The sequence below is a fragment of the Ammodytes marinus genome, assembly GCF_949987685.1.
Source record: "Ammodytes marinus genome assembly, chromosome: 4".
In the NCBI taxonomy this organism is placed as follows: Eukaryota; Metazoa; Chordata; class Actinopteri; order Uranoscopiformes; family Ammodytidae; genus Ammodytes; species Ammodytes marinus.
In genome coordinates, this window is record NC_137233.1 from 14,115,129 (window position 1) to 14,377,028 (window position 261,900).

At 39.5% G+C, this 261,900-nt stretch overlaps 11 protein-coding genes and 1 long non-coding RNA gene across 21 annotated transcripts; 3 read left to right on the forward strand and 9 right to left on the reverse strand.

The window, feature by feature from the left end:
• Window positions 1-13,551: 13,551 nt before the first annotated feature.
• Window positions 13,552-19,162, reverse strand: gpr37l1a (G protein-coupled receptor 37 like 1a). The gene is made up of 2 exons (XM_080027067.1): window positions 18,813-19,162; window positions 13,552-15,656 (listed from the first exon to the last, which is right to left on the reverse strand). Exons 1-2 carry the CDS (start codon window positions 19,041-19,043, stop codon window positions 14,634-14,636), a joined length of 1,254 nt encoding a protein of 417 aa, XP_079883193.1. The 5' UTR covers window positions 19,044-19,162; the 3' UTR covers window positions 13,552-14,633.
• A 4,127-nt stretch (window positions 19,163-23,289) lies between these two features.
• Window positions 23,290-36,104, reverse strand: nol8 (nucleolar protein 8). 5 transcript variants are annotated; one of them, XR_013844820.1, is made up of 19 exons: window positions 36,073-36,104; window positions 34,803-34,944; window positions 34,206-34,268; window positions 33,850-33,928; window positions 32,602-32,776; window positions 31,430-31,728; window positions 30,687-30,937; window positions 28,990-30,353; window positions 28,368-28,553; window positions 28,073-28,198; window positions 27,742-27,835; window positions 27,084-27,222; window positions 26,840-26,920; window positions 25,953-26,254; window positions 25,715-25,859; window positions 25,388-25,449; window positions 25,080-25,162; window positions 23,518-24,283; window positions 23,292-23,472 (listed from the first exon to the last, which is right to left on the reverse strand). XR_013844820.1 is itself a non-coding variant. In XM_080025536.1 (18 exons), exons 2-18 carry the CDS (start codon window positions 34,921-34,923, stop codon window positions 24,224-24,226), a joined length of 3,627 nt encoding a protein of 1,208 aa, XP_079881662.1. In that variant the 5' UTR covers window positions 34,924-34,944; window positions 36,073-36,104; the 3' UTR covers window positions 23,290-24,223. The 5 variants fall into 5 exon arrangements, 4 of the variants coding, with proteins under 4 accessions (XP_079881662.1, XP_079881664.1, XP_079881661.1 ...); XM_080025536.1 differs by having other exon boundaries at window positions 23,290-24,283; window positions 25,715-25,856; XM_080025538.1 differs by having other exon boundaries at window positions 23,292-24,283; window positions 25,715-25,856; window positions 32,620-32,776.
• A 479-nt stretch (window positions 36,105-36,583) lies between these two features.
• cenpp (centromere protein P) lies at window positions 36,584-138,000 on the forward strand (the record flags this gene model as incomplete). Its single annotated transcript, XM_080026304.1, has 9 exons — window positions 36,584-36,721; window positions 37,681-37,857; window positions 38,598-38,752; window positions 39,071-39,159; window positions 40,921-41,009; window positions 46,513-46,609; window positions 136,106-136,185; window positions 136,566-136,657; window positions 137,876-138,000. The coding sequence occupies exons 2-9, from the start codon at window positions 37,697-37,699 to the stop codon at window positions 137,998-138,000; spliced, it is 888 nt and encodes a 295-aa protein (XP_079882430.1). The 5' UTR covers window positions 36,584-36,721; window positions 37,681-37,696.
• ogna (osteoglycin, paralog a) lies at window positions 50,175-59,492 on the reverse strand. The gene is made up of 6 exons (XM_080026305.1): window positions 59,227-59,492; window positions 56,854-56,917; window positions 55,493-55,657; window positions 52,881-53,083; window positions 52,362-52,454; window positions 50,175-52,191 (listed from the first exon to the last, which is right to left on the reverse strand). The coding sequence occupies exons 1-6, from the start codon at window positions 59,380-59,382 to the stop codon at window positions 52,021-52,023; spliced, it is 852 nt and encodes a 283-aa protein (XP_079882431.1). The 5' UTR covers window positions 59,383-59,492; the 3' UTR covers window positions 50,175-52,020.
• On the reverse strand, window positions 90,359-99,619 carry aspn (asporin (LRR class 1)). Of its 2 annotated transcripts, none has more exons than XM_080026303.1 (8): window positions 99,474-99,619; window positions 95,284-95,547; window positions 94,947-95,059; window positions 94,134-94,347; window positions 93,437-93,547; window positions 93,105-93,198; window positions 92,561-92,699; window positions 90,359-91,633 (listed from the first exon to the last, which is right to left on the reverse strand). In XM_080026303.1, exons 2-8 carry the CDS (start codon window positions 95,501-95,503, stop codon window positions 91,436-91,438), a joined length of 1,089 nt encoding a protein of 362 aa, XP_079882429.1. In that variant the 5' UTR covers window positions 95,504-95,547; window positions 99,474-99,619; the 3' UTR covers window positions 90,359-91,435. The 2 variants fall into 2 exon arrangements, with proteins under 2 accessions (XP_079882429.1, XP_079882428.1); XM_080026302.1 differs by lacking the exon at window positions 99,474-99,619 and adding an exon at window positions 99,244-99,401.
• Window positions 109,148-134,574, reverse strand: ecm2 (extracellular matrix protein 2, female organ and adipocyte specific). Of its 4 annotated transcripts, none has more exons than XM_080026297.1 (12): window positions 134,355-134,574; window positions 130,353-130,487; window positions 128,214-128,375; window positions 122,980-123,168; window positions 120,083-120,778; window positions 117,653-117,768; window positions 117,360-117,495; window positions 116,446-116,603; window positions 115,054-115,193; window positions 114,684-114,796; window positions 114,206-114,419; window positions 109,148-111,159 (listed from the first exon to the last, which is right to left on the reverse strand). In XM_080026297.1, exons 2-12 carry the CDS (start codon window positions 130,483-130,485, stop codon window positions 110,991-110,993), a joined length of 2,226 nt encoding a protein of 741 aa, XP_079882423.1. In that variant the 5' UTR covers window positions 130,486-130,487; window positions 134,355-134,574; the 3' UTR covers window positions 109,148-110,990. The 4 variants fall into 4 exon arrangements, with proteins under 4 accessions (XP_079882423.1, XP_079882422.1, XP_079882425.1 ...); XM_080026296.1 differs by having other exon boundaries at window positions 120,083-120,817; XM_080026299.1 differs by lacking the exon at window positions 122,980-123,168.
• Window positions 138,001-138,088: 88 nt separating the features above from the next.
• Window positions 138,089-171,329, reverse strand: ippk (inositol 1,3,4,5,6-pentakisphosphate 2-kinase). Its single transcript, XM_080026301.1, has 14 exons — window positions 171,136-171,329; window positions 163,048-163,107; window positions 159,304-159,399; window positions 158,823-158,889; window positions 158,370-158,488; window positions 157,929-158,018; window positions 157,046-157,104; window positions 154,384-154,456; window positions 148,069-148,221; window positions 146,500-146,620; window positions 145,115-145,250; window positions 144,902-145,004; window positions 144,488-144,576; window positions 138,089-142,833 (listed from the first exon to the last, which is right to left on the reverse strand). Exons 1-14 carry the CDS (start codon window positions 171,214-171,216, stop codon window positions 142,590-142,592), a joined length of 1,491 nt encoding a protein of 496 aa, XP_079882427.1. The 5' UTR covers window positions 171,217-171,329; the 3' UTR covers window positions 138,089-142,589.
• A 2,809-nt stretch (window positions 171,330-174,138) lies between these two features.
• On the reverse strand, window positions 174,139-176,875 carry LOC307248991. The gene is made up of 3 exons (XR_013844821.1): window positions 176,488-176,875; window positions 176,066-176,127; window positions 174,139-175,552 (listed from the first exon to the last, which is right to left on the reverse strand). It is a non-coding gene; the product is annotated as an uncharacterized lncRNA (long non-coding RNA).
• An 11,220-nt stretch (window positions 176,876-188,095) lies between these two features.
• On the reverse strand, window positions 188,096-198,303 carry rbbp5 (retinoblastoma binding protein 5). Of its 2 annotated transcripts, none has more exons than XM_080025718.1 (14): window positions 198,165-198,303; window positions 197,079-197,104; window positions 196,694-196,866; window positions 195,963-196,103; window positions 195,629-195,791; window positions 195,399-195,508; window positions 195,032-195,151; window positions 194,397-194,550; window positions 194,188-194,259; window positions 193,231-193,348; window positions 192,793-192,862; window positions 191,900-192,135; window positions 191,456-191,533; window positions 188,096-188,472 (listed from the first exon to the last, which is right to left on the reverse strand). In XM_080025718.1, exons 1-14 carry the CDS (start codon window positions 198,181-198,183, stop codon window positions 188,417-188,419), a joined length of 1,536 nt encoding a protein of 511 aa, XP_079881844.1. In that variant the 5' UTR covers window positions 198,184-198,303; the 3' UTR covers window positions 188,096-188,416. The 2 variants fall into 2 exon arrangements, with proteins under 2 accessions (XP_079881844.1, XP_079881843.1); XM_080025717.1 differs by having other exon boundaries at window positions 191,315-191,533.
• A 1,460-nt stretch (window positions 198,304-199,763) lies between these two features.
• Window positions 199,764-207,149, forward strand: LOC307248894 (transmembrane protein 263). The gene is made up of 3 exons (XM_080025434.1): window positions 199,764-200,037; window positions 201,930-202,017; window positions 205,682-207,149. The coding sequence occupies exons 1-3, from the start codon at window positions 200,029-200,031 to the stop codon at window positions 205,966-205,968; spliced, it is 384 nt and encodes a 127-aa protein (XP_079881560.1). The 5' UTR covers window positions 199,764-200,028; the 3' UTR covers window positions 205,969-207,149.
• An 11,872-nt stretch (window positions 207,150-219,021) lies between these two features.
• On the forward strand, window positions 219,022-225,430 carry hgh1 (HGH1 homolog). The gene is made up of 10 exons (XM_080025736.1): window positions 219,022-219,162; window positions 220,523-220,645; window positions 221,382-221,520; window positions 222,264-222,401; window positions 222,526-222,677; window positions 222,903-223,003; window positions 223,130-223,228; window positions 223,345-223,436; window positions 223,616-223,738; window positions 224,254-225,430. Exons 2-10 carry the CDS (start codon window positions 220,536-220,538, stop codon window positions 224,434-224,436), a joined length of 1,137 nt encoding a protein of 378 aa, XP_079881862.1. The 5' UTR covers window positions 219,022-219,162; window positions 220,523-220,535; the 3' UTR covers window positions 224,437-225,430.
• A 2,737-nt stretch (window positions 225,431-228,167) lies between these two features.
• On the reverse strand, window positions 228,168-249,059 carry mmel1 (membrane metallo-endopeptidase-like 1). The gene is made up of 24 exons (XM_080025420.1): window positions 248,950-249,059; window positions 245,119-245,295; window positions 244,589-244,633; window positions 244,108-244,167; window positions 243,823-243,984; window positions 243,636-243,716; window positions 240,898-240,993; window positions 240,287-240,405; window positions 238,911-238,976; window positions 237,113-237,247; window positions 236,793-236,882; window positions 235,393-235,529; window positions 235,179-235,272; window positions 234,949-235,077; window positions 234,665-234,763; window positions 234,499-234,582; window positions 234,306-234,409; window positions 232,953-233,011; window positions 232,696-232,815; window positions 232,469-232,602; window positions 232,248-232,313; window positions 232,047-232,142; window positions 231,184-231,260; window positions 228,168-230,766 (listed from the first exon to the last, which is right to left on the reverse strand). Exons 2-24 carry the CDS (start codon window positions 245,273-245,275, stop codon window positions 230,667-230,669), a joined length of 2,310 nt encoding a protein of 769 aa, XP_079881546.1. The 5' UTR covers window positions 245,276-245,295; window positions 248,950-249,059; the 3' UTR covers window positions 228,168-230,666.
• Window positions 249,060-261,900: the final 12,841 nt, after the last annotated feature.

Genomic DNA, 261,900 nt, shown 5'->3' on the forward strand with positions numbered 1-261,900 from the left:
GTCTTCAAGGCGAAGTACAATGTACAATAGAAAAATAACCAAATTGAAATGTTCCAAATGGTCAAAATGCAATGAACAATATTTGTATTCATTTCTAAAATATACCTTGTTGTGATTAATGAATCTCCATACATGGCTGATGTATCAAATACAATACAAATCATACATGTCTTTAGAAATTGTGTTTTTGTCAAAATGTCCAAAGAACACTTAAAATATATATAGCTACTATATGTAATTTTGAAACCTGCATTGTATTCATGTTAAACCCTCCAGCCCATAGCCTTTTGCGTGTGCAATGCGTTGCCTCATGGTCTCCACCTTCAGCTCAGTTAGATAATGTGAAACGATTGGCAGGAATGTGTATTGCTGGGGGCGCCCTTAGCTCAGTTGGTAGGGCGTCCCCCCCAGGGCCGGGCCCAGCAGCAGACCCGGGTTCGATTCCCACCCGCAGTCGCTCTCTGCATGTCACTCCCCTCTCTTCCCCATTTCACCTCTGTCTCTCTGCACTATCAATAAAGCATAAAAAATGCCCCAAAAATATCTTTAAAAAAAAAGGAATGTGTATTGCTGAAGAAGCGAACTTATGCAGGAGAAGGCCATACAGCAAGTAAAACAAGACACCAAGTCAACAGGATTTGCCTAGCCAAGGCATCCATGACAATATAGTTAGGGGAACCAATTTCTGCAGTCTTATGTCAAGAGTAACAGGGAAACTCTTCCTGGAGATAGAAATTGCCATTTTAATTTAAAAATGTTTATCTTTTCACTCAGATTCAATACAAATAGACAGTATATAATGGCTGTAACTGGCTTTCATCCTGGCTGCAGCAGCAGAGGGATCTCCTATAGAGATGCTGCCTGCAATTATTCGATTATTGGAGAGTGGAGGAGCTGGTGGCCAACCTGAGCCATTGAGACTCATGATCACAATCTCAATACCCTCCTCCCTCTGCAGCCATCCATCCTGCAGCCCCCCTCCTCTCCTCAGGCTGCTGAGTGGGGGAGGCAGAGCTGCTGGGAATCCCACAGTCATACATTATATAACCAGCTCGGTGCTGCAGCCATGGTGCTCAAGCTGTGACACTGATTAACTGGTGGCTGTTTCTCTAAATCTAGCATATCAACCTCCACAAGGAAAAAATTATAATTTCCCCCCCATCTACTTAAAGGTACGCTCTCTGATTTGTTTTGCACTCAGTTTTGCTAAAATGTCCTTTTCGGCTATAGGTTTGAACAAATCTGTCATATTTTGTAACTGAAAATTATCTCAATGAAGACTGATAACAAAGTAAAAAAGATGTGGCGGGTAGTAGAGGAACAATGTTGTGACATCATTCAATAGACACAGAAATAGGAGGTGAAACAACGCAACTGCAACATCGTGTTCCATTATGTGAAATTAAAACTTGGTAGTCAAGAAGCTACGGAAACACAATCTAGCAACAAAACTGAAAACCATGCATTTACGTCAAGTTACTGTTCGTTCAATAATATCAATACATGTGCAATAAACACCCAATACTGGTTTGTATGTCAATTCATTGGGAAGATGAAACATACCACAACTAAAAAATAATCTTATTGTTTCTCTTATCCGAAGCAACTAAAGCCTAAGACCAATACTTTGCTCAATATGTAGGTTTACATGACAGTGGAAACAGCACAAATCAAATGGAATCTGATCTATTTAATCCCGATGCCGTCTTAAATCCAATGCAGGCTTACATTTTTGCAATGCGACATCAGTCTGGACAGTAGTCATAATGGAAATCATGAGAGATTTGCTAACGCGCGTGGGTTAGACAGATGTAGTTAAATATAGCCTAGGTTAGACAGATTCACAAATAGTTCAAAGTTTCCCTTTGACAACCTGAAATTTGGGATGAAATCTGTGAAGCTGTTCACGTCACCATCACACCACTCCTGGCTCTGACTCTGATCACACACCTCCGTACAGTAGTATTGCTCCACAAAAATATATATTTAAAATTTTTACTCTCCTTCTTCTCGTCTTTGTTATAATCTGATCATGATTGCTCTGGCTTCCACTGCCATTATACTCATTTCTTATCTATTTTTCTTACTCCAGTGGCCTCCATGTTTACTTCCATGTGACGTCTTTGTCGATGTTCTTTCGTGCATGGAGGTGATTTCAGGACTTTGAGCAGTTCACAATGGAATCTGATAAGGGCCACATTTGAAAAATTAATGAACATCCAAACAGAAAAAAAAATCGAAGAGCCTGCTTTCAGTCTTAATGATAGGCTAGGCTCAATATGTTGTGACTTCAGCTTTGTATATTTATACATAGACTAAGAATTAATATCGATCTTCTAAATATCACTCTCAGAAAGAAAGTGAATAGGCCTAATTTTTTCCCCCCAAATAGTTAAACCAAAACTTTATGGTTCAAATTCTTTACTAACAGAAAGTACTAATAATACGACAGTGTGGAAAAACTCCAATAGACTACAGGTAAAAGTATTATCCAGAAAAATCAGGTGCGCAGTGTTTACTATGAATGCTGCATAATTGTGATGTCACTGGTTTAATTCCATCTAGTGATCTTGTCGCATGTCTGCACCCCTTCTCCTCTCTGTCTCTGAAAACTATCCAATGAAGCTAAGAAAAATCCTCCAAAAAACCTTTAAAAAAGGAAAAAGGTTCCAAAGCTATGTTTTTCATTATGCAGAATTGTTTTTCCCTGTCACGGTTGAACTTTTACTACAAATATAAGAGCAATACTTGCCTCCGACATGTAGCCTAGTGGAGTAGAAGTATATGGAAACTATAAAATGCTCAGGTAAAGTAAAATAACCTTGTACCTACGTTTAGTACTTGAGTTAATTAACTTTGTTACATTCCACCACTGAGTGGCAGTAGTAGAATACGTTTTTAGATGTTTGGGTATATAACTTGGTTAAAAATATTCCATTACAAGTTACACTGTTAAATTCAAGTTCTTACCTATACGTTTTAACTTTTAGTAAGTATTTTCAACAAAATGTAATCAATATATCAAAAGTAAAATACCTCTTTTTAACATCCTCCAGCCCCAAACAATGATTTAAATGAAATTATTTGAGCAGTTTAAAGTGGAAATGTTAGCATGTCAAGTATAAAGTAGCATATAGACATACTCAAGTAAAATACCTTGAACTTGAACTTATAAGTACAATACTTGAGTAATTATATTAGTTAGATTCCAGCACTGTCAGAAAGCATCTGGCAGTAAAAAACACTCCTCAATCATTTCTCACCACATTCAGTCAGGAGGAGGTGTTTAATTTATACATTTATTTAATATATTTTGCAAAGACTGAATCACTGGCTGAGTGCCGGGGCTCAGTGAGAAGCAAACAGCAGTGAGGACAGAAAAGAGAAGCAGAGGGCTAATGTATAGGAGGCGGCATGGTGTGGGAGTGAGGTCACAGTTATAATCAATGTGAAACAGTTCCTGAAAGTTAGAAAGTAGAGGCAGACATGGAGGGGGCAGGTAGTGAGGGGGTGGGAGACAGTAAAGCTCAACTGATTTGAATTCTATTCCTAATTCTCTGCTAGTTAGCTGAAGGCGGCGGATGATGATGAGAGATGGAATGAAAGAGGGGGACAAGGTGTGGGAGGTAGAGAGAGAGAAACAAAGGCAAGGACAGGATGGGATGGAGTGTCGAGCCTCTGAGGGGGAGAGAAACTGGGAATAAAATACAGCTCGGATTCAAACAGAGAGGAACGGACAGAATGAATGAATTAAAGACAGACAGACATACAGACAGACAGACAGAAAAAAGGAGTTGGTGCCTCTGCTGTGTGAAGGTCTGGACAATGATATAGCCTAGGCTACAACAGCTGGTTAAAAAAAAGATCCATTATCCTCCACATACACACACATCGTTAGCAGTGATGCAATAACAAGTAGCCTAGGCTACACTAGACATAACGCACATATAGAAAAAGAAGTCAGAGTAGCCTACTAACATGTGTGTCACCTCAGCAAGAGTGAATACTACAAACTGCTGGATGTCCTCCATTGTAGCTCTTTGTTTACTGTGTCGCGTTCTTCCCCTTTATTGAATTTATTTGTGGGCTACACCGTACCAAACCGGACTGTACTTGTACAAAAGGCTCTGCTGATCACGTGCAGCACAGCCTGTCTGCATGCAGCGTCCCCCCGTTGCTAAGCAACCGTTTGGACTAGCCCTCCGTTTATGTGACGTTCCGAGCCGTTTGTCAGTTGATGTGTCTAGACAAAGTTTGGCTGTGTTATATGTGTGGCGGCCCGTGTGCGTCGCTGAGAGAAAGTAAGTAGTCTAGATGACACTGATGTTAGTTTATTCAGGTCATGTTTATTGTTTATTGTTAAAGCTGTGTGTCTGCATGTTAACAGCTGACAGTTATTCATTGTCTGTGTAATAGTGTGCCGTACGTCAGTTAAGTTTCACAAGACCCTATGATACTTTTAATTGAACCTCCTCACTTCATGAAGGGAGTAATCCACTGTTTTCCAGCAGAGAACCACAGCCTCAGACTTGAAGGTGCTGTCTCTCATCCCGATCAAATCATACACAACTGCAAACTACCCCCGGTAAATAAGGATGATCACAGAACCACATCATCTGCAAAGAGTAGAGTGGTGGTTTGAGATCACATCCATGAAGATCATAAACAACCTGTGATAAGGGATAACCGTGGTGGAGGCCAACACTGAAAACATGTTTAACTTCCTGCTGAGAAAATTGACCTGCAGCCAACTCTTGATGCAATTATTAAAGAGTTCATGTAATGATTTTCCTTATTTTCTGACTATCAATGTGATGTTACAATGAGGTACGCAGATTTATTGTTATTTTTTTAAACTCTGGTCTCAGAGTGACATTAAAGTGAGCAGGACCTCTCTATATGGTAATGCTGCTGCACACACAGCGCTGTGAATTTGTTAATGGCACTTCACACTGGACTGTTTTCTCAACACGGGCCAATAATACAAAGCTGGATTAGCGGTTAAATTGCTACTAAAGGACGGAGTGGTTCCAACGATACTTGGTCGTGTTGATGAATCAGATGCGCAAGCTGTAAGTAACATCAGTGTCACTGGCAAAAAGAGGCAGTGGTGCTCTGCAGCCCTTCAGCAGTCTTCTGGAAGGCTTCCTCACAAAGATGGATAAAAAAAAGTCTAACCAAATTGTAAAATAAATCATAAAATAAAACCTTGTGAAGACTGTGTCAGCATGTGCATGCACACACACACACACACACACACACACACACACACACACACACACACACTCACACACACACACACACACACACACCATATGCGGTTATAAAATGCTGGGTTGTGTCCTGCTGTGTCTCACTGTCATAAACAATGGAGCTGTTGGACCGTCTTGGTGTCTAAATATGGACGTTGTGAGCTGGTCTCTGTTAGCTGCAGTCCTCCTGTACAAACATCCAGCCTTGGGATCCAACACACACACACACACACACACACACACACACACACACACTGCTTAGATGGAAAATCCTCTGCAGTAAGAACAACTAACTTCCTAACAACTATCAGGCAGACAATAACCTGCAGATGTTTTACATTCTGTTGCTATGACAGAGTAGAATAAGTCATAATAAAAGTTGGAAATAACAGCAAGATAATCATTTACAGGGGTTGAAATCAACCTGTTTCAGAAATGATCTGCAGCATCTTAAAACAAGACAAAATAATAAAGATGGCAGCTCGATTGCAAGAAAAATTGCAAACAGTTTAAGAAATATTTTTTGGGGAAATATATATGCATACATTTTTTTTTATTCAGTTGCAACATTGTGTACTCATTCAATACAGTGGCACACATCAACCATCACTTATCCCAATGGGGCTGTCTGGTGTCTGTGGGTCAGAGAAATATTTCTTCTGACATGAAGCAACACTGCCTCTATGTGGCCAATGAAAGACATACAACACGTTCTAGTATACTCCAATGTGTAGATGGGAAGTTATATATTACATGTCATTTAGTGGATGCTTTTATCCAAAGCGACATACAACTGGAGGGAGGCAGTTAGTATTAAAAGGACAGTTCAGTATAATTGAAGTTCGGTTGTATTAGGTACTGGTCCATAGTTAGTGTTTTACTTTACAGAGATGGTGGTCAGCGCAGTCACATGAGGAGTTTGGGGGAGACTTCGCTGTAGAACCAGTCAGCCTTGTAATGTTGCAGAGAGGGCCAGCAGGAAAACACTTTTTTTGCCACATATATAATTGCTTACCTTAAAATAAATATCCTTGGTAGTATGGCCTAGAGGAAGAGGGGCCGACCAGTAACAATGAGGTCGCTGGTTTGATCCCTGGCACCGGATAGAAGAGTGTTACTTGTAGTACGACTGGTGGCTGGTATTACATCTACGGTGCCTCTCTACCATTGTGTCCTTGAGCAAGGCACCCCAAAACTGCTCCAGGGGCGCTGTACTACGGCTGGCCCTGCGCTCTGACCCCCTCTGAAGTGTGGTAACTTGATATGCAGAGACAAACTTAAATGTGCCTCATGAAAAAAATATATATTTAATGTCAGTTAAACTAGGCCTATTTGTTGTTCTTGAAAGACGACTTTCAGATTTCCGCCTTTTCCTGCCAAGTTAATGAAAGCCCTGTTTGCTCAGGATTGAAGGGGACCCCCATAGTTTATTTGTAGGCTTAACTGACATTTCCCATGTCCTCTTAAAGAGCTGAATGAGGAAGTAGTCTCCACCAGCCAGCTGGTGGGACTTTAGTCGTCTACCACTGCCTGCCGTCTCACACTGACGTGACTGCAGGGCAATCTGGATCGCTGCTGGTTTCTGGTGACGGGGAATATGGGGGCATCCGGTTCTCTCTCTAAAAGTCTCAGCGGCATCAAGGATGGACCAAACCTTGTGTGGGCCCTATTGTACAGTTGTTTATGTAGAAGTACTTACAAAGAGTCAATACCCTTCCAAATTGCACGTAATGTTAGCATTTATTATTTATTTTTTAACACATGAAATGCGAGTGAAATGGACATGCTGTTTACAGTTTAGAAATACACCCACCTCCACTCCAAAAGCTCATCATAGGTAATCAGATATTCAAAAAGATATTCATATTTAACTAACTTTTACAAACAGATTCAATATGTTACAAGCTACCGGAAGCTGACCGTAGTTCCTCAAAATGTCTTGAGATGGAAGGACATTTTGTGATATTGGTTAATACTTTGTATATTGACAAAATATGAACAACAAGGTTACCAGTGTCTAAGCAACCTTACAGTTCGTCGTTGCCTCGAGCTTGCTCTGCATCAAGTCAACACAGAGCTCCACACCATTAGCATTGCTGTAAAGCAGTGAACTGTCGTCTTGGTAATGGTTGCTGCTACCAGATATTGTTCTGTGTTTCCTGATCCTGCTGAGCCTGGAGGCAGAACAAGGGGAGCATAAAAAAACAACTGTCAGAGCAAACAGAGGAGAGTTTGGAAATCAACACAACGAGGCAGTAAAAGTAAATGCACGAAGGCCAGCACTTTGAAATGTTTCAAGGAATGTACATTTTTGAAAACAAGACTCTAAGCTGGGTCATCTCTCAAACATTTTTAATCAGTAACCTGTTAATACAGAATAACAGTGCTGCACTTAACAGGCCTAAAATTACTGGAACTTCCCTGTAGAGGCTGCTGTGCCAACAAACTGTAATTGGAGCTGCAGGTTTCATAATGCTGAAAAATTAACCACGTTTAACCTCGTTAGAATCACAAAAAAAAGCAGCTTCTAATACCAGTCATTAGATGATCATTTATGCTAGAATATGGATAGGGGAGAACGGGGTAATTTGTCACACGGGTTGGTTGTCACAATCGTTATATCTCGGAACCAGAAGGCGCTGTCTGTGGAATTTTGCTATGTAAATATCCAGAATTGGGATCAGAGGTCACCTACATAGTCTTCCTTGGAGTTAAACTGCTGAATTTGAGGTGAGAGGACTGTTTGTGTTTTTCATGTCAAATTGAAAATATTTAGCTCCTCAATATTTTTCTTTTAGGCTTTTACAGAATGGGTTTATAACAAAACACTTGTTACCCATAAAAAATGTGAAGGGTAAACTATAGTTTAGATTGTGGTTAGCAAGCTAATTAGTTGTCAGATGGTTGTTGGCCTTGATGCTAGCAAAAAATTCAAGTTGGGGTTGGTCGTCACATTTTTGGGGGGGTTGGTTGTCACAAGTTATCCAAAGGCTACAGCCAGAAAAGGAACCCAATAACGAAATAAATTGTCAAGCTGTATCCCCACTGACACCCCACAGAAGGAAAAAATAGAGCAGGAAAAGGCAGCTAGCATGCAAAGGAAAAAAGGGCAACAAAATCAAAACAACCCAGCGCATCCCAAACTAGACAAGCTGCCAAGGCTACATTAAGTTATATTGGCCTATTTGTCAACTTGACAATGCAATTGCATTTTCAAATTTAGTTCTACTTTCCTTCTTTTCAAGATTATTCCCATTAAGATAACATTGTGACAAACAACCCCATAGTGTATGACAACCGACCCCTTGATGGGGTTGATTGTCACAATGTGTAAGGGTGTCTTTGATGATTAATTTCTTCTTTATTACAATAAGATAGAAAAAGTGAGGGGTACACATTTCAAGCCAACACTTTAAGCTTCAATGTAATGTAGGAATGACTATCGAAAGATGTTTAGGTGATGAGCAATTCTCACTAGAGTAAAAAGTGTGCCTACTTACCCCGTTCTCCCCTAGTAACCCCCGGGAATCATTAATTTTTCAAAATAACTAATGGACAAATGGTGAATATCATGAGGCATGAGGAATTTTACACTTAAGAAATCAGACACTCAAATAAAATATCAGACATAAAAACTGATACCCAGCCTTACTTATGATAAAAGTAATCACATAGCCTATGTCTAAAGAGATAGAGCACCTGAGGGACCCACATGAACACAGAACAGTCCAAACAGAGGTCTGGTGGTTTAAACCCAGATCCTTGTTGATTTTAGGCTGCTGATATTGCTAACACGAGGCCACCATGCTGACTGCTGTCTTAACTGGTTGTTAAGGCGACTAAGAAGAGAGGAGTTTGGGTTTGGGCTTATCTGGGTGGAACGCAGCAGTATTTCCTCCCCTGCATCTCTGCCCTCCTTTCTTCTGTCTCTCTTCAGTGACTGGGGCAGCTGGTGGGAGGTGGTGGGTGTTGTGTAGCTTAGCAACTCCCTTGCTGGATGTCGATTGATATGCAGCTTTGTTCGAGTGTCTCTCTCTCTCTGAGCCAGAGAGGGGGACGCCCGGAACAAAGCAGGGCCTTATTGAAGCTTCCCCTCCTCCTTCTCTTTGCCGAGGCACAACGAAATGGGAGGACAAATATTTCAACTCAAAAGAAACCGAGACTCAAATTGACAACTGCGGGTCCTGAAAGTGTAACTCAAGGGTCGCCGACATCTGTGAAGGGCCTCCAGGTGCAGCAAAATGAATGCATTAGGGCGGAAGAACTTCTTAATTCACTCACATTAACAAACCCACTGAAATCAACAGGTAAACGGTTCCTATACTGCTCCCTAGGACTTTATCTGGTTAAACGTAGGTCTTTGGGTCTAATATGAGGGTGAAGGGTCAGTGATATTAAAATTGGATGTAGCCCCTATAGCCCAATCCATGTTCCTGCATATTGTGTTGGTATACCAGAGGGGTATACTACGAAGCGAGATTAAGGGCTGAGCGAGGTCTGTTGAGTCTAAAGCGGTCTAAAGCCAGAGTTTTCAGTATCACGAAAGGTGGCTCTCTTTTTACCTGGCTAGATCACCGTGGTAACAGAGGCTGCACGGCTAACCTGCTCAGACCAGTTTTTGTTTCAGAGTTTGAGCTTAAATTCGGCTCTTAGAGCGCTGCCCTTCAAGGAAACTACACATTTAGAAATCCCGCGGACCTGACTATATTGTCTGAGCGCTACATTCTCACTGAGGAAACTGTTACATCTAAACTTATTGATCAGTAAGTTAATGAACGAAACGAAGCCGTGACATTAGGCTTACAGAGTGAACTGTAACATCGCGCCGGGGATTTTTGCCACATGCATACAGTTATTGAAAATGTAAAATAGCCCACACCTATAGGCTACTGTATGCAGCGCCACTCTATGCTCTCCTCTCAAATGATTTTACCTGGCGATATACACACACTGGCTCTTAATAAAGCGTTCTATAAAATCACAGGTTGCAACATTATTTCACTGTAGGCTTCTTTCTTTTCATCAGTAGCGATTACAGTTGGGACGTGACAGGTGACAGCTGTCACAGTTCGGACATCGTTGCAGACTCGCAGGTTAAGCTTCTCACAGTAGATTCATATTTGTCCGAAAAATCCAGACTACAGGTTTTTTAATGTAGGCCTATTGGTATTTGTAAGATACAAATAAAAGGCTAATAGTCTAAATCAAAATTGTATTCATTATGATGTGGCCCAAAACTAAATGATTTTCCATAGGCTATTCATTTGGGGACAGTGTCAGACTTAAATTACATTCTTAAGTGTGGGACTATAGGCGTAGTGCTATAAATATAGCAAAGTAGCCTATATATATATTAGGCTAAATGGTATAGTGTTTAAATCCGAGTTCAACGTTTCATTGTTTTATAATGTCACGTTACGCACTGCGAGAACGATCGGCAAGATAAATAAATAATTTCAATGCTGGCAGCATTCCACTCTCCTTATTTGCAGTAAGAGTTTTTTTCGGCTCTCTGATTTCTGCTGTAATAATTCAGACTGACAAACTCTTCCTCTTGAATGAAGTTGGCGACACACTTTTGTTTTACTCAGCTGCTCACAATCAGTCCGTTTGTGTAAAGTTAGCGGCAAAAGATCAGTCCAGTCTGTGCGGAAGCAGAGTCAAATGACGGTCAAACGCCCCCTCTCATGGGGACGCGCACAGAGCCTGAAGCTGAAACCCTCGTTCAACATAAGAGATTGATAACTGCCTTCGTGATACTGGTTAGCTCTGAGCGAGGGTATGTGTTATGTTGAACCAGATCAAAAAAAGAGAGCCGGGCTCTGTTGAGTTTGCTTTGTAGTATACCCCTCTGGTGTCAGTGTTTCCTGTTTACTGAAGTTTTGTAAACCAGCAACAAAGACTAAACTTCAACTGTTTATTGTTTCAAACTCAGAAAATTCAACGTATCAATATTAAGCTGAAATATTTTTCTTCACCTTGTCAGAGGAGGAGATGGGTATAATTTTCCTCTCTGTGCATCCAGTACAGCAATATTGTTTTTGCCTTCATACAGCTACTGTATATTGCACTGATATATTGCAGTCGTGGAGCAACAATTGCACATACAATGGTAAACACACACACACACACCCACACACACACCCACACACACACACACACACACACACACACACACACACACACACACACACACACACACACACACACACACACACACACACACACACACACACACACACACACACACACACACACACACACACACACAGTATCGGGACATTCGCCTGCTTCCAACCGTAGCTGGTATTATTGTCTCCTTTAGCACCTGCATTTGTGAAAAAGTCAACTGCTGATAACTGACAAAAAGAGGAAAACATGATTTGTCGAAAATGTTTGCAGAGATTCAAAAACCCTCATCTGTTCCTTCTGATTGTGTCAAAAGTGGTTAAAATCCATCAAAAAAGCAATCTAATCTGTCAATATAAGATGGTGGTATGATGGTAATAAGATAATAATAATGATAATAATATTGATCAAGATATGTATCTTGTTCTTAGAAGATATACTGTTATAGAAAAGGTAATATTTTGAGACTTCTGTGGATGACAAACTGTTTTTAATGTATCTTCTAAATGACTCTGGCTCTAAATTAGAAGGAAAGACAATTCGTGAGACATTTTTGGTAAGATAAAATGTATGTTTTTTTTTCACATCAAAATATTAAAAAGAAAAAAAAAATAGGAAATGGTGTGAAATCCTTGGGTAAGCAGAGGATACTTGTCTGCTCTCCACAGCAACTGGCCACACAGCGAGTGTGTGTATTATGTCTGCAGAAACTCAAAGGCCGAACTGTCATTGTGAAGCTGTGACCTTCAATAATTGAATAATGACAAAAAGGAGCGTCACAGTTCATGCATGAACAGCTTTCTCCTCCAGTGGGTGTTGCGCTGCATTCCTTCCAATAGAGATCAGAGTTAAACATGAGCCCTCTATGGTTTTTCAAATAATTTCAATCAAGATTCTCCCAAAAAAAATCTGATTTTTTTTTAACAAATACAACTCTCCATTCCTAATTTTTTTCCTATTCCCTCTCTGTCTCCTGGCCTGTTTTTCAACAGTTCTCAAACCCGCCATTTATTTACTCTATTGTTTCTCCTCTTTTTCTGTTTTATTTTCTGTCTGACTTTCTCTTTGTGCTAATGTTCAACAGCTTAACATTTGAACTTTGAACTGGACCTAGAGGTCTGCAGATTTAGGTCTTATGCTTCATAACACTATTTTACAAGAAAACAAATACATTTTTGACAGTGAACAGGAGTTCTTTACACATATTTTTCTTAACCTAAAGCTTAATGCACTTTCTTAACAGTTGGGATATTTAATACAATTATTGCTTACTGTGGAGATAATAGACAATGTAATTCGTTAAGAGGAGTTTTTTTTTCTTGTCAACAAATCTCAACCAACAATTAGCCTGTATCTGAATCTTTCTGACTTTGTTAGTTACAAGCTCATGCTCCACTGGCTCCTACTGATGACATTCATCTTTAAAAATGCCTCACAAATACATTTTAATTTTTTTAAGAAGGCTCTGTTTTTATTTCCGCTGGTAATAGTAGTTTTTCACAAACCTTCCTTAGACACAAGGACATATTGCCTTTGTTTTCAGCGGCAAATTAAAACACACTTTTCAGCAGCAAGATTGAGACAAGATCAACAACAGATCGTGTTCTTGGTAATAAAGGAACAAGTGCAACAGTGTCACTCATTGATGTGTTTTTAATAGTTTTTGGACAACAATTGAGCTTCATGGCTCAGAATAAAAAGAAGGAATATCAGGATTTGAATACACAGAAAATATTTAATAGTGCTGATTTGGGTATTTCCATGTGATGTGTTGATAAGAAAAATATAGAATATCACCAGACTTGTCTTAAGATGTGATTGTAGGTTCGATAGAAAATAAAAGTGAACCAACCAACTTGTAAAAATGTATAAACTTGTATAAAAATTCATATTTAAAATATGTAAAAAGAGCACCTTATTTCAAAGCTAAAGGTGTTACTCTCGCCTACATCTATTCTGATAATTAATGGAATAAAAGTCTCTGTAAACACAGAGAGAGCCTTCATCAAAATCCTAAAATACAATAAAAGAGAAGTACACGTGATGTAAAATTAACTAAAGCAAAAGTAATAAACTAAGTAAAAAAAAAATCTAATTTCCCACTGAATTGTTTTAAGCTGTCAGGCATTTAGGAGCAACAGCAAAGTCATGTAAAAAAAAGAAGTTTACCAGAGTCCGTCAGTCTGCTGACTATTATGTCTACATTTTACAGTTTAACTGGCTTAAAATCCCAAATACTCAAAATATACATTGTTTCTCTCTAATACAGTCCTTAGAGCAAATCTTACTTATATCCTGAATGCATTAGAAAATGATTAACATACTCCATAATCTATATATCTATCGATCTTACTCTAGTCAGACATGTTTCTGGCTGCTCATATAGTGGCTCCCTACAGACTAAGATTAAAGGATTATTCGAAAGTATTACAACTTGGGTCATATTTTGGTAGTTTTGTCCATAATTTCATTCTATAAGTAATATTGGAATTGCACTTGGAAAGTTAATAGTTCAAATCTGAGAAAGATATCAGACATGTCAAAAACACAAGCAGTCAGAGATGATCAGACAGGTTGGAAACAGATCTGTAAGTAACTTCATTTGGAAGATCAAACTGTTCCCAGTCTCACTTCCTTCTACAACTTTGTTCTTATGTTCTTACCTTACTTGCAGATTTACCTTCAGTAAAATTAATTTCATTGCCAAATAAAGTGATTCAGATCAGACCACCATATACTGTATGTGATAGTTGAACACATGATTTCAAAACCATAAAAAGCCTCCACAACCCTTATGGTTTTAGGAACATTTTGAAACATGGCTGCTTGGGTTTGTTTCCCAATCATTCAGCATTAATGCAGCCTAGACACTGATGTCAGGTGAAAAGGTCTGGCGTTACAGTCCTCCAGAAGGTGTTGAATGGGCTACCTCAAAGGAGGTAGCACACTATCGTCCAAAATAACATGCCAAGAATTCCCTTCACAGAAACAAAAAGACCTTGACCAAACTAGAAAAAAACAGACTGAGGAATAATAGTACTATCCACATACTTTTGGCCATATAGCGGGATATGGAAAAACTGGTTTGTTTGTTTGTGGCCCAAATTCTCCACTATTTACTTACTTACTTGGTAAGTAAAATATCATTATAAGTGATCGAAATGATGCAACAAAAAAAAACTATGAAAATAACACCCAAGCTGTAATAAACGTTACGATTCCGTTACATGTGGTCAAATGCAGTTCCGAACATCAGCAGGGCGTCCCTATGGCTGTTGAAGAGTTCTTGACTATGTCGTAGCAGACTGCTGGTTCTGTCACCTTTGTGTCCTCTTTGCTGAAAGGGGGCAGGGAGGACGGAGACAGCGACGTGGGCGAGGAAAGGTTGGAGGTGGCCGTGGTTGAGGCAGACGAGGATGAAGAGGAGGTGCCGTCGGGGAGGCACTCTTCACAGCAGCAGCAGCAGCAGTCCATGAAGGCCTGGCCCAGCGAGCGACACAGAAACAGCAGTAACACGGGCGACGCCGAGCATCGCACAAACAGCAGGAACTGTCCAAACAGACCCAGCGCCGGCAGAACCAGAGCTGGGAGAGCGGAGGACATGTGGACGGAAAGATACGCCAGGGTGATGTTACAAATGCTCTCCGGCAGGTTGCATGTGATGTACAAGATGGTGAGCGCCATCACCGTGGTGCGCAGCCTCTGCTCTCTCCCATGCTGCTTCTTCTTCTTCTTTGTCGAGGAGGAAGACGAAGAGGAGGAAGAAGAGCATCTGATGGTGACCTTCTCGGCGATGGGTTGCTGCGGTAGACGCTGGGCTAACACTTGCCTCGTCACCAGGTCGCAGGCCAGAGTGAAGAGCAGGGGCAAACAGATGTAGCACCCAAAGAACCACCACATGCGGGCCTCGTGGTAGGTCAGCACCAGAGCATAGATATTCTCTGGGAGCTCTACAGACGGCTCACGGACACAGATATCCACCTTAAATGTGTCTTTTCGGGCTCTTAAGTTGGCAATGAGGGAGCCCCCCGGCTGGCTTTGGAGCAGGTCAGAGGAGACCATTGGCAGGCTGACAGTTTCCTGGAGGAGCTGCCACAGAAGCAGCTCGGGGGCGGCCAGCACCAGGGAGCCCACCCAGATGACAGACAGTTTGGATAGAATGGACTGGCAGGACTCCACCTTGGGCGTCTGAAGGGGCCCGGGGTCAGTGGCCGCATGGAAGCGATCGATGCTCAGAGCACAGAGGCTGAATGTGGCCACGCCAAGAGAGGTCACCTGTCACAGAAACAACAGAGGGGCAAGAAAAAGAAGGTTAACGGAAAAAGTTTCATTAGGGAAGAAAATTGTTTAATAGGTCAGGTATTAGCCACTCATTACAACATTTTTGGGTTGCCAGGTTGGAATCCCCCTCTCAGACCTTCTCAATTTACAATGTTATGTCCACTGGATTTTACCATTGACTTTTTATTTAAAAAAAATTATAAATCAAAACTAGGGATATTTTGTTTTAATGTGTTAATGTGGTTTGCAACTGTATAGTTAGATGCTCCAATGGTTAATTTTGTCTAAATCTTGTTCTTATTTGAGGGTGGTACTATATATGAAAAACAAAAAGTACATTATTTATCACCTTTGATATAGCCTTTGATATATAGTTATATACTGTATATGACTTTATAAACCTGTCATATGCTACCTTAATACAAAGTGGAACTGAAAAGGGAAGCTTTCTGGTATCAGCATTGGGTATAAAACAAAATTTTAATACCCAGCTCTGCTTTTAAAATGCCACAAAATAATAAAAAAACATCCAATACAATTTTTTAATAATACAATATAACTTATTTTCACTTCCAGGTTTGACCTGCAGGTTGTATTAATTTAAACGTGTCATGTTAAAAGGACTGAGAACAAATCAAGACTTCATGCTTTGGGTCTAATCTCAGCACATGAAGGTGTTTTATTGCTTCCCTATGCCTCGTTATGCAATATGCAAATTAACCAAAACTACAGTAATGAGGTTGTTAAAACAGCTTTTGAATAAAGAAACAGGGGAAATAGAAGGAGCCACGGAGGGAATAGTGAGCCATTATGTTGTACTAGCTCTTAGCCAACCCACTGGGGACAGTTATTGGAGCCTCGTGCACATTAAAGTTGATGGTTTTGGCCAGAAAACACATACTATCATTACAGCGACTTGTCCTCCCTCTGTGGGTGCTTAATGACCTCAAACAGTTTAAGACACAACTCAAGATAATTAACAAGGAGCTGAAATTAGCATGAAAATAGTTTAACTAACAGAGCACAGGGGCAGCTGGCAGCCTGACCTGCTTTCAGAGATGCTCAATACAACGCTCAACGAAGTGAGTGCAGACTGCTCAAAAGCATTTTAAAAAAAAGTTAATTAATTAGCAAGAAATGAATTGAGGCATTAGCATGAAAATAAGTGAGAAACAAAGAATAGAGGAGGCCAGCAGCCTAACCTTGTTAATGACAAGCTGGTATTACAAAGTACTAAAACTCCACTTGAGTGATTTAAAGCTTTGTAGGCTTATGGAGCTGCTTCACATGAGAACAAGGACTCAACGGGCCGGAAGAGTCTGTGTCCTTGAGGAACCAAGAGAATCCGAAAGTCCAACAGTGACTCACCGACAGGCTGCAAGAGCTCCATGTTATTATTCTGTGAAGCTAACTCCCCCTCTGAACTAACCATGGCCAAGCTTTTAACTTCCTCTGGACTCTAGGGACTGGTGATAAATCAATATAACTGTGTACTTAGAGCAACAAAAATCAATATTTCCATTCGATATTATTCTGTTTTATATTCTATATATTTTACTTAATCTTATATAGTATGCTATTCCTTCATTTTATTTGCATTCATGTTATCTTTTGTATTATTGAGTTCATGTATGCATTGTTAAAAGTATTTGATTGCTTTTATAACTGTTGAGCACTTGGTGATAAAGAACTTTGAAGTTTAGTCAATCGTCAGCTACAAAACTTACAGCTGTTTGTATAATCAATAAAGCATTTAAGTCCTTTTTCAAAACAAAAAATGTCAATTTCAATTGTTCAAATATCAAGATTTCCTGCATTTCTTTGTTTTATATTATTGTAAACTGAAAATGTAGGTTTCTTATAGCTGGTCAGAAAATAATCATTTAAAGACATTACCTTTGAACTCAGACAAACTTAGATGGATACGTTTCTCTATTTTCATTTTATTTAGATTTCTTTGAGTTGGAGGGTGCAGCAATAATGTTGTTTTCTCTCTCATAATTGAGACTTAGTTTTGGATCTCTACATTCTGAACTAGTGAGTAAACATCCCAGGGCTGATAATGACGTCTCTGTGTTTCATTGTTCGCTTCTGTGAGCTGGAGAAGAAGAGTTGTTTCATGCGGGGCCCAGTCTGCCTCCCCCTGATAGTTCATAACAGACAGATGAAGGGGCCAAACAGACCATAACAGCATGCACGTTTGTTAAGACTGATATGAGTCTCGGACTGAGGAGCAACATGACACAAACAGGCCATTCAGCACAAACCTAGATCTCTCTTTTGTGAAAACAATTACAAAGAGTTTCACATGGGGGAATAAAGACAGCACTGATAGTAGGCCTATAAAAGCAGACAGGACTGATTAGGCATAATCTTCATCAAATTATAACTTGTTTGTTTGAACTATAACTGGTTTGACATCTCTTTGATTCACTAGGCTGGATATCTCAGTTTTGGTAGTTTTAAGATAGGCTACTTAAAGTTAAAGGCCTACTTCACCGGTTGGAATATGAAGGTGTATTGAACTCGGAGATCCTATTTAGTATAAATGTGCAAAAAAAATTGAAATCGGATCATCTTAGCCTGAGAAAAGGCAGAAAGAGTGTTTTATGGTCTCACTGTCTAACCCTGTGACATCACAGTAAGGGTTAGGATTAACAGGACAGCTGGGCCAAGGGAAGACTAAGGAAAGACTGAGGGAAGAAAAACCTAATTCATTAAATTATAATAGTTATTTTATAATGATAGAACGCTTGTTCCGTATAGGTGAAGTATTCCTTTAAAGTCTTTACACTATTAAAAAAATATATAGGCTACATTTGAGAATATCTATAGGCCTACACCTTATTTTCTATTGTTGCTATTAATAACTCACTTATCAGATGGACTTTTTACTTAGAACTTAGTTTTAATTAATCTCTTGTTAGTCCTGGTTTTATCAATTTCATTCTGTTTTTGCTTAGATTTTTTGTATACATTTTGATCATCTCTAATGCACTTTGTAACTTTGTTTTGAAAGGTGCTATAGGCCTACACATAAAGATCATTATTATTTTTGTTCTAATTTAAATTTGATTTCACTCGATTTTAAGGTGTAGGCTTATTAAATCATAAAACAAACTTGAATAATGTTACAATATTTTTCCTCACCTCCAGATAGGGCACTAGCCGACAGGACAGGTCTCCTAGCAACCTCTTCAAGGTGAGCTCGTGGAACACAACCACGGGCAGGCAGAAGAACAGCACGATGAAATCCCAAAAGGCGAGCCCAGCCAGGATACAGTTCCACGCGCTCTTCAGGTAGAAGTTGTGCCACACAATGCACATGAGCGCGAGGTTCCCCACGATGCCCGCCGCGAACAGCACCAGCGCGAGCAGCATGACAGCGTACGCCCAGTAGGAGCCATCTGTGACCGGGAACAGCGGGTTGAGGAGCCCCGAACCGTGGCCGGAGGAAGAGTTACCTGGTCGGGCGGAGGCAGTCCTGTCGGTCCGCGGGGTGGTGAAGTATCCGCTCGGGTCGTCGTACCGCCGCGGATGCTCGTGGCTGCTCGGTGAGTGCGGGTCTCTTTTCCCTAAACTCCCATCTTTAGCTCCCCGGGCGACTCGCCTTTGTTGGGGAACTCCTGAACTTTTAACCGTGCTCAGAGAAGTCCTTTCCTGTAGGAGAGGCTCCTCTATCCCTGCGGCCGGTGTTCCAGCCTCCTTTGCCAGCTGAAACTCCCGGGCTACGCCGACATGACGGAGCTCCGCGGTCCGCAGAAAGAGAAGCATAAGAAACAAAACCGGTCTCATGTTTACCGCTGAACTAACTGGCCCTTGTTATCTCCCTCGTTCAAAGACATGTGCTGCAACAAATATTTGACTCATGAAATAAAAATGTCCATAACAAGAGCTTCTCTAACAGTCCACCCTCCCTCTGGTCCTGATGGAGAAGTTTGGAATCAGCTGCTCTGCTCAGCAAAGTCAGTGCACTCCACTTATTATAATTCACCACGATTCAGGACACAAGAGGGTGCTATTTCCGGTTAAACATTTCAAAATAAGGAAAATTAAACAAAATATAGCCTAGCCTAAAGTCTGGCCTGATTATCTAAGAATGGAAGCTTAACAAACAAATTGCATAATACTGTATTTCAGTTTGTATATCCTAGTAGCAAGTCATATTTCAGGTGATAAGAAGGCTAATGATATTTTAACTAATTTACTTGGGTTTGAATGCCTGATATGGACAAACCACCAGTTTGTTTTGCATCAGTTCATAAAAGGTATTACCAGACCCCTCACGGGTCTTAAAGGTTCACAGAATGGAATTATTGGTAATTTGAGGACAATAAGGCTACCACCTCTGTAATTCGTACTATAGATTTTTCAATTGTAGTGACATGAATGACACTTTTAATTCAATATAGGCTATTCATGTTGTAAATAGTTGTCTTTGAAGGAATAGTTCAATACATATATTTTTTGCTTTTTGTCTCACTCTCCGGCTAAAGAAAAGGTGACAGAAACAGTTCCTCTAACTGTGTATACATTTTTGATATAGAAATGGGCAAAGGTCGTTCATCCAGGTTAGCTTAGCTCACACTGGTAGACATGGGAAGCAGGTCAAAAGATACACTTTACAACATCACTAAGCCGTCCTATTTGCTTGTTGGGAATTGTTTATTCATCACGCTATGTTGCGCTCTATATTTTTACAAGTCATGTAATTTTAGAATCAAATACATACATGACCGTCACAGGCACTTCCTGGTTTCCTCACGGTATGCATTTAGTTTTTAAATGACATAACGTATAACCAGGGGTGGACTGGGACAAAAATTCAGCCCTGGCATTTTTGGCCAAGGCAGCCCACCATGATTATTTATACGATATGTGGAGGCAGGGGCGTTGCTCCAAATTCTGGGCCCCTATACAGGAAGTCCTGATGGGCCCTCTGAGAGGCGGTCTTACAATACAAACATGTAAAAGCTATGTTTGTCTATAGTCCAAAACGTATGAGTGACTGGTCACTCTCTGAGCCAGATAACAACACAATGTTTCTATTGATGAATGACCAAATCATTACGCGTACTTGAACACAACCCCTGGTCTAATGACTCTTAATAACCATGCACACACACAGTGTTTCTCACAGGAATTTGAGAGACTGTGTCGTGGACCCTGGACCTTCTAGAGCAGGGGTTCTCAACCTTCTGCAAGCTGGGCCCCCCCAAAGCTGGGTCATTGCAGTTGGGCCCCCCCACCGACCCTAACAACTCCCCCCGTCCCCCCCCCACACACACACACACACACCACCCTACACAGATAGATAGATAGATAGATAGATAGATAGATAGATAGATAGATAGATAGATAGATAGATAGATAGATAGATAGATAGATAGATAGATAGATAGATAGATAGATAGATAGATAGATACTCTATTATTGTTATTATCACAAGGGCTAGGCCAGTGGCGCACCTTTGAGTTGAACATTGGGTTTAGGGTTGGGGTCCGGAAATTTCTTATAATTTAACGTTAAATTCTGGTGCACTTTTATGTGACACTGAGGAAATGTTTTTTTTTTAAATCTCCTTAGAAGAGAAGAAAATAGTAGCCTAAATAGAACATACACAGAATACATTCTACAATAGGTATACCTGTTATGAAAAAGCTTCACAAAACAAAGTCTATGATCAATGGGAAACACTGCTGTCTGACAACCCAGTTCAGAGAATGTTTCAACTATTGAGTCTTGGATTTGGAAAGTGGCCAGATTTAGCTCAAAATGCTACCTGCGATTAATGTGCTGTGCAGCCTGAACGCGGAGTTGTGTGTGTCTCAGTGGCGATTCCAGGAAATTTTGACTGGGGGTGGCCAAGGTGGGCCACAGAGCTAGAGTGGGGTGGCCATCGCACCCCTGAATTAATAGCATGTGATATGCTGTAACCAATTCAAAGATGATTTATAATCCCAAATGCCCAAATCATGTTAGTATCCATTGTAATGTTTGTCAGAAAACTAAACCCCTGAAGGGGGGTCTGGGGGCATCCCCCCCCAGAAGATTTTTTTGTGTTTTTAACATGTAATCTAAGCATTCTGGTGCATTCTGGCGAAGATAATAAAGGAAAAAGTCAATATTCATTTCAGTTCAGATGAATAGTAAAATTAGCAAAACAACATAACTTGCTAGCAGCCAGATGCCTAACAACTGGACAGAGGGACGGATGACAACTAGATTTTGACCAAATATCTTGCTAAAAAAATAAACCTTTATTTATGAAATTCTGCCCTAAGAACATGTTACACTTGCTAACTACAAACTTAAATTTTTTTATTCAGATTTCAAAAATCTGCTGGGACACGTGCCCATACACATGCATGGGTGGCACGCATGTCACAAGCACACTTATGCTGTTTTCAAGACCTTTGCTGACCAGAGACCAGTTCTAGTGGCCACAGTCCTACCATTAATTCAGTACTTGAAAATTGCAAACTGATCTCATATCAGCGGATTGGAGTGTTTGTGTGATGAACTTGGCAACTACCTATCAAAAAAAGTTAAGTTTTTTTTTTCTCATCCCCCTCGCGCCCCCCCGGTAGAGTGTCCGCGCCCCACCGGTTGAGAACCACTGTTCTAGAGGGGTCCGGGGGAATGCTCCCCCGGAAGATTTTTTTTCAAATGTTAAAGTAAAATTCATCAATCTGGTGCACTTTGAAGAGAAAACTAAGGATAAATCAACTGTTTCCTATGTAAGCTATTTAGTAGGCTATTATTTGCTGGAATAATGTATAGACACAGATGACCAAAAAGCAGAAAGAAGAAATGTACATGTTTAAAAAATCCAGTCAGCTTCGGGAATTTTTTTCCTTTGTTTGTATTTTTTAATGGCCCAATATAGGCCCCTGATCTTCGTAGCCCCGAACAATGTTATTTAAAAAATAACATAAATGTACTGACGAATGAAAGGCCCATGAAATCTTTTTTTTCCCTAAATAACGTTTTTCTGGGCCTTCAAAGATCAGGGGCCTATATTGAGCCAGTAAAAAAAAGAATAAAAAAAAAATATATATATATTTTTTTTTGGGTGCAGCCCCCCTCTGCCTTGGGCCCCACAAGCCTGTCCGCAGTCCGACGGCCCTGAACGTAACTGACCATCGTCAGATGCTCATAATTACCGAGTAGAAGTTGAATGCATGATAATACAATTTAATGCAGCCTCTGAATGGGCGGCCCTCTGCTGTGTGTGTGATTGGGCCAGGCCCAGCCTAGAACCAATCATAATGAGTAATGGCCTGGGACTAAGTTTTATTTAACTTTCAGGTGAAGTTGACAGCCTGCACGCACAATTATATGTCCATGGCACTCCCGAGAGGGAAGGGCCCTCGGCCCTCGGCTGTGTGACTTGGCCGGGCCGGGCCGAGTCACACAGCCGAGGGTCCATAAAAAAAAAAAAAAAAAAAAAAAAGATTTTTAATTTTTTTTTTTTTTTTTTTTTTTTTATAAATGGACCCGGCCCGGCCCAAAATGCCTGCCGGCCCACCGGGACGATGCCCGGTATGCCAGATGGCCAGTCCACCCCTGCGTATAACTATATTCGTCAGTATATTGGTAGTGTTTTGTGAACTTCGTTTATCTAGCTGGACCAAATACAAATACAAATTACTAAACTCCACAAACGATGAGTCATCAGCAAGCCCGGTCTGAGCTGGGAAAGACAGCTTTTAGCTTCAGTGCACCTGACTCCTGGAACAACTTACAGCTAAAAATTAAACTAAATACATTCATATCCTCTGGCCAATTTAAACAGACTATCTTGGATCTGCCAAACTCTACTTGTAACTGTTTTAATTAGACTATATTGTACTGTATGCCTTTTAATTGCTGCCACTCTTCCCCACTCTGTAAATGTTTCAATCGTTTTGTTTTTTCTTCTCTTCACTTGTTGTGTATTTGATGTTTTTGCATTGAATATTTTGTTTGTATTGTTGTTTTGAATTTGTTTTGACTCGACGTCATTGAAAATGAGGGTCACCCCTCAATTGGTCTCTCGAGGATAAATAAAAGTTAAATGAAAATGAAATGAAAATTACAGTCTGATGAAACTCTGATCATATCCAGCCCCATCAATCGAATCATAACCATTTGTCTCATAAGCTGATTGATATAGATACAGGTGATGTGATGTATTTATTAACACAACTAACTAATAAAAGAAAAATGAGTGGACTGGCCAAGTTTGTTTATTTATTACTTTTTAGAAACAGGCTTGGTCCTCTGAAACTGTGATTGGCTAGAGGTTCATTTGCATCAGTTCCTCCATGGCAGCTTACAAGAAGTCCAAATCAGAGTCTCTTTCAACAAGAAGCTCTGACAACAAAATGTCTCTCAGTATTTACTGAAATCAATGTTAATTTGATACTTGATGTCCTTGATGTCTGTGTCTTCACCATCCATTTGGCTTCCCTTCCTGATAACTTACAAAATCAGTCTTAGACACAAAATGGCACAGAGAGGGAAAAACAATCAGTCAACTCCTCATTTTGAAATCCAGACTTCCCCTCCCATAATCCTCAGCTTTTCTGCGAGGACTTGAACTTCCTGCGGGCATCCTTGTGTTTCTTGCGGTATTCCTGTGGAAACGGACAGTACAGTTAAAATATCTTTAATAAATCTTCCCTGTTATTGTCCACATCTGTACTCAGTGTTGTTTTATTTTATCCATTAATGCAAATGTGTAAGAAGAGTTTAAAACGGATTCTTACATGTGAATTTAGATTTGTTTCTATGAGCATAAGATTTGGACATGGGAAAAAGCTGCCAAAATGTAAAGGTGTCCTTTTTATAGACTGTGCCCTATTATTAACAAATACAAGTATTTGGCTTTAAGAGCCATAAACTTTTATAAAAAACTGAATTCTTGGTGTACATACAGTATATGAAAATATGTGTTTAAAGCTAAAGACGCCTACTTTGTATAGATACTTATCAGCAGTTAAATAAAATGTGGGAATTAATAAGCTTTGACTTCCTCCTGCTCCTTTTTCAGACATGTATGATTCATTTATTTATAAATATTGTTTATGACACTTTATATATATTTTTTTGTATAGTGTTTCACACTTGTTTCAAATTAGTATTATAATTTTTAAATAATTCTGTTAGAAATAAAGAAGAACTAAATCAATCAATCATCAATCAATGAAAAAGGGTCTAAGGACAGAGGGTACCAAATGCTGTACAGAGTGTAAAGCCCCCCCTGAAGCTAATTGTTATGACGAGTGATACTGGTCTATATAAAGCTGACTTGACGAGACGTGTGAAGATCCTTCCATAGCTCCTTTTAATGCAGCAAATGAAAAATTCTGTCGGTCCAGGTGTCATTATTAATTGCAAAGGAAACATGTTCATGTAAAGTTTAACGTGTACCTGTCTGAGCGCAGTCCTGGTTTCCTCCCACTGCTCCCTCTGCTCCTCCAGCTGAGAAGAACAACAGAACAACCGGGGACCCTCTGATGGAGGAGAGAGAGGGGTTAGAAGATCATACCAACAAAAATCCCAATAACTTTAATTAAACGGCACACCATGAAACATATCTTTTAGTTTTCTGTCATTCTTGTTTCACAACCAAATTAGCAAGAGTTTGACCTTTCCCTTTAGTTTGGATAAGGAATGGCTGAAGTCACCAATAGGACTAAAAAGATACATTATAAACTTTTCTTTTTTCTCCATCTTACCTGTCAGTCTGCTGTCCTCAGGATAGAAGAAGAACAGATCGGTCTTAGAAGGAGTCTCCTCTCTAGGAACAGAAAGGTAAGTGTAAGTGTCTTTATTATGTATGACACAACATTTAATATAATTGGAGTTCGGACAGACTTTTCGATAAAGAAAAGTAATTTGAAAATGTTGCTACTATAACAGCAATTCTTACTATTATCAGCACGTTTTTAAACAAAACAAAAATGGGAAAATACCGAGACAACAAGTCTACCTGGTTCGAAGCAAACTGCGGTTAAAAAAAAAAAAGCACTGAGCATTTAACAGAATTGATCTTTGTTTCTCACTCTGTGGTTTTAGCGACGATACTGATTTGCTCATCATCTTTCTCCTGACCCTCTTCCTCTTCCTCCTCTGAGCTGCTGTCATTGAAACGTGGGTCTTGATGCCATGACACCTTTGGTGCCTTTAAGCTTTCAACCTTGTACTCTGCTGGAAGAAACAAAGAGAGACGGACAGAGATTTAAAAACTTTGGAAAACAAATGTTTCCGTTTGATTCTCAAATATTCCAAGCTATAACCTACCTGTCTCCTCAACACCTTCTGGTTCTGTGGCGTCTTCAAAGAAGGAGAATTTAAATCCAGAAGAGTCCTCCTTCTCTGCGCAGTGATCATCTGAGAGGAGAGAGGAGGTCGGCTGTTCGTCCTTCCCTCCTCTATCCTCTTCTTCCTTTTGGTCCCACTCGGTCATCTCTCCTCCTTCAGTGGCTTCATCCTTCGTGGAACCGAACACAGCCTTCAGGTCGCCAGACACGTCATAGTAAATCTCCTTAGAAACCTCTGGAAGCTTCATGGCCTCTTCCCTCTTCTTCTTCCTGGCCGCCTTGCTGTGAAAATAACAGGTCACGTGACAGTTTTACTATGGTACAGGATGCACGTTTTGATTGGATGAGCACCTCAGTTTTTTGCGTGTCCTTTGCTGCATTTGAAGCTATTGAGTACACTTTTTAAATTGTTTGTTACACAGGACTCTCCTTAAAACTGTATTGATGCTCAGTGCAACATCCTCATGACATGAAGCAGATTGTAAGAAGATGGGTTTGGATATCTGGATTCAGATATGAGCGGGTTTAAATCTAATCTGTCCAACTGAAAATTCTGTCACTATTAATGATGAAGATTTATTTATTTTTTATTTATTTTTATCAGCCCGGTTAATACAGCATGCCACAAGGCTTTACCCTCAGTCCAAACCTATGGTCTACACATACATTAAGGAATGTATTTTTCTTTGACATTAACTTCCACAACATTGTAGATAAAAAACAACTGAGCGCCCTACCAACTGAGCTAAGGGCGCTCCCTCCTGGGCATTATTAACAATAACAAAATCATACTGCCTTAACCTTTAATGTTGATCTGGTCAGTATCTGTGCGATACTGATTAATCAGATCAGATCTGTATTTCGTACCTCTCCTTGGCTTCATCCGCTTTGGTCTCAAACACAGCGTGTTCCTCTTTGCTGGGGTCGTAATGCAGCGCTGAGACATCTCTGCAAACACACATTGAATTTTTTTTATTAAAATGTATTTCCCATTTAATATCAGTTGCGTCTCAGACAGTGCCCTCTCTGTGTGTGTGTGTGTGTGTGTGTGTGTGTGTGTGTGTGTGTGTGTGTGTGTGTGTGTGTGTGTGCGCGAGTGTGTGTGTCGGACCTGAAGGTCTTGGCCTTGCCGGCTGTATTGCTGCTGCAGGTTTGTTGGCTGCTGCTGAGGACACTCTGAAGGATGAACAGATTCTTCTTCCTCTCCTCCTCCATAACCTCTTCTTCCACAGTCACACTCTTCTTACTCTCTGAATCCATCAAACAGTTGCTTTAGACAGCAGGACAGGACAAACTTCCAGCAGAAAAAAAACACATCGTACACAACATCTCACACCAACAGGTATCAGTCTGTGCAACAAAGTATTAAGACACAATTGAACCATAGGCTACTTTCTCTGCTATTATCTATTATAAATGTGTGTGTTTTTAGACTAGCTGGAAACATTTTATTTGCATAGACAGAGACATTTCAACATCTGAATGGATAGTTCCCATTTAACCGCCCTTTAGATTTTATCAACCTACTTAACTTTCCTTTTGAGGGGGGCCCCTCAGGGTAAAAACTTCATAATGTTAGCTCCACTAAACAAGATAAAAATGAAATGTACTTTTGGAAATTAAAACCATAGCAAAACATATTATAGATTGTGGGCAGGACTGATGAAGAAGAGAAGACTAGCTTAATTGTTCATTTGTAACTGTCTTGAACAGGTATTCCACAGACTGTGGACCAGAGGGTACTACCAGGCTCACAGCCAGATCCTTACCCATCTCCTCGTCTTTGTCCTCCTTGTCATCGAGGAAGCGAGAGTCCATCCGAAAACGCTCGTCTGTCCCGAAGCGAGACTGCAGCTCCATTAGCTGGAAAACACAAACCAACAACATCAGAGGCAGGCATCCAATCACAAACACTCCTCAATCAAGATATGGTAACACAGGGATATGAATATGAATTAAAACCTGGTTCTGACATGTGTATTGCCCAGAGGATGAACCATGATGAGTTTGCTGATCATCTTGACTTTTCATTTACAGTTTGAGCAACTTATGCTTTATTCTGAAAGGTCAAGTAATTTCAGGTACGCATCCTTTACTCACCTTCTGTCCTGCTGCACCTTCAAACTGAGGCCTGACGTCAAATCTGCTGCCGTCCTCCTCTTCAACAACATCCTCCTCATCCTCACTGCCGCTGAACAGCTGAGGAACCGACTGCTTCGGACGCACCTGTCCCCACAGTCACAGTTATACCACAGCTGATTTAGGGTTACATTTCCAGCACTTCAATAAGATTATATATTTCTTCAGGCGATTCATAGTAGGCATTTCTCCAAATTCATAGGAACATAATATAACATTATCGGACCCATTTCTCCTTAGTTCAGTCTTTCCTTACCTTTTCTTTCATTGCGTCTTTCTCACTGACTGATGCCTTATCATCACCCGTGGTCTTGTCCTCTGATTGGCTGTCCGGCAACAGCATCTTCTTTGACGCCGTGACCTCTGAAGTTTTCTGCTGCTTATCTTCATCATCATCAGAGCCAAAGACAATGTGTTTCCCTGCACCTGGTTTAGGAGTATCCTAATGAAGAATGACAGACTGTTATATAACACTCAAAATGAAAGCTAATGTTGCTCTGTTATCAGCTGTAGGTGTAAATACAGGACAAGTTTGCCATATCGTATGTATGTAAAAGGTTAAAAAAATGTGTGAACATTTGTTCAAGTCAAAAATATATATATATTTTTATTAGACAGGTTTGATTACTATAACTCTTAACACCCAAGAGTTAAAATGGAAAATAAGAAGAGTTATATGATGATATATATTTCAGTCTTTTCGATTTTCCAAGGTCAACACTTACCTCAGTTTAATTAATTGGTTTGTAATATATTGTCACACCCCACCACCCATTACCTAAAGCTTATTTTAAGCTTCACCCCAAGACAGACACAATTTCCTGACTTTCTTAACACTCAGACATCCAATCTGATCCTCCCACACTTTCTGCACCCACCGTTTTGGCTAGAGCTCCCTGGATGAGCTTCTTGTGTTCTTCAGCCTCTTTCTGTCTCTGCTGGACGGCAGCCAGCCTTCTCATGTTAGCCTTCCTTTGCTGCTCCTCTTCCTCCTTTGCTCCCAACGGCACCCAGATAGGAGCCTGCTTTTCCTTTTCCTTCACCTCTTCTTCATCTTCCTCCTCGCTGGATGAGGACTCGCTTTCGGGAGCAGTGGGAGGTACTGCTTTCACAGAATCTTTTAGAATGATGTCTTGCTTGTCCTCGTCTTCCTCAGCAGAAGAGCTGGAGGATGAAGGTGAAGCTTTAGCAGTAAGAACAGTCTGATTAGCCTTCACCCTTTCCTCCTCCTCCTCATCATCACTGCTAGAGGAGGAAACAGACTCAACTTTCTCAGCTTTTGCTGCAGCTTTAGTTGGAGCCACTTTTAAAACATTTGATGTAGCCTTGTTCTTAACCATCTCCCTCTTTTTCTCTACCTCCTCCTCCTCTTCTTCTTCATCTTCATTCTCTTCCTCACTACTACCTGAAGTCTTCTTGTCTGTTTCTGCGTGTTTCTGTTCGCTCAGAGTCCTGCTGTTTTTTCTGTCGGCTGCTCTGTGAGTCAGCTGAAGTTCTTCAATGATTAGCTTCTGTTTTTTAACCTCACGTCCTCCTCTCTCCTCCTCTTCCAGTCTCTTCTCTGTTTCTGATCCCTCGTTCAGTGCTCTCGTCCCCTGGAAGGCAGGCAGCGGCGTCGACCTGACCATTTTTTTCTTCTTTTTTTTCTTCTTCCGTTCATCGTCGCTGCTGTCCATCTCCATGAGGGCGGCGAGGATTTCTTCTGGCGTGGTGCCTTTCTTGGGAGCCGGTCGTTCTGCAGGTGCAAGGTTAGCTTCTTGTTTGGAGGAGGCGCCGGGCATGCTGGGAGCTGTAGTCTCAGAGGTTTGCTGGGATTCTTCAGCTAGCTTCTGTAGATCAGCCAGTGAGATCTCCAGATGGGTGACGTTAGAAAACATGGCTTCATAATCAGAATCAGAATCTAACTCCTCTGCGTCTTCATTTTCATCTTCATCCTCACTTTCATTCTCTGACTCTTCAGGAGGTTTTACAATGGGGAGCACTGTCTTCCGCTTCTTCTTACTTTGTTTCTGAGAGGAATCCTCATTCTGATGTTCGGTATCCGTTGAATCATCCTCTTCCTCTACAGCTTTCTTTTTCTTCTTTGTTGTCTTTCTCTTCCTGCCTGTATCGTTTCCTGAGATGGGTTCTGCAGTGGGCAAAGTCGGCCTTTCCTGTGGCAGAGGAGCTGGTTTCCTGGAAGCGAAGAGTTCATCCGTGTCTGCGGAGTCGTAGTCATTCTCTTCTTCGTCACCTGGATCGCCTGGAATCCCAAATAAAAACTTGTGTTGATACAGTTGATCACATTTGTACAGCATATGTAAAATAGTATTCACCTTCCTAAAGCAGATAGCTCTTATTGACAATATTCATAAATTACATACAACTACTCTTTAAAATGCTGAAGAGATAAGTTCTCAGTAGCCAAAAAAAACAACAACGCTCACTTCAAGGTTAAAAAAAAAAAAAAACAACAACAACGCTCACTTTAGGTGGTTTTTGATTGCGAAAAAGAGTTAATGCGCAAAATGGGATACGGAAACATATTTGTCAAATAAGTTCTGTCATTCTCAAAAGTGGAATCCTTGTCTCTTACCTTTCTGCTGCTGATGAGAGCGTCCAGACTTCACAGAGTAGTCCAGTCCGACGACTTCCAGGTTATCCTCCTCCATAAGTGCAGCATGGGAGTCGGTCCGAGCCACCACCATTTTGCAGATTTCCTCGTCTGAATCAAGATCACTGGGAGTAAAAAGTTCCCCCGTCCTCTGAGCTGGTCGGTGGTTGGTTGATGGTGCATGTCCGTTGGTGGGCTGATGAGCCTCAGTCTGATCAGCAGTCTGCTTTAATCTGTGACATTAGACACAAAGCATGTTTAAAGCTGACTAATCAAAAACCAAAGAAGGGCATCAGTTTCTGTCTAATACGTTATATTTTTTTTAAAATCAGAATTTTTTTTTAAACTCAAAATCGAAGACCTTTCTTATGTACACAGAAAATCAGGGAACCTCAGAAACCAGCAAGAAATATGAACAAGAATATGTAAACACAGAAATCATCAGGGACTTCTGAGAAACCAGCACAAACCTTTTGCACTTATAATAAAAGAAAAACTAGGGATGCACAGATCCACTATTTTTCAGTACGATCACATAGCTATGGCCAAAATTATTTTAATTTATTTTATAGTTAAAATAATTTAGATTTATAAAAAAATATATATATATTTTTTTTAGAGTTGTCAGTCCAATAAGTAGATTGCAAGCATATCAGAACCGATACCGATATTGGATAGGATAGGTCACATCCCTAGGAAAAACCTTACATTAAACATTTTTTCACCTGGTTCTGCCCACAGCGATTTTGGAGTTGACCGTGTCGGTCCGACTCTTCTTGGGTCTGGATGGCTCAAACGGAGGGAACTCTCCCCGTCTCTTCTTACTGATGTCATCATCGCCTCCCTGCACCTCCCAGGTGAGCTGGGTGACGGGTGTGTGCTGGTCTTCGGTGGACCGGTCCAGCTTTCGGATGTTGTGGCTGTATTTGGAAGGGTCGTACTTCACGGTACGAGCTCTGCTGCCTTTTTGACCAATGAGCTGCATGACGGGGAGGACACGTCCAAATTTACTGACCACCCAGTCCTGAAACCACAGCACACAGAAGACAGCTCCATCGTCACACATTATGCCAGCTATCACATAAAGACGATTATTATATAACAAAGTTGCACATTGTTTTTTATATTAGGACATGCTTTTATTCCTTTTTTCACATGCTTCCAAACTAATGCAAACGCATCACTTTTCCATGTTTATCGGTCGTCTTGATACATTCTTGCTTATCGTTTTGTAGGCTTTTATTGTGGTAAAAACAACAACAGAAAGAGTCAGAAAAGTGGAGAGTGGAAAAACTGGCAGCTTTCTATTTCTTTCTTTCCATTTCTAGTGGTCAACCAACATGGGTTTTTCAATGGCAGATGCTGATATTTAGAGAGCAGGTCGTCAGATGGCAGTAACAGTATATAATGTTGATATCATGTTTTTTTGCATTTGATAAAATACAACAATATCAAATCAGAAACAAAATGGAACTTAAAAAATAAAATTTATTTAATAAATCGACACAGAAAAACTTATTTAAATACAAAAATGTGCATTGTCTATTGCACTTGGCCTTCCCTGGTGTTGACTGTAAAGTATTGCAATAAGGGACTTCTGGATTTCTTTCCAGCCGTCTGTAATCATCATTAATATAGAAAACATTTCCAGGATAATATTTGTGTTACATTTTTTTTTTAAACATTATTTCTTTATGGTCTTAATCAGCCTTGTGAGCGCAGGTATTGGCCAAAGCAGATCATCTCCAAACAACATTCAATGGTCCAATTAATTGACAAACCAATTTATCGGTCTACCTTTTATTCTTCTAAATACAGTATTGCTTGTGCTCTACTTGATTTATGGGATCTGAAGTCCATCAAACCGAGATACTACAAATTCCTCACTCAAACACACATTGGAAAATGACTCGACCTTGTGTCCTGGTACTTCGGTCCCTGGCACTGCAGCCTTCATGGTGAAGTTCTCCACGCCGGCTTTGCTCAGTGAATCCAGCATCTTCTGTTTCTTGTCCACGACCACAGGCGGCTGGAGGCGCTGTTCTGCCTCAGTCTGCCGCTCCTCGGCCAGTCTAAGACACAAATACCACAAACTTATCACCAACTCAGATCAGAAAGAATCCATCATAATAGTGTGTGGTTGAGGGAGGTGGAATATGTTGTTAATGTTAACAGTCTTGGACCATCTGAATGCATTAATCTTAACCTCCAGAACTACAAATCTATTTAGGATAATGTGACAGCTCCTGGCACCTCCTGATTGGCAGGCTGCCAGGAGCTGATTGCTGATAATCAAAACCCAGGCTGGCTGCTCTCCTGAGCTATAAAAGCTGCAGGAGTCAGCCACTTGGGCTCCCTCCCTTGATGAATGGTTTGTTTTGGTTTGGTTTAGTTAGGGTTGCATTACACACACCATACACTCTTCACTCACACAGACACCGCACCCATTACTGACTACTGACATTCACGCACCATTCATTAGAGTATTTAAACTTGGTTTAATAAATTATAATTTGGTTAAACTAATTCTCTTGTGTGGTTTCCTCCTTGAGCCGGGATGTGACTTTGACCACTGGCAGAAGCTCTTTTTAATAGCCCAGATGCTTTCATCTTACTTCCTTGTCTGCTATCATTTTGTAGGTTAAGAAACAAGTTTTAGCTTTACCAATAAAGTTATACACTAAACCTCTTTATTGTGATCAGCTCCTCCATGTCTTCTACCAGCATGCACAATCACAGACGAAATTAATCAGGAGCTATCTTGATAACTGATCAATCATTTGAGTAATTTGCCAAATAAAATATTAACTGTTCTCCAATGAGAGTGTTTAGTGTTTTTTTCTATCTAGTATGATTTTACTAGAATATTCTTCCTCAGCAGGTCAAATGAAAAAACACACTTGAAGACATCATCTTGGACTCTGGGAAAATGTGACAGGTATTTTCTTGCATTTCAAAGACAAAACAATTCATGGATTGAGAAGATGATAAGAAATTATTAGCTGATAATAAAAATTGTTAGTTGCAGCCTTCTTTCAAATTAAATAAATTGTTCAAAATGTCATATTTCTCTCACCCCATAATAATTTCTGTGTTAATATTAGACTGTCCGAAGACTTTCCAGGTAATGTAAACATGACTATACCTGTGCAAAAAACTCTCCTTAGCCATTTCAATCTGCAGAGTTCCTCCTTTCCATTTGGATTTGTTCAGCACCGTCAGACCTGCAGAGGAAACACACTGAAATCATACTGATGTATGTCATAGTAGACACAAAGGTAAGGGACACAAACAAAAAAATACAACCTTATTTAAAAAAAATATTTTTCCAGAACCAGCATTGTGCAGATTAACATAAGATGAAACATGAGAGAACAGTTATTTCTCCACATCAACAGTATTTTCTCATGTAAAGGTAAAATAAGGAGGATAGATGATGCTAAATTACATGTCAAAGATGGTTCTCTTGTAGTACAAAACAATGCAGCTCAGTTCACTTACATTTCTTGAAGTCTGCATCTGAAATGTTTATGTTTATGTAGCTGAATGTTTTGTAGGGAACACCTGAGAAACAAGAAAGATAAGAAGTTTGGAGTGTGAAACTGGAATTATTACAGAATTTCCCAATGTTTAGTTGAAATTAAACAATAAGCTGATACATTAAAATGCTTTTATTTAAAATATGATGACCGGTATATTTGCACTAAAATTAGGCATTAATAAATCAAATGCCATTATTTGAAGGAATTAAATTGTTTAATTTATAGTTGAATTTTAAATTGGAATTGCAAAGTAAAATAATTATTTTTATTAAAAAGGTTGACTATGAAACATTTTCATTAAATATTAAATTCACACAAAAACAATCCCTCTCAGTTATCACTTCTGCCTCACTAGAATGTGTGGTGGTGTGTTTATCAGCACAGAGCACAGTGTTTTTTTTCATTAAAATATTGCATAGTGTGCATATACATAGGCTTTAATATAAAATACGTGTTAACAGACCAAGGCCAATCAGAGCTCGTAAAGCATAAAAATAACAGTATAAAAATTAAACAATCATTATCATGGCTGTCAGAGTGTGTTTTGGACTCTCACCCTCATCGTCTCTCCTGGTCCGGACCTCCACATCTTCTACCTCTCCAAACTTTCCAAATCGATCCTTTAGGTCCTTCTGGGTGACAGCGTGGCTCAACCCACCGATGTAGAGACGCCGCATTGCTCTGTATCCACGTCAACACTGCACAGAAAACAAATACCAGAGATCTAACTGTCAATTCCTAAAAATTACTGCAGGACAGGTCTGATAATAAATTATATCTTTCATCTGTAGAAGTCACTACCGTATTCAGCTATTAAAATGCGGTTTTCATGTGCGTGCATAGCTTTTGGTGGAATAAGCACCATAGTTAATTTATTTGTATTATATATGTATTTAACATTATAATGCCTCGTTATATCGAATTTGAGTTCACATAATATATAATTTGATTGACTGGTTTATTAAAAACATATTCAATCAGTTGATATGGGTTGTCAAAATTCATGCATTATACGGATACTTTTCAAATATAACTCGGTCATTTCACTTTATTTCAGGTTGTCCACTCATCTCACACAGAGATGAGTAATAATTTCTTCATATTTTGAAAGCAGGATCCCCACTAAGACTTTTCAGCTACAGTTATCTAACAAGATAGCCTGGTCCTACCAGACCATCCTACTTCATTTCATTTGTACAGAAGGTCTGGAATCGCTCAATTGACAAACCTTAACTCATTTGGAGTCTGTTGAAGTTTAAAACTATTGGATCTGCCCAGTGCCACTCTGGATCTGCCAACCAACCATGTCATGCACCGGCTTCTGAGCCACTCCTTCTGTTCGCTGATTGGACCGGCATAAATCTGTCCGGAAAAACCCGCAAATATACCGCAGACCCAGACTGACTACTGAAGGGAAATGAAAATTGAGCGAATGTAGGTAGGCGGGCGGTGCCAGGCTACTAACAAGAGGCAATACAACTAAAATGTACATACAATAAAGGTAGGTCAACATATCCCTTGAAAATTCTCAACAAAAACTAAACGTTATAAACCTGATTACAGTCGTATTATTAGACGGCAGCAACTGTGTAAAGGTGGATTTGGTCAAGTAAGAGTAAGTGAAACAAAACGAGTAAAGTCAACATGAAAAGATTCACTTGATCACATGCATAAAATATACTCTCTATATGGACAGAGTGAGTACAAGTATGAAAAACAAAATGTCTACACGTTTAGTCTAACTAAGTTTATAGAATGATGACAGTCAAACTACAGATGTAATCTATATAGCTACAAGTAAAAAAACCAACAAATGTTTAGCCTACCTCACATGTATTCAGCTGGTGTTACCGTAAAAACTATCCGGGCTACACTCCTGCGGACAGTCCCTTCCGCACTTGTTTCCGCAGAACCGAAACGTTCCGCTGTGGTTTAGAAGAAAAAAACACAGATAAAGGCCAAAAAAGGGATGTCGCTATGTTTCTTTTAAAATGGTTATGTATTTAAAATCTTTAATTAACAAATTAATAAGAAATAATATTATTTATCTTTATTCGCTGTAATCTTTACGAATATATCATCATATATTACAGCTTCTTAGTAGAGGGGAGTCTCGCAGTTCCCACCTCAGACAGGCTTTTATTTGTGCCTATAAATATCATAAAACAGGATAATAGTGTTCATTTTCAAACTTACATTTTGAGCATTAACAGCATTCCACTATGAAAAGAAGCAAATTTAATGACGCTTTCTTCAGACGAACAATCTATTACCCCCTCCGAGACGCGAAAAGTGGTAGAGTCCAGAGGGCGCGAGGCTGCGAACTGTTTTGGTTTTCAGGCTGAAGATACAGGAATCAGAATCAGCTGAGTGAAACGTGTTTAATTTATCAATTGAATTATTAAAACTCGTTTATACCGGTGGAAAAGTAGCTTGTAATTAAACCTATTCAACCTTACTACGGAGACGAACAAGGTAAGTTAACTTAAAACATGACAGCTTGTCTCAATTTCCCCAACATTATCAGTGAAGTGTTATGCTAAGAGCTAATTTTGACTACTATTTTACTACAATGTGAATTAAAAGACCTACGCCAAATTAACCACTCTCTAGGCCTGTTGCTTTTCTGACAGCAAAGCTCATCACAGTGAAAAATCAAACATCCTTTCACCTCCTGCATAAAGTAGAATATTCCTTCGTTTGTGACAGTTGTTATTGGCTTTCTTTTATATGAAAGTTCAATACAAATATCTAATCAGAGAAGTTCTTAGTACAGATAATACAGAGATCGTACCAATAACCCAAATAAAGGGTTTGTATAGAGATCATTTTAAGAAGTCTTAAAGGGCAAATCAATTCATTAATCTAAACATAAGGCATTGGGATTGGGATTAACATCTCTTTACGTAATCGTATAGAAGACCAAGGTATGTAAAGACATGGGGAATAAGATGTATGAATCGTTTAGTTTTATCATGTTGCAAATTTAAAAAAAATGATTAGTAAAATATATATTATTTTTTTAAATTAAGAATTTATAAACACTAATTACATTAACATCAGCATGGCACTTTCAAATATGGTCACACTTTTTTTTTTTTAGCTTTTAACTGACTTGAAATAAAGTGATGACAGGAGTAAAAAAATAAGGCATGTTTTATGCAGAATTGTCCCTAACCCAAAGTTATAGATGTTATAGTTGTCTTTCTCTACAGTTTTAGTTTGTGTTAAATTGGTCTTTAATTTGAAAAATAAAATACCAATATAAATATATTGACAAAATAGAAAAAAATTGTGAAGAATAAAACTGTATCTTATTTAGGGATAATTGGAAATGTAATTGTCTTTGTATAAGCAAGAAAAGGGCCCCATCTTACAAATTTTTTTGGAAGAGCCTTTTAATGTAACCAATGTTTTTTCCCCGTTGAAATCAGGCAGTGTTTGACCATCATGATGGAGGCTGAGATGAGTGAGGAGAACATGGATGAGGTGAAGGTGCTGGAGGCTCAGATCGAGCAGCTCCAGGCTGAAGTGACTGCATTGCAGCGCCAGCAGCAGGACAACGAGAAGGACGTAACGTTCCACCTCAGAGGACAAATACAGGACGCCATGTGAGTTTCCTTTTTATTCTTAATTGTTATATATCTTTCACATCCTACTTTCACTTTTGAACCTGCAGTATTTTCTAACATACAACAGTACATGTTCAAATCTAATTTTCAGATTAAATTTACTTTTACCAAGTACACCTTGGTGGTGCAGAGGTGTGTGGTTCACTGAAAAGTGTAACCATAATATTTTCTGGAACTTTACAAAGATAAGGTTATGTTGGGAAAATTTTAATGCAGTTGATATGAAATCCCAAATACCTGCCCTGTGATGTATTTCAGGAATATTCAAGATGTTGTGATGAGAGAAGATCGCTAATTAAATACATTTTTAATTTTAATTTGCAACAAGTAAGAACGCTTTTCTAAGAAACTAGCCAAATGTAAATGCCCAAAAAGAGGAACAGTGGCTGGAAATTGTCCAAGATATGTTTGTTATGGACAAGCTGACATACCTTTTTGAAAGTCAAAGTGAATACATTTAATAAGAACTGGAAGAAATGGAAAATGTATACACAACACTGACTAAATTAATATCCGATTTCAAATATTTATATGAATATTGAAATAATTCAAGACATTATTTTATTGAATTTATTTTGGTACCACATTCTATTCTTTTATTTTTTGTTGATATTGGTTTGTTGCTTTGTCTATATCTTGTTGAAAACTCAATAAAAACGTAGACTTGGTGAAAATAAAAAGAGTAAACAGGAGTGCTGAAGTCATGTCCGTCTCCACAGGCTGTATATGTGCGGACAGAGACGTGGAGGAGGGCAGGAGAAGGTGTTGTCAAGGCTTAATGAGGGGGTGGAGAAGCTGGAGAAGGATCTGAAGCGACAGACACAGATGAACGGCATCAGTCTGAACAGCTGCACCACAAAGACTCTGCAAAGCAGTAAGAGCCAAGAAACAAAACGTAGCAATGCATCAATAAAAGCAATAGTACTTTATACAAGATTTATAATATAAAATCGGCTTTCAAATGGTCCCATCCTGATAATAGTAGTAATAATTTACTGTGTGTGTGTGTGTGTGTGTGTGTGTGTGTGTGTGTGTGTGTGTGTGTGTGTGTGTGTGTGTGTGTGTGTGTGTGTGTGTGTGTGTGTGTGTGTGTGTGTGTGTGTGTGTGTGTGTGTGTGTGTGTGTGTGTGTGTGTGTGTGTGTGTGTGTGTGTGTGTGTGTGTGTGTGTGTGTGTGTGTGTGTGTGTACTAGGTGACAGTAAATTGGTCCAGCAGCTCTGTGTATCGGGTCACTGCTCTGAACTGATCTTTCAGGTGGAGTTCCACCTCTCTGAGGTCAAGGTGAGTATTTTCATTGTTTTAATTATTTGTTAGACAGAAGATCTCTGGTCCAAACCTGCAGAATTTTTACTACTTCATGTCCCAATGTTAAGCGTTTGTGGATGAAATCCATTCTCTCTTTTAAATGTTTTTTGTTTTATTTATCAACTAAGCAAAGCATCAAACTTTTGTCGGCTCTTTATAATTAGTAAGGTCATCTGTTGTAATAACTGAGAGGTATACTCATGATTACAACCCATTATAAATTATAATCTCATATCAATCTCAAAAATCCAGTATTGGTAGGGCTCTACTCATGATGTCCCTTAGCCAGATGTATTTGATGAATATGTTCATATCCAGTTTGGCCATTAAACAGAACTCCAGCCAAAACCTTAATCTCTGTAAATAAAAACTGTAAATCAACAGCTGAAGAGCTCTGCATAAGATTTAAAAGAACATTGTTGAATTTAGAATTGTATAAATTATTTTGAATTTTAGACTTGTGACTCAGTGGTAGGCAGTCTACAAACATCTCTGGATCTTTCACTCAAAATACATTTTAAGAGAGGGACAGAGGCCATTTTTGGAAATGATTTTGGTAATCTTTTATGCACTAAAAGGAACACACTTTTGTTATTTTCGGCTGTGTCCTCACAGAATGGGTGCTGGTGTTGTGTCCAGCCAGCAGAGGGCGATAGAGTGTCATGTTCAGTTGGTCACTGATGAGTAATCAAGGGGACAGATAGGACTTTAGCAGCTCCTCAGCAGCAGCAGCTGTCAGGCAGGCAAACCACTTGAGAACAAATACAAACATTATGTCAGGTCTTAAGTGTCATCCGGTCAGGTATGAGTACTACCTCAGAGGAAGAATCAATGGCAGGTGGTGGTTTTACTACCTGAAGTCATGCTGCTGGAAACAATAACATTTAAAGGTTTACATTTCATCTCTTCAAAACAAAAGCTCTTTAGTGTTTTTTCTTTGATTTCACGCCAACTAATTCAAAGTTCAGATTGGAGAACTGTCTAAATTAGATGCTTGTTTAAATCTCACCATATGTTGTTCAGGCACAATACATATGCCAACACTTTCCTCCAGGTAGAGCTTGGTATCCTTTTGGTATTTCAGTAACCAATTATATTGTTAACAATAATTTTATCCTTACCTTGCTTTGAGAATTTGTGTTATACTGTATGTCTAAACATAGGCAAGAAGCAATAAGAACCCTCTAAACAAAATATGTTTTTCAAGATTATGACCAGACATTTGATGCCAACTTCCAGTACTTTGTAGTTTTTCACTATGTTTCTCTTGTCCTTTGTGATACAGTTTAATTCACACCTAATTTTAACACAATGTGAGCTACTACAACTTCCAGTAAGCTTAAAAAAAAGAGTTTTCCAAATGTTGTAAACCTATCCGAAATCAATCCCAGACAGCTAATAAAACCTTCATGAAGGTTACAATTTTATGTATTTGTTAAGACTGTCTTAGAATGATGTTAAATTAACTTTTGTAGTGCAGTTAGGATTTTTCTTTAAACTGAATTTACCCACATGCAGCTAAGCAGCTCTGGCTATCTTTAGTTCCCCTTATGTACTTAACTGTCTGCTTTGCTCATTCTCAGATTATGTACGTTGTCTGAAACTCTAAAAACAGACCAGTTTCCAGAAAAAAATTCATGCTTCATTTGAGAACACTTGATCATTTAACACTGGAGTGGCAGAAATTAATGTTTTTTTTAACCAATAAATTGATGGTATACTTTGCTTATCCTGTAGGCCGTGGAGAAATCTGAGAGGACGATCAGTAATCTGAACGTGGTATTGGACGCCAGTGACCTGCAGAATTTCAGCAGCTTCCTGTCTGGGTAAGAAGTCACACTGCAAATTGATTTTACAGACTTTTCCTTCCGTCTTATCTCTAGAACTAAAGACGCAACACAACAACACTTTCTAGTTGCTTAACATGGTAACATTCAGGTCAAAGAGTGACCACAGGGGATCACATCAAAACAGAGATATCATTCTTGAAATAGTCAAACTAATGAGCTTCAAGTGTGAACATCAAGTAAAGGAGAGACTGAACAAACTATTCTAAAAAATGGAGCAAATAGGGCCACACATTAAAGTAGAGCCATTGTATCTGATAAAACCATACACTGTTTATGAAGATAAAACGTAGGGTCTACAGTACACTATATGGCCAAAAGTATGTGCACAGAACTCTTTACCAGGCCTTATTGCCCAAAATAAATAGCATAATCAGTAAATTTGAGCACATTTCTGCAGCCAGGTTCCTTCCAACATCTGCCAAACAGCCCAAAGCAAGTAAATGCCCATGGTTATGTAATCACATGTAAAACAAACGGGGATGCCTGTAATGTTCAGAGGAGGTCCATATACTTTTGGCCTTGAAGTGGATTTGGCACATGGGTCAGCAGTTCAGTTTGAACTTAAATGCGTTTGCCAGTCAGTTTGTTATTTATTTATACTGTCTGCTTAGTCCAACTCTACATATTTAATATTGGATATTATTCCTGTCAGGATGAAGTCTGTTTAGTTCAACCAAAGTGTTTAAAGTAGAAGAAGATGTCAAACTGCAAACGGCTGTCCTCCAGCTGAATGTCCACACTCACGCATCTTCTCGTCTGCTCTTTATTCACAAACAACAAACCTTTCCCATGGCAGACTTCTGGCTTGTCAAACACAGGTGCATCTCATTACATTCATAATGGCTGCATTCCATTTAGGTTTGCTGGCTTACTTGCATACATACCTGTAAATTAATAACATATTGGTTACACCTGTGTTCTTTACCTGCTGTGACTGTTATATCTGGGTTGAATTTGGTCGTTAAGGTTTTCTAGGTAATGTTTGGAGCTTTTGTCAAAGTTATAGGGCTACAATTGATATGTCAATGCAGACTCTACAGGCATGGAGTTATGTTTCACATTTATTTGACCCTCAACTGCACAGATTTCTTTCTCGGTGGTCTGGTGAGTCCACAGATTGTATTTATTTGTTTATTTGGCATGGACTTTTCGAATTTATGAAACTAATTGTATATGTTGAAGAGTTGGCCTGAAGTTTATTTTTAATTTGTAGTCAGCTTGTGAGAGATAGTGGTTCGAGTAGGGTTGGAAGATGGTTCACTCTGGAAATATCTTATTGAGTAAAAATTCTGTGTGTGCTTTGTGTGCACAACGGGCCATGTCTGAAATAGAAAATTAAGTAATTTTAATATACTGCATGGCCTCTTGTCTTTTCAGTATTCTATAGTTATTTTGTTAATGCAAAGTGGAAAAAAAATAGAAACAGGTGATCACGATACTGAAACATCTGAGAAGTACCATTTGGATATAGAATCCTATATACAAGCCATGTGTATTTCCTATTTAGTGTTGGGGAGAAATATAAGTAAAGATTTTGGAATAAAGTTTTAAAACTTGAAAGCCCTGAACAAGATTTAACCATTTGCCTAATGCAATTTTGTAGTCATTTTCGCAGCCCCATGTTACAAAACATAAACGTACCTCATTCTTAGATCCTCGAAAGAGCAACGGAGGAGGGAGGGTCTCCAGGATGGACAGACAGGAAATAGATATAATGTGTACAGAATAGACCAACAGAGTGAACTGACAGTTTGGACAATCGGTATGGCAAAATTATGAATAAATTGTAAACATATGTGAAGAATGGATCTTTGGGGAACATTTCTGTTGTCACCAGATAAATTGGACCTGAGCCACAAAACCTCCTCGCCACCATGGAACTTTTTTAATGGTAATACGTCTTAACATTGTTGCTGATCTTTTGAATGTATAAGGCAACCTATAAAAATATAAAGAAATTTCAGCATGACAAATATTTCAAGACATAATCACTATGTATCAGAGAATCAATACATTTTCCATTCCAACACTCTGCGGCTGCGGCATGCCTAAATGCATGGAGTTGCTGCCATAGTATGATTGGCTGATTAGCTAAATGTGTTAACAAAAAATGTAACCGGTGTACCTAATAAAGTGGCCGGTGATTGTATATATACCGTATATATACATATATACGGTATATACTGTATGTACAGTATGTATGTGTTTTGATATGCAACAAAGAAGTTTTCCTTGAATCTTTGGTGAACTCCAGTCTCACTCTTTCTGATGGTATCCACCTGAGCATCACAAGCACTTGCATTGTTCTTGGCTCCTGTCAGATCTGAGCTCGAGTTTGTTTATATAAACTAAATGTGTTGGCAGTGTTGTTTTTAGGACCTCAGGTACCTTTTCTGTCCTTGTTAACACAGGCGGTCGAAAAGTCTGTTCTGTCCGTGGATCAGTGAAGCAGAGGTCTGCTTTTCTCTATATCTGAGGCCACACCACATCTGGATTGCATGGTCTAGTCTGAAGAATTTGGCAAACAACAGATGGAAAAATACTAGAGATAATGATTCTGACACACTGCTGCTGCTGCTGCTGCTGCTGTGTGTGTGTGTGTGTGTGTGTGTGTGTGTGTGTGTGTGTGTGTGTGTGTGTGTGTGTGTGTGTGTGTGTGTGTGTGTGTGTGTGTGTGTGTGTGTGTGTGTGTGTGTGTGTGTGTGTGTGTGTGTGTGTGTGTGTGTGTGTGTGTGTGTGTGTGTGTGTGTGTGTGTGTGTGTATTATAGTTTTACAGGATAAATCAGATGATCTTTGTCTTATCAGGCTAGTTATGTACTACTGACACTGATTTTTATTGGTGAATTGTATTTAGCAAACACATGTAGTTTCCACATCTGTCCTCCTTTCCCATGAAAATATTTCTCAACTTTGTAAGTGCACAAAGTCACACTGTAGATACACAGACTGTCACACTTCCTGATGAACCTCTGCTTAACACAGTGCTGCTGTTGTCATGGAGCAAGTCAACTTAAAGTTTGTGTTTATTTGTCCAAGCCAAGCTAATGGTGTGAAGCCAAACTACTAAAGTCAGGACAACAGCAGGAACTGTCAATGCGCACTGCAGCTAAAAGAGAGGTTTACTCTCAAGGTTTCCTTTAAACACATGCACACAATGCTTACAGTAAACATGCATGCATTTTAGACAGTGTAACATGAATGTGATCAGTGCATTGTATGTGTATCTACCAATGAGATTCTGGTATTTAATATGAATGTTATATTACGGTGACCAACTTGACTTGAAACTGTGGTAGATTCAAGTGGTAGTGGTAGGTCTTCGATTTTGTGGTAGGGGTGTGCTGATTCAAGGCCGTTTCCACTGTTGTAAAAAACGCCCAAGCCAATCTGAGTGAGCTTTGTCAGGCAACATATTTCTTCAATAGATGTGATGAATGGTAAGTCAGTTGCTCCTGTCACCCATTACAACAGCTTGTTTGTCAAAGAAACAAGACATTGAGGGATTAGTTGACTAGTTAGGGTGGATTTTGAGGCTACAATCTAGGGATGAACAGAACATTGTGAATAATCTTAATATGAACATCCAAAGCAAATATTAAAGTAATATTGGTTGAAGCTGCTCCTGTTGGTCTACAAGAGATGTTAATCAGGACTGCACGGTTTTATCTGAAAATCAGGCTGAGTCGTTGTTGCAATGGCCCAGGTTGGACCCTGGCCTTGGACCTTTGTCCCTCTATCTTCCCAATTTCCACTCTGCACTGCACTATCAAGTAAAGGGTGAACAAATAAAAGAAAAAAAAAAGTTTAATCTGTAACAATTTGTCCAAACTCCGAATCCAAAGTGTATAAGCCAGTGTTGTAGTATTCAATAGAGTCTCGAGATCACTTTTTAAGGTCTTGGACCACATTTTTACCCATTCTTGTCTCGGTCTCAGACAAAGAGGATTTAGATTTTATTTAAAGACCGTCCAAGACCACAACTTAATACACACCCGTTTACAGTATATGGCTAAACAAAGTGAGGTGAATGAAGGAATCCTAATACATTTTTTTGTGAATGATTGTAAGGGGATATTTCAAATAATTTTGAGGAGTGCCTATGGTGTACATGTTCCACATTTTATCCCAAATGTGTCATGCAGTGTGGGACTCGCACTGGTCTGGCCCTCGTCTCAACCCCTCAATGGATTGGCTTGTCGAGTCTCGTATCGATACACTTAGGACGTTGGTCATGTTTTGTATATGTTTAGGTGGTCTTGACTACAACACTACCATGAACACAGGAGGTGGTGCTTTGTACTGCAGCAGGGGCCTTCTTAAATGCACAGATCTTTCTGACAGCCCTACTGTCTACATAGTTTTTACACTGTTAAATAGTATTGAGGTCAATGCACAGTGCTATAGACCGGTCAATTATTCTAGTGTTTTGATCTTTTTTTCCACTGTTTGCCAAACTCATATTTGGTATGGTTTATTCGGTTCTGTACTGATCATTCAAACCCGGTAATGAGTTCAATACAACAATATCCAACCAGGGATAAGTCTCTCCTTGTCTTTTTGGTAGTTATCCATAGGCGGGTGCTGCCATGTTTCCATCAGCTCTGTGTGGAATAACAGTCGTCTGGAAACTTAACCCAGCTGCCGTCTAGCCCCAGGCCCCCTTGGAAAACTCTGGAAAGACTTTCCCAGAATGTCCTAAGCTTTCTCAGACAGAGAAAGCGGGTTGAAAATGTCCTTTTATGACCGAACACCTGCAAAACTAAGGACATTCCTGACTTTATTTGTATTGCAAATTAACTAATGTTAGCAGCATGTTAAGACACTAAACTAAATTGGTGAACATGATAAACCTTCACAGAGAAGCTAATGAAGACTCTTATGAAATATCTACACAGTAGGTGTCTCAGCCAAGATTGTCAGTCTTCCATCTCTGACGCATTTGACAGAACAGATACTTCTATTTTCACTTCTAATCAATCCAGCTGTCTACACATTATGCCTAATGGCTTGAGTTTCACTCATGCTCCACATAGGTAAATGTTTATTTTACATGAGTAACTACAGTGATTATGGGTTGGGCTTCAAGTGCTGCCAAATGTGGGTGACTCGGACACCATACTGTCCCTGAATGCATGCTGTGTATTCACAATGTTAGTTTTTCTAAAAGCCTATACACTATACACAGTGCTACAGTTGAGACGTCATACAGTTTACAGTATTAAAGGATTACATGTATTAGAATCCTCTGGTATTAGAAAAAGTATAAGGAAAATATTAACTTTTGATAATTAGAACTGATCACATTAACTTTATGTTCATATCCATTCTGAATTCAATGATGCATATTGTCACATTTTTACCGATATTTCTTTACACCTTTTAATGTTCAGCGAGTCATATATTAAACTTTGAGGGAGCAGAACTAATAAATGTCATTAATAAATGTTTAAATGTTGATTTTTTTCTATGTCATATCAGGGTGGAGGAGAGCAGGGATCTTTTGCTGTTCTTCAGGACTCTCAGGACTTTCTTAGACAGATGTAAAGACAGGAGCAGAACCTTTCAGCACTTTCAAGTAAGCAAAAACCCGCCTGCACCCAAATTGACTTAAAACTTGCATCCCTCACCCGCACACGTGTTATTGACAGATTACAAATTATTTGTTGCTCACAATGAATATCGAGGATTTACTCTGGATTAGGCCAAGTTGGTCCTTTCCTCTTATGTCTGGTTTAAACACCACTGATCACAATTTTGCGAAACATAACAGCATGTTGGACCAATGAGGTTTCCCCAGCTTTTCATAAATTGTTGAAATAACAATCTGGAAACATTAGGGGACATTTTGGACTTTTATCCCTCTCTGCATCATATGTGGTGGGCAAGATTCATCAGCCCATCATGAAGTCTTTCAATTTGGAGACCAGGTCTTCCATCAACATGAGGGGACACAGAACTAAAATGGGAACTTAAGTTGGGTTTAAACATAACTTCTGCCTTACCCCTGCTGGGATTCACCCTCATACATCAGCCTTATTGTCTTTTCAAACTTCGAGAGGACAGAACGTTAATGAAGAAGCAAAGGGACTAGTTTTGGCTTAATTCATAACAACCATACAGTTCTTACACTGACATTTCTTAACCACCCCTTAACCACCCACTGTTCCACACATTGGACTATGTACAACATAAGACTGTCAGCATGTATTAAACATGCAAAATATGTATCGCTAGATAAGAACCTCACTTATTCAGGATTGTAGTCACTCAACCCACTCATCTTCAACCATTTATCTGGGGTCGGGTCACCTGGCAGCACCTCAAACTTCCCTTTCCCGGGCCACATTAACCAGCTCCAACTGTAGGATCAGGAGGCGTTCCCAGGCCAGTGTGGAGATATAATCTCTCAACGTAGTCCTGGGTCTTCCCTTAGGCATCCCCCCGGCTAGTCGGGCCTGTAACATCTCCCTAGGGAGGCGCCCAGGTGGGATACCTACCAGATCTCGAACCACCTCTGCTCTACTCCGGGTGTCCCGGATGAGTGAGCTCCTCACGTTTTCTTTAAGGGAGACGGCGCCCACCCTCCTGAGAAAACCCATTTCCGACTCTTGTTCCTACGATCTACTTCTTTTGGTTATGACCCAGCCTTCATGACCATAAGTGAGGGTAGAAACGAAGATTGACCAGTAGATCTAGAGATTTGCCTTCCAGCTCAGCCCCCATTTTCATGACAACGGTGTGGTAAAGCAAGTGCAAAACATCCTGGACAGGATATCCAAGCTACTGTTGAGAACCCAAACAAAGCTCTAGCTTTAAGCGTACAGAGATTGGATGGCATGACATGGTGAAGTGATTTTAAAGGGTTCATTTCATGAAGCTAAATGTTGGGTCCCAAACCAAGTTAAAAAAAATCCTTATCAGTGCTGTTTGTTCTGGACTTCTAATTTTCAGGCCTAAATTGGTACGTAATCCAGTACAAAATTGCTAGATGGCTAAATGGTTGGACAGATAGGTAAGATACATACTGTAGATATTAGATATCCTAGATATATGGATGTCTCTCAGTATTGTCTGAAAAAATGACTGATCTAATTTGATTTAAAGTATAGGGCCAGCCTTAGCCCTTGTATGTGGGTTTTCTTCTGTTGACCGCCTTACAATGAATATAATTAGAATAGGAGGAGGTTGTCAGCTATATTTCGACAATGAAGATGCAATGACAACTGGACAAAAACACACTCTGTATAGGGAGCTTTTGTTTCTAAACTGTTTAGATTCAAGCTGATGAAAGAATATAAAAATGAAGGTTAATGTTGTGGGTGTGATTTGGTATGAGCGTGATAAATGTCAGGGCGGGACATTAAGAAGTAGCAGTAAAATGTGAAATACTAAATAAAGCTGCAGAAGCAATATGGAACCTATTCTCCTGTTTACTTAGAGAATGTACAGTTCTGCCAAGTTGGCTGGGATAAAGAAGGATTAACCCACATTTTCCATACTGGACAGTGTGCTCCAAACTCTTATTTTGCTTCAGTTGCATTTTCTTCTGTGTTCTTATGGAAAAATTTAATTCCCATTGTAACTATTCAGCTGTAATATGGAGAGTGCCTTGTATGCGGATATCCATGCTTTGACACACAGACATGAACATTAGAGGAATAAACAAATACACATATTAAACACAAAGGATTCACATAAAATCCCTGGCATTAATTTAGCTATAGACCACAACATTAATCAGCCGGGCACTGTAGTATACCAGAACTGCAGATGATGGTTGTCTACGTAGCACTTACAAACCGTAGACATTTACAAGCACAAGGCCAATCACTGATTGGGATTTCTCAGTTGTATCGCTCTGCACGCAGACACCCCAACATGCCCAGACTCTTCAGTCATTCATGGTGACGGTGTAATGCAGTAAGTGTTATTCTTGTGCTGGCTGTGTGGCCTAAATATGGCGATATCAATTACTAATTCCAACACTGTCACCATGAACGTTTGCGTTTATCGGTATCTTGGAATGTACTTTCAAGTAAAAAAACATACATTTTAACCTGTAAGGGCAGCTAGCCCTGCTTTGGATATATAACGTGTGAATGTTTCAGTTGTTTATGGGCTTGAATAAAAAAAAAAACCTGTGCTGATGACAATTGAGTTGAAAGTATAGTTCTGTATTCCATTGTACATTGGTAGGTTCTATTTCTACCTATTAGCTCATATGCATCTTCTCACAAATATAACTACATATTGGTGGTGAAGGCAAACCTTTCATTAGTCATTCTTTGATACATCTCAACGTGAATATAAGTGTGTAAAATAAAAATACTTACGGTCGGGAATATAATGCATGACGCAGCATGATAATATTGGAAAACATTTATTTACTGTTGTGATTGTACCATCAACCAATTAAATCACAATCTAAACTATAAAACAAAACCTTTGTCATCGAAACAGCATTGCCATAACCACAGCCAAAACTTCCTTTGTGAAGTGTAATTCCAGTTGTTGTTTTCTGCCAGTACCTATACTTTAGGCTTAAAGATCTCCTATTATACTACTTTTCTGGTCTTAATTTCTCATTAATGACTCCTATAGAGCAACCTGACATGAATCACAGCACAAAAAACCATGTAGATTTTCGGGAAGCTCTTCCTCTCATCTCAGCGATTTCAGCATTCTCTGTCCACACTCGGCTTTGTGCTTCTCCGCCCCCTCGCCCCCCTCCTGCAAACCCCACTCCGTTGTGATTGGTTACCTTCCGAAACACTTTCAGCGGCGCACAGACAGATTTGAGCAGGCAGGTGGGGGCATGGCCGGAGCGTGCCTGAGCACGTTGCAGCATTACCATACATGGAAAAATCCGGATTTCCAACGTAATAAATCCCGGAAATTTGAAGTGAATCGCAACGAGCTGCCCTAGTGTTTAGCGCTCTGCACAGCCACCCCAGACGGTCAGCAGGGAATACGTCTAAATGCATGCAAGTCATTACTTGACACTTTAGTATGGTTAAACATGACTATAAATCATTTTAACAACGTTTATAGGTCATAAAAGTTGAAAAAGCATAATAGGTCCTCTTTAATATTAAAAACACTAATCCTTACACATGACTCCAACAATGACACCAACAAAATGTTATTAAAAAAAAAGTTTAACTTTATTAAAATATCTTAAAAACATAGCCATGTTACATACATTTCTTGTACACCACTGTTTCATTCACATCAGTAATCATTTCTAAAGTAATTTATATTACTGAAAGAGAAATGTTAGGACACACGAAAGACATTTTAAAAGCAGACAAAATATAACGTGTTACCACACATTACCATAGTTCGTAGATGAAATGTTTCCCATTTCTCTTCAACTTGAGTCTATAAATTAAAAAAGCGAAGCTGCGTCACAAAATGCTTAAGAAAGCCTGCAGTTGCATAAGTCTACATGGCCTTTGTCCTTGATAGAAAGAGATAGAGCTGTTTTTAATGAAACAATTAAAAGGGAAATTAATTCACACGATGGCAGAGCAAAACTGAGAAGTTGTAGTTAATTTCTAGTCACTCAATGAGAATAGCATTTTCAGACTATCCCTGCTGCCTGTTTATTAGCGGTCTCAGTTAGCTGGGATCAATAGTCTGACATGCAAGAAATTTAAAAGCAACATACAATTTATGTAAGGTGAAAATGTAACAATGCTCACAGGCGTTTCAGAAAGATTTTCCACTATCATGTAACAGGGTCCAGTTGGAGGAAATAAGGCTTTAAATCAACATGCAAGTATCAAGTATACATTTTTCTTTGACTGAAATTTCTTAAATCTTGTTTGTAACTTGCTGTTGCATCTACTATCCCACTTTCATCAGGCACTTAACTCTATGTCCTTTCCCTAAACTAACATTTCCATTCAGGGGTCACAGTATGTCAGAAATAACTTCTATTTTAGTTACTCGTAGTAATAAACTGATTCTTTATTTAGAAAGCATTTCATAAAGAATGCAAAAGCATTGGTTTGTTGTGTTTTTAAACTAAAAGGTACAGGTAGTTATAAAGCAAGCCTGTTGGCTCGTTGCTGCATGTTTGTGTTGGTTCTATGCAGTTTGTGTAGTTGCATTCCTTTAGGTGTTACAGTGTCAGGTCTGAATAAAACAATAAATTGGACTGTCAATGTAGAAGTGTTGATTTTCTCAACTCATCAATTGGGTTACATCAGTTCTACTGGCATTATGGAACGTTTTGAAAGGACCCCACTTGTAGTATCTTTTGAGCAGTTGGCCTTAATCTTTCAGGCTGTATGTCACTTACAGTCCCATCGTCTAGGCTTCAGTACGCTTTAAACAAAGTGTTTGTCAAATGTATTGACACATGAAACCACCTTTCCTATGGCTGATTCAAAGGCTGTGATGGAGGATTTTTGTTGTCCAAAACAAACAAGCTGACAAACACATTTCTTTCCAGCAGGGATGGGCCAGGTGTGTTGAGGTGTGAAAGAGTTTGAACTTCTTTAATCTCATAAATGTCTTTGAAGAAACTGTCTAAAAGTGTCTGCTGGTAGGCTTTTCTCACTTTTAGTGAAATATTGTAACTTCATTATAGAGTTGTAGAACTAATGATTTTAAACATAGTTGTAAGCATATTCAGGCCTACACACCCCTTTTCAGGTGATTCTGTGCCAATTCATGTGATTATGATCCTTAACAATGCACAACAACATCTTGTAGATGTAAAAACCTGACACTCCACACAAGTCAGTAGAACTGAGGAAGGCCAGAGTAGAGAAACTTATTACATTCTACACCTTTAGTCCAGTGAATGGTTTAATTTTGACCTGACAATGTCATAAGCTGTTGGTTTTCTGAAGTAAAAACAATAACACCTTGGGACCAGCACCCCAAAATCCATTATGTCATGGTATCCCCCCAGCACTCTGTTGTGGGACAACGGCTCCATCAGCAACAAAGAGCTACAGTAAAGTTTCGGCCTCCTCAGCGGTACCGTCCAGAAGGCAGTACCTTCATACAGGTGAAGCTGTCTGGGTTTTTAGAAAGCACCACGGGGTTGGCATCCAAACGGACCTCACTGAGATTAAGTCGAAGGTAGTAGGTGTCATTGGACCTGCAGAAGGTGTTTATGCTGACCTCAGTGATATTGTTGTTCTGGAGGAAATGGAAACAATGTCAAGAATGTTACAGATTGAATAAATGCTGGTCCAGTTCTCAGGATCGTGATTTCTCAGTATTTTCTTGAAAACATTTTAGGAATTAAACCCCTTTTTAAATGAATTTGGGACCTTTTTGTAGAGCAGTTATCAGTAAAAGATACAAACCTGTAGATGTAAGATCCGAACACTGTCAGGGATGGATGGAACAGCCTCCAGTTGGTTGTCGGCCAGAAACAGGTTAGCAAGCTTGGTCATTTTCTGTTTGGGAAAAAATTCACATCATGGAGACCCATTAAATTAATTTGAGTTGTTATTGGTTGTGCTGTGACTGTGTCGGAAGTGAATGTGTTGTAACAGCCTACCTTGCTATTACCAGATATACTTTGGGAATAGCAAATTTGTCTGATTTCAATCTTACGTCTGTACATTAGGTAATAAGAGGAGTTAGGATGTGGTTAGCTTTACAATAATACTTTCTTATTTAAAGGTATCTTTTTCTTTATAGCATGAACGATCATTTTAAAAATGTTGGATTAAGAGAAAGAGCAACTAAGAAAATATGGGCTTCTTTTTTTGTATGACTGAAGGCAACTTGCTAATGTTTTTTTTTAAATGCCTTGATTTGAACCAACCTAGAGTTCGGTTTGGAATATTCCAAAAGTTGAGAAAAGTGATGATGTGTACCTTGAAAGCATTAGCCTTGACACCCTTTGTTTTGAGCTGGTTGTGGTTGGCATTGAAGGATGTGAGTTTGGCAGGCAGCATTGGAAGTTTGACCAGTTGGTTCTCAGATAGAGACAATTCTTCCAGTAGGGTTAGCTTAGAGAAAGCCCCATCCTCGATCTCTGAGATCATGTTTCCCGTCAGGTCAATCCTTTTCAGAGTCACTGTTGATTGTTGAAAAAATTACAGTCAATACAGCTCTCCCACTCAAAGTGGTGACAGATCATCTGAGTTACCTTGGGGTATGTTTTACCAGAAATTTTAAAAACCTATTTAAATCGAACTTCCTCAAATTATTGGATCAGGCGAAGCAAATATTATCGAAGTGATCTCCTCTGGCTTTCTCTCTTATAGGTAGAATAAATTCAATTAAAATGACATTACTCCCAAAGTTCCTATATCTATTCCAATGTCTCCCCATCTTTCTCCCCAAATCCTTTTTTCAGGCCCTTGACTCTTTAATGATAAATTATATTTGGAATGGTAAACACCCTCGGTTACGGAAAGCTTTTCTTCAAAGACCCAAACAAACAGGTGAAATGGCCCTCCCTAATTTCCAATACTATTACTGGGCTGCTAATATCCGTTCTTTAGTGTATTGGGTGCATTTTCACCTTGACGACTCAGCCCCAGTCTGGGTAACAATGGAGTCCAGCACTATTAGCCCATTGTCCCTATCTGCCCTCTTATGCGCCGCACTTCCACTCTCTTCGGCTATTCCCAACAGTAGTCCCGTGATTAAGCACTCCCTTCGAATCTGGACCCAATTTAGGAAGAATTTTGTAATGCAGAGTTTTTCACTTTTCAGCCCAATTGCAGCTAATCATTTGTTTACTCCCTCGACGGTGGATGGTGCATTCAAGATCTGGCATAAAAAAGGCTTAAAATGCATCGGTGATTTATTTATTAATGATCTATTTGCTAGTTTTTCTCAATTGACAAAACACTTCGGTATCGAAAAGACACATTTTTTCCGATTTCTGCAAATCAGGCATTTTACGCAGAAGTTAATTCCCCAATTCCCTTATAAACCGCCAGCCAATCATGTCGATTTGTTTCTTTCTGTAAACCCCACATTAAAAGGCTCAATTTCTGTGTTTTTCAACCTTATTTCGAAGTTGCATAGCCCCTCATTAGCAGCTATAAGAACCCTGTGGGAGCAGGACCTAGGTTCTGCCTTCACAGATCACATGTGGGATTCAGTCCTGGATCGGATACACTCTACCTCCAGGTGCGCCCGACATGCTCTTGTGCAATTTAAAGTAGTACATCGTATCCATATATCTAAAACTAAATTAGCTCGTATGTTCACCGATGTAGACCCGACCTGTGATAGCTGTAAGAGCGCACCGGCATCACTCTTTCACATGTACTGGTTGTGTCCCACCTTGACTGAGTTCTGGACATCAGTTTTTCGAACAATTTCTGAAGTACTTCAGCATCAAATTGAGCCGAACCCTTTCACTGCAATTTTTGGCATTGCTTCAAATCCGGGCTTGCCTAAAGTGAAGCTGAAGGTACTGGCCTTCACCTCATTACTTGCTCGTAGGGCTATCTTACTCAAGTGGAAAGATCCTGCTCCTCCTTCCCACTCACATTGGATTAGAGACATTATGTCATGTATGAATTTAGAGAAAATACGTTATACTACCCAGGGATCCGAGAATACATTCGACAGAATTTGGCGCCCCTTCTTAAATTATTTAAAAAAACCAACAACAACTATAGAAGAGTAGCTACCTCCCCCCTCTTTTATTTGATTGATATTTTTTTTTTTCTTTTCATATTGATTGTTTATTTCTGTTTCTTGTAGTGTATATTTCGTGTTGTTTGGTGGGATGTGGGTGGGGTATGTTCGGGAAAAAAAGGGGAAAAAAATTTGTATTCATTGTGCTACAATTTTGTTACTAACATATAATAAAAAAAACTTTGAAAGAAAGAAAAAATTACAGTCTTCTGTTGTTGGACCACCATATTAATGTTACACAAAATAGTAGCTTATATACGGTATATGTTTTTGATTAGCATTTAATTTAATGTTTTTAGGATACTATGACTGACAGTTTCAAGTTTTACATTCGGATATTTCCGTTTCCAAATTGTCTTACTGTTTTCAATCATTTCCAGGAAATTAGGGCATCATTGATGTTAATGTCACCTGCTGAGCTCAAAAATCACATTGCATCTGTTTTCATGATGAGTGTAGTACTGGAAGGCAGTTGAAACACTTACCTATCAATTAGGCCTACATTGCCTCAATTGCTTACCAAGCTGAAAGAACCCTAATCACTAAAAGTGTTTCATCACAAACCGCGACTAGTAAATTAATATTTTAAACTGTAAGTGGTAAGGTGTCTCTTTTACACAACGGCTACAATGGCTTTCTCTAAATAATACCATACAAATTGTACAATTTTAAATTAAATCATTAAGTGTCTAATTAATTAATTAATAAAACAAACAATTTGACTAAGCATTCACAGCTGACTTTTAGTTTTTGACTACATGTCTTGACAAACTTGGCTGTGCAATCAACATCAACAGGTTGTGATGGAGATCATTTCCACACTTACCAGTGTCAGCAAAGTCTTTGGCGGCGATCTTTTTGATCTTGTTGAAGCGGGCATACAGGTAGGCCGTCTCTTTAGGCAGGGTGGGAACACTGGTCATGTCTGGACTGACCTCCTCACAGTACACTGATCCAGTCAGACACACACACAGCAGGCAGGTGGGTAGGTCTGCAACACAGAGGCATTACAAAAACGTTAAACAATCTTCAGGAATAATTTCCTATGGGGACCCTCTGCATGCCAGGAGAAAAGCCTTAACTGACTTTGCTGTTCTCTCAACAGTGCACTTTTAACAAGCAGCCATTGATCCTGCTGAATGCGATTAAGGCTCACTTTTGATTGTGACAAACATTTATTTTCTCGATTCATTATTTAGACTATAAAATAACAGGAAATACAATTTTGTAAAGGTCAACATTATGTGTTGCAGCTTGACCAATCTACTTTCAGAACCTTCAGATCATCTGATCTATTACTCCTCTCTGTTCCATGTTCTCAGTCAAATTCAACGGGACCAAGCTTTTCACATTGCTTCTCCCAGCCTGTAGAACAATTGACCCCTTACTTTCATGTCTTACATCAACTTTTTTAAATCTCTGCTTAAGACAAGAATTTTCCTTTCAGTTCCATTCATTATTATTTAACTATTATATTGTAACGAATATTTACGGATTCATATTGAATTTGATTATATTCTAAAGATCTTTGTAACGCACTTCACTCTGTTAATACATTTGACTAACTCAATTTTATGAGATTAAAACTAAAATGATTTCTTCAGACTTTGAAGTTTTTTTTACAAGCGATAATTTGAACCTATTTTAGAATGTCTAGTAGTTTCTTATTTAAGGGTGCATTCACACTGGGCAAGTCCGCTAGTTCACTTGCTTTGGTCCAGACCAAATAGAATTTAGATCATTTTTGTTTGATGTGGTCCACTTTCACATTGCCCTTTTTTTGCAAGTGAACCAGCATTACAAGCAAATGCACACATGTGCTTGCTAAGTTCATTCATTCATTGAACAGACATTCTAGGGCGAGGAAAAGTAGGACGCACAAAGTGAAAACTGCCAAAATGTAAACAATCATGAATATATTCGATAAGTGATTTTGTGCCATCAGCAAATAACAGCTGTGGGTTAGGGTTAGTATCTGTAGTCACATCTGTAGTCACATCTGTAGTAACAAATCTGATTCATTTATTGACTTATTTACTCATAGGAAATGTCCAATGTCTGTCCCAGACCTTCCAACTATGATCATATTGGGTCAAAGCTACTTGACAAATTGTCCCTATAATTTAAATGTGATGCTCTTGTGTTTTTTTAAAAGGTGGACACTAGGTAAACAGGTATTTTTCTTACCTGAGGCGTCCCCTCCCCCTTGGATTGGGCTGTCATCAGGTTCATCAGCAAGAGGTAGCGCCCTCTGTAGGAGAAAACATGGCCTGTTCATATGCTGGCCATCTCATTGGATAGAGCAAAACATTGACACTGCCAGGGTTAGGAGGTCAGTCTTGGAAATATCCCCACAGTGCACTGTCAAATTTCGAGTAGAAACCAAAAAAATCACATAAATATGTGTGTATGTCAACTCTCCTATTAAGGTAATAATCCCAGGTGATCAGTTCAATTACAGCGTTCAAGTTACAAAGTCATCTTCCACAAATGTATAATCGGATGTAATTGACTGGTCCAATGCCTTGTGTGCTTTCATGATGTTCGTCAAAAGTTTTGGCAAGTTCCAATTTTTGTTTCTTTGACCAGAGCCTCTGTATCTTTTTATTCGCTTTCCCGACACATTGGTGTGACTGAAATAAACTAGGAGGATGGTCTGAACACGAACTCCAGTCAATACCCTCTTTATCAACAGTCTAACTACCACGTTATATTCGGTTGAAGAGCTTACTGTAGTAGTCCACATTATCCTCCACAGCTGGTTACTGGATGACTGGCCCCCGCCTTAACCGCTGCTGTGTGCATGATTATAATTGTTGTTCAACTGCAGTATTAATAATTTTGTGGTGATACATTTTTGATATGTTTTGTTTCTGTTCTTCTTTTTGGAGCTTTGTGAAGTGAAGCCTGTTTTCGTGTAGTAGCCAATCATAATTAATTTAGATTTAAGTTTCTTTGCATTATTATACCATAACCCTTTAGACCTTTGGATGTTGTGGCACATTTTATCTTTTGGCTTGAAGACTTTTTGGCCTATGATGGCCAACTGCTAATTTAATCTCATGTTGCTTGGTAATTAAGGCAACCAATAAAACATTCACAACTGAAGCTCATAAATCAGAGGTACTGTTACTAAAAAGTGTGTTAGTAAACATTCAACCAGTAGGGAAGTTATTTGCTACCAGTTCCTGTTAATAAAAGTTTCAACCACCACTGGTCTTAATGGTTGCTAAGTTTATGCTCTATCAATCGAGGACTCAGTTCAGTCACCTTCAGAGTTATTATAATCAATCAAAGTTCCCCTATACAAAACTCCAACCCAAAAATCTCTGGGGTTTCTGTTCCAACTGATTGGCCCTCAAACAAATGAAAGAGAGAAACATGTTGTGGATTAATAAGTTAGCCTAAATAAAGCTTGTGTTTAATTGTATCAGTGAATGTTATAAGGCCTGTCTCCTAAGGGGTCTGGCACTGACTGAGTTTTGTATGAGAAACAGCTGGTCACAAATCAGGACTCATTCAAGCTGAAGTAAGCCTCGACAAGCCCTGGCTTTCTCTGATCCCTTTTTTTCGAATGGGTCTAGTGTCTATCATGTAAAAATTGTCTTGATTTTATTTGTAATATTAACTATTATTTTTATTTTATTTTTTGTTACATCTCATAGAAGTTAGTTACATCTCATAGAATACGCTAATTTCTTTCCCTCTCAATCTCCGGATTGTTAGTGGGTTCTTCACTTCCTGCAAATGGTTCCCAAAGGACGAAACCAAACCAGACTTTGGTTTTTGGATCTTCCAAATATTTCCAATAGGGGTTAGTGTGGTTAGTTGAGGGGTTATTGTGGTCGATCCAGGGTTCGGGTTGTCTGGAGGAAGAACAAGTTAGACACAGCCGTGTGTGTGTGTGTGTGTGTATGTGTGCATGTGTGGAAGCTGTGAGCTGAATATATAATCTCTTAGAGTAGGAGGGTAAAGTCAAGTGCAGAGTTTTCTATGTCGAAGAAAACAAATTAGCAGACTAAACCATGAAGGTGATTATAAACTTTTTGACTGGATAATTGATTCAAATTAGGCTTTTTGTTTTTAGGTTTGAGTTGTTGGTAGACAAGCATTAAGCATTAGATATGGAAAGTCTTATCTTTATATTTTATCCCATATATTTTTAATTGCTTGTAATAGCTTTTATAAGAAATTTTTCTGGTCTTATCCTATTCATTTCTCTATAATTTAATAATGTACATTTAATGGTATTTTTATATGTGTTGTACAGTAAATGTATTCTTATCACATCAATTAGTCACCTTGAATTGATAACCACAAGGGAAATGATTGTCTTCAGAAGTCATACTGCAAGTAAACAGCAAAAACAAACTACTGAAAAAATTGCAATGTGACATTGGATTACTTGTGTAAAATCTGTTTGTGTTTAACTTGAAAAATTATGTTAATTTAAATGTTGAAGCTTATTTCACATACATTAATTTGTCAGAGTAATTTAAGAGATTTTTGGCAGTCAAGCATGATGTAGCTTGACTGCCAAAATTTTAATTAAGTTCTTACCCTAGCCCTCCTTAATTTCAAATGGTCACCGAAGTATCCGTTCAGCTCCATGCCAGGTAGAGATCCAGGTATCAGCTGTGAGTGCTGGTCAAACCTCCTTGCAGAGGCTGCCACCAACCACGGCACCAACATACAGGTGAATAAGAGGGCCTTCATCCTGTCCAACGTAGTGTGACACCAACACACAAACTTGCCTTAAAGCCTAAGTTTGGGTCAGCAGCTACTCTCTGCTACAAGCCCCTTTTGGGATGTGTCAAATGACTGTATTTAAAGGCTGAACCAGTAGCTTCCAGCAGACTCTCAAAGCAGAGTTTATAGAGCAGAGCATTTAACCCTTCCCTGAACACCCACCAGTGTGTGTGTGTGTGTGTGTGTGTGTGTGTGTGTGTGTGTGTGTGTGTGTGTGTGTGTGTGTGTGTGTGTGTGTGTGTGTGTGTGTGTGTGTGTGTGTGTGTGTGTGTGTGTGTGTGTGTGTGTGTGTGTGTGTGTGTGTGTGTGTGTGTGTGTGTGTGTGTGTGTGTGTGTGTGTGTGTGTGTGTGTGTGTGTGTGTGTGTGTGTGTGTGTGTGTGTGTGCGTGAGAGAGAGAGAATGTACAGAGGCAGACACACCAAAAAAGAGGCACATATGGAAAAAGTCAGTCAATGAGCATAAAGCATCCAATTTTGTTGAATGTCCCTTCAATGCGTAAAGAAAATATGCAAAGCATAAACAGCAGAGAAAGCAGAAAAATTGAAAGTTGACAACCACAGAGTGAGTGTGTTTTGTCAGGAGGAATTTCTGTGGTCTCCGCCCAGCTACTCAGTAATGACTCTTTATAACCAATCTATCGTTCATTAGGATGGATGATTTATTTTCTCCACTGGCTCTTTTTCTTTCATCCAACTAATTTGTCTGGTCAGACAACACATTTAGTGTGGGAGATCTTGATTATAAGCTTAGATGTGTGTATATATATTTATATGGGTTTACTTTGGACAGACAGTATTTTGATCTTGTTGACTTTTAATTTTTTCATCCTATCATTATTTCTACAGGCAAGTCATAAGAACAAGTTGTTATTTACGATAGCGGCCTGAGAGGCAACACATGCCACTTAATGTGGCTACGAGGAACTTTTAAGTATTTTTAAAACAGTCTAATTTTTCCTCTGATGATCATACATTAGCTTTAACAGCAAACAATACCATCAGTGCAAAGAAAGCTGTTTTATATAGCTTTTATTAATGCTTTTGATCTGGTCGGACACCCAGTCCGATTTACGGCTTGCGCATACAGGCTCTATGGTCACATATTCGGTTTAGTTCTAAAGAAATAAAATAAAAGTCGGTCGGAAACAGAAAATGTATCTTTCTTGCTTATGAAATATTTGAGTGCCGTCTTCCAAATTGTTAAGTGTCGAGGCCAAAGCCATTTCTAACAACATATCAGCAGCCATTTTTGTTGTTTACTATCACGACTCGACGGCGCTTGCACAGCACTTTCGTCATCCGGTTATGCCCGCTCATATAAAATACTACGATTTGATTGGTAGCTTCGAATTTTCCAACATAGTTGATGAGCTTCAATGCTTCGTGCCCAGAATAGTATGTGGAGCAAATTTAAATTTATCAAAAGAGCTTCTTTTGAAGATTCTAGGACAAGGAGCACTGTAGCTGATTTGGAGGCTTATAATGGAAAATTACCTTCCTAACACTTTACGATAGGTCTAAATTTTACTAGTCACCCAGTAGAAATTTCAGGAGTAATATCCTGGAAGCTCCTTACTGTGGTTGTTAGTACATAATACAAACAGGTACTTATTTACGTTGACATGGCTGGGTTTAGTCCTATTTTTAAATACAAATGTTGTGTCAGAAGGTAAGCTTAACAGAGGATTATTTTTGTGCGATTGGAGCCAGTATCGGCCCTCAAGTAGCATTTGGTGTCTTTTTTTGCTTCCTTACTGGTGTCTAGTAGCCTGGCTCCGCCCACCTACCTACTTCCGCTCAATTTTCATTTCACTTCAGTAGTCAGTCCGGGGCTGAAGTGTATTCATGGGTTCCTTCTCCAGCCAGACTTTTGGCGGTCCAATCAGCGAACAGAGCGAGTGGCTGAGAACGATGACGTCGAAGTCGCACGCCAGTTTCAGTTGAATGCTGCGTTCCTTTATACTCGGATCTCGGAAATTTCCGACTTGGTAGTTCAGAATTCCGACCTGTCTGTGTTCTGGTACATCTGCTCGGGAAAGTATGGACGCCTACAACCTTTCTCATCAAAATAACTAAACGTTAGGCTCTAGCTAGTTACCGTTGCCAGGTACTGGTAGATCCATAGACTACAATATGTAGTGAAGTCGGAAATTTCCGAGTTCCCAGTACAACTGGAACGCACCGTCAGAAGCCGGCTCATGACGTACGTCACGACCAAACGTTATGCGATTGGTTGGCTGAGCCAGTGTGGCACTGGGCAGATCCAATCGTTTTAAACTTCAACAGACACTCGCCTCCAAGTGAGTGAACGTTTCCCAATAGAGCAGTTCCAGACCTTCTGTACAAATGAAATGAAGTACAATGGTCTGGTTGGACCAGGCTAGGTGTCTAGGTGTTTTGAATAAGAATATTGTTCAGATGCTTCTAATCTTTGAATGTTTCTGTCTTTCTAGTTTGTAAAATGTATTTGTTTGTCTTTTTGTAACTTCATTATGGGTTCAGTTTAGCTATGTCTATAATATTTTTTAGACCTGGCTGTATTTTCGTTTGTGGGTTTCAAATGAACTTTATTAGAAATCAGTATTATGTTTATTTACTTCTGTGTGCATCTATTTTTGAAGATTATATCAACGCTTTTTTTTGTTGCCTTGATTGGAAGTGGCAGCCTCCCCTATTTATGAAGGCTGGAGTTTCATTGTGGCTTCTAGTGTTGAATTTTGAATCTATAAACACTTTTGATTTCAGAAAGGGTCAGACAACACGTCGTACAAACTATTTCTCAAGCTTAATCCAATTTTGAAGTAGCTCAGATGTCCCTCTACCAGGCCACATCCTACAGCTATGGTGGGGGATTCCAAGTTGTTCTTCTGGGTCTAGCCCCCAACCACTTCTTCAAACTCATTTCATTGAATAGAAATGGTGGTTCTTCTTTGAGATTATTCTTGACTTCCAGGCTTCTCCCGTTGTCTCTGAGGGTGAGCACGGACACCCTGCTGAGGAAAATGTATTTACATTGCCTGTATTTATGACATCAGTTTTCCTTTTCACTACCGTAATATAAAACTAATGTAAAGTACATTGTAATATTGTTAAGAAAAGTTCTATATAAATAAAGATGATTTATTATAATATAAATTAACTGCTTTTAAACAACACTTAATCTAAATGAGTACTGCTTTCAATTGTTTCTAAAGCAGAAAAAGGTTAACAGGTTCTCAGTGGTGAGCTCTAACCGAAACAATGATCGCTGGAATATATTGTGAGAACATTCTGGAGAAGTCATACCTCCACTGTTCCAACTCTTTAATCTATTAATCTAAATGGTTTAATATGTATCAGCCATATATAGCCTTGCAAATTAGTTATAAAGTGCTGGACAGGCAATAACACATCTATAAATAACTGCTATTATGAACACAAAAACGGCATAAACTTATCCAAAACAGAATGACTGGAAATGGCAAAATATTAAAGTTTCTCAAGCAGACAGGCCAACAGATTCCTTTCAAAAATGAAGAGAATTTCCACTCAGTCTATTCTACAGCTGTTGAGGTCCAGCTGTTCTTGGATTGATTTCAACCTTGGTTGTCAAATCAGAGAGATGTTGGTCTTCCCCAGAGCAGTTCATAAGAATTTGCTGGGCTTTTTTTGTGTTGTCCCTTGACATGGTATAATGAAAGAAAAAAAAAATTGACAAGAGACAGAACGTCTCTATAAACAAACAGAGTGAAAGTGCAAAGACTGAAGTTTAACAGCAAAACAGTTAAATAGAAAACATGTGACTATTTTAGCGTTCAAGAGGAGGGGGAAAAGAAGGGGGCCCAGACATAAACATTCAAGGAACATGAGCCCAGACTGTTACAGGTGTGTTAGCAATTATGCACACCTTTAAACTTTTATGACTCCAGGAAGAGGGCCAACAACTTGAGAATGTTTTTACTGTTGCTAATTTTCTATACCAGAGTTTGGGCTGTCAGGGTGGTTTCCTGTAAGGCCACTGCACAAAAAAGCAAGTAAATGGGTAAAGTCACCCCACAACAACACACCAAATGCACGTAACGTCTGTCATGTTGACTTGCTAGTTATGTTTGAACATGAGTATGTTTTTATTAATATATCTTGAAACTTGTGGTTTTGTAAAATACACAGGAACTTACAGTATATTGACTTAAAGCAGCTACGAGTAACATTTTAATATCTTTTAAACAGCCCCATGTTTCCTCTGATAGTCATAAATTACCTTTAACAGCAAAATCAGTGCAAAGAAAGACGTTTTTATATAGTTTTTATTACTGCGTTTGGTCTGGTCGCACACCCAGTCTGATTTTCGGTTTGCGCATGCGGTCACATATCCGTATTGGTCGCGGATTTCAGTGTAGCGCTGCAACGCGATTTGAGGAGCCTATCCCACCAGGTGAGGGAAGGGGAGCGGGAGCCTTGTTTGAGACAGTTATTTGTCGTCATAATGACTGATAACGGGGCTGAACCATCAAAGAAAAAAAAGAAAATGCATTGAAGAAAAGCTAAAAGGGAGAGTGATAGACGGACGGGAGGAGGCGAGGGCGTTGCCAAGCAACGTGTATACAATTACACGGGAGTGAACTAGACTGCAGTGTCGTCTCTCGCTTTCTGTGAGGACACGTAATCTTTCAGCTCTGTGAGAGTAGTTAGGTGACACTGCATCAACTCATTGCAATCAGGTGTGTGTGGAACTGACCGGCATTAGTTGATGCAGAGTCACTAACCACTCTCACGGAGCCGAAAAGAGTCCGTGCCCTCACAGCTTTCAACACACGGACATGCACTATATTGCATCCTAATCAATTGAGATGGCACGACCGGCACGCGCTAGAAAACAGCTTTACGACAGCTGGCGTCGTAAAAATACTGCCGCTTTTGTCCAAAGGGGCCGCCAACGGACACAGTTACTCGTAGTGGCTTAATAGTTTATGTGTATAACATCAGTGTCTCTGGTATCATATTGATTCTATTTTACTTTCTTTCATCTACTTTCTAGTCAACTTTGTTTTATTTGTATGCCTTGAAATCACAAGATTATGTCAGTGGTCTTTACATATACAACCCCAATTCCAAAAAAGTTGGTCATTTGTTAATCCTTTTTGACATACATTCAAGTTGAAAACAATACAAAAGCTATATATTTAATGTTTAACCTTTCAATGTTTTTCGTAAATATATGCTTATTTTGAATTTGATGCCAGCAACACATTTCAAAAAAGTTGGGATAGGGGTAACAATTGCTGTAGAATGACCAAAAAACAAGTTTGGAACATTACTCCGGTTAGTAAATCATAACCGTTTAGGAAAAATCAATAAACAAAAACCTTTTTTTTTTTAACGGTTAAACGTGTACACGAAAAAAATTGCAGCTGTGTAACCGTTTAGACATTTTTGTAAATGTTCACACCCCAAGTTGGGATAGAGATTCAAATCCAAATACCTTAACCGCTCCACTTGTTCTCTTTAGTCCCTCCCTTATGGTCCCTCCCTGACACGCTCTACACCAACAAAGTCGTGCCAAAGTGAATGGATAGTCCCAACAGCCAATAAGAACAGAGAATCGGAGCCTAGCACTGATTGGTCAAAGTGTACAGCTCATGTTAACTTTGACCAATCAGAAATCACATACCCCAGCTTTAACTGGTAACAGGATATAATATCCTGATTGGATAGAAAAGGGCCATCCCATAAAGGTTAAGTCACCACAAGCAATAATGGGGTGAGGCTCACCACTTTGTGAACAACTGCATAGGAAAAAAGTCCAACAGTTTAAAAACATTGTTTCTGCAAATAATTTAAGGATATCACTTTATACAATCCATAATATTATTAAAAGATTTAGAGAATCCAGAAGGTCGAACATTTAAATGTAATGCCCATCACCTCAGGCGGCACTGCATTAAAAACCGTCCTATATGCAGTGGTTGACACTAACGGTTGCCCGCTTGCCCGGGGCAACTGAAAATAATGTTTGGGCAAGTTGAGATTGCTTCTTGGTTGCCCGGACGGGCAAGTGGATTTTAGAGGGTTTGTCTGTAGTCTAGGCTATGTATTCATGTGTTTTACAGTCTGCAAAACATTTTTTTTCCCGCTAACTCACACAAAATAGATCGGCTATATTCGCAATTGAGCAGCTGCGTGCGGCAGCCAGCAGCATCACGGTCGCTCTTTCGCACTCGATCTCTCTATCTCTCTCTCTCTCTCACACACACACACACACACTACACACACAGCCTGTGTGCGCGCAGTTTCGCTGTCTACGTTCCGAAGGCCGGCTCTATCCTACGGACCTGGTTCCGCTATATTCAAAACCCAGAAATCAATAACGTTTGAGTTTGTCGATACCGCTATGGAGTCCAGTAGGCTAGGTCACATTATATCATTTTAAATATCGAGTCGGGTCATCTTCATCTAATTAGGCCTACTTCAGCGTATTATTCCATCACTGGACCGCATCACGGACTGTAAAAGTGTTTTACCTTCGACTGTCTTGAAGAAACTCCTTCAACCCGCTCCGTCTCCAAAAAAAAAAAAAAACTTGTCTGCTGAGCCGCTGCCGCTGCAGACGGGCTCCGCACCGTCTCATCATTCATTCAATGCAGCGGTGATCAACAAACGAGAGACTGTAGCGAGTGACAAGTCCCGCAGTTAAAAAATCGGATAGTTTTTAAATCCATATTAAAATCTGCAGGATAAGACCTAGTTAGCTAAAAAAAATCGCAAACGGTTCAAATGTGATGTGTTCAGGTCGGCTCAGTAAAATGATTATTAGGCACAGGTCAATAAAATGACATCATGATGTGTTCAAATGTAACATCAAGAAAATAAGAAATTTTAGTTTTTCGCGGGAAGCTTGAATAATAGCCTACAGTTTGGGTAAAAAAATTGTTTTCCCAGTAATATAAACTAAATTGTAGGCCTAAATATGGAATTATGACCTGCTTAAAGTCCTATCCTGAGCTCTGCTCATCATATAAGCAATTAAAGCAATAATACCAGTTCTCTTTAAACAAAATAATAGAAAGGTATCGATAAAGATTTGGATTGTGGAGTCTTTATAATGGTATCAATATGAATAGAAATGAATGATCCCCCTCTTACTTACAGTATAACTGGGCAATAGCTTTAACATGGTGGACTTTAATCATTTTATGGCACACGATCACTTTTTGGCAATGTGACCGTTTTAAATAAGTAAAATTGTTCTGTGGAAGCTAACATTCAGCTTGACTCTGAGCTAGACTGAGTTTTCTGAGCCCCTGGGCAAGGTGCATGGCAAAAAGAGGCCCTTTCACGATGCTGCAGCAGGACCAAGCGCTTGGTGTAGTGTGTGATGTCATGATATATAGGCTTATATGAATTGTTGTTCGTTTTATGTGGTCAGGATGAGACTAGTAAGCAGTGTTTGCATTTAAGAGATAAGAGATCGCTAAAATGTATAATTCAATTAGCCTATACTGTATATATCATTGTTTAACAGTTTTTTTTGGGCAAGTGAACACAACATTCGGGCAAGTAAAACATTACCTGTACTTGCCCTATGGGCAAGTGCATTTGAAAGCTTAGTGTCAACCCCTGTGTATAAAGGATATCACTACATGGGCCATGGAACACTTTGGAAAACCATTGTCAGTAAACACAGTTCCTCGATACATCCACAAATGCAAGTTAAGACCCTCTACCATGCAAAGGGAAAGCCATATATCAACAACATCCACAAATGCTGCAGACTTCTCTGGGCCTGGGCTCATCTGAGATGGACTGACACAAAGTGGAAAAGTGTGCTTATGAATATACATTTAAAATTAGTTTTTATAAAGCATGGACGTTGTGTACTCTGGGCTCCAGAGGAAAAGGACCATCCAGATTGATACGAGCGCAAAGTTGAAAAGATATCGTCTGTGATGGTATGGGGGTGCATTAGTGTCCATGGCATAACCTACACATCTGTGAAGGTACCAGGGCCGGCCCTGACCAATTTGGCGCCCTAGGCAAGATTTTAGCTGGCGCCCCCCATTGCATTGCAGTCAGGTCCACCACTGTTCATACACTCACACAGAACTGGATAGGTTTGTCTTTGACATTTCATTTTATTTTAGATAGAAAATAACCCACAGAATAAAAAAACATATTACAAAACAAGTGACATAACATTAAAAAATTAATACAATATTACGATTTGCACAAAAAAATGCAGACGTTAACATTTAAAATTATAATCTATTAAAAGTATAGTTTAAATAAATCATAACTTTGCATTGAATATTATTCCACACAAAAGCTATATTACAAAATTAAATGACAGAGACCTCTGGTCTGTACTGCTATTTAACTTGATTCCAACAGAGAGCTGTCTACATTTAGATGTTAAGACCTCATCTTCATATCTCAACAAGCTCACCTCACCTTGCTACAGCCTGACTACTCTTGCCTTTGGGTCTATTGGTGAAGCCTTTATTTCTCATGCTGCATCACTGGGCTGTGCTGAGGTGGGGTAGATGTCTGCAGGACAGGTGGCTCAAAGTATTTCAAATGAAAACCTGAAGAGAAAAGAGAAGTATACATGTTGTTACATTATTTATATGAAGACATGGTGAAAAGCTTTAAAATGGAAATTATATAAGATTAAACTCTTGTCATTAAAATGAAATGCAGTTTAGCATCCAACCAGAGTGAAGAGAAGCAGTAACTAATGGAAAGCTATAGGCCTAGGTAAGGTACAATCAAATGGAAAAGTTTGCTCCTGCTTTTTTATTAAATCAGAATCAAGCCTTCTGATGATATCTCATGGCTTTATGTATAGCACTTTGATTTACCTTGTGTTGAAAAGTGCCTCACAAATAAACTTGACTTGCCTCAGGTATGCAATAACAGTTATTATACTGTGCACTTTTAACACTGATGTAAACTAACACAATAAACCCAAGGTTGACAACCATTAATTATAGTGGAAAAGGAATAGCGTTCTAATAACCATTACAAGCAGTGCAAACTTTGGCAAATTATGACGTGTAGGCTACCTGAAAAATCTTTCTAAATGTATCTGATGAATCTAAGCTGGGAGTAACGTTATCCATCTTCCAAAAGTAAGCTAGCAAGTTAACACACTGCTCCTACAACGGCTAAAACAATGCAGCACACTATTCATTCATCACATTAACGTCACTGTAGACCTACCTCTGTCTTTGTCACGTTTTTCCTCCTCTTCTTTTCCTTTTCAGTCTTCCCTTGGCACGAGAGAGCTTTTGTCATTTTGACATAGCGTGCGCTCTTTTCTTCCGGTTCCGACCGGTGAAGTTACCGTTCAGATACCTGGCTGATCGCCAGAAATCTGGAAGAGTCTATCGGAGGAGAGGGGGGGGAGGCGCTTCAATTTTTTTATATAGTTTGTCTATCCTCAGTGGTTGTCATATTTTAAGCTTAACTCATATTTTGAAATTATAGTATTAACAGTATTAGTAAAAAAAAAAAGTTTTGGTAGCCCATTTTTTTTATTTATTTTTTTGTAGCGGCGCCCCCTGCGGATGGATGCGCCCCTAGCATTTGCCTATACTGCCTATGCCCAGGGCCGGGCCTGGAAGGTACCATCAATGCTGAAAAGTGCATACAGGCTTTGGAGCAACATGATGCCATCCAGACAATAGGCTCGTTCGACCCCAGTTGCGGCTCATCTGGAAAGTAGCCGGGTGCAGTCGGGGGAGTGACGAAAAAGCCTGACTGAAGCCGGACAGATCCGAGTTGGCTCGACTTGCACGTAGCGTCGGGAGTAGCGTCTTTGTTGCGGATGCAGTTAGTTTTCTAGTATTATTTTGAAGGCATATTAGAAACATATTTGTAGAAGAGCTACTACACATACTACAACCGATTAGAAGCAGAATACAAAACAAAGAGGAGTGAACTCTTCAAAAGCGAGGGGCATTTTCAAAACAAGAAAAGAGATAAATCACCATTCCTCACACATCTTTATCTTTCTTGTTATTTTACTAGAAAACCTATTTGTAAGTGATAAAAAATAATTTACAAATCCAAATAAAGGTGGTTTAGTATTTCTCCCTTCACATAACAAATATGATCGGCCTAAAGAAAGTTAAAGAAGGTCTAATAAAAGATCCCTTATTATTATTGTAGAGATGTACGTATATGATGAACTTTATTATGATGTTTTACATGTAACACACAATTTTCAGACCATTTTTATCACTGGAAATAAGGCTATGATTTAATCTTAATGGTTTAAAGATATCACTTCACCACAAATGAATGTGACTCAAGTTTGTGTTGACTTTTAAATAAATCTATTTAGGAGAGTTAAACCTGCATTCTTATTGCTTTCCAAATTATTTCTCTGTCAAGGGTTCAGACCAGTGGAAGTTTAACTCTGATTAAATATATTTCTGCTTAAATGCATACACTGTGGAGTAGGCCTTATGATTAAACATAAATTAAAATCAAAAAGAATGGATCGTAATTTAATTTTGAGCGGTGATGTCAGACTTATGCAGGGAAATGCATCAAAGACACAGGGTTTCAACTCCCAATTAGTGCTCAGCTCAGCCTGTGAGCAAGACGTTTCCCATCAAACATTTCGCTCCTGCAGCCCCTGGAACTCAACTGCAGCGACTTGCTCCTAGGTCTGTGTCCGTCTTGATCCCGCGGGACTTCAAAGTCTCATGCAGCCGCAGGTGCAAGTCGGTCAAAAAGTCTAACCATAATGCTGTGCACTCAACAAGACACGCGTCATAATTGCGCAGTTCTATTGGATGTCCCTGCTTATTTCAGCAAGCCAATACCGAACCACATTCTACACGTCTTAATACAGCTTGGCTTTGTAGGAACAGAGTGCGGGTACTACTCTGGCCTGTCTGCAGTTCATACCAGTCCATATGGTGCATTATGAAGCACAACATTTCACAATGGAGACCCCAGAATGTTGAGCAACTGAAGTTGTATTTCAAGCAAAATGGGAAATAATTCAACAACTGAGCACATTAAAAGTAAACAATTAATATCCTCAGTTCCCAAATGCTTACCCAATATTGTTAAAATAAAGGGTAATGTAACACAGCGGTAAACATGCCCCTGTCCCAACTTTTTTGAAACGTGTTGCAGGCACTACATTTTTTTTTTGTATAGGGGAGAACGGGGTAAGTAGGCACACTTTTTACTCTAGTGAGAATTGCTCATCACCAAAACATCTGTCAATAGCCATTCCTACATTAAATTGAAGCTTAAGGTGTTGGCTAGAAATGTGTGTCTCTCTTTTTTTCCAACTTATTGTAATGAAGAAGTAATTTACCATCAAAGACACTCTGACACATTGTGACAACCAACCCCATCAAGGGGTCGGTTGTCACACACTATGGGGTTGTTTGTCACAATGTTATCTTAATGGGAAAAATCTTAAAAAGAAGGCAAGGAGGCAGAACCAAATTTGAATGTTTAATTGCATTGTCAAGTTGACAAATAGGCCTACATAACGTTCTGTATCCTTGGCAGCTGGTCTAGTTTGGGATGCACTGGGTTGTTTTGATTTTGTTGCCCTTTTTTCTTTTGCTTGCTAGCTGCCTTTTCCTGCTCTATTCTTTCCTTCTCTGGGGTGTCAGTGAGGATACAGCTTGACAATTTCTTTCGTTATTGGGTTCCTTTTCTGGCTGCAGCCTTGAGATAACATGTGACAACCAACCCCCCAAAAAATTTGACGACCAACCCCAACTTGAATTTCTTGCTAGCATCAAGGCCAACAACCATCTGACAACTAATTAGCTTGCTAACCACAATCTAAACTATAGTTTACCCTTCACACTTTCTGAGGGTAACAAGTGTTTTGTTATAAACCCATTGTGTAAAAGCCTAGAAGAAAAATACTGAGAAGCAAAATATTTTGAATTTGACATGAAAAACACAAAACATCCTCTCACCTGAAATGCAGCTGTCTTCCTCCAAGGAAGTCTATGTATGTGACCTCTGATCCCAATTCTGGACCTTTTTTATATCAACATTTCAGAGCTAGCGCACTCTGGTGGCGAGATATAACGAATGTGACATCCAACCCATGTGACAAATTACCCCGTTCTCCCCTATTTACAAAAATAAATCTAGTGTATCAGTTTAAATGTACATTTGATGTATTTGTACTGTTTTAAATTGAATAAATGTTGAAAAGGATTAGCAAATTATCACATTATTATGTAATGTCATCAACATTGGGGTTGTAATACCCTATATTCCTAGGCCCTAAGTCAGGTTAACCAAAAGCCAAAAAATACTTTCACTTCTTGGAATAGTTTACACAGTTGTAAAATTATATTTTCACACAATCAGCATAACGGTATATTTTTTTCTGGTTTATTCCTTCTGCCATCATCGTGGTGTGAGCATAGGGTACCAGGTGTAAGAGAGCGATGCATAATGGCAGACTAAAGCCAGCCTAGACAGAACAACATACAGTATGTCAGTGAATTTACTCCAGACACAGACGCCCATTTGGCTGCAGAATAACTTTTGACAGTGTAGACCACCATGCTAAGCATTAAACAGCCTTGGTTTGCAGGGGTCTGGCTGACAACTGACATGATGTATTACCCCACCACTGAGAGCAGTGTACTTTGGTGTTTTGACATAGCCACCGGCTACCTCTAAGACGGTGGCCTAGAGGTAGCTGCCATCAGTTGCAAACCTGACTGTGAGGTGTTTTATTTTAATTCAGAGGATCATTATGTAATAACCTGGGTCACATGTTTTCCAAATTAAGTGGTTAACACAAAAATACTACCTTGGATTCCCTTTTAAGCCCTAATGGTAAACAAAACCGAGACTAATTAAACTCACCTACAGAAAATGATCACCCAGCTCTGCACCTCTACAAACTTTTTTAGCATCTCATAGCTTTTAGTTATATCTTTGCAGTCTGGTAAACCAATTGTATGATACCTGCCCAGATCCAAAGGACTGACCGATAAAGACTTGCTGGAAGAGCGAAATTTTTTCTTTTGGGTTGTGCTGACCAAACAGGAAATAAAGGGAGTGTGTAACCCATCTTGTGACCTGTATGGGTTCACTTTGGTGGGCTTAAACTGACCTGGTTTGATCTCTGTTTTATCTAGTGCCGCCTAATTTCTTCCCGTAGGATACATTGGTCCATTTCATCACTCAATTTGGCCCACCTGATTGTGTTTACCTGCTCGATTTAAGCAATGCAGCTCAGGGTTCACAAACTTTTGCACATACTAAAGTTGATAAATCATTTGTTTTATCTGTTTTAACAATTGATTTCCGGAAAAGAAAAATGCTGAATTGATACACAAACATCTGTTATTTCATATAAAAAATACTGGAATTGATAAAAATGAATGATTAATGGTTAAACTGAATACAATTCCAAAATGCTCAAGGGGTTCACATACTTTCAAGCAGCACAGTACACTCACCGGCCACTTTTATTAGGTTCACCTGTTCAATGGCTTATAAAAACAAATAGTTAATCAGCCAATCACATGGCAGAAAAATCAATGCATTTAGACATGTAGACGTGATCAACAGAACTAGCTGAAGTCAAACCGAGCATCAGAATGGGGAAGAAAGGGGGTTTTAGTGACTTTGAACATGGCATGGTTGATGGTGCACTGCAGGATGAAACCATACTTTCATGTTGTTTACGCCAAATTCTGAACCTGCCATCTGAATGTCGCAACTGAAATCGAGACTCATCAGACCAGGCATGATTTTTCCAATCTTCTATTGTCCAATTTTGGTGATCCTGTGTGAATTATATCCTCAGTTTCCTGTTCTTAGCTGACCGGTGGGGTCTTCGGTTGCTGTAGCCTATCTGCTTCAAAGTTGGATGTGTTGTGCCTTCAGAGATGGTATTCTGCATACCTTAATTGTAATGAGTGTTTTTTTGAGTTTCTGTTGCCTTTCTATCATCTCAAACCAGTCTGCCCATCCTCCACTGACCTCTGACTTTAACAAGGCATTTTGGTCCAGACAACTGCCGCTCACTGGATACTTTTTCTTTTTCTAACCATTGTCTGTAAACCCTAGATATGGTTGTGCGTGAAAATCCCAGTAGATCAGCAGTTTCGGAAATACTCACACCAGCCCTTCAAGCATCCTCAACATTGCCATGTTCAAAGTCACTTAAAACCCCTTTCTTCCCCATTCTGTTGCTCGGTTTTAACTTAAATAAGTTGTCCTGTCCAGGTCTACATGGCTTAATACATTGAGTTTCTGCCATGTGATTGGCTGATTTGTTATGTGTTAAGAATAAATTGAACTGCTGTACCTAATAAAGTGGCCAGTGAGTGTATGCTTGAAGCAAAGGTACTTCCTGTCTAACTAATTTAAATAGCTTAGTATCTAGGGGGCACTTTACACGGTGAAAACGTGAGTTTTTGATTTAAAAAAAACATTCAGACGCAATTTATTTGAAATATTCACTCATACACATGTTTTCAGAGGAAACGGGCCGAAATCGCTGTAGTAGGCATGCCAAGCCAATAGTCAGCGGTGACACTAGCCTAGTAGATAGCTCTTCCGGTACATTTGATGCATAAAACCTTACTGTAACATAAAATTAATGCCATTAACGTTCATAATGCGGTTGGTGTAAGCTTGGGGTTACAAGTATTGTAAATTACAAGCTTTCTGTCCTCTTATTTCACCGCATTGAACTCGTGAAAACAGAAGACATGCTGATAGTGAAGGGGCTTTGTGAGCGGCTACTTTCCTGTTAGGCGTACTTCAAATTAAAAGTCGACTCACGTTTGTCCAGTGAAATGCTATTAATGTTTAGCCAGTGAAATGCTTTTACTGTGAAGCCGTAGCCTTAATGCTCCTTTTGTTGAACAGTAACTTAACCGCTGCGCGCTGAACTATGGATAGTGTTTTTTAATGTAGAGAGAGCCGTGTCCCTGGCATATAGAAGCTACACACGTTTATTTTGCTAGAAAAACCGGCAGAGCACAAATCTTTCCCCAGACAAAGTGGCGGGTGGTCTCAATAACTTACTATTCGCTTAGACTAAATTGGCGAGTGTTATATTTGAGCCCTGCACGACACTCTCCGCTGATCACAGTGATGGTGCCGCGGAGACACCTTTCATGTTATGTTGTCTTCTAACTTTATAACTCACGTGTGGGTATTGACAGCAAATGTTATAGACTACACATACGTGAGGTGGAGCCGTGACGTCAGCGTTACCAGGGAAAATGGTTTCGGTGTTTACAAGAAACCAAAACCGTTGTGTTTTCCAAAAAATCCTCCCTGGGAGTTGATCTCAAAAACTTGCAGTTTCATGCCTGCGTTTGCTGTTTTCATGTAAATTATATAGTGCAACCGTGAAAATATTTTCGCGTATGCACCATTAGGTGTAACGTAAAGGTTCTGAGATGTTTATTCTCAGCACTCAATTTCCAAAATACCAACCACTCCCATTCAGCAAGCTCATTTCAATGAACTTCCTACCTGTTTATGCTTCTCCTCCCACATGAGCACCGTTTGCTCTTGGCACCAAAATACCACACAGAATGAGAAACATTAATGGAAATACCAAACTGTGGGAGGACTGCTTGCCCTGGTCATTGCAGAGAAACACAAATATGGCAGACGTTCTACAAATTGTTTAGACACTTTATTAGCCTCTTTAACAATGTTAAATGAAATTCGGTATATTCTTTCTACTATTCTAAGTGAACCACTGTGCAAGAAGTGTAGAAGTGAGTGTTTTTCCTCATGCTGAGCTTTGGTTCAAATACTGGCTTTCAGCCTTGGAATTCAGTCCCAGAGGATCTAAGGATGACCAGATGGTTAAAACAGAACAACTGCAGCTACCACAAGGAGACCACCACTTTAGTTTGACAAGAAACAGGTTTAGATTTTAATTTCTACAAAATTTCCTTTTTTGCCAGAGCCCAGTAGTTAAATAGGACCGTTTATTGTTTTACAAAACATTTGAAAGGTGATATTTTGTTAGAGGAAAAGGAATACTTTTTATTTTTCAATTCCCTGTATCTCATGAACACTGGTTTAGTTGGCATAACTTAAGCCTATAAGCAACCATACAACAATAATGGGGCGACTGTGGCTCAGTTGGTAGAGCGGGTCGGCCGATGATCAAAGGGTTGGAGGTTTCGATCCACGCCCTGCCACCTGTGTCATAGTTGTTGTCCTTGGGCAAGACACTTTACCCACCTTGCCTCGTGTGAATGTCGATAGTTAGCCTGCTATCGGTGTATGAATGTGTGTGTGAATGGTAACGTGTAAATGGGAACAGGTCTCCCTTGCAAAAGAGTCTTCGGACTCAATGGGATATACCTGTATAAACAAAGGTTAAAAAAATTATAATAAATAAATAATCATTGTAAAAGTGTCTGGATTCTGGTTATAATTTCAGCTTTTGTTTTCAGATCAAATTAAATCTGTGAGACAAAAAAAGGAAAAGGATTTTTGTAGCTCATTGCTTAAAGGTTTTTTTGCTTGATGTGTATAATGAAGTTGTCACAGGGAGTTGCAGTTTGCGCAATTTCAAAGCAAATTATGTTTCAAAAATTATTGAAAATTACAGACTAATAACCTGAGCACAATGTCAATGTCACTTTCATTACAATGTTGTAACAAATAATACAGGCCAGCAGACAGACTTGTTTTGGAATACTTTTGCAGAAGTGTTTAGACTACCAGTTTAGTAATGGAACAGGCCAAATACAAGGCCACTTCACACTTTATACATTTGGCATTGTCACAGAAAAACTGAACTGTGCTGAACTGATTTTAAAAGCTGAAGCAATTAGATTAAAATTGACTGTGTATTGGACTGCAGATTCTTAAAAAAAAAGTATGTGTATGTATATATATATATATATATGTATGTATATGTGTGTGTATATATGTATGTATATGTGTATGTATGTATATATATATATATATATATATACGTATATAGCTATATATATATATAAAAAATAATGTTTTTTGTTTGTTTTATTTTTATTTTGTAACAGTAATCTGTGTATCTGAATCCGAATTTGATGAAAATGGGGGCGGGACCTGATAAGCCTTTGGCTTCTTCCGTCTCCCTTCGGACAACACAAAGTATGATGTATGAATATTTGCAAGAGAAAATTGTGTATTGTGTGGAATTGTCCGAAAGAATACTAAATAAATAAATAAATAAATATCACTGTGGAACTGCTTTGAAGAGTATTGTAGCTGCTGCTGCACTATGTGCACTATGGCTCCTGTTGTCAAGTCATTGTTCATCTATATAGCTATAGCATATTTTAAAATTCTTCAGTTTACCACAGTGCTTTACAGCATCAAGGTACGGCCACACCAAACGCGTTAGGCGCGGTAGAGGCGTAGAAAATCGGCATTTTTCCATAGGGAACCATTGGTATAGGCGCGTTGATGCGTTACTCGCGGTAAAGCTGTGCGTTGGGCGCGGTAGCCGCGTTACCAGCGCGCCTACCGCACCAACGCATCAACGCACGAGTTTAAGAAATGTAACTTTTTACGCTCCAACGCGTGACACTTAGCCGCGATAGCCAATCAGCTCGTAGAATGACCGGCGTCACAGACATCGGCACGGTGGGAGGACAGTGTACACAGAGGCTGAGAAACACCGAGGAGGAAATGTATTTGGGGGCGGCTGGTGCTGTATGAAGCCGCGTGAATCTGAAATGCTGTTTTAAGGCTATTTGTTCCGTTCAGTTGCTGTTTATTTGTCTTTTGGCACAGTTGTTGGCCGTGTTGTTGTTGTTTTTTTGCGGACATGATCACTGTTGAGTGGGGTCTGATCGCAGCCATGGTTGATTAGGGGAATAAATATATCGGGAGGGAGACTAACTGCGTAGGTGCGTTGGGCGCGTTGAACCATTTTTGACACAAAATGATCAAGCGCCAGATTAGGTGCGTTGGGCGCGGTGGCCACCGCACCCAACGCGTTTGGTGTGGCCGCACCTTTAAAACACAATAGAAAATCATTTATATGTATTACACGAGAAATAAAAACAAAATTAATAGGAAAATAATAAAATGTCAAGTTCAACTTGTATAAAAAGCCAGAGCAAGGGGTGAGTTTTACGTGACCACGTAAAGGTTTCAATGGACTGAGCAGGCCGCATTGCTCTGACTAGAGCATGTAGGTACATCAACTTGGACAAGTATTGAGGTGCCAGCACATGCAAGTATTTAAAAAACAAATAATTAAAGCTTAAACTGGATCCTAAAACAGACAGGAAGCCAGTAAAGAGAAGCAATCAACACCAAAAAACAAGGAGTTACAACAATCCAAACGAGAAGTTATAAAGATGTGAATGATTCTCTCAAAGTCGTTTGCAGAGAGATAGGCCTTTACCTTCTCCCGGAGTCGCAACAGAAGGAAGCTAGTCATGACAACCGAATTTATCTGTTGATCAAATTTAAAACAGCTGTCAAAAATAAACCCCTAATAGGGAGCGCCCTTAGCTCAGTTGGTAGGGCGTCCCCCCCATGGGCCTCGGCCAGCAGCGGACCCGGGTTCGATTCCAGCCCGCGGTCATTCTCTGCATGTCACTCCCCTCTCTGCCCCATTTCAACTCTGTCTCTAAACTATCAATAAAGCATAAAAAGGCAAAAAAATAAAAGAATCCCCTAATTTGACAGAAGAGCGGCTGTTGTCAGAGCTAGATGAAGAGCAGATGTTGGGGTGTATTTAGGGAGGAGGCCAGGGTTTAAGGTTTGCTGTTGCACATGACTCTGTAATACGACAAAAGTTCTTTTAACTTTTATCTTTCAGATAAATGTCTCTAAGGTTGAAACTATTGTAAGCGCAGGAATTTATGTCAAACCTATTCCGAAGCATGATTTCCAATTACCTCCCAATAAGTTTGATATGACTGTCAGTGCGTTTACATGGAACAGCTAGATAGGATTAAGCCAAATACAGATTTTGCCACTCGAACGGACCGCGTCACTTTTCTGAGAATACATGGCCTTTCAGAGAATCTAATAAATGGCCGGAGCATGGGTGACTCCGCTACGCTAGGTGGCGAGGTAGCCCTTTCAACAAGTGGTTATAGAGCCACTTCCGGTTCCTTTCCGGCGACAACTCTACTATTTATTACAGTCTCCTTCCACTTCCTTGTGAAATCCCCGGCGAGAATTCACGAGCATGCGCGGAACGCGATCTCCGATATGAGATATGCGTTCCTGTATACATACAGGTAGAATGCCGATAAACGAGTTATCCAGGTGTTCTTATCCCACTTCGCTTGTCCATTAATGGGCCGATTCTTGTGCGAAGTAGATTCCGATGAAGGTGTTTACATGCATTTTACAAGTCCTGTTGAAGTCTTATTTGTTTATTTACCCGATTATGATTCTCCATGTAAACATGCTGAGTGGTGCAATGCCAGACTGTCATTGGATGAGTTTTGAAGAAAACCCACATGTGACGTAAATCTTTCCTTTTTTGTTTTTTACTACTTGCTTGCTTCAAGACATCCTTTTGCCTCCAGCACTTTTGGCCAACCCCCCTCTTTTTTTCCAAGCCAACGGGAGGCCCTAGCCTGGCACCGCCCACCTACCTACTTATGCTCAATTTTCATTTCACTTCGGTCTGGGGCTGCGGTGTATTCATGTATTCCTACTCAGGCAGATGTCTGCCGGTCCAATCAGCGAACAGAGTGAGTGGCTGAGAATGATGACGTCGAAGTCGCGCGCCAGTGTCAGTTGAAGACAGAAGCCGGCTCATGACATACGTCACGACCAAACGTTATGCGATTGGTTGGCAGATCCAGAGTGGCACTGGGCAGATCCAATAGTTTTGAAACTTCACCAGACACCCACCCCCAAGTGAGTGAACGTTTGTCAAATGAGAGATGCCAGACCTTCTGTACAAATGAAATTAAGTACGATGGTCTGGTAGAACCAGGCTAGGGAGGCCCTGCAGTTTTTGGGTAAAGATCCAGTTTGGTTCTCTTCTGGTTAATTCTTGGTTTATTTCACTCAGACTTCATGAAGAACCATTGAAGTCAGCTCAGGAGAATTATACAGGAGGTTTGGTTCATATCATGTTGTGGACATCTCAGGGTCTGCTGCCTGTTTGTAGCAGCTGACTGTTTATTTGAGAGAGACCTTTATGGTTCTTAAAGTCTGGAAGCTCTTATCCCAGCATGAAGTTTACGGTTAACTCTCTACTCCAACAAATCACCTAAGCCAGGGACCCAGGGAGGAGGGTCTTCCAGTAGGTTCCCCTGGGTCTGTGTTGGATAAGGCAAGAAAATAACAAAGCACTTACTGAAATACAAATTCCAGCTAGCAATTGAAAGACTCATTTCTGATGCCAATATTGCGTCTATTTCATGTATTCATTTGAGAAATGTTAGTCTCCATGTTGCTCCACACAAATCAGATGTTTTCATCTGCTGTTTTTTTGTCTCTCCCATAGATGTATGTATAAGTAATTTGCTTTATAAATGTCATTAATTTCTCACTGAATACTTTTCCATTGCATTTTGTCACATTTTTCCTTAAAAGATAATCCTTATTTTTCATCTAATCCAAGTATACAAATATTTTCATAAAATTTAGAAAAAAAAGTTGTCTTTTCCACTCAGGAACATCAATAATTATGGTAATTGTTTTTACCCAATATTTCATCAATTAATCTAGTAATTGGATAAGACGCCCGCTGGAATCTTGATATCGAAATTATCCCTACTTGCAAACAATTTGATTGAAACCTCACTTGAGCAAATAGGAGCTTCAATATCCTGTCCCCTGTTTTGCCTACAATAAACAATAAAAGTAATACTCATCTGTGAAAAACACAGTGTGCTGCCTTTGTTCAAACTAAGCTTGATGCAAAGAATTCGCAGTGATGATTTTAAGTTATCGAGTTACTCAAGCAATTGTTTCAGAAACAACTGATTTACATCATCTAAGTAGATATTTTGGCAAATAAAACAAGTGCTTTTGTTCCTTCTGATCATATCTTTAATTTTTTCTCTTTCTTGGCGCTGTGTTGTGTTGACAGTATTAGTGTATTGATGATAGCCTCTCTGTCTGTTGGTCCTGGACAAGAGACTGACTATGATTAGACTGTCAACTGAGACATGACGGTATGGACTAAAGCAGTATGAGACATATGGAGAGTATTACTGGCTGACTGGTTTCCAGTGTGCATTGGTATTGGATAGTTGTTCTCTTTTCTCTGATGACTACTGGATTTGTTTTCCTCGCATTCCTGGCATTTTCCATCTCCCAGACAGACACTGAGAGATAGTTGGCCCAAAAGTAATTCATGCTTCACTTGAATCGGTTAAAATACTAAACATCAGTTGTTGTAGTTGTTAAAACATTTCAAACAATGATTCATTTATCTTCGGGTTGTCCCTGCTAAGAATTTGCCATCTTTATCATTGAGAATAAAAAGTTTAACCTAGAGCTAAAAAGGCACTTTGTATGACTTGGGTCCTGCTTGGATATAAAAACAGAGGAAACTCAGTCAACGTGTTTACACCTGAGTCTGCTGAAAATGTAATTCTGCCAACTCTGTATGTTGTTAAGATCTCAGTAAAGATTAACTGTATTATATTTTAGTTTTTTCTGACCTGAACTTAACATTGTGCTCTGACAACAAGGTTCTTTCAGTGACTTATTATCATAATCAAGGAATTATCAGTGACATTAAAAATTCAATAGAATATACAACATACACCCCAATTATGTGAAGCCCTATATCATTTGTCTTGATACTTTGCCACAGTTTTAAGTTTATATCTCTTGAGTTCTCCACTATCTGAAATACTGAAGAATGAAGTCAGTTCAGTTATTCAAAATGAGCGGCTTGTTAAAATGGTCAGAACTCATTAAAACTAATGAGTCGAACCATTGGCTGGCTAACAGTCTTCAGTGACATGTGAGACATGATGGGACAAATCGAAGGCCTTGAAGTGTGTGGACCAAAGCATAATCGGACATATGGAGAGTGTTATCTGTTGAGTAGGTTCCAGTGTTGGGTTTTCTACTACTGAAATAACTATCGAGACATTCCTGCTGTTTGAGTTTGAGGATGGTGGGATAAGACTTTTGTATTTGAAAAAAAAAAATGTTAGCATTGCAACTATCGGCTACTGTCAACACACCGCAAAAAGGTTGATTCAAGTACTGCTGCACAGTTCTGGTCATAATCTTGATTAAAATGTTACAATAAATATGATAGTTGGCTACAAATAAAGAAAAAGCCCACTATATTCAAAAATCAAGTCTGTTGACTTTAAAAAAAAATTATAATAATTCCACTCATTGAGTTGGTTATTTGTGTTACTGGGAGTTTATTTTTGCCATTGTCATGCTCTGTGCATTCCCCCAGAGTTCAACAGAGTTGCACCTTTCGTTACACATGTCTTCAAACAGACTGATGTGTGATGTAGTTTGTGCCTGTAAAAATGGTATATAGTTTTAGTTGTTTTTTAAGTTGGTGAATCATACCGTTCCAGTGGTACAGTAGCGTACTCTGTGTTCTCCCCACCACAGTTACAGATCATCTATATTATTGTTTGTGGTTGAAGTCAATGCATGTGTTTGTGGGGGCAGAGAATTTCTGGGAAATTCCCATGTTAATGCAATTATATCTGTTTAATAGGACATTGTGATCTTAAATGTTTCCCTCTGTGCCAATGGTGATGAAGAGAAACACTGCGTCTCCTCAGCAGCAGACTCCATCTGGATGTAATCTCTTTTTATTGGACTGCTCTTCAAAAGCTCTTACTTTAAGATCGCTACTGGCTAAAATAACAGTGTTTGTGATTTTGTCTGTGACTGTCTGTCCGTCTCTGTATTTCTCTGTGTCTTTTTCATTTCTGCTATTCTGTCTTTGCGCGTGTATAAGGCTACAGCATAAACACATACACAACACAATTTTATGCAGTTTTGTTCAGAAATGTAATACCAAAAATTATTATATTTATTTATCATTTAGTTGGCTTTATGGAGGGGCAAAAGAGTGTTTAAATGTTAGATTACAATTCTTGCACAATTTGATGTAGTCTGCATTTATGGCCATACTCTGTTGTGTCTTTCTCTCCACCTTTACCCGAATGATGCAGCAAGAGAAATGTTGGGACAATGTTTTATGATAATGTATTAGTCAACTTACTGAAGTGAACAAAGTGGTGCATTTTGGTGTTAAACCAACTAGTTTTAACATTTAAGTTAGTACTGCTTTATACTCAAACATGGCTACTGTACTGCTTCACACTTAGCACTAGCGCTATAACGATATGCGCATCGAAACCGAATTCGCGATACACAGAGCCACGATCATGTATGTGAGAAGGCAGAATCAGGATTTTTTTTTAAATGTTACATTAAGTTAAATGTTATTATAAATATTATTTAAATAAAATACTTTCCTAATTTAAAAAAATCGTTGTATGTATCGTTGGTCAAAAATCGTTATTCGAATCGTGAGTTGGTGTATCGTTACAGCCCTATGCACTTAGCACATTAACGGTAATGACTTTATTGTTTGAAAGTGTTGGAAAGACTAAAATAATTAAGCTGGCTTCAGTATAGAAACTTTATTTGCATTAGTAAACAGGTATGTTTTTTACTTTACCTTTATTTGACTATTTTGATGCTCCTAGTATCGTTGACACCCTATTTCTCTCTCACACTCTCACGTACTCTCTCACACATTCATCATAGGTGAGGTTTTTTTCCACTCCAGAGCCAGACAGTGTTGGCTCGTCGTCCTTGTTGCTCATTTTTCATGTCAGTCTTTTCCCCGCAGAAAGCATCACTGCCGGGATCCTCACATCAACAAAACAGGCCTTTCAGTCTCGCCTCTAAACATTTTAATTTCATTGGCCACATTTAGCCTTGGCTCCACTCTGGATGAGCTGCTTGGGTATGTTTTAGCTTTGCATGTGTGTTTTTGGACAGTGACTGTGCGTTGAGTGAGTGCTGACAGACTAAATGTCCAAAATGTTGGCATCCTGAAGTGTATGATTCGTCTCTGAAAGCGCCCACTGTGGCTTTGTAGACTTTGTGCCTCATTAGTTGTTTGAATTTGTTGGCACTAGCCGTGCAGGATTTGTTGTGCACTAAACACTTGACGATGTATAAACTCAGAATGGTTTTGGTAGGACAAGCTTCTGTAGTAAGCAAATTATGATTTCTTATAATTGTAATTTCTCTAGAGAAAAATGTTAGCTTTGCATGTGTGTTTGCATGTGCTTTGCAAACACAGTATGATCACTACAGGCACGTCTAACAGGTAAAGAGACAAAGGCAGTCTGACCATCAGACAACTTTACATGTTGTCCATTGCTTACATTTGTTACACTTGACAGACCCACTTCATGCTTCAGTTTTAACCTAAATCACTTACCAGAGTGTGCTCCGAGTGTTTCTGTGCTATGATAAATTGTTACTGACATATCAATGGCACATTTCTTTGGTTTGCTTTTCTGCAGAGGGAGCACTTTTGAAACAGCTGGAAGAAGCCGTTATGAGACAGTGCAACTTGGTGCAAGAGGTCTCTTAAAAGATGAAACATAAGATTTAAGAAAGGACAAGCTTTATTGAAGAAAGTTAGATGGTAGAGTGTTATTACAGTAAAATTTAAATGATCGGTTTCAAGATTCATGGTATTTTCGGGGTTTTCAATCAGAGGAGCAGCTGAAAGCAGTGGCCCTTTCCTGTTTAATGGCTATACCATTGCCCACTGTATCCACAGTTTGTGCTCTGGAAACCTGAGCTACCTCTGTGCCTCCTTCCCCTTTTGTTGGCCTCTAACCAGCTTCTAGGCTCACGCCATAATCAAGGTCATTTACTACATCCTCTGAAGACAAACCATAAAAACTCAATGTTCCTCCAAACTTTTCTGGGATGGAAAATATTTCTAACACACTGTGCATCAAATACCTAATTATCATCAAACTGTAGTTCAGCAAGATTGAGTCTGATTGTTGCTCCAACCATCTGCAAAATGCAGCCAAGTCCCGTAATTACAACCGCTCAACTGTCAGTGTAAAGTCGATTCATTATGTCAGATCAGATTGGATTACAGGCTATACAATCAGAACATCTGACACCAATCTAGATTTAAAGACCCCTCAAGTATGATAGTATATATATTTTTTTTTTATTAAAAATGTTACGGTAATGGTTGTTTGGGAATACTTTAGATCTTTGATACAGTGGAACTAAAAACACTATCAAATGATCCTCATTTGTGCAGCCCACCCGTGAAGCTGATACCCCATTTACAGTTAATCATCTGAGGCAGTGTCACATTTATGGTCTTACTATATAGTATTATTACTTTAGTGTGCACTGCTGTGTGCCTTTTTAAATGAAGGGGGCCTAGATTGGAAAAGGTTTGTCATCTGTTTGATAGATAAGGGAGGCTTAAGAGGAGGAAAGCTTGAAAAAGTAATCTGAATTTGTTGTTTTTGGATATAGTATTTTAGGTATTTTTACTACAAAGAGGGACTGATTTATCTCCATACAGTCAGTTAAACAGCCATGAGAAGGCAAATTACATCCAGAACACATCAGGGATTTACATTTTTTATTTTCGTCAAAAAATAGGAAATAATCATTTTAATGTGAGTAAGAAAGAAAAGTTTCCAGCAGCCGTTTGTTTGAAATAACTTAGTGAGACTTGGTGAGGAGGAGCTGGACAAGAAAGAGGAGGTAAAATGATGAAAGTGATTGATATTGCAGTATATAAAGTAGAGGCTCAGGAGACCCAGGTTAAAATCCAACCCTTGGTCAGTTCTCTGCATGTCCTTCCCTCTTTGCCCCATTTCAACTCTGTCTCTCCAAATCTGTCTAATAAAGTGAAGAAATGACAAAAGATTATCTATAAAAGTATATAAAGTAATATACAGTAGACGACTGAGAAATGTAGGATGTATTAAGTATTCCAATAATGATTAATATAAATGTTTCCTTTGCTTAGTTAGAGCATGATGTTTTTGTTATTCACAGAATAATTGACCATCTCCAATTGACGTCATTCATCAAGAATCGATTAACATTACAACCTTTCACAATAAAAATCCATTTGGTCATTGCGATCTTTACACAAACTAATCGCAGATTAAAAACGTGTGTTCAGGTGTCAATAATCAACACCTGATGGACCTGTTAATCTCAATTTCTCAAAACTGGTAAAAATAAATAAATAAAAATTACTCCAGCTGCCATTGCAATGTGGCTGCTTTGATTAATTACTGAAATGGAAATCATAAAAGTGATAATGTATAATATGATCTAGCAATCATTCACCCCCTGAGCTGAATTGGAAAGATCCTGATGCGTCTCATCTCGATGTAATTGTCGAAATGTGATAGTCTGAACAAAATCACTTCATTTGTGGTGGTTATCCATGTTTTCTGTGTGATTTAGCACCACACTGATTCTTCTCCCCTATCGTTTATTAAGCCTCATATCACATTTCAAAACATTTATAGTTTAGTCTGACATTAGCCAAGGCATTCTTTGTTTGAGGTGATGCGGAGATCCTCCATTATAAAACACTGTGGGAAACCTTGTATAACTTGGCCATGTGACTCCTTTCTTACTACGAATTGAAATAAACGGATTGCATAGTGACTGGTGCTCTCTGTGGATTGTTTGATACTGATTGCAATGAATGAGCATACACAGAGTTTGTTCGGCAAATGCAGGGAAAAGAAGGTTGCATATTTTAGCTGGCTTTCTCTAACCCTTTATAGTGGGTCAGAACTAGGAAAGCTGTTAATGACTGAATTTGAACATAACTAGCGTAACTTTAATGTTTAGAGCAAGTTTATATCGTTGATCAGCTTATTTTTCTCACAAGCTGAAAAACTTTTCTGTGCAAGGCGGTAAAGAGAAGTTGTCAATGGAGGACAAAGTGGAAGATGCAAGATGTAATGACAAGAGTTAAGTAGAAGATAGAGAAGAGTAAGAGGAGTTAAAGCAGAGGGGTGGGAGAGGTAAAAGCCCTGATGTTAGGACCATTTTCTCTGTGTGAGTGTATGTGTGTGGCTGTGAGACGTGGCAGAACAAGTCCTGGCCAACCAGCAGATCTGTTCCATATGTTTCCTAGAGAGAGAGAGAGAGAGAGACAGCTCCCCTCCATCCCACACACAGCACAACTAGTCTTAGCTTAATAAGACAAAACAGTCGTAAAGCAAAGCCTTCCACAGCACTACCTTGATGTACAGTACTGTTGCTGTGCCTTATTTTTGTGGACTAGATATCAGTTTCAGGTAAAGATTGATGTGGGAAACTCAGCTTGCAGGTGTTGGGTTTCTGGAGTTTGCCAGGAGCTCGCTGCTTTTTGACAGGGGCCTCCTAGAGAGACTGAGAGGGAAAATAAAACACACATCTCGTCATTTGTTTCATCACATTAATTATTCCTCTCTGTTATGCACTCTTTTGTTGGTGGGGCAAGAATGAACAACTTTTTATGTTGAGTCCCAATGATCTGCATCTCATAAAACACATTTTAAATCAACTTCCATAAAGAGCCAATGTGCACCAGATTCTTTATGGAAAGTTGTTAAATCACAATGGCTTTCTCTAATATGATAGCCCATTGTTTAACATGAGATGGATACCTACCGAAGTCTGTCACACACGTAACCTTTTTCAACAGGAACATCACATTAAGGAAGTAGTTATAGCCATGTGTGATGAACCCAAAGATAATCCTCACCAACTCTGTTTTTCCAAAAAGCTTGATCTGCTGACAAGACAGACGTTTTTCTGGTTTTAATTGATTCATCTGAACAAATCTCAAGCATCAGGGTGACATCCTTACGCTGGAGATCTGATCAGATTCTGCTCAGATCTCTAATTGGTCTTTGTGGACTCTTAATCGTGAAATATTGGGGAAAGGAACAGTTAAAAACAACTGAGATATGGGATGAGGAGCTGCAAGTGACTGGTGCTTTCTGCAGTTTCAGCAAATTAAGTTTCATAATTGAAATTGAAAACATATTTTACAATATCTTTACAATCATATGGAAAAGTTTCATGCCATGTAACATCATTCTGATTCTGATCATGGATACTTTTTCGGTCTAATAAACCTTAATCCAGATGCAATGGCCCTCATTTATCAAACTTGTGTGGAAACTGATGCAGATTCTGGCGCAAATACCTCCCTGGGCCAGGTATCGCGTGGTATTTATCAAACAGTCGTATCTCGCCAATCTCGGCGTACGCCAGGCCATTATTGATAAATGTGGCGGCTGAAAACAATCGTTATTTGAATATCACTCCCCTATATTTTCTCAGTTTAGAGGCCTCGCCCAGAGGTTTTACGACATGGATATGCGCATTACGGCAAAGAAGAGGAACTTCTCTGAAGTCGAAATTGACAGAATAACAGCGAAAGTAGAAAAAAAAGAGTTTCATTTAGGAGCATTACAAGCGGCATCAAAGAACGACAGAAGGCAGCAGTTAGCGAGGAAATAACTGCTGCGGTCAACAGCGTTGGTGTTGACAACAAACAATCTCCAGCTGAGGATTTTGCATTTTAGGTTTACATCAGTAGGCTGCTATCGCTCAAATGCTAAAAAACAGCATAGGCCTATATGTCGCCATTTCTTTACATAGATGAAGAAAAAGTGGTCTGACTCAAAAATCGCCACTAACAAAGCGTGTTGCTGCTCTGAAATGCAACCAACATGTGAGGTGTGGGCATAATATAGGCTAAGTGGTAGAGGAGAAAAAGACGCACCAACTGTCCGATAATGGTCCCCATGAAAGAAATACACGTCTGCAGAGATTTGAATTATTAGAATGTATTGGCCCTTTTAGATAGCACTACTCAAAAGGGTTTTAAAAACTAAAAATAACACATTTTGCGTTTTATTGTATGACAGCATGCGCTTGGCACGAGTTGTCAGCCCGGCCGTCAGCTGCACAAGCCGACCCGGCAACGATCAGCTGTGAGAGCGCCCACCGTCCTGCTCCACCAGCAGATCGGAAAAACAAGCCGAAACGTGCTGGTTAATGGTGGAAATAAATCGCTCGCTTAAGCGATCAATGACACATTAAAAGAGGAACTAACATCTCAAAAGTGCGTCAAATAAATAAAATGTAAAGCTGAATGTTGTGCTGTGTATTCTTTATCATAAAGTGCAGCGTACTACTTGCATAGCCTACATATTTAATACTTAGGCTAACATTTTGAATTAATGCAGCCCCGTGCCTCAGTGTCCCCCCAGCTGCTCCAAGTCGGAGATAACTGCCCTACGCAGTCCCATGCAGCGCTCCTAAGTGGCCGGTGTGCGCACTATTGAATCAGCCCGCCTACTCAGTTGCACACCATAAGCTGCACATTTTTAAGTGATTAATATCTTTATTCCGGTCTGAGCAAACACTGCATTTGTATTATCTTCTAATAATTGTCCAACAAAGTCATCGGCTACCCGGCACAGCCTGCACTGCGAGTCCATGCTGTTCCCAAAATTGCGTACACGAGCTGAGAGCTGGCGTGGGATTTGAGCGTACCCTACGCTCACGTCCAAATTGATAAAAGCCGAGGTTTGCGTGGACATGTGCGTACACCCACTTTTCTGGTCTACGCACAGTTGATAAATGAGGGCCTATGGAAAGTAAGTAACTAAAAAATCTGATTAAGATACAATTGAGTCAACTTGAGTAAAGTTCTCTTCCATTAAAGGAAATGCTTCATACTTTAGAAATGTGCATATTTGATTTCTTTCACCTACCAGCAGCTCTTAATCAACATGGACCTTATCAACATAATATATAGCTTTTTAAAATCTGTATAACTGTGTAATGTACCTGTAAGTATGCAGATTTTTAAACTAGCTGTATACTGTGTTTTCCTGTGTTTCTGATAAACTAAGCTAACTCACTGTGGCTTCATGTTTATCTTAGAAAGGAATGGTACTGATCTTCTCATTAAAAAAACTCTCAGCATGAAAGAAAGTAATTCCCCAAATGTCAAACTTTTTCTGTAAAGTCAGTTCAAACCATCTTAAAATTGGAACAAGTTTCTGGTTGTGCTCCTGAATTTGATTTTGTGTTTGTTCCTTTTAGTATTTATTTTTGTTTTTTTTGTTTTGTTCTCTATTGTTTGTCTAGAAGTCTAGAAAATACTTCTGAAAGCAGGAACTCTGTAGTTACCAGAGTAGTCAGAACAGTAGCAAAGTGTAAAAATGTCACCACAAAAAGACAAAATGGTCCCCTGTATAATCCTGTTTGCTGCTATATAGAGGGGCGGTCTCCCAGGTATTCAGTTTCTCAACAATACATACCCAAAACCTGAACCAATCACTCCCTTGGTGTCTCCAGACTTCCACTTGCATTATGATAAATACCTGTAACTAGTTAGTGTACACTGACATCTGCTGGTGGATAAAATAATATCTCAACTGGTCTCAAGCCTCCTACACTGGTCCCATTTTCTAGCAAAAAAGAATATACACTGGTAGAACCTATAATATTTCATAACAAGGTAATCCTCAGGACAAAATCGCAGATGCATGCCTGACAGCAAGTTTCTACAGTGTTAGTTTCTGTTGGTTTTCTATAAAACCAACAGAAACTACTGGGGGTTTGATTATTTTCCCACTTCTAAAGACTAAATGTCTACTAATTGCTTACCATATTTATAACCATTAATCCATCAAAACATTTCTTACAGCACTTATAAGAATGCAATATGTCTTTCTATTTGTTATGAGATTTAGAAGTTTTTGATGAAAATTTTGCTCATATCTTTTGAACCAGAAATCTTTCTTTATTCAAGCTTTGTTTGACATGTCAAATCAAATGTATTGATATAGCTTAAAATCACAAATTTGTCCAAGAGGATATGACAGCAATAGCTCATGAAACAAAATCAAATTTTCACTTTCTAATTTGAACCCGCTTTCATTTTGACAAATAGTTCAAACATAAATGGAGAGGTGTTCCAGGTTTATTTAAAGACATTTTCAATAAATATAGCACCATTTCATAGGAGAGCTCTCTGGAAGAAACAGAAACATTTTTGTGAAGTAGATGCTCCCTGATATTTCCCGTTGGGTATTTTCTCACCTTCTAAGAATTTATATAATAACTGCAGTTAACTTGTTTGCTATATTTCATTAAAACAAAGTGATTTTTTTGGTTTTCCATCAAGGAAAATGTACAATCCAGTCAAACGTGTAGCTTTCAGCTTCTAATTAATGACAACGACATGCATGTAAATAAAACATTTCCACATATACAGACTATACAGACTTCTGCTGTAAGTGGTTCTTATGGTCAAGTTATAGTTCTGGCCTATAGTGACTCTCCTATGATAATTATAATGTCAAAGGGTGTGTACATTTAATGTGTAAGGAAATTAAAAGAGTGTTTGTTGTTGTTTAGAAGTCATACAAAGACAACAAACTAAGATTTTCTTTTTCCATCTGAGTCTCGTGAAAAGAAAATTTCTAAACTTGAGAGAAAATAACTAAAAAGGCATCATCATGTGAACCATTCCAATCAAGTGATTGGGTGGTTTTGTAAAAAAGATTCACCAGTAGGAGGCGCTTTGGGAAAGTTTACACAACTAAAATTAAAGCTCAAAAAGGTAAGGATCACCTTACAGGACCTCACACAGGGCTCTTGTGTCTAATTTAATAATAATGTACAGCTGTTAATGTTATTACACCAACTCCCTGTATTCTGTCTGACCTGCTAAAACATTTTCTTAGTGATGTAGCATATGAATTAAGAGTTTGGGGGTTTGTTCTGTATCCTTTCTTCTCCTGTCCAAGTACTTTTATGTGTAAATTGTACCAGAATTCATCAACATGTTCCACAGTTTCTAATATGCATCAATATTATAACATTTTCTCTCATTGTGCTGGCAGGCTAACACTTTCGTGACGCAGTTTAATTTTGGAGTAACTTTCATAATTATTCCAGCTTGTTATTTAAACTGTAATGAGTGTTGGCAGTTCTCCATTTTGATCTGCCTGGAAAGCGCTGTATTCACTCCATACTTCTACTTTCTGAAGTTTCCGAGCTGAACACCCCTCCGTCCGGTCACACAGCGAAAGGTGGATGGCTGGATGTTCCAGTATTTAACAGGATTTGCAAACAGACTGATGCCTGTGTAAAGGTTCTTCTTGAGACTGTGATCGACGGGACAGAAGTCGTTGACTCCCACACTGCTGATTTTGTTGACGTGGAGGTGAATCACCTAAAAAGACACAACAATCAGTTTGTTAATCAGTTACATTGGCTCGTCAGTCAACCATGCTTAATTTGGACTTCCATTGTAATGTTGCTTTACTGCCACCTTGGAAACTTAAAATCACAAACTAGAGCTCCAGGGTGCTGAGTAAAAGGAAACTGATGTATTTGTGATGTCTGAAAAGTTGGAATAACGTACAACTTTACTGTATCCCTACATTCTTAATGTGACTACAGCATAGTTGTACATCAAGGATTCGCAAGATGCCTATTTTTGGCTGCCCTTTCTTTCTTTTCTTTTTTGGAATTTTCAATGCTTTATTGATAGAGCTGAGATACAGATGAAATGGGGCAGAGACGGGAATGACATGCAGAGAACAACCACGGGACGGGCTCGAGCCCTTGTCGGCTGCCAAGAGGACTGAGCCTTGGAGGGGAGTGGGGGGGGGGGGCTCTAACCACTACACCACTACAACCCCGGCTGCCCTTTCTTCACCATCTTTTTGAGCTACACAATGAGATTTGGGAGAAAAGAGTTGGGTTTCTTATGAATAGAAGGTCATATGGAGCATGGCATCAAAAGTTGGATTAGGGGAATCATCAGCAGTGACTAAAGTCCTATACTTGACTTCCGTGGTAAAAAGGGAGCTGGGCCTTAAGACTCCAAGTTTATTGTAGATTCATGTTCCAACCCTTATCTATTATGATAAACTTTTGGTTTTACCAAACAAATTAAATGACTGCTACAAGACACAGAAAATAGTTTTCTTCTCTCGGAGTCTGGACTCGGTCTTGGCCTTTTGGAAACGTACCTTAATTAGCCCTTTGTCACTGCAATGTATTACCCCACCTAATTCTTGTCACGTTGGTGACAAGCACTTGAGTCAACTGATACCATTCTGAAGTGCCAGATGTGTTAGTGTCTTTATCTCACCTGGAGGTAGCGCAAGGTATTGAGGCCGAGTGGGACCTTTCTCAGGCGGTTGTTGTCCAGGTGAATCTCACGGATGTTTGGGGTGCTGGCAAAGCTACCATTTTCTACAGACTTGATCTGGTTGAAACCTAGTCCTAGCCTGCAAAAATGGCGAGAGACTGTTTATAGATATCTCCACTTATCAATAAAAATCCACAGATTTACATATCAAATTAAAAAACATCTCATATTTAAACTTCTCATTCTAACTTACCCATAAACAGGGCCACTGCATTACAACAGAGATACAAAGCTACTGTAACTTCTCAATTGTAAATTTTTAAGGCTTACTAACAGCTAAAAGAACACAAATAATGTTATATAAAAAAGTCCTTCAATATAAAGTACAGTAGGTAAGAAACACACTCAATGGAGTTTTAAAGAGGAGTCAGATGTTCAAAAAGATCTCTGCACACTAGAAGAGTCAGATATAATTGAACTGCCCACATACAATTTAGGCTTTTTGGAAAATGTCTATTTAGGATAAAAAGTAGCTGTTTTTCACCTCTGCAGGTTTTTATATCTGATGAAGTCTTCTACTTCCACCTTAGAGATCTTGTTGTAGTCAAGACTCAGCTCTGTGATGGATGATGGGAGGTCTGGAAAACGTACACAAAATACACCACAAGTAACCAATGTAAAGGGCAGATTAAGCATACTTTACGTGATCATTTTCTTTGAATAATGATTTGGGGGTAAAACTTAAAAGCATCATATTAACATACTATTAGCAGCGTTTATGTTTCATTTAGTTGTAGGCCTAACAGTCCAGTTTAGTAAGACTGCAGGTAGGAGAATGAAAAGTCAAGTTTAAAATTGGTAATCACATGTTGCTACCTTTTGGTACAGCAGTTAGTTTGTCCTCCGCCATACCGACATACAGTGAAGACAAGCCGTTAAAAGCTCCCAGCTCAATCCCAGTGTTGTCCAGAGGATTGGCGCTCAGCTCTGTTTTGACAGAGCACAATTATTAAATATTTGTTAAACCTCCTAGTAAGAGTAGAAAACATATATCAAGTGAATAACAGTAGATCTATTGTGATGACATTTGTATAAGTTGCTCTTAGAGATCCAAAAGGCTTTGAGACTTAAGACCAAAGTTCGCATCCTATCTCCTGACAACAGGGAATGTTGTTTCTTTTTGCAATTCAACCATCTTTACCTAGCCTTAACAATGAGTTTGGTTGCCTAACCTTAACCAAACCTTATACATAAAGATACAGCTCAGAAAGAACTGTGGATAAATGTGTGTTTGGTTCAATTTGGAATGCAAGAGGCAATGATGAACAACAAATTATTTCTTGTGGGATTGACCTGTTGGCCAATTTTTTACTGTTTACCATTCAAAACAAATACAACAGTGAAGCATTTTATTCATTACGTCTCCATGGTGAAGCATTGTTAAATCAATTCACGGATGCAGTGTTTAGGTTGAATACACATCTGCAGATCTTGGCTAAGGACGTAACAACCCAGGCCTTTGAATGGATCGAGTATTGCTTATCTCATACAAAAGGCTCAGGCCAAGTCTTACCCAGCACATGGAGTTTCCTCAGTCCTTTAAATGCATCCTTCTGGATTTTGTTGATCTTGTTTTCATGGAAGCGGAGCTCAATGACATTGGGAGGCAGGTTTGCAGGGATCTCAGTTAATAGGTTGTAGGAGAGATACAGCAATTTGAGATGGTCCATGTTTCTGAAGGCCTTGGGGTGAATCTTAGAGATCTTATTGTTGATCAGAAACAGACCCTATTGTAGGAAAAAGGAATAAGAGTAAAGCTAAGATTCAAACTTAGTTTTTCTGCATTTTTGTTTAGGCAGGTGTACGAATGGAACAACTGCACCATTTAACACTTAATGACAAACCACTATATCAGCCCAGAGCTGTGGCTACAGACTGTTTTGTCAGTTGTGCTTTTAAACAGTACATGTAATCCAGGGTTTCGGGCCTTGATGTGGTTTATTCCCAGCAACAGGGAAACATAAGCCGAATCAAAGACAAACTTGCTTTTAGCACCCCTGATAGGAGCCATCATCTCTTAAAGGTACATGCTACATTGGGACATATGTTAGTGAGTTCCTACTCCTTATTTGGAGCACTCAAATGCTACAGGATGGTATCTTCAGAATATTAAGATTGTAAGTACATGTGTAGACTGATACAGTACGATCAACAGTACTCAAGCTGACATTTGGAGAGGTGACTAGAACTTAATTCCTCATATAGTTTATTTTTTAAGAGGTATTGATGCCATTGTTTCCTTTTTAAGACATGTCTGAGCTCAAATTTTTAATTATTGGTGGGTTTTAGAACTGTGTGCGGGTAAACATCCGATGGTTTTTCTCACATAAAGCTTGCTGAGGCCTTTGAAGTCATCCTCCTTGATCTCAGTGATATCATTGTTTTGGAGGTCTAGCATCACAGTGTCTTCAGGAATCTTCTCAGGAACAGAGATCTGACCTGTGTGGCAAAGACAGAGAGGAAAAGTTGGGATTCAGAGATTTACAGATGAAAAATTTATTTTGGTCTTTCTGGCTCTGCTATTTCAGATATTCAATAATAGTGTACAGTGATATAATTAGGTGGTAATGCTGCAGTACAGAGTTTAATGAGACTAAAGTCAGTCTTAGAGTTTTGGCCTCGCTTTACTGCAAGTGCTACAGACGTACTGTGTGTTTTCTCACCCTGGTCGGAGCACTGCACCACTCTGGGTGAGCAACGGCAACCAGCTGGACAGTTCTCATCATCATCATCATAATCGTCATCATCATCTGTGTCCTCATCATCGTCATCCGAGTCCGCCATCATGACATCATAGTTTTTCATTAAGTCCATGATGTTGATTGACTGGTGGGGTTTGGTGTTGCCTAGTGCCAGCAGGCAAAGCAGGAGGAAGACCCTCATGGTTTTATTTAAAGACTGATCAGTGAAGCAGCAACCAGGGAGATCTGTAGGGAAAGACGGAGGTTAGGTTAGCCACAAAACTAATCTGGCTCCACAGATGTATAAAGTTGAGATAGGACCAATAGCCAATCATACGGCTGCCGACAGAATTTGTCGGAAAACTCCGCCCCTTCCTCTTCCTCCCCTCAGAATGGGTAACACAAAGTTCACAAGTGTGTGTTTCTTTGTGTGTGTGCAGCTCGAGTGCCAATAGTATCTAATTATACTGTATATAAATAGATAATGCTGCACACAAAAGGATGCGCCCAGTAACAGTGTCAGTCTACAATTCTTTTTTTCTTTTTTAAACGGTTATTTGTGTACCAGTAAATTAAACTATTTTGAAGGAAACACGTTGCTGCGTCCTAGGCTTCGCACCACCCAGGAAGATTGTGATTGAGGCCAGTCCAGTTTTTCCCAAATCTCAGAGATGATATGTGTGCTGCCACACCATACTACGAGCTTGTCTACGAATTTGGTCTGGCTGTAAGAGACTACCATAAAACTAAGGGAGAGGACTATTATCTGGTGTCATGGTCCAATGACATAACCTGTCCAAGCAGTGGAATGTTTTTTATTTTTTCAGTTTTTATTCCAACATTAACCGAACAGAGTGAATGATACACTGTGACTGTATTCACAAGCAAAAATTGTGTAATAGTCCCAAAATTCACTTGCTGTGTAATTTTTTTTTGTTTTGGAAACATTTGGCGAAATCATATGTCACATGTTGATGTGTAATCTTTCAGAAGGTTTACTGTGTGCATTTAAAAACCTCGTACACAATGTTTGTAAAGATGGAATTGTACAGCATTTAAAAAATGTAATCCCTTCTAAGATTACCATATCAATATATGAGCTTTTTATTTTTACAAAACGTTTGCAGCAATATAAACGGACCCAAACTCCCTATAGGGGATAGGAGTGCTATCCAACTGCCCTATTGACTCCAATGTTTACTTAGACCAGAAAATATCAGGACTCTGGAGCAAAACAGAACCTTAGGCACAGTAAACCTAGATCTGGCTTGCATTTTCACTTCCGAAAGAATCCTAACTTGGTAGGCGGGGTTCATGCCGGATAGCGATAGCAGCGGTCGGAGTACAGAGTCTATGGGTCAGAACCGTTGAACGGCGCTGTCCGTGGCAGCTACGTAGTTACATTGAGCTAAGAGTCACACAATAGTTACAATCACCAAGCCAACCACCAAAAGACAAGTGACAGTTCTGTGAAATGCCACATTAGAGCAGCACAACACAGGTGTAAAGTGTGTTATAACAATAACATACAGACACATAGTCATGGACACAAACGACTCAATTCCTTCGGTAGCCCATTAAAGTGTTCCTAGGGCTTACTGAATTCCTCAGTTGTTCTTGTTCCAACTGATGCCTTCCATATACTAGGAGACTCTGAAAATACTTTTTAAAGACTTAAGTCTGACACCAGCTCACGCGTAAAGACAATTTGTTATAAGTCACCAAGTTTAAGTCACAGACTAAGATTTTACAAAGATACGGGATCTTATATTTTCCAAACTATAACTAGATTCCTTTTGAGATATTGATTATTTCACATAATGCTGAGGGTCTAAAAAGGGATTTAATAAAAAAAGAAAAAAAAGGGTATCTCAGCAGGTTAAAGGGACTGGGCGGGCTCTGATCTGTCCCACGTATAAACAAGTATATTAGATGCCTTTATCACATACATGTCATGCCTGATCACGCTATAAACTGCAAACGCTATTGTGATTGTTACAGTTTTAAAGGACATACTGTTATTAGGCTACCCCAGACATACAGGTATGCATATCTGCATATTATGATCCTGATAAAGCAGAAGTAGGCTATACACTGAGCGATACAGCTTTCAGAGGCTGCATCCGTTGACTGAAGACGATCACTTTTGGGAACATGTTTTCATTCACACTATGGAGACTAGGAAGGGGCTTTTCAGGAGGCAGAAATCCCATTCACTTGTTATTAATGATTCATTAAAATGTTATTATTACGTTTATGTTATAAGATGAGGTAGAGTTGATAATAACTGTTTTATTTTATTTTGGGTAGTTAAATCTTTGATAATGCCATTATAATTTATAAAGCAAACACATGTTTTGTATTAAAACAATCTTAATATGAGAAATAACTAGTAGCTTTAGCTGGCAGAAGAAAAGTAGGGGTCTAAAAGTAGGCTACAATATCTTTTTCAAGAGTATATTTGAGAATAAATCTAAAGTAAAATGAAATGGAAGTACTCAAGTTAAAGTACCTCCATTTTTCAACGTAAGTATTGTACTTGAATACATGTACGTATGAAGTTAAACTCCAAAAGCATTTCATCAGTGTTTTTTTTCTTCTCCTGTTGCAGTTTTTTTCCATAGTGTTTAGTAGACTGACATTCTGTAGCAACTACTGCTCTAGAGTGTTTTAGTCATAATGTATAAAAGTATAGTAGTTGTTAGGCTAACAATGCTAATTTCATCTGAAACCCACCAAACCAGTTTCAGTGTTCCAGTTGACTTTCACCTTCACCTTCCTAAATTAGCCTGGTTTAGGATGTATTACTAAAACAGTGCTTGGCAAAAGGGCATGCAGAGTTCCTGGAGTGATCACTTTCAGTGAATGCTGCCCTTTTTTCTATCAGTGTTTCCATAAGCTCTGAAAACCTCTGGAAATAACTTATTTCAGCCAACATAAATGTTTGTCCAGCTCTCACCTATTCAGCATCTGCAGTGATTTACCAAATGATTTATATATCTTCCTCTATTACACATTCACTCAGACCGCAGAGAGAGGCTAAGATCGTCTGGTTTCGTGCTTTTGGTAATCTTGATGGATTCTGAGCCCTTCAGTTGAGCAGTCAGTCCACCCACAAATATGTGGTGGTGGTCGAGTTTCATGCTGCGACAGCAAATACCACTTAACACAGACCCTTCCCAAACACTTTTGTTCCACATGTGTTCTTTTAGCATAAAACAGGCTGTTTTCTTGATATCAGACTGGTCAAGGTAAAGTGTTTTTATTGAAATAATGTTTTCTCTTACATAAAACAACAAAACCAGAGGAATGTTTCCAGCCTTAATCCCCCTTAGATCCCTGCTGTCCACATCAGGGCTCACTACAGTTTGTTATAACCACTTATGGCTGCCTGCAACTAATGATTATTAATGATGATCAAATCATCTGTCAATTAATGTTATGATCATTAGTTTATCAATCTATAAAATGTCAGAAAAAATCATTTCCCATCCTGTTTAAACTGCTCATTCGAAAGAGTTTCACTTTACAATGATATTTAGCAAAGAACCAGAGAATATTTGACATGTCAAAATTGTTGCTGGATAATTTTCTGTTGATTGCCTAATCAATTCATTGTATCAGCAATCCTCATGTGTAAGATCCGTTTGCTTTTTACATGTGTTTGTATTTAGGATTGTTAATGACTACTCCTTGGAAAATGACTTGCGTTGTTGTCAAATTACATAATTTCAAACCAAGTCTCAAGGCAAGTAACACATGAAAGACCACAGCATTCCATATAAAACCAAAGCATTAAACATAATCTTCCCTTCAATCTAGCCATATTATGTGGTTCACATAAAACATGAACCACAGACTTATGAACATTCCTGTAAAATCATCTTTTGATGCTGCAAAATACATGCAAATCTAATTTACTCTTTACCCCACAATACAGACCTTGTCCTGGTGAAATTAAGATGATTTCTCCGTCTAAAATGTTCAGACCAGTCCTGTGGCTCGACTGAAACACCTTCACCACTTTTAAGGCATTCAGCAAAAGTCTCATAAACTGCCATAAATACCTTAGATATTCTGCATTCTCAGAAAATAAAACATGCCATATTGACCACTTCAAAATGTAAAAGGTGTGGTTGTTCTTTTGTCAAAAAATCCAGGGTGTGTCCTACCTCAGCCTTCAGGTGTGATGGTGTCCTGGTTTAAACCCCACACAATGAGCAGAGCAGCAGCAGGGTCCAGCTGGAAGGCTGAGAGTTGGATCCTCTGTCAATACATTTACAGTGAACGAAGAATAGCATCACCCTCTCTCAAGGAAAAAAAACAGCCCTAAGGACACCCCCACCAATGGAAAACCTCTTTCATTGGGGTGAGAGGTTCATTTACATTTGAGAGCTCCTTACTTTTTTCTGATCACACCATTGGCATTGTTAGGGCTTTAGTCATGCACTTTCCATCAGGAACTTTGAAGTGATGCCAGGCTAGTTAGCTTCACTCTCCAGAATGCCTTTATACAGAACATACTGTAAGGTCTTTCACGTCACTTCTTTTCAAAAGCTGACTGCCATACTGCCAACATAAATGGTTTCCACCCTAAGTTGTGTAAGGACAGGTTTAAGCATGGATAGTGGGACTCTATGGCGCTTGCGTAGATTTTTAGGATGGTCATCAGTCATTTGGATTGAGGAATTCCTTCATCTAGCTGCTTCATTGTAATTGACCTCCCCAAAGAGCTATGGCTGCAGTAAATTGAGATAAACATAAGGGAAATAATAAGCAGGATAAGGATGTTTGAGACCACCAAGGCACTGTGCATTTATTCAATTAGTCGAGAGTGTTTTGTAGTTTGTGTAGTCAGTGCGTATGTGGGTGTGGCTCTTTTATATAAAGTTTGAGAGTTTATTTTATTGTTAACCCATTGATGACTATGGCAATCTAGGATGCATGTCCTTAATGCCTGAGGGTTTTCTGAAAAAATAGTACGAATTGTCAAGTCTACCAAAACCTTAATATCTAAGCCTGTGTAGCACATAGAAACATGAAATAAAATACATTTAAAAGTTAAGGTTCACAGGTTTTATTTAAACATGCTCCCTTAGCGCTTACAAACCAACAAATATTTCTAAAAATCGTCAAAATTAGATGAATTAGAAAATTATTAAATATTGTTAATAAATAGATGCAATGTGTTGTGTGATTTTCGTCAGTAGTCTATAGTAGACCTTGATTCTGCGCACCAAACGCCACTAACTGTTCTGTCGCTGACATAGCCGGCGTAATTTTTTATATTATTTTGTTTAATTTTTTAATTTTTAATTTTTTTGATTGACGTGATTTTCGGCAAACCACACAACTTTTGGGTGGTCACGTGGTCTTAAAAAAATCAACAAAACCCACCTCATGTGTAATTGAACCAATGACAGTGCATTCTATGCTGGGAATGCCATGAAAATTAGATAAAGTAATAATGCTGCGCGACGCAGCATCAGGCAGGAGAGCCAATGTGGCATCGCGCAGCAGCCGTCATCAATGGGTTAAGACACAACCAGTAGTGCTGTGAGAAGTTGATGGATTTTCTCACAATTTTTCATGGCGTTTTATACCTTGAATTATCTGAGTAAACAGAATAAAGAAGAAATTAATCATCAAAGACACCCTTACACATTGTGACAATCGAACCCGTTGAGGGGTTGTTTGTCACACACTATGGGGTTGTTTGTCACAATGTTATCTCAATGGGAAAAATCTTAAAAAGAAGGCAAGAAAGCAGAACTGCATTTGAACGTTTAATTTCATTGTCAAGTTGAAAAATAGGCCTACATAACTTTATGCATCTTAACACAAAATGAGCAAGGAATAAACAAACAGGAAACCCATATTTAGACCAACCTACTGTATGTAACAACATAAAGAACAAAACAAATAGGTCTAACAATAATAGCCTACTCAACTAGGCTACACACATCTTCTGTTTCTTCTTCCCCAGCTGATGTGGAGTGCACTGGGGTGCAGTAGCCTTGGCAACTGGTCTAGTTTGGGATGCACTGGGTTGTTTTGATTTTGTTGCCCTTTTTCTCTTTTACATGCTAGCTGCCTTTTCCTGCTCTATCCTCTCATTCTCTGGGGTGTCAGTGAGGATACAGCTTGACATTTTCTTTAGTTATTGGGTTCCTTTTCTGGCTGCAGCCTTTGGATAACATGTGACAACCCCCCAAAAAACGTGACGACCAACCCCAACTGGAATTTCTTGCTAGCATCAAGGCCAAGAACCATCTGATAACTAATTAGCTTGCAAACAACAATCTAAACTATAGCTTACCCTTCACACTTTTTTTAGGGTAACCCATTGTGTAAAAACTAGAAGAAAAATACTGAGGAGCTAAATATTTTCAATTTGACATGAAAAACACAAACAGTCCTCTCACCTCAAATTCAGCAGTCTAACTCCAAGGAAGACTATGTATGTATGTATGTATGTATGTATGTATGTATGTATGTATGTATGTATGTATGTATGTATGTATGTATGTATGTATGTATGTATGTATGTATGTATGTATGTATGTATGTATGTATGTATGTATGTATGTATGTATGTATGTATGTATGTATGTATGTATGTATGTATGTATGTATGTATGTATGTATGTATGTATGTATGTATTTAATTATTTCAGGACAATGCACATTGATAAACATAGTCATTCCAACATGTAAATGTGCCAGATTGTAGCCCAGGGGCTAATTTCCATCTGTTGTAGGTGACCTCTGATCCCCATTCTGGATATGTACTTACCAAAATTGAACAGACAGCGCCTTCTGGTTCCGAGATATAACGATTGTGACAACCAACCCGTGTGACATATAACCCCGTTCTCCCCTACTGTACATCTACAGTACAGATGAAGCCATTTATTCTGTCTTGTTCCAAAAACTGATGCTTATTCCTGGAACTAGGAAAAATACTTGGCATTGTTTGACCACACACACAATTTAATATAACCGTAAGAACAGGTAGATTTGGTTGTACGTTATAATATATTTTCCTCCTTTATTGGAAAGCAGAGTTCGCAGAACTGTGAGACAAACAGAGATGATGTTTTGGAACGTCTAATTACATTATTTTTGTTTTGTTTTGTGTTGTGTTGTGCCTGATTTGTATCTTAACAAGGCACAACAGGAATGCCTTGAGCTTTATGTTAGAAGGCGAAATGAAAAATACCTCCCAAGAATGGAAAACCTTAACGGACCCACAGGGGTCCACGTGTTGTACCATTCATTTTTCCATTCAGTGCTGGTATTTTCTGCTGAGCTGAGCTGGAACGGCACTCTGAGTCACAATTTATGGCAGACCAAGACCATCCAAATATGCCCTGGTTTGGCAGTCAGATGAACCGAAAAAGGATCGGGTTTGTGTTCTGGTTTCAATGCATCATCTCGATGGGGAAATCATATTTTCCAAATCATCAGATATCTGGTTTAATGATCATCTCATCAACAAGGAACTTGCTGGGCTATCGCATGTTCAAAAAAAGTTTTTGTACATACAGTCTGACCTGTATGGGTTCACTTTGGTGAGCCTAAACTGACTTGGTTTTTTCTTTGTTTTACCTTGTGCAACCCAATTTCTTCCCTAAAGATCTCTCATTACATTGGTCTATTTCATCAATCAGTTTGGCCCACCTGATTGTTTTTACCTGCTCGATTTAAGCAATGCAGCTCAGGGTTCACAAACTTTTGAGATACAACAGTTGGCAAATAATTTGTTTTATCTCTTTTAACAATTGATTTCTGGAAAAGAAAAATGTTGAATTGATAAACAAACATCTGTTATTTCATATAAAAAATACTGGTATTGATAAAAATGAATTAATAATGGTTAACACAATACAATTCCAAAATGCTTAAGGGGTTCACAAACTTTCAAACAGCACTGTATTTGAAGGAAATTTGTAAATTTTTAAAAAAATGTTAGTTTTAAGTTTTTCTCACCAATATTTAAAAATTATTTCAGAGAACTACAATAAGTAAAAGTATTTTTTTATAAAATGATTGGTTCAGATAGAACTGTCACTGTTCTTCCCTTTTAACCTTCAACAGGTTTAAGCCATTGGCCATTGGTGTCCTGCTGGCCTACATGTATAAGGTCCCGTGTAATCAAAGGAGATTCTGGTTTGCGTCCTGCCAGAAACATTGTTGCAATTATAGGAAACTGCATAAGGTAGTGTCTCTGGTGTTTTTTTTTAATATATCTCGCAACTCATTTTGCAGCACCAATTCATCATCAGATCATTATCAGTAATGAGCGAGCTACCCGATTATCATGAAATAGTTTCTTGATATGATAGATAGATGTTTACGTGAGGAGTCAAAAACTTACCAACCACACCTAAAGTTTAACAAGTACGCCACTGTTGGTATATTTCGTCAATACTGAGTTGAGCAGTTAAAATATGAGCTTTGACCCATCTTTCTTCTGTTTTAGAAGTATAATGGAACCGAGTCTTCTGTAAACTATTATATAATATCTGAGGGAGTCCTCATTTAATGTACTCCTGTTAAAAAACAACCCATGTTCAGTTTTCTGTTCCTCCTCTCAGCTCTGCTGAAACAATAGCCTGTATGAGCCAGATTTTGAGATTAAAGGGAGCAATTTTCACAAAAACTATAGTTATCTGATTAGAACCTGATGTGATCTGCTTTAGAGTTTTCTTGTTTACGAGAAGAAACCCGCTTTGTTCAGTAGTGTAAGGACCACAAGCTTAACTGTACATCCCATTTTGTTATGTTTGACTGTATATCAGTTGTTGGTACTTTGTCTCTCTATCTGACCAAAAAGTACAAAGCAACCTTTCAAATGTTGCGCTCTGATTTTAAGGAAGGATACCGTCATAGAATCATCTTTTCTTCATGGGGATCATGTGTATGAAAAGCTCATTCTTCTTAGCTGACAGGACTGCCATGGAAAGATTTGATTTAGTAGCTTTAATAGTCCAAAGGGAAATTGGTTTGTGGTTTAAAATAAAGAATCTATGGCGTAATTGTTAGATTTACAGTATTCAAACTGCAAATTAAATGTTAAAGATTATTTCCTCATGGGAGATGGTCTGCGTTCCTGAAAGGAGGCAGTCAGGATGTCTCTCTCAGGCTCTCATACTTTCCAACCCATCAGATGTGTCTGACAGTACTAGAACGTCTGGAGCTCATTGTGTTCTTGTGTTGAGAAAGATTTCCTCCAGCTGAGGCTTTTAAAGCTGTGAGTCACCGGGGCAACTAACAGGGCAACGGTGCCAACGAGTTGCCTCAGTGCTGTTGTTGCTTTTGTGCCACAGGAATATCTTGATGCCAGGAAACATTTTATTAGGCTTTTAAAGGGTCACAACTCTGCATTTTACCTAGCCAGACTGCACAACAGACCAGTGTTCACCATCCTCAGACTTCACCATGACCTCACCTCAGCATGAGTCCACCTGATCCAGGAATGTTTGAAGCGGATACCAATATTATAATAATAAGCTTTGTGAGGATTTGTTAGCTAAACCTGTGATTGTTTGACCCCTTGTAGTTCAACAACCACCCCATTTCCATCAATGGTTTCTTGTAGTCAACTGTCTAGTTTTGCATTTTGTTTATTGGCCGTCTGACATAATTTTCTTCTGGTAATGTACGTTTAAGAAGCACTCAATAACTTTTGAACAGAAGTTGTTGCAAAATGAGTAAAATTATTTAACAAATTCTGTCTTAAGTTTTTTTTTAAGTGTAGAGGAAACTTGACACTACCAGCGCTAGTCATTCATTAGGTAGAAATCGGAATGTATGATGATAGCTCAAGTATAGGATTGTGTTATCCTGGTTTTAAATCTACGTGAAATTCAGATGGATTTGTACACAATATGTTCTGTTCACTTTATTTAATTTGTTTGTAAACAACATTTTTAAATAGTTCAAGTTATCATAGCAGTAAAAAAAAAGTAACAATACATTTTAGGTATCCCAATTTATTTTACCTGCAAATAAGGTGGTTAAGGTGAATGATAGGTTTGGGTCAGTTTACGGTTTACGGGCTTAAACCAGTTTAACTGTATGCCAATCAGCTAAACAGGCATTTGTCATTATGTGAATGAACAGCAGCAGCAAGATACCGACACCAAACGGCCCGACAAGTGCATTAATCTTACTCGTATCGCATTAATTTAACAGTATAGCAACAAGACACTTAACATAATTTTTGATTAGCTTAACAAAAATAAATTAGCAGCCAGACCGTGCGCCTATTCAGTCTAGCGCTCATGCTGCAGGAGCTGTGGGATTTCTACACTGCCACTTTATTTTAACAACGCTAGATTTTCACGTCACTATATCCACTAGATACGGGAGCATGGGTAATAGACCTGCACCAACCGGAGTTCAACAACTTGTGGTGAAAGCCCGGTATATTGGTCCGGTCTGGTATTTTGTCCAATATGATTTTTTTTTGTAATTTGTCAAAAAAAAATGTAGCTTTTGTGACCCCTGTAAAGGTAGAGTCAGAGATTCTGGAGAAGGCTTGTTGTCAAAATCACCTTTAACCATCTTAAAATTAAGCTATGCCTACTTGTGACCCATTGCCATATGACTACAGGTTATGACCATGTCAACTAAAGATGAATTCTTTGTTGGGCTAACCAAAGCTGGAAATATCAAGAAAATAGTTATAATATATCAGGGTTATCCCAAAAGTATTAATCCTGTTAGGAAACTGAAAGTCCAACAATATAGTAATTATTTGTATATGCAGTGTACATAAGGCTGATTTTTAGTTAAATGTCCTCATCCTAAGGATTATTGAGGATGTCATGTGGCTATTACATTGGTCCTTCATGTGTTTGATTTGTGTAACTGATGAACTTCGCAGCTGTTCATGTTGGCGGACGAGAATAATTCTCTATTTTCTACAGGAAAACCTTAGAAATATGAGCTTCAGCTCATTGGGAAAAAGTTATCCAGCTCAAGTACGGTGAGGTGATGACTGCAGTGCTAGCATATACATACTGAGATATTACTGATTGTTGTTTTATTGCTTTTATACTTTTAAAACATGTAATTATCTTATATTTCCCATTTGTCTCTCTAAAATAGGAGCTGAGGTTTTTGTCCTCTTCATATTTTAGCCTTTTTTTTCTTCAAATCATCCTTAAGATATGTCTGCTACTGCAGTAAATGGCCTGAAACCTCAGGCTTTCAGAGGAAAATATTATGATAGAGTTGGCTTTCAACTCTGATAATAACAGCTTTCACTGTATGTAATGTATTATGGAAGAAGAACTAAAATGCAAAGATCAACACATTTTAACATGACTCATTCCTAAATTGTCATTATGGCTATTCTCCGTGAGGCCCGAGGTGTTAATTTGATTTGAAGTAATGAATGAATGTAATCCTCAATAAACTGGATGTGCTGACTGTGCCTTTACTGGAATATAATCTAATTTCTTGTTTGTATATGTAACTCGTACACCTCACAAGTAGAGTATTTGCATCCACTCTCCACCCACGTCTAATCCTAAAGAGCCTGAAGGTATTCTGTAGTGTTACAGATGGGAACGTGATGCTTATGTAGCCTGGTTCCAGACCTATGAATCATCACTTTGTTTTGTGTGTGTTTTTCAGCCATTCAAATGGGTCTGTTGTGCTCATTAATGGCAGGTCCCAGATGACCAGGATAAGGCTAAGATTTACTTTATCTTGCATTTTGAAGGTTAGAATTCACTGAGGCACTAGGATTTATAAAACAGTTCTCAAAACTCAAATAGTCAACGGTCCTTCAACTTTTATAAGTAAGTAGTTGTCTTTACTCAGTGTATATGTAAGTGCTAATTATCCCTGGTCAGTTTTTACTGGACATGACTCAATTAAAGCCATGTGAGTCAAATTGGATAAATTCAGAAATTCCAAAGATATGTTTGAGACCTTTTTAGAAAAAGGGTCTCCATCAAAAAGTGTGTCTACCATGGATAAGTCCATTTTTATCATGTAACATTACACTACAGATCTTGGTCACCAGTTTCTGGCCGATTCAATGGTATCTGATTTTTTGGGTATTCAGCCTCAAAAAGCTAGTAGTGGTTCGGCTTAAAGGTTTAGGTTGGATCAGCAATTCTGGAGAATGCTTGTTGTCAAAATCACGTTTTGCAAAATCAGTAAATATGTCCTCACGATGCGCTACCTGTCCGTATTGTCTGTGCACTGGAAATTTTTTATTTTTTAACAATAATACACAGCCTGCTTTGTTGTAAACGGACATGTTGCTAGCTATGGTGGGTGCCTTTAGTTTATATACCTTTTGTACCAGTTTATAGAGCATAGGCTGTGGATTAACAGCTGATTTTATTTCAGTGTGCACACACAGTACGGACAGTTAGCAGATCGTGAGGAGATATTCACTGATTTTGACAAAGTGATTTTGACAACAAGCATTCTCCAGAATGACTCCGCCTTTATATACATAACACTATAGCACACTAAGAATCAAAATGGACTTAACAACTATAATAATAGCACAATCGCAGGCTAGACAACACAGCCAGGTCCAAAAGAACCTGTAGAATTAACTAAGGGTGTATTCACACTGGGAAAGTCCGCTAGTTCACTTGCTTTGGTCCAGACCAAATAGAGTTTTGATTTTTTTTGTTTGGTGTGGTCCACTTTCATATTGCCCCTTTTGCAAGTGAACCAGCATTACGAAGCAAAACCACACGTGATCTGAGGTTATTCATTCATTGGACAGACATTCTGGGGTGGAGAGAAACAGGAAGCACAAAGTTAAAACTGCGAAATATATATCATTGATATAATATGGGGTTAAAAATAATAAAATGGCCTACATCGAACCTATAAATAAAGAGGAAAAACATCAAATTATTGTTGTTTCATATGGTTATAATATGTAGCCCTATGTCAATGCCACGTTATGTGGCTTGTAGCCTACAATGTGAAACATAATTTGTACTGTATTTTTGGTGCTGGACGCGCGTCACGCGAGAAGAATAGGCTCAAGCTGACACTCAGCTGATTAAACTGTGTATCAGCTGGGTCGGCGCAGTTCAGCTCCAAACTGACACGGGGATAGTATTGACGGTCCCGTACATGGGAAGCAAAATAAAAACACACATTTCTTGCGCAGCGACGCTCCCCTCTCCTTCATCTGATCGCTGAACACATTCAGCATGTTTATGCGTCCTCTCGATCAAATGAAATATATTGTTCTGGGCTCCCGGTCAAACCACAACTTATCGTCCTAACAATGGCGACAACAACACTTTCCCATAATGTGAAGCTGACGGCTATTTATTAAAAAATAAAAGAAAGAAAAGGCACAGTGCCTCCTGCATTTGGGTCGGATCGAGTCCGGACAAATTCACACCACAAACGAACTGCAGCAGAGTGCGTTTGGAAACGCACCGAGACTACCTCTTCAGCTGGGTCTCGGAGCGTTTGTTTGGTCCGCCCCCGAGTGCGATTGCTGTATTCACACCTGCCTGAAAGATGTGCACCGAAGGCAGAAGTGCATCTGAGTTTGTTTCAACCGAACTAAACACGGCATGTGTGAATACACCCTAAGATAAGGATTGTGAACTTTGTGTGACTCAGAACTTAGCAAACTTCACAGCTACAAGGACGTCTTATTGCTTCATATTAAAACTGTGTATGGTATCATACTTTTAACAGATAATGAACATGACCAGTGCTGTTATTGTCTTATTTTTGCTTTTGTCTTAGTAGTGAAGATACGCAAAAACATGACTTAGTTAAAGCGTTGTTATTTATATTAAGTAGTAAATGTAGATGAGACAATATTAAGCAGTAATGGGAACATAATGATGTTTATTTGAAGTTGTAATCATGACATTGTGTAAAACAAAACAATAAAAAATATATTTTGTATATAATATCATGTATGCATGTTGGCCAGCCAAGAGCAAAGTAAAGGGCAGATGTACATTCTAGTGAATGCTATTTAATGCAACAGTACAATCTGTAAGTGCTTGTAGAGCATTTATTCCCCGCTTATACATAAAGAATTTACTCTACCTCGCGGCAGAAGCCTTTTTTTATTTGCTGTCAGTGCTGATGTTCTCTTATTGATACATTACACTAAAATTACACAGTTTGATAGTTAAGGAATACGCATAGACCTATGTTATGGTTGAATAATGCTTCTCTTTGTAGGAGCATTGACGACATTATTAAAAGAAAATGATCTGAAGCCAGTGGTTCCTTTCAAATCTCGACTCTGTTCTGCTTGAGGAGAGGTGTTGAAGACATTTAGGTCAAAGGCATTTAATTCTGTTTTCTCAGACCACATAGCTACTCAACTCCATAAAATAATAGCAAACCCTCTGCTGACCACGACCACTTAGTGAATGAAACCATTTAAACAAGCAAACTGCACGGAAAAGTCTCTTATTCAGCAATGAGACAAGAGCAAATAAAGGTTACCTGGATGTTATATGTGTATGAACGGGGCCCATCATCACTCTATATCACAACGTAAAGTGAAACTGTGGGAAATATATTAAAAGCACAATATGACCTGGTTTCATAAGATTCATGAGTTGACCAGAGAAATTTACTGTCCGATTTCTGTCCACTTAAGTGCTGATAAAGAACTAGAAATATTGAGGAAATGGGCATACATGTCATTACATCTGCTCTTTATCTAACAGAGGGCTTAGCTCTCCAGCAGCATTCAATTTAACTCCATCAACAAATCAGGCAGTGCACAAATCGTCACAGTGTTGTTACACCTCTAGGTGTCGTCCAGTCGGTTGCTGATAGATGCTCCCATGCTGTGATTGGCTGCTGCAGTGTGACGTTGGGCTGCATTTCTCCAAAAAATAAACTGGCTTCTACTTTCTCGTCGCACCCAACTGTTTTTTTCGAAGAGACAAAACAGACAGGGCTCATTCAGATGAATGATAAAACATGCGTTTTCGCCCCACCGCCTGCTTTGGTGTGAATGCAGACTTACCTTGCTCTGAGTCTTTAACTATAAGAGCCCAAAGGATGTTTCATACATGATGTGTAATTTTCCATATCAAAGTTTTTATGAAAGAAGCCACTGGGTGAAGCGGAGTGAGAAGTGGAACCTGAAGGTGACGAGTTTGTTAAAAATAATGTGTTGGGCTTGTGGTCTTGCTGCACAGAATTATTTCCAGTGCTTTATTAGTGTGTGGTTTAGAAATTCTTCCCATTTAAAAGAGTTCATCATTTTACTAAAGCAGACAGATATGTTTGATTATTGAAGTATAAAGGTGTTCTATTACCTTCAGTTCATTGTTGGCCAGGCAACAGTGCAAAACAATTTACCAGACCCAAAGAGTGGATTTGGGCCAGAAAGGAAGATAGTCTTACTGTTATTCAGCTCGTACGGCTTCAGTCCAAGGATATGACCAGACAGTGCGTTCCCATAAGGTAAATTACATCAGCAGAAACTGTGTTTTGACAGTTTTTTTCCATGTTCAACCTGCTTGTGGGACATGTGGGAGATATTTGTAATTATTTTGGGTCATTTCAGTAATGGCATCAGAGGAAGCTAGTGAGGGGGAAAAAATCTTAATTTTTTACTTCTCGTGACACATTAAAAACCAAAATATTTGCCCATTTTTCTGGAAGTGTCTTTTAGTTTTTTTGTTTTGGGTGAACTCAAGTCACTTTGTGTTCTGTGGTTTTAAGACCACGCTGGAGGCGGAACGTACACAGGAGAAGGCTGTCGGAGAGATCTTCTGGGGGTCTAGGTAGTTGTTTTCCAGCCTCAGGGCCACCAAAGTGGAATCCCCATCATGGTTTGGGTCACAAATGCCTTCATCAGGGATACTCCTGGAAGACACAGTATCAGTTTGCAGTTAATAAAACAATTAGCTATTTCTTCAACTAGAACTAGGTAAATGTATACTATTAACTACTCTGCTGATAACTTTTTTTAATAAACTATTAATTTATTATTAATCGTCAGTCTAGAACATTATAATTTTTTAATCACAGACACTTTGATTGTAGACTTCGTCGAGTAATCAATCTGGGCCCTTTTCTATTTTCTATATACAGTGCTGTGTGAAAGTTTGTGAACCCCTTGAGCCTTTCCGAATTTTATTTATTTTAACCATTATTAATTCATTTTTATCAATACCAGTATTTTTTATATGAAATAACAGATGTCAAAATTGTTCTTTTCCAGAAATCAACCGTTAAAACAGATACAAAAAATTATTTGACAAATGTTGTATGTGCAAACGTTTGTGAACCCTGAGCTGCATTGCTTAAATCGAGCAAGATAAACACAATCAGGTGGGCCAAATTGAGTGATGAAATAGACCAATGTAATGAGAGATCTTTAGGGAAGAAATTGGGCGGCACTAGATAAAACAAAGATAAAACCAGGTCAGTTTAGGCCCACCAAACTGAACCCATACAGGTCAGACATGCTCAAAGGGGAAACAATCTCAGAGGATCTCAGGAATAGAGTTTTGTCCCATTTGTCTGGGGACAGCTATAAATTCATATAAAAAAAAGTTTGAGCTCCATCTGTCCACCGTGAGGCAATCATGAAATGGAGAGCTTTATGAGTGACTTAACATCTGCCTAGAAGTGGACTTCCTTAAACAATATCCTCAAGCGCCACAAGAAAAGGGATTTTTCAGGTAAAAGCCAACCCAAACATTACATCTGGAGATTTGCAGACCATTTGCCACCACCATTCTTCACTTGGGAGAAGGTTCTCTTGGTGGTAGGCAGAGTTGCGTTTTTGCCCAAACATGGCGGTTTTGGTTGTGACCAAACAGTTCAATTTTGGACAAATCTGTCCACAGAAAATACTTCAGGTATCTCCAGGTGCTCTCTGGCAAAGTTGTTACAAGCAGTTTTGTTCTTTTTTGAGAGCAGAGGCTTCTTCAGCAACCCTCCCATGAAAGCCATGTTGACTTATTCTTATTCTTATTGTGGAACCTGTCCCAGATGCTGCAAGAGAGGTCTGCAAATCACTAGATGTAATGTTTGGGTTGGCTTTTTTTTTGGTTCACAAACTTTCACACAGCACTGTACATGCTCCAATGATGCACAACTGCGTATCTTTATTTCACATTACAACCCTGTTACTGCCTGTCATTCTTCACAGAAAGCAAAAATACAGTATCTAGCGTTTTAAAATTTTGGATATAAATAAAAATGTTGGTGCATCACCAAAATGCTGATACATGCTTTTATTACTTATTTATTAGCTTATCCATCCAACAACCGATTTGTAAAGCCATTGAACTTGTTTTCTTTTGAAAATTCACAGAACACTTTCGCAACACATATAATAAATATTTCCCCCCTTTTTCCTCAATCCCTCCACCCTGTTTTCCCCCTTCCCCTACTTCCCTTAAGGCTTTTGCACACCGGAATAAATAGCACGAAAAAGCAAATAATTCTGAAAGCGAATTTGATGCGTCTGACTATCGGAAGCGACGTATTAGAAAACTGGCCTCTGTCCGAAAAAATTAAAGCCGCAATGTGGCGCAGCGAAATTTCGTCACCAATTTGGAAGCTTGTGTTGACTCTATCGATAATTATTATTAACGAGCGAATTAATCGCACGAAAAAAACGCATCCGGTGTGCAAAGGCCTTTAATCTGGGTTTAGACTTAGACTAGAAATATGAACAAAGCTGTATTTTCTAAGTATTAAGTAAACTCTCTCTGCACTGTCAATAAAAAGCCTGGAAAATGCAATTAAAATAAGACAATAAAAAGACCAATCAGAGCAATGATCAAGGTGACCTATTAAGCCCTGATAGTTCAGCGAACAGCAGGGCTAACTGGTAAATTAAACTTTTGCTGTGGTCAGTCGGCAAATACATTTTTCTTGCTAAAGTAAGATTTGAGTCTTTCAAATCGTTAAGTGTCGAGGCCAAAGCCGTTTCAAACAACGTATCCGCATCTATCTTTGTTGCTTACTATCACAACCTCGATGGCACATGCACAGCACTGTCGTCATCCGGTTAAGCCTGCCCATATCAGATAGTACGATTTGATTGATAGCTCTGAATTTTCCGACATTTTTAATGAGCTCACTGGTTCATGCCCAGACCAGCATGCAGAGCAAATTTAAATTTGCCAACGGCAAGTCTGGATTTCTAGGCTACTGATGATTGGGATTCTTCTTGGATGCATGAAATATATTCTCCAACACAGTTTTCCTGCTAGCCAGGTCTTTTATCCAGGCGTTGATTAAAGGCAGTTCTATCTTTGTTTGTTGTCCCAGCTGTGAGTATATGATAGACACAAGTCCTCTTGTGGGAAGTGCGGTGACCCAGTGCACAACAGGATGTTTCTGCAGTTTTGTGCCCAATGGAACTCCATAGGCACGCAGTTTTACTTGTTTATTCACCTTCATATATATATATACTGTAATTATTTTTCAGTGTTTATTCCCAACTAGATCATTAATATATTTTTTTTTGCTACTTGAATTGAGATGTTTCTAATGTTTTCCATAAGAAGTGAATGGCGTTAGTATTTTTTTTAAATACATTTAAGATTTTCCTTTTTGAATCTGTCTTTTAATTTAGTATTAATCTACTGACTCAATCTTTTAGGATGTTATCCTTTTCAATGGCCTGTAGGTCATTCTTTTGGTTTGTACTGTTCCACTTATGTTGAACTTAATAGCAGTATTTAGTTTAAGGCTGTTTTAGAATGTTGGCAATATGGTAAGGTGTTAAAATGATAATGTTTCTTTTACAAAACAATGCTTCCATGTTTGCCATGCAATGCTTTACAAGACTCAGTTTAAAAGACTGATATTCCCAGAAATAAAAAATCTTAAAACCAGAGGAAAACCTTCAACCCTAATAGACATATATTTGTGGATGCTGTCTTCATACCTGATGTTGTTATTGTTGAGCCTGAGGAAGTGTAAGTTGGTCATTTCATTGATACCAGATGGCACAGCGATCAGCTGGTTGTGATCCAGGCACAGTTCCACCATGGAATTGTACGAGCCAAAGAACGACTCTGGTTCAATTCCCTCCCCATCCAGTTTGTTGTAGGAGAGGTAGAGGTACTCTATACCAGGGTCCATGTGGGCGAAGACGTAACCTTTGGAGGTGTTGGAAGGAAACTACGTGACACCATGAACTTTTTATTGTGCAGTGTAATTTAACCTTTATTTTCATTACAGATTATTAGGTCTTAGTCAGTTATAGGGAGTAAATCATAGGCAATCATTCTGGATCTTATATTGTTCTGGATTTTATTTTACATTTTCATCCAATTATGATGCAAGCTTGAAGTTGAAAACGTTTTACAGGTGTCAACCCCTTTAATCTGCTACTACGTGTTCCATTTAAATTTTCCACCTACCGGGTATCCTCTCTATATTGTTTCCGACAAGCACCAGGTGGACCAGAGATCTGGGTAGGTAGGATGGAACCAGGTAAAGGTGATTATGTGAAAGGTCGATGGACTCCAGATTTCTGCACAGAAGCAAAAAGGATGAGGGGAGAAATTATTTGTCATGAGATGGAAATGATAAGTGAATGATTGTATTGGTGAAAATTGACATGATGCCATCCACTTCTACCAAAACAAATGTTTCTTTACTCTTTTAAACACTAAGTTATACATCAGTATAGGTGCCAAGGTAAACAGCAATGTTTGGAATGGCAAGTACATTTCTTTAACCCTGAACGATCAATGTTTGATAGTGGCAGGTTTTCTCTTTTTGTCAGACCTATGGTTGATCCAGGCCATCGGGGCGATCCTGGTCTCTTCCAGCCTGTTGTGTCTCAGAGAAACCACATTCAGATTCTGGGTCTCATTAAAAATTCCCTCTGATATTTCCTCAATCAGGTTGTTCTCCAAGTACAGCTCCTGAGCGACAGACAAAGAAAAAAGAAACCAAATTTTGACATCATCAAAGTCGGAAAGGAAAATGTTTATCAGTGGAAACTTGTAGACATTTACTGGAATTTAGTTTCAGAGTTATGGAAGGTTCCTGTAATGGCATACGTTTGTACAATTTATAATGAAAGCAACATGAGGGGCGTTAAAAGTTTGTCATTAAACCGTTGTGTTAGCTGAGTGCTTTTGGCTCAGAGATCTTGGCAGAGAGGTCTGTCTGTGGTTTGTTTGGACTGTTTCAGGTTATAAACACATAATCTACCCCAAACTACATGCTACATTCTTAGGTAAAGCTGGCAACTTAATCAGATGAACTGGCAGGCTGGTAATTAAACAAGACACATACTTAAAAATTCTGTCTTTCTGTTTTGTCACTGTACATCATCCTTAAATCATGATCAAAATATTGGTTATACAAAAGTGACAGTGTCTGAGAAATCCTAGAATTCTAAATCTAACTATTGAAGAACAAATGTGAAATCAAAATCAAATGTGTTTGTGGTTAACCAGAGGCCATAATTACAAGTTGAGTGGACTGGTTTCCCACAGGTAGAACTTAGAAGCAGAGTTTACTCTGTGGAGGAGTCTTAAACATCAGTGCCAAATAAAATACTGATACCTCACCAACCTTAGTTCCTGAATGACTGACTGCTGCCATCTGATCAGAAAGCCTTTTATAGAAATTATTTAAAACTATGTGTAGTTGATGGGTTTATGCATTGAGTGTTTCCTTAAGTGTTGTACCTATTTCTGCCAATCGTCACCCAAAAAGTAAATTTACCCACAGTTACTTACTTACCCACTTAGTGCCTCCATATTCCTTTGGCATTACTTTCATTAGCTGTCCACAATGTCAGTCACATGTGTCTACAGACCTGATATATTTGTATCATCCCACAATGAACATGACAGAATCATAGCAGTAATACACATTTTTGTTTCACAGTCTTCAGTACAAAGCCTGCAGATATTTCTGAGGATTTTTGGGGGTTGGATTGCAGTGAATCCTTTCAACATATTGAATCATTGAGGATTGAGCCAAGCTTACTAGTTATGACAGAGTTTGTTTTGTAGCAGCATCATACCAAAGCAGCAGCTGACCAAGGTTTCTGAACCAAGAGAGCAATGTGTCTTAGACTTTTTAAAGAAAACCAGTGTTGTGAATGAGAGAGATCAGAACTGGAGAGGTACAGTAGTTATGTAAACAGATATTACTTCATACCAGCAATGAAATGGGGAGGCCCTGTGGTATGGTGCGGAAGTGGTTTCTGCCCATTCGGAGATAGGAGAGCTGGATGAGGGGAGCGAAGGCCACAGGAGCTACATTCCCCTCACTCAGCAGATTTCCCTCCAACTCCAGAATCACCAGGGTGCTCAGATCTTAAAGATGAAAAATAGATAAATGTCACTGTCCCTCAACTGGAAATGTGTCTCCTAAATCAGATCAGCACTGAAATCTATGAGACCGTAAAAGAAAAATGGCTTGTCTGATTTCTCATTGCATTATGTATAGCATACATTTATAACATTACTGTGAAAAATTGAAGGTTATCAGAATGCTTTGCTCAAGACAGAATAGAGCTTAATAACAATTAAGACACTACAAATGATCAGTGGTTTGAGGTCTGTAGCTCACAGGGTGGGGGGCATAGCCAATGTGTAGTGTAGGTTTCCATCTCCAACGAGTGTAGTGCAACAGGAAATGTGCTGGGAAGGTTTAAACTGATTGCACTTGTGGTAAAACCGTGGTGTACAATCCAAGCAGAAGCCAAAGTAGCACTGCCACAAGTTTCTCTCTGTAGAAATAAAACAGCTTTATTGCTTTATCTTAAGAACTGGCTGTGTAAAAGGGGCTCATGATTACAATCACCTCTATAGAGGTGAAGATTTTAGTCACTAAAAGTTGACCATGCTGGATGACATGAGAATAGAGACTCCAGACTTTAGTCAACTCTAACTAATTAACATTATCTCAGTGAGCTGGACAAATGAAAAAAAGAAACAACCAAGTTGTGTCTGGTAAATGTGTTTGCATGCTTGTGTCTGAGGCTTTCCGGGAGAAAGACACACAACTCTGTATTATGTTGGTGTTTGCAAAGACAGGTAATTGGTAGCTTGAGACTTTAGTGGCAGTACCTTGGAAGCTGCTTTCTTCTAATCCTCTCAGTCTGTTCTCATTGATCTTCAGCTCCTGAAGGGTGGGGGGAAGGTCAGAGGGCACAGCTTCTAATAGGTTCCCGTCAAAGTACAGACGCCTTAGCATCTTCAGACCCTGACACACACACACGGGTTAGGGTTAGGTCATTGTCATTAAAGTCATTGACATAATGTTATGGAGCCTTTAGAGAAATTGAGTGACAGATTGTTGGAAAATAATTGGGTTTTTTTTCTGGAGGGCTGCAGTGGTTAAGTGTAACAGTATATCTTACTTTGAAGGCCCTAGCATCAATGCCAGCAGAGGTGAGTTTGTTTTTCTTCAGGTTAATCCATTCCAGGTTGGGGATGCCATTAAAGGCTCCTTCTGGGATGCTGCTGATGTTGTTGCCTATTGGTTTGAAGAGTTTCAGTTAGTTATAACCGAGAGCAGGAAAATAGTCTTTATTTAATTGCAGTGTGTTTCTGTATGCCTGGTATGTGTTTTCAAATTGGTCACTTTTTATCTTAGTCTTTGTTTCTTTGTTCCTAAATGCAATGTTTGGGGTTATTGTTCCAATATATCCAGGATCCAGTTGAATATATTCCCGAACTTTGATAAACTGCAGGTCTAACAAATGGGCCCTACATACTGTTGCTGGGTGACGTGTACCTTTCCCATTAGCAGTTGTTTTAGAAATCACTGACCCTTTTTAAAACTGATACTACTATTCAGTCTTCAGTTGGAATGAATGGGAGAAACAGATTGGCTAGATTAAGTAAGCAAGTACCCGAACTGACAATTTCCAAATTGTTGCATTTCATATTTTCATGGGTTTTTGTTGATAACAAGACAAAGATGCCAAGCTTAATCTTTATACAACTAACGCTGGGCTTACACTTCATGACTTTTCACGCGATTTGACAGTCGCAGACAATCTTTCAATGTCGGACTAAAATCACGGGAATCTTGCTGGAGTTGTGGCGCGTGCCCGTAATCTCAGTCGTTTGGTGTATGGTGGTCTTCCGACCCGATTTCAGCCAGTCTTCTCCCCGTCTTGACGTTCCGACATTATCAAACAGGTTTGATATTATCGTTACGCGCCCCACACACATCCTGCGTCTACCTCTGGAGCGCGTCGCGTTACCTTACTGCTGCCTCTCTCTGACTTTTCTCGGACACACATGCAACGTCTCAGCAGCTGCTGCTGCTTGTTGGAAGTTTTATTTTGAAGGGGACACACCAGGAAATGGTGAAACTACAGCGAAAGCTGCCAGTATGAAGTCAATATGACTCTCAGCAGAGTATTTCAAAAATCACTTTACTGATTTATACGGGAGAGAGAGAGGGGGGTGTGGTCGGGGAAGAAGAAGGCCGTAGACACAGATAGAGCAACGGAAAACTGTTGCGCTCATCATGATCTTTTTTATTTCTTCACTATATTGGATCTCTATATGTGTCATTTATCCAAAAATGAAATGCCAGAACTAATTGAAAATTAGGTTTTAAATCCCTCGGATTTTGATTGCACAATTAAATCGTGAAATAAAGGGATTATTTGCGTATACGACTGAGGGATGTTTTATTTTGAAATAAACACACCGGGTAAACGTGTAACTAGAGTGAATGCTGCTGGTATGACTGTCAGCAGAGTATTTCTCTATCAGTTAAAGCACAGAGACGCGAGAGAGACGCGCTGCTCTCAGAAAAAAATAGGCGAGCCTCCTGAGGTGAAGGGGAGCGTCGCTGCAGACGTGCCTCCGACGCGCCTCAGCAGTGCGTCTGAGGTTGGATGTGTGCTCGCTCTACGTTGATTTCACAGTCTGTGACAAAAAGTCAGACGCAGACGCGAGGTAGACGCGCAGTAGAGGTAGGATGTGTGTGGGGCGCGTTAGTCTTAAGGGGTTGGCTCAAGCGAATTGACGTGAACACTGTCACACTCTCCCCAGCACCAAACACGACGCAGGAGGAGCGGCATTAGTCGCGACCTGTGTCCAGCTGTGAGGCACTTTTTCCGGACACTTTCACGTAGAAGCCTCGGCTGGAGAACCAGGCTGTCACGCGCAACCTTAACACTTTACCGTCAAATACAGGGTTAGGAGTTAAAGTTATTGGGGGACGAGATCACTAAATAAAGATGGTCAAATAACTAAAGGAAGTCCCCCGCTCGGAATATTGAATTAACTTTTTTTCAATTTTTTTTGCGGAAATAATATTAATCTCAAAAGGAATCTAGTTGTAGTCTTGCAATATGAGACCGCCTGTCTTTTCAAAATCTCACTCTGTGACTGAAAACTAATGACTAGTTGTCTTCAGGTGTGAGTTGATTGTCTTTAGATGTAAGAGGGTTTCAGTCTTCAGTCTATTCAAAGTCTTTTAAAAGTCCTCTAGTGTAAACCCAGCATACATTTATTTAAATTAGTACCTGAAGTATTTAAGCAAGTAGATAATGAACAATAAGTTGTACAAAATAAAGTAGGCTGCACTGTGTCATCTTATCTTTGAGGTTTAGTTTGTTTTTGTTTATTTTTCTTTTCATTCAGTTACAGATCTCGCTAGTTGAAACAGATTGGTTCAGAAACTCAATTCAGAGTCAGAGAAATGCTAATCTGCACACTTGTATGTGTGTTAAAGAGGTCAACATACTTCCTCATGGTTGTGGTGCCTGGGGCTCTGTTGCATTACTACTGGCACTACTCCTCGCCTTGACTAGGTGTTGACTTACCCTCCAGACTGAGAGATTTGAGCTCAGGTATGGCCAGAGGAGGGAAGTAGATGAGTTTAGCGTTATCACATGTCACAGTGACATCAGAGATTTCGCAGCCTGGTGGGAGGCTTCCTACGTTCACTACCACCACCTCCCTCTCCTCTTCTTCCTCCTCCACCTCTGCCTCCATTTCCTTCAGCTCATCCTCCGTTGCACCAGGAGGTCTTGGGATCGGAGCAGGAAGGAGGTCTGGTTCCTCGGGTTCTTCAGTTTCTTTTGGGGTCATCTGAAACACATCTCCCCTTAACCACACCGCCTCTTCCTCGTCTTCCTTCTCCTGTTGCTTTTCTACCTCCTCCACCAGAGCCAGTAGTTCTTCCCTCAGTATCTCCTCCTGCATCCGCCTTTCCTCCTCTAGCTTCCTTTCTCTCTCCCTTGCTTCTTTCTCCGCTGCCTCCTTTCGTCTCCTCCACTCCTCCTCCTCTTTATCCAACTGCAGCCTCAGGGCCTCCTCCTCCTCCCTCCTTCTCTCCTCCACTAGTTTCCTTTGTATCTCCTCCTGCTCCTTCCTCTGCTTTCTCTTCTTTTTCCTCGCCTCATCCTTCTTCCTCAGGCGTTCTTCCTCCTGCCGGTGCTCCTCTTCCTCCCGCCAGATAATTCGCTGGATCTCCTCCTGGGTCAGTGGAGTCACTGATGTGCCAGGGTCATTAGGAACTGGGGAGTCACCAGAAAGTTCAAGGCTGAGGTCAGGTTCTAGGGTGGTTGTAGGGTGGGTTGGGGCAGCCAATCAGGGTGGCAGAAGGGGGTAGGGAGCAGGATGTAGTTCAGACAAATAACAAAAGTGACAGTACAGAAAGAAATGAGAATGGGGAAGAAAAATTATAGTAGAGAAGAGAAGATTTTTTAAAAAATAAAGAAAAAATTTGAAGATAATGATAGATAGTGGAGAAGGAAGTTGGAAAACAGAAAGAAGATAGAGAGACAGAGACGACTCTGTGTTAGTATTGTGAACAGACAGAGATACACCCACATTTGTGCAGACAGACGGGTACAAGGCTAGCTTGTTGTTGCTACAGAGTAGACTGCTGCTGTAGAACCATTCGGGACCAGTTCACATTGAACTGTACTTGTATGAACACAGTCAGATAAAGTTGGTCTTTCTGTGTTCTCTGATGTTCGAGCCATCTTGTGCTGAATCTCAATTTAATACTTATTTGGTAAAATTAATACCAACTTTATCTCACTTGTCTAACATGTAATGCTGTTTTATAGTCATGTAACCATGAAAAATACATGTCTGGCAGTCTCTTGTAGCCTTAAGATCATAGGTCATAGGACAGTTGTTTACCATTAACATTGGTTTCCTGAACTTCTGTTTTACAAATTTCTTAGGAGCTTGTTGTTTTTCCAAACAGTTAAACAGGCATTGAAGAGTACACCAGACATATTGCATGTGAATAACTAAAAAGTTCTGAGATGTAAGCGGAGAGCCCAATTTAGAGGTCTGGAGTCAGATTAATGTTAATGCTGATGACAAAGAAGATAATGTGAAAAGTGTGAGATTAAACATTTTCATGGAAATGCCTCCCAACACTTTATTTTAATTTTATTTTAAGAAACACTCAATGTGACTTGATGGCCCAATACTTTTCTTAAAGTGAGTATAAAACAGCTTTTAATGTTTTTTTCATGCATACAGCAGATAATGTATACACAGTGTACTTATACAGATAAGTACATGTTCTATTTGTAACAGGTTAAAGCTGTCTTCATCTACATAGCGTGAAATTACTTAGAGAGGTTTTTTTCTGCTTCATTTTCATATATGCACATAATGTGCAGTGTATGACTGTGAGCAATGAGTAAATTACTGTCAATTCAATTATAGCAGTTTCTTTACAAATCTCGAACTATTTATCTGCATTCATCTGCCAAATACATTTTTGTATTTGATGTAGATTCAGATGTGCATCCATTCATCATTTTGAATTGACAGAAAGGTGAAACCAATTCCTTGACATGTTTAAAACAACATGGTTTATCTCCCAAGACAGACACTTGAAAACATTTACAACATGTGTGGTAATGTGACCCAAAATGTGCTTAACACATTTTTTAAAGCGATGATGTTAACAGGAAGCAACATGCTGAGGGTTCAGAGATTGAATCAATTTCATTCCAGTTATTCCAGGATACACGTTTACCATTTAAACATCAGCCAAATGAATTAACTGGTCTGTCAGCTGAATTAAAAAGAAAGTCAAAATATGATTTAATGAGATACAATATTGGTTGGATTACTGACTGACTATCTTCAGGGTTAAGTGTCTACAAATTCAAAGGGTCATTGTTGAATTCTGTTGTGTTGTGTTCTGCTCCTGTTATCAAATTTGTTGTTATCGTTTTCATCAGTTATAAATAAACAAACAAAAATAAACTGGGGAGAGAAATGCAGAGTTGGCTGAGATGTGGAGAAATGCTGAGATGTGGAGTTCAAACCAGTTTAAATTCTTAATTTGTGGATAAAACTCAATGTGAACACACCTTTTAATGATCTTGTTATATAATAATTGTATAATGAATATACATATGAAGTGAATTGCAAAATGGTTTGGGTAATAACTAAGACTAAATGTAATTAGCTGAAACGTAAAGGCTGTCTAACAGCACATTGTGCCTGTCATGTAGGAAAGCTGAAGGTAGCATTGTTTCCATGTCCCACATGAGTCAAGTGTTTTCAGAACTGTTTTTATTTATGTTCTACAAAAAATTAATTTCCCTCTTAAACTTAAGTTTCTATAATGTTAAGTGTTAAATTAAATAATTAAAATATTGGTCATGATAGTTTGAAACATTGTTCATCTCTATTGCCTCTAGATGTTGCACCACAGCATCGCCACATGTTGTGTTTCTACCTGGCTCCATGCAGACAGGGCAGCACTCCCCAGTGGGGGTGAAGGGGAAATGGCAGTCTATTATCGGACAAGTGATCTCGTCACAAACCACTCGCCCTCCGGTACAAAGACAAGTCACACAGGGCTTTGGAGACCAGACGGCCTGGTCGAACATGGTCAAACCCTGGTAAACACACTGGCCCTGCTTACCTGAAACAAAACACATTACAGTTAGTTCAGTAGTTCATAGTAGTTCACATTTTTTTAATATTTTGGCAGTTTTTATAGTATGACTTTTATAACATTGCAAGATAAATTATCTATTTCAGAATCTTTAAGCTCAAAATTAGCCTTAATCTTGTGTCTTCATAATAACAGCTCAACTCTAATAGACTGTTAAAGCGAAGTGCAAGGAAAAAACAATAAAATGCTTCTAAATGTCAATCCTACTGCTTCAATGTTCTCATATAAAAATTGGCAATCAGTGGTTGGAGTTGTGTTTAATCTGCACATTTAGCTGAACATTTACAATAACCTGTTCATGCCCCTATTCTTATTTCCGCCTACAAGGTTTGATTTAATTAGATGGTTTCCCCACTGAGGAAACTGCTGTCATTGAGCACAACAGCAGACCTGATTTGAATCACTAAACACATTGGACATGTGGGCAGTGTTTCAGATGTCTAGAACCAGGCAAAGTTTAACCATCATATTGACACTTGTGATCCTCTTCAGCAGCAGCATCAGCAGGACCTGGTGCAGTAATTGCTGTGGGCGTATAGTCAACTGTAAAGCCTGTACTTTACTATCAGAACTAGACAAAGCAGTGATTTGTTGCATTTCCACTCCTCCCTCTGCATTAACACATCTTTCAACATCAGACCTGGGACTGGACATAGCTGGCAGTGAGTCAGTAGAAAAGACCATAAACCACTATGATACAGCAGGAAGAGGCTTTTTGTGTCTATTGTACATCTGTCCTGTCTGTCATCTATCCTTCCTAATGGTATGCTCTCTGTTACGTCCATTGAAACACAGGTAGTTAAGAGGCTCAGGTTATTTCTCTTAAATACTGTCTCTCTTATCTCTGTCCTTTTTTACTGTGAGCAGTGAGACTCACCCTGTCATCTTTGCTTGAGCACACATACTTAAGAGCTTTACCTTTCTGTGTATAATATTGTATTGCTATCATAGAATGTCCTTATTGTCTGGTAAATTGTGGGGTTTTATTAAAAGATACATCGACCATCAGACTCTGCTGTGGCACGATCATACAACGATTCCTCTGTGCTAGGTGCATATTAACATGTTTTTACCAGCACTGGAAAAAAAACTTTGTTCATTAATTGACAAACAATGAATTGGCAACAGTTTGTTAATCAGTTAATAATTTGTCAAGCAAAAACATCAATCATTATTCGAATAGCTTCTTGAATGTGAGGATTTTTTGCTTTTATCTTTTTTATATAATTGTAAATATTTTTTGTTTTATAAGCCTGCAAAGTTCTAAGATTGTTTTTTTCAAATTATTGTGTGCATTAGATAATCTTAAATGAAGCGTCTAAACAATGTTTTTGAACCAAGTTAAGATATAAATGTCTGGTAGGTAGTGTATTATTATTTACCCCTGCAAAGACACACTGTTGCAGAGTTGCAGAATAGGTATGGAGGATAAGGTTGAAAGCTCTGGAAAAAGGCTTGTAGTCTGACCGCAAGAACAGATTATTTTGTCAAACTACTGTTCTCAAGATTAAGAATGAAATTTCCTACTGAAGTACGCTGTAAAATTTAGATGACTGCATGCCGTGTTGGACCGACATCTGTAACTTTCTTTTTCCATAAACTTTAGGCTGATCTGTTTAGTTGTTGTTACATAACAGTCAGTTTGGTCTGAAACAGCCATGTTCTCATACCCAAAGAACAGCCAAAACAGAACCAAATGGTTTAAATCTACATGGAAAGAAATCTCCCTGGAGTTTCCAACGTGAGACAGCCACCAACACCACCTTCCCTTCTCATTACTTAATGCTGACTTTATTGCTTGAAGCTAAAGGGCTTCCACGTGGCTTTGAGGTTTCTTCTTTGGAGTCTGTCCTCATCTCTGCGTGGGATTTTACAGGGCTTGTTTTTTTGACGAGCTCTTTCCCACAGATGATTTTCCCTTCTGTTTATGTAGGAATGTGATGATTCGTCATTAAATGAGTGAGCTTTAATACCAGACAGCTGAGCTGTTCTGACTCTCTATCCTGTTTATATTCAGTTACAAATTGTATTTAATGGTATTTAGATTTATTGCCTGGAAAACCTTTATGTAATTACCACTAAACAGTTTTAAATGCAAACATACATTCTGCCTATTTCCATATTTGTTTTAATACAAACATACAAAAAACTGAGATAAATGAACTGAAAACCAGTCCAATTTACTGCACAGAAAGGTGCCTGCTATAGCACTGTCAAAATCTACTTGAAAGTTTAAAAAATAAATGTTTTTGTTTTTTCTAAATCTAAACAGGCTTTTTCAAGGATTATTTTTTAATTTAGTAGAGATTTGTACAAGAAAGTAAATGCTGGAACATGCTTTCCTTTTGCACATTAAAAAAAACTTGGTGTTACTCTGCGACTTTCAAATGGTTTAAGTTAAAATTTTCCGTTTCAAATTTGCCTCCAAACAAAAGGTTGGATCAATCAGTTTGTATGTTATATATAATATAATAAGTATAATTGCACAGTGGGTTGTTATATTTGGTAAAGGAATTGTACAATTAATAGTTTGAGGTATAGTTGATATAATTTACCAAGCAAAAGCTACTCTCAGGGTATTCTGTACTGTAAGGACTGGCTGCTTGGTGCCCTGTTTTGTATAATTTTTAATTGAATGTCTGGGTTTTGGATTGTTGGTCAGACAAAAGGAAAGATATAGTAATGTCATCTTATACTGGAAATTGAAAAGGATATCTTTTTGGAGTTGTGGTACCAATATTACTCTTTTCCATGAAGATCTGTGATAAACTAGTCTGTAAACATTAATGTGTCGTCACAGTAGTATTATTCTAAGGTAAGACATGTCAGAATCGGATTGTGTGCAGTATTTTTGTGCCACGTGGCTTCTCATCCATTAATATTATCACAAAAACAACTGAGAATAAAGGTACGGATGGATGACAAAGCAAACTTTGTTCGTCTCCAGGTTTCAGTATTACCAGATGTGTAAATCATCTGATGGTTCAAGCTGTTCAGGCATCATTTACAAAGGAACTAGGGCATGGTTAACTTATTTAACAGAATATTTTGAAATCGTTATGAATTATCGTTAACATGAAGTCAGGTTGATGGTTTTTGCAGCTTTTCTATTAGCTTCTATTAATCTGTTTAAACACAACAACAATGTAGTTCAGATCAGGTGATTCTAATGTATTAAACTATCATTTGTAATATCCCCAAATGATTGGAGCTTCTATAATATTTCTTTTTCTCCCTAGTATGAGTTTCCATCTTTGATAGTCTGCGTCACGGCTGAGTGACTGGTTTAACTATCCTGTGTTAAGACTGAGTTACTGGTCTCACATACAGTCATATGAAAAAGTTTGGGAACCCCTCTCAGCCGGCATTATAATTGACTCTGCTTTCCCAAAAAAAATATAAAAGTGGTATGTCTTTAATTTACCAGGAACAGCTAAGTACTGGGATGTTTTCCAAACAAAGATTTTTTGAAAAGCAGTATTTGGTTGTATGAAATAAAATAAAATGTCTAGCTGTGCAAAAATGTGGGTACCCTTGTGGTTTTGTTGATTTTAATGCCTGTAACAGCATGTAAAACTGATGACTTTAAACACAAAGTTGGTTGGATTATGTTGTCAAGCCTTGAACCTCATAGAAATGTCTGTTTAATCATGAGAAAATGTATTTTAGGTGCCTAGATGCAAGTTGCACTTCTCTTTGACTCTCTGCTGAAGTGAGACAGAATGGGATCATCAAAACAGCTCCCAAAAGATCTGAAAAGCAAATATTGTTTATTGTCATGGTTTAGGGGAAGGCTACAAGAAGCTTTCCCAAAGGTTTCAATTGTCAATTTCGACTGTAGGGAACGTTGTCAGGAAATGGAAGGACACAGGCACAGTGGCAGTTAAACCCAGGCATGGCATACCAAGAAAAAAACAGGAGCGGCATAGGTGGAGGATTGTGAGAATGGTTGCACACAACCCACAGATCACCTCCAAAGACCTGCAAGAACATCTGGCTGCAGATTGTGTATCTGTACATCGTTCAACAATTCAGCGCAATTTGCACCAAAACATCTGCTTTTTATAAAGACCAAATAACTTAATTTTTGTCTCATCAGTCCAAAGCATGTTCTTCCAATATGGAGCTGGCTTGTCTAAATGAGCTTTTGCATACTCCATGCAACTGTATCTGTGGCGTGGGCGCAGAAAGGGCTTCCTTCTCATCACCCGGCCATACAGATGTTTTGGTGCAAATTGCACTGAATTGTTGAACCATGTACAGATACACAATCTGCAGCCAGATGTTCTTGCAGGTCTTTGGAGGTGATCTTTGGGTTGTGTGCAACCATTCTCACAATCCGCCGCATATGCCGCTCTTGTACTTTTCTTGGTCTGCTAGACCTGGGTTTAACTGCAACTGTGCCTGTGTCCTTCCATTCCCTGACAACGTTCCTTACAGTAGAAATTGACAATTGAAACCTTTGGGAAAGCTTCTTGTAGCCTTCCCCTAAACCATGATAATGAATAATCTTTGTTTTTAAGATCTTTTGGGAGCAGTTGTGATGATCCCATTCTGTCTCACTTCAGCAGAGAGTCAAAGAGAAGTGCAACTTGCATTTAGGCACCTAAAATACATTTTCTCATGCTTAAACAGACATTTCTATGAGGTTCAAGGCTTAACAACATAATCCAACCAACTTTGTGTTTAAATTCATCAGTTTTACATGCTGTTACAGGCATTAAAATCAACAAAACCACAAGGGTACCCATATTTTTGCACAGCCAGTTTTTCACATTTTATTTTATTTCATACAACCAAATACTGCTTTTCAAAAAATCTTTGTTTGGAAAACATCCCAGTACTTAGCTGTTCCTGGTAAATTAAAGACATACCACTTTTATCTTTTTTTTTTGTGAAAGCAGAGTCAATTATAATGCCGGCTGAGAGGGGTTCCCAAACTTTTTCATATGATTGTACCTAGGTTAGGGTTGAGTTACTGGTCCTCCTAATCTGGGTTAAGTTTTACTGACCTGGGATAACGTTGTAGCTGGAGTGCTGTTCTTGTATGTTTTTGTAGGAATCCAGGAACAGAGTGTTTCCTTGGTTTTCTCTAGGCTCCACTGGGTTTCTGGGACCCGGAATGAGTCTGATTTTCAGAGGTCTAGAGTGCCCCGCACTGGCACGTCCAAGACCTACAACACATGGTTTAAAACATGTTCTCTACATCAAGACAGACATAAACAGTGTGTTCTAGGGACAGTCTGGTTATCAGTTTACAGATATGTTTCTGGGTGATTTGTCCCAGATACGATGTAAGATGCTTGCTTTTTCCAAAGTTTAAAGACACAAATAACGAAGAGACAACTTGTTGCGTACAAGGCAGGTCTTGTTTTTATTAAGTGGCATTTAAAAAATTTAAAGAGCAGGGGGCCCAGGATGCTCCCATGTGGGACTCTGCCTGCATGTTACAGGTTGATCTGGTGTTTGTTCCAGAGTCATTAGAAGTTTTTTAATACAATTTTAAATAATTTAGTTTGAATTATGATGTCCAGATAAACTCAAGATGATGAAAAGAGGAATCACTAGGCTAACATCAAGCACGCTTGCACTGAGGTAAGGGTAGTTTAAAAGCCTTTAAAAGTAAGTGCATATCAGATTAAAAATTCTCAAAAAGCCTCAGGTCTTCTTCTTTGAGCAAGGCACCTAACCCCAAACTGCTCCAGGGCCGCTGTACTATGTACTATGGCTTTTCCACCGCAAATGTAGCTCGACTCGACTCAACTCGACTCGACTCAACTTGGTTTGGTAGCAGCACGGGTCGTTTTCCACCGCAAATAGTACCTGCTGAACGTGGGCGGGGTCGTCGTAAGGGGCTGAAAGCCTACTCCGGAGCAAAGTAGCAGAACAGAAATTGCGAGCAGTTGTTGCACTATTAACTGAACCAACCGCCAAAAACACGGATGAAAAATGTTTAAGAAATACCCCCCTTGTATCTGTTTGCTAAAAGAAGTAGAAGAATATTGCTATGGGCCATTAAAAGGGATGGTTGTTGTCCCGATGTGTGACTCTGCCACACAGTCAGCTGTAGGGATGCGTCACGTACATCCCTATGCACGTAAACACGGGCATGATAATGTTGACTGTTTAGTGCTTGTTTCAGGATACGTGTTTTCAAATGCAAGCTGTGTCTCAGCCTGAATATTTTATTGAGGTAATCAGTTCAGTCCGAGGCTTGTAATGTAATCGCTCGCTATCATGTCTGTCCCAGCTGGCTACTATTAGCCTAGCTGCTAGCTGCCCTACATGTCTCCTCTCGTATGATAAGTAACTTCCCCAACAACCAACACTGGGTGAGCTTAGCGAATATATGGAAAATAAATTCGGATCTGTGATGCAAATCAAATGAAAGAGAGCCAGAGAAGACTGCACGCGGCGTAAATACACTCAAAAGTCCCGGATAGTTGGGGAGAATAAACAACAGAATGAAGCCGGTAGTCTCTGGCCACTGATTGGCCAGACAATAGTCTCTGGCCAATCAGTGGCCGGCCGTCTGCCGACGTCACCTTTTAGCATCGGCTCAGCTCGCTTGGAACCTAGAGCGAGGCGATACCAAAAAAGCAGCCGCTACGTGGTACCAGGTACCATGAAATTGCGGTGGAAAAGCCAAAAATGCGAGTTGAGTCGAGTCGAGCTGATACCATGCGGTGGAAAAGCGCCATCTGAGGTCCTCCCCTCCAAAGTGTGGTAACTTGAGATGGGATATGTGAAAAGACAAATTCCAGTGCAACCATTGGCTTATAAGTAACTTAACTTAACCTGGGAACCCCACTAGGTGTTCAGGACTTTTGAGATCATGTATTAAGTATTTGCGTCCAGCAGCTGTCGGTCAACAATGCGGACTGTTTCTAAAACCACTGTGTCCCCTTTGCGCTATTTCTACACCTGTAAATCAGACTGCTTTGAAGTTTTTTGTATTATTTTTCTATTTTATTTTTTCACTTTATATGAAGCTAGGCTAGCCTTTTATTCTCTGTTTAGTCTTTGTGCTAAGCCTGGTGAAACATTTCTTGGACTTCTGTACATATGTACTGGACAAAGACATTTAATTGATAATCTTCTCAACTAATTGTACAATGACCAAATTTCAGTGGTTTCCTTAAGAGTCTTACCTTGTCCGTTCATCTTCCTTCTCTTTCGGTGGGTCCCAGTGTCCCTGTTGCCAGGTCTGTTACTGGCCTGGGCTTCTGAAATGGTCAGGACCACCAGCAGCCACAGACTGGCCACCACCAGCCACCACCTCATCCCTGCAGAGCAGCATAAACTAATTTCAGATTTAGGTTGTTTCATAGAAAAATGTGTCTCTATATCCTCACTTAAGATTTCACTATAACTATAAATCAAAGCGATACTTTTACGATGCCTTACTTTGAGAAACAACAACTACATTTAAATGATCTAGAAAATCTTTGTTTCAATATTTAAAAATCCTAAATTTCAAATATTAAAAACAGTTAAAAGAAAAGCTGCTGTACACATTTTGGACTATACTAAAAAAGAAATGGGTTAAAGACCCTGCCCTAGACAAGGTTCCTCAGCAGGAATTGAATAGGTAAATTAAATATACAAAGACTAAAGGAAAATATAACACAGATAATAAATTGATATTCCCCATTAGGACAATTTAAACTTCAGAAACACTGGGGTGTAGGGCATTGACGACCGACCATTATAATTATCTCTCGAGCATAAATACCGCCTAAATGAAAAGAAAAATTATATGTCCAGGGTTTGAGTCCAACTGGGAACCTTTATTCCCTGTCGTCTGCTCCCCATGCCTCTTCCCTCATTTCCTGTTAACTATCAGTTGTCAACCCTCAACAGAGGAATACAATCCTGAACTGAAACTTCCTTTTGTTATTAATGTTTTCCATCGTCTCTTCTTGGTTAAATTTATTTGAAATGTAAGAATTCAAACTAAAATTACATAACCCTACATACATATCCATATTCCTCCACCCACAGAAAGACAAAGGTTTTTACCTGCAGCAGTTTCGAAGACAAAAAGAGATGTCAGTGCTGCTGCTTGCCCTCATATAGTTTTCTGCTGTGGTCCTAATGGCTGGTTCCCTGTTTGTTTGTGTGTGTGAGTGTGTGTAATGAATAGTCTATACACAGTAGTCCTGTCATTATTAAAGCAAAGATCTGACGCTAACACACACCTTCACACACCTGATAGTTTGTCTTCAGTCTGATCGCCCTCTGAATGGAGCAGATTTAACTAGTTTCTCTGCATTGGCCTCAATAACAGTAATTCATGTTCTGTACTTGTGTCCCAGTGCATGATGGGAGTTTTTGGTATCGTTATTTAATCGGAGTCTCTGAAATGTTGAAACGGTTCCTGACTCTTCAGCTTTAAGGAGCTTCTTTTTTATTTATTTTTTAACCTATTGTAAGTCAACATAGTGGAATATGTTGCTCCTATATAGAGCCAAATATCTTTTTCAGGAGCTGGTGGATAAAATGCGGATCTCAAGAAGAGTAAGAATTAGACTTGCTGTCATCAATAGGACACATACTTACACTTTAATGATCATGTTGTGTTGTGTTGTGTCTGTTGGATGTAGTTGTGGGCTGCTTTCTGCTCACATGTTAGACACCTTATCTATGGGTTTGTTTTTGTTTTCTGCAAGTTATATTCTATTATTTATTTATTATCTCTTATATTTTTGGTTTCTTCTGAACTTCTGAAAAAAAGTGACGCAAACCTTTTTCATCAAGTTTTCCCTCTTGAGGATGAACCATTTGTGTTTGTTTTGTTTCTATAAAATAACATGTATGCAGCCCCTGTGTCTCCACTTTAAGATCCTCTGTTACATTAGACATTTTCACATCTATAAAATGTTATAATGTGGGAATTTCTTCAGGGCAATATGTAGTGCCAAAAACTAACTCTAAATTCAAAAACTCAAATAAAATTTGGCTAAACCAAAGTGTTTTAAATTTGGATTTTATTATCCAGATGTTGTGAAATGACAAGTGTGAACGGCCCAAGCTTGTTTCACATTTATCGTATTATTCATTCATATTTTCTTTTGGATGGAACCTAATGTAAGCCTGCAGCTCCACAGACTGGAGGTTTGAACACAGTCAGTTTGCTCTGAGACCCTCCCACATCAGCCCAGCAGCAGCCAATAGGAAACCAGAACTCAGTGCTGACCAGGGGACAAAGAGAGAGGGAGAGAGAAATGGGGATCAATGTGTGCTGAGACAGAGGAAAGAAAACAGGAGGGAGGGAAGAGAAGTGGAAAATATTCAGCAGTCCAGTTTCTGGATGAGCAGGTTCAGACGGAGAGACTTTCAGCAGAAACAGCAGAGGATAGAAAATAACCTGGAGACTGTTTTTGCGTTAATGAAACTCAAATTGTTAAGCTGAAGTTTTGTGCGGCTGCTTCCCTCTGTATTTCACTTATTAACTGGATTTGGGAAATAGTTAAAATTACTTTTGAACACCACAGACTTCTTTGACAATTGTTCTACTTTTCAGTCACAAACTTGTAGGTCATGACATCTTCTATTTACTGAAGATATGACGGAAGTTTAACTACACACAGATTTGTAGCTATTGGTGTTTTCTAATGTCTGACTATTGTTGTCCATCGACAGCTCTACCAGCCACACCTCCAGTGTTATATTGTTCAAAGCAGACAAGATTCAGTTATTTATGTTTTTTTAAATTACTTTATTTCCAAGGGGGATAGTGTAAGCTCTCCATGGCCAACCAAAAGATTTTCAAAGCAGTTTGATTTTGGGTATAAAGACAAGATAACTATACAATGTATACTATATGTCCAGGGCATCATATCACTTTGTGGTATTATCCTGCTCCGATGCAGCATTGTGAACTTTATTTTTCTATAATTAAGTTTCAGTTTACTAAATTTTTATGATACATTTTTGTTTATCTTTGATAAAACCTCTGGTGCACCTTTTTCTTTATAACCTTTGACGGCCTGGACATGTTGGTTTTTTTCAAGTGTTCTTCACTATTCTTCTTTTTCAATGGATTGAGGTCCTTAAGATGGTGGTTACTGGCCATTTGATAATCTTCATAGTCTTGGGGTCAGTTTCAGTCACATCATGTGTCACAGACGCAGGTGCTCAGTTCAGGTCTCAGTTGTAGACTCATGTAGAACTCTTTGCTACTGTAAATCTGTTGGATACCCCTTCGCTAGACTTCACTGGTTCCTCAGCAAAAGTCGGGTAAATGAGATATAGAAAAGACCAAAGGAAAGTATAAAACATATTTCTGCCAATTTGGAAATCAAAAGTTTAGAAGTACTTGGATTAAATCACTGACCCTGAACTGTTATGTCCTGGGACCCTTATTTCCTGCTGTTCCCTTGCTGTCTCGTCCCTCACTTTCTGTTTCCTCTCAACTGTTAGCTCTCAACAGACATACAATCTACAAGTGGTTGTGTTTCACGTTCCCTTGTTTTTGTTGGTATTTTCTCTGAGTAGAAACAAACAATTTCATCATAACTTTGGATTACAAACCCATAAAAAGAAAATTAAACTGACTCAGTGAAGTTTTGCTTTGTATTGTGCACACTATATTGGGAAAGCCAGGCTCTTAAATTAACTCATTATTATCTGTTTCAAGTTTTTGAAAATAATGCAGAAATGATTCTGTTGTTTAATATTTACAGAAAAAATAACAGAAACAGGTTCTTTAAGAATAAAAAAGACAACACTTAAATAAAGCTGGTTGACCTGATTTAGTTATATCACTCCCCAAATTTCCTCTTAGCTAATTTTTTGATTTTCTTGAACGTCATTCGTGAGATGAGGGGAAAGTTGGAGAGTTTTGCTTGAAAATCAGGAAGCTAAAAGACGAGAACATTTATTTTCAAAAGTTAAATGTTCTGGTTCCTTAGATTCCACTCTGGTTCTGGTCTGTGGTGCATTTAAATGGAATCATCATTCACAGGTTTTGTTAAGATCCTGTAAGTCATGGTTACAACATTTTTTGGATGTTTTTCCATTGTCTTGGATCTATGAAGACGGCAACTGAAACAACTGTTTACAAATCAACCCAACAAAGACAGACGGACAGAGAGGGGGGAGGAGCTGAGGACAGACAGACAGACAGACAGACATTAACTCTACTTTACCAGAAGTTTGAAGGCGGTTGCAGGAATTGAGGCCAAATTCTTCAAACCCTCTTTTCTCCTCCTCTGGTTCTGCAGGAACTCCAGGAGAGAATTGTGTGTGTGGGTGCGTCTGTTATGCTGTGTGGTGATACTGTAAGTGTGTGTGTGTGTGTGTGTGTGTGTGTGTGTTTGTCTTGTTCTCAGTGTGTCCCAGAGCGAGGAGCTCTTGTGTAGAGCAGTGCAGGCTAATACAGCTGTGAGGAAAGCCAGGATTTGTACAGCAGCTGGGACAAAAAGAAAGTGGGAGAGAGAGTAATAAACAGCCAGTAAGAAAAAAAGAGAGCGAGAGACGGGTCTGACAAATGTCTTCCTGTCTTAGGGAGGACACTGCCAATGTGCTGCAGGATACTGGTGAGAGAAAAGAGGGCCGACAATAAATATTCACATGTATCACAGGGAAATGGACAAAAACAGGAGGTGTGTACTAAGATGGATGGTTCTGTTATGTGGTGAGAACAACAGGAAGGTCTCAGAAGGAGGTGAAGTTTACATGTAGGACAAAGGTCAGATGTCACAGCAGAGCAAACGTATCACTTCAATGTCGACGAGAAAGACTCAAATAAAACCCCAGAACAAAGAGAGGTTTGAAAGTTTTGAACTCAAAACCTCAAGAAACGAAAGTTAATATCTGCATCATCATCATAATAAACCGACGACTCAGTATGAAATAATCACATAATATTATTATCCAGAAACACAAAACTTAATTTATCATGAAGTTCCAGGAATGTGTGTGAGTGTGTTGCTGCTGTAAAGTAAACAGTGTTATTTTTTATCAGACTGATCAGATCATGTTTTTACTGTTTGTAAACGTTGACGTCCCTGACGACAGATGAATCACTTTCTTCCAAACACTGTTGCTCATAAAGTTCACACATGTTCACTGCTGTTTCTTGATTACAAACAGAGACAAAGTTTTCACTGAAACTGAAGCAGTTTTTTTATTTATTTATATTTAACATTTCAGCTATAAAGTTCATCATTTTCTCTTGGCTCGTTGTAACTGTTTGATGTCCATGTACAAACTAGTGTACTGTGTTTTCTGACTGAAACTCAGTGTTCAGGTTACTATGAAGTGTTGTAGCACCCCCCTCAGGCCAAATGATACAAATTTGATGACGGAAAAAAGCAGCAATGGACATCAGTTTCTTCCAGTGCAACAGGCCAGAAAATAACTGTTACCTGGTAATTTGGCCAGAACTAAATAAAGCAAATTCAATAGCAAAACAAGTAGATTTCTACAAAACAAGTAGATTTACTATCATTTTCCATTTTCATAAACCAGAAAATGACAGTATTTCAATCACTGTTTAGTAAGAAGCATTAGTTTTTTTTAAGAATATTGAAACTATTTTTTTTTTCTGTGATATTTAGTGTGAATTATCTGTATAATTATTTCTTATTAAAGTGTCAAAGTACTTCAAGTACTTCACTGTCATGTATCGTATTGTACTTGATACCATTATGTACTGATTGATGGACATTAAATGTATTGATTGTATGCCGCTTGTTCAAGCACTTTTACCCAAGACAAATTTCCTTTGGGAGAATGAGGTCTATTTTATCTTATCTGAGTACTACTTTTACTACTGCCTTTTAAGTGAGAGTCACACTGGGCATGCTAAAACTGACGTTACCACCGATGAATGAGGGACAATTTCCAAATGTATAATAACATCATGTCACTCATGTTTTGTTTCTTATCTCTGCAGGAGAAGTATCCGTCTGTCGTCTCTCTTCCTGGAGGCTGCAGGTCGGAGGTCATGACCCTGAATCATTCTGAGCTCCCTGGGTAAATACTCTGAAACTGTTTTTTTTATTGTTTCTTTTACACAATTCTTTATTGTAAAAGACAATGTACATAGTGAACAGAATATTAAACAAAAGTATACAAAACAGTATTTAAAAGACAGATACAAATAACATCGCCTAGGGCTGCCTATATTATGTATTAAAGGAAGTGTTTATGTTAAAAGTTTTTATAGCATTATAGCGTTTTTATAAGTTTTTTTTTAAATGCTGCCATTAGAATTGATACATTTATTATTTAGTACTTATTTTATTTTATTTGACTGACACGATACTACTCCCACATAACTGCACAATCCTTATATTGACAGAGGAAGAGTGTAAGCTCTCCTCCGCTGACATTGACTGTGTTTTTGTCTGTAGCTGTGTCCTGTTTGTTCATTGGTCAGTGGAGGTTTCCAGAGAGGGAAGAGTCACTCCAAAGATTGAGCTGGTGACAAAGACCCCTGCGAAAGGTGAGAAAATTTGACCTAAAATTCACCTATATGCAGGAATAGAAACACCAACAGTACAGTACAATGACAAAAACAAGCTGTTTACTGTTTAAGTTTACTTTAAAGAGTGACACAGAATCAAGTCAGATGTTCAATAACTAAACAAATTGTAATTGTCTAACATACCTGTATATGAAACTTTCTGTATTATAAATGTGCTAATCTTACTCAAACTCCCAATTGATAAAAGATAACATCGGATTTTTAACTCTTAAAACCTGACTGTCCTTTGATTATTTCTCTTTCACTAGTGCCTTTAGGAAAAATATAGTTAAACCGGTAAATCAAAATGAAATATTTAAATATTTAATAAAAAAACATAATAAGCTACATCATCTGTTCAGCCCTTAGATGTGTCTGTGAATGAAACCTTTTACATTACATCCTGCCTTTTTCCCCCCACACTACAGACACAACTTTGTAGTTATGTTAATCATAGAAACTAATACATTTCCTTGATAAAATCTGAACTTAATTCCAAATAATATGCATTTATTTTTTTGAACATTCTTTTTAAATGTTTGCATGCGCAGTTGACCAGCTGAGCTATGAAATTGCAGACGAATTTAAAGGTCACATATTATGCTAAATGCACTTTTTAAATGTGTTCTAACATATCCATGGGTCCACGGTGTGCCTAGAGACTGCCAAAATATAAAAAAAATAACAATCTCTCCTTTTCTCACTCTCCCCCTTTCTGAAACCCCCACCCCTCCCCCCCAATATACTCCAGTCAGAATTCTCCTCGTTTCTGACCTCAAAAACTGGAAAGCCAGAAGCTTCCACTGTGCAGCCCACACCCCTATTTCTTATTGGTCCACGGCCCTGACAGACAGAGGGCGAGGCGTATCTGGCTTCGCTTCCGGACAGGGGGCGGGGGGAGCTCAAAGATTGTATATTTATGAGGGGAGCTGCAGCTCTTTTTTTTTAAATAGGCCATTGGGAGATTAGCTGAACATCAGCATAGTACAATAAATTATCTGAAAGTTTTTTTCAGCAAACAATTAAAGAAAAACGTATTAGGGACCACTAAGACCATATAATATGGTGTATAATAGTACCGAAAAGTGTATAATATGGGAGCTTTAAGCGTTACCATAATGTAATGTCAAATTATACTGACAGTGGAAGCGGAATGACGATCTTAGTGAGAGAATGTTCCTCTCTGTTTTTCTGCAGCACTGCAGTTGTTTCCAGCCCTAGGTGGCGCTGCCGAGGCCTTTCAAAGCCTGCTGAGGATCTTGGGACCTGAAGCTGCCATGGAGTCTGTCATCAGGGCGGTCAGCCTCCCACAGGACACATGATTCACATCTTTATCATATTTTCACGTGTCAAAACTGAACCTGGCGTAAAAATAAACACACACAGATGGTTTTAGTCTCTTAGAAATCTTTATTCAATAAAAAGAGAGCGACTGTGACGTCTGTAACAGCTGAGCTCATTGGTCAAAATCTACAAAAATAAATAATTTAAATACAAAAGCCAGACAGCGTTGTCGCCTTGTATTTTCAAATAGTTTTTTGTACTCTCAGCTATTTACACAAGCAGTTATTAGGAGTCTGTAGGTATCACAGTACTGTGATGTTTCTGCAGGTCGACGCTCAGGCAGCGGCAACTGACCAGATCACCTGTCAGAGGTCTACAAGTTTTTTTTTTTTTTTGTGATAACAAAACATTTGGTACATAATCATAGTAACATAATACATTTAAAAAAATCTAATCAATTTATGTATGGCATTTTTTTATTGTACCCAAGTTTGTGTCGTTTCAAAAACCCACAAAGTTATTTGCGGCTTTAAAGAGATTTCCAGGATCCTCGAAGGTTCTTTGTTTATCTGGATAGAAAGATACTCTGTACAATTTTACATTTCTTTTTCACTTGCAAATGTATTCCCTACACAATTAGAAACTGACAGAACAATCTCAGTTTCCACATATTATTCTCCTTGGAGGTTTTGACCATATCACAGTCCTCAACAGCTCAGAGTTTACTCAGTTAGAGTTTAACATGTTTTATCCAGGTCAACTGAAAAGGCTTGGTGGATGCTGAAAATACCTTCAAAACGGCTGTGTTGTTAAATGACCACCTGGGTTTTATCTTTCAGCTAAAGTTACCAGAACAGAAAGATACTGCTTGCAAAGCGCTTATGGATGTGAATATGTTTTCTGATGGGGTAATTTAAAAACAGTCCACCAAATTAGAAACTCAAAGCTCCAATATTTCCGACTAAATAATTCAGAAGTACCTGAAATAGCAGGTTACTCATTTGTTATCTGATATGTTGTTAATGCACTGTTATAGTTAATCCTAACACAACCAACGCTGCAGCCTTGAGCCGCCTAATAACGTGATACCCCATAAATCATGAACACAGGAATTTTTCCATCTGCATCATCCATCCACGGTTTTCTCCGTGACATGAATGTGGGGAGACAAACGGCAACTACGTTTTCTTATGTCACACTGACAAGATTATGAAAACAAAATCCAAATCTTGCTAATGTTACAGCTACGACCCATTAGTCATTTTAATGGGTGAAGTTTCTATTCAGACAAAGCTCAAAATGTGTGACCAGATGCTTTGGTGTTAAGTATCTGTATGTTTCAAAATGTATTCAATCAAAGTGACTGCCTCACTCTCCCATGGGCCTCTGCTTTCACGTCAAGCTGCCTGTTGCGTCTTCGGTTCAACAGTTTGAATGTTCAGTGGTTGGTTCAGTTCACTGCTGTCCACTCTCCACCCTTTAACTCCTCAGTCTCCCAGAAACAACCAGGCATCAAAAGGTGGCCATTCATGTCAGTGAAAAAGGAAGTGACGTGATTGGTGTTAGAGTTGGCTCTATTGATACCTTCCTTGTTTTAAACCTAAACCTTTTAGTGTTTACATTTTACAGAACTGCTGACGAGGCAGATACGGATAATGCCTGAGGTTTGAGTCTTGTAGTGGGGTTTGTTATCAGGCATTTGATTGGCTGGTGGAGGTTGGAGAATGAATACAGAGTTAACAGAGGAACCAAAGTCAAGTGTTACCAGTTTATCTGAGGCCTCTGTGAGCGATGCTGGTTTAAGAGAAAGATGAGATCACAGGTCCCAAAATGTGCACCCATCGACAAATAGACCCGAGATAATCCGAACATATTTGACTTGAATGGGTTCAAGTTCTGAAAATGAAGTCAACACTCATCTGCTGATGGTAACAAAGAATCTCATTGTCCTCTGAATCCTCCCGGTGCTCCTAAGCATCAGACGACCCTTGTCGAGCTTCGGTTCGGGTCGCCAGGCATCCGAGGTACTGACGGTTCACAGCCGCGTCCACAGCAGCCACTAAACTGATCTGATGTCAGTCTGAACATACACCAACCAAACTATATTTGTCTCAGATCTCAGCTGTGAATGCAGCCTGTAACAATGTTTTCTCAACACACACAAAAACACACTCATACTACCAGCCTCCAGACCCACCAGAACATTTAGGCACATGTACAAACACACAACAAGCCACTTATGGCACAAAACAACGGCGGAGCAGCCGCATGAAGCTCGGCCCATCTGAAAACATCCGTTACCCAGCAGCCTTTGCTCTGGTGGGTCACATTGCTCTACGGCATATCAGGCACAAGTTTAAATTCCCCTGCTTCACTTTAAATTCTTCGGCTCCATGCTCTGCAAGTGCATGGTCACATTAGTCTTGTGTTCAGTGACACAGCTAGAACAACTTCTCTAATCCCAGACAAAAGGGATCTCCGATAGAGTATCAGGACCAAGGGAGAGAGAAAAAATTAGGAACTTTCAAAAAATATATATATATTTGTGGTACTTTGAGAAAAAAAGACAATGTCGAGAATTAACTTGACAGGTAAAGCCTGATGGAAAGATGATTTAAACTTGTTCAAACATTAACTCATAAGTAATCAGTTTTAAAATCACAAATGGACCGAAGGATATCAAGACTTAACCAGAAATTGTATTTTCTCTTAATTCTCAGTGCATAGTTAGAAAAAAAATCTCCCACGGTGAATGTTGTCCTGACAACAAGAGTTCAAATAATATAAAGACAAGAGGGGGTTTTATGTCAGGAAAAAAAGACGGCTGGACACAAAAGTCTTGCAGAAAACGAGAGCAGTCTGGGACCTTAAAGGGTCCGTTCACCCAAATTACTTATGCATTTAGTGTGTATATATATGTATATATATATATATACATATATATACACACTAAATGCATCCCAATACAACAGTTCTTTCACTGCTGCTACTCTTATGAATCTCATAATGTTTTTGGTGTTTTAATTGAATGTGCTACATTCATACACGTTTGGGGATTGATTGTAGCTTTTAGTTTTTCCCTGAAGTTTCACACAAATGGGAGGATTTTTTCAAAAGATACTCAAGGTACATTTATTTTCTGTACTTAAATCGTGGGTTTGTCTTGCATGCAGTACAGTATAATGAAACAGCTGGGTAGCTATGAAGAAGTATTAACTATGATTTTAGAAAGTACTTTTTTACACCTATTTGACAAACATCCAAGGCTTTGACTATGTGATGTCTAAATTGCTGATAGTGTTGTATTGGCCCCTCATGTTTGTAAATTAGGAGAACGAAACATAAAAAAAACCTTTCGATATTACATAACGCCCCTCAGTGACAGTGTGAAAAGAAAATCCCCACAGTGGATGTGAATGGAATTTAGTTTGTTGATTAGAACAGATGTTTTCTCTTTAAGAAACAAACTCTAGTTTTCATTGGTACAATCTTCTTTGGGATGAAAAGTTTCTATAATAACTGTCTTTAGTTATTATAGAATTGTTCATAGTTACCAGACAAATCAAAGCAAAACTGGAGAGATTTTTCTCAAGGCAAGAGAAAAATTGTTTTCCATTTGGGTGAACTGACCCTTGAACGACACTCTGCTCTCCTACCTTATAAAAGAAAAAAATATATTCAAACATCTAACTTTTTAAAAATTTGGCACAAAGGCCTGATGGGAGAATGTGTTAACATGTCGTCACCGACTGAATGAGAATTTTAAAAGAAAAACGGAGATGTGAAGCGTTTTGGATCTGGACTTGTTTCATGAAGTTTTTAAATAAAACCAACTGCATCAACTTCATCTCATTCATTAAATATGAGTTGATCAGTTCAAAGTGTTGGACTGAAAACCTCCTTGAAACTAACCAGGATCCAAATGTCTTAAAATAATTATAGGTACAACAAACATCTATTTTTTGCAGTTGTTGATGTTGTGCTGTGTGGGTGTAGCTATGGTAACTAGGGCTTCTGTCACCATAGCGATGCTTCAGAGAGAACGCAGTTTATCTTGGGAAAATGGGTTGGCTCCGCCCTACCAGAGGACCCGCTTACATTCAGGAAATGACATCATTCGTACATCCCAGCCCCATGACTGGCATCCTCTCCATCACTTTCTCTTTTTTTTTTAGAGTGTCGCTGACAACCGCGTTGTCACAGAGAACGGTCAGAGACTGTTCCTAAGACAACCGCAAAACTCCTATCACAGGGTCAATCCGAACTCTTGTGACCAGAGGAGAGAACAGCCCCCCTGTTAGTTAACTTATAAATATGGATCAGAGCAGAGATGTTAGGATTCGAGAAGTCGGCGACACAAGGACACAAAAACTCTAGAATCGGTAACAGAAACATTTGGAAGTCGCTTAAACGTCTACTGATTTAGTGGTGACTTCCTGGAGTTTTAAACTTTGCTGAGCAGGAGCAGCCAAAGCCGACAGCTGTCAACATGAGCGGAGTGAAGAAAACGTGCTGCAGTAAAGTCTGGGATCATCAGTGCAGGTTTGAAGTGATTCTAGACCTCTGTGTCAACATGGCGGCCTTCCTCTCTGTGTGAGGCATCAGTGTGGCGTCAGTCAGTCAGGGATCAAACAGGGTGGAATAGTAGCGTGCAGTCCTCCCTCTCTGCAGCTGTGTAGATGCCAGGGAGCGGCGGCAGAGAGCCCTTTGCTAAGGGATAACCAGTCCTCAGGAAGCAGGAGACAATCTTCTGGTCCAGGCGCAGCTGGCGGGGGATGCTGTCGAACGGCTTTGGGTCCAGATCCAAGATGGAGACCGAGTAAGAGAAAGCAGGAGGTCTAGAGGAAAGGAAGTCCCTAAGCCGCTTTGGACTGTGAGAGGGGAAGAGAGAGGGAGCATTAAGGAACAGGAAGATGGGAGTTTCTTATGTTAAAGTTTAAACATGCTGATGTTTGTCTCCATTTAGTGGACACCATCAAGTACTACACACTGAGTGAAAAAAGTGTACAAAATTAATGGTTGCCTGAATCAGTATTAGGCAGTGACGTTCGGTCAGGGTAGGCAGTGCCTAATACTGATTCAGGCAGTGCCTAACCTGACGCTGTGTGCAAAAAAATAAAATTAAATAAATGTTTTATTTAATAAACTTCTATTTGTATTATTACTGTTAATTATTTCGATCTTTACATGTAATCCGCGATTACTTTAAAAAAGTGTAGACGTTTTGATGAGAAAGGTGGCAGTTAGTTAGTTACGCCAAAATAAGCTGTGCCTTTGCCTGCTATTCATTGTGGACGGCAAGCAAAAAAATATTTTCGCGCATGCGCACTTCGATTTGTATTCTTTAACATGTACGCAAATAAGCATAATTATTTGTGCTTATTTTGACGTAAATGTGGTATGCTAGAAGCCTTTACGTTACATATCATTCATGGACCAATTAAAATCGAGATATTACTGGACATTTACGCAGCTTAGGCCAACGTCATTACGCCGGCTATGCTCATTCATGTCGTAACCCCCGCGGATTTAAAAGTCAACATTGCAGCTGCCGTGTCCATGCCCGCAGATATTTCAGACTGGAGGAATTTTAACAAATTGGATTATAATTTAAAAGGGAACAGAATGAATAGCAAGAGAAAGGCCTGCGCCAGCCTTGGACGGTGTACAGCAGCAACAGGGACAAACAATGTTCGAGCATTTGATACCGAGTGCAATCCATTCTGCATTTTATATTCAATTGAGCAGTTGCGTTTTCATTGTTACTAACGGACAAACCTAAGCTGTGCAATGTGGATAAATGGTTACATTCTGATGCTGGACAGGTCCATGGGACATATGCTACTGGTACTTTATCTATTAAGATAAAGTTTATGGAGTGGAGTTGCCATCAGTTATGCTGTAGTCCTACAGAATGGTGAGTGCTGTCTTTTATTTTGAAGCTGAATAGAAGTACTAGTTTGAATCGGCGAAGGTTTGACTCGTTCCCCTACGTTTTTTCAGCCCTTGGTGTGAGGGACGGGTCCGTTAAGTCGATGGATGCGATGTTTAATCATTTAGACCAAACTACAGTAGGCTACGGGCAAACCTGCAGTCACCGTCGTGACATTTCATATACGTCCCGTGTGTGTGTGTGTCGGGGTGTGTGTGTGTGTGTGTGTGTGTGTGTGTGAGAGAGAGAAAGAGGGAGGAACTTATTTGAAATCGGCCGTGTGTGCCTGTTTGTTGTCTATTGTTTTTGATTTAACGATATATAGGTTTAGAGAAATCTGGCTTTCAGAACTCAGTGCCTACCCACTCACTGACCTCACGTCACTGGTATTAGGTTAAATTGTTCTAAGGTCATGAGAAAGTTTTATGACAAGTTAAGGTCGCAACCAAAAGTTAATTGTTTGCTTCTGTTAGTTACTTCAAAGTGTCAGAAAATAGTGATAATGACTACTTTGTTAAAGTAAAAAACAATGGCTTCATGCTGTCAGCTAATGAGTTTCCAATAAGTCATCAATATTAAAGTTAAACTTTTACCCTTCATCTTCCTCTTCCTCACTGCTGGGCACCAGGGAGACCATGATGGAGCAGTCTTTAGCCGTCATGGCAACACGGTACTGATGGACCTGAAGATTAAAACACAAAGATGGCCGCTATCTTTAGGCACCTGAGCAAAGCCAGTAAAGGCATCACAAACGTGTGTGAGGCCACAGGGTGAAAAAAAATCAGCTCGAGTTAGGAACCGATTTACAAATCAATCAAAGACGTAGTCGCTCTCCTTATGTTGTTATGGAGACTGTGGTATTTATTTGTTTCATATTGAGTTAGTTAGTTAGATGATTTAAACAATGTTTAATTATCCAACAGACATGACATTGGGAGAAATATTACAGCAGGAAACTATCACATGGAGAACCTGACTCTCTATGTGACATTAGGAAGCAGACTGACCTTAGCGACAGCATAGTCCACGGAGCCGTCGTCCTCAGTGGGACATTTCTGCAGCTTTTCCAGGTAAGCCTCGTTGTACGGACCGTCTATCTGAAGACGAGTTCTGATAAAAAGCACAGACAGGAAGTGACGACAGAGAGCAGACAGTTCCCCCTTCAGAATAAATTGATGAGATCTATCTACACAGACACTGTTTTTACAGCTATGCATTACCTCTCTTTGGGGAAATCCTGCAGGTGTTGCTCCACCCGGCGGTACAGAGGGTAAAGTCCTTCAATGTCCAGCGTGTCCAACATCTGAGTCTCAAGAGTCCTGGACAAAACACTGTCGCTGGGTAAACCCTGAGAGCCTGAATACACAGAGAGAGACAGAAACCAGGGGCTCATATACTCCTCACAACAGTTTCAGGTCAGAATTGTGGTTTGTTAAAGTGACTCCCAGGAACTTTCAGTTTTGTTGGTTTTAACTGCAACCTTAAACAAAAGCAGTAGTTTTCATGACACCGCCAGCAGTGCTTGCATTTGTTTAGGAAGTGAGTGAAAGAGAGACTGCAGGATGCATCACGATGAGGTAATGTATTTATTTACGACTGTCAGATTAATAATGTTGATATGACGATGGTGAAGCAAAGTAAACTTTTATGTAGTGCTGTTCGGGGAACTCAGGATGTTTCGGTCTGCAGGGCTTGGACCCGATCGAAGGCATTAATAAATATTATAAAATCCATCGTTTCGCTGATGGTCTCGTTTGTTGTTACAGGTCAATTATGACCATCAGAGGGAAAATTTGACTTTTTCATAAAGCTACTCACAGGTTTAAATATTTACTTGAAATCAGATTCAAAAAGACGTGAGTCCTGGGTTTTCCAATTCACACATTGACAGAAGTTAAAGATGTTATGAGCAAAAGGTTTGTGTTGATAACAAAATACAAACGCTTCTTTCAAACCACAAGCATTTCTGAGGGAGGCTGCTGCACAAGAAAACCCTTTGTTAGAAATGAAACAGTTACCACCAGAGAAAACAAGTCAGCTGAGGGACAGTGACAATCAATGTGTCAAACAACATTTAATTATTAATATAATTAACAGACCACAAAAAGTTATGAAAGTTTGGATTTGGGGTGTTGTGTAACAATTTTTGCAAAATATTTCAAGATGAATTGAAAGCAAGGAGTTTTATTTATTTGGACATGTTGATTTATAATTATTTGTCTCTGGGTGGAGAGAGAGACAAACAGGGAAGCAGTTACACAAAAAAAGGGGGAAAACAGGTGCTGGGTGGTGTCTGCTGTTATTTGGTCAAGTAGAAGAACTATGGCTGTAACTAACAATTGTTTTTATTATTTAACATAATGAAACCAACAATATTTATTGATTAAATAATTTATTAATCTTTTTGACTGAATGAATAAGTGAAAAAATTTACATAAAAATGTCCAAGATTATGTATTTAAATGTCTTGTTTTGTTCGACCAATCAAGAAACCAGTAAACAATCAAATAGTTTTCCAGAGAACTCAATACATTTCAGTGGAATCAACAGAAAACAGGAAGTTAGTCAAACAGTAACACAGCTTTGTGGAAGGGCAGGTTCTTACCGTGGCGAATCCTCTCCTTGTTGAACAGATTCGCTTCACAAAAGCTTCGACCTTCTCCTTGTCTGTCTGTCACTACACCACCATCTCCTCCACAACCACCTAGCAGGGCATTCAGCAGCACCTACAGACAGAGAGATTTTACTATCAGGCTTCCCCACAAGTGTCTGAACGCACAAACATTTAATGAATCCTGAGAAGTTCCTTGTGTTAGCTGGCTTGACAAAGCCTTAACCCCCAATCGGAGATAATGGATATTTTAAATCAACTGTTATGTGGTTATCAGCTTGATTTGTTCAGGTTTTCTTCTTTAGGTGTCTGAAGGGGGCGCTTAGTGCGTCATTTGAATCTTTTTCCACACAAAATGGACCTATTGCGTGCTTCTTCATAGTTGTTAATTAAAGCGACCTAGGAATGGGTTGCTTTAAAGAGGACCTATTATGCTTTTTGACTTTTATGACCTATAAACGTTGTTATGATGATTCATAGTCATGCTTAACCATACTAAATTATCAAATAATGACTTACATGCATTTCGACGTATTCCCTGCTGACCGTCTGGGGTGTCTGTGCCGAGCACTAAACACTATTCTAGCCAGTCGAGAAGTCACGTCTTCAAAGCGGTCTACCCTTTGTAACTTTGTGACGTCGCATGTAACTTTGTGAAGTCACCATGCGGATGTTTCCATGTATGGTAATGCTGTCACTTCCCTGTTCGCGTCTGCCTCGCGTCTGCCTCGCGCCCTTATAGGTCCATGCTCGCGCTTCCTGCCACTGAAAGTGTTCCGGAAGGAAGGTAAACAATCACAACAGAGTGGGGTTTGCAGGAGGAGGGGGAGGGTAGCGGAGATGGCCGATGCACAGGCGGAGGGAGCGGAGATTGCCGAAGCACACACACTCAAGTGTTGACAGGACGTGCTGGATCGCCAAAATAAGAGAAAGAGCTTCCCGAAAATCTACATAGTTTTTTGTGATGTGATTCGTGTCAGGTTGCTCTATAGCAGTGTAAAACAAGAAATTAAGACCAGAAAAGTAGTATAATAGGTCCTCTTTAATGAACAACTAAGAATAATTATTTACTGTTTATCTTTAAACAGTATAACGTACAATGTTGTGAAAAATGTTTTCCCTTTGGGGACAATACAGTCTAAGTCGCAGACAATATCTTATCAATAGCTCCTTAGGAGCAGGTTAGCTGTGCAGCAGATGTTACTATGGTGATCTAGCCAGATTTAAAGAGAGCCACGTTATTGACATTGAAAACTCTCCCTTTTTGTGGTAAACCCCTCAAGGTTGATATCCTCTCTGCAGCCAGTGTTGACTAAACATCTTTATATCTATGGACTGTGTTTGTTTATGTATTTAGTCTCAAGTCATTTGTAGGAGTCAAACTCTCCCAGTTTGACTTTCATATTAAATCAAAAACATGCATTTTAAGCATGAAGTGCGTCAAACACTAACTTATGTCATACATATTGTTAACATCAAACTTATTCACTCACCTAAAAATACTGACACTCATATATACAGAATATACACACCCCTGTATATCCAAGCGTTCAGTGGTCTTACCTGGATGAAATCATTCATAACAGCTTTGCTGTTCATGTGACTGTGGATTCGGTTGTTCCCGTACATGAAGTACGGTCTAAGATGATGCAGCAGGGAGTTCAGGTCTATCGAGTCGTCACTACCCTCCTTACTGCTGTAAATACACTGACCGCCCTGAAACACACACACAAACATCATTAGGTTTATGAAAAATTATGTCATGATTGATCTTAAACAACCCCATAAACAATGACATTATGTTTTTAATGGTTAGCACTTAATTTCTACATGTTTGAGATATTTCTTTAATTCAACTGTTTTTATTGGTGAGTAGAATGAATAAATCCTATAGCCCTTGATTTAGAGCTCACCGTTTTTCACTTCTTTCTTCTTTTTTTTTTGACCAAATTTTTTATATTTGCATTACAGCATGTCTTTCAGCCAGGCTGAAAATGCAGGCGGAGTAGGCGATTTCCGAGATAAGAGTAGTTCTCCTTGCTTAAAGCGTTGCAAAAGTAATCATGTCACCTCATTAAAAAGGTACAGGGGATGGGCTCCGCAAGTTTTCCAAAAATGTTAAGAATCAGGCTAGAAAGGTGAGACATTTGAGGAGGAACTTCTTAGAATATTTGTCACAGTTCAAAGTGAAGAAGCTGAACCAGAGAATGAAACTTGTTATGGCTTCATCAACTAACTTTCAAAAAGAGAACTGACTGAATAACCATTGTCAAACAATCAGGAGCTTTCAGCAGTAGAGTTTTATTGCTGATGACTGAGTGCCAAATCAAATCAGTTTCATTTATATAGCCCAATGCCACAATTATACATTTGCCTCAGTAGTCCAGGCAAAATAGCGTTTTTCATAGAATAAATTGTAAAAGAATTTTTTTCAGCTCAGATAATTTCTATGAGGTGTCCAGAACAACATACTAAAAGTCCTAAGAAATCCTAGTTGGGGAAATATGTTTAATTCTCATCAATCCGAGATGTGTGCCAATAAGGCGAGACACCAATAAATCCCAATGGGGCTATTTTTTTCCTTTAGTCCTATCAAAATGAAACTTTACACAATGAAAGTATCCATGACAATTTAAATGTTTTGTATTACAAGTTTCTTTGAAAATGTATTTTAATATGCAAATGAGCTATACACTAATCGTACACGCCCAAAATAAACCCAAATAGGCTTAATTTTTTTCCTTTACTCCTACCACAATAAAACTTTACATAGTAAAAGTATACTTGAAAAGTAAAACATTTTGTATTACAAGTTTCTTTTTAAATGAATTGGAATATGCACATGAGCTCCACACTTATTGAATATCCAATCATCGTACTGCCAATGGGTGATGGCGATGCTGCTTTTAGACTGGCCTCTAACCTGAAAAACTGCCTGGCTTACTTATAACAGGTGCCTCTCATGAATTAGATCCCCCCCCCCCCCCCCCCCCCCCCAGCTAGTGTCATTTTTTACTTTTTTCAGTGCCATTCCCTTTCCAATGCCAAATAGACGAGACGTAGAATCACAGCCTGAAATGGCATGGAGAAAGAGGAGATTGTCACACACCTTGGGACCAATTAACTCGCCTTTTGGAATTTTATTTATTTTGACTATCATTAATTAATTTTTATCAATACCAGTATTTTTTATATTAAATAACAGATTTTTGTTTATCAATTCCACATTTTTCTTTACCGGAAATCAATTGTTAAAACTGATAAAAAATTAATTATTTGACAACTTTTGTATGTGCAAAAGTTTGTGAACCCTGAGCTGCATTGCTTAAATGGAGCAGGTAAACACAATCAGGTGGGCCAAATTGAGTGATGAAATGGACCAATGTAATGAGAGATCTTTAGGGAAGTAATTGGGCGGCACCAGATAAAACAGAGATTAAACCAGGTCAGTGTAGGCCCACCAAAGTGAACCCATACAGATTAGACATGCCAAAAGGGAAAGACAATCTCAGAGGATCTCAGGAAGAGAGATGTGATGTTGCACATTTGTCTGGGGACAGCTATACATTAATTTATTTGGTTCTTGTGCCATAAACAGCTTGTGTGCATTCAGATCAGTATGATGCAACAAGAGTACTAACAAGTCTGTGTCATCACCTACTGAGACTGTGTCTTTTGTTCTGGCACAGGCAATGGCAGTTTGGACAATGAGCACATCTGCATCGTGCTTTGCATGGTTTGTGATACACCATTTTTTGTCTTACAAGTTTCTTTGAAAATTAATTTTAATATGCAAATGAGCTATGCACTAATCAAATATAGGCTACCCAAAATATATCTGCATAGGCTTCATTTTTACCTTTACTCCTACCACATTAAAACTTTACACAATGAAAGTCTACATGAAAAGTAAAACATTTGTATTAGAAGTTAACTTATAATGGTCAAGGCTTTCCAGAAGGGGTTGGTCGAACGTCAGAACAGGGGTCACATCATACTGCAGAGCTTGAGTTGCCACAAACCTCAATGTTGAGTATATGCAGGATTCATCACTGGGATCAAGATCAATCATTGGAAGTAATGTTACTGAAGCTCTCCCAGGGTGTTCATCTAGAAGATGCAGGATCTGCATCATACCAGACCATGATGGCCTTTGAGAGTGAAGGAGTAGGGATGTCTTCCACAAAACATCCAGCTGTGATGTTTTGTTATCTGCTGGCAACAGAGCCAGTGGCTGATACACAATAGGTTCACGTATAGGAGGAATCATAAAGTACTGAATGTGTATGCAACCAACCGTAGCAATATCTGCAGCAGTCACTTGGATCTTTAAAGGAAAAAATGAAGCCTATGCGGATATATTTTGGGTAGCCTATATTTGATTAGAGTATAGCTCATTTGCATATTAAAATTCATTTTCAAAGAAACTTGTAAGATAAAAATGGTGTATAACAAACCATGCAAAGCACGATGAAGATGTGCTCATTGTCCAAACTGCCATTGCCTCTGCCAGAACAAAAGACACAGTCTCAGTAGGTGATGACACAGACTTGTTAGTACTCTTGTTGCATCATGCTGATCTGAATGCACACAAGCTGTTTCTGGCACCAGAACCAAAGAAAGCAACAAAAACAAGACGGATATGGTGCATAAAGTAGACAAAGGAGTTACTTGGTCCCAAGGTGTGTGACAATCTCCTCTTTCTCCTTCTTTTCGCCATTTCAGGCTGTGATTCTACATCTCGTCTATTTGGCATAGGAAAGGGAATGGCGCTAGCCTGGAACTCCAGACCTGCCACTAGGCGCAGGCAAATTAAATGTGCTGCGCCTGTTGGTCTGGGCACTCTCCATTGAAGCTCATTAAATATGTCAAGAAATCCTGAGCTGCGTTTTAATTGGTTCTATCTGATATGGGCGGGCCAGAGCCCTATGTATGGTGCTCTGGGGCCTCGACCCTTTACAATTTGGAAGACGGCACGCAAATCTTTCATTAGCAAGTAAGAGGAATGTTCTGTTTTGCTGACCGACCGCGGCAAAAGTTCGATTTAACAGTTAACCCCGCTGTTCGCTAAACGAACGGGGCTTAATACGTCACATTGTTCATTGCTCTGATTGGATGTAGTGCCATCAAATTGCGTGCAGTGGTATTTGAAGAGACAAATCTAATTCATGAGAGGCACCTGTTATACCCCTGGCAGGTAAGCCAGGCAGTTTTTCAGGTTAGAGGCCAGTCTAAAAGCAGCATTGCCATCACCCATTGGCAGTACGATGATTGGATATTCAATAAGTGTGGAGCTCATGTGCATATTCAAATTCATTTAAAAAGAAACTTGTAATACAAAATGTTTTACTTTTCAAGTATACTTTTACTATGTAAAGTTTTATTGTGGTAGGAGTAAAGGAAAAAATTAAGCCTATTTGGGTTTATTTTGGGCGTGTACGATTAGTGTATAGCTCATTTGCATATTAAAATAAATTTCCAAAGAAACTTGTAATACAAAACATTTAAATTTTCATGGATACTTTCATTGTGTAAAGTTTCATTTTGATAGGAGTAAAGGAAAAAAATTGCCCCATTGGGATTTATTGGTGTCTCGCCTTATTGGCACACATCTCGGATTGATGAGAATTAAACATATTTCCCCAACTAGGATTTCTTAGGACTTTTAGTATGTTGTTCTGGACACCTCATAGAAATTATCTGAGCTGAAAAAAATTCTTTTACAATTTATTCTATTTTTGGCCCCAAAATGCCTTACTTTGCCTGGCCTACAGTGAGCTTCACATTCCATACTCAATATGACACACTCTGCCCTTAGACCCTTAGCTTGACTAGCGCCGTTGTCATATAAGCTGTGAAGTAAATTACTTCCCCATGAAATCCTATTAACCTTATCTAGGCTGGTTTTTAAATGAACTGAAAGAAGAAGCTTGGATTAGCAACAGACTAAACGTTCTACTTTACCAAAGACAGTCACTTCCTCAAGTGCATTTGAACAGTGTGATGTAACCGCTTATCTTAGGAAAAATAAGTAAACAAACTAAATGGTCACTTAAACAAAGATATTCAATCAGCAAAGTGATCTGTGATTTGTGCTTTCTGAAGTTTATCTGATGCTTCAAAATTCAGCCTTCATGAATTTTTTATGCTGAGCTGCGAAGTACAGATAACAATTTTTACTTAAATAACTGTAGCTTTACAAGATATACAGTGCCTTGCAAAAGTATTCATACCCCTTGAAATTTTCGACAATTAATCACGTTATAACCACACGGCTACATTTATTTTATTGGGATTGTATGTGCAGACCTGCAAACTCATAGGAGGTGAAAAAGGTGACAAACACCCGTCCCTTCTAGGGGGGTCGGGTGTTTTTCGCTGTCCAAACGATTGGCTATTGTTAAATATCATTCACACAACCAGAGTTCTCCACTATTGCCTCCAATGTCCAACTGGGTGAAAATTATAGCCAGCTGAGATCCTGACCCTCCTAGGAGGGTCCGGGGGTATGCCCCCCCGGGAGATTTTTTTTAAACTTTTTAAAGTGAAATGCATGAATCTGGTGCACTTTGAGAGGGAAATTAAGAGGCTAAATCTGAGGAATTTTGTGTGAACAAATAATTTGGAGACACTGGGTCGGATGAATTAGAAGCTTCTTGGATTTTCCATTAAAATGTTCATTTAAAATAAAATATTATGCAGGGTCCTCTGGGTTGGGCTTGGTGCTCTTTTTCTTTTATGGGACATATTTCTCTGTAATATAATGAATACATTTAAATGCAGTGAGAGGAATGAAGCAGAAGAACTCTGTTGTCCAGCTATCTTTTTTTCCACAGACGAGGCTGAAATAGGTTATACAGTGCATGGGCATCTGAGCCCCATTTCCAAATGTTTTTAAATAAACTCAATACACACTGGACGTGACGTGATCAGTTAAACTTGGATTACCTCCCAGATGAACTGATTAAATTATTGGGCTATTAACTAGGCTATCTAGATCAAAACATTGTATTCATTTTTTTGTATGATATAATAATATGATGTTAATATCAAACACACAAACTAAAAAATTAAAATAAATTGGGGGGGGGGGGCCTGTCGGTCGGCTCTGATTGTGAGCGCACTGCAGACACTTCATTTCTGCAATGTGAGCTCATTAAACTGTCAGCTTCACTTAAGAGTCCTGTGTGGGTCAACAGTGCAGTGCAAACTATGCAGCATAAAGTTATAACGTCTACGACCGTGATGTTAAATCACCTTCACACAAAGTCTCCGCCCCAGCAAAGCAGCGAGTCGATCGCTGCGACGGTGAAAATCACCGGGACCCAGTGAGCGAGTGAGACGCCGCTCAGAAAAAACTCTGTGGTTTGATGGATGAAATCAGTCGGGGATATCCTGCCCGTTAACTTTGTCTACGGGAACGGCTTCCACGATCTTTTTCTATGTCTCGAGTCTAACAGAGAGCCATGTCGGCAAACTGACAGCGCGACGAAATAAAGGGACTGCGAGTGAGCTGCGTCCCTCCGTATAGTTTCTGTTTCAGTAGGCTGTTACATTAACCTCTGAAGCATTGACAGTGTTTAATCAAAGCCTCTAATTTTTTATTATCAAAAGGGCTTTGATTGAGACTTTTAGCCAATTCTAAAGTCTGAACACACAGCGGCAGCAGTGATGCTTTACTGTGCCCGATCTTAACGCTGATTGGACAATACTCATGACGTCTACCAAAGATGTTTTATTGCCAAGATAACGATATTCCCTTGTCTCACACTACGGTAACTCGCCCACACAGTCCAGTCTGGGAAGCGCTGGCTGACATCTCTGGCAGCTGCCGCTACCCATGAGAGAGACAGACATGTGTGTGTGTTAGTGTCTCACCTTGAAGATTTTGAAGTTGTTCTGAGGTTCTTCCATCAGATGTCTGATGGCCATGTGCATTCTCTGTCTGTTCCTGAACAACACAAGAGAAAATGGATAACATCAGCTTATGAACCAAGGAGCTAAGTAACTGAGTGAGTGATTGCGTGAGCAACCAAATTCAGCAATAGGTCAGAAAAGTCATTACGTTATATTACTCGGCCCACATTGGTTGTTGCCCTTTAAAAATGAATCCGTGCCAGCGCCTGTCACCGACGTGAATCACAGAGGGTGAGGGCTGTTCCCATTAAGCACACTGTTTAAAGTTTATGAAATTACAGGTCATTAGGGGTGTAACAATACACATATTCGTACCAGACCGCGGAGGCCGTACCGTACTGCACCATACGTTGCAATACGCATTATGGCGTAAATATGCCAAATTTACAGGCCTGTTTTGATTGTGGTGCGGAACTTGCACTTTTATTTGAGAAGTATTATTTTTATTGGAGACTTTGGTTGTTTGCAGCAGTATTTTATTTTCAATCCTGAAAAATACCTGCAATTGTATAAAAAAAATAATTAATAATTAATAATTAATTGTGTAATTGGGTTTAATGCTGCACACAGTTTTGATTAAATTTTTTGTCTAAACTGAGACCCGTACCGTACAGAAACGAACCGTGACTTCAAAACCGAGGTACGTACTGTGACTTTTATGTACCGTTACACCCCTACATATCATATGTCGTGGGAGCGATCAAACATGCAAACGGTCGGGCAAATTATTTTATTTCACATGTGGATTTACTGCCACGCTACTGTTGCACTGTGTAGTAGGGATGGGAATCGAGACCCGGTTCCTCTTCAGAACCGGTGCCGAGTCAACCAATTCCTTGGAATCATTAACATGCCTGCTTAACGATTCCGCTTATCGGTTCCGCTCGTTTCAAATGCGTCATGACTTGACACTCACGCTGCATTGTTTTGGTTCAGAACGCAGCAAATGTGGCGTTGAGACAGAATCTCTCTAAATGTTGGTGTTTTTCACTTGAAAAGACAACAATAGCCTACGGCCACTTGCAACAATTGTAAAGTTTCCATTTCGTCAAATGACACGCGCACGAGCGCAAGCGAACAGACGGCGATCCTGACGGTTAAACGTTTAAATGTCCGCTGCCTGTCTAGTCGACACCAGAATTGCCCATTGGACTTGTACATAAAATGTGTGAGAATGAACGTGTGTGTAGGCATATGTGTGGGCTAATAAAAGAGGGAGAGATATGAAAGGTGCGAGCACCATAAAGGAAAGTAAAAAGGTTTAGGCTACTTTAACCGCTGCCTTAAGCCCCGCAGTGTTTACTCACGTTCGTCAGCTGGTTTATTTATTTTCCCTCCCGTCAGCTGTTATAGTGCTGCCTTTACGCACGGCGGGTGGAGACGAACCCGAAACAACATACAGCGGAACTCTACGGTCCGGTGATAAGGAAACAATAGTCTACACTTAAGTTTAACAAGAAACTTACGTAATAAAGACACACTTAAAATAACGATCTCTGCCCATACAAAAAGCACTGACTTTGATAACTTGATGGAGCGATCGATGTGCAAAAAACATCCGGCACATGTGTCTGATGACGGGCCGTTATATTAATAATAAACAGCGGGAGGGCTTATAAAAAAGGAAGAGAGCTAAAAAGGCGAGAGCCTTTTCTTTCTACTCCCGTCAGCTGTTCTAATGCACCCTTTACGCACGGTGGTTGAGACAAACCCAAAACAACACACAGCGGAACACGGCGGCCCGGTGATAAGGAAACAGTAGCCTACACTAAAGTTAAACAAGAAACTTTGTAACTACATACTTAAAATAACGATCTCTGTCCATACAAAAAAAGACTTGGATAACTTGAGGAGCGTCCAATGTACAAATGTGGCTGATGACGGGCCATTATATTAATAATAAACAGCGCGCTGCACATTAGAACAGCATGTACACAAAGATCTCGTATCCTTCCTGAGAGGGCATACATGATATTTTTTCAGCAAACAAATGGTTAATTTGCCAAAGTTGATAGTTGGTCTTATCTTTACAGAAGACTTTGTATTTTTTTGTATGTCAGTTGAATTTTGTTTCAAGTTGAATATTCCAAAAGGCACAAGCTCTTCCTTGACTGTATTCAGTCTGTGTTTTTAGGGCACATACTGTAATGGCATTTGGGCTTAAAAAGGCAAACTTTTTTTTTTGTCCGGACCAATTAATGTGAAAATGTACAATTTCCTAATCCTAAAGTACTCTTGATAATCTTTGCACACACTAGACACACTTCTGATCAGATATTTAAGCAGGATAATACAAATAAACACATTTGTACTTATTTTCTCATGAGAATCGATACGAGAATCGATAAGGAATCGGATCGATAAGCAGAATCGGAATCAGAATCGTTAAATTCTTATCAATTCCCATCCCTACTGTGTAGACAGTATTTTAAGAGCGGTATTTATGTCAGAAGGGCAGCGTATGCCTGTGCTGCTCTTGTGTGTTTTTGGAACTGACCTTAAAAACAGTGTATAATATGTAAGATAAATACATATGCAGTATTGTTATCACTGTTCATATGAGTTCCACATATTGTAAATTGAGTAGTTTGGATGGTAACAGTAAAAGCAGCAGTAATCTCACCCTGAGAACAGGTCCAAAGGACAATACAGACTGCGTCTTTTCCACTTTCCGCTGGAAACCTGGAGGGAGACAGAAAGGTAGAGGAAAAATGTAGGGATAAAAGAAGAAATGTCAAAGAGAGAAAGCAAAACGTTATAAAAGCAATAAACTAGTTCATAGTTTAAAAAACACTGCAAGTTGCCCAGACAACAGAGGAAATGGTTCTGAATGGGACGATAAAATGTGATTAACAAGCCTGGACACAGCTGGGACACTTATTGTCCAAAAACCATTCAAACCAATTTCCACCACTTCAACTAGCCACTTTCAGTAATAACTTTCTGTTAAAAAAAACAAGCATCCCAAAGATGTGTTCATCACATTTTTTTGTATGTCCTCTTCTGTATTTGGTTGTTTTATTTGCAGATTTTCCTAATTTGCTTGTGTTTTGACTATTTGCATGCGTTTTGCATGTCCTATGTTGTTCTGTAGTTATACAATGTTTCCGTCTCTGTGGTCAGCGCCGGCTAAAAAGCCTAAATGTTTTTTTTATAATGGGCTTTGCAGATAGGAGAAAGAGATTAGAAAATTGATTTAGGGTCAGAGATTAGCAAATCCTTGTATTTTGTCGATCCAGGTGTCAGAATAGAGGCGCTCAAACAAATATAGCCTTCACGTGCTCTGAAATGCTCTCATTGTAAAACCGACTGTCATTAAGGAGAGCCGCACTGTGGTGTGGAAAAAAATAAGACAAAAGGATCAGATTTTAGCTGAAACCGATCCTTTAAAACAAAAACGGATCTACCGCGAGTCCGCGACAAAGCTGCACCATAGTGGTTCTGTAGTTGTAGTGTGTTTCTGTGTTGTATTGTAGTTGTACTGTAGTTTGTGATGAAGCAGTTACCTTGTATTGTTGGTGCAAGCAAAAGCGACACACTTTGGTCTTGATGTCTTTGCTGACATGTTTGGAGGACGGCAGGAAGCCACATTTAGGCTAAAAAAAACAACACACACAAAAACAGCAGATGAGTAACACACACACACACACACTCGTGATCTGTTTTTTCAGTCCAGTTTGTCAGGCTGAGAGTGATTCACAGGAAAGGATTTGACACTGTCACTTGTTAGTGTGTGTGTGTGTGTGTGTGTGTGTGTGTGTGTGTGTGTGTGTGTGTGTGTGTGTGTGTGTGTGTGTGTGTGTGTGTGTGTGTGTGTGTGTGTGTGTGTGTGTGTGTGTGTGTGTGTGTGTGTGTGTGTGTGTGTGTGTGTGTGTGTGTGTGTGTGTGTGTGTGTGTGTGTGTGTGTGTGTGTGTGTGTGTGTGTGTGTGTGTGTGTGTGTGTGTACCTTGATCTCAATGCAGAGTGGAGGAGTGTGTGTTGGCTGGTGGAGGATTGGAGATGTCAGGTTGGGCAGACAGAGAGCACATCCGCTGTAGATGTCCATCACCTTATCACAGCGCCAGGCTGATACACACAGATAAACACACACAGATTAACACGCCATGTTCACATCTACAAGCGGTGTGGGACTGGTTGTTTTGTTAAACATTGTACTTGTGAATGCACCCTTACGTTGATTTTGATACCTCTACATAGAAGCAGCTAGCCTCGCACTCATGTATCCAGTATTTGTGCTAAGCTAACTGTAGCTTCATTTTTATAATACAAACATAAATCTTCGTCTCCACCTGAAGAAGAGTTAGATGAGAAGCAATTTTCCAAAACTTATAAACTGTCCTTCTAACAGAGTTCGGTACCAGATGCTTCCTGCAGAAGATATATATAACAAACAGTTTACCTGGTCTTTGATGTTGAACTTTAATTGACAGCTGTCGTACAAACTCTAGTGGCAGTTTGACCACTTCCTGTAAAGAAAAAAAAGTCGGTCACAGAGTTGGTGAACAGAACACACACTTCCTCGTGTTTGTTATCTACTGTATGTAAAGCACTGTGATAATGTATAGAGCCAGCTGCTGTAACAAAAAACCAGCAATTACAGCTACTGTAAACACAATGTCAGTGTACTCATACAGATTACTAACAATCACATTAATTGGGTAGCACCAATTTTTAAGTAACAATAATGTGTCTGACAATCTGAGTGTGGCTTTATTTGACGCGTGGAGGAGACCGAAAATTAATCCCAGGATGGGGACTATGAATAATTAAAAAAGACAATTTGGTTTGAGACGGACAGAGTTTTGGAAGCGCAATATCCGATTGGTGGGGTGCTCTTCAGATAAACCTTTGATATACTGACTGACAGCAAACTCTCTTACCCCGCTGTGGATGAACTTCTCTCCCAGCAGGCTGCTCATCACATTGGAGCTGAAGTCAACGATGTTCTGAATCTGCCTGAAGGCCTGCTCCACTGTCTGCAGGAATAACAGACAAAACAGGTTAATAAAAAGGTCAAACAAGCTACGGGTCGGGATATCAAAGTTAAAGATTATTATAATGGATTATTCTTATATAGGGTTTTTTTCAGAAACTGAAAGTGGCTGTCCAAATGTTGAAAGAGCAATGTCCCTCTCTGAGCTCACAGAGACTCAAAGAGCTTCACAGTGTCAGCTGAGCTCGGCCTTTATCTGGCTTTACTTAAACCAAACACCACCATGTGATTCTGCTCATTCCAAACCTCGGGCATCTCCCACAATCTAAGATCAAAATGGTCTGCTGTTGGTTTCCCTGGTTGGACAAACAATCACAATCGTTGTGAGAATGGTCTAGTATAAAGCAGTCATATTCCTTTGTCACAAGATGAATAAGAAGCTACATCAAATGTTACCACATACAGTATACTGGGATTCTGTAGAAATAGAGGAATTTTTCCTCAGAGCTGATTGGTCAGGAGCAGGGGCCTCATTTATAACGGTGTGCGTAGAAACCATCCTAAAACATTGCGTCCGCAGAAAGCCAAAAATGTGCTGCGCAAAAAAAAATTCCGATTTATAAAACTGTGCGGCGCACAGTTGCACGCAATCTTCCCTTTATAAATACCCACCTGCGGTGAATTGTGCGCAGACGATCTCCACCCCGTGTCCTCCCACTTCACCTCCCAGTTTCATCCCACAATCTACCATACATGGCGAATGCTAAATAGCTCCTGAATATGATGACGCACTTAATAAGCACGGAATTTTGACTGACATGAGGAAAAAAGGGAGGCAACGCGGCCGCAAAGAAAGCGACTGGGAAGGAAGAAAGCCTGTGACGTCGTGCATGTGCTGCAGAAACTGGCACACACACATACACACCCGCGCGCTTATCACATATCATGATTGGCACAGTCGTTGTAGTCTTTGTAAAGCAGTTTCGCCCAACTTTGTACTGTATGAAATATCACGTATTAGCGTAGGCCTACCTGTAGTCCTATATGTAGGCCTATATAAAATATGGTGTGACAATTGAAAGTGAAATAAGGCCTATAGTCAATTCGAGAGAATTGTTTATCTCCCGTGAGATCCACACATTTCCAACAACGTCAGATTATAGTTATATCTTCCAGGGTGAATTGTTATGGGAAAGAGATGTGTGTAATGATTTGCTAAATTCATAACATGATTTTATCTAACGAAATTACAGTTTTACTTAATATCTGTTGGGCTTAACTTTGTACAAAACTACTTTTTACACACCTTAAAATTTTCTCTCCCGCTGGCCACTCACGGAAATACCTCCCGACGTATAGGATATTATTATAAAGTAGCGCTATAAGATTCAACTTATAAAATATAACCAAAGCCTGTAGACCTAGGCTACTTGATAAGTAATTCAACCTACATCACAACTGCATGCCATAGACTACAGTAGCCATATATTCACAACTATAGGTAAGCTTATATATTTTATTGACTAAATATATTGGGTGCCAATCATAATTTGTCTGTGTTTTTTTGATGACTGAGCTTTATTTCGTGGTGTTGCCATTGAGTGTCGCTGATTCCCCGAGTCAGGAAAACCTTGCGGTAGCTCTACGCATGGTCGAAGGTTGGCGTAGGAATACGCACACTTCTCCGCAAATAAATGTCTTTATAAATACCAGCGTTTGCCACCGCACATTTTCCCGCAAATTTCTTCCCGTCTACGCAAGGTTTTTGTGCGCCGCAAGCTTTATAAATGAGGCCCCAGGTCATTTTAGGGCGCACTCACACTAGACAAGGCCTAGTGTGAGTGCGCCCTTAACCTCAATTTTCCAGTGAAAGCAGCTGATGAGTGGCTCCACGTACATTTGAATTTTGAGACAGGGTGTGGCAACAGTTTGGGTTACATTTGGAGCAGGGACTTTGTCGTCAAGCCTTTAATCTTACCAGGATGTCAAAGCACTGAACCACCACACTGAAAATGTTTCCTAGTATTTACTGTAAAACCAGTTTGACACCTGTGCAGGTGCAGCATGGGATTGACTGATGCTTGAAGCCAAATGTTTTATTTGATTAAGAAATGGGTTGTGAAATAATGTTGGATACTTCATGAAAAAATATCTGTATGGATGCCATTCGTCCAGATGATGTGAATTTTTCAACTTGTTATTTTTTTGTGTATGAAGTCTAAGCTCTGCAGCCTGTGGGCCCTTTGTCACACAGTTGTATAGTGTATAACTGCCTTTAGTAGATCAGTCATATCAGAAACTGTAACATTTTATTTAAACCTCCTACAAGGTGTCGCATGGTGTGGCGGCTGGAGGCGAGTACTTCTCATGTGTGTGTGTATTAGGGTTGCTGAAATTTCCCGAAATGGCCCCTTTTCAAATCCCGGGATTTCAGAGCTCCTCACGGGATTTCCCGGGATTTCCCGTTGAAACCATTATTGCCCTTTAATACTACTTTAATGGGACTAAATCAATGCCAATAGATAAATAAATGCAGCAGAACAAGGCTATATTACATCACGTTTTATTTCTACTTAAATAACATGAAGAAAAGCCATTCAAATTAGGCAAAATATTTTCCAGAAGTTAAATAGGCCTATTGAAAACGGTGTTTTTATGAAGAAAATACGAAAAATGTTTCACAGAGGTTCAATATCAAAACATGGCCAAAAAACGGTGTTTGGCGAACAAATGTATTTCAAACAATCTATTTTTATTTCTATGAACGAAATCAGTTTAAATTGAATATTTTCCAAAGGATAGGCAAATAACAAAAAATGCACAACCGATTGCTCTTAACGTGTGAAATAAGACATGACAGAACTAACAGCCTATTCAAACTGACACGCTAAGCAAGATTACTTTCCAGCTTTCCTTTCTTTTACTTTCATGAAGTGTGACTTCAAGAAACACTGCTCAGCCTGTTTCTGAGCTTTGTCACGAACTGACCGCACACCGAGAACGCTCTTTCTTCCACGGACGTCGGCTGTATGGTGGAAAGTGCAGAGTAGAGCTGCTGCAGGCGTTTGGGTCGCTCTTTGGTTGCCTCGAAGAGCGCAAACTCGTTTGGAATTATTTTGTGGAGGTCATTCCCATACCTCTGGTCTGGCTCGGGACATTGCATGCAGTCATTAGCCTCGTTCGACTAGGAGCCGTCTTGCTCAGACCTGCGCAACTATGAAGCCCGTCTTGCTGAGCGCACAACAAAAATGCTGTGCGCTCAGCAAGCCGAGCGTCATAATTGCGCAGGTCTGAGCAAGACGGCGACATCTCTAACGAGGCTAATGACTGCCTGCTGCAGATGTGCAGTAAGGCTCTGGGTCATCGTCTGCTCGCTTGGCTCTGGCTGATACGCATATTCTTGGGTATCATCAGACTCTTCCTCGGACACAGCACTTTCAGTATTGTAGAGGCGCTGGTATTTCGTATGCCTGCCTGTCTAAAAAATACATTTCACACAAAATATTGTGTAGCCTTTGTTTTATTCATTTTAGCTTATTAAAAAAAATATCCCCCCTCAAAAAAAAACGGGAGGACGGGTCCCGCGGCCAATTTCCGGTACTCCCGGACTGACTCATTTCACGGGAATCCCGAAATCCCGGGACCCGTCCAGCAACCCTAGTGTGTATATATATATATATGCCATATTTACCTGTGGAGGGTTTTCAGAGTTTTCTGCTGGATACTTGAGCAGGCGCAGAACTCTGGAAAGCTGCAACAGAAGAGAAGCTCAGTTCAGATCAGTGGAGCCCCATTTAGCCACATGATAGATACAGTCATATGAAAAAGTTTGGGAACCCCTCTCAGCCGGCATTATAATTGACTCTGCTTTCACAAAAAATATATAAAAGTGGTATGTCTTTAATTTACTAGGAATAGCTAAGTACTGGGATGTTTTCCAAACAAAGATTTTTTGAAAAGCAGTATTTGGTTGTATGAAATAAAATAAAATGTGAAAAATATAGGAACCCTTGTGGTTTTGTTGATTTTAATGCCTGTAACAGCATGTAAAACTGATGACTTTAAACACAAAGTTGGTTGGATTATGTTGTTAAGCCTTGAACCTCATAGAAATGTCTGTTTAATCATGAGAAAATGTATTTTAGGTGCCTAAATGCAAGTTGCACTTCTCTTTGACTCTCTGCTGAAGTGAGACAGAATGGGATCATCAAAACAGCTCCCAAAAGATCTGAAAAACAAAGATTGTTCATTGTCATGGTTTAGGGGAAGGCTACAAGAAGCTTTCCCAAAGGTTTCAATTGTCAATTTCGACTGTAGGGAACGTTGTCAGGAAATGGAAGGACACAGGCATAGTGGCAGTTAAACCCAGGCATGGCAGACCAAGAAAAAAACAGGAGCGGCATAGGTGGAGGATTGTGAGAATGGTTGCACACAACCCACAGATCACCTCCAAAGACCTGCAAGAACATCTGGCTGCAGATTGTGTATCTGTACATTGTTCAACAATTCAGCGCAATTTGCACCAAAACATCTGCTTTTTATAAAGACCAAATAACTTAATTTTTGTCTCATCAGTCCAAAGCATTTTCTTCCAATATGAAGCTGGCTTGTCTAAATGAGCTTTTGCATACTCCATGCAACTGTATCTGTGGCGTGGGCGCAGAAAGGGCTTCCTTCTCATCACCCGGCCATACAGATGTTTTGGTGCAAATTGCACTGAATTGTAGAACCATGTACAGATACACAATCTGCAGCCAGATGTTCTTGCAGGTCTTTGGAGGTGATCTGTGGGTTGTGTGCTTGGTCTGCTAGACCTGGGTTTAACTGCAACTGTGCCCGTATTTTACTGTCCCCACGATGTGCCAGTTGATTGAGTCCAACATCTCTGGGACTGTTAACCAAACTGACAAAAATCACTCCGCTGCTCACTGCTTCACCTCTGTGTCTGTCTGTGTGTGTGTGTGTGTGTGTTTGTGTGACAGGTTGGTTGTGAGCGAGTCTCTTTGTGAGCAGGGCCGGTTGTAGCCAGGGGCCAGGGTGGGCCGTGCCCACCCAAATGTGGGCTGTGCCCACCCAATCAAAAAAAAAAATATATATATATATTTTTTTTTCCTTAGGTGGACGTCCAGACCCACTATCGGATGGACCTGTTCATTCGCTGTCCAAGAAAATGTCAAATACAATTCAGACAATTAATTAATACTAAAGAATATACCATTACCATGCATTGCTTCTAATTTTATTATTGGGTGGGCAGGACAGCCTGCCGCCAAGTTACCCACCCGCTTATAGTGGTCACTGGTCAGCAGAGCCGGCCCGAGGCATAAGCGAAATGAGCGGTTGCTTAGGGTCCCCACCGCCAGGGGGCCCCCCCAATTTATTTTTTTATTTTTATTTTTTTTAGTTTGTGTGTTTGATATCAACATCAGGGTTCAACATAACTTTTTTTTCCTACTGGCCCGCCGGGCCAGTGGATCTGAGTTTTACTGGCCCCTTGTATATTTTCACTGGCCCTGCACACACTTTTTTTTTCTTCATAATTTAGTGTCAATAATTATAATACCTGTATTAGAAAAATAAAGAAAGATAACCAGATCTAAAGGGAATATCTATACTGTAACAGTATAGATATTCCCTTTAGATTTGGTTATTTTTATTTTAGTTAATTATATGAAATGTTGATATTGCTCATACACATAATATAAAACCAGGCAAACATATTGAATTAGAAGCCTACAACTGAAAGTATGTTGAAAGAGTCGGCCAGTATTTTAAAGTCCAGTAGTTTGATTTTATGATTTTTGATTGTTTTTATTCTTGAATTTGGGCAGTTTAATGAATAGTTCACCTGCAGAAGTCATGTTCAAAATAAAAAAAAAATAAGAGATGAAGGTCTGATCATTCTTTGTGGTGTGGTAGGCTGTTTTTATTACTTTCTCTATATGCATTAGGGATGTGAATGTGTCGACCGAATGACCGGTTTTCCACTTGCGCTCAAGTTGACTTTAAAAATAGAATAGAAATACGAAAATCAGGGGGTTATGCCGTTTTTTTAATGGGATATTTCACCGTGTATGTGAGTTCACGTCTGGTCGTGAGCGCGCTGCAGGAGTGTCACTTCTTCATGAAGTGTCAGCTTCACATAAGAGTCCGGTGTGGGACCATTTTTTCAAACTATTGATAAAAAACAATGCAGTGCAAAATATGCAGCATAAGTTAAACGCTCGTCTGAGACTATGACGTTAAATCACCTTAGAAACACACAATGCGTTCGTCCGATCACAGCAGCGTTTCACCGTGTGATCTCGCCAGCGAGTGAGCCGCCGCGCAGATGAACTGTGGTTTGTGGCTAAAATAATAACCGGGGATATTGTCCCCGTTAGCGATTTCAATGGGAAAGACTTCCGCGATTTGATTGAATGTCTCGAGCCTGAAAACACAGTGCCAAACTGCGCGACTATAGGAACTGTACAGTGAGCGGAGTCCCTCCGTTCGTTTCTGTCTACAACCGACACAATCACCGGAGACGCATTCACAGCGTTTAAATAACGCCTCTCATTTGTATTACCATTGGGGCTTGTATGCAAATACTGTAACATTACGGTGGCAGATAAAGGAAAAGCGCAGTTATCACTTTCTGCACCTCAACCTCTGCTGTGGGAAGAAAGAAAGGGGGCAAAGCAAGTCGATTGATTTGTCGACTCGCAGGCGGACGGTAGGCAGCTCTGCCAACGGAGCGAGAGTGCACCCGCTTCTTGCTCCACCTGTCAAAACGCCCACGCATCGGTTGTCCATTAAAAAATATATTTAATATTAGGTTTATTATATTGAGTCTTAAATAAACACTGCTTTCATTACGACTCTCAACGCGCATTTCAATGAACCATGATAGTCTACAAAAAAGGTAGTCTACAAAAAGATACTGAACTGTGATTGGCCAGTCACTGGCCCGGGCGGGACAGTGACTGGCCAATCAACTTGCCCTGCATATGATTTTACTGGCCCCGGGCCATCGGGCTATACCAGGGGTGTCCAAACTTTTTTCACTGAGGGCCACATACAGAAAAATCTACGAAGGGCCGGGCCACTTTGCAAAAATAACACATTTATCAGGACATGTAGCTGCTCTGATGTTTAGTTTCATAGTGTCTTCGTAAATTGTAATCCTTCTTCACGGTAACACTTTCCTTGCACATTAAACAGACACATTTCCCCTCTTGCTTATATGCCAATGATACACCCAGTGTTTTCTGCCTTTGCGTCCAATATCCAGCAGGGTGAAAATAGTATCCAGCCGAGGTCTCGACCCTCCCAGGGGGGTCCGGGGGTATGCCCCCCCGGGAGATTTTTTTACGTTTTTAAAGTGAAATGCATGAATCTGGTGCACTTTGAGAGGGAAATTAAGTTTTAAGTATTAATTTTGTATGAAAAAAAAATGGAGACACTGTGTCAGATGAATTAGAAGCTATTGGAGAAGGACATAGATTTTCCATAATAATATTAATTTAAAATAAAATATTATGCAGGGTCCTCTGGGATGGGCTCTTTTTCTTTTATGGGACATATTTCTCTGTAATATAATGAGTGCATTTAAATTATTTAAAAATTAAAAGCGCCATATTACATTATATTTTTAAAATGTGCCACAGGCCAATCAATCAGTGTTTGACACCCCTGCACTAGTGGGTTAACTAAGAAATGCAAAAAAAAAAAAAAAAAATTTTTTTTTTTTTTTTTTTTTTTAAAGGGCCATATTACATTATATTCTTAAAATCGGCCGCGGGCCAATAAAAAGCGGGCCGCGGGCCGCAGTTGGCCCGCGGGCCGTAGTTTGGACACCCCTGGGCTATACGTTATGTCGAACCCTGAACATCATATTATGTAAATGTAAATTATCATACAATAAAAGGAATACAATGTTTTGGTAGATTAATAGCTTAATGCTTAATCAGTTCATCTGGGAGGTAATCCGAGATTAACTGATCACGTCACGTTCAAGTCCATGGCATGCACAGTGTGTATTGAATTTATTTAAAAATATTTGAAAATGGGGCTCCCCTCAGTTGCCCATGCACTGTGTATAGTCTATAGCCTATTTGAGCCTCGTCTGTGGAAAAAATTATAACTGGACAACAGAGTTCTTCTGCTTCGTTCCTCTCACTGCATTAAATGAATTCATTATATTACAGAAAAATATGTCCCGTAAAAGAAAAAGAGCACCAAGCCCATCCCAGAGGACCCTGCATAATATTTTATTTCTAATTTATATTTCTATGGAAAATCCATGTGTCTTTCTTCAATAGCTTCTAATTCATCCGACCCAGTGTCTCCAAATTATTTGTTCACACAAAATTCCTCAGATTTAGCCTCTTAATTTTCCTCTCAAAGTGCACCAAATTCATGCATTTCACTTTAAAAAGGTAAAAACAAATCTCCCGGGGGGGCATACCCCCGGACCCCCCTAGCAAGGTTGTGACCTCGGCTGGCTACTATTTTCACCCAGCTGGACATCGCAATAGTGGACTTTATATCTATATAGTGTGTAGTATATAGCTCTGGACTACCACAATCCAGGTTGCCCAGTCCCAAAGCTTTCTCTTCTATCAGCTCAGGCTGCCTACAGTTAATACTGCAATAAAAAAAGATACATTATGTTGTATATAATGTATATTATACTCATAAACATTTTCGAAAAAAAACATCAAAGAATCAAATCTCCCACACAACAACACTCAAAGTTTGTTTGTATATTGTGTTCTACACAATTCACAGTAAATGTGCCAAAAAGCAGACGCAGAGATCTTACAAGGGCAAAAAATTTCTGCTCGCGCGCTCTGTGCACGCTCGCATCTTCGGTCTCCCTGCCCAGTGTGCCCACCCAAGTCTGACTTTCTAGAACCGGGCCTGTTTGTGAGACAGACATAAACATACACACAGTGTGTGAAGTCACGTTACTGTAGGCAGAAATAAAGTGTGGATATACGCTCAGACTTAGGATAATAATAGCGGCGGCGGAATCCAGTCAAGACGATGTGAGTATGTTTGGCCGCATATTAAGACAGTAACTTCAGGCTGCAGCCCGCAATGTAAACGTTCCGCAGTAATTTTCTCCATGAATTGTGTTATTTATGTTGGGGGATAATGCTTTGTTAGCTAGATGGAACTCTTGTTAAACATATTGGCCGATTAGAATTATTATTTGTAGAGTGTGCGAGTCTTGAGTTGTGTTAGCAAAACAGTAGCTCTGTGGCTAACAGCTGAGCCCGAGCCTTCAGTCAGCTGAAGCAGACAGTCTAGCGGGGCGAGCAGACTATTCCACCGTTCCTTGGTCGTTCCTATTTACTGGCGTACTGAACTACGTTTTAGTTACATAAGAACCTAGAGCAAGAGCCCTCCGCTGCGCGTCAGGCTCCTGCTTCAGCTTGTCGGTCTTTATTTCTAGCAAGTGACCCGTTTGCTATACTTTATCCCTTACTTAGCCTAGCCTAGCTTTCCCATTGTACAACTTCTCCTGGGCAGAAATAGACTCATACACTCTGCAAAATGAAGCGCGGGGGTTTGGATTGAGCAACGGACCTTATGATCAGCTAGATTATACGCCGTTCCTTTTATTTGGTGATTTTTACGGGACATCAGGCCGCCGTGGTTAATGTTAAACACACGTCCTTCAACTGCTAACATGGTCGCATGTTTAGAACGTAGACTATGGAACGTCAAACGCCCCCCAGTTCCGCATCAACAAGCTGGAGCATTTAAACAGAGAGGCGGAACTGATCGTGTCGGGAATCTTACTACCCCCCGAGGTAGTAAAATTCCCGGAACGATCACTCGCACCTTTCTTCCCTCGTTCCGCAACTGTCGCATTTATACAGCAGGGCGGAGGGCCGAAAGGCCGGCATATTCCCGGCTTTCACTGGCTGTGTAAAAGGGGCTTGTGTTTTTATAAGAAAGTGTACAAGAAAATGACAAATTATAAATGAATCTTGAAAGTAAAAGCGTTGACCGAAGAGATATCTGGCGATGTTGGCAGAGTTTTTACAAGTCCACAAGAAACAAGATTGCTCAGAGAAATGACATAATGCAGAAACCCATTTACACACATTGATTTTTGTTAAATCCACATCTACACAACAGGGCAGAAACATTCATGTACTTACATTCATTTTAAACCTTGCCAACTTACAACATACAAACACTTTTTGAGACGGATGCTGTGAAGAGAACCGGTTTCCCTTAGAGTTCAAATGATATAGCACTACAATGGGTTCACACTTCCACTTACACAACCACACCTGTTGAGTGAGGTGAGTAACCTGCTGAATTTTGGGTTTGGCAATGACGAATACATACCAGGAAACACACATAAACGTGTTGTTCTAGACCATTGTAGGAAAATGTTGCAACTGGATGAGCTGGATTGACTAATGGCAAGAATGTACTTTTCGTGATTTATGCATCAATTTAATAAATGACTTAGATGTGACATGCGTTTATTATATTAAAATAGCTAAAAACAGACACTTCTATCTGGTTAATTTAAGCCACAGTCAATTATGCAATTGAATTGAACTTCCAGAAATTGTATCCATCTCACCCACCCATAATAGGACTGTTAATATTTCTATATCTATCTCCAACTGGTGTCACAGACCAGATCAAATGTATAGTAGCATCACATTTCAAAACATTGTGAAGAACTGACAAGGTTTCTTTTAAATCATTTGAGATAAATCACTTTTTATTACGGTCATACTCTGACTATATTGTATTAGGAGAAAGACATTGTTCAGCTACTTTTTGTATGTATGTAACAATTTGTCTGTTCAATGACAAAAGGGTGTGTTCAATCATGTTATTTCTTCAAGTAAGGTACAAAGCCTGTCAGGTGACATTTGGGATTTAAAGGAAACATGCAGTCTGTGTTATTCAATCTTGCTCTATGTCAGCTCACGGGAAAACGCATCCTCCTATCACGCATATATGAACCAACAACAAACTATATGTCAAATATATTATTATATGATACATTGACACAACATAGTGCATTATGTAGTGAATAAAATATTACTGGAGGTCCTTGGGAATGATTCTCTGGAGTTACAAATGTAGTCAACAATCAACAATCTCTTCAATTCTTCATTTTTCATTCCCATTAATTTTCTAAAGTGATCGCACAACGTGATAAGTCCGTTTGAAATCAGTTAATAACGGTGAATCATTAACCCAGCCCTAGAAAAAAATGTATCACTAAATTGTAATGAAAAAAAAAATAGAAATCTTGCCAGCTACTGTGCCGATTACAACACTGTTTCTGGAATGTATTGTCTTATTAACATTTACACCGATTGCTTAACAACAACAAGTTCAGTCAGGTACAAGGAGTGAAACCTTCCCACGATCTGTCAGTGAACGCACCACAACCGGCAGCCCGGCACGGATTAACCTGCATGAAAATGAACTGGAGAAACCAGCTGTCTGCCTGACAGTCAGCAACGCAAGTTAAGGGTGTCTGACCCGTGTCACTTAACACAGCAACTGGGTGGAAGACCTGGGAAGCTGCTAAAAGCTATTTTAAGCTCGAGAGCTAATTTAGCCGTTAGCAGGTTTTCTGACCATAACACCTCCCTAGTCAGTCTTTCACTTTGACTTGACATTAATCTATATGCTATTTTTAACCATATATGGTGTTTTCTGTCTCAGTCTAACTTAATCTTCCTTATTTTCATGGACTTGCTGGAGCGCATAGCAAAGCCGGCTAACGTTAGCTTAGCCTCCTCACCTGTACGTGGGACACCACCAGGCTCTTGTTCCCCTCTCCGTGATACTTCCAGTCGTTCTCATCCATTTTGTCCACTTCCATCACAACGACGTCGACAAACTGAGCTTCAGTCGACGGCTAGAAAGTTAACCACGACGGCACAACAACAACGCTGTACTACTACTGGCTGCTAGCAGTAACTCAGAAGTCCTACAGGACCGACTGATTGCTGCTGCTGCCCCGGCTGACTCACCCACCCATACTACTTCCAATTAAGACTTCAAAATAAAAGCCTAGATAGATAGATGGATTATTCACTATGTGCACTGCAGTTTCTTTTAGTAAACTGCAAAAACGGGCATCAATTTATCAGAATTAGAATAATACAATCACAACATGCATCGATATAAAGTAATTAAACCACTCCATATTTTGAAATGTATGGCATTATGTGACGTCAACGTAATATTTGAAAGTCAAATGAACTCGTTTTTTTGTTTTTTATTTCTATGCCGTTTCCGGTAGCATACTAATTGACTCTCTTTAGCTTGATTAGTTGTTTGACTGAACTTGCACCGTTACCTACTTAACCTGAGTTTCTCAGATCACTGTGAACACAGTGGTGTTAGCACATGTAGGCTACTCAACTGCAACTTTACTTTCATTCCACACACCAAAATATTAGGGATTATGGATTATTGCCCCCCAAAAATTGTATCATGGACTCAGGGCTGCGGCTGTATCACCCTTATGTAAATTCACATATCCTGTCTTATTTTATAAGTAATACAAAAAAGTTAAACCATCCAGTCGTAAATCTGTTGCGTAACCTGTTACTATGGAAACCGAGAACCTGATTGATCCTATATTATTCTACGGTTGCTATGGATGACGTCACCGAGTTCCAACTTTCCCCTCACACATGACATTTCAATGTTCCACTCCGCACGCAATATCGGCAACTAAAGCTCTCATACAAATGTAGTGCTGTAGAAAGTACAATATTTGTCTCTTAGATTTAGTGAAGTAGGAGTTTTAAGGAGCAGAAAATGGAAATACTCAACTAAGTAAAAAAAATAAAAAATCAAAATCAAAAGTAACACTCACCTTATTTTGGAACGTAACCATGGAAGACGCCATTGTTGTTGATCCTGTCATCGAACTTCCGGTTAGCTTGATCTTAGTATAGCATACCTGCGGAGCCCCGTTGTTTGTTCCGTCCACTTTATATATAAATAAACCAACTGAATAGCATCCCTACCCGGAGAAGTGACTTGGCTATGAAGCTACGTTGAAGAAACCACTCCGGGTGCTATCCAGGTATGTCAAACTATCAACAGCCTCCTCTGTTTACTGGTTTGATTAAAAAGTTTGTGAACAATTTGTAGCCTACTAACAACAAAAACTATGGCGGGACGAAAATTATGTATCATGTAACGTGTGTTACCTAATTAATTCTGCATTCAATTCTATGTAAACATACATATTTTACTTATTTAACAGTTAAACCAGATAATAATATAGGCTACCTACTAATGTAGATTGGGCCGAATAGGCCTATGATGACCACAATCAGGCTGAGTAGCCTACAGATCAGATATTTGCAATCATTGTGGATTATGGAAATAGTAAATGCACATGTTATCTAAGAGTTGTTTACAGTGGGGAAATTATTATTTTGTTTGTAGGCTGCATTAATGAAATACAATTTTCTATTTTACTAGGTGACAATGCAACACCCAGCACCGAGCTGTGGATGTGGATGTGCCAAACTCACTGAGACCCTGTTTCCACCTGGCATTAATATGTGGTTCTGAGGAATCCGATCGTTATATGTAAATGTAATATGCTTGTTCACACCTGGCCTTAACAATGCGTCTTCTATGCGCGTTTGTGATCCGGATTCGAATTCCCCGCGCTGTATGGAAATCAGCTCGTACATCATTTCCGCTTATAGGCTACTGTTGTTTTTAATCGGCGGGGGCAGCAGTGCCCCGCCCTTGCCTAGTCTGCCGGAAATAAAAGAAGAAGAAGAAGTGTTGACCATCCACGACCATAGACATTATAAATCCCTTTATAATGTCTATGGTCACCTCGGCAAGAGTCTTGTGTTTTGGTGAAAATGTGAGCACAGCACTGTTTATTGTGTGGTGTTTTCCTCGTCAATAAATTAATCACTTGGTTACACTGTGTCCCACTGCGTAGCTGCCGCAGCCAGCACTGTTCGCTCACTGTCTCTATTATGAGTTGCACCGAGCCGTCTCTGTGTGTTTACGCCATAGATAGTAGTAGGCTAAATACACGCTCACAACAACACGGGGGGAATAAATAAAAAAGCGGCTGGTTTGACCGAGCAAAAACGAGAGACCGCTGGCTTGACCACAGTTGGTCGAAAGAATCATTTCCGCCTTGTGTAGTCACCTCGGCTAGAGTGAAGAGAGTCAGTGTGTTTTGGCGAAAATGTGAGCGCGGCACTGTTTATTGTGTGGTGTTTTTCCTCGTCATTAAATGAATCAGTTGGCTACACTGTGTCCCACTGCTACGATGTCACGAAGCTGCCGCAGCCAGAGCTGTTCGCTCACTGTCTCTATCAGTTGCACCGAGCCGTCTCTGTGCTCACAACAACACGGGGGGAATAAATAAAGAAGCGGCTGGTTTGACCAAGCAAAAACAAGAGACCGCTGGCTTGACCACAGTTGTTCCACACATAGACTTTATTATTTACCTGCAACGGTGCGCTTTTATGACGTGAATTGTCGCGTGAATGAGTACGCCTTTCCGCCCAGTCACTCGCCGCAGTTGAGTGGGCGGGGCCTAATGTGTATGAGATACGCATACGTGTTTCCACTGTTAATGGGTATGTGGATATGTGGTCTCAAACCACCTCCGAATGTGGATAATCTCAATGCGCATTCAATGCGCATTGAGCGTGTTTCCACCTGTAGTTAGCGCGATCGGATCCTAAAAACCACATATTAATGCCAGGTGGAAACAGGGTCTGAGATGCTGTGACCCAGTGGGAGGAGGACTGGACCCTTTGTGACCATAGTTACAGTTCATGTCTCCCCCAAGAAATGTACAGTTAAATGTCAATTGGTTTACTTATTACAAGACATATGCAAAATGTACAGTAACATTTTAAATTTGTACTTATTACAAAAGACATGCAAAATGTACAGTAAAGTGCCACAAAGTTTATTAAAAACACATACTTATTTCAACAGCATTCAACAAATAAATATTTTGTTTTAATTCCTCAAATGTATTACATTAATTAAGCAATTTTGGAAGCAGCTTTTGTGAAAACAAACAATTGTTAACATACTACCGGAAACTTTTTCTTCTTTGAAATACATTTTAACTACATTAACAGAATGTTTAACATTAGGGCGAGATGGGAGAAATGAACAGCTGGTTTAGATCTAGTTTTTACAAAGCTGCTTGTATTTCATATAGTGACAACCTGCCTGCCTGAATTTCATTTGCAATACGAGGCAGCATATATTTAAAATAGAAAGCCTTTAGACTTGGCACAATTTCTGTACAGAAATTTGCATCATTAGCTACACCCAGCAATATTGCTGCTGGGATGGGGTTACACCAACTGGAAATTGAAAATATGTCTTGTTGGTAAACTCTCCTCCCGTCATGTTAAGACGCCACTGCTCTGCTTCTTTCAGTTTAATTGTTTTTCTAAGTATTGATAACACTCTCCTTATACTTTGTGAAAACCAGCTGAGGCCAGACACTCTGTTCCTCACGTAAGGCAACCGATTACAGTACCCGCTGAACTGTAATTGGTGTCCTTACGTGAGGGACAGAGCGTCTGGCCAATTGCAATTTAAAAAAAAATCTAAAATCCACACAGCAACTTCTTTACACATTTTAATGTACAACATTTTGCACAATCACCTGAAAGAAGAGTGACTGTCGTAACAACAAACACGGACCAGTGGGTTTTCCCAGGAAATGTGTTCCTGCCCTTATTGGCAGTGAGTAAAGGGAGAACTGCCTCATGGGAGGATCTCGCTGTCTCTCAATCCACAGCTGAGTTCAAAGCTTTTCTTAGACTGAGAGTAAGTTTTACTTTGTTAGCCTCAGAAATGTAGTGGTCTCAAAAGTAAAATTTATATCTTAGAAAAATAGTGAAGTGAAAGTCATAAGTTTCCAAAAAAGCAGATACTCAAGTATAGTACAGACATTCAAAAAGTTGGAACTCAATAATTTAACTTATTTACTGTCCACCACATCATGTAATAGTCATGCGGCCCATGTGATTGTGATTTTAATGCCCCCCATGTTCACATCTGAGATCTTATTACTGAAGTGGTCTTCCTGAGACATCAGAGGATTTCTCCAAGGCTGGACACTTGGAACAGTACTCAGTGTTCATCACTCCATCAGGGCTTCCCGACAGCCATGGCTCCTCTGCTGACCACTGTGCAAAAAAATAAAAAATAAAATATATTTTTGTCAAGCAGCAATCGAGTGGTTGAATCAATATACATGTAGGCCTACAGCAGTTCTAAATATTTCTGATTAATGATGGCAGACATCTGAATATTATAATAAACAACTTACTTTGAATCAAAGTGTTATTATTAGACTTGTACTTTCTGTGACATAGAAATAGACTGAATATCACAGATTATCCTGAATAAATCTCAGAACTGATATTAAAATGTGTTGATTATGTAAGATTTAGCCAATCTTATTTCATTCCAAATAATTTTGTGGAAAAGAGTTGCATTAAACTGTAAATGTAAAACACGACTCCATGCACAGAGATGGCAGTACATCTCATTTAATAGTTGCTTGCACAGTGTTCCACTTAAACGGAGCGAGCAACTACTAAACATGGTGTATTGCCAATGCCATAATGTCTTTGTGTATGGAGTCATTTCAAATGGGATATATTTTGTTTTTATGTAGAGAAGATGTACACACTTACCTCAAATCCATTTATGTACTTTCTTCCTCTGCCAGATTCTGCCGATTCTCATTCTCGTTGTGCTGTGATACACGAAAAAGCATGTTAGCAAGTTAAATTTGATTAGGTTTAAATAGAAATGGTATTGATTGTATAAGTAATCGCAAAGTTTTAGTGTTGTCAGAGGCTATTTTAACTAAAGTAGCTGCAAACATTTATTATGCTACTTCACATGAGTCGATATTTTTCATGTTATTTCTATTTTCTGGTTAGACAAAACATAGAAAACTGATCATTTGAACTTAATTTAATCACATAATTGTATATTGGGAAAGATTATCAGATGATATAATTTGAGATTACACTTTAGAATAGAGAAATATGCCCTTGTATGATTGCCAATCATTGTAGGTTTAAAACAAAAAAACATCATATTGTCTTACCTTCCTCAATTGAAGCTGCTTTACTTGGAGTAGCCTAGTACAGCCCGCTTTACCCCTCTGAAGGTACTGACTCAGTGCTCTTGACATTTTTCACCATGGCTCCATCTTCTCCAAGGGACAGCTAAATATGACCATAGTAATCTAGCCACTTTCTCATGTCATCCTCGTTGCGGGCGTCTGACTGCCGCATCGTAATAAGAGGATGCGACCACGGTGTGTAGATGTTAGCGATGTAAGCTAGTTTATCGAAAACAAACTACTAAATTACAAATGGCTTAGTACTTAACTTACTAAACGTACTACTTTTACGTTTAGAACCTTTCTGTAAACAAATATTTCTTCCCTACGATTCAATTGTGCTTCATTGTTTGCCGCTGTTTACATTCTTTCGCGGCTCTGCAGCGCTGAACCGGAAGTCGCATGATAAACTCGCTAGAATCGGAAGTGGAAAACGGGGCGTTCCAAAATAGAGAAGGGTCTAGATGCAGCCGCTTCCGCCTACCAGTGCAGCTCGGCCAAACATGCCAAACACGCCCATATCTGCCAAAAACGCCCATATCGGCCAAAAACGCCTACAGCTCGTGCGCATGCGTAACGCTACAGAACTAATTCAAGCCCGCAGCTCAGTCCCATTGTTGCTTACTTAGCGATGTTGTCGCTATATTTACCGACTTTTCAGACACCTCTGGCGACGTTTTCTTCAAAAAAGCGACCAGAGACAAATCTAGCTACTTTTTCTGGTGTTATTGGTGACTTTTTCGCTCAAGTATCGGTCTTTACTCTAATCAACGATCAGCGGGTGCCTACCCTGCCTCTCCCCCTTCCTAGAGCACTGACAGGCGGCAGAGTCCTCGCGCAGCAGTCCCTCGCAGCTGCGGACAGAGCAGGAGATACACACCTCTCTGCTCTAGTGTTCCTTTAGCATCCCTATTAGCAGTTGTAGTACCCCTCTTTTAAAGTCTATGAGTAGTGCTTATTGAAACTGTGAGCATGTATGATTACTGCTAGACTTAACATTATCACGTCGGTTTTCTATGCAATTGTTTGATTAAATTTTATTTCAGACATATCAAAAAAAGACAAATTAAAAGCATGAAAATACAATAAAAAATATGTTCAAATGATTTCACAAATAAAAATAAACAAAAAAACCCAAACAATAAACAAATAACATATTGAATTGATATGCCTGAAAAGGAGTAGGAAGAAGTATACACTTATTTGATCCAACCCCTTTTCCACAGCTCAATAACTTTATAATAATTTTTTATATTATTATTATTATTTTTATATTTATACAATCCATATATCCATATATACTCGACACCATTGCAAATGAGGGCCACCCCTCAATTGGTCTCCTGAGGATAAACAAAAATCAAACGAAAAATGAAATGAAATATCCACTATACATCCATACAAAAATACATCCATCCACCATATGCATCAACACAATTCATACGTCCATATCTCCATATTTGTACAACTCACATATCCATATCCACACATACATACTTTCCGTCTTAAATCTCTCCCTTATCTCTGTTAAAAATCATTGCTTTGAATTTTTTTTTGAACTGAATCATGTTTGGACATTGCTTTAGCTCCGTGCTCATCCCATTCCACAGTTTCACACCCCCAATTGAGATGCAATGATATTTTAAAGTCATGCGTACCGCCAGTGTCTTAAAGTTTAACTGTTCCCTCAAATTGTAACCCCCCTCTTGGTCAAAAAAAAAGTTTTTGAATGTTACCTGGTAGCAGTTTGTTTCTAGCTTTGAACATGATTTGTGTAACTTGATATTCAACCAGGTCCTTGAACTTTATGATGCGGGAATGTAAAAAGAGGAGGTTGGTGTGATCATAATATCCATCTTTATTGATTATTCTTATGGCTCGTTTTTGAAGTGTGACTAGTGGTTGCAGTGAGCTTTTGTAAGTGGTCCCCCAGACCTCCACACAGTAATTTAAATAAGGTAAGATCATTGGGCAGTAAAGAATATGCAATGATTTGTGATCCAATATATGCTTTGCTTTACCCAGGACTGAGATGCTTTGTGAAAGTTTAGATTTAACATTGTTATGTGACTGTATAAAAAGTAAATAGCCTTCAGTCGCTAATAATATTATAAGAGACTGAAGTATTATTAAATTATAATAATGTTATATATAGGCTATATATTTATATAAGTATTATTAATATTACATCTCACATGCTTTTCCATACTGATTGTATGTGCATAATGCACTTTTTTTGTAAAGTGTCTAAGTATCTTAAAAAAAATATATTATTTTGATGAACTCTTCTGCTTTTGTTGTTGTGTAGTCAGACACTTTCCCAGGTTCTTAAATGATGGACTTCAATGACAAAAATATTCAAATAGTTTATTTACAGCCAAAACAATTATGAATATATTTTCTCAACAATGATATGAAAATGAGTTTTGTTTTAAAAATATGTTGAAACATTGCACTTTGTGGGAAATCATCAAATGCACATGGCAATATGTCCTCATCAGAGTATCTGTTTGCGTTCAGTCATTCATCTGAAAATCTTGAGTGGACATTTTCAAACAGCTCCAGCTCTTCCCTACATGCAATCATCTTTTTGGGTGGCCAAGGTTGTTGGCCGTATGTTCAGGGGGCTGCCTTTTATTTAATATTTCTTAGTTTAAAATAACACGTTTTTTTCTGTCCCAGAGAGCCTGAGAATCCTATCAAATCAAAGATGTCACTGACCAAGTTAAGGCTCACACTTCCGCTCTTTTTCCACCCCAAAGGTTTACGGTTAATTGACACTGAAGCTTAACTTGTATGTTCATGTAAACAGACTAGTATTAATTTGTTTGTACCTTGACATGTTTCGACTACTTCCTGCAGTCTTTAACATCAGCTGACACAATGAGCGTCATAGCAACAGCTGACGCTTCTGAAGAAGACAGCAGGAAGTAGTCGAAACATGTCAAGGTACAAACAAATGAAAACTAGTCTGTTTACATGAACATACAAGTTAATTTACCAAGTTAGACTAAATGAACCTTTTTGACATTAAAGCTTCTTTTAATTGGTCCATTTCCACAGCAGGCAAAGTGTAGCAAAAACAGACAAGAAGTTTTTGACACTGAATATGGCAGACCCATTGGTCAGTGACATCTTTGATTTGATATGAATTGCAGGCTCTCTGGGACAAAAAAAAACCTTCGTTATCAGAAAATACACAATATATTAAATAAAGGCAGCCCCCAAACCTGCGGACAACCACCTTGGCAACCCAGCAAGTACTGTTTAATTGTGATTACTGCACGTATGGAAGAGCTGGAGCTTTTTGAAAAAGCCCACTAAATATGTTCAGATGTATAGCTCTGAGACTCGCTATGTGGAACAGAAGCAGAGTCTCTCATGAGGCTCATTGCAATCAAACAAATATAACTGCCCTTAATCCATTTCTTCTGACTGAAAGGTATTTTTCAAGAGGGTCATGGCCGACACACAGCAGTGCAGTAAAGCATACACATTAACACAAGGTACACAGAAACATAAAACTAAAACTAAAAAGAATGATGTGCGAAAACACAGCATGTAGGCTGTGTATCAACATCAGATTTTTGTTCAGTGCTCAGACAGTACGGACAGGTAGCATATTGTGAGGAGATATTCATTGATTTTGACAAAATGTTGTACAAAGTTCATGTGCACCTAAAAATAGAGAAAAACAGTCACTTAATTACACTGATGTATTTGAGGGGACTGAGTCGCTAGTTTAGCCTTTAAGTCTACACAAATACAATGACATCTTGTTTATGTATTATAAAGTATGTAACTACCAACAAAGCACCATTGAAGGATGTGCAGGTGTGACAACTTAATTTCTTTAGGCAGCTGATTTGGCTATGGAGACCCAGACCATTTTGTTGATGCAAAGCTCCAAAATGTCATCAGGTGTTCGTAGCTTGCAAATCTATTCACAAAAGACACATCACATAAAAATCATGTTAGTCATTAATTAACATAGTCAAATAAATTATACATTGCCACCAAAATAATGTTAACAGTAACACCTAACCTGTTACCTCATATGCTGACCAGATGCCAGTCTAATTTAATATATACAAACAAACACATGTTAATCATTTTTATCATATACTAATTATCATTCAGATAAGACTTATAAAGAAGCTATTTGGTCTGTAACGTTAAGCTATTTTCTAACCAACAAAATCCTTTGAATAACACAAACATAACATTAGGTAACGAAGTAGGCGAATAAAACATTTGTATTGACTTACCTGATATAGAAGAGCAGGGGGGTGTCTGTTTCAGTCCCAGCTGACTGTTGTAATCCATACTCTCGCTGGAGACGTAACTCCTGTACTATGAGCACTTAGTATTCATGTTTAATGTAGCGGATGCTGATTCTCTTGTTTTTAACTGTGCTGTAATGTCCTGTTTTAAACATTTTGCTGGTGAAATGGTCTCAACATTGACGGCAGCAAGAGCAGCTAGCTGGCATGATGCATTATCATAACATCATGGTAAAAGAGAGGTCAGGAGAATGACTTGTTTGGGTTTGAATACTTTTGCAGTTGTGTTTAGACTACCAGATAATGACTTTGAAAAGGCCTCGATGGCATGAAAGGAGACATCGCAGATATCAAAGGAAACATCCAAAAAATGGCTACAGTGGATGGAGAGGATATCGATGTGTAATTAAATTCAGCGGGAAAATGGAAAGCATGTCAGTTGTGCAAGGTCAATGGATAAGGAGAATGAAAATTTGACTGTGTATTGGACTGCAGCTTAACAGACAAAAAAAAAAAAAAAAAAAAAAAATGCAAAATTGTGTTTTCTTCCTTTTTGTTTTCTTCCTTTTCATTTTCATTTTTCATTTTTCATTTTTTATTTTCATTTTTTATTTTTTTTATTTCTTTAAAACATTTTTTTTTTTATTTTTATTTTTTTCTGTGATCAGTAAATGTGTATCTGATTCTGAATCTGATGAAATTGGGGGCGGGACTCGATAAGCCTTAGGCTTCTTCCGTCACCCTTCGGACAACACAAATTAAGATGTATGATGTGAAAGAGATAATTGTGTATTGTGTGGAATTGTCCGAAAGAATAATAAATAAATAATAAATAAATAAATAAATATTAACCAACAGAACGGAACAGGAAGAACGTCACACAGCTTAGTGCAGAGCAACCATAGCAACAAGCTGTAGGCGTTTTTGGCCGATATGGGCGTGTTTGGCAGATATGGGCGTTTTTGGCATGTTTGGCCGAGCTGCACTGGTAGGCGGCAGCGGCTGCATCTAGACCATATAGCCAAAATAAGGTGAATATAGGCCACGCCCATGGCCACGCCCATCGTGGGGGAAAACATTGAACAGCGCTCCATTCACTTTGTATTGAAGGAGACCCGTCTTCTGCAAACACACGTAATTAAAACTTATTCAAACATCCATTTAACAAAAACACGTTACTTTCTTTAAAGCCACGACTCTTGTCTGTCCATACGAGCTGTTTTTGTGAAAAATGATTGAGTAATTTTAGATATTGAGGTGTTTTTTCCCGTCCGACCTGGCTAGCCTACAGCAGAAGGCTAACATTAGCCTAGCATAAAGCATACATTAGTTAAGAGTTTTGTCTCGATATGGAAAATTACTCAATCAATTTTCACAAAAACAGCTCGTATAGACAGACAAGAGTCGTGGCTTTAGAGTATGTAACGTGTATTTGTGAAAGGCATGTCGTATTACGTTTTTATTAAGTTTGTTTGCCGAATACGAGTGTCATTCAATAGAAAGTGAACGGGGCGCTGTGAATTGTTTTCCCCCACGATGGGCGTGGCCTCAGATTATGACGCGTTATGCACTGTCTCTATGCTTTCAATCAGCATTAGGCCTATGTATTTTTAGGTATGTCTTATGATGGCAAGAATTGGACTTCAAATAAATATTTTTAATTACAAATATATCTTTGATAAGTCACAACACATTTTTTAACATGACACAAAATAAAACAGACTAATGAAGATTTTAACACCATCTAAATGTTGACCAAACTATTATTTGATGAATAATTGAACACACAACGCCAATTTTATCCAGTAACCCTCAGCAAATGCCATGATATCAGCTTTATTTTATGCTCGCTTAATTAACTGTTGAATAATTAAGTATTAATAAAATATTATTACAAATAAAAAGTAATAATAATGTTGAATAATTATTTTCTTTATTTTGAAACTTTTCTTTTAGTGGTTTTATAGTTTTATACATATGGACAACAAAAAAACAGAATAAGTAAACACATACAATACAGACAAAATGATTAAGAAAATAAGTTATAAATACACAAGAAACAAAACAACAAAACTGGGGCAAACCTCACACCTTTTGGTTCCCTAAGTGCCGCATCACTGGGCCCCATATAGCGGGGAATTTATGGGGGTGGCCTGACAGCTCATGTCGTAGCCTTTCCACATGTAATGCCCACCAGTTCCCTCAGCCAGGTATCAAACTGGGGGGCCAAGTCGGACTTCCACAGCCTCAGGATACATCTTTTGGCAATTACCATGCCATAAACCATGATTATGCGTGCATTGTGGTCCAATTTTTCCAGGGCTGTGGAATGTCCGAACAGGGCGGTTTCCAGATCAGGAGTTAAAGACACATTTAAAACATTAGAATACCATTGAAATACAAGACACCAAAAGTTGTAAAGATTGTACCCTCGGCAATCTTACACCTGTTACATAAAGGCGAAAGATCTGGGAAAATGTTATGCAGTTTAACCTTAGAATAGTGCAATCTAAGTGTGACTTTAAATTGAATTAACTGGAGCCTCGAGTTTATAGAGCAGGATGTTATGCTTTTTAGCGCTCCCTCCCAGACATCGTCAGCTATTCCAATGTTTTAATCTTTTTCCCAGGCTTGCTTTATTTTTAAAGTAGATTTGTCCTGCCGGTCTAAAAATATTCCCACAAAAGATGAAATCAGGTTTTTAGCTTCTGGTGAGCCCAGTAAAACTTTGGACAATGAATCATCTGCGGGTAGAGATTCAAAGGATGGTATATTCTGTCTGACATAATTCCTTTACTGTAGATACCTGAAGAATTGAGCTTTCGACAGTGAAAACTTTGATACTAGCTGATCAAATGAAGCAAAGTGACCATTTATATAAAGGTCTTCAACTGTTACTATTCCCTTCCGACTCTAATCTCTGAATGCTGAATCTGTGAACGATGAGGGGAAGGCATGGTTATGCCAGATTGGGGCATGTATGGTCGTGCTCGATAGTTCACAGGCCTTCCTAATTTGGTTCCAAATTCTCTGACCGTTGGACAAGATAAAGTGGTCTCCTCTAAAGGAGGCAGGCGGTCTGGGAGAAGAGAAAAGGAGGGCAGTAAGAGAAGTTTTTGGGGCCAAGCTTTTTTCAATTGCCAACCATGGGGGCAGATCAGGTCTAATGCCTTTTTCATATGTAAATTGCCAATACACCATCACTCTAGCATTGGCAGCCCAGTAATAATGCAAAAAACATGGTAACCCCAGTCCGCAATGCTCCCTGGGTTTCTGAAGATGGGCTTTTGAGATCCTATGTGCTTTATATCCCCAAATGAAAGGCATTATAATAAAATCAATTGGCTTAAAGTAAGATTTAGGAATATAAATTGTCACATTCTGAAATAGATACAGAAATCTCGGCAGGGAGACCATCTTTACTGCGTTCACACGGCCAATAAGGGAGATCGGTAATGTTCTCCATTTCTCTATGTTCTCCTTTAGTTTGTTCAATCTTTCCGTAAAATTTAACTTAAAAAGTGTCTTTGGGTTTTTAGATAATTTAATGCCCAGGTACTTTATACTGACCAGATTTGTTTTAAACTGCGTATTGAATGTTGAGTCCAGATCTGCTGTTAAAGACAAGAGTTAACTTTTTTGCCAATTTATGGTGTAACCCGAGACGTCGCCAAAATAATTAATTAGCTGGAGTAGGTGGGGGATGGAATTCTCGGGGTCGGCTACAAAGAGGGCGATGTCATCTGCGTACAGAGAGATCTTATGGTCCATCCCACCTAGTGATATTGGCTTTATAAGTGCGTGCCATCTTATGCTAATAGCCAGGGGCTCAATGGCCAACGCAAAGAGGAGCGGCGAGAGGGGGCAACCCTGGCGCGTGCCCCTCTGAAGGGCAAAGGGTGTGGGTCTTTCCTGGTTTGTTAGAATGGAGGCGGTGGGATGGGCATATATTAAACGCACCCAGGAAATAAAAGGGGCCCCAAGACCGAACTCCTCCAGCACCTTGAGCAAGTACCTCGACTCAACCTGGTCGAAAGCCTTTTCGGCGTCCAGACACAGAACAGCTTGTTTGGAAGAGCTGTCGAATTTGTTATACATAATATTTAGGACTCTCCTAACATTAAAACATTAAAACCTATTGGAGATGAACCCGGTCTGATCTGTGTGAATAATGGATTCTATAGATTTGTTTAGTCTATTTGCCAGAATTTTTGTAAAAATTTTGAAATCCAAGTTAAGCATGGAAATTGGTCAATATGAGGTCGGGTTAGTTTCATCTCCGTCTTGTTTTAACAAGAGAGAAATGTTTGCGTTATACAGTGTTGGTGGGAGTCTATTCGCTTCGGCTGAGTGTGAGAACATTCTATGCAGGATCGGGGTTACTTGGTCAGCAAACTTCTTATAAAATTCAACTACGAAGCTACCTGGCCCAGGGCTCTTGCCGTTATGCAGCGATTTGATAGCGTCCGTGATTTCTGCAGGGGACAGTTCAGAGTTTAAGGCCTCGCGGGAGGCGCTGTCTAGTTTTGGTATGTCTAGCTTTTATAACCATGCGTCGATATCACCATTAGCTTTGGATTTATACAGCTCCTGATAATACTCCTTAAAGCGTTTATTTATCTGTTTTGGGTCAGTTAAAGCCACACCTCTGCTAGATTTTATTGTATGTATGGATCTGCTGGCTTGTTGCCCTCTGAGCTGGCGGGCCAGCAAAGTATGTGGTTTATCGCCTAATTCAAAATAATGTTGCTTAAGTCTGAGAAGCTGATCACTCACTTGACTCGTTAAAATAGTGTTATACTCGTATTTAAGACTAAGAATATTCCGCAGAGTTTGGGGGCTATTTGTGCCTCTGTATAATGTCTCCAGCGAAGTGAGCTCCAAGTCAATATCCTTTAAACGTCTTTCTCTAGATTTCTTTAAAGACCCTTCATATGAAATTATATAACCTCTCATGACCACTTTAAAAGTTTCCCACAAGGTGGAGTCACTGTCAGAGACATCCGAGGTATCGTTGGTCTCTAAATATTCAGGGATTTTTCCCGACATGTATTTACAAAAAATTCTGTCATTGAGCAGTGAAGGGCGTAGACGCCAATTAGCTCGCTGTTTGGATCTCCCAAAGTCAAGAATAATGGTCGCTGGGGCATGATCCGAGATCAGGATGTTGTGATATTTGGTGTCTATTACTTTGGGTATGAGTCTTGAGTCTAATAAAAAATAATCAATACGAGAATACGAATTGTGCATTTTGGAAAAAAAGGAGTAGTCTCTGTCTGTGTGCTGTATTCTCCAGATGTCAACTAAATTAGTAGTTGAAATCAAGTTTTTCAGAACTGTAGATGAGTTAGAAGGGTAGCTTGTTTTCTTTGATGACCTGTCCATATGCCAATCAAGGATTACATTGTGGTCCCCTGCAGCAATCACATTTGTGCCCAAAAGGTCGGGTAACATATCAAAGGTTTTACGGAAAAAGGTAGCGTCATCAATATTTGGGCCATAAATGTTAAGAAGTGTTACATGAACAGAGCAAAGGTACCCAGTTACTATAAGGAAACGACCATTCGGGTCAGTTACTGTAGAGATATGTCTGAAATCTATGTTTTTCTTAATAATAATTGCCACACCGTGGGCTTTGCTAGAAAAAGTGGATTGAAATATCTGTCCTGCCCATCTGCAGCGCAGCCGGTTCCGCTCTGATGGTCTAATGTGAGTTTCTTGGAGGAACACAATATCGAGAGATTTAAGATGGGAAAAAACCTTTGCTCGTTTAATTGGATGGCCCATGCCTCGCACGTTCCAGCTGCCCCCTGCTTGTATCATCACCCCCGGGTATCATACAAAGTTATACGCCATAATACACATGCAGTGACACAGTAGTTTGCCCCAAACAAAAAGACAGTTAAACCACTAGAACAAAAACACAAACAACCCTCCCACCCTCCCCACTTTCCCAAACAAAGCGAGGGAAAATACCCGAAGGATAACCCTTAGTCTGAAAATCCTCAGCGAGCAGAAAAGTGCAGATCGTAAAAAGCCTGGGCTTCTTTGGGGCACTCAAAAAACCTTTTCTCTCTGTGGTGCTCCACTCGCAGACGTGCAGGAAACAGGAGGGAAAACCTGACTTGCTTCTCGTATAGGCAGCGTTTCACACCGGCAAAGGATGCTCTCTTCTTAGCGATGTCATGTCGGGGAAAAAGTAAACATTCTGTCCATGGTACTTGAGCTGCTGTGCGTCCCTCTCTCGTCTCAGAACATGCTCCTTATCGCTGAAGTAGTGGAACCGGAAAATAAATACTCTCGATCTGGACCCCCTGCCTTCCTCCGCCGAGCGCGCTGGGCCGATGCGGTGAGCTCTATCCAAAACCGGAGGGGAGGAGAAGAAGCCGGCGCCGAGGACCTCATTGAAAAAGGTAGCCATAAACTTTACTGGGTCTGCTCCGGGATTCCAATCACGCGTAATTATTGCAACGTGACCGTGATTCCAAATCTTCGGTCTTAGCCATCAGCTGTGTATTTTCAGACTGCAAACGTGCACGTCTGCTCGAGGGCGGTGATCCGGTTGAGCGAGTCGGTGGTCGACTTGACGGCATCTAAGGCAGCAGAAATGGGCCTCAAGGCTTCACTCACTACCATTTTCATGGTTGTAGTAAGGGTTGTTGTTAGGTCGGATAGCAGCACAGCGCGTAGCTTGTCTAGATCAGGCGGCAGGGAGTCGACTCCGCCATGACAGTCCGACGTCGTGGCTGCCTCTTTCTCCGGCGAATTCTGCCCTTTTTCCTTCTGCGGCCCATCATCACCAAACAATAACAATATCAATAACCAAGCAAAAAAAAACGGCTTTCGGGTAGTGTGTGGTGTTATGATATATAAAAAAGCAGTGAACGCTTGGGAGCCCCGGCGCAACACGTTCTTCTTCTTCACATGCTAAACCGGAAGTCCCATGTTGAATAATTCTGACAGACTTGCAACCTCATAACTAAATCTCAAGGCCATCATACACATGGTAACCACAATAGCACAGGAAAACACACACCTACTCATCTTATGTTTGTACTTCTGTTATTTACGGTTCGTCTATAAGTGTGCCGTCTATCACATACAGTGTTGTGAAAAAGAATTTCCACTCTGGGACAATGAAGTTTATAGTCTAAAGAAGCTGCAAAATGGATGCTTACAATCTCATTCCGCCATAATTATACATTTATAAAAGTAAATTATTAATTGTATTGTTTGCCAACACAAACATGGGCACAGGTGAGTAGGTCTCATGCTTGCACACAGAACCACAAAGCCGCTAGTTATTTAGAAATCAAAATGTTTTAATATGTATAAAAACAACAAGATAGACAACATACACACTCGGATACACACACTATCAGGAATCCTACAAAGACAGAGGACATGTGATCTCTACTGTAACGACTTGCTTGCGTCACGCTCTCTTTATCGGCTCTGTCGGTGAATCGGGCCGAGGTGTTTTCCTCTGACGCTGTGCTCTGGTTGGAAGAGGAAACAGTCTGCACAAGCAAACAGGCTGCTCATTCACAGTCTGTACATGACTTCAGGCTTTGTGTCTCTTTGTTTAAGCCTAGTGGTGGCTCCTTCACTTCTGTACACAGCAGCGATCAGTCCATCCCTCCAATGTCGTGTTGTTTGTACGACTGTGAGACCAGACTCCCTCCTGAGGACAACAGACACTGTCAGACTGACACAGCACAGACAATAGGACACTGCTCACACAATGTGTCCTTTCACTTACCATCAAGGAACTCAAATAAAGGTCAAATCTAAATACCGTTACCATTGGAGTAATGGTGGAACTATCTGCACTCTAATGACCAGGGGCCATATTCACAAAACATTTTAAGGCTAAGAGTAGGTCCTAACGTGCTGATTTAGGAGTAACTCTCAAAAATAAGGGGTGTTTCACTCCTAATTTTAGGACTCCTAACTTTTTAAGATAAGTGTAATTCACAAAGCATTTTAGCGCTAAAACTAGCTCCTAAATCTATGAAAAGAGGACTCCTAAGTCATTAAGAGTAAATCACAGACACTCATTTGATGGCATTTTGGAGAGATTTAATGCTTGTGAGCTTTACAAAAGGTACCTTAATAGCTGTAAGGGTTTAATGATCTTAGTAAAGCTATGTTTAGAAAGTATAGACACATTTATATTTATTATATTTATATAAAAAATTATGTATTAAGCTCCTTTTCCTGCAGTTGCTTTGGGTTTACGATGCACTGAAAGTTACTGTTGGTGTCACGTTTGGGTTTAATTTGTTACTAGAGTAGGCCCATATGTGGCGCTTCCATCTCCTCCATTCCACAGGTCCGCTACTGTATAGTTGCGTGTCTCGCCTTTTTCCTTCCGCATGCACTTTACGATTTCGCCAGTTGTTGTTTCTAAATTGCGAATTTCCTGGTTTGTCGCTGTCTGACTATTGCGGCATAGTCAGCCGTTGAGGGAAATACAGTGAGAGTGCATGGCGTGCAGCTGTTCAGTGAGGATATTTTTTCCGATTCAAATCATTGTAACATTTTAAATGAATAGACCTATGTGGCGCTATTGTAGGTTAATTGTGAACGAATGTGTGGGAAAACCTGCAGTATCTTGGTTTCATGTTAAATCAGTGTCACTTGTCATTAATTGTATATAAAAACTCTTCACTTTAATACAGCGACACGATATGGATATCTCCCACAGTGTTTCTATCATAAACTCACTCTTAGCGCTCATTCCCTCTCAGCCAATCACTGTGGGCATAGAAGGTATGAACATGACATCATCCATAGCAACAGGGTCAACACCACCCTCTATTCTTAGCTTAGGAGTCCCTCCCATTCCTTAGTAAAAGTTGATCTTATCAGCTTTGTGAATAGATTTTTAGAAATTACTCCTTACTAAGAACTTTTAGTGCTCCTTAGGCGTACTCTTAGCGCTAAGATAACATGTTTTGTGAATACGGCCCCTGATTAATTCAGTAAGTATCATGTATATTTCCACAGCTTTGACTTCACAACAGAGGCACATCACCCTATATTATTGTAAAATTAAAGAAATATATATTTTTACAATAATATAGGGTGATATTTCTGGTTTAGCTCACTTCAATAGATCTATGTTCGCTTGCACTTTAAACCTCTCCTTTACTTTTTTTTTATTTTTTTAATCTATGCTTCAGGTCTTGTTGAATGTAATCTGCCATACAAAAAAAGTCTTAATTAAGAGACATCTACACTCTGGTACAATTATATAATTATTGTATGCATATTAGTTCACTAAATGCTGGGAAAGACCAGTGTCCTGAAGATATTTTTAACATTTAATAGTGCCCAATCAATTTATTTCACTTGACAAAGCAACCTTTTGCAAATTTTGTGGAGGATTCTGAAAGTAAATTGCTCACATGCATGTTGGGTAACAACATTCTTTATGTACGTTCCAAGTATGGTGGGTTCACACATAAATATGGACTTCGTAAGCGTACACTTTCCACACGGAAACAGAAAAGACAGGACCTGAGCAGCGCTGCTTCAGACACACGTTCATGTCACACGACAAGCCCAAGGAGCGAGGTGGGAGTGGGAGCAGGAGGGTCAAAGGCCAAGCAGGAAGGAGATGTAGACTAACCAGCTAGCCTGCAGGGAAACAAGCTGCACCACCCCACCTTAAGCCACGTCAACACCCATCTACCAACTTCTGTCCAACTTCACAAAAGTTTAAAATGAGGCGAACTAGTCAGCGTGAGCGTAACCTTAGTAGAGGTACCTTTTTACCTTAAAGGCCTACTTCACCGGTTTGAATATGAAGGTGTATTGAAAAAAAACTTACTTTGTAAATATTACTGTGATGTCTTTTACTGTGACATCACAGTAATATTTAAAAGGTAAGTTTTTTTTTAACCCTATATTTCTCTTTCTGTGATGTCACGAGAAAGAGAAATATAGGGTTAAAAAAAACACTCTTTCTGCCTTTTCTCAGGCTAGGATGAACCGATTTTAATTTTTTTTGCACATTTATACTACATAGGATCTCAGAATTCAATACACCTTCATATTCAAACCGGTGAAGTAGGCCTTTAAATATGCAGGTATCTGGAATAGGCTCAATAAAATCTAAAGTATAGCGGCATATGGGCATTATTGTAGACTGCAGCAACTGTGTCAATCATAAATAACAATGAGTTATTACAAGTAAGTCAAACTTTCTAATAACTTTCATTTCAGACTGGACCAGATCTACAGTGATGTAGCACTGGTCTGATACACGTTGCAGATTCTGTTTTCTGACCTCCAGACTGTGGCTTTACAGCAGGCGGGTCTTTGTCAGTGAGCTGCCTGGTTGGTTGGGTGGGTGGGTGGGGGAGGTGGTGTTGGTGGGGGATTGTGTGAGGTGGAAGCATTACAGAGAGCGGGTAACGGGGTAGGGGGTTGCCTTGGAGACAGGCAGGCTAGTGAGGTGTCAGTCAGACTAGTAGAGCTCCCACACTCAGCAGCAGCAGGGGCGGTGGCGTGCTTACCTGTGGCCAGGCCCCCCTCTACTCTCCCCTTCATCCCTCCTCCTCCTCCTCCCGAGCCAGAGCTGCCCAGGGCCTCCACGGGGTAGGAGGGCCGTTCGCCCCTGTAGGGCTTGGGCCTGAAGGGGAAGTCTTTGTCTTTACCTTTGGAGCCTTTGGGCCGGCCTGCTGTCTTCTTCTTGGACTTTCCATCCCCCTTCACACCCAGCAGGGGGTGAACCTCTGAGGAGAAAAAGGACAGACTGAGGGTCAAATTCAATTCGGCAACTTGTTCATTCAATAATGGACATAAAGCAGAGTAATATCATACTCACCACTCTGCTGCTCTCACTTGTTTTAAACACTAATCTGGTTTTCATTCTCTACATCCCTTTCTACTTTGACAGGATTTTTTGATCAGATGCAAAGTCATCAGCACTACAAGGTACAGCTGAGGCTGATTGGAATTTTTAGTATGAAGCAATAAACCATAATTATTCCAGGGTACTTGTTTACAACTTTCGATAAAAAAAAAAAAACATTTAATATAAAAAGAAATATTTAAACGATGTGCACAACTGATATTGTGTTGTTGTGGTTGTCTCTCACCGTCACTGGGCACCCCCTGTAGTTCGATGGTGGTGGTGCGGGCCTTCTTTTTTGCCGGGCCTCCTTCAGATGATGGCTGCCGCTGCTTCTTGTCGCCGCTGGCCAACGCGTCCTCTGGTGCAGAAGCCGGGACCGAGGCCTCCGGTGGGGGGCCGAAGGGGTTTTCCTCTGGATCTTCCACCTCCGGGGCGATGGGCAGGTACAGCAGGGCCTTATAGTCCTCCAGCTCCTCGTCACTGCAGGATGCAAACACGGACAAGACTGTCATTAGTTGAAACATTCACACAGTTATGAAGATAATCATTTGAACACGATGCCATGCTGACATTATGTTTAATCAATGCATGACTACAAAACATTGGCGATATAGTCAGAAAACTGAGAGTGAAAAAATAATCTTAACTCAATGTCTATCTACCAGCTCTTTCCAGAGCTTTTTTCCCATCTTATCTTTCATTATGAGACAATGGAGTTTGCACTTTTAAAAAGGAAAAATTAGCTGATTTTCAACCTTACCTCATCTACCATAATATCCTTTGGGTCGCATAATATCCCGTGTATTTTTTCAACATTGTCCATTTTGCGGGGACCGAGCTAGTCCGCACAAGTTCTTCATCTCGCCAAAGACGTCACAGAAACGTCACTGGTGAGTGGAATTTTGAAGCTCGGTCCCGCGAAATGTTGAAAAAATACCCAGGGATATAATGCGACCCAAAGGATATTATGGTAGATGAGGTAAGGTTGAAAATCGGCAAATTTTCCCTTTAAGTTGTGGATGAAATCTCTAGTAATTGGACATAGATTTTGTTTAAGTATTTGTGCAGAAGGTTTAGGAGTGCTGAAGTAGCACCAAGCTAGTTTTCAGTTATGACACTTCAAAAAAAGTTTCTCACCTGCTGCAAAAAGCAACAATGGGGTCAACAGTGGTGACATCCACCTCTTCATCCTCTGCAGCGTCTGCACCTGCAAGTTGAACAAAAATGCCTGAGACTTCCCTAAAAAAAACATGTGTCTGACAGAACAGCTGATGGTCAACCTTCAGTGTGCAGCTGGGTTATATTCTAATGGGGTTAATGAAATGTGTGTGAAAACTGAAGTTGTGAGAGACATGCAGAATAATTGAGTGACTGCTTAGCCACCATCCTTATCATTAACATGTTTTAGCGTTTTGATTTGAATTATTTCTATTTTTTAACCAGTTTTGTCTCCTGTAAATTGTTAATACTGCACATTTGTTGAATAAATCATTTAAAGACGAAACTGCAGAAATGGAACCAAGACTGACCCTCTGTCTGGTCAAACTATAGCATACGTGTGTGTGGGTTCTCTACCTGTCTGCTCTGGTTCACTTTTGTCTTCGTCCTCGATGTCAAATTCGGACTCTCGCTCCTCATACTCCACATTCTCATCCAGCTCTTTAAAGTCTGGAGCAAAGGCGCTCCAGTTTTCCTGCAGAGAAACCAGGAGGTCACGCATCGATTGTACCATGACAGGACATGTCACATCGTCTCAGCTGGTACGTGTGCTTCATTTAAGGCCAAATTTCCAATTTTGTTTTACCATAACATGGAACACAGAGCCATATTTTAGATTAACCCATTGATGACTGCTGCTGCGCGATGCCACATTGGCTCTCCTGCCTGATGCTGCGTCGCGCAGCATTATTACTTTATCTAATTTTCATGGCATTCCCAGCATAGAATGCACTGTCATTGGTTCAAATACACATGAGGTGGGTTTTGTTGATTTTTTTAAGACCACGTGACCACCCAAAAGTTGTGTGGTTTGCCGAAAATCATGTCAATCGAAAAAATAAAAAATAAAAAAATAAAACAAAATAATAATAAAAATACGCCAGCTATGTCGGCGACAGAACAGTTAGTGGCGTTTGGTGCGCAGAATCAAGGTCTACTATAGACTACTGACGAAAATCACACAACACATTGCATCTATTTATTAACAATATTTAATAATTTTCTAATTCATCTAATTTTGACAATTTTTAGAAATATTTGTTGGTTTGTAAGTGCTAAGGGAGCATGTTTAAATAAAACCTGTGAACCTTAACTTTTAAATGTATTTTATTTCATGTTTCTATGTGCTACACAGGCTTAGATATTAAGGTTTTGGTAGACTTGACAATTCGTACTATTTTTTCAGAAAACCCTCAGGCATTAAGGACATGCATCCTAGATTGCCATAGTCATCAATGGGTTAACAGTGAAATAATCCATCTGTGACCATTTTCACTCATGTGCATCCAGCCTTTACTGTCACTGTCCACTTACCACTTGGTTCTGAGCCCAGATGGACACCACTCCACTGGAAATGGAGGCAATAATCGGACGGACAGGATGCCACTGGATAGAGGTCAAAGGTGAGATGGGTGAATCATATGACTGTAAACCATAGCATCTCAATAGAACTAGAAGTTTATAGATAAAACATTAAAATCTCTACACAGCATTCTACTGAGGCAGAATTTGAGTTTCCCTACAGCGACATCAAGCAGCAGCTCTCCTCTGGTTCCATGCAGGATCTTTACAAGGTTGCCAATGCTCTTCTCCCAGATGTAGAGGGCGTGCTGCCTGGCTGAACCGGCCACAATGTACTCGCCGTCACCGGAGAAACAGCAGCGCTTCCACGGAGTCCTATACGCAGTAAACACAGATTAGATTAGACAACTTTATTGTAACCCAAGAAGGGCAATTCATTTGCAGTTTACCCCATCCACGAACACACAAACAACATCCAAAATGTTACATGTCAAAAGCACAATAAAAAGCCAAATAGAGTTTTGTGAAGGTAAGATAATAAGGTAAAATAAATAACGATAAAATAGATTATAATTAGATATTTTTACATGTATTTTGATGTAAAGGTAAGGCACTGTCAAAATGTCTTCGGAAATGACTTCTGTCTGAGTTTATTAACGTAATAGCTGAAGGAATAAAAGATTTGGAGTCTCTTTTGGTAGAGGACATGAACCAACAGAGATCAGAAAAAAGAAATATTTGCAATCCCTGCATAAAATATTTCAATTAAGGAACACCAGCAACATTCAAATCAATAGCCTTACTTTCATCCCCAGCAGCACATGTCCTCTGCTGTAGTGGAAGAGCGTTGACATACCTATTGACCAGGTCCTGTAGTTTCTGCATGGGTTCAGGTTCTCCGTCTCGACCACAGGTCAGTATCTCCCTGCCGTCATACACCCTGATAATCCGGTCTGCTGTGTTTATGAGGAAGCAGCTGCGCAAAAGAACAGGACAAAAAAAAGAGGAAGAATAAAAAACCTATGGGGGACAGGGTGAGCTGCTTTCATATCTTTAAAGTGTGGACCCTTTGTTTATACTGTATCATGGATTAGTTCTACAATCAACATGACATATGTTAGATTGTTTAACAGAAGGATGATAAAGCCAGATGGAATAACAGTCTAATGTTATAGTTGTTGATTGCATGGTTCAGTACAGACAAACCTCCTGTTTCCTCTCACCTGCCCTTGCGTGCAAATTCAATTGATTTGATGGCAGTGGTGTTGCTGGTGCCAGTTGTCACTCGGAAGGAAGCCACAAGCTCCTGAGTGTTTGTGTTCAACACTAGGATCTGCAACAACAGACAGGCAAATACATGGTGGTGAAGGACAAGTGCTAGACCTCATATTTACTGCAGTGATGTGATCAAAGTTGCACTGTGGGTAAAGTTTTGACTGATGGAGAGTCTGACCTTTCCTTTGGCATTGCCTGTGTAGATGTACTCCCCCCGCCTGTCGAATGCCGCCACCACATTCAGATCTGAGTCGTCGTCCACAGGCAGGACAACATGTTTGGAGTCCGACAGAGTCAGCAGAACCGGGGCTGACTTCATGGGACACACCAGCACCTTGTCCCTAAAACAAACAAAACTTCTTGTTTATACAGAATGGTGTAAAGACTTACTGAGTGACACTGATTAAGACTTATACAACTGTAAAAAAAAAAGTTTCAATATGACGTCAACAGCTGAACTTCAGAACTCAACAGATGCATCATGTAAAAATCGATTTGGTCCGGTCACTCACATGTCTCTGGGGTGGCACTGCAGCTTCAGGATGGGGGAGGGGAAGCGGAACCTCTGGTCACAGTCTCCTGTTAGGACGTCCCACTGCGAGACAATGTTGTCTGTGGAAGCACTCACCAGCTTGTGGCCATCTCGACTCCAGCTGTACACATACAATTATAAAACCAAATTTTAGGATTATCTCACACCTGTTCCATTGCCTGACAACAGAAACCGAAAAATACGTTATCGAGTGCAATTTTATCTTGAATTTCGCTGTATTACAAAACCTTATAAGTGATGACAGAGGATAAACCAGCCTAGACTCAGCAGAGGAACCAAGCTGTGTCTGTCCCCTCCCGTACCAAATGTTGTCAGCGATGTGCAGTTTGATTGAAAAGAACGAAGAAGATGAAGACATTTCCCTTTTTTAATATTGTTCAGGTGTTTCAGTGCTGGCGGAGATCTTTTGGCAAGCATATTATTTTTACATACAGTGTTTTCCAAATTAGATGGCTAAATGTGAATGAGGTCTAGGATTGAGCAGGAGTGCCAGGTAAAGGATAGACATGAAGGGGGACGCTCATGGTTTATTGGTTAGAGCACCTCCCCCCCCAATAGGGGCTCAGTCCTAAGAAGAAGCAAACCGTGGGTTAGAATCCGGCTTAGAAAAAGATAGATGCGAGTACATTGGTGCATTAACTGGTAAATTCACCAGCCTGTACAAAATGAATGATGTGCAATGTGTCTCACCATAAAGAGCAGACTGGATGGATGTGAGCACTGATGATTTTGGCGATGCCTCGTGTGAGGAAGTCCCAGATAACAATGCGGCCGTCATTGCAGCCAACAGCCAGCAGGGTGCCCCAGCGGTTGAAGGTGCAGGTGAGGGCCATACTGATACAGTCCAGGGTGCCATCTGCCTCCTAACACACACACACGTGCGTGTGCACACACACAGAAAGTGAAAACAGGCACAGAGCTATCATCACCACTGAAGAGCAGCCCAGGAGTAGTTCCACATAGTACTGTTGTCTATGTCAAAAGATGAAACTCCATGTGTTTAAGTGTTTGGATTACTTCCAGGTAAATATTAACCAGGACTTTTATCAGGTCTATGTGTACATGAAGAGCTTACCTCTGGATAGTTCTGCCCGAACGATTCTAAGAGAGGAAAAACAAAAGAGACAGTGATGAGAAACACTTCACAGCAGTATACTTATAAGGGATATATTCAGACACTTATAACAGAGCTAACTTGTGCTAATCTCACATTAAATTCAGCTATTAAAAACGTATACATGAAGGAAAAGGTGCTGAATTATATCCAAGACAAGAACTGTAGGCTTGAAACAATGTAATTAAATATTCACCAGAATGAGACTGTAAATTATCCATAAGAGGCTAATGCGTTTGAGAGTCAGCAACTCATAAGAACTAACACTGGATTTATCCAAATTTAAAAATGGATAATAAGTACAGAAAAAAATATAGACAATATTTGAATTAAAATCGTGCACTACGGTAATTGAGATATAAGAAAACTCAAAACTAATCCCAGAACAGACTAAGTTTCAGAATTTAAAGTAAATATAGAAATGTGTGAGTGAAAAGAAAAAGGTAAAAGTATTGTACTTTTTACAAATTAATAAAAAAACACTATTTTCAGAACATTGCTCATATCAGATAATAACCTCGGATAAGATTAAGTGTAATGTTAATGCTGCAGACAATTAGTTAAAACTAAATAACTATGCTTTGTCAATAATAATAATAATAATAATAATAATAATAATAATAATAATAATGTTAGGAGCAAACAGTTCGTTCACAGGGGGAATATAAATATATAATGAAATAACCATACAGTCTTCTAGTCTATGAAAATAACAAATAAAAAAATATATTTCACCATTCTAAAAAATACCATTTAATTCAAACAGAGACAATGTAGCCTATCGGACCTGACGTTGGCTAACAGACACTTTTATCTGCTTCATAGTTTATAACAAACGTTTAAAAACAGACTGAAGCGATATATTAGTAACCAATTTACACTCAAAAAGGTTACACATAACTTATCAGCGCGATTCTAATGAATGCAACATTTTAAAATGACTCGTTGCTGTTAACATGCTAAGCTAACGATGGTAATCATAACAAGCCGCACATTCAGCTTTAGCGATGCACAAACAAAGAGTTAGGGGCATTTTCTGTTATTTACCGAGCAGCTCTAGATTCATTGCAGGGCGTCAGATGATCCAAAGTTTCTTTGATGACTTGATTTCACAGAATATTTCACTAAATTTCACTCGTATTTACTTCTGTTGAGACTGGCGCCGAGCCTCCAGTAAGGACCCTAAACAGTGCGACTTAAAAATGCCTGAACAGAAGTACAAGCGTCGATTTCATCAACGCCAGTTCGGTCCACGGTTCTTCCTCTAATTGTTATTATGTTATTATTTTATAGTCAATGTATGTTATATTTTGCCTAATATATTTATGTTTGTATAATATGTTTGTATTGTTTGTGTTTAAGTAGGCTACTTCAGAACTGTATTCAATCATAGAGTTGCAGGGTAGAGTTTTAGAGACAGGTAGGCTATAAGCAGGTGTTTTATTCTGTTCCATTATGACTCATCATGAGTGAAAGTTGCTTCCAACATCACCATGAAGCCTGGACCCTTGACTCTTATCTGTCCTTAACTTTATGGCTTGAGTGATAAGTGACTCTATACTGGACTGCGTCTCAAAAAAATTAAAAACATGAAATATGAAATATGTCACACAGACAGAGCACACAGTGTTCCTCACACTGAAACACACTGTTGTAGGTGCTGGCCAGGAGATTGGGAGATTATGCAGGATCCATTCCGGAGCAGGATCCGGAGCTGCAACAACCGCCCTCATCCCACTTCCTTTCTTCACAATAAAAGCCGCAAAAATATTTGCTCGAAGTTTATTACAAAAATTAGAGTGGCATCATTCACTTTGGAATCAGATATCATTATATCAGTGATAGTTTCTATTTCAGTGTTGGAAAGTATATCGTGTTTTGCATATTCTATGACTTTATAGGCCTAGGGCCTACATCTACTCAAATATGCAAGAGAGCAAAATATTGTAGGCCTCCTTTTCTCTTTAGTAGCCTACATGTATTTGATCCCTTAAATTATTAAACATATTCAAAGTATTGATACAAAAAATGATCATAAAATGTAGTTTGACTTATTATTTATTAGGCCTTGAGCTAAGACTTTTTAAATTCTGATCTAAAATTCAACAAACATTTGTTTACCTCTATCAGCCGAAACATTAAAGCGATAAACACATTTATCAATATACATTATTCTGAAGTGGTCCATCTGTTAATGATTACTTTTAATTTAGTACTAACTAGGCTATATTGTGGATCTAAAATTTTGTTCTTTTACCTCAGTGAAACTCCTAATGCATTGAAGACTTTCTGCAATGTAACTGTCCATTTATCCACCTCTCAGCTTAGTGTTTTCTCATTATTCCTGCTGTCACTATTGTTTAGGAAATTTAATTAAAACATTTTTAATCAAAAGAAGTATGTTCCAGGGGCCCCCTATGAGAACCTCTTTGTATTAGTGTGAAATTCTGTGCCTTATCTAAAAAATGCTGAAACTGGTTAGGCCACCTCACCACTAAGAAGGGCTTTTACTTTAAACGGTCCTAAACGGAAGTTAAGTGTAGTGTAGTGTACTGCGTGTGTGTGTGTGTGTGTGCGTGCGCGTGCGTGCGTGTGTGTGTGTGCGCGTGCGTGTAGGCTATGTATGTACTGAAGGCGCCACGTCGGCAGAACCAGCAGGGTGAAAAGAGCTGCGTAGCTCTGCGTGTGTGCGAGGAGAAGTTAGACAGCAGCAGATTGATGCGATAAAGGGATAACAAAAATATAACCTAGCCATTAAAATAACGTGTAGAAGAAGAGGCAGTTAACAGACAAGGAGAAAGAAAAAAGAATTTATTCCCGTCAGAGTTTGGTTCGCTGGCTGAAACAGAAGAAGCTTCTACTGTCTCAAGTTTCTCTGCCAGGTGTGTTTGTGGGAGAAGCACTGGGAACAATGGTGAAGGTAAGGACTAACCAGCATCCTAATTCATGGTAAAATATGTGACAGGATGGTTCAAAAAACGGTTTAGATAACGGTTGTTTTTTTAACAGTAGGCTAGCCTTCACAAGTGAGAGGACTAGTTTTTTTCGACCAGGAGACGACGACGTGAGCGATGATGTTAAAATGTAATATAATTACAGTTTTCTTTTTGTATAAACCCTATTGGTGTTCCCCTTGGAATACGTGGCCTAGTTCCCTGTTTGTTTCAGTAAATATGTATTTCCCCCTCCAGTAGCATTAAAGGGAGGCGCCACTGCTTCTTGCAAATGTTACACAAACTCTTATCCAGCTGTGCCAAATTTAAAAAAATTATGTCCACACCTCATAGTGGCAAATGTTGTTAAATAACTTGCAGCCTGGTTCTTAACATTTTGTGGGTCACTTGCAAAACAATAAGAAATGAAAGGGTGGAGTGATAGTTTGTCGATAATTCATAGTAAATGGCATTAGAATTTTCGAATTAAGCGTCTGAAATTTGCAGTAACTAAAAGCCTCTGTGTCATTTAATAATCATAGTCATGGTTTAGTTGCTGCTCCTCACTTGTAGTAAGATGGAGGCATCGATTAATTCAAAGTGTCACAAGTCATAAAAAAGTTTGGACCACTGACCTAGTTTGATATGCGATGAGGTGGCTCTGCTCCTGCTCAGTGTAGCAGCCACCTGTTATGCATTTCTCATTCTTTATCAAAGAAAACGTAAAGCAAACACGAGCAGAAAAGTATGATAAGTTTTACCCTACAGTTTGCCCAGTTGTGATGTCACAACTGGGCAAGTTGTGACATCACAACTGGGCAAACTGTAGGGTTGGACAGTGAGACCATAAAACACTCCTTCTGCCTTTTCTCAGGCTAGGATGAACTGATTTCTAAAAAATTTGCACATTTATACTACATAGGATCTCAGAGTTCAATACACCTTCATATTCCCACTGGTGAAGAAGGCCTTTAAGTATGACTATTAGCCCAGCTGGCTAGATTACAGATTCATATCTGTAACTCAGTTGAAATAAATAAATCTTAGAAGGACAGAGAGTGAAAGAAGTTTGTTTCCTCATAAAATATGATTTGTTCTTGAACATGCAGAAAAACAAGAGCCGAAGATTCAAACCCACATCAGTACCTGCAATCTCAATGAGTTCCTGTGTTTTATGTTGAGCACTTTGTTATAACGGATTTGCCTTCAATACACATCGCTGACTCAGAGATAAATATTTCGTCTGTACATCAGTTTACTATCTATCTAGTGGCTTCTAGTAAGTGTTGTCATTATGAAGTTAGGGCTTGGTAGTAATACCTTATTTTCATGGCTACTTTGAGAAATATACACAATTTAAGACCGTCTTTCCTTTTAACAAAACAAACCACAGTTGAAAAATGTGATTTTAGATAAAATAAACAAAGAATAGTCAAACTGTGCAGCAGAGGCCTTGATATGCCTATTTTGAATTCCTTGTATGAGTCAAGCTAATCAAAAACATAGATCCTACATTTCCAAGATTGCAACTGAATCTTTTAATGACCCTCCCTGCATGGTGAACATCCACGTCTTTCAAGCTACAAAAACATGTAATTTGTATCGTAGGCTTTCTGTTTTAAGTTGGTCTGTAAGCTTATGTTGAAATAACTTTGATACATCATCAGAGTTATTTTACCGATTTTTACCAAGCTCCTCCAGGTGACCTTATTCATCAGTACAAACTATAATTGAAATGTCCTTTTTAAATTTCTGTAATGTGCAAAATTAAGTCAGATGAGGTATTTTGATGTTTTTAAAACTCAGTGCAATGATCACATATTGGTGTGTTGAGTTTTGATTTGCTGGTTGGTTTAATCTTGGTCTTGTGTTTTTCCAGGATGTGAACAACGTTAACGTGGAGCCTCAGCCTGGGACCAGCGTGGCCACGGACGAAGCTGAACCCGACTGCAGCCAGTCTACGGAGGGTAAGCAGTGGGTTCCCCAGGCTGCGGCTAAACGCTCAAACAACAGCAGATAATATGCTGCAATTCGTTTTCACTTGTTGCCTGCTGCTATTTCAGCAACCGTGGGTTCATCAGGGGAGTATGGATGTTTGTGTAAGAGTGGGTTGCAACTCCAACCTACTATTTGTGGCCTTACACTGGGTCCCTTTGCACCAGTTTAGTCCCCTGCTGCTGCTCTCCGCAAAAATCACTGTTGTTATTGGATGAAGCACAGTTCTGTTTTCAGCACACCTTTCGGTCCTGATGGCAGTTGACTCACCAGATGAACTAAAGAGATCAGACCATGAGGTAGTTGTTAAGAAAGCCTAGATTTAAAGATACAAGTCTGGTTATGTTGCAGCTTTGCATTGCATAATAGTACAATAGGATGGCAAGGTCAGTTAGTCCACCAATTTAATTCAGACTGAAATATCTCAACAAATGTTATATGGATTGCCATAAACTTTTGTACAGCCATTCATGGTGCCCAAAGGATTAACCCTAATCTTTGGTACTCCTCTGACTCTCTCTATAAGGCCACCATTAGGTCAAAGTTTTCATTTGTCCAAAGAAATAGTGCCCAATCAGGTAAAATATTTTTATATCCAATTAATGATGGGATGATAAAAGATTTTATCGCAATTTGTGATGCAATCTCTCATAATATGTTGATTGTGATATATTGATTTCACGCATCTTTCCAGTTATTCCTAAATTATGAACCTGTTTCCATGGATTAGGCTCAGCTTGCCCATTGTATCCCCCTCAAAAAAAGTTGTAATGTGTGTTTCACAAGACAAATATGTGTCCTATCTGCATTAAAAACACATTTGTTGTTTTTGTCCAAAAACCTTCAAAGCTAATCAGATTCTGACCCGCCTCAGAGGTACTGTGTCTTTATTTAAATGGTAAATGTTAGCATGCTAAAATGCTAAACTAAGATGGGGAACAGGTAAAGCATCATAGAGGCTAAAAAACATGTAATAATTTCCAAGTATCTCAAAGCACCACTGTGCCTACATACAGCCCCACAAAGCTGCTAGTGTTGCTGTAGAGTTCCTTCATTATGAACACACACACTGTAGTTTATTTTGACTCAATTTGTCTTGCTGCAGGAAATACTGTACTCGCTAGAGCAACTGAAAATAGTCCCCAACAAATGTAAATGATTTCCCTCGGTATGAGTAATGTTTGGTACTGTAGTACATCAGTGACCAGCTAATTTAGTAAAGTTCTTATCCTTTTGCAAAAGTGATCTGTTTGTAAAAGCTCACACTCCCTGATGGAGGCACAGATGGTGTAGAGAAGTCAGAAAGTGTTGAGACAGACTTAAAAGTTGTTCAATTGGGACGTTTCATGAGATTTCTTTACTATAAAGGCCTTTGCACACCGGGCGCGTTTTATTCGTGTGATTAATTTGTTAATTAAATAACTTATACAGAGTCAATACAAGCTTCCACACCAGCGCCGTAATTTCGCTTCGCGGTTTTGCGTCTTTTATTTTTTCGAAATGAGTTAGATTTTCTGGGATGTCGCTTCTTAAAGTGAGACGCGACAAAATTCACATTTCAAAACATTCGCTTTTACGTGGCGTTTATTCGCGTCGCGCCCGGTGTGCAAAGGCCTTAAGAAAGAAGTACAGTAATGGCGCTTTTCCACCGCAAATGTAGCTCGACTCAACTCAACTCGACTCAGTTTAACTTGGTTTGGTAGCAGCACGGGTCGTTTTCCACCGCAAATAGTACCTCCTGGACGTGGGCGGGGTCGTCATACAAAGGGGCAGAAAGCCTACTCCGGAGTCAAGTAGCAAAGCAGAAATTACGAGCAGTTGTTGCACTATTAACTGAACCAACCGCCAAAAACACGGATGAAAAATGTTTAAGAAAATACTCCAATTGTATCTGTTTGCTAAAAGAAGTAGAAGAATATTGCTACGGGCCGTTAAAAGGGAGGGTTTGTGTCCTGATGTGTGACTCTGCCACACAGTCGGCTGTAGGGATGCGTCACGTACATCCCTATGCACGTAAACACGGGCATGATAAAGTTGACTGTTAAGTGCTTGTTTCAGGATACGTGTTTTCAAATGCAAGCTGTGTCTCAGCCTGAATATTTTATTGAGGTAATCAATACAGTCCGAGGCTTGTAATGTAATCGCTCGCTATCATGTCTGTCCCAGCTGGCTGCTATCGGCTATTTAGCCTAGCTGCTATGTCTCCTCTCGTATGTTCAAAGTAACTTCTCCAACAGCCAACACAACTGGGTGAGCTTAGCGAATATATGGAAAGAAAAAAATCGGGTCTGTGATGCAAATCAAATGAAAGAGAGCCAAAGAAGGCTGCACGCGGCGAGACAAAATACACATAAAAGTCCCGGAGAGTTGGGTAGAATCATGGGGAGAATAATCAACAGAATGAAGCCGGCAGACGGCCGGCCACTGATTGGCCAGACGGTAGTCTCTGGCCAATCAGCCGCCGGCCGCCTGCCGACGTCACCTTTTAGCATCGGCTCAGCTCGCTTGGACCCTAGAGCAAGGCGATACTAAAAAAGCAGCCGCTAGCAGGTACCAGGTACCATGAAATTGCGGTGGAAACGCCAAAAATGTGAGTCGAGTCGAGTTGAGCTGATACCATGGGGTGGAAAAGCGCCATAAGGTTTTAACCTTCAAATAATCTCCATGAGGGGGTATACAGTAGGGGTGGGAATCTCTTGGCACCTCTCGATTCCGATTCAGAGGTCAACGATTCGATTCAAAATCGATTATCAATGCATCCCGATGCAATTTTTTTTTTACCTACATACCCTTGTGTGATTTTCAAAAATATATTTATATAAACATCTGAGTTTGCTACTCAGAGTTTGCTAATCACTTCCTACTTTTGTGATGATCATTAAATACAATTAACAGATGAATTGCCTTCTCTAATATTGTATTAGAGAAAAAGCTTTTCACAATTATGACTTTCTAAGAACAGTGCAATAATCAATGTAGCTTGCATTTCACACAATATGGAAGTATGTAAAAACTAAACCAATTCACTTTAATTTTCTTTCTACTCTTGTAAATCATGTTTCTATAGGATTTCTATTCTATTATTTTCTATGTCATTTCAACACATTGTGCAAAAAGTATGCCTTGGAATTCAGCTCTCATACAAAAACGTAAACAGACACAAAGCCAGTGCAGGTCATATGGGTTTGCTGCTCTCAGCCCTTTTGTCGCCACTTTTAACAACTCGCACTTGTGTGGTGTGCCTGCGCAGTGGCGCAGTACATACTAGTATTAAATACTATATATTTTTTTTTAAATCGATTATTAACTTTTCTGAATCGATTCGGAATCGTTCGAGAGAGAATCGCGATGCTTCGGAGAATCGATTATTTTTCCCACCCCTAGTATACAGTAACAAAGCTGTTTTGATTAATTGGTTTGTTGATTTTATTTCCCTGTTCACTGAAGCTACCAGAAATTCTTCTATGGTTATCGATTACAGTTTGATAGCTTTTAGATTCTCTATAAAAGATACCTGGCAGTTTTTTTTATGTCTCAGACACTTTCCAGAAATGGAGAAGTATGTACAGTATGTTAGTATTTATGATAGAAGAAAAAACTTAATATTGTGATGCTTCATGTATGTCTGTTTTTTAGATTCCGGTAAAGACCATGTGGTGGCTACCCCTGGCATGATGTGGCGGGTGACAGGTGGCCTCTTCAATGTCACAAAGGGCGTTGTCGGCGCGGCAGTAGGCGGGGTGGTCTGGGTGGGCGGCAAGAGCCTGGAGCTCGGCAAGTCGGCCGTCACCACGGTGCCCTCCATGGGGGTGGGGCTGGTGAAGGGCGGGGTGTCTGCTGTGGCCGGGGGCGTCTCCTCAGTGGGCTCGACGGTAGCCAGCAAAGTCCCGTTCACAGCCAAGAGGAAAGACAAGGCAGAGTGATGGAGAGGAAGGTGCAGACGAAGATGATTGATGTTGTTGTTGATGATGATGATGATGATGATGATGATGATGATGATGATGGACTTGCCCCGCCCTGAGCCAACAGAGAGAAGGCTGTCAGCTGATCTCTGTCTGCCAATCAAACTCTACAGTGCCTTCCGATACCTTTCTTACGGTTTTCAACATGGTAGTCTTGTCACCAAACAGATGTAGACTTTGTTGCAAATACTACATTGAGTACATCAAAATTAATTAATACTACAATACCATGGCAACCCAGCATTCCAAGAAACGTTTAGTCACTGAAGCGCTTCATAAAAATGTTCCTCATCTGACTTGGGGGTGGGATTTGTATGTCTGGAAGTGCATGTCTGGCACCAGGCAGACTATATGGACTGGGATCCACTTAAGCACATGGTGGACAATGAATCATTTTATCTGTTTACAAGGCTGGGCTGTTCCAGTCCTGTTTCCTTTCACTCTTTCAAATCTACACATATTTGGTGAATTATGATGCTGACTTTTAGTGTATTTTTCTGCAAAGGTATTGAAGTACTATTGAAATCTGTCTGTCTGTCTGTCTGTCTGTGTGTGTGTGTGTGTGTGTGTGTGTGTGTGTGTGTGTGTGGGGAAGAAAATAAAATGTCCCAGTGTTGGAAGCGAGGAATCAACTTTTTCCTTCTACAGCCTTCACTGTGTCTGACCTCCTTTTGGAAGAGCCCGGGGCGCAGCCTTGGATCTGCATGTAGGAAAACATGCATATCTGAAAACTGGATACAATCATGTACAATAACACTGGGCTCAGGCCTTTTCCATAGCTATATTATTTTTGAAAAGTTGTGTTCTCACTATGTGTGAAATGTTAAACAGCTGGACCTTGACTTTAAAAAAAAAAGAACTTTGGAAAACATTCAGCAGTATTTGATTCATCAATGGTTGTTTGAGAGAAAAAGTGCCTGAGGTTGCCAGAACTGTTCATTCAGTAAGGGTTGAAGTGCACCTTTATCAGAAGGTGAACACTGTGCTGTAGTACAGGCAACATTTGTGAAAGTTTACATAGAATATCAGCATTTCAATGCAACGTTTTGAGTGTGAGCTGTTGCTGATGGGACTAAACTATGTGAATGTCTTGTATGTTTTTTTTTCTTTTTTCTCAATATATCAATAAAATAGTTTGGAAGGTTTAAGCTGCATTGTGAGGTTTTCTTGTACATAAACTAAAGTTATGTTTTTAAAAACGCATGATGTGTTAAATTACGTTAGGTTAGTTAAGTGTTTTAGCTTCCGATTGAATTGAAAACCTTTATTTATACAAACTCGAAAGGCATTGAGGTTCCCCTCATTTACAACGCCGACGAGCGCACAACAACAACAATAACAACAGAGTGACAGAATAAAACAGAGAAACACAAAATCCTAGCAAGATAAAAAAGATCAAAAGAAATAAAGAATTACAATAAAAGAGCTTAAAAAATTCAGTTAAAACAAATGCAGTGGTGATGGTGAAAATCAGAAATCATAGATTTAAAAGAAGAAAAAGTGGGGAGAATGGTCATATTGAAGTTGCTCTGAAGGGCATTCCAAGAGGTGGGGGCACTATAGCTAAAAGCAGTTGTTCCCAGCTTAGAATGAGCTCCAGGAACCTTTAAAAGCAGCAGCTCACTGGATCGGGTATTAAAAGACTGAGAGTTCCAGTCGAGCATAGCTGATAAATAGGGTGGCTGTTTACCAATTAAGGATTTAAAAATAAATAAAAACCAATGTAACTCACGTCTCAATGACAGGGATGTCCAGCCGACTTTTTCATACAGGGAACAGTGATGAGTTTTAAAGGAATCGCCTGTAATGAATCTAAGGGCGCACTCACACTAGTGCCGTTTGCCTGTTCCGTGCTCAGCACGATTCAGCACGATTCCCCCCCCTCCCCACTCCCCCCGCAGGCCCGTGCTCACACTGCTGGTGGCCTGGGCACACTTGCACCTTGCCTACGTCACCGTGCGCGTTTAGGATTTGGAGCTTAGTCTACTTGTAGGCTATACGACTGTTTGTGAATATTTTCATCCGGCCAAATTTGCATCAAATATTCCACTTCCACATTAGAGCAACGAGAATCCTTAAGCTATTGTTTTTTTTTTAAATGTAGCCTTGACGTAATAGGTCGCGGTGGACAGTCTCATATTTGTGCAGCACGCTGTTTATTATTAATATAACGGCCCGTCATCAGACCATATGTATCCGGATGGTTTTGTACACATCGATCGCTCCATCAAATCCAAGTCAGAACTTTTTGTATGGGCAGAGATCGTTTTTTTAAGTGTCTTTATAAAGTTTCTTGTTAAACCTTAGTGTAGGCTATACTGTTTCCTTATCACCGGGCCGCGGTGTGTTGTTTTGGGTGCGTCTCCACCGCCATGCGTAAATGCAGTTATGACAGCTGACGGGAGGAAAAAGAAAAAAAATCATCTGACGAACGTGAGTAAACACGAAAACCTTTTTGCTGTGCTTTCTGAGCCGACCTAATTAGCTCTCTCCCTCTTTTATTAGCCCACACCTAGGCTTACACACACGTTAATTCTCACACATTATAGCTACAAGTCCAAGTGTTGGGCAATTCTGGTGCCGACTAAGGCAGCGGACGTTAACGGACAATGCATCCTTAATAAATTCACGTCAGGAACGCCGCCTGTGCGCTTGCTTGTGCGCGTGTCATCTCATTAGCATCTGTACTTTGGCCACGGCACACCTCTCCCAGGTGGCCGTGGCCAAGGGGCTGTTCCGTGCTGGAATATGGTTGGCGTGGTCACACTAGGCCAAACGTTCTAGACTTTAGTATGCTAATAAGCTTTGGCACGGGGCCGCGGCCCTAGTGTGAGTGGCCCCTAAGGGCTGAATGGTACACCGAGTCAAGGGGTTTTAGGGCAGTAGCAGAGGCATGTCTATAAACTATATCTCCATAATCCAACACTGATAAAAACACTGCTTCGATTACCCTTTTCCTACAAATTTTTGGGAAACTTGATCTGTTCCGATATAAAAAAACAATTATTTGACGAGATTTGAGAACAAGTTTGTCAATATGGGGTTTAAAAGTGAGCTTCTCATCTAGCCAGATACCAAGGTACTTATATTCAGAGACTTTTTCGATCAAAGAACCGTTTACAGCATAGATGCATGCACTGTTGTCCAATTCTCTAGCCCTAGAGAACAACATGAATTTAGTTTTAGTCTGGTTAAGGACAAGTTTAAGTGAAATAAGAGCATTCTGAAGAGCATTAAAGGACAGTTGCAGATTCTCAATAGCTGACTTTGCAGAGTCAGCAACACAGTACAAAATGGTGTCATCAGCATATAAATGGATTTGACAACCACTGACAAGAGACACAATATCATTGATGTAGATGGTGAATAGCACCGGACCTAAAATTGAACCTTGTGGAACACCTTTGGTTATGGGTAAGAAACCAGATTGGATATTACCTAGCTTCACACATTGAGATCGGTCAGAAAGGTAATTACTGAACCAGCTACACGCATTTTCACTAAGACCAATGTTAGCCAATTTATCTAATAGTAAAGAATGGTCTACTGTATCAAAGGCTTTACTGAGATCAATAAAGAGGGCAGCACAGTGTTTACTATTATCTAAGGCAGAGACAATATTGTTAGTAACCAGAGTGATGGCAGAGATAGTGCTATGGTTAGTTCTAAAACCAGATTGGTGAACAGATAAAATAGTGTGACTTGAGAGAAATGTTTTCAATTGGTTATTAATAAGGGAGAATAAATGGCTGTTGCTCTTTCAAAATGAATGGGCACGAACAGTGCTAACCTACCAATGACTATCCGTTCAACAATTTTGCCACACAGTGACCATATACACAGTCCATCCATATACTGTACTAGGTTTCCACTTTCACACCAAAATGAACCAAGAGTCAGTTCCAGGCTGGTGTTGGGGTCAGTTCAAAACTGGTTACAGCCTTATCCCAGTTATGAACCGGTTGGTTTCACATCGACCGGAGACAGCCATGGAGCCGGTGTTGTGCCGAATTCCCACTCCCCCGCAGGATCCCACTCCCCTACGTATTGCTACTTGTAGTTTGGGGGGGGGGGATTTTCGGCAGGTATGAAAAACAGTGTTGCCAAAATCCTACTCCCCTTCTAACTTTTACATTCATGCAACTAGTATCAAAAGCTTTTTATGGCACACTCTACAGGGCATGAGGAGCCAATTCACACATTACCCTCATTTCGATAATAGGACAGTGTAGCACAACATCGACATCAACATCGTTTTTCAAGTGCAGCTCCAAAGTACGTCTATTTTCGTGAGACAATCATTCGGACTTTACGAGTAGCACGACATACAAATCGTATAGGCTCTCAAGTGCAGCACAACATAACTTGTATTTTGATGAACCATGAATTAAATAGCCTACTAACAGTTTCCTCAAAGCCTACGAATCGCCTCGGAGGGGAGTGGGATCCTGCGGGGGAGTGGGAATTCGGCACAACACCGCAGTGTTGCCAACTCTTCAGTAAGGAAAGTAGCTATTGGCTGTCCAAAAAGTCGCTAGAAGTCGCCAGATGACGTCATCACCTAATTTGCATATTCGTAGATGACGTCATCGCCTAATTTGCATATTTGTAGACAGGGGTTTTATACAGTAATATTTGAATAGATGAGGTTCTAGTGTTATGAACGTGACTATCGCATAAACAACCAACGTGGTAATGTTAAGTCTAGCAGTAATCATACATGCTCATGGTTAGAAAAGCACTGCATAACATTTTGAATTGCACTACTCGTAGACCGTAGAAGAGGTGCGAAAAGCTGCTAACTGCTAATAGTGATGCTAACGGAACACGAGCGGAGAGGTGTATCTCCTGCTCTGACCGCAGCTGGGAGGGGCTGCTGCGCAAGGACCGGGCCGTCTGTCAATGCTCTGTGACGGGGGACGGGCCGGGAAGCTCCCGCTGCTCGTTGAGAAGCGTTAAAAGTGATATTTGCTTCGGCGAAAAAGTCACCAATAACTCCAGAAAAGAAGCTAGATTTGTCGCTTGTCGCTTTTTTGAAAAAAAGTCGCCAAAGGGGTCTGAAAAGTCGCTAAATCTAGCGACAAAGTCGCTAAGTTGGCAACACTGCAACACCGGCAAGAGAGCAACGTCATGACGTCACTGTAAACGTGTGTGTACGTCACCCGACGCCGCTGCTCTTGTGGCTAACGCTAAAGCTACCGCTAGCTTTAAGCACAACAACAGCGGCGAATACGTCTTATTTTTACACTTGTTGGCTCTCGCTTTGCTTTCTTAAGCAAACAGGACCCATACAGCGTATTCTCGCCGGTCAATTTGATCGCTACGTTCGGTAATTATGTTATGTTTACGTCTCGTAGTAGCGGTGTTTTTAAATATGGCGGGCATGAGGTTTGAGTTGCTCTGGTTGGTCAGGATAATCCCTCCCCCAACCGTTCGCGCAAGCAGTTCTTATCAAACCCTGCTCAATCCTGGGGTATGAGTTCCCCCGGTTTTTACGGCCCGGAGCAGGCTCTCTGGCGGTGTGAAACCAAAACACTGGCTCTAACTCCGAACAAGCCCAGAACTAGCTCCGATTTTGCGGCGGTGTGAAAGGCCTATTTGTCTTGGTAGTATCTGTTTCTCACCAAAATGCATTGAGTGTATCCTTGAAAAACACTAACAGACTTTGTTGATTTAAAGTCACACATTTCTCACAGTTCATATCCATGTTTGCATTCGTGTAGTTTTCACTGTAGTGTATAAGATACTGTGCAGTAGTATTGCATTAATTGAATAAAGCTAGCTATATCTACAGTCCACAGGAGATGAGGAGCTTGATGTCTACAGGCCGGGAAGTACTTCCTGTGGTGTATCTTGATTGGTGGTGTCAAACATACGGCCCGCGGGCCGGATCCGGCCCGCGAGATGATTTAATCCGGCCCGCGACTTGTAGGGCACACATTTATGAGCATTTCAAAAAAAAAAGTAAGTCTCTAGCCCATTCCTGTGAGGAGATATGAATTTTTAAAGAAATAACCAAAATGCTCACTCCAGCCGCTAGGGGGCAGCCAAAATTTTAAAAAGCACATTTTAGCAACGTGGGAAATGGTAAATGGCAATCTTGCTTCACCGCTATTAATGTTTCCTCCAGTGCTTTATGGCAAAGTAAAAACCAAAAAAAAAAGATATATTGTGGCGTGTAGAGACGGGAGTCGGAGGCGGAGTGTCAAAAGACGGAGCTAACTGCTTTAATGACATAAATACACTTGTCGAGTAACAACAACGGAGCAGACAGTCAACTCTCTTGATAGTCTCAAAACGCCAACAAGACAAAACAGGAAATTCCCCCAGTCATAACAGTTCCCCCGGAACCCCGGAACTTCAGTTCCATAGGTGAATTATGTAAGATCACTACAATATATATATTTTTAGTGCTGAACAATTAATGTACTAGCAAGCGCGATGTGTCCGCGGCTCTGCACACGCGAAACGAGCAGGAGCATACTAGTGTAGGCCTACAAGATTTATTTCCTAATTTTCCATGCTGCTTTATTTTTATGTTTTAAATTGGGACAAACGAATTCCAAAACAACAAATAACTTCTGTATTTAAAAATAAATCAAAACAGTAGAAGTTGCACTTTTATTTAATTGTATTTTGTACTGTCTGCATGTTTGCACAAAATGTGTCCCTGTACATATAGTAAACAAAATTGGACAACTGTAAGGTCAGTGCCTGTTGTATTTGTGTATTCAAATAAACAGTTGTTTATTTCATTAGTGCGTATATTGGCATCTTTGAGCAAAATACCCCCAAAATTTTTGCTGCGGCGCTTCGCGCCGCACCTCCTATTCCCATGGCCAGCAGCAACCTTTACTTAGACATTTCCTGGGGGGTACAGAGATCCCTTGTGATCCATGATAATGTAGGTTACAAATGTAGGCTGAGTGATAAAGCATATTACTGAAAAACAAAGCTAGAGATTTGGAGTTGACATATGTACGTTATGTTGCCATTATTTTACTGGTCCGGCCCACTTGAGATCAGAGAGGCTGTATGTGGCCCTCGAACCAAAATGAGTTTGACACCCCATTCTTGATGAAGATAGTCTTCCACTTCCATGGAGTGGGTGGGAGACCAAGGTTGCGTTCCGAATCGCATACTCTTTCTTTTTTCTATTCTACATACTACACCCGACGATACAAATAATCTAGTTAAGATGCAGTAGGCATACTATTGGGACATACTTTTACTCTTTTATTTCATCATATCATTGCGCCTTGATCTTGCCTCATGCTTTTATATCTGTCGCATCCCTGTTTTTTTTTTTTTTTACATTTTATTGACAATAAGCAATACAACAGCCTATAGAACTGGCCGATAGGCCTATATAAAAGTACAGATACAAAAATAAAAGATGCAGCATTGCATTAAATAAAAATATTATTTATTCTAAAAATAAGAAAGCTATCAAAACACTTTATATATGTCATTTATATAATATTTTTATTTAATGCAATGCTGCATCTTTTATTTTTGTATCTGTACTTTTTTGTTTCAATTTCAAAGACACTAAATAGAGGTTTCTGATTTGAGTACTTGGATTTGTGAATATGCCATTTAGCTAACAAAATCATAAGGTTTATAATAAAATATTGGTTTGCTTGACTAGGGGTGTAATTGAAGAAACCGAACAATACATGTTCAAAACAAAGGGAAAACTTGGGGTCAATGAAACGAGTGATAAAAGTGCAAATATCTTTCCATAAATGATTTGAATGGGAACAGTTCCAAAATAAATGTGTTACATCTTCAGGGTACATATTACAAAATGAGCAATTGACATCTATATCTAATTTAAATAATTGCAAAAATATTTTAGAGGGATAGTAACGGTGTATAATCTTAAAAGATACCTCTTTCATTTTGTTAGTGATCAAAAATTTAGATGGTATAGTCCAGATTTTCTTCCAATTAAGGTCAGATACACAATTATTCCAGTAGGCAACTACATATGGGACAGAGACTATATAATTTTGGAACAATGATCGTATTCCACAATTATTGTTACGTGTTCCAGGGGAGAAACAAACCTTACCAACTGCAGACTCGGTAGGGTCAAGAGGTAGTAAGGTTGGCTTAACCCCTGCTGTACTTCTTAGAAGCATCACAACTCCTGTAGGGATTGCATCCATGACAATAGCAAAGTCCCTTGGAGGAATTGGAATACCATACTCCATAAAAAATTCCTGATATGACATTGAAAAACCATTACAGTCGAGCAGTTGGCTGACCAGGTGTAAATCATGTGCAAACCAGTTCTCAAAAAATAAAGACTTGTTCTTGTACAATATGTCTCTGTTATTCCATATATAACATCTTTGAGGAGAGAAATTATGTTTATAAATCATAGACCATAAGAGAAGCATCTGCTTGTGAAAGTTGGACAATTTTGTAGGGATTTTCTCAATATTATAATTACAGAATAAAACGAAATGAAGGCCCCCTAATTTGGAGAAGATAAAGTTAGGAATGAAATTCCAAATTGAAAACGGATTCTTTATAGGGGAGAGTGGCCTAAGTTGTGCAACTTTTCACTCAAAGTGACTTTAAAGTAAGGCCTTGACAGTAAAGTCTCCAACTCAAATATGTACATATATTTCAGGGTGTTGTGCATCCCTGGCAATAAAAACTTTGGATCTGGAATAAACTGTTGAAGAAATATAGCTTTCGGAAAAAAAGTTGTCTTGATGCACAACTTGCCCCCGGTGTGGTGTAAGTTGTGCGGTTGGAGAGAATACCATGGGGTGAATTGTGCCATTGATATATATCTATATATATTATATATATATATATATATATATATATATATATATATATATATATATATATATATATATTCTATATTTACAAAGCCTTGTCCGGGAAGCTTCCTCGTTATTTAACAGAAATGCTACAAATTTCAGATGGACTTTATCAGACCCGCTCCACTGACATGCTTATGCTTTATGTCCCACAAGCCCGGTCTGAGCTGGGAAAGACAGCTTTTAGCTTCAGTGCCCCTGACTCCTGGAACAACTTACAGCAACAAATTAAACTAAATAACTTCATATCCTTTAACCAATTTAAACAAACTATCTTAAATCTGCCAAACTCTACCTGTAACTGTTTTAATTAGGCTATATTGTACTTTCACCCATTTCATTTTAATTGCTGCCACTCTTCACCACTGTGTAAATGTTTCAATTGTTTTTCTCTTCACCTGTTGTTGTGTATTTGATGTATTTGCATTGAATATTGTTTATGTATTGTTGTTTTTCCTTTGAATTTGTTTGAACTCGACGCAATTGTAAATGAGGGTCACCCCTCAATTGGTCTCTCGAGGATAAATAAAAGTTAAATAAATAAATAAATAAATAAATATCTCATAAACTGTAATGCAAGACAAATCCATTCGACAATCACTTATTTAAGGTGTATTTAAAGTAAATAGTTGACAAAGATTGAAGGACAATTTTCTTAAACAAGGCCTAGCAGATCTAATGGTTTTACCTGCAAAGCTCACAATGACAAAGTCACCATCATCATCTTTCTGGCCATCTGAACTCTCATCAGTGGTGTCATTAAGTGGAATTGAGATGTCACTCTCTTCTGAGCTACTGTAGACAATCACTTTCTTTTGGTGACCAGCATATACAGCCATGCCACTGGCACAACTCTCAGAAATGTACTTTGCACTAGTTGCTCCGTGCTTGTGGAACCAACTGCCACCTGACAAATGTGATTCCCCTACATTTCTGCCTTTAAATCAAGGCTCAAAACCCATATGTACACCCTGGTGTTTCCTTCCCATTAACTATCTTACCTCTGCACTACTATCTGTGTTTATGTGGATGTATGGGCTTTACGTCTTTTATTTTGATTATTGTTATTTTACCTTCATTGTTTACCTACTGAATGCACTATGTACAGCACTTTGGACAGTGCAAACTGTCATAAATGTGCTTTTATAAATACATTTTACTTACTTACTTACTTATAACTCACCCAGGCCCTTTGGCACAAATCACCCCAATCCCAGAAATTTGGATAATAACCATGAAGCAGCAATTTAGGGCTGACGTCGTGCTAACTGTATAGACTCAAAATGTAGCATACCAAAGCACTAAAACATGTGTCAAATGTTTTCAAACTTGTCTATAATTGTTCAGACACAATAATCAAAAAACCTTGATCATGGAAATTTTACTTTGAAAGGCAAAACACAGTTTTTTGACCTTAAATGTGCTTATATCTTATTCCTTGTGTCTCCCTTCTTTACAGGATGAGTCAAATGGATGGCTCTTCTTAAATATGTGGTCACATTTCCAATTTCTTCCACAGTTTTCTAGAAACAAGGGGTTTCACAACTTCCAAAATGCACAACTTAGGCCACTCTCCCCTAATTAGTTTTAGCCAGTTAATTTTGAAAGTGTAATTTAAGGTTGAAAAATCAAGGAAGTTAAGGCCGCCCTTATCATACGGGTTCATTATCACAGCATTTTTAATATAATGGCTTTTATTCCTCCAAATACAATTAAATAAAATGTTGTCAATTTGTGTAGAAGTCTTTTTGTTTACATCCAAGGACAGAGCTGCATAAGTGAGCCGGGAGATGCCCTCAGCCTTGGTAAGAAGGATTCTACCTCTGACTGATAGGTCTCGCTGTAACCATTGATTTAACCTTTTTTTAGTTTTGTCAATAATAGGGTTGAAGTTTAAACCTCATCTGGAATCTCTATCTTTGGTAATAACAACTCCTAGATATGTTATAGAGTCCTTTACAGGAATATTACATATAGACGGTAGATCGCAATTCTTAAGAGCAAGCAATTCACATTTTTTAAGGTTTAAATTTAGCCCGGAAGCAATGGAGAAAGTTTTAATTAAATCAATGGTTATAGGTATCTGAGAGGCATCCCTTAAAAAAAAGTGTTGTATCATCAGCCAGCTGACTGATGATGACCTCACCATCAGCTATTGAGATACCTTTAAGTGGACTAAGCTTTATGGATTCAGTGAGTAGTTGTTGAGTACAAAGTAAGAAGAGGTAGGGGGAAATTGGACACCCTTGTCTAACACCATGATTTAAAAAGAATCTAGAGGAAGTACCAGCATGTAATTTAATTGAACAGTTTCCATTTTTGTACATAGTTTTGATTGCATTGTTAAAATATGAACCAAATCCAAATTTCTCTCAGGCATGGAAGATAAATGTATCCTCAATTGTATCGAAAGCCTTCTGAAAATCTAAGAAAAGAATAAAACTTTCATCTAAACATAAATCTGAATAGTCAATTAAGTCAAGAACTAGTCTGACATTATTGGAAATGTGTCTGTGTCTCATAAAACCTGACTGGCACTCATCGATAATATGATCCAAAACAGTTTTAATCCTTTTTGCAAATATCTGTGCAAACACTTTATAATCATTATTAGTTTATTTATTATTCTTTCGGACAATTCCACACAATACACAATTTTCTCTTGCAAATATTCATACATCATACTTTGTGTTGTCCGAAGGGAGACGGAAGAAGCCAAAGGCTTATCAGGTCCCGCCCCCATTTTCATCAAATTCGGATTCAGATACACAGATTACTGTTACAAAATAAAAATAAAACAAACAAAAAACATTATTTTTTATATATATATAGCTATATATGTATATATATATATACACACACATATATATATATATATATATATATATATATATATATATATACATATACTTTTTTTTTAAGAATCTGCAGTCCAATACACAGTCAATTTTAATCTAATTGCTTCAGCTTTTAAAATCAGTTCAGCACAGTTCAGTTTTTCTGTGACAATGCCAAGTGTATAAAGTGTGAAGTGGTCTTGTATTTGGCCTGTTCCATTACTAAACTGGTAGTCTAAACACTTCAGCAAAAGTATTCCAAAACAAGTCTGTCTGCTGGCCTGTATTATTTGTTACAACATTGTAATGAAAGTGACATTGACATTGTGCTCAGGTTATTAGTCTGTAATTTTCAATAATTTTTGAAATTTTTAAGAAGGCAGATTGGACGCCAGTTATCAATAAGGAGTTTATCTTTCCTAGATTTTGGGATAAGAGTTATGAGGCCTTGAGTTAACGTGGGTGGGAGGGTTTCATTATCTATACATTCTAAAAAGAGCCCTAGGAGGAAGGGAGCAAGTTGGTCAGAGAATGCTTTGTAAAAATCAGAGGTGATGCATCCCTTTTTGTTTTCATATGGAGGCTTCGTCGATGTGACGTCATTTCACATGCACACTGGATTGTGGGTCAGAATCGTCCAAATAGGATGCAGTTTTCAACAATTTCGATAATTTGACAGTTTAGCAGGTTTGAGATCAGTTTTCCTCTGATTCTTAACCGGTTTTACAAAACAAAAGAGGATTCATACTGTCACAGTATATCTTAATACTTGATTTTAAAAGTGTGAAATGCGTTTTAAGGATCAAAGTAACCAGGACTAGAATAGCCTTGAACTAGATAAAGTTGTGGGCAGCCCTGTTTCTCCAAATCGCTGTGCAATATGTATGTATTTTTTAGGAATACATTGTGAGAAAAATTAAACATGAGTATAGGCTATGTGACTTGGTATATAGGCCCCTCTATCTTGCAAAGAAAAAAATTACAATGGGTAACTTTGCCTAATCCATTTCTTCACACACACACGGTGGTTGTGTGTACAGTATATGCATGAATACATGTCTACAGTAGAGCATGCAGGATTTATATTTCCCAGTATGATGATTTGTGTTCATGCTAAAGCTCAGTGTGTCTCATTCATAATTTGAATGTATTTATTATTATTTATTTTTTTGACATTACATTTGTAATAAAATTCAATAAACATAGTTAACAGAGTTTTATGTTTAGTTTGTTTTATATACTATCTATGATAGGATGTTTTCCAGTTATACCACATGTAGCTGCCACTAGATGGCAGTGACAGCTCCGAGCTCCCACTTCCGCTAATAGCTGCTGAAAGAGAAGAAGAAGAGGGGTTAGCTCTATGGGTTAGCTCCACATGTGACACATGCTTTAATGCTGTCAGAAGAAGAATACGGTGATAAAGAATCGTAACAGCGACATGAAAACTAGACAGGTCCTGTAGCTCGTTAAAGGTAAGATATTTTACACCTGGAGGTACATTTTTTTCAGAGTTATTAAACTGTAGCTGCTGTCGCTGATTTTAACATGCCTCCATGCTAAAGTAAACAAGAGCCTGGACGAAGCTTTTAAAAACACTGATGATTACTCTTCACAATGTTGTCTTTTCAATCAACGTTATTATTATACTGAGGCAACAAAAGATTCAACAATCAGTTACAGACACAGATTTTCAGTGTTAAAAATAAAATGAATCACACCCTAAAAATGCTGGAGATAAACTCAATGTATATCGGAAACCTTAATTGTGTTTGTGCAAAATAGTCAGTAAATCACCTGCAAAACAAAGCAGAAACTGTAAAATTATGTTATGATGTCTGATAATTGTAGCCTGGTGCTACCAGACCATCGCATTTCATTTGTGGGTCATTCTCCACTTGAGGCACTTTTGGTGTTGAAAGTTTGAGAAAATCTAACATATTATTTTTAGAAATGTATTGATAGTTCTCCATCTTGTGTAGAAACCTTTCCTGATAGTGGCTGTGATGAAATTATTTAAATAATATATAATTTTAGCCAGCTTGTTCTAACAACCAGAGGAAATCGTTATTTCCATCACACTGCAAAAATGTCCTTTTTTAACAAAACAATGAACTTAGCCAACTGATTGTGCAGTATGGATGGCAGTTTGCAGGGTACCATAATATCAGATTGTATAGGTAACACCTGTACAGCTCGATTCTTCTTTAGGCTTCAACACTTAATTAATTAACACATTTTGTGTTTCATTTCACTTAACAAAACACATGGAATTAGTTTGTCGTTATCTTTACACAATACACTAAGGAATGTTGCCCTACTCTATAGCCAACTTCTACAAAGTAAGTTACTGATACTAACCTTCAACAATGTAAAATTAGCCATCAATGATAGCGGCCAAATGTACAGTCTAATATCTTTCTTTGTTTACCTGCTTCCTACGGGCACTGCACTAGTTGTAGAAATTTGAGGACATACAAGTCGTTCAATTTGACATAAATCATTTCGGCCTCAGTGTTTATTTTGAGTTTATCCTCTCTGTGTATGAATCAGAAGTGTTGATGCCCACTTAATAATTACGACTCCCTTACCCAAGTATTTTTAGATAGTTCTATTAGTGCTTCTACTAAATCAAAATATCTGAATACCTCGTTACTGCTAATAAAACCGGAAATCAACATTTGAAAACATTTAGTTTTTCTTTATACTGTATTTGTGTTGGTAAACACTCAAATAGTATACTACAGAACATTCAGTTAATCTTTGTAAAAACTGCTCTGTTGTCTGAGCTAATGGTTGGTTGCTGACTGTTTTTGTGTCTACTTTTTTTTTTAGACACTGTGAGAAGATGTTGAGTGAATCTGAGGCTACAGAGCTGCAGTCCTTCTTGACCTCCGGAACACGTCCTGATGTGAGAGGTCAGGCTTTGGAGTACTTCCTGGGACTGTCAGGACACAGGTAGGAAGCCCATGGTGATGATGATGCCTTATATACCCTGAGTTCCAAATCGCTAATTAATTTTTTCTATTCTACATACTATTCTACATACTACATCTGACTATTAAAATAATGTAGTTAGCATGCAGTAGGCATACCATTTGGGACATACTTTTACTTATTTATTTTATCATAACGTTGTTCCTTGATATTGCTTCTTGCTTTTATAACTGTCGCATCCCCGGTTGTTTTTATACGGAGGCTCCGTTGATGTGACGTCACTTCCTGGGCACACTAGATCGTGGGTCAGAATCGCCCAAATAGCGAGCTGATTTCAACACTAAAAATCTCGGCCGGATGTAGTAGACATCCAGGTATTTTTAAGCACACTAAATCTGACCACAAGAATTGGTACATCATACATCTTTTTTCTACCCTACTAAATAGCAGAAAGTATGGGTATTGGAACGGAGGGATAATGTGGCTCGAGATGCACAACCCACTTTATTCAGATACGATTCTGATGCTTGGATTTGGACATTTGCTCTATCCAATATGGACTCCGATACCAGAGCACATGTTATTTTTTATCTTTCTGGTAAATTCACATGGGCCTGTAAACAAAACAGCACTTCTTATTAAAAATAGCACATTAACATTGTTGTTTTGATTGTAATTACGAGTTCAAACCCAATTTCTAATAAAAGAGTGCAATTGCAAATTGACACTCTATTTCCATCTGTGTTTTTGTTTTCAGGGATGGCTGTCGCTTCCTCCGCTCTAAACCCGACCTACTTGTTTCCCTGTTTGCTCTAACCTCTGACCCATCAGCTGATATAGTGAAGGACTGCTACACCATCTTCATCAACCTGTCGGCTGACGAGACTCTACACCAGGTGATAAGTCTTGATAGCCTGGAAATCCAGACCCATATATAGAACGATAGAGGGTCTGGCCACGATCAATAGTAATTCCCAACTCAAGGGGTGGCTCCTACTCGTGCATTTCAAATGCCACTGCACACAATTGGATAGCACTACAACCAATCAGAGCAATGAACAAGGCGACGTATTAAGCCCCGTTCGTTTAGCGAACATCGGGTTAACTGTTAAATTAAACTTTTGCCGTGGTCGGTCAGCAAAATAGAACATTCCTCTTAGTTGCTAATGAAAGACTTGAGTCCCGTCTTCCAAATCGTAAAGGGTCGAGGCCAAAGCCATCTCAAACTCAAACAACATATCCGCAGCCATCTTTGATGTTTACTGTCACGGCTTCGACTGCGCACTGTCGTCATCCGGTTACGTTCGGCCCTGAGCACGCCTGAGCACCATACAAAGGGCTCTGGCCCGCCCATATCAGATAGAACGATTTGATTGGTAGCTCAGGATTTCTTGACATATTTAATGAGCTTCAATAGAGAGTGTCCAGACCAACAGGCGCAGCTAATTTAATTTGCCAGCGCCTAGCGGCAGGTCTGGATTTCCAGGCTAAAGTCTTGATTGATCCGGTGCTAAATAACTCTTTAATAAATAATATTTAAACAGAAGAAGCTGCACAGCCTAAAAAAAGTTGTGGATTCACTGTTGATTCTCACTTTAACGTGTTAAAGGTGTGTATTTGTTGGATTTGTCTCACACAGGTTTTGGTGTCAGAGGTCAAAGTCCTTCCGGTGTTGTTAAAGAACATTGTTGATCCAGAGTACCTGTTCTCTGATCAGGTCTGCAAAATCCTGTCCAACCTGACCCGCCATCAGAAGACCTGCAAGACCGTGATCAAGGTGACCTTCATAAGCAGTTACTAATCTCCACAGTGTCTCCACTCTGTTCCCTTAATACCCTGGTGATGTAGCCACTACTCTGCCTTCCTGTAAATAGTCCATTTATTTATTTTTGTTGTTTTAGGACTTCCTGGAGGGTGTCGGTCTGGCTCAGCTGGTGGAGATCTTCTGTACGGAAGTTTACAACAAGAATGCAAAGCTCCACTACCTGGGTCCTCTGCTGTCCAACCTGACCCAGCTGCCCGAGGCCAGAAACTACATGATGGACAAAGACAGGTGACTGATTACACTGCAGGACATCCATTTTTGTATTTCTTTCAAAATGAAAATTCATTCGTATGCAGCTATGTGCAAGATGTGCAACGGTGTAGAAGTGGGCATTGCTCCAAGTTTTTTCACATTTCCTTCCCCCTTCACTGTGAGAATAAAGGAAAGAAACAAATATGATCGGCAGTGTCTCATTTGAATTTGCCATACAAACAACACCTGTGTGTGTTTCAGGTGTGTCATCCAGAGGTTGTTGCCCTTTACCCAGTACCACACATCAGCCGTGAGGAGGGGCGGAGTCATCGGCACCCTTCGCAACTGTTGCTTTGACCACTGTGAGACTAAACAGAGTTCTCATTTACACTTTTGTGTGTCTTGTCTGATATGAAAACAGCGTTAATGTATCCAAGAAGCATACAGACTGACTGAAATCCCATTACTCTCCTATTCGATGTGTGCAGCTCATCACGATTGGCTGCTGAGCGACGCTGTGGACATCCTGCCCTTCCTGCTGCTGCCGCTGGCCGGTCCAGAGGAGCTGACGGAGGAAGAGAATGATGGTGAGCGCATCTTTCTAATAAACTGTATTTATAATAGTCCCTGTCTTGAGACCTGCACGGGTCCAGTTTTGCAATACCAAGTAGCAGGTTCTGAGTCTTGTCGATGTGATGTTCAGGTCTGCCTGTGGACCTGCAGTACCTCCCAGAGGACAAGAAGAGAGAAGAGGACCCAGATACCAGAAAGATGCTGCTGGAAACACTTTTACTGGTACAACACAACAAACGATCACATATGGACTCACAATGTTTTTACTGTATATATCTTAGCATATTAGTATCTGTGTCTTTAATTGATCGGTTTATTGTCGTCTCAGTACTCAATAAAGTTGAATCTGACCTAATCGAATGTGTTTATGTTGAGCTGTTTCCTGTTCTTCTCTTATTCAGCTTACAGCTACCAAATCCGGCCGAAAGACGCTCCAAGACAAGAAAGTTTATCCCATCATAAGAGAACTTCACCGCTGGGAGAAGGACGTCCATGTTGGAGTGACCTGTGAGAAACTGATCCAGGTAGGAAAGATCTCACAAATCTTCAAACATGGCTTTAACATCCGCACACACCTCCGAACAGATGTAGCAGCCATTGCTCACGAGTTCACTGTATTACACTGTGCGTGCTTTAACTTATAAATGAAACTGTAGACACTGACTGCAGTGGCCTCCATATTTCTTACTTTTCTCTTTCGCGCAAGAGACCAGTACACAGTGGAGTCTGATGTCGGCCAATATAACAAATAATGATGTGAACAGCCATATAGACGATTCATTGATTAACTAAAAGATTAATCTGTACATTGACGTTAAATGTTTTGACATCCCTGAAAAACGCAGGGGGTAGAAAAATTAAATTAAGTTGATGGGACCTGTTTGCAGAACAAACCACATCCTCCAAAATACACAATGTAATTCAATCCACAGCTTAAACTGTTAGTATAACCATCATGAAGGCAGAATTTATTGCAAGACATTTTGATTAGTTGCCTTGGTTTTAGCCTATAAAGTGTCACCTGTGTGTGCATATCCAGGTGCTGATAGGAGACGAGCCGGAGCAGGGGATGGAGAACGTGATGGAGGTGGAGATTCCTGAGGATGTGCAGGAGAAACTGAAGAAGGCGGACATTGAGGAGCTACAGGAGCTGGAGAAGAAGGACAGTGATTCAGACGGGGCGGAGAAAGAACAACCGGCTGGACTCATACGATTTATATGAGTCCAAGCTGTTTTTACAATCTGAAATCTGTCTTAATATTATGGCGTTTTTGTCATTCAGACATCTACAAAAAAAAGAGCCAAAAGAGTGGCGTCACTGCTGGGGTTGAAGGGACAGATTTCCCTTTCCTGCTGCATCAGTGAAGGATTTTAAAAGCTTAATGTGGGATGTTGAAGCCTTAATTTCATGTTGTCTGCGTGAGAGACACTCCACCGATCTACATTTTCCTCATCAAGGTCTAACACGTAAACGATATCAACACGTTTAGTAACTCTGTGCCGAACCGGGAGGGGAAAATATCACTTTATAGATGGAACTGACATGAGAAGAAATTGGCGAAATGTAGTGTTTTATTTGTTAAACTGATTATATTATTATTTGTATTGAAAATAATGAATTAAAATCATATAACAGTGGTCCCAAAAGGCAGGAAGTGTTACAAAAACATATGCCTTCATGGCTTGAATGTTCAAATGTGACTGGAGCTTATTCAGAGAAACAAAGACATGTTAAACCAACACTATGGTATGGGGGACCTTTTCAATTCATCTGTTTTTTTCTCAGTCTGGATGTTGAAGTTCACTCCCAGTTTCCCCTTTTCTTTCCACTTTAATCAGGGTTAAGGTTTGAAGGGTCTTTGCCTGACAATATCATATTACTGTAGTGTTTATCATGGTGTTTCACTTCTTCATTGAAGCTTTAAGATGCAAACACAGTGAAATATTCAAACCCAAGAGAAGATTTTTTTTTTTATTGCTGCACCTTTCCAGCAAGTAGAAGATAATCTGCTGCATTACACACTCGTTTTGGAATTTAAAATGAAGTTCTGTGATGCTGAACAATGTTTGATTCCACGGTGGAGTTTATTAGATTAAACTTCAACTTTAATTCACTTAAAAGACAACTCAAACACTTAAAATTAAAATAACAGCAATACCTGTAATTTTGTGACTTAAACACCAAAAAACCCTATTGTGTGCAGAAAAACATTAATACACATTAATTTCACAATTCATAGTTTCAACCTTATACTGATTTTAGGTAAAACCGTTTAATACCTGAAAAATTAACAAGAATTCATCAAGCTGTTTTCAATTAATTCAATTAAATTCAAACAACTTTATAAGTTACATTTAATTACACAATAGCCTGTCTATGAAGAGATGCAAGTTCATTGCGTTAAATGCTGAAGAGAAGTCAGCAAACGAGCGTGGCATGGGCAAGTGTTTGTATTGGTAAAGAATAAAAAATCTTTGCATTATCTACATCTCTCTCTAGCTTGTAGGCAAAACTGTAGTGGGTCGAGTTTACAGATGACAAGACAAGGCCCAATTTTTTCAGAAGTTTTGTATAACAGACGTTAAAGCTACAGGTCCGAAATCATTTAGTCGTCTTCGAGATGGGGATCACAATTGGACATTTCCACATGTAAGGAACTTGGTTACAACCCAATGACATAGGGAAGACACGGTGGAGTACACCACAAAGTTGGTCAGCACAATACTATCTAATGAAAAGTGTGAATCTGCAGCTACAGTCATGTTGAATTCATTTTCTTTCATTTAAAAAAAAATTGAAGAGTTTTTCATTCAGTTTTTCTGTGTAATTCTCTCGAAGTACATTCAGGTATTTATGTAACAGAGCTGTCCATACAAAACCTCTGGTCAGATTTTTCACTAAACGTCCAGACATGATGACGTTTTTTTCTTCTTCCAAGGGCATGTTTTAAATGACACTAACTGACCACAAGGGGGAGTCAGAGCATTTACATTTTACAGTATGTCTTCTCTTCCCTCTGACTTTGATATAAACCAAAAACCATCAAACAACTGCGCCACTGCTTTCCTCCCTTAGCAAATTTGCATCTTTAACCTGAAAAAAGACGTAAGGACATAACCACACAGAACTCACTCAGAGAATCTCACAATTTGAACCCCAACAGTAGGCTACTTCAAAAAGTTCTGAAGGTGTGTGTTTGTGTGTGTGTGAGAGAGAGAGACTTAGAAGTCCAGACTGATAAAACGGTGACCCTAACCAACTAGACTTTGTGGTGGTCGACAGAATAAGGCAGTTGTGATGTCGTGATCCCAAGCGATAGAAATATCAAGCAGCTTCTGAACAACAATGGCTCAAGCGGTAATCAGAGCACTTGGGGCTCTAACTACCATACTGGGACACGTGGCTCCAGCAAATTCCAGGAACAACATCAGAAATCTCTGTCGAGAAGAGTGCAGTCCTAGGAACAGGTAAGACACTGCGCAGAACAGTGAGGCTCCCAGGCAGAAGGCGAGTGAGTATTCATATGTACACACTAACACACACATATTTTTTCTGTATTTGTGTATAGTATAGGCCTACACAGTAAGAAAACACATGATGTTAGGACTCTCTATCATGAAGAGGAAACTCATGCCATTCCTTTGCGGCTTTACTGTATCACAAACACGTACATTAAAGACCTACTTCACCGGTAGGAATATGAAGGTGTATTGAACTCTGAGATCCTATGTAGCATAAATGTGTAACATTTTTAGAAATCGGTTCATCCTAGCATGAGAAAAGGCACTGTCTTACCCTACATTTTCCCATGTGTGACATCACATGGTAAAATCTAGGGTTAGGATTAACTGGGGCCTATCCGAAAACTTTTTTTTGCATAGGAAATTTCCTTTCCTATCGAGATGAACCGGAAGTACTCGGCGGATAGGTGATCCGAATTCTCCAAATGCTTAGGAAAGGCATAGGAAAGGAGCCTCGATTCATCCTTTAACCCTCCTTTAGCATAGGTTACTCCTGACCAACCTATGCTAAAGGAAAGGAGATAGTGGTATCCCATAATCCTTTACGGCGGCAAGATTTAAAGCAACAGGCCACCGCCGGAGTTTACCGACTCTACACGAATACGAACGAGAGGTAAAACAGAAGAGAGGAGAGGAGAAGAGAGGAAGATTTAACTCGGCTAAAACAAAATAACCCCCCCCCCCCCCCCACACACACACACACAGGCTAAAGATAATAAAGAACTCATAAAAGACCAACATCATAATAGTTATTTTCGTAGCACATAATTTACACCATAAGAAAATAAAATACCAACTTCACATTTAATGAAGTTACTGGGGGCAGTTCATTTCAACATCAACATAAGTGTAGCCTCTTTTTATTCCACATGTGAATTGGGATATATGGGAGTGATTCTCACTCTGTTGGCGACAACCTGATTAAAATCAATATGAAAAGAACGCATGGATCAAACGAGCGCTTGTTGTGGTCAATTTTCGGAGAATAGGCTATATAGTGTAGTTTCACGCTAGTGACTCATGTCAGCAATACTCGTCGTCGCGCAATGACGTCGGTTAGGAAAAGTGAAGTCGAATTCATTTGAAACAGCGCTGTCCTTTCCTATGTTCGATAGGAAGCACCTTTCATCTCTCCTTAACCCCGATGACGTTTAGGGGTTAAGGCATAGGAAAGGAGGCTTATAGGTTAGGAGATTGGACTTTTCGGATAGGCCCCAGGACTGGTCAAAGGGAAGAAAAACCTCATTCATTATATTATAATAGCGATTTTATATTCATAGAACGCCGTTTCCGTAAAGGTGAAGTATTCCTTTAACAATATTAAAATAAATTACACATTACAAGGAGAGACTAAAGATCATACAAGTTGAGACAGTCACTTTAATGGCAATCCAGACAATTACATAGCAGCAGGAACATTCATAAAACATCTTTAACATTCCTATTTCATAAATATTTATTTAGATAAATGGATTCTTCTGAAGGGTAGGCCTAGGCCAATATAGATGAAATTTGTTCATATAACAAAATTATATTTTTTACTTGGCTTGGACATTTAAAAACAACACAATTTCACCATTTAAAATGTGAAGCTATAGAACTAAGGTAAGAAATGTATGCTTTCTTTCTTTTGTTTATATGTAATGTAAATATTGCAGTACAGAACATCGAGTATCAACAATAACACATTGTATCTACCTTTTGTGTTCAGTTAACAAATTTGAACATTTGAATCTAGCAGCTCGTTAGCTTAGCTTAGCACAGACTGTCTGGAAGGGGGGGACATTTACCAATGGTCTCGCTACAGGTATCAAATTACAACTATTCAGTATTTATTTTAAAAAACAAAGTGTAAAAACTATGACTTAGCCTAAATGTTTTTTTTTAAATATATATATATATATATTTAATACACAAATTATGTAGGCCTATTAATTTGTGAGTTTTAATGGTACTGGAACGCAGATTTTGTTACTGTTAAACAGAGCAATGCTATACGTTTTTTCCCCTCCGGTTTCCCCTTTTAATGCTAAGCTAAATTTACCAGCTGCTGGCTGTAGAATAGGCTATATGTAACGCACAAATATGAGAGTGGGATTCTCTGCCAAAAGCATAACAAGTGTATTTACAAACATGTCTAACTTGGCTTTAAGCACTTACATTAAGATTAAAACAGTCTTTTGTTCATGTGTCACACAACAGTATTTGCCAATATATAAAGACTGAGAGACAGACTGAGAGTGTAAAGCTTATCTTCAATGTGACCAGCGAAAAGCAAACAATCAAAAACCGGCACTGTGTTTTTCTTTTTTTTTGCTGCTCCTGATGTCTTTGAATGCTCAATGCACAAAAAACAGTAGCCCTCCTGCAGCTACTACCTCCATCCTCACTCATGAGTTCTGCTTTGCTTTGATTCTCCTGTCGTTACTTGTTAATAAAAGATTGAAAATAACAGTCAGGGCCCTGGCCATCTCTTTAATGACAAGCCCCATTCTTCTGTTTGTCTACCTCTGGGCTTGTGCATGGTTCAGCTGCCGCAGTCACACGCTTCAGCTCACTGCAATACATCCTTTCATCTTACACAAGACAAGGCACTGATCAATGCAAGATCAGAGGGCCAAGCACTTCATCTGCTGCTTGTCAATGTCTGACTGTATCTGAGGGGGGTTTCTGCTCTCGGCCCTTTAGCATGTAATTGGCTATGTCTAGAGGCTAAAAGTCTTGTGATCGCTCGCTGTGTGTTCACATCTCCTCTCAGAAGACCTTGTGGTATAGCAAAGAACAGTTGCATGTAAACTTACATTTATACAAGTCAAGACATTACACATTTGACGTCACATTTGTGAGGAGCTTTGATAGATAAACCCAGTTTGAACACTTCTGGGCCTCGAAATGTCGTTTAAACGGTGAAATGTGTGGAAGCAGAAAACAGGGAGATAGCGAGCTTCAAACACACAACACAGCTGTGAATTAACTTGTCAGTAACCAATAATGCAATAAAGTGATAAACATTGGGGTTTTCACCATTATCACCTCACTCCATCTCCAGGTGTTTTCTTACAAGCTAAAAAGCAGCAGGCCACCAATTATTTTATTAAACATCTGAAATATGTTTTTTTTTACAGCCAACATCCATAGGCCTATACATTTCTATAGTATTTTGCAACAATCATTTGCGGAATATGATAAAGAAACTTAGAAAAAAAGGATCCTCAAAAAAGTGCTAAATGGCTTTGTAGGTTTTAAATATTTGCACTCTTCATATGTGAAACTGTTGAAAACTGCTTCTCTCATAGTATGTCAACGTAATGTTAAAGCTGCAAAGATTTAACAGTCTTAAAGTCTTCATTTAACAGTGAATAACCAAACTCTCTTGCGTTCTTTCTATAAAGCCACAAGCTTTCATGTATTTCAAATTCCTCAATATGCTTTGTTGACTTCTGTTTCAACTGAAGTGGCACAATGTCTTAACAAACAAAACATCAGAGGAAAAACAACAAGGCATCTCAATGCCAAATGTTTATGCACTAAACACAAAGATCTACACAAGAGATTTTTCTTAAAAATTGATTTAAGATAGGCTGGCGAAGCATCTAAAGCCAGCAAGCTTCCTTGTCATCTATCGCTGTTCTTCTCAGCAAAAAAGAAGAACTAGTGAACTACTCATCCAGAGACAACACTTCAATGTTGAGAAGATACTCAAGCAAGTTTCTCTCAGTAAAGTATGCTTCAAGTTTTGAAACTAGGCTGTAGTCCAAGATAATATCCACTTCAAATACATTTACAGTATACACAAATATCTGTGTCATCACTCTGCTGCAAATGAATAGGGATAAGCAGGATGTCTATGTTGGTTCAAGAAGTACAATTTGAGCTTTTGATTTCAGTTGCCCATGTAAAGAACAAAATATCGCTTTAGAGTAAAACTTTCTACCAGACACGACACTTCAGCTCAGGATTCATTGTACTGCCCTTTTGGCACTTGAAAGCTTCTGAGAAGGCTTCAAAATTCTGGAGAGATCCAAGCACCCTAAAGACAAAAACAAGACATTATTAGGGTCATAAAAGCTAAAAGAAATTGTGAAGGTTAGAGGAGCCTTTCTACATAAATGAGTTTTCTTTTGCCCCAATCTTTATATAAGCTTGGGACAATATGAAAATTTCATGTCACGATTATCCTGGCCAAAATAATTGTGGTTCACAATATTAGAAACAGCGTTTTTCTTAGATTAGTGTTAGGAATTCAAAAACCCGTAACATATCCGTCAATACAGATCTTATTTTGAAACTTTTTCTTAATTTTGTCTTCGGATCAAAAATGCACAAGTAGAATGTATTTACAGTAGTTTAACGCAGATTCCAGACATTAAATCGATCAAATTACCTAAATAATTGTCTGTTTTGTTCTGAGGTACTGTATATATCTGAGAACACCGAAGCTCCTTACCTGTATTCTAAGGGACTGTGTGAGTCGGTCTTAACGGACTGGCTAGCATACTCGGGCCGATAAGTACCACACCACACCTAGAATAGGAAAAAATAAATGATTGCATGTGTCAAATTTTTAAAGCAGACGTAATGACATTTTTTACATTAAAAACTAATTATTGTTAAAAATTTAATTTTATTTCGTCTAATATATAACTCCCGTTTACACGAAATGTTAACAGCACTTTGCGTCTAATAATTCTTCTAATTCTAATTCATACAAGTTTGGTACGTTATTTATGTATCAACTAAATTGTAAAATTGCCAGTAACATTGGGGAGTAGGGGCGCTCCGGTGGCGTAGTGGATAGAGCGCGTACCATATCAGCGCCGGCCTTGGCTGCAGTGGTCGCAGGTTCGAATCCGACCCGTGGACCCTCACCGCAGGTCACCCCCCCTCCCTCTCTGTCTCCCCATCTCAACTCTGTACAATCTAATAAAGCTTGAAAATGCCAAAAAATTATCTAAAAATAAACATTGGGGAGTGATTCTGGCTCTTGAAAAATATTTGTATTGGGTGTTTGACCTGTTTTATTATCCGTGAAAGTTTTCTGCGTATGTTTTACATTCCCTGGCACCAAGATGCTCTTTACTTTGGCAGCTCCTCTCACCCTCTATGTGTGTGGCTGAACTGACTTGTTTTGGGATTGCTTCAGCGTCTCACCCCCTGACTCTCTCTCATTGTCCCAAGTGTGTACTTCTTCTCAGCACCAATCACCCCATGAAAATGCATCTCCCAAGCTTTGGCTCTAGAATCCAGATGGAGAAATTGTTGTCTGTTGAAAAAATACTATGTTACTTTCCATATATAATTCTTACTTACTTGGGCATAGTTAAGAAAGAAAAGTTGCTTGTGATCCAAGTCTAGACCAGGTAGACGATGTTCTTCACCCTGCATCTCCACCCACTTAAGATAAGCCTGTAAAAGCATACACAAAAGCACACACTTTAATTCATTTGGGGCAGAATGTTTATTTTAAGATTTTTGTCATGTTGTGTTGCACTTTTGCAGTTAACAGCCAACCTTGTATGCTTGACGAACACCTCCGTTGTCTGCAATGTTCTCCCCTAAAGTGCTTATCCCACTGACCTGCAGGCACACGGACAAAACCGTGAACACACACTAACAAGACATTCTAATTCTGTGGGTCTCTTAAGTGGTCTCCTAACATGGATTGCATTGTCACGGATTACAGCCAAAGAGAACATATCTTAATTCATACATGCCACTGTGTTCTTACATACATTTTGTCCACCTGCTAGTTTCCAGTTGAAATTGCCATATTGTTGCACCATGCACTGGGACTGGTCTTTAAAATGCTCAGCAGAGTAATTACTCCACCAGTTTAGCATATTTCCGTCTTTGTCAAAATTGCGGCCTGCAGGGAAACAAATATTGCATTAAGTAAAGTACTGTTTGATAGACTTGATATGACAAGAATGATCAACTGCATTTATCACTCGGGCCTCACCGTTGTCATCAAAACCGTGTGTGATCTCATGTCCGATCACCATTCCTATCCCACCAAAGTTAAGGGCCTGGTGTTGGTGTTTACTGAAGAAAGGCGGCTGCAGGATTCCTGCTGGAAACACTGAACAAACAAAAGTGTAAACACAGTACAATCAACACAAAACAAGATTAGATTTAGTGACTGTGTTAACATAAAAAACACATTTTATTCGTCACAGACGCTCCTGGTGGCCTTATTAATCCTTGTAAAGCGCTCACCTATCTGGTTTCTGTTGGGTGAGTAAAACGCATTCACCACAGCAGCACCTATGATCCACCTGAGGAGGGATTGGCATTTTCAGTCAAAGGTACATAGAGCCCATTCGGCAACACTTGAAATAACGTACAGTATTTAAACCTTTTATTTCTAATGTTCTTTGTAGATGACTTGATGAGGACACAGTCAGACCATCTCTTTTGGCGCTTTTCCACCGCATGGTATCAGCTCGACTCGACTCGACTCAACTCGCATTTTTGGCTTTTCCACCGCAATTTCATGGTACCTGGTACCACGTAGCGGCTGCTTTTTTGGTATCGCCTCGCTCTAGGTTCCAAGCGAGCTGAGCCGATGCTAAAAGGTGACGTCGGCAGACGGCCGGCCACTGATTGGCCAGAGACTATTGTCTGGCCAATCAGTGGCCAGAGACTACCGGCTTCATTCTGTTGTTTATTCTCCCCAACTCTCCGGGACTTTTGAGTGTATTTACGCCGCTTGCAGCCTTCTCTGGCTCTCTTTCATTTGATTTGCATCACAGATCTGAATTTATTTTCCATATATTCGCTAAGCTCACCCAGTGTTGGTTGTTGGGGAAGTTACTTATCATACGAGAGGAGACATGTAGGGCAGCTAGCAGCTAGGCTAATAGTAGCCAGCTGGGACAGACATGATAGCGAGCGATTACATTACAAGCCTCGGACTGAACTGATTACCTCAATAAAATATTCAGGCTGAGACACGGCTTGCATTTGAAAACACGTATCCTGAAACAAGCACTAAACAGTCAACTTTATCATGCCCGTGTTTACGTGCATAGGGATGTACGTGACGCATCCCTACAGCTGACTGTGTGGCAGAGTCACACATCGGGACAACAACCATCCCTTTTAATGGCCCGTAGCAATATTCTTCTACTTCTTTTAGCAAACAGATACAAGGGGGGTATTTCTTAAACATTTTTCATCCGTGTTTTTGGCGGTTGGTTCAGTTAATAGTGCAACAACTGCTCGCAATTTCTGCTCTGCTACTTTGCTCCGGAGTAGGCTTTCAGACCCTTACGACGACCACGCCCACGTTCAGCAGGTACTATTTGCGGTGGAAAACGACCCGTGCTGCTACCAAACCAAGTTGAGTCGAGTCGAGTTGAGTCGAGTCGAGCTACATTTGCGGTGGAAAAGCGCCATTTGTGTCACTGTGAATTTGCGTCAAGACATTCAATGGACCATAACCATGTTAGAAAATCTGTTTTGCTAGTTTTTTTGCTGTGCAAAAACTTACTTGGAATCCAAAATCAAATTACAAGAGTGTTTTAGTAATATAGACAGCTTGTACTGCCAGATGTATCAACTGCTTACAAGTCCGGGTCAACAGGTTCTCTGAGCTTCTTCAGACTCTTCTGTGCTTCAGACTTGAGGTTCTCAAGAATGTTCTCGAAGTAGTGTTCTTCACTGTAATTAAGCTGGAGACAGAGACGTTACAATCCCAACATAAGTTAAAAGTGTCACTTATTCATAGTTTGTGGTGGAAGAAAGGACAATTCCTACTTACATGAGCGTACTCCTGGTCAAGCTTCTGGTTGCTTTTCTGCAGAATATGATCTGGATAACCAATATGCTCTTTGATTGCCATGGCCTGGAACAATTAATGTGATAATAAACAAACAAAAAGCATCTAGAGACGTTACACCCTTATTTTATCAGTTTGGCTACTTTACCTTCTCTCTCGCTTTCTCCTTCGAGGGAGCATCCATCCAGCTCAACTCCTCCAGTGTTTCCACATATGCTTGCTGGATCTTGTTGATGAGGTCACTGACCTGTGAACGGTGTAATCACAATCCTATTCAGTAACAAACTTGCCAGCGGTAATACATGCTAGATTAAATGTACACAATAGACACAAGCTTTCATTCACTGTTTGACGCAAACTGCTGCTATGGAAGTAATAGATGTCCATGCTTTAAGGAAGCAGATCTTTCTGTGAAGTTCAATGCGAGTTTACCATTTGTTTGCTCTCTCCAGCAAAGGTCTCACGCACATACAGAGCTCCAACTGCGTTCTCCATGCTGCTCTGCACGTAACGGACACATTCTCGCCACCAAGCGTCCTCCACAGTGGTCCCATAGAGAGTCTGACCATACACACACACAGACAACACACACTGGACTTGAGTTATTGAGCTTGGGTTTATATTTTATCATGTGGTGTTCTGTTATGTCATGCTCATCGCACCTTCCTGTAACGTGCTCTGGCATCCTTGAAGCGGCGGCTTAAGCTATTAACTCTGTCCATGATAAGCTGCCAGGTGAGGTAGTTTTGCATAGTTCTGGAAGACAAGATTGGGGGTTTCTTTTTAACTTTCTTATTAAACATGATGAATTGTAGCTATTCTGTAATCATTTAATTTTTTCATGGATTCCTGTTTGCATAACAGGCTTGGACTGACCTGACACTGTGTCTGGAGAGAACGTCATTCATCTTCCCTAGGTAGGGAGAACTGTACACCACCACCTCCTCCTCCAGCTGCACCTCAATGGACACACTGGTTAGCACACCTTGAATGTATTGTGTCCAGTTAAAACCCTGGAAAAACAAAAGGAAGCAGATACTAAATTAGCCAAAACTTCCTACCTTTAAGGTAGAGCTAAACACTGTCTACTAGATATCATTTTGGACACAGCATGTGGATACTTTTTTTTTATTGATAATTTAATCTTAAACACAGTCATACAAACACTCTATAATTGTGTGTTTTTTAATTTCTTTCTCTTTTTTTTCTCTGTGTTTGCTCCCTACATTATTCAATTCAATGAATTAGTGAACTGTGAAAACACCATAAACACCAATGGTTTTACTTTCACATATTGAGCTTTCAGGTACAGCATGTAAGTGGCAGCTTGAATTACCAGCTGTACTGTAAAAAGTAAACAATAATTCCTAAGGTGTAAAGGGGCAGAAATGTGCTCACTCTTTCATCCACTGTTACATTTTGTATTCAATAACAAGACCTATGTTACCTGAGACTACAATAAGCAAATCTACTGTTGCTATATGGTCACCAGCAGTCTAATGCACTTTGTGTGTTATGTTAGCTTGTGTGTTATGTTTCATTTCTAAATGATTAGTTCAAGATTCTGCTTTCCTTGCTGAGTTAGATGCAAAGATTGATGCCAATCTCCCGAGCAAGCGGCAGGTTAGCTTTTCTTAGCTTTCTACAAATACTGAATATAAACAGGTAGCATGGTTCCTCCAACACCTGGAAAGCTCATTAATTAACAAATTAAATATATATATTTTTTTTTGCATGGCAACCTCACGGTCACTCCGGGAAAACACTTGTCTTGCAAGGTTGTAAAACCACAACGTGACATTTTAACCCGTCAGTTTTTGAAGATAGCATGTTAAATTACTGAGTTTTACTTAAAAATTCTGACAAGTAAGTTTTCCTTTCCTTTAGCTGTTTCTCACTATTTTCAGGCTTTCACTAAGCTAACAGTTAGCTTACTATTCAATGCACAGAAATAAGCGTGCTATCAACCTTTCCATCTAACTATTGGCAAGAAAAAAGAATAAGTGTAGTCCAGTTAATCGTAATTTAGTATTTTCCGTTGCTACAAAATAAATGGGCTATAAATAATGTGCCCTACTAACATAATTGCCTTCTATGGTCCTCTGCCAAGTGGACAGCTTTTAACTGCCCTGCTCAAGGGCACCACAACATTAAGTTTATTAGGCTAAATGGTTATATCCTCATTCAGTCTTTTAGTTTCTCCACTTCATTGTAAACGTTTTTTTGAACAAGTGACCTTCATGTTACACACAAGACAGAAGGGAAATCACACTTACATTAAAACCGAATGTGCTCTGCAACTCTCCAATTGTCATCTTATTGTAGAGAATGGTGACATCTTGGCGCTCCTCTGCTGGTGATGTGGCCTGTCCAGGAATAGAAAGAAAAAAACATTTTTTCTTGTAGCTAAATGTAGCTTTCCCTTCATCAGCAAAGTCCTATTCATTGTGTTCTTGACACATTCCACTTTCTATCTTCACACTAAATGTAGCCTGGTTCTATTGTTTACGGGGAGGTGGTGCTCATTTTCTTCTTGTCATTATAAGTTATCCTTAACCCATGTTCCACGAGTCCCGCTGCAGTGTCTGGGACTCACATTGGCGATGTCTGTCTCCAGCTCCAGCACTTGCATCATTTCTTCCCACACACGTTCTTCATCCTGAGTCAAGTTCTTGTCCTCTCGGGTTATCTTCGCAATAGAAACCATGAAATGGAGGTAGGCCTCTCGAACCTGTGGCACAATCACAAGCTCTCAATGTAAGGTTGTCAGAACTATGGAGGTAAATGGATGTATATATATTTGTACAACTTAGGGGACAACGGGGGAATCTGAGGCATCGGGTAATGTGAGCCACACCCTGTATCTAGGCAACGGAAAACATTTTTGGTCATGTGAGATATATGTTTTCAAGCCCCTCTCATTTCCCCATGGCCCTGAAAGCGAGGACCTCATGGTGCTGTGGTAAGCATGTTTTTTTCACCAAAATAGGTATTTTGCATGTAAAAGTACATTTTCTTGCTGTCAACTTAATCAACTGTTGTGCCAAAGCAAATGTATTCACGTAGAAAAACTTCTATCATACGTGTTGATGACCTACCAACATATAAAAACCATGTGATGATATTAGCTAAAGATTAGCCTGAAATGCTAAGAGAGGTAGTTTTTTCTCAAATTGTGGTGGTGGGGGAAAGTGAGCCAAATGCTGTGGGGGAAAGTGAGCCACTGTCTAACTTTCCCCCACCATGAGGCACAAGTTAAGTTTAGTCTTAAACATATTTTAATGTAATATTACATAACATATGTTTTATTTTAATGTCATACACATTGTAGAAAAGCCATCATGCCAAGGAAATACACCAGGAAGACGACCTTGGGCAACTACACGGAAAGAGCACCTTCTCATCTTCCCCTGTAACCTTCAGGGCTGGATGTAGAGTAGGCCTAGTTGTAGAGTATGACAGGCTGATGTTATAATCCAGTTGGGTCTTCTCCTGTGTTCTGAGTCCCAGGCTGTTCTCGCTGGTTCTGATTTTCCTATGCTTTGACCCCCAGACACAAGCTGGCTCCAAGGGTCCTGTGTTCTGACCCCAAGACTGTGTTCTAATCTAACTGGTTCTATCTGTCATTTGAATCTTATTAAAACCTTTTGAATTATAATATGTTGTATTTGATTTTGTTCAGAGTTACTTTCAAGTGTTTAGAAAATTTGCTTTGCTTAATTGACCAAACCCCATCATTCTTTTACTAGTCCGACATTAGTTCTGGAATGTGTGGCTAGCTTTCAGGATTCTAACTGTTACAATATGTGTTGTTATGGTAGTTTCAGAGTGGAAAAAGTAAGTGGATCAGTTTACCCCCTTGATTTTTCTGGTCTGTCTCAGTTTACCCCACAGCTGGGGTAAAGTGAGCCACGCGATAACTTTTTTTAAAACAATCATATTTTCACTGCCCTTTGTCTTGAAAAAATTCTGCTAAAGCCCATTTCTAGGAAACATCCTGATTTAATGGGAAATGTGTCAATTTGAGTGATAAATCATTTTAGCTCGCTTAGAGGGGAGCAAATGTAAAAAGTGGCTCAGATTACCCCGTTCTCCCCTATACAATTGGAAAATGACAAAACTCAACATGAAAGTTTATTTTCTAAAAACTAATTTGGGTAGACATTTTCTTTGGTAAAACGCTAGTTAAAATGCATATAACTTTGGCATTGTTTCTCTAAAGAGATGTGTGAATGCCATAAACAAACTCCCATTCACTTCAATTACGATACCACAAAAATCTGACAAATAAAACAAACATTTTACAAATAAATACAAAGTTATCTGCATCATTAGATTCCTGGTCGAAATACATTGATTTATGATTTTAGTGATCTGCTCTTGTAAGATCTTACCTTTTTGTAGTTTCCATCATTGAAATAATAATCTCTTGATGGCATTCCAAGTCCCGGCTGGTCAATCTAACCAGAAAACAAGAATGGCAATAAAACAAATTTTTAAAGATAACCATCTTTAGTAAAAAGAATGGGCTTGAGCTAAGTGCCACAGACACAGGGTGTCATGGGCTGTGTCTTGATTCAGGTATTGCATGGGTATTGCAGCCTACGAAGGCTGCATTTGAAGACCGATTGCGTCATAGCGGCGCGCAAAGGCTGTCCCGTTTGCAAGGCTCCTTGCAAGGCTCCTCATATGCGGTCGTGAAATGCAGCCTTCGTTTCACGGTTTTGAAGGCTGCATCAGATGGATCCTTCGCGGCCCAACATATCCCAAGATTCATTGCGTTTTTTTCAGAGATGGCATAAAATAAAATAAGAAATAACAAAACAGCAACGTGTTGCTCCATCTTCTTAACTTTTATCTTCCTTTCTTTTTTTCTTGTACTTTTTTTTCTTTTCGTCTGGTAGACAACTTATTTTTCTTTTTTCCTCCGTTGACAGGGCTGTCTCCGTTGGCAGCAATCAGGGTTGCTAGGCAGCACAGGAGCGGCGAGTCGTCACGCAAGGTAACGGCTTGTTACGTAAACCGGAAATGCTCGTAAACCAAGACCTGCGGAGACCGTCTCATTTAACAAGGCTCGTTGGCCTTAAAACCGGCCTTAAAATCGGCCTTCAAAGGCTATAGCCTTCATAGACCGCGAGACTGCGTCCTACCAAGGCTGTAACCCCTGAATCAAGACACAGCCTTGGTCTGTCTTTGTCCTTTCTTGTTTTGGTGTTTCCTGTTTTATTTTGGTATGCCTGTCTTGTTCCTCCCCATGTCCTGTCAAGTTTCCCTCTTGTTGATTGCTGCTCCCTCCCCTAATGTGTTGCACCTGTTCCTCGTTGTCTACCCTGTCTTGTGTGTGTGTGTGTGTATATATACTCCTTGTGTTCCTTTGTTCCTTGTCTGTGCATTATGGTTTTTCGTGTCAGTGTGTCCTTGTCTTGTGTGTTCCCTCTGTTCCCTGCTTTACTTTTGTTTCCTGGACTTTTTGACTTTTAGCATTTTTGCCTGTTGGCCTTTTTTGTTTTTTTTGGAGCTAAATAAACAAACATTTTCTTGATACGTCTTGCGTTTGGGTCCTACTTGCCTGCCTGTCTGCCACACCGTAACACAGGGAAGTTGGAAAGTATTCAGAGACACAAATAGGCTACACATTTTTGCGTTTGATCTTTTCATGGAGTTTGTTGACAATAATAATACATATAGAATAGCACCAGCCATACCAATAGTTGGTGTATAATGAGAGTATGACTGTTATCTGTGCTCCAATAGACAGCGATCATCTTACGTAAATGATATGGCGCCGGGAGTCACGGTCGTCCGTCCACACGTACATGTCCAGCAGAACCTTCTTGTGGAAACGAGCAGTTAGCGTTGCCAGTGTGTCTTCTAGGCTCCATGCTTCCTCTGCAATCACAGGAAGAAAAAAAATGCTGCTTAAATTAAACAAATTTGTCAAGCAGGAACAATCAGGTTCCCTTTTTGCCTATATGGCTCTTAACTGAGCTCTCTTTTTAAATCTATGTGTGCAGATGCAGCAATGTGTGGTTAATTCTGTTTGAGCCACCGTTCGTGATTATTTCTCATTAAAGTGCCAAGAGCCAGGAGCTTAGGGAAGAGCAGAGTGGACTATTTAAAATCCTTCACAGTCCTGAATGAGGCCCTGCTCGTCTGCCCACTCATCACGCTTCCAAACTCCACACCTGACTGCTCAGCTGAAGAGCCTCTTGATCCCGCCAATAGAGCTCATACTCAGAAATTCCCTGGGCACAAATACAGCTGCACGGGCCCTGGGTGAGCAGATGTTTCTGAGTAGGGACGTGAGTGCTTGTTTGTGTGGAGGTACTGTATTTGCATGTTTTCATAGAACAGCCTGTAGACATGGATTTTTTAAATGACCTGTGGTGGAGTTCCAGTCATCTGATGCAACAGGCCAATCTCCAATACTCTCGATTAGCTTCAGGAGAGGCTGCGAGTCACGCTGCTCTATCAGGCCTGCAGGCAAAATAACACAATTTTTAAGGAAATTCGCTGGAGGGAGGACACTTCCCAGTTAAACATACAGTACATATATGTGTGAGCCACTGAGCTAACCAAAGCTAACCACAGCCAGGGTCATCCCAATGTTCCCAGGGCTCAATGTTTCCAAGGTTCAATGTTCCCAGGTTTATATTGAACCAAATAGGACATACTTACTGTGCAGGTTAAAGGTCACATATTATGCTAAATGCACTTTTTAAATGTGTTCCAACATATCCATGGGTCCACGGTGTGCCTAGAGACTGCCAAAATATAAAAAAAAATAACAATCTCTCCTTTTCTCACTCTCCCCTGTTCTGAAACCCCCACCCCTCCCCCCAATATACTCCGTTCATAATTCTCGCGGTTTATGACGTCATAAATTGCACAGCCACATCCCCATATTTTCTTTATATGTCCATGCTTCCCCCCCACATTAGCAGTAGTCTATGATAACCCCACCCCCCCATTTCTTATTGGTCCATGGCCCCGAGATCCTCTGGAAATTTTTCAGAGCGACAGCCATGTTGCTTTCCCCGCTAAGCGACAAGATGCCCATAGTACAGCCTGAATGTTACATACACCAACACAGAATGCTTTTGCTCATACTCCACTAATTTATCTTAACCACAGCAGTCTATGCCTCGTTTTTAATAACACAGCGGATAGGAAGCTACCTGTGCTTTTTTTTAAACGGTGAAACTAAAATAATAGTTTTTATTGGTAGTTTTGCCTGACTGGTGTATAGCTATTAGCTTTGGGACAAGCAACCAGCTTTTGCTCATAACACGCTGTTTATATTCCCCACAGCAGTCTGAAAATGACTCGTTTTTAACATGACAAAGGATGGGAAGATATTCCTGTAGAAATCACACTTTGAAGCTACTGTTTTCACTGGTTTAAATCGTCGGAGTCTTATTTTTAGCATTAGCGCCCATGTAGCTTCGGTTGTAGCACCAAGTTTTGCTCCTAATACACTAACTTAGCTTTCCCCTTGCAGTCTAATAATGCCTCGTTTTTAATAACACAGCGGATAGGAAGCTACCTGTGCTTTTTTTTAAACGGTGAAACTAAAATAATAGTTTTTATTGGTAGTTTTGCCTGACTGGTGTATAGCTATTAGCTTTGGGACAAGCAACCAGCTTTTGCTCATAACACACTGTTTATATTCCCCACAGCAGTCTGAAAATGACTCGTTTTTAACATGACAAAGGATGGGAAGATATTCCTGTAGAAATCAAACTTTGAAGCTACTGTTTTCACTGGTTTAAATAGTCTGAGTCTTATTTTTAGCGTTAGCGCCCATGTAGCTTTGGTTGTAGCACCAAGTTTTGCTCCTAATACACAAACTTAGCTTTCCCCTTGCAGTCTAATAATGACTCGTTTTTAACATGACAAAGGATGGGAAGATATTCATGTAGAAATCAAACTTTGAAGCTACTGTTTTCACTGGTTTTAATCATGTCAGGTCATGTCAAATTGTTCAAAGTATGGCTTAGCTCCGGGTAAACACTGTGTTCGCAGTCACGCAGTGTCTCTCTAGTATCGCGAGAGCACGGCAGAGATGGTGGGAGAGCCCCATGGACATATAAAGAAAGTCCGGCAGAGAGGTGGGAGGGGCCATCCAGATCACACAAATATAGGTCATCCTGAGACCAGAGGACAATCAGGGTATAGAGGCTTGCTACAATAAATGATCTGAACGGGTTTTTCAGCAAACATCTAAAAAAATAAGTATTAGGGACTACTTAGACCATATAAAATTGACAGCAAAGTGCATAATATGTGAGCTTTAACACACAACCACACATTCCAGTGAGGCAGACGTGATAATTGAGTCGGTCTACTTTTGTGTGACTTTAATTTAATTTAAAAAAAATGAAAAATGAAAACGTTGCATAGTCAACCTTTAAAAAAGGGATCACACTGTAATCTCTCAGAAACATTGGTTGACAAAAGCAATCTCACCGCAAGGTTGAACTTTCAAACTTGACTTTTTAGCTGACATGGGCGAGAAGTAAAGGTTTCTGAAAAAATGGAAATTTAACCTTTATGGTACGCTACCCGTCTACTGAGCATTGTATCAGCAGGTCTTCTTGGCTTCTGAGGTATTTAAAAAGTCTTACATTTAATTTACTATTGGCATAAATATTTAATAATTTTTCTGGAGTTTCAGGCAGCACTATTAGACCTGTAACATGATCCGTCACCACTGCTAGCTGAATTAACTTTTGAATTTTTTTATTAGTTAATGTAATCACCCATTTCACAGCAGGCTGTAATATTAAAATTAACTAAATATCATTAGAAATATACTGTAAATGATGGTGCTTTACTGGGAGGTACTGAGATAATGTGCTGCAATGAGAAATGATTTGAGGCCACATGGTGTCTTCTGGTTTTACATCATGGCTCTTGAAATAAAGATGTAATATTAAAAAGATATTTTAAAAAGTCTTCGTTATAACTTGCTGAACCTTGCAGAGATCCTGCCCAAAGGAGACCCTCCGATACAATCAGCAGCTCCAGAAACACAACATGTTTTTGTCAACCTGTCCCATGTTTTATTGCCTCCTATCAGAAGTATAATACCAATTTTTAGACAAAGAGAGACCTACTATCATTTATGCAGGAGCTGTAGAGGATTTTGGCCTTCCTGATTGCGTCTCTGTCCTGTTCATTCTCCGTTTCGAGAACACCTGCGTCAACAACAACAACACAATCAAACATTTAATCTCTGAATGAAACCCAACGCAAGGCTCTGAATGCTGCATCCCACTGACAACTATAGTTGAAAGAGCTGACCTTTGAGGACAATCTCCAGCTTGTCCCTAAGAATGTCAAAGACGCTGTGGCGGGAACTTGTCTCGGGGATGACATGTCGCTCCAGCCAACCCCCGCATGCGTACTGATAGAAATTATCACAAGGCTTCACAGACTTGTCCATGTTCTGCAAGAGCCGAGCAGCTTCAGGGTGTCACAGAGACAATAAACTATCACATATAGTTTGATTTTTTTCCGCAGATTACTCAAAGAAAATAGCAGAAATTAAAAACAACTAGAAAGCATTGAGATAACAGTTACTCTCACCTGCAGTAACACAGTCCGCGGATGTGCATACATTGTTGAGGTTGGAGCGATACAGCTGGCCTGGAAAAAAGTGTCAACGTTTATGAGAAAGCAGTTTGACAAGTTACCTCCCTTACTAAGAAAAGGGGGATGTTGTTGTGTGAAACGTAGAGCTAATTCCAAATTAATCTAGTTCCATGGTACTCTGTGTGTGTGTGTGTGTGTGTGTGTGTGTGTGTGTGTGTGTGTGTGTGTGTGTGTGTGTGTGTGTGTGCTCGTGCGTGACCACATGAGTGCTTGCTGGTGTGTGTGAGAGACAGCCAATGTCTATGTCAGCAGTGACTCTGTTCTTTCACTTTTGTGTGGCACTGCTGATCATGCAGTAAAGCAAATCACTTTGTTACAGGGACTATCAGAGGAGCAGGCCCGAATACAAGCCAACCCACTTATCCAACAGCCTACTCTGTGTTCATGTTAAGAGCGTAAAACGAATGACACTCACTTTTACCTGTTGAGCTCCTTGACACACTTTGCCTGTTGGATTGATCTACATTGAGTTGGAGAAAGAGATATTCACACTCCATTAGACACAGTCAGGATGGCTTTATCCTTAATTATAATGATATTTTCAATGGTTTTTGACTAAAAATATAATCAAGTCTTTTGTAGAATTGTAAGTTTGCAAGTCATCAACAAGTAATCTTTTCTTTTAAGCAGACTCAGAGTTGCATTTGCAAAAACTACTTAATGTAAAGGCTTATGTGTTGTGTATTATAAGGCTTATTTGGTGAGTAACAGTTACCTTTAAACACCTAAAGAAAAGTTAACAAATGACACGTCTGACATAAGCACATCAAAATTGCAAAAAGCATGTCATGGCCACATCTGAGACCATTTCTAAGGTCAATGTGTGTTTAAATTCTCAGCTTGCTATCACATGAAAACAGACAAGGGAGACACTTGTCATCACCAGTGTCTGCTGCCATCTGTAAGATTGGGATCTTTCCACAGTGAGCCTGACAAAGCAATTACCTTTCACAACTGATGTGTAGAGGACTACCAGCCCGGCCAAGGCACAGCTGACCAACAGCAGCAGCACGGACAGACCGATTTCTGCAACAGTCCAACGACGCTTTCCAGGTTTACTTGATTTCTCCATGATATCCATTTGGCTTTCAGATTTGCCCATATTCCTCCTGACTGCCGGATCTGTGGGAAAGACACAGTTGTAGTGTTGGATGGTCCAGGCAGCGAGCTGCCAGTGAGTGTGTGTGTGTGTGTGGGTTGTGCAGTGATCCATCTGTAAACTGTGCCAGCTGACCTGCAGTGAGAGAGCTTCAACAGCTAAACACCTACAACAACTTCACCAAAAGAAGTTGTGAAACTGTTTGTCTCGTTGCATGAAAACAGTTTGTCACCCTGCATGTTATTCTTTCTCGAGTACAGTAAAACACTTCAGTCTGGGTTTCATTTTGATTGTCTTTATTTTAGTTGATTTGTTGCTGCTGGATCCACAAAATTAAATTTGACTTTTTTTCATTTGATAGAAACTTAGTGGGCTTGCATTCCCTCTGATGTATTTATTCTTCATCATCTTCATATGAGAGGAAAATTAATTTTGAGATTAAGTTGGTGAGTCACCAACTAAAACCATCACACTTTCAGAAAAGAAAGAGCTTGCTTTTCTTGCTTTGACTCATTGGTCCTCAATCTTGGGGTCAGGACCCCGGAAAAAAGAGTTAAGGATCATTTGAAGGTGTTGCAAGATGATTAAAGGGATAAGGAATAAAAACTATGTTTTGTGACACAATATCATCTTTCCTTTTCCTGAGTTTTCGTGTAGTTTTTGCATTGGTTATGTGAAATATTGTGAGATAAGAACCCAGTTTGCTTCAGATGCTCTCATGTCTACATGAAGCAAATCCTGAGGGGTCATCACACATCATGCTTTATTTGTATGGGCCACACAAGCCAAAACAGTTGGAAAACACTGACAAAAAGCACAGATCTTTGTGTCTTTGGGGGCTAAAACGTTCATTAGTATTACCTGACTGAAATAACTTTTTGCTAACAGCAAAGTGACCTTTGCTCTAGGCTACCAACATTAATATACTACAAAATGAACTGTCCATTTTAAAAATAGTTAACAAAAATTATTGATACACAATTTTGATATGTAAGTTAACAATACATCCGGTTTTGACAATATCAAGCAATTCTGTAACACAGCTTGACATATTTTTATTCTGAGTTGGAAACAGATTATAGTATAGATACTGAATTCAGAGAACATTCCCACAGTAACACTTACAACTAGGTTTCCAACCCTAATGCCACATGAGGACATGCTAAACTGATGGGTCTCCAGGGCTTGGCACACCAGTTTTATTTTACCTGAACATATTCATTACATTTTGTTCAGTGACGTTATGTCTGACTTTATCATCAAGCACCATCTGTTTTTAATATGGATAGAGAGTCGTTGACTATATTGAATGTGAAATTTAGTCTGGAAACAATTTAGGGAGCAGTAAATTAACAATTAAACATACTTTCACCGACTATCCAACCATCACCACACACATACACCCTGCCACTTACCATAAGCCTTCTTTTCGAGAGCAAATTTCTATGCACAATAATGATGTATGTGTGAACACAATATTGCAAATGAGCATTTGTGCAGGGGACAAAACGACAATCACCCGTGGCTTTCAGCAGCATTGCTTTGCATCTATTCACTCCGCAGCACCTGTTTCTCCATAACCAGCGCCATTGCCCTATCATTAGGCCTGACAGGGGATGCGCTGTAAATCAGAGGTTCACACTGCTGTGCCCCATTAGCCCTTCCTGATGAATACTCATGGGCACATATCTGGCACCGCAGTGACAAAGAGCAGGCGGGGGCTTGTTAGGGCTTCACACACAACCTCAGCATCATCAAAATGCACAGAAAATCCTGAATTAAAGAAATGGCACTACCACCCACTCTATGGGAAACTATGCAATAATGTGCAGTCTACTGTATCTTTCCAAGATTTGTTGCCCAGTAATTTACATATTTGAATGTCAGAGAGCTGTACAACATTTCTGGTCAATCCTACCTATTTCAGGACTGAAACACATGGAATTTAGCGGGTTTATTAAATATATATAGAAACATGCATTTCTAACCCCATAATCCACTCATATTAAGTCCACAGCTCAAGCTCATTTTCATATCCATACAGCACAAATGATAACAAATGTATTTAAAAAATTGTGAAATGACTCAACAAAAGTATTTTTCTAAGAGCAACAAATCAAGCTTCAGTAAATGCAATCTGGTTTGCATTTTGTAAGCACATGATGTGACAAAATTAAGAATATTAATGTTATTTTTAGACTATTGTAATTTTTATTTTGTGTAAAAACTAATTAGAAGCTGCCAACATAATATAGTGTGCTAAAAAAAATTGTTTTAACCAAGACTGAAAACATCAATTTGTCAACAATCCGAGAATGCAGCACATCAATGTAATGTTATTTCTTGTTTATTATTACCTTTATGATGACATTAGTCTTCATGTCATGGTAATGCCAGTCCAGTCTTTGTAATATAGGCTGGTGTGACTATTTGAAACCCAACTATATTTATTATTATTATTATTATTATTATTATTATTATTATTATTATTATTATTATTATTATTATTATTATTATTATTATTATTATTATTATTATTATTATTATTATTATTATTTGAAGTAGCATTCTAAAATCAGACAACATTGGTTAAAACTATTGCATGGGCTCCTTTCAGTAAATTAAGCTATATTTATACTGTTTAAATACATATATGAGTAATGTGTGCAGCTCATCCACCAACCAGAGGGTTTGGACAGCCTCTGGGTAGCCTGATAGGCAAAACCAGGAACACTAAATAATTGGTCCTTCTCATTGCTTTGCACACAAGGTAACCGTCCCATAACCATAACCATAACCATAACCATATGTATTTGCATTTACATCAACTAAGATAGACAGCCAAAACTGACAACTGGAGAAACTGCAAAGACAATAAGCTATTCTCCCTACAGCTATACAGCCGTACACAGTTCTTCTCAAGGATTCAGTGTAACATATGTCATGTATTTTCTGCACATCTGCATCACCTTTGAAGAAACAAGAACGAGTAAGTAAGTGTAACGGCAAATATTGCATATGATCTCAAATGATAGAATGCTTATATCTGCAATAGGAAACTGTTGCTGTTTTAAGCATTCTATCATTTGAGATCATATGCAATATTTGCCGTTACATAAGCAAGCACGATAAAACATGCATTCAAAAAAAGTGTTAACATACGTGGCTTGGTGTAATCTAACAGGTCAGAGGTTCAGTGTATAAAGAACAAAATCTATTCTCTGAAAGTGAGACTAATAAGTAGAACATATTTGAATGCCTCCTTGTTGTGTCAACTTGTGTGCCCATTAAGATTACAAGCAGCTGTGTTCAGTGACTGGTTCTTTGCTCCCTTAAACTTAGCATTTCTTACAAAACAAGGATTATGACTCAAAGGTCAGGCTACAAACAATCTGCACACTTTCTCCAGTATAGTGTTATTTGCTTAGCTGCGACCCATAAACCTTCAAGTCTATGATTAAGACAACAGTGTTCATTTTCCACATGTAAAAATGTGCACAGCAGCTGAAAAATCTTAGATAATGTCCCCATGATGCTCGTGCACTTTTAGAAATCTGGGACTGCATAGAATCTGACTTGAGAGAATCAGCCTCAGGGCTGCAGTTTTAACTTTAACCTCCATCACTTTGGTACTTGACCGCCAACAGGAATCTAATGGAAAGGATCCAGAGGCTTACCTTCTGTGTGAGGATGGTAGAAGTCCCTGAGCCGTTCCCCCCACAGCGGGCTAATATCTCAGACACCCCTGCTGAGCATCCACTCAGAGCTGGTGTGTAGAGAAATGAGTCTGTGCTGCGGGTTGAAGGAGAAGTTCTCCCGCTCAGTGAGCTGCTCAGGGCATGAGTGAGAAGGCAGAGAGAAAGTGAGAGAAAGAGATTGAGGGAGGGAGGGAGGGACAGAGGAGAAGAGAGAGGGAGGAGACAGATGGGAGGTCATAGTACTGGATTGTTTCCCATTAAAGTCCTCTGATAAGAAAAGAAAATGTTAGGGATGTGTGTGTTGTAAGGGTTTGATTTGGGTGATTATACGCGTGTGTGTGTGTCCTGGGGGTCAACATGACATGTTACAGAGAGCACTAATTTCCTTTTTTTTGTGTGGAGTGTCACCAGCTGCTGAGTGGAAAAGTAAAGCTTGCAGTGCAAAAAGGTTCTTGAAGCGCTCTGCAGACAGCTAATAGTAGGTTTCTATACCTCATTTGACTGTTTTTTCATCTCTGTGGCCATAAAGGTGTGTGTTGATGTATGCCTGTATTCCTGCATCATCAAAACAAACAGCACATCTTTACTGTTGTCATCCCTTTCTACCTATGTGTCCGGGAAGACAAGTCTTCAGGGAGATCTGGGGTGGCCACTGCGTGCCCCGAGGGGATCTGAACCCTGGCCTGGCATCAGATTGAAATGGCACGGTGCCCGGGCTCATTATCAGCCTGATTAACCACGCTAATTAGCTGATTTAAAATAAAGTGGGGGTCGCAGGCTGAATCTCATGAACACCCAGTTGCTCAGGTGGTTTTGCTGGGTGAGACAAGATATGCATAAACAAGTTTAGTGGATCCATCCCAAAATAGAACGGGGCCTCTAAGACGCGCTAATACGTTAAAGATCTCTTTTTATTGCTCACATCAGTTAAATCCGCTGAAGGGGAAAATTTGCAGAAAATGTTTATAGTGAGGAAGCTCGCAGACAATTCACCACAGCATGGCTCACGGAGAGCAGTACAGCGGGGAGTCGGGGTTTGCAACTGAGTTAATCATTAATTCATAGATTTTGTTTTGCAGGGGAGGATGTTTCCTCTCATATAATCATGGTGTCAAGTGTTTTGCCTCAAGCACAATATCATTGATTTCCATTATATCCTGATTTCTATTCAGGTAGATATGGTATGATTGTTTTTAAAATAACCAAATGTGTTGCTCCTTTAATCCCATTTCCTAGCTGCTATACCTGCAATATCTTGAATGCATCATGCACAACCATACATTTGACAATTGGGAAATCTTGGGACCAAGCCTTATTTTATCTAAAAAGCTATTAGAATTTCCACAGTAGATCTATATATTTGACCACAGCTCTAACAGTATAGGTTTTAAATGTAGTGCACGTTAGGTTCAATCATTGGGATTTCTTACTCTAAGGTAAGGCAGTTTGGTCACATGTGGGCACCATCTTCAGTTCCTGGTTACAATCTACCCTTCAGTTCTACAAGGACATCTGGAGATATGTCTCTTACCCACAGAAATCAGGAAAATCAGAAAGGACATAAACAGGACATTAAAGTGTTTCTTATTTCTGAACTAAGACGTCATCCCGCATGCATGGCGGTAGGTTGACCGTAAACAGGAGACTCATACATCTGCACACGTGACTGTGACAAAGAGCCATGAAATGAAAGTCAAAAGTCAAATAAATGCTTCTGGATATCCCTAAAAGAGAGCTGCTTTATTTAATCCCTGTTTGCAGGGGAGCATCTGCTATGACTAATGTGTTTCTTCTCATTTGGGTTTCCACTAAAAGTGAATGAACATCAGTGCTTTATGGTTTTTTCTCACATTTCCAGCAATCACAACCTTTTGCTTTTTGGCAGCATCGTTTGTCTTTTCTGCTCCGTATTGCAGCATTCTCAGCTTGTTTGCTCGTTTCATTTGGTAATTATCATTACATAATTAGGGGAGAACGGGGTAATTTGTCACACGGGTAGGTTGTCACAATCGTTATATCTCGGAACCAGAAGGCGCTGTCTGTTAAATTTTGATATGTAAATATCCACAACTGGGATCAGAGGTCACCTACATAGTCTTCCTTGGAGTTAGACTGCTGTATTTGAGGTGAGAGGACTGTTAGTGTTTTTCTTGTCAAATTGAAAATATTTAGCATTTTTCTTCTAGGCTTTTACACAATGGGTTTATAACAAAACACTTCTTACCTTAAAAAAGTGTGAAGGGTAAGCTATAGTTTAGATTGTTTTTAGCAAGCTAATTAGTTGTCAGATGGTTGGTGGCCTCAATGCTAGCAATAAATTCCAGTTGGGGTTGGTCGTCACAATTTTTGGGGGGTTGGTTGTCACATGTTATCCAAAGGGTGCAGCCAGGAAAGGAACCCAATAACAAAAGAAAATGTCAAGCTGTATGCTCACTGACGCCCCAGAGAAGGAGAGAATTGAGCAGGAAAGGCAGCTAGCATGCAAAAGAGAAAAAGGGCAACAAAATCAAAACGACCCAGTGCATCCCAAACTAGACCAGTTCCAAGGCTACTGCACGCCAGTGCACTCCACACCAGCTGGGGAAGAAGAAACAGAAGAGAAAGAGACAGGAGGAGGAATCTTCATCAGATGAAGAGGATAGTTTGTGTTTGGTTTGTATGGAAATGTTCTCCAGCACCCGTTCAGGGGAGGTAAGGGAGAAGTGTTGTATGTGCAACCATTGGGCACACAATCTCTGCTTAGTTAGAGTGAGCAGACCCTACATTTGCCATCACTGTAACTCAGATAGTGAATGTGTGTATCCTAGTTGAGTAGGCTATCATTGTTAGACCTATTTGTTGTGTTCTTTATGTTGTTACATACAGTAGGTTGGTCTTAAATTAATTTCATTTTAGTTAATTCCTTGCTCATTTTGTGTTAAGATGCATGAAGTTATGTAGGCCTATTTTTCAACTTGACAATGAAATTAAACTTTCAAATGTAGTTCTGCTTTCTTGCCTCCTTTTTAAGATTTTTCCCAGAAAGATAACATTGTGACAAACAACCCCATAGTGTGTGACAACCGACCCCTTGATGGGGTTGGTTGTCACAAAGTGTTAGAGTGCCTTTGATGGTAAATTTCTTCTTTATTACAATAAGTTAGAAAAAGTGAGGGGTTCACATTTCAAGCCAACACCTTAAGCTTCAATTTAATGTAGGAATGACTATTGAAAGATGTTTAGGTGATGAGCAATTCTCACTAGAGTAAAAAGTGTACCTACTTACCCCGGTCTCCCCTACCTAACGTAAAACGTTTTTTTCAAACTTTACGTCAAATCTTTACTTTAGCTGCTGTCACCATTCTCAATGTTGCATTATATACCGGAGTGCAGACACCATTGGCTTTGCAGGAATAAGTCTTATTATGTTTAAGTAGGGAACCTCAAATGTTATTATTGGAGATCTAGTTTGCTGTGTATGTCTGCTTTCACACAGGCCATAAACAAATACTGGACTGGTTGGGTGATTGGTGGATTTGAAAAACATGCTTGAAAGCTTTTTAATTAGGCTATTGTTGATGAATGCTACTGTACGTATTTGATGGAGAAGGCTGCTCAACTTCTGCTAAAAGCCTCTGGCAGCATATCTAATGTGTGCTTGCTGCTTGGAAACTATCCTAGTAGAAAAAGAGTAGAGAAGGTTGTTATTGAAGGAAGTCTATATGTTTCGGTGAAAAAAAGGGATCCAATGCTAATGTTGTTTTCATTAAACAAATAGAGTTTTCATTTGAACTTTTTTTTGTTTTTCGTGAGATTTTCTTTTTTTGTTTTGCCTGCAGATTGACCATGGTCGTTGTGTTGCCTCTCCAGGCATTCATTTAATTTTCTTGCATTTATTTCTGAAATAATTGTATGTAAAAACGGGATGTGGATAATTACTTTACAGTTGAAATTAGCTAAGGTATAAATTCATATTATTTTGACGGTTTAGCTTTGCGATTATGTCACTTCCGGTTTAGCAACTTCCTGTGACGTCGTTTCCTGTTAAAATCTTACCTGTGTAAAAGGAATGGCAGACATGTGCATCGTCTGAATGTAATCTGCTAGCATCCACTTGAAAGCATCAAAGAGGCAATGCCGTAAATTTGTTTACTCAATAGAGGACATGTTTAAGATAGTGATGGTGAGATGAAGCCCCGTGAATGTGTCGAATCTTTCTGGCCAAATGCTTCACCAAAAAGCCTGATCAACAAAGCCCCATTTAACAGCTCATTTAGGAATACTGACATCTGCTGGTATGTTACGGCAGTGGCTCTCTTATTTCACGTAGCGAGCATAGATAGTATATAAAGTGAGGCAGTCGCATGATTTCAGAAAACGGGGCTTCGTTTGTCTTTAGTCACGTGGTACTGTGACAAACGAGACAGGCTTCATCTGGACACGCCCCCTTTGCGCGACACAGGCTTCGGGGCTTTCGTGTCGGACCTAACATCACTAGTTTAAGATAATATATCACAGTGGATTTAGTTAAAAATGATGTTTGATGTGTTGTTTAAGAACGTCTTTGGATAGCAATTGTGTACTAGCTAAAAACAATGCAATTGTCAATCAGGCCCGGTTCTAGAAAGTCAGACTTGGGTGGGCCTGTAGAAATTTTAGGTGGGCACACTTTTCAGGGAGAGCGAAGATGCGAGCGCGCATAGAGCGCGCGAGCAGAATTTTTTTGTCCTTGCAAGATCTCTGCGTCTGCTTTTTGGCACATTTACTGTGAATTGTGTAGAACACAATATGCAAATAAACTTTGAGTGCTGCTGTGTGGGAGATTTGATTCTTGCATGTTTTTTTTCCCAAAATGTTTATGAATAACATATAATATACATTATATACAACATAATGTATCTATTTTTCTTAATCGCAGTATTAACTGTAGGCAGCCTGAGCTGATTGAAGAGAAAGCTTTGGGACTGGGCAACCTGGATGGTGGTAGTCCAGAGCTATATACTATACACACTACTTTCCACTATTGCCTCTGATTTCTAGCTGGGTTAAGATAGTAGCCACCCGAGGTCACGACCCTGCTAGGGGGATCCGGGGGTATGCCCCCCCGGGAGATTTTTTTTTACCTTTTTAAAGTGAAATGCATGAATCTGGTGCACTTTGAGAGCAAGATTAAGAGGCTAAATCTGAGGAATTTTGTGTGAACAAATAATTTGGAGACACTGGGTCGGATGAATTAGAAGCTATTGAAGAAAGACATGGATTTTCCATAGAAATATACATTTGAAATAAAATATTATGCAGGGTCCTCTAGGATGGGCTTGGTGCTCTTTTTCTTTTACGGGACATATTTTTCTGTAATATGATGAATTAATTTAAATGCAGTGAGAGGACCGAAGCAGAATAACTCTGTTGTCCAGTTATCTTTTTTCCCACAGACGAGGCTGAAATAGGCTATAGACTATCACAGTGCATGGGCAACTGAGGGCAGCCCCATTTTCAAATATTTTTAAATAAACTCAATACACACTGTGCACGCCATGGACTTGAACGTGACGTGATCAGTTAACCTCTGCTGAGAAGTGACTACTATAAGCGGGTGGGTAACTTGGAGGCAGGCTGTCCTGCCGACCCAATAATACAATTAGAAGCAATGCATGGTAATGGTATATTCTTTAGTATTAATTAATTGTCTGAATTTTATTGGACATTTTCTTGGACAGCGAATGAACAGGTCCGTCCGATAGTGGGTCTGGACTTCCACCTACCGCCGGCCCTGTTGTCAATCAGAATGTCTACATACAGTGTTATACAGTTTATATTATTATTTACAACTATGTACAACATGCTGTTTAGTCAAAATGTACACTCAGTATTTTTGTATCCTTTTATTTACAGTTTTCACCGTCTGTTAATGAGGAATTGTGACAGTAAATGGTCAACCTTACTACGACTCTGTCTTCATTGGCTACGGTTTAACTCGGTGTTAAGTCAGAGTTACAACACACTGCACGAGAACACTACAGTCGTAATGATTGCTTTACATCTTCCTCCCTGTTAATTATATCCTGTGTTATGTGCTGTTGGATTTAGCCAGCAGTCAGCAGAATATTTGAGTTTTTAATTGCAATGTATAGGGCTAAAGCCAAACCATTTTATTTCTCTTTTTTTTACAAGCAAGAAGCTTATTTATTGTGACTTTGTGAGGGGTGCAACTATCTTAACATGTGTCCCTTCTTACAAAACAATGCTATATAATCACGGTTACGTAAGGCTGCGGTAGAGACCGGTCGAAATACCAGCATTGATTGTTGTTGGACATATCAGGTGGCTTCTGAGACGGTCGGTCTGTCTGTCTGACATGACAGTGCTCGCTGTCTGTACACACCGTCTGTCAGCTCAGTGGTGTTCGGTTGAGATTCATTGTCCCTCCCCTCGGGCCCGGGAACAAAGGCTGTGATTAACTGGTATGTTCCCCCTCTGTTGATTTACTGCATGTGTTTAATAGGCCTCAGAGAAGCACACAGGTCATTAAGCACAGCAGCGGCATAAAAGCCACAATATGAGGTCTTGGCGCTGACTAGCTCAGAGGAACCCAACCTCAGACAAAACTCATGCTCTTGTCTCGTAAATCAGCATCACCGTTTCGAGGTGGAATATGTTGGAAATACATCATGATTGCAGGGGTCACTGTGGACTTTTTAACAGGCGTCTTCAATCCACACTCGTCTTCAAGGCACAACCTCAGCAAGCATAATTCTAAAGAAGCAAAGACCATCCTTTTAAAAAGAACAAGCAATATTTTCATACGATTCTCAATTAGTTTGGTACCGTTGCAACAGTGGCGTCATGCCTTTATAATCTATCGCTGAATGTGTGTCTGGTGCCTTGCTTTAATGCGTCTAAAACCCATATGCCTCACATGTAGGCTCACATTTGACTTCAACTTATACTCATACCTACAAACTCGTCACTTCTCGTCAAAATTCGTCATTTTGGATAAAAATGCATCATCCAAGTGAAAAAAATAATGACAACTTGTTCTGCTAATTTTACTATTCACCTGAACATAAATAAATGTTGATTTTTTTTCCATTTTTTTCTTCACCAGAATGCACCAGAATGCTTCGATTACATGTTAAAAACACAAAAAAACTTCTGGTGGGGATACCCCAGGGGTTTAGTTTTCTGACCCATATGGTCCCTTCTCTTCTTTTGCCCCCCAGAATTTTGGCTTGTATGACGCCCCTGGCAACAGTAATTAAAAAGCACTATGTGGATGGAAAATCCTTTCAGCTCTTTAAAAAGCCTTCACACAGTCTGGTCTCGGAGACGTGCTAACAGGAGCAAAACGTTTCCACTCTAAATTGTTTTGTCAAACATGCAAAACTAGGCTACATAAAAAAATAATTTGAGTGAGAGCATCGTAAAAAAAAAAAATCTGGAACAAACAGCACTATAGTGAAAGTATAGTTTACTAGAAGAAACTAAAACAGAAATAATAAGTCATAAGCAGTATGAAAGCTAAATTAGTCTCATCGTCTGTGGGGCATCTTCAGGGTGAAAACCCATTAGGCCTCACAAAAAATATGTGTCTAAGTACATTTCCTTAAATAACATTGTACATCAAGTACAAATTTGAGGTACTTTAACTGAAATTCAACCTTTAATGCAAAGTGTGACTTTTTCTCCACTAAATTTGTTTTAAAAACTACAGTTACTTGTTACTTACATTAAAAAGTTCATAAAATTTAAAGCTTTGTTTTATATTACATTTCCAAACAGCAGCATGTATACAGCAGTTAAAATGCACTCATCCCCCACCCACTACAACAGTAAAATGATGCGTTCACATGAAAGCATCAGTGATACTAATCAATTTATAGAAAATGTAATAATATAACTCTCAAAGAAGGCGTTTCTCTGCGTTGAGTAATTTTACTGTTGATACCTTAAGTATGCTATATTTCTCTTATATAATAGTTTTACTCTATACATGTTGTATGCCAGACTTCTATTTGTGTACTAGCAGTGTTGTGCTGTGATACTGAGGGTGTGATGGGTCTGAATACTTCCGCCACTGCTGATAAAGATGTCTTGGTTGACTGTTTTTTAAGCTTGCAACAGAGTTGCTCGTGGTGAAAAATGCTGCTTGGATTACCCTTAATCCAAACAATGTTTTATTTAATCAGCAACTCCATATTAATCGCCCCTTTTGGTCACTTTAAGGCAAAGTGACATCCAGCCTTCTCGAGTGGAGTCTCCATACTCTCCACCTGTCTCTCAGGTCATAGCAGCTAGGACAGCGATGTGGCAGGTCTAATCCCTTTATCTTAATAGCATCCACCACTATCGCTAGAGTGGTGGGGACAATCGACCCTTTCCCTTTATCAGCAAAATACACTTCCCTCACCAATCCTGTTGGTCACCCCCTTCTGTCATGCCCCTCCTTTTCCTCTCATCATTCTCCTCGGTCCTCTGATACCTAACCAGTATTTATTTGGAGAGAAAATATAAAAAGCCTTTTTTTGGAGACTTTGCTGCTTTTGAAAAGGATAAATGTTTTTTTAAACCACAAGCTCACACACACCACACACAGAGTGGATGTGTTCCTTGGCTCCGGGTTGTTTTCCTTTGCCATTTTCTATTACATCTGTGACGGTGTCCTCGCTGCATCAAGGGAGTCAAGGGAGACTTTTCCAGATCAGATAAAAAAAAGCCGTGATAGCCGCAAGCAGCCGACCATGTGCTGATACCAAGTTTTCTGTTCAAAGCCCTCACATGTGGTTTGTATAACGACAAACTCGGCTTACATAAAGTGCCATGATAATAAACAATAATACTAATAATAATTCCGACTGTTAACAATGATTACTGATTATTGAAATATGATTTGATACAACGCCACTAATTCATGTTTATGTAACTGTACTGTTCAGGGGCTGCAGCTGTTCGATCATTTTGTGTCCTGTTGTGTGCAGTGTTTTTCTGCGTGTAATTTAACATTATCTGCTTTTATCACGAGGAGGATTAAGTGTCTTGTTTTTAATCAAATCTTAGGGTGAATCCAGGTCAAACAAGTTGTATTGGAATAAAATAATTTCCCACTTTTAGAAATGATTTCCAAGGTTGTAAACAAAGCTCAGAGGACTTTTAAAAATCGCCTGAAGTCTGACAACCAATGAATCAACTAACACAAAGAACATTTCCTATTGATCCACATGTATCACTTTATAACTTTCAAGTAATAATAAATTACTCAAATATTAGTAATTTAGAAAACTGAATTATATACTGTATACGATGTCCTAAATGGTCATTCAAATATACAGGAGACCTGATATCTGAAAATAACTCTTGACGGATGATGGATGACTTCATGCACTTAGGTCTTTTTGTCCTCTGTTTTGTTGCGATAACCTGTAACTACACACAGGGCTCAAGGCTCATGCTCATGAATGGCTGACAAATTATATTCAGTGCAATACTTTTAGTTAATGTAAAGATAAATCATGATATTGAAATAAATAAGTCTGACCAGTTCTGTCAGACTGCATTCTGTAGGTCTAATAATAATAATAATAATACATTTTATTTATATAGCGCTCTTCTCTCACTCAGAGCGCTTTACAAAAACAAAACAATAAACAAACAAAAATAACATGTAGAGTTGGGTTGGTGGGTGAACTAGGGGTAGGCAGAGGAGAACTTACACTACAGACCAGGCATGTGTTTTCACTATTTACAAAGTGATACTTTGATTCCAAATGCCCTCTAAATGTACAAGTTAAGGCCATCTTTACACCGGACTTAACTTTGAATTACACTGAACAAGACAAAACAAAACAAGGGCTAGACACAAAGACACTTAACACAACCCTCCCCAACATACAGACAAAAAATCTGCTTTGGGTTTCTCTGGGATATGTGATACATTTTTCAATAATTTAGCAAACATTACGCTAAACACACGTTTGGTTTCATAACAACAATAACAACAAAGGTTTTTTTTTCTAAGGTGATAGTGTGTTTTGCAAAAGAAAACTAAGAGTAATTCTGTTTTTGTGTGTGTTTTTGTTGTTGAAGTGTCTGTTATCTGTGCCTAATGAACAATGAAGCGTTCTGGCGGCAGGCAGTAATTGCTTGGAGCCCAACAGTGGGGGTGTAATTAGAGAGACAGGGAGGAGTATATAACTTCATGACTGGCACCGTTTAATGATAATGGGGTGCAACACTACTGTGGTCAACTAATCATACTGGACTGGCCTGGACAGCTCTCAATGCAAACGAGCCGTGACTGGAATACTGAACAGCAGCTCGCCCACACAGTTCCACACCATTCACTCCACGGGGTATCAGGCATATTATTATGGCTGTGACCCCTCAACACCTGCAGCACTGTCATTACGCCACCACGGATGGACAGGATTAATGTAAATAAATAAACTAATTTCATCAAGCCACCCAGCAGAGGATGGGTGGCTTCTACCGCCACTTTCAAAAGCACAGATTGTCCTTTGAGAGCGATACAATGGGGAGAAAATCAACATATTCATCCAGTAACTGTCAAGCAACATATATCTTGTGTAAATAAATTATAGTAAAAATAATAATTTACCTTGATCAGCTTTTATCTCTGCATGCAGACAACTGATCAAACATGATCAACTTATAGTGGATGGAATGATATGCATTTCAACTTATCATTATTTTCTTCTTATGGTTTCAGATATTGTTCCTGTAAGCCTCTCACTAATTGAACTTGAACTGATATATTGAAGCGCATGAGTTTAAACAACATGGCAGGACGGTTGTTGTTGTAAATCTTGTTGATAAGAGTATGTTTTTAGACTTAAAGGGGACATATTATGAAAAACAAAACATTTCCGGTGTTTGGGCACACTTTGTAGGTTATTGGGGTCCCTACCGGCACACACAATCTTCAAAAAGACAAATATGTCAGTTTCTTCTGGGATACTTATTTCGAAAAAGGGGGGATTTGATGATCTGTTCCAAAAAACACCGACTGATGACGAAATTGGTCGGTTTTCATTAACATAAATACTCCCACGGGGAAGCTCGCCAGAAACTCGGCAGTTGATTGGCAAATCAAGACACCCCGTTGGTAACCACACACAGCTGAGCCTCCACTAGCTAATGCAACAACAGAGTAGAAGCAAGTTGCAGTGTTAGCTCATCCTCAAGCAACCATCACACCCCAGCCTCGAAGCAGACCGGGGCTGAATGGATTTACTTCATTTTTTGTTTGGCTATGCCAAGCAAAGGTTGGCAATCTGTTAGTGTGATCAGCCATTATACTGGAGTGTGGAGGAGACTGGTGCCTTGAAGACTGAGAGACACCATCTCTCCTCTGGAAATGTAAGTAGTCCTATTTAAAAACTAGGGCTGTCAAATTAACGTGTTAATTTCGATTAATTAATCACAGAAAAATTAACGCGATTAAAAAAATTAACGCAGATTACTCGCACTTCTATAATGCCCTTTGACCCGGTGCAAAAGTGGTGCGCAGCTCGGTGAGCTGCACCGAGCTGCACCTGTAGCTTACAGCCCGCACGGGTGAAAGGGAGAGAGAAGCAGAGGAAAGGGCGGGGGCGAGGGCTCTATGGAAAATAAGCATGAAGGTAGGAAGACATCTTACTTTATTCTCCGCAGTGTCTGGGCATTATTGATTTAGTGGTGCAACAATATAGGTTCAAAACAGTAGCCTATCTCTCAATCTTCCTCTGTGTGTCTCAATTTTGTTTGCTAGCTGTCTCGTCTCCCGCCGCCCGCCCCGTGTGTGTGTATGTGTGTGTGTCAATATTTTTGCCTATGAGTACGACGATGGTGAATGAATCGGCATAGGCATAGGCCTATGTGGCAGTGCAGCGCTGTCTGTTGTGGAGACAGAAGTTGAGAGAGAGAGAGAGAGAGAGAGAGAGAGAGAGAGAGAGAGAGAGAGAGAGAGAAACAATCTGTAGCAGGCCATACAGCTGTTTATAAACAGGTATAAAAGTGTCAAAATGTATGCGATTAATTTAGATTAATTAATCACAGAGCCTGTAATTAATTAGATTAATTTTTTTAATCGCTTGACAGCCCTATTAAAAACTAATCTGTCCGTTTATGAGTTCAATGTGTAATGTGCTTTAATTTATCCCTCCTATAATAACCAACGCCGACTGAAACGAGATAATGACGCTGGGTTAAGTAGTTAGCGTTAGCGTCCGCTAGCTTAACCGTTAGCTTTATGCTAACGGTTAGATCTGTGAGTCTGTCCGTGACAGCCCCTGTGTGAAAACAGACGGTGAAACTGTATGGTGTGTTGGAAACTGAAGAGTATTTGTTTGTTGTTGACAGTGTGTAGTTATGCAAGCAGTCGTGGTACGCAGCAGTAGGCCTATTACATCTCCAGTGTAATGTACACTATAATAGACAGGAATACTGTAAATTGCCTCTGCTGCTGTTTGTTTCCTGTCCATTATATTTAAAAAAGCACACAGTATCACTCAGAACTCGTTGCTTCTTTAGCAGCACTTTTAACAGAGAACTTAAACAACGGCTCAAATCAAATCAACAGTGCTCACACAAATAATTTACAACTGGTGTATTGTTTGATCATGCTGCCTTTGTTTTACTCTACGTATTGTGGTGGCCGAATCCCCCATGGCGACCAAGACAAAGGGTGAGGCCTGGACAGCATCATTGTGTTTCAGAGAGGTTTATTTCAGGAGATTCATCAGGACATTTACAGAGGATTTCATGGAGCATCGAAGCAGCGGGCTGGAGGCCGCAATGGCACTACTGATTAGTTACAGAACAGTGTCTTATATTCTCATGTGTGGGGGGTATCAAGTGTATCATATCTACAAATAGACAGATCGTTTCATAATTTGTGCAATACCAAGTCAAACACACGTCCATCTAGGGAGGTTCTACTTCTTCCTCGTGACC

Coding starts and splice junctions, on each gene's coding strand:
- gpr37l1a (XM_080027067.1), bottom strand. CDS start 19,043: ATGCTGCTCGCGCTGGTGCTGTTCGCGGCGGGCATCGTGGGGAACCTC. Junction 15,657..18,812: donor GGCTAGTGCCCTATCTGGAG/GTGAGGAAAAAT, acceptor TTTCTGTGACAG/GTGACCTCTCTTGGCGTGGC.
- nol8 (XM_080025535.1), bottom strand. CDS start 34,923: ATGCGGCGTCTCTACATCGGTGGGTTGAGCCACGCTGTCACCCAGAAG. Junction 30,938..31,429: donor ATCGCTGTGGGCAGAACCAG/GTGAAAAAATGT, acceptor CTAATGTCACAG/ATTAAAGCAGACTGCTGATC. Junction 24,284..25,079: donor CCAGGACTGCGCTCAGACAG/GTACACGTTAAA, acceptor CCGTTTCCACAG/GAATACCGCAAGAAACACAA.
- ogna (XM_080026305.1), bottom strand. CDS start 59,382: ATGAAGGCCCTCTTATTCACCTGTATGTTGGTGCCGTGGTTGGTGGCA. Junction 55,658..56,853: donor AGGGGGAGGGGACGCCTCAG/GTAAGAAAAATA, acceptor TCTGTGTTGCAG/ACCTACCCACCTGCCTGCTG. Junction 52,192..52,361: donor TTCGGATCTTACATCTACAG/GTTTGTATCTTT, acceptor CATTTCCTCCAG/AACAACAATATCACTGAGGT.
- aspn (XM_080026302.1), bottom strand. CDS start 99,352: ATGAGACTTTTGCTGAATGCCTTAAAAGTGGTGAAGGTGTTTCAGTCG. Junction 93,548..94,133: donor GAGGAAACTCCATGTGCTGG/GTAAGACTTGGC, acceptor CTGTCAAAACAG/AGCTGAGCGCCAATCCTCTG. Junction 91,634..92,560: donor ATACCTTGCGCTACCTCCAG/GTGAGATAAAGA, acceptor GTGTCTTTTTAG/GTGATTCACCTCCACGTCAA.
- ecm2 (XM_080026296.1), bottom strand. CDS start 130,485: ATGAGGTGGTGGCTGGTGGTGGCCAGTCTGTGGCTGCTGGTGGTCCTG. Junction 128,376..130,352: donor AAGGAAGATGAACGGACAAG/GTAAGACTCTTA, acceptor CATGTGTTGTAG/GTCTTGGACGTGCCAGTGCG. Junction 114,420..114,683: donor CAATATAGAGAGGATACCCG/GTAGGTGGAAAA, acceptor ACACCTCCAAAG/GTTACGTCTTCGCCCACATG.
- ippk (XM_080026301.1), bottom strand. CDS start 171,216: ATGGAAGTGGACAAAATGGATGAGAACGACTGGAAGTATCACGGAGAG. Junction 154,457..157,045: donor CCTTTGGACCTGTTCTCAGG/GTGAGATTACTG, acceptor TGTGTTGTTCAG/GAACAGACAGAGAATGCACA. Junction 148,222..154,383: donor ACAACTTCAAAATCTTCAAG/GTGAGACACTAA, acceptor TGTGTGTTTCAG/GGCGGTCAGTGTATTTACAG.
- rbbp5 (XM_080025717.1), bottom strand. Junction 196,104..196,693: donor CATCCAGTCTGCTCTTTATG/GTGAGACACATT, acceptor GTATGTGTACAG/CTGGAGTCGAGATGGCCACA. Junction 195,509..195,628: donor CAGGCAATGCCAAAGGAAAG/GTCAGACTCTCC, acceptor CTGTTGTTGCAG/ATCCTAGTGTTGAACACAAA.
- LOC307248894 (XM_080025434.1), top strand. Junction 202,018..205,681: donor CTGCAGCCAGTCTACGGAGG/GTAAGCAGTGGG, acceptor TCTGTTTTTTAG/ATTCCGGTAAAGACCATGTG.
- hgh1 (XM_080025736.1), top strand. CDS start 220,536: ATGTTGAGTGAATCTGAGGCTACAGAGCTGCAGTCCTTCTTGACCTCC. Junction 223,229..223,344: donor GACGGAGGAAGAGAATGATG/GTGAGCGCATCT, acceptor TGTGATGTTCAG/GTCTGCCTGTGGACCTGCAG. Junction 223,437..223,615: donor TGCTGGAAACACTTTTACTG/GTACAACACAAC, acceptor TCTCTTATTCAG/CTTACAGCTACCAAATCCGG.
- mmel1 (XM_080025420.1), bottom strand. CDS start 245,275: ATGGGCAAATCTGAAAGCCAAATGGATATCATGGAGAAATCAAGTAAA. Junction 236,883..237,112: donor TGGAGACAGACATCGCCAAT/GTGAGTCCCAGA, acceptor ATTCCTGGACAG/GCCACATCACCAGCAGAGGA. Junction 232,314..232,468: donor AACTAGCAGGTGGACAAAAT/GTATGTAAGAAC, acceptor GTGTGCCTGCAG/GTCAGTGGGATAAGCACTTT.